Source organism: Erythrolamprus reginae, chromosome 1 (assembly GCF_031021105.1).
Source record: "Erythrolamprus reginae isolate rEryReg1 chromosome 1, rEryReg1.hap1, whole genome shotgun sequence".
Lineage (NCBI taxonomy): Eukaryota > Metazoa > Chordata > Lepidosauria > Squamata > Dipsadidae > Erythrolamprus > Erythrolamprus reginae.
The window spans coordinates 337,041,289-337,320,508 of record NC_091950.1 but is presented as its reverse complement, the minus strand read 5'-3'; the positions used below and the strand labels follow the sequence as shown (position 1 = coordinate 337,320,508).

Here is a 279,220-nt window from a genome sequence, read left to right as displayed (position 1 = left end):
CACTGGGCCCTTATCTCTAGAAGCAAGCAGAGGTCCTTCCAGACTCTCTTGAGTCTAAAAACTTTAAATTCCTCCCCATCGCTCGGAAAGGACTTGCCGGAAACCGGCCTACTTACGGGATTCCATTTGTAGCAACATAAGGGGAAGGAGTGTTATGTCTCTGCCCAGTGACGAGTGGAGGAATAGCATTGGGTGTTCCTGTCACTGGGTAGAGACGAATCTTGGCGGGAACAATGCTGTGTGCTAATTGGCAGAGTATTATGGGCTGTACTATAAATGGGCTGTCACCAGCCTCTGTTACCTTAAGTTCGTTCTATTGCTTGTACCGGTTGTTATCCATGTTGGACTTGAATAAAGCAGCAGTTGATTACTACGCCGTGCCTCCGACTTAATACTGTGAGCGAGGAAAAATCTGGTAACAGAAGGTGTTCGTACTCACTGTAGTTCTCCCAGACTCCTTTTTGTCTGAAAACTGCTAGGAAAGAGAATACCTAGAGGAGGTGTCTATACTCTGACAGGGAACCAGAGTCCTCCTTTGTTATCTGAAAACTGCTGGCGGAGCAGTTGTTTCACTGGGAGACTCAGTTTGCCAGGACCCAGAAGAGCCAAATTGAATCCCTACATTGGAGGGGAAACATGGGATGCTCTAGCTCGAAGGTCAGGTTAGTCTCCCTATGGAAGACTTGCTTGACTTCTGGGACGAAAAGAGGCAGTTGTCTATCCAGGTGGGCATGAAAAATAGCATACTCACCTAATCAGGTGGGCATCCTGGAAAAAAAGTAGCATTTAGATTTATATACCCCTTCACAGTGCTTTACAGCCCTCTCTAAGCGGTTTACAGAGTGTAGCATATGGCCCCCAACAATCTGGGTCCTCATTTTACCGACCTTGGAAGGATGGAAGGCTGAGTCAACCTTGAGCCTCCTGAGATTCGATCTGCCAAACTGCTGGCAGCCGGTGATCAGCAGAAGTAGCCTACAGTAATGCACTCTAATCACCATGCCACGAAGGAAAAGGGTTGTGTAAGAAGTGGGCTTTGCTCAGAGATGAAACTAGAAAACCACTTTGGCTAAATAAAGGTATTTAAAAGAAAGGGGAAATATATAAATAGGAATGTTGGAGGTTTTGTTTAAAGGTTTGGGGGTTTTTTTGGTTTGGTTGTTTTTCTTCCTCTCTGTCTTCCATGCAATCATGTGATATGTTTGTTAAGATTTATGCCTTTCTTAATTCAGCTGAGATTTATGGTGGGAATGACCAGTGTGTATGTGTAAGCTTCAAAGTTCTGTTTTCCTCTCTTTTTCCTTTTTGTTTTTGTTTGTATATCTAAGTCTTTGTGTGCCCCGAGTTAATTGCAACTGTTAAATATCTCTGATCCCTAGAGATATGAATTTTATTATTTTTAAATATATATATATATTATTGAGAATAAATAGGGAAGGGATATATAAACAAAAAGAGGAGAAAATGCAAATACAAATACATAGCAGATTTGCATAATGCATACTAAATATTGGATAACAATAAACAAAGAAAGAAAAGAAAAAAAAGAACAAAGATATATGCTGTACATATATGCAGTGCTATGTTAATGTAATATTTATTATTTGGATTTGTATGCAAAAGTGTCAACCTTCCTGTTGACTATCTTAGCTTACAGCCTCTTAGTAACTACTGAAATATGAATTTTAAATACAGTGGTACCTCTACTTAAGAATTTAATTCGTTCCGTAACCAAGTTCTTAAGTAGAAACGTTTGCAAGTAGAAGCAATTTTTCCCATAGGAATAAATGTAAAAGCAAATAATGCATGCAAACCCATTAGGAAAGAAATAAAAGCTCGGAATTTGGGTGGGAGGAGGAAGAGGAAGAAGAGAAGGAGGACAGTCGCTGCCCAGAGCGAAGGGAGCATTTCTTCTCTCTGGGTGCTGGCAGAGGTTTATTCCCTCTCCAAGTGCCCAGAGAAAGGAAAATGCTTTGTTCGCTCTGGACTGCCAAAACCTCCTTAAACACCACCAAAATGCTTCTCTGCAGCCCAGAAAACCCCGAGATGGCTGCGATTAAAGGGGGAATGGCAGGAAACTGGCCAGGCCTTCATGCTGCTCTCAAATTTATTGGGAAATTTTTCTGGGCTTGGGTTGTTAAGTAGACATGGTTCTTAAGAAGAGGCAAAAAAATCTTGAACACTCGATTCTTATCTAGAAAAGTTCTTAAGTAGAGGCGTTCTTAAATAGAGGTACCACTGTAGTTAGAAAAGAGTTAAAAGCACTGAAAAGAAAGAAAATGCCTTCCCCCAGATTAGTCTGGCCAGCTGAACAGGGTGAAGAACACTGAGTTCAATTTTCTTTCCTCTCTGTAAGAAGAGTCCAAGTTTAAGAGGGAATGTTTTAAGTTCAGTTATAGAAAAAAATTCATTCTTGCGTTTACTGTGTGTTTAAATGATTTCATCTGTCCATCCTTTTACTGAAGCACGTGAATCCAGTTTTTCTTCCTTCCTCATCTGCCACCATTTTGTTAGAATTGCTTTATATGTTTAATAGTGGGAGTATTGATGTTTTTCTTTTCAAACTCTGTCTGCATGTTATCTACCCCCTCTCCACCCCCAGCCCCAATCTCTAATCCATTTACAATGTCTTTTCTGGGGGAAATCAACCACAAAGCGGGAGGGGCCTTGTTTTCATGTCTGTCAGCCCTAAATATATAACTCTGCAATCTGTGGAAGCTGGCTCAGATGCTGCCTCCAGAGGAGAGAGTCCATCCATTTGAGCCAGGTATTGGGTTTGAATCCAGAAAAATCATGCACAGACATGCAGATGCACCTGTGGCTGTGCTTTTGGGATTTGTGCTTGCTTGAAACCTGGCTGGAAGCTCATAGAAAGTGATATCTGAAATTAATTGGCATAGAAAATTGGATATGGTAAATTTATTTCCAGAACTTTTGCTCTGGCTGATTGAAAGCTTTCCTTTTGGGAGTCACTGAAGGAATCTTTCTATGTTGCTTCTATCAATGCTTTCCCCTTTGCATCAGAAAATTTAAACACACCCATCAAATCTCCCTGATCAGTTCAATTCCTAATCTTGAGCCAGAAAAAGCATCCAACCCATACTTTTATGGCCCATTCATCTATGCTTCCCTTAAGTTCTTGAAGGATTATAATGGCAACATATAAATACATAAATGCAATTCTAAAGACAAATTTAGGATGGCATACAATGCATCACTACACTACAAATAAATATAATACAGGTCCGCTTCATTAAACTATCCAAATAGTTTTCACTTAGGGGTATCCTGATGTCAAATAAAACACACTTTGATTTAAGAAAGAAGAAAAGATAGGTATGGACAAAATGAATTAGAGAAAAGCAATTCAAGAATTGGCCACACTTTTAGAGAAGTCTGCATCTCTATTTTAGGTATCTCTATGAACACCATCTGTGGGGGAGGAGGAAGAGACAAAAATATTAAATATCAGTTAATGACTAAAGGGTGACATCATCTGGACGTCTTATTTATTATCCTGATTAACCTCATCAATATACATGATTGCCCAAGGAATCAACAACTTTATTATTAATGCACTATTTTTTAACAGTAATGCAAGTCAATAACAGCTTCTCGCTGACCCTGGTTGACTTTCAAAGAAAAATAAGCAAAGTGAGACATGGCTAATACCATAATTTGATGGGAGACCACAAGGAAATTCCTAGGATGCAGACTGGTGAGTTGAAAAAATATTATTGGAAGAAGATAAAGTAAATCACTTCCATATTGTTTATAAGAAAACAGTATGGGCTTGAATCCATCAGAAATACAAAGACTCCGTCTGATGAAGGAGTCTTTATGGATCACTTCCAGACATGAAAAAATAATAAATTGTCTGACTCATAGAGCCGTGTTGGTTAGCAGTGGTTAGAATGCAGTACTGCAGCTAATTCTGTTGACTGCTGGTTGCCAGGAATTTGACAGTTTCAGTCTCACTGGTTCAAGGTTGACTCAGCCTTCCACCTTCCAAAATTGGTAAAATGATGGTTTAGATTGTAGGGAGCAATATGTAAAATTGCTTAGAGAGGGCTGGAAAGCACTATGAAATGGTATATAAGTGCCAAATAAATAAATAAATGGTATATATAAGTGCTAAGTGCTATTGCTAATTATATGCCCACCCACCCCCATTCTCACAGATTTTGTCACTTTGTAATTGCAAATATTCAATTGTTTAAAGGCAATTGCAAACTTTCCATAAAACCTGTGGAGCAATTATGTTTTGAAACCTGTTTTCGTATGTCCGTCCAGCCACCTATATACAATACAGTAGGTAAGCACAGATACATTCCTGCAATACTGTATCCAGATCAGCCCTTCCACAACAAATTCACTATTTGCGCATATCTGTGATCCTAATTTAGAGGAGTACAGTAGTTATGAAGCAAAAAACACAGAGGGTAGACCTGAAGTTTAGTACAAAAAAATATGAGCAAAGAATGACTTGGGTTGCAAGCTATTCTGCTGCTGCTTCCCACATCTGACCTATACATTAAGTTGCATTAAAACAAGTTTTATATTACTCTTATATTACATTAGTAAGCTCACAAGTGTGCAATCACTCCCATCTTCTCAATCTATTTTCTCATGTTTCAATGGTACTGTACTTTAATATCTCTTTGCTATGCCCTTCCCCCCTATATGGAGACAGAAAGAATTGGCTTTTTGATAATCTGTTGTGTTGATCAGATAGAATAGAAAATGCTTCCTTAGAAAAGACTGTTCAAACACATATTTCTGCTTTTTGAAATCTGTGCACAGTGCTAATACATTATTTAAAAACTTATAATTTGTAAGGGTATCAGACTTTCACAATTCTACGTAGCTTTTGTAGTTTTCCCACCAAGCCTACAGGAAAACAGCAAAATCTTGTGGACTTTCTCAGCAGTTGATTGTTGAATAATTTCTTTACAAAGCAGGCCATTGCCTCTGGACAAATGTACACTGTATATAATGTACAAAAGAATGTCAAGCCATATTTGGAAAAAAATGTGTGGGTGTTTGTTTTGATTTGTAACTTCTAAATAGAATGAGTTGCATTATAGCCAAGAAGACTGAGGTCAAGAAGGATAAATAGTTTCAAATTCATGGAATTATTGTCTTATTCCATAAGTCTAGACAATGTTATACTGTACTAAAAGAAATTTTAAAAGGTCGTTACATTTTATGTGGATTATGTACATAATCCACCGTATATTAGCATGCATGCATTTTATTGAAAAGCAAATGATCATTTAACATTTCTGATTGACAAAGATATGATATCATAAAAATTCATTTGTTTTTTAAAAATATCTACAGTCTAAATTGAAGGAATACTACATAACCTACTGTAAGTTCAATACATTATTCCTAGTAAGACTTGTTTGCACAGTTAGATATTAAGTGTTTTGTTCTGAAAAAAAATCATTTTAGGATATTATAGGTTTTTCCAATCTATTGGCTTCCAAAGTTTGTGGCTTCTGTTCTTTAGCTGGTGGTACACTTTCTTGTCTTAGCAAAAGAAAACCCCCATTAATATCAAGAATGTGGGAGTGTGGATCATCACTTCCTTTCTGGTACTTTAGCAGCTTGGGTCTGAATTGCATTGTCTTCATTATACCCCTTATTTTTCCTCCCTCCCTTCTTGGTAGCATTCACTTAAAAGAAACTATTTTTTTAAATAGACTTTATTAATTTTCCATTATTTTCTTTAAAAACAGTAATACAATGGTACAATTGCATTGTTACATTGTTGCATTTGTTTCCTTTGAGCTTCTTCACATTTTATAAACTTAATCACATTATCCTTAATCTCATTGTTATAATGATTACAATACTAATACATTTCTATTTACATATTATACTTCTATTTTAGTTCTGACTTTTCATTTTTGTTTTTCTATGCTCAATCCATCGATGCCATCTATCCCAGATTTCATAATATTCTGAACCTTTCTGGCCTTGCAAATTTATTGTTAGTCTATCCATTTCAGCGCATTCATAATTTTTTACAATTATTGTACTCTCTGAGGGGAATTCTGAGTCTTTCCAAAATTGGGCAAAGGTAATTCTAGCTGGTAATATGGAGTATTAAATACTTGATACTCCTACTATAATAAAAGAAGCTATTTTTAGATATTTGGGGTAGTTGCTTTGAAAGCCATATCTGTCTGTCCTCCCCATGCTTATTCACATGTTTGTGAACTATTTATTTTTTATTTTATTTTATTTATTTTGTCCAATACAAATTGAAAGTTAAAGAGAATAAAAACATGTAGTAGTAAATATCAGGGAAAGGATAGAAGAAAAGATATGAGAATAGAATACATCTACTCTGTATCAATACAACTACAGTAATACCTCATCTTACGAACTTAATTGGTTCCAGGACAGGTTCCTAAGGTGAAAAGTTCATAAGATGAAACAATGTTTCCCATAGGAATCAATGGAAAAGCCAATAATGTGTGCAAGCCGCTTAGGAAAATCCAAAACATTAAGGCTTAAAAAAAAAAAAGCTGCCGGCAGATGAAGCTGAGGCGAACGGAGTGGGGGGAGGGACAGCGAGAGGTGGCAAGAGGTGGCAGTCCCAACGAAGCAAGGCGAAAAGAGCCTCTCTTGATCTCCATGAGTCCCTCCCGTTTTTTCCCACCCTGTCCTGCACCTTTCTCCTCTCTTAATCTCCATGAGTCCCTCCCGTTTTTTCCCACCCTGTCCTGCTCATTTTCCCCACACCTTTCTCCTCTCTTGATCTTCATGGGTCCCTCCCGTTTTTGCCCACCCTGTCTTGCTCATTTTCCCCACACCTTTCTCCTCTCTTGATCTCCCTGAGGCCCTCCCGTTTTTTCCCACCCTGTCCTGCACCTTTCTCCTCTCTTAATCTCCATGAGTCCCTCCCGTTTTTTCCCACCCCACTTTGCTCATCTCCCCCACACCTTTCTCCTCCCTTGAGCTCCATGAGTCTTTTCTTCCTGTTTTTCTCCCCCCTACTCTGCCCATTTTTTCGATCCTGGGATTCCCCTCCTGGGATTTCCCTACAGCATCGCGTTTTTGCGGAAGTCAGGAGGTGGGGTTTCCTATGGAGGGGAGCCTCGGGATCCCAGGATCGCAAAAACTGGGGCTTGGCTTGCAACGAAAGTCTGGAGGCAGGGCATCCCAGCGGCGGCGGCAGGTTCATAAGGTAAAAAAAGTTCGTAAGAAGAGGCAAAAAAATTCCGAACCCTTGGTTCATATCTCGAAAAGTTCGTATGACGAGGGGTTCGTATCATGAGGTACCACTGTACTCTGGAAGGGTGGAGAGTTTCCTATCCCTGCTAAAATTCAGGAAGTTTAGAGATACCTACAGGGTCTGGCAAATTGCTAATTCTGTTCATGAATATTCCAACATACACTTTGGCTACTGACTGACAATTGTCTTTTTCACACTTATCTTGGTCTGTGTGTGGGTGTGGGTGTGAGAGAGAGAGAAGAAGAAGAAAACAATTGGAGTGGGTAGGATGTGCTTTTATAAAGGGGACTTTGGGAAGTGCTCATAGACTACATTGTTTCATAATGTAAATAATGCTCTACAACACATTGAAGGATGAAGAAAGCTTTTCCAGGAATCATTACGTTATGGAACACATGCTCCAAGGACAAGCAATGTATGTTTCCCCTCTTCTTTTATTTCTCTGTACAGAGAAGGAAACAATTAGTTTAAATGAGGTAATGAGTCTGAGGCTCCTAAGTGGGAAATATCAGAAAACTATCCCAATTTTATGGAGATGTAAATTCTTAGATCTTAATTTCTTGACTATGCTTCCATGGCTGTTTCTTTCCCTGCTTTGAAGAAAGGCTCTGGCTTGAAAACCAGTGAATTAATAAGAGGCAATGGAATGTGGTGACTGTTTTTTGCTCAGCTTATAATGAGCTGTGTTCTATGCATCAAACACAATTCCTCTTTCAGTGAGCTGATGCCCAGTTCTATGCAAACTTTTTTACTTTGTCCAAGTATTATATTTAACTAAATATTTTAAAGCTGGGCAGGGGGAGGGAGAGAGGAAGAGTGGGAGGTAACTGGATTTATTTTTGCAACATTTGTATTTTTCAGTCAGCTCAAAAATAAATGCCTTTCCCATTCTCAAGAGAAGTTTCCATTACTGACCAGCAGAGACAGCTGCAAATATACTTAACAATTTTAAGTAATAAACATCATAATTAGGTTTTTGACCTGCACAATAATAGTCAAAATATATGCTCAAACTATTTCCCCCCAAAAAAACATTTAAAAAACAATAACTTGAGAAGTAATTTCTTCCACGCACACCTCATTTTATTAAACTCTATATAAAACTAAAAGTACATGCATTTATGTCTGCACATGCAGAAGACGAGTGAATTATTTCACTGAGTTGAAAGGACAGGAGTAGGACAGACAGAGACTTCTGTCCACCTGGGATTATCTGATAAACAACTAATTGGGGGCAAAGGAGACTGCAGAAGTCAATATACTGTATAAGGTTTAATCCTTTACTGCATCAGTGTTTTGTCTGCTAAACTTTTTCTTAAGTAGATAATCTTTGGTAAATCAAAGTATATTTCCATCTTAAACTTAAAGCATAACTGTGATGGCAAACCTATGGCACGCGTGCCCAAAGTGGAACAAGGAGCCATGTCGCATTGCACATGCTGTGTTGCCCATCCCTATTCTGGGTTTCAGTCATGCCTGTGTGAGTGATGATCAGCTTCAGGAAACCATAATAGCTGGTCTTCCATTTTGCAGCACGAGCATGCGTGCTACACACTTGATTGTCACATGTGCATGCTCGATAGTAAGAGTAGTTGGCCACTAGAAACTGGAAGTTTATTTTCTGGTGCATACACGACCCCCTGGACAGTTCCTCTTCTGGGTTGCGTTCCAGATGAGTGCACATGTGCATGTATGCTCCCTTTTCGGCACTCGCTGCTGAAAAAGTTCGCCATCACTACTCTATAAGAACCAAGATAGGATTCAACTAAACATGAACAACTATTGTCAAATCCAGTTGACTTCATATACTGTACTAGGATTGGTTGTGGAACTAATAACCTCCTTGTTACAACCACCACTGCTAGTGCCAAAATTTTGCAAAAATATTGATGATAGTAGCATGATCTGACATGTAATAGTGTCTTTGTTTCTCAGGTCTGGAGGTTAGGTAAGCACATTAGAGTCTTTTTTTATTATTTGAATTGCGTTTGGTTTTGGCCACCGTTACTATTTTAATTTTTGTCATGCATGTTTAATTTTATCCTTACGTGTGTTGCACAGTCACAATTGTCAGATAGGCAGCTACGTAAATTGTTTGGATTTAATTAATTAATGTTTCCATATTTTTATAGGGGATGGTGCTGAATATAAAATCATTTAGTAAATGACTTACTTGTATTTAAAATGTATATTCATTTCACTGGATGGTGCTGAAAATGGTTAATAAATTAAAATAATGTGAATTAAACACAAAGATTAAACACATAAAACAACTACTTTCCTTCCTATTTCTAAACAATATATGGGTATTTAAAACTGTATGTTTAACACATTTTTTAGAGTTTTGTTATTTTGGGAAGACATTTACTGTCATACTATAACAAAGAAATGTACAGGATCTCAGTATTACATAGTCAAAATTGTTATTTCCTTGCGTCATAGATCTTTGCAGTTTATAGTAGAAATAGTCTTCAGATTTGTCTTATTGGAGCTAGAATTCTCCAGCCAGCATGCTGGCTAGAAAATTCTGGAGATTTTTTGGAAGAAACACTAGTCTACAGAGAACTAAAATTTCTTTTAGATCCTACTTTCCTATTCAATTTTGTTGCTTATTTTTGTGTATATACATATAGTATAATACATAGGTATATAATACAGTTACCCGTACTTCAAGCCTTAATACTTTAAATATTTTCTTTGAATTTAGGGAGTTCTGATTCCTAGGGTTTTTTTAAATGACAATACAGTAGTCCCTCGCTATACTGCGCTTCACTTACTGCGGCTTCACTTCATCGCGGGTTTTCAAGAAATATTAATGAGAAAAATCATTCGCGGATCTTCGCTGGTTCCTGAGGAAGTAGATCGGCAGATTTAAACAGCCCGCCGAACTCGATCGGCAGGTTTATTTTAAAAAAATATATCTAAAATTGTAAATACTGTATTTAAATACTGTATCTAAAATAAATACTGTGTGGGAAGGGTTTATAAACACTTAAAACAATGAAAACTTACCAAACAATTACAATATAAATACTTAAATAAGTACTATCAGTCGATAAATTCCCCATCGCGGATTTCACCTATCGCGGCCAGGTCTGGAACGTAACACCAGCGATAGGTGAGGGACTACTGTAACCACAATTCCCCAGAATCACACTGTTGAAATAACAAAGACTGAAATAAAACTTAATACACTTCTTTCTTGCAGAAGAGTCATAAGCTTTGGTCAGGTCTTGATATGCAAAACAAAGGTCTGGGCTGCATGTCTTAGTAGATAACAGAGTAGATCTCCCTCATGACTCAAGTAACCTACCCAATATGTGCCATCTAAGATGATAGAAGTCCCTTTGTATTCTTCTATGCAAGAACACTATTCCTACACCATTTGGAAAATCACATACACAGGATAATTACCATCATCTCTTTTATGTTATGAGGCAGTATAGTATATTTCTGTCTATATTGAGGTACACACACAGAGAGAGAAAAGTTTTCTACAGTACTTGTAAGATGAATGTTTTGGAGTTTATGGGCGCTGTCTACACTATGAGTGGAAGTTGTCTCATCTTTGTTCTAAGTGGCTAAATTTTCTCCCTGCTGTTCTAGAAATTCAGCTGCCATGGAGCTTTGACATCTTAACATTTGTCCCCTTTATAAATAAGAGTTAAATGTGTTAGGAGGAAAATTACCCGGGAATGCAGCCTGCATGAACCCAAGATTGAGGGGGGTCTGTCAGCTGGAAGGAAGAAAGGATTTGCTTGTTCTGTTTTTCATTTGTCTTTAGATTGGTGGCAAAGGTGACAGTAACTTGGCTTCAAACCACTGTTGGGGCTTTATTTATGAAACCCACGTCAGATGAAAAGTAATTCTGGACAGTGTACATAGCACTTCATTAAACAAACAATGCTATCAAATACTTTTCAAATGCAACACTGTGTTGTTGTCCAAGTGCCTCAAGTCTAAGAGGAACATCCCCCCCCCAGCACTTTTTTTAACTATAAAAAAAGGATAAGGATCCTAACCTGAGCCATTAAAATGATGACAAGGACAAGAAGCAATGGGTGGAGACTAATCAAGGAGAGAAGCAACTTAGAATAGGAAATTTCCCGACAGAACAATTGATCAGTGGAACGGTTTGCCACCAGAAGTTGTGAATGCTCCAACACTGGAAAATTTAAGATGTTGGATAACTCTTTGTCTGAAGTAGTGTAGGATCTCCTGCCTAAGCAGAGGGTTGGACTAGAAGACCTCTGAGGCCCCTTCCAAACTGTTTTTTATCACTATTAGTATTATTACTATCACTACTACTACAAACCAGGACGGCTCATCAACAGGGAGAGTTATTTTTATTGGAGCTGCAAAAATTCGCAACGCTCCAAACAATCCTTTAAACGCCCGGCGGAAAACGAAACGAGGAATTTTTCGGGCAACTATTTGGTCGACTCTAAACGTAAATTCAAGCGGGGCAGTTCCTCCGGCAAGAAGAAATGTGTTTGTGTGTGTGTGTGAGGGGGGACGACGACGACACATTTCTCAGTTTTTTTTGTTTAGATATGCACCCATTCACGCGAGCAGGCGAGTAAAGAAACAGCCATGCTCGTCTTATAGAAAAGTGACCCAAAGAAGCAATTTCGTGGAAAAGAAGGCGGGAAAGGGGAGGAAGCTAAACGATCCCACGCTTCGAGCCTTTCTTTTTAAGGGCTTTGTGGTGGGGGGAGTGAAGGGAGAGGGAGGGAAGCCCAGGCAAGTCCTCGCCTTGCGATAGGGTAGCTTTTTTTCTCCCCCCTCAATTGTCTATTGATTGGTCGGTTCCCCATTCTAGCCAGCGCGTCCCCCCTCCTCTCCTTTTCCCTTCGCAGCCCCGGCGGGGTTTAAAACTTGTAGCGCGTCCCGCCGCCTCGCCCTTGAGGCAACTTGGAAGAGGGGGAAAAAAAGCGCGGGACCATGAGGGGGCTGCTGAGTCTGTGGGCGCTGCTGCTGGCGCTGCTGCTGGCGCCGGGGAGCTGCTCCCCCGGCGAGGGGTTCCTCTTCCCTTTCGGCTCGGCGCGGGGCGACCAGGCGTTGGAAGCGGGGGACGATGTCAGCTCCGCGCCTCTCGCGCTAGACACGCCGCTCCACTTCTACGGCTCCAGCGTCCGCTCCCTCTATGTGAGTGACCCGAGAGGCGACGAGCAAGGGGGGGATTCGGGCTGGAGAGCTGGGAAGAGGAAGGGAAGGAGGGGCCGCGGCGAGTCCTTGGGATTTTGGCCCAAGGACGAGATCCTGAACGACGGGAGGAAGCGGGGGTGGGGGTGAGGAAGGCAGGGTCCCGGAATGGGATATCCAAAGAAGGAGCGCGCGAGGATGGAGAAGTTGGGGGGGGGCAGGAAAGGGGGAGAGGCTGCGGCTGCTGCTCGGGCCGCCAGCCCAGGGAGGAGGAAGTTTCGCTTTGATAAACGCGCTGCTTCACCCCTAAAAAGGGAGTGGGGACGGCTGGCTTTGGTTGAAGGCATCAGGGTAGAAACCAGGAATGGAATAGGAGCAGCATTTAGGTTTACGTATATACCGCTTCACGGTGCTTTTACAGCCCTCTTTAAGCGGTTTACAGAGTCAGCATACTGCCCCCAACAATTAGAATAGAATAGAACAGAACAGGAATAAGGGGAATAAGGGGAATAGGAATAGGAATAGAAATAGAAATAATAGAAATAGAAATAACAAATAGGATTAGGAATAGAATTGGGAATAGAATTTAGAATAGAATATAGAATAGAATGCAGAATAGAGTATAGAATAGAATAGAATAGGAATAATGGGAATAAGAATAGGAATAATAGGAATAGAAATAGAAATAGAATTAGTTATAGGAATAGAATTAAGAATAGAATTAAGAATAGAATAGCAATAATGGGAATAAGGATAGGAATAGAAATAATAGAAATAGGATTAGGATTAGGAATAGAATTTAAAATAGAATACAGAATAGAGAATAGAATAGAATAGAATTCTTTATTGGCCAAGTGTGATTGGATACAGGAAGAATTTGCCATTGGTGCATATGCTCTTGGTGTACATAAAAGAAAAGATACAATTGTCAAGACTCATGAGGTACAGCACTTAATGATTGTTATCAAATTCGATACATTTGATAAGTAAATAAATAGGGTTCGAATAAGCAATCAGGAAACAGTCAACATTAATATAAATCGGTACAGTCATAAGTGGGAGGAGATGGCTGATAGGAACGATGAGAAAATTAATAGATTCATGAGTTCTTGTCCCGCTTTAGTCCCGTAGCCAACTGGGTGACCCTGGACCAGGCACTTTCTCTCAACACTACCAAGCAGACAATGTCCACTTCTGAGAGTGGGGGGATACCTCCTCCAGAAAATGGCAGGGCAGGGACAAGTCCCAAGTCCAAGAGGTTTTCCAGGAATCCAAAAACTGACTTGAAATGGAAAGGCTGGGAAACTAAAACCTTCCATGTTAATTGTCCATAAAGCTAGGTAGATGTCTATGTCAACTCAAGAGAGGCTTTTCCTTTGCTTGTTCTTTTGAGTTGAGATTCTCTTGTCCCTATTGCAGAGGCGTGACTGCAGTTGGGTTGTGTCTTGGGCAAGGCACACTCTTGCCTATGTTCAGGGCAACATTATCCCTCCATCTGAATTGATTGCAATTCTATATGAGTCCATGTAGTTTGCAGTTAAGTTTCATAATTAAAAATCGATTCTCCAGATCAAAACCTGGAATATGGATTTGTAAATAAGCATTTCTAATAAAGAAGAAACTCCTGTGTTCATTGTGGCTATGCTACACCAAACTATTCTAAGTGGAATGGTTTCCCTTGAGTTTCTGTGAACCTGGGGCGATCTTTTAAATAAAATGTCAACTCTTGAGAAATTGCATGGGATATTGGAAGGATAAATTATGCAGGAGGAAAGCAAGGAGATGTTTTGGGTGCGGTGGGAAGGATTTGTTCAGAGTTGTTTTGGCAATTAGGGTAGAACTTTTGCTAATTCCAAACAAAATAGAAAGCAGATGTCCTTTGTCGTGTCCCCCCCTGCCCCCCTGCGCAAGATTTGCAATCCTATCTGGAAAAGCCATTGTTACTATCATTTCAGCAGTTGAATCCACTGAAATTGCAGGTCATGCAAATAAAATAATGTTTCATGCATATCAGCACAAAAAAGCAGATCCTGTTCTGTTCTAAATATTTACATTCCTTTCTTAGTACAGTTCAAGCCACAGATTTAATACATGATTATTTTTTCATGCTGAATACTGGTTTGATTTGATCTGATCTTGGTTTTTCTCAGCATGGTAAGGATTGGAACAATGATCGGGTTAGGTCATCTTGCTTTTCTTCTCATACTTAAAATTGAAAGTATTTAGAATATGTGGATTAGTTATATTCAGGCACATTCTGATCTCGTTCAAACCGCCAAATCCCATAAAATGCTTTCAAATGTGTGGTAGCAACTAGTGGACTGTGAGGGTTCTTGAAAAAGTTAAGCAGAGATGCAGCTGGTTAATACAAATAGTCTTATTTATTTTATTTTTATTTATTTATTTATTTTGTCCAGTACATAATACACATTGAAGAGAAAGATATGTAATAATATAAGTAAAGGAAAGAATAGAAGAAAAGATATAAAGGTATAGGTGAACATATTTGAAAGGAAGAAAAGATAAATGAGATAAGGAGAGACAATTGGACAGGGACGGAAGGCACACTGGTGCACTTATGCACACACCTTACTCACCTCAAAGGAACCTGGAGAGGTCAATCATGGATAGTCTAAGGGAAAAATGTTTGGGGTTAGGGGTTGACACTACTGAGTCAGGTAATGAGTTCCACGCTTCGACAACTCGGTTGCTGAAGTCATATTTTTTACAGTCATGTTTGGAGCGGTTAATATTAAGTTTGAATCTGTTGCGTGCTCTTGTGTTGTTGCGATTGAAGCTGAAGTAATCATTGACAGGTTGCAGCATATGATCTTGTGGGCAATACTTAGATCGTGTTTTAGGCGACGTAGTTCTAAGCTTTCTAGACATAGGATTGATAGTCTGCTTTCGTAGGGTATTCTGTTTCGAGTGAAGGGCTCTTCTGGTGAAGTATCTTTGGACATTTTCAAGGGTGTTGATGTCCGAGATGTGGTATGGGTTCCAGTGCCTGATTTACGACCACAATTGAGCCCAAAATTTCTGTTGTTAAGTGAGACATTTGTTAAGTGAGTTTTGCCCCATTTTAGGACATTTCTTGTCATAGTTGTTAAATGAATCACTGCAGTTGATAACCAAGTTAGTAACAAGTTTAAGTAATTCTGTCTTTCCCATTGATTTTACTTGTCAAAAAGTTGCAAGATGACTCAGCAACTCTCATAAGTATGAACCAAGCGTCTGATTTTTGATCACTTGATCATGGGAATCCTACAAAGGTCAGAAGTGTGAAAAATGGTCATAAGTCACTTTTTTCAGTGCCATTGTAACTTTGAATGGCCACTAAGTAAACTCTTGTAAGTTGAGGATTAATAGTTGTCTTCGGATGGGAAGACATTGGGAAATCCTTTCCTGGAGTTGAAAAAAAACTTCCAGATAGCTGCGGTATGGATGTTTTGCTGAAGTCACCAGAAATTCAGTTTGATGATAAGGAAATCTTACAGTAGCAAGTAAGAAAAGGCATTTATTATGCCTCACTTGTTTGTTATATGTTTTGTCTTGTTTTGTGTGTTCAATTAATTTTTTTTAAAGGAAAGGAATTTATGTATGTCATTTTCATAAATCTGTGTCATTCATTCATTTTTTTGGACTAAATCTTCAGGAGATCCAAGGTTTCCACCAGTAATGTCCAAATTTAAAGCTGGCCACTTTAAGATTTGTATATTTATATTTATAAATGGAATATTAAAAATCTTCAGCATATCTCATAAAATTAGTGACTCAAATAACCATGAATAATAATAATAATTAATGTTTATGATAATGGTTGCATTGCAGTTGAAGAATTATCTGCTAGAATTTACTCATCAGGCATCTTTGCCATACATTTCAACTGAGTCTTTATGTTATTCCATATTTTCATGTGCCTCATATTCCTACATTATTATTGGTTATTTGAGTCACTAATTTTATGAAATATGCTGAGCATTTATAAATCTGTTTTTTTAATCTAGAAAAATTAGAAAAAGTATTTAAAATTATTGCAGATCATAGCATTGCTGTAAAGCTCTCAATAACGACTCGACAATGTAAATACCGTATTGACATACAATGAAATTGCTGGAAAATTGCAATGAATGGTTCCTGGGGCAGAAGTGACCTTATCTGCATATGCAACAGCTGTTTGGCTTTAAGACATGGAACACTTTGCCAGGATCCATTAATTCCAAAAGACAGAAGGAAGGAATAACAAGTTGAAGGGTATAAAATCATTTACAACTTTTTCCTGATGGTAAACTATCAGCTGTTGTGTGCAGCTTCATTCTTGCTTCAACAAACATTTTAATCTAGCTAAACTGTTTAGTAAGTCTTCTGCTGAGTGTGGACAAACTAAACATTGAAAGTATCAGGGATGAGATTTGCTGTTGATACTGGTTGGGGAGCCTCAAAAAATGTTATCCTGGTGTTCACTGGGAAACACAAGCAGGATAATGCTGTTGGATTTGTAAGATCTCCTTGGGAGTTTCTATAGCATGTGCTTCTTGACCTCTCAGCGACTTTCGATACCATCGACCATGGTATCCTTCTGCACCGGCTGGAGGGGTTGGGGGTGGGAGGCACTGTTCTTCAGTGGTTCTCCTCCTACCTCTCCAGTCGGTCGCAGTCGGTGTTAGTGGGGAGTCAGAGGTCGACTCCGAGGTCTCTCCCTTGTGGGGTGCCTCAGGGGTCGGTCCTCTCCCCCCTGCTATTTAATATCTACATGAAACCGCTGGGTGAGATCATCCAAGGACATGGGGTGAGGTATCATCCGTACGCTGATGATACCCAGCTTTACATCTCCACCCCATGTCCAGTCAACGAAGCAGTGGAAGTGATGTGCCGGTGTCTGGAGGCTGTTGGGGCCTGGATGGGTGTCAACAGACTCAAACTCAACCCGGATAAGATGGAGTGGCTGTGGGTTTTGCCTCCCAAGGACAATCCCATCTGTCCTTCCATTACCCTGGGGGGGAATTATTGACCCCCTCGGAGAGGGTCCGCAACTTGGGCGTCCTCCTCGATCCACAGCTCACATTAGAGAACCATCTTTCAGCTGTGGCGAGGGGGGCCTTTGCCCAGGTTCGCCTGGTGCACCAGTTGCGGCCCTATCTGGACCGGGACTCACTACTCACAGTCACTCATGCCCTCATCACCTCGAGGTTCGACTACTGTAATGCTCTCTACATGGGGCTACCTTTGAAAAGTGTTCGGAAACTTCAGATCGTGCAGAATGCAGCTGTGAGAGCAGTCATGGGTCTACCTAGGTATGCCCATGTTTCACCAACACTCCGCAGTCTGCATTGGTTGCCGATCAACTTCCGGTCACAATTCAAAGTGTTGGTTATGACCTTTAAAGCCCTTCATGGCACTGGACCAGAATATCTCCGAGACCGCCTGCTGCCGCACGAATCCCAGCGACCGATTAGGTCGTGGGCCTTCTCCGGGTCCCGTCAACTAAACAATGTCGGTTGGCGGGCCCCAGGGGAAGAGCCTTCTCTGTGGCGGCCCCGGCCCTCTGGAACCAACTCCCCCCGGAGATTAGAACTGCCCCTACTCTCCTTGCCTTTCGTAAGCTCCTTAAGACCCACCTGTGTCGTCAGGCATGGGGGAACTGAGACATCTCCCCCGGGCATATACAATTTATGAATGGTATGTGTGTGTGTGTATGTGTGTTTAGAAAATGGGGTCTTTTAAATGTTTTTAGTAGAATTTAGATTTGTTGTAAACTGTTTTTTCACTTTGTTGTGAGCCGCCCCGAGTCTGCGGAGAGGGGCAGCATACAAATCTAAATAAACATAAACATAAACATAATTTTGGGCCACACAATTCTGGGTTAGAGAGACCTTTCATCTGATTGAATATACTTCTGATGTTTGTGAGTAATGATTTCAGTCCACATGTAATCATACAGCCGCATCTAAAACCTCTGCTTTGGGTTTCTCTCTGGGTGTCCTACCAGAGGCCAAATCAGGCCAAATCATTTATTTAGCAGAGTATAGCATTCACAATACACCAAGTGGACTTAGTTAGGATCCCAAATTTTATTGCCAGTGAATCCAACAAGTACTAATGTCTCCCTTATGGCATACTTTATTAAACTCAATATACCTAAACACCGAAGGGCCTTTACTCTGGCACAATGTCATGCTCTCCCCTCAAGATGTTGTCAAAGACTGATGCAGAAAGATTCCTTACTTGGGGAGACAATGTCTTTGAGATTCTGGACACACAGAAACAACAGAGCAAGTGTTCCTCCAGTGCCTGTACTGGAAAGGCATTCATACTAGCTTCATCTCACCACTGCATAAATACCTAGGACAGTGATGGCAAACCTTTTTTTCCTCGGGTACCAAAAGAGCATGGGTGTGCACTATCACGCATGCGCAAGTGCCCACACACATAATTCAATGCCTGGGGAAGGCAGCTTCCCCCACCTCCCAGAGGCCCACTGAAGATTGAAAATGGCCTGTTTCCCAACTTCTGGTGGGCTCAATAGTTTCATGTTTCACCCTTCGCTGGCTCCAAAGGCTTCCCTGGAGCCTGGGGAGGGTAAAAACGGCCACCATCATCCTCCCAGAGGATTTCTGGAAGCCAAAAACGCCTCCCAGAGCCTCGGTGTGAGCCAAAAACCAGCTGGCTGGCACACACATGCACGTTGGAGCTGAGCTAGGGCAACGGCTCACGTGTCAGCAGATATGGTTCCGCGTGCCACCTGTGGCACCTGTGCCATAGGTGTGCTATCACTGACCTAAGGTATATGGGGCAATTTTAGACCTTTCTGCTGCTTTCAGCCCCTGCCTATCTAGCATTTTGAAAGCTTCAAATGCAAGTAGATTATTAGGTATCACTTTGGTGGTAAATTAGCAGAGTTCCATGTATATTTGGTGTATAGCCATATTGGCCACATGACCATGGAAATTGCCTTTGGCCAATGCTGACTCCCTTGGCCAAGAGATGAACATTGTACCATAGAGTCTGACATGTTGCTTTCAGATACGGTGTTGCAAGGCTCTATGCAGTATTTCTCAAAATTCATAGGATGATAACCTGTGCTATAAACTAGATTTAACCTAGTTGTCCATATTAGATTACTCTGTAGCCTGAAAACCACATTTTAACAATCACAGTGCTACTGCTGCAAAAGGCATGTATAGAGCAACAGTGTTGAACTAATTAATCACAGTAACCAATCAAGGATCCTATTCTCATCAGGTGTCATCAGTACTGAATTCCCTCCTATTCAAGAGATCTAGTAGTCAATGCTGTGTGTAATGAGATGGCTCTGAACTAGTGAAGCCGATCCCTTTCTGTGAATTAATATTGTTATAGGGTAAATATTCTGCTCTGAATGGTATTACATTCTTACTCAGGATAAGTACAGGGGAATTTTATTTGATTCATCTTGTTACTGGAGGTTCCTAAACAGGAATGATCTGGCAACACTAATTTTTCCTAATTAACTTTTAATAGTAGTCATAATAAAATTAACAATAATTTTATCTTCTAGATTATTGGAATGTGCTTTATGTGAAACTGTACTTGAGGATTACATCAGGAGTAGCTAGAGCAGAATGCAACAGCTGGGTACTCTCAGGATTAAACTCATAAAACATGAATTCTAAAGGACTTGGCTGGACTACAGCAAGTTCAGGGTTTCACAGGTGGCATATAAAGCACCACATATAATTATGTTCTGGATTCTTGAAAGAGTGTAATTCTCTGTCTGCATGTGCCTGTCCTGCTCCCTCCTACATTAAGATGTATTGAAGAGGCTCGCTTTTGTGGACCACTGTTGGGAATCATAAATTATACAGAGACGTAGGAAAATAACAGATATGGAATATATCTGAGTAAATCTTCTTTATTCCTATGCATCACTAATGTAAAGTACAATTTTCTAGAAGCCTTCCTTGGAAATCACTCTGGTGAAAACTTTTTGGGATCACTTATATTTTCTACAAAAGAATACAATGTATTGAAATTGATCTCTGGGACAAGGGATTTTGGAAAAATCTATTCAGCATAATCGTTTCTCATTGTCATTGGAATTAAATGGGACAGTGGATATCTGAACAAACAAACATGCATTGCAGAATTGTTAGAACAGTATATGGAAATATTTCATTTACCTGTTAAAAGATTTGTAAGTGGGTGTCATCAATTGCATTTTTGAAAATAATGATCACTTCACATGTAGATCTTTACCATATAGCTTTGTTTACGCAATGTCCAAAATTCAGCAAAGTCTCTTGTTCACCCCACAGTTACTCATCTGTATATAAAACAGCAGTAGGTTGCTCTTGGTTTGGACTGGTTCTTAGAGCTAGTAGCGCCGGTAGTAGTAGGCTCTGCCCACCCACCCAGGACACTTCTGAGCATGCCCAGAAGTGTCACATGCAAGCATGCCCATGAACCGGTAGTAAAATCATCTACAACCCACCACTAATTTAAAGCCTCTGCTTCTGGGGCAGAAGTTAATTTCTGTGTTAGAGGAGAGCATCATATTCAGCTAAACAGGTTTCGAAAGTATTGTATATTTTAAAATATCTGCATTTTCAGCTACAATAACATTTTTATAGAAATCCATTAATTGTGAAAGCAAACAGGAAGCTGCTGTGCCCTGAATGAAATAATTGACCCATATAGTCACTGCAATTTGTTCTGGTAAGCAGCAACTCCACACAATTTGAGATAAAAACCTCTCCTCACTCTCCCTGCTCTGATTTTTGCAAACTGTTTAATTGCCAAGTTTTAATTACAAGTTCTGCTGTGTACAGAGTTATGGCCCTTCTGCCACAACTGAAATATACCTTCTTGTTATTATAGTAATGGCATGTGGCTCATCTATATAGTAACACCACTGTGTCATGTTATTGACATTTATACTAAGAATGTCATAGTTTGAAACACTGGATATTTTCCCCCAGCCTCTCTTTAACCTCTTGCTGCTTTTTATAAATTCATCTAGCTAACTGAGGCAGAACTATGTAAATAGTGTATGCAAGAGACATCCTTATTTACAAAGGTAACTTACAGTAATGCTTAAAAGTTTATGAACTCTCTTGGATGTTCAATATTTCTCCATAAATTTGACCTAAAATGTGACCTATTTTCTGCACAAGTCCTAAAACTAGATAGAGCATCTAAGTAAACAAATAAAAACTCATCATACTTATCCATTTATTCACTGAAGAAAATGATCTAAAAACAACTTGAAGAATAACAGGGTGGGCGCCATATGGACATTAGAGGTACAGTAATGTTGTTCCATAAATGATATGGTAAATGGGACATGCTTCATATCTAGAACATGACACAGAATGGAATGAGAGCAATGTGAACATCTGTAAATTGACTGGCTGTTCATTGAAATGAATCTAAATCTATTAGGATCAAATCCAATTTATTACGCATATGTTTGTTCAGGCCAGAAAATGATGCAGCTGCTTTAATGCTTCAGAAGAAGGCTATCACTTATTAAGAAATATCCCTTTCAAAAGTTTTGAAGAGCCTTGGTTTTGAACCTTCATGGCTTCAACATATGTTTACGGTATTTTTATTTATTAAATTTATTGGACGTCCATCTTACTACAGGGCAACTCTGGCCAGCTTACTATGTTAAAAAGATAAAACTACAAAACCTATACACAAAACAAATGAAATACTGTACTATAAAATACAATGTTTGTAAGCATATGAGTAATTGCTAAAATCATAAATGATTCTTAGTAAAATTAAATTTCAGTATCTTACTTCTTTTTGTGCTGCAAAAGTTGAATTTGTAGCCTGGGTACAGAAATCTTATTTACCGGTATTTATTTTGAGTGGAGCACCATATGAAACAGAATAGAGGTAACAGCAACAGGAATTAAAAAATACCATAAGAGAAATGACGACACCTAACATTGTGACTCTCTAACATCATAATCTACTCTTCCTGTGTTCCATGTAAAGATGAACCCCTTTCCACGTCAGTTAGTATTCTATGGAGGAATCAAATTAAGGCATTTGACCGGCAACAGCACTTAGATTTAGACAGATAGAAAACTTTAATACTGTAATTATTTTCTTATCCAAAGCAAAGTCTGATTATCTATCTCATTTCAAAGCACAATTATTCTTCTGTGGCTAATCAACATCTGATGATGAATAAGCAGAGGTTGATGTCCCAGTCTTTAGCTTTTATGAAACATAGTGTTATTGATAGGGTGAATGGAAGAGGCAGACAGAAGTAGCTTCAAAAGAACAGCTCTTTATTTGGCAACTATTTACAGCCCAGCAAAGACTCTGTCTGACAGCCAGTCCTTTTATAGGGAGCTGCCAGGCAGTTAGCCAATCAGCAATCAGTATTTTCCCTCCAGAATGGAGGACCTGACTGAAGCCTATGTGATATAACTATGTATGCCGCCCCAAGTCTACGGAGAAGGGCGGCATACAAATCTAATAAATACAAATGTAATAGTTATATTAATATTATTTGTTACTCTTGAGTCATATCATCAAAGATACCTGATGAAGAGATGGATGAATAGCAATTTTAAAGCTATAGGGGTTTACACAATTAGAATAATTTCTTAAATGTGTATTCAGTGCATTAAAATTATCTGTTTTACAACTTATCCAATACTCTATTTTTGAAATGTTTAATATTTAATCAATTTGAATAAATGTTGTGATTTTGGATTAAATTGGGGAAGTTATATTTTAGGGAATATATGATCTTCTGAGGTGGTATGAATAATGAGAAAACCTACTTCTGGATTTGAGAGATCTATTTATTCCGATTTTCAGTTTGAAGTTAAGAAATCATTGCAAAATTCCCTTATGATGTGACTTCTTGTACAACAATATGACAATTTCTTAAGTCAGCTAGAAATGTTTAACAACAGATGTTTCTGTTGCTTACTAAATATCCCTACTCATTAATATTAGTGTGATATCACTGATATCAGAATGCTTTTTATCCATGAATCAAAGTTTCTGGCCTCTGAAAAATGTAGCATTGGATATTTTACCAGACAACGTAACTGGTTTTTATCTGTTTGGCCTCCTGTATGTATTTATTCAGTAGCATTACAGCTGCATCTGTTTGGGACGGTTCTTCTCAGTCCTTCTGGGAATGTATGACTATAGCAATTATCTTATCGTGGTAAGCAAATGCCAGAGTTGTAAAGTAAATAGCAAAGATGGAATCTGTACTGGTTTTTTTTTGACATCCTTATAAGGTTTGTGCTTCATAGTCAAGTAGCAGATTATTGAAAACACAAGCCTGCTAAATTAGCATCTATAGTGTAATATGCATATGAGGCTAAGAAAAATAATGGGATGGATTGTGCTGGGGAAGGTAGACAGTGATCTATTATGCTAAGCCAAAATGTGATTTGATTGTGCTTAGCTTAACATGTGCAATGAATTCAGCCATTATTGCCTACGTATCATTTTTGTAGCTTTGCATGAAGTGTAAATTCATCTACTAGTTTATTAATAAACTGTACATAACTTATGGTTTTAGCATAGGGTGTGAAACTCAACCAGTACAATCACATCATATCAGGTCACATTCTAAAGGAGTACTACAAACAAGTGTCTTTGGTTGTTGATATTGTTAATTTAAATTACTTAGCTTAATGTCATGGTTCTGAGTAATGGCCCCAATCAATTCAGGACTCTGAAACTGTTGCTTATTTCAAAGATCCATTTTATTGGGTACATCATATCGGCACGTTCAAATATGAAACCAACTCTAAATATTTCCTGTGTTTTGTCATAATAAAAGAAATAGACATCCTTCCAGCCCCCTAGTGTCACAGGTCATGGTAGCCAATCAGGTAGATGGCAGTCTGCTCAGCTACTCCTTCTGGCCATTGCGACCTCTCATTGAGATGACCTTGATTTCCACATGTCTGGCACATGGGTGGAAAATATCCCATATCCCTTCCCCCTTATACTGTATATGGCAACCCAAAAACAAAGTAATAAAGAATATGGCTTCAACTAGTCATTTTGAGAGTTGACATTTTATTTATCTGGACCACCAGGAGGCAGTACATGACAAATTCCATCCTAAATTGGGACTTGTCAAATGTATGTAGATAAATCTTTTCTCTGTACTGGGAATTAAAATTGGTGAATTATATATACCACTCTAATACTGAAGATATGAAAAAAAAGAATAAAATTGGGAGAGAATGGAATTTACAATATTAACTACAATAAATATAGGAAGAATAACTTGATAGATATTTTTCTTTCACCAATCATGCTATTAAATAAAAATGAGTCTATAGACACTTGTCAGTTGATGCATCACACAATTCTCCTAAGTGTGGAATTGCAGATTAACAAAATGAGACTGAAGTTGTACTAGAATGTTGAAGTGGTGAAGCAGACAGTAACATTTCAAGGATGTTACTGTTCATAGATATTTTATATTTTCAAAATGGGAGGTAGGCATTGTTTGATTGCTTATATCTGAGCATTTGCAACACATACTTTTTTTTAAACTAGGTTCTTACTAATGGCATCATAGCAGTGAGTAAGCCATCAAGAGAAGATGAATATCTTGGTCAATTTCCTCTTAGTTTTGGAGGTCTTGCTCCCTTTTACGCTGACTTGGATACTACAGGTGGACATGGAAATGTATATTACAGGGAAGATTCTTCCCCTGAGATCCTCCAACTTGCCACCCTGTACATCAAAAGAGGCTTTCCAAATATTTCCTTTGATCCAGAGAGTGTTGTCATTGTTACCTGGGATTCTGTGGCTCCTTATGCAGGATCTGGACAAGATGCTACTTTAGAAGTGAAGGTAAGCAGGTGACAGCCTACCACTGAAAAAAATGCATTCACTAACTTTTTAAAAAAATACTGAAGGTGTAGATGATTCTGTGCATGTTTACTGAGAATTAATTCCCACTGGAACCACCTGGCTTTATCTCCTAGCAAACAGATTTAGGAGTACAACTCCAACGTGGAATTTATTTACAGTATTTTTCAGAATATAAAACGCACCAGAGTATAAGACATACCTTAGTTTTGGGAGAGGAAAATAAGGAGGAAAAAAATCTGCCTCTGCCTCCCAGTAAACAGTACAGATGATATACACTGTTTGCTGTGTATTTCTGTGCATATTTCTGGCCCATAGAAATAGCAAAGAATTGGATAAATGTACATTGTGGCAGTATATTACTGCCAGAAAGTTTTATTAAATGTAGTCACTGTTTTGCGAAGGCCAATAGGGCAGGAGTAGTCCGGATCACAGGAGGCAATGAATACCAGAGGGTTGGGGCAGGGACACAGAAGGCCCTCCCCCACGGGACTGCCAATCGACATTGTTTAGTTGACAGAACCCGAAGGAGCCTGCCTCTGTGGGATCTTACCAGTCGATGGGAACTATGTAGGAGGAGGTGGTCTTGAAGATAACCTGGCCCTAAGCCATATAAGGCTTTAAATGTAATAACCAACACCTTGAAATGTGTCCAGAGACTAATTGGAAGCCAGTGCAGCTTGCAGAGGATTGGTGTAATGTGAGTGTACCTCGGTGCTCACACGACAGCTCGCTCAGCCGCATTCTGGACCAAATGCAGTCTCTAAGCACTCCCCAAGGGTAGTCCCATGTAGAGTGTGTTGCAGTAGTCTAACCGTGAGGTGATAAGGTCATGAGTGATTGTGAGCAGAACCACGTGATCCAAATAGGGTCGTAATTGGTGTACCAGGCATACCTGTAGCTTCCCTCTGGCTACAGCTGTTAGATGTTGTTCTAATTCAAGCTGTGAGTCCAGGAGGACACCCAAATTGCAGTTGCAAGGGGGGTAATTTCTCTTCCCCCCCCAGGACCAAAGATGGATACTTGGTATAATATTTCAGGAGCAAAATCCGAAAGATTAATGTTTCTTACAAAAATTATAAATTTTCTAGCTTTCTTCCTTTAAAGTCTTGATTCTGTATTCCAGCTTTTCTTAACTTGGAACTTTCAGAAACTCCCAGAATTTCTAGTCTGCATGGGAATATGGAGTTCCATGCTAGCTAGGAATTCTGGGAAATTGAAATTCAGTGGAACTGGAACATGTTAAGCTGGGCAAGCTTATTATTGACTTCTGCAATAAATAATTAAGCTGTTTTATGATATGTATATCATTCAGGTGTTTAATTATTATTTTTTAATTTTTTGCAAATGAAATTTAAATCTTTCCCACAGAGAAACACATTCCAAGCTGTTTTAGCGTCTTCTGATTCTAGTTCGTATGCAGTTTTCCTTTATCCAGAAGATGGTTTGCAGTTCTATAGTACACATTCCAAAAATGATAATTTACTTGTCCCAGCAACTGTTGGCTTCAGCCAACCTTCTACAGATTACTTCTTATGGGTAAAAGCTGGATCATACTATATAATTGCTAATGATGAAGAGATCCTTAGGAACCTGTGCAAGTATGTGGTTTTCATTATTTTTTTTCTAAATAATTTTCTATTTCTTAGTAATTCTATAAATCTTGACAGTGTTCTTCTATGAATAAAATGTTACTCTTTTACGTTTCATCACTTGAAGGACTCAGAAATTGTAAGTGGAGAGATACTGGTAGTTACAATTATAAAATGTGCCCAATCCTTTTCCTATTGTAGGAGAAAGTTGTTTTTTAAATAACTAATGGACAACTAAGACAAAAAGAGGATAGAGGAGGAAGAGGTATGGTGGTATCAGTGTAGGAATATATTAGATGTCCTTACATACATTATTTAGATGTTACAGAACCTGTTCAAAATTAATAATGTGAGTAGTATTACATAGTGGAAACTGTAAGGATGTATTCAGAGTTGTTGCTATAATAAGTGCCATTGTGGACCTTAGGCATGTTTATTGGGATAAAAGTTACAAGAGAACAAAATATATTTAGTTAGAAACTTTATACACTACTAAGATTTTTTTAAATAATAAAGCAATGCATAGTTTTTTCTTTAATCAAAGAGAGAAAGGTTTATAACATTCCCCAGTCCAAATGTTCATTATCTTTCTGGGAATTTCAGTTGATCTTCCTCATACAACACCAGTTCCAAGAAATAGATAACAATTGTACATTTCTAGTTTTATTCTGCAGCTTGGAAATGAATAAAATATATATATTAAACAGACACCAATTTCCTAACTCCCTAAAATTCAGCTCTGTGGTGTGCTCTGTATATTTCTGTATACTGTATGAATATACACTATTTATTTATTGATTGATTGATTTGATTTGATTTGTATGCCGCCCCTCTCCGTAGACTCAGGGCGGCTAACAACAATAATAAAAAACACTTTCAATCCCATATAAAGAGAATATTTACAAGATGTTCTACAGATGGCATCTTCCTCCAGCCCGTCTGTCTAAAATGGACCCTAAACTCTCCCCCATATGCTGGAAGTGCCGGGAAAAACCAGGCACTTACTATCACATGTGGTGGACATGTCCATCAGTTAAACAATTCTGGGGGAAAATTAGAAATATGATCGAAGGAATTATAAGGAAGGAAGTATTTATAAGACCAGAATTGTTCTTACTGGGAATATTTAGGCAACATTTTACAAAGTACGATAGACATGTAATACAGCATATTACAGCAGCGGCCAGAATCACATATACCCAATGTTGGAAAGAGGAACTTACACCAACAATATACAATGTGATATCCAAAGTATATCAGGTAGTTGAAATGACAAAATTAACCTATGAACTGCAAGATAAGGATATGGAAGATTTCCACAAAAGCTGGGACAGATGGTATATCTGGGTTGCAAAAAACAAATTGAAATAAAAACAAAATTAAATAAAGTAAAATGAAGAGAAATCAGGAACCCCAATTTCAAATTTAGAAGTAATAAACTTAAATATTACCAACAAATATGAATAAATCATAGCACTATTATACCATTGAAACAAGAAGGATATATGACTGATAAAATGATATGAAGATCACAAAATGTACTTATGTGATAAATATATAATAATGTATCAAAAGGAAGATTTTCCTTTGCAAATTAGACATAAGCTGCATGTAAAATACACTACTCCTTGAGTAGTTCTAATTGTAAACAATGATATCAAATATGTAATATATAAAGCAGAATGCTTTATCTTTCTCTTTTTTACTTTCCTATCTTCTTTCTCTTTCTCTCTATCTCGTATTTTTTCTTCTACATTCTTTTTGTGTATATACGCTTGTTTTTTGTTGTGTAATTTTAATGTAAATATTTAATAAAACTTTTTTCAAAAAAAACCAACCCCCCCCCCAGCATATAACAAATCTAATATTTAAAATAACTAGAAACCCTTATTAAAAACCAAACATACACACAAACACACCATGCATAAATTGTATAGGCCTAGGGGGAAGGAATATCTCAATTCCCCCATGCCTGACGACAGAGGTGGGTTTTAAGGAGTTTACGAAAGACGAGGAGGGTGAGGGCAATTCTGATCTCTGGGGGGAGCTGATTCCAGAGGGCCGGGGCTGCCACAGAGAAGGCTCTTCTCCTGGGTCCTGCCAAATGACATTGTTTAGTGGACGGGACCCGGAAAAGGCTCATTCTGTGGGACCTAACTGGTCGCTAGGATTCGTGCGGCAGAAGACGGTCCCAGAGATATTCTGGTCCGATGCCATGAAGGTCTTTATAGGTCATAACCAACACTTTGAATTGTGACCGGAAACTGATCGGCAACCAACCATTTACTTTCTCTAAGGTCATAAGAGTCCCTTAAATTTTATTTAGTCTTGTCCAATAATTTTTATGCTCAGATCTCCCCATTTAGGATTGAACAAAGTAGTTCAGGATAATTATCTTACTCTTTACTTCTATATTTGTAATTTGTGGTGTGGAACTTATATTTTTTAAAATAAAAAATAAATTACAATGCTTGAGTATGCTTTGGTTAATGTATAGTTAGGTTTTTTTTTCAATTTTTATTTTTAGGGCCAGCAATTTGGGACAACCTGGAGTTTGGGCATTTGAGATTGGTGGCCTAGATGATATCCTACCGGCCAAAGGTACTCAGCCTCCTGCCAGTGTAGAATACAGTGACTATGAGCAAGTGACGCTGGACCCTTCCATTCTTCTACAAGATCCCATTGAAATAAACCATCCAGAAGTCTCCTATGATGTTTCTGACAGAGGAGATACTTTTCAGACTGAATACAGCTTGCCTGAGCCAGCAATAGAAGATGATTTTCAGCTTCAATACCAAACTTTAACTGATCAGCCTCCAGTTAAGCTTCCACTTCCAACAGGGAAAAATCCACCTCTACAGTTTCCAATCCACCAATTTTCCAACCAGCAGGGTCAGATTATTGAAGTAGACGAAGATGACCAAACTGGAATTGGTAAGATCACCGAGAAAAATCTCTGTCGATTATTTTTCATAAATACAGTACTAAAGGCCGGTGATGGCGAACCTTTTTCCGGTTGTGTGCCAAAAGTGTGTTTGTTCACTTCCTTGACTCCCTGCCCAAGCAGGCTTCTGCTGTGGCCCCAAGCCTTCGGTGTGAAGGGAGAGAAGCCCCAGCCTCCTGTTCCTGCCCCCCTTGTGTTTGGTGGCGGCTGTCCTTACACTGCCGTTTCTCCAGCAGTTGTAGGAATAGCAGGTTGGGGTTTCCCTCCCTCTCCGCCGGAGGCTTCTCCTTCTCCTGGCTGAGAGGGGTGAGGGGGCACTTTGGAACCTTTCAGATGAAAAGGAGCAGAGCTGCCGACCATGTTGGGGATCCCCTCTCTCCCCACCCGAGCGGGCTTCTGCAGCCCCAAGCTATTAATGAATCCAGCTGAATCAGTTATCTCTGTGTGCTTCTGGTTTGATTTTTGCCACAAACTTTAATACACAGCATATGTCTTTTACTTGCTAACTTTGCATCATATTAAAAAAAAATCCTCGTTTGGGTGTGTTGATGAACAAAACATGTCTTACTAATTGAGCTAGGAAAGGCAACCTGCAGTTCAAAAGCTAAATTCTTCCTCCTAAACATTAGTAATTTATGCAATGCTGTGTTGCCATTGACTTGTCTCTTGGGGCCCTTAGCTGCCTAAGAAAATAACCCTTCTTGCAACATTGCAAATTCAAAAGTTGTTCAGGATATAGGGAATGGCCTTGAAGGGCAGGATGAAGAACCGCTAAGACTAAGACAATGATCAGACCTGCTTGAACCCATTCCAAGAAACCAGTTTGAGTAAATGCTTCAGAGAGGCCCCTGTCCAGTTCACAAGTATATAAAGTGGAGGAGATGGAAATACATTCACACTTGCAAAATTCTAACACTAAGGCTGTTTCAATAAAAGTACTCCTGACCTGTGTGATTTTGGTTTTTTTAGTCTAGTCTACCTTGTAGAGCTTATAAAAGCTTTGCAATGTACTAGATAGATATTTTTGCAAAATATCGATATAGATATATTTAAAGGTATTAAATAGAGAAAATAGCATTGTTAACTAACTGAAGGAAAAGACCGGGAATATTTAATAGTGCACTGTGAATAACTTGCATACTTCTTTGTTATCAAAGTCCATTGAAACAATCTTGATATGAATTGAGGCACTTTATACAGATGTACTCTTATCAAACATATGTATTCTAAGTTTGGATTATTTCTCATGGCTCAATGAAGTTTGAGCAATAATGAAGATTAAAATTCATAGTAAAAAACCCCAACATCACTTAACAACTCAAAAAGTATTGCAAAATATTTTTAAAAGCTTGGAGAATGGAGGCTAGAGGCAGCTGCTGAGGAAGGACAGTCTGGGAACAATGCAAGAGAAAGTCTGGTGCCAGGGATGGAAAAAGCATCTTAAGCATCTATCAATAAGTGAAATGCTGTAAAATTGGACCTTCCCATCGATCTATTTTTTTCTGGCTCTACTAGGCTGAATTTCTATTCTGTTTTACAACTGGCAGAGATTTGGATGCCGAAGAAATAAATGTGGCCAATAGTAATTCAGGAGATATTTATTTCTACAATAAGAAAGATATTCCTATATTATGTGGTTCCATACTCTGTACATTTTATAATTAACAAATAGGGAGATAAAAGACACCATAACTGTCTTAAAATTTGGTGAGCTTGACCAGTCTTCCACAAAAAGCACTCTTATTTTTTCCCCCTATATAGTGTTCCGTTACAATACAGATGTCCAGCAAAGCTGTGCAAACAACCGCCATCAGTGTGCAGTTCATGCTGTTTGCAAAGACTACCCAAGTGGCTTTTGTTGCAGTTGCATTGTTGGCTACAAAGGAAATGGCAGGCAATGTGTAGCTGAAGGTAAATATCTAAAATATAGCACAGCATTTTTCTAACGTGTCTTTTCTTTGGCAAATGTAAATGTTATTCTGTGAGAACAGACTAGGCACTGTGCAATATTCAGTCCAGGATATAGTAGAGAACTCTGAAATACTTTACTTTCTGAAATGATTAAAGAAACGTTACTAGCTACTTCAGGATTTCAAATTAATGCATAATTATTTTTAAAATTGTTCATCTGAAAAGGGGATTAACTCCACATTTTCCTGGTGTTCTTAAAGTTATTATGAAAAGAACACTACTTGCTAGTTGGTTAATAGCAATAGTAATTAGTGATATTTAGACTTATATACCACTTCATACCGTGTTTCCCCGAAAATAAGACACTATCTTATATTAATTTTTGCTCCAAAAGTTGTGCTACGTCTTATTTTCGGGGGGTGCCTTATATTTCTCAAATAAGCCAAATTCACAGGCAAAAAACCTGACACCCCCAAAGAAAGTGTACCGTACGGTACACTGATTACGGTACGGTACCTGTCAGTATGGCACCCACACACACAAACGACAGCACTTATATGGTACAACAGTATACTCCCGCTATTGCACCTTCCGGCCACCAGAGGAACTACAGTCTACGCACTGTAGTGGAGACTGTAATGGTGGTGAGACAGCAGCAGACTGTGTCTGCTGTACTGGACGGTAAAAAGCGATGGAAGGGGCCAGCAGGGGACGCCCCATTATTACGATACCGCTATGAACAGCTTTGAATGGTACCATATATTTTTCCACCGTACCGTATGTAAACTTGACTATGCCTTATTTTCGGGGGGTGCCTTATATTAGCAAATTCTGCAAAACCTCTGACATGCCTTACTTTCAGGGTACGTCTTATTTTCGGGGAAACAGGATAGTACTTTACAGTGCTTTATAATGTTTACAATATTTATAATGTCAGCATGTTGCCCTCAACAATCTGTATTCTCATTTTATTGATTTCAGAAGGATGGAAGACTGAATCAATCTTGAGCCCCATCACATTAACCAAGATCTACAATACTACAGGAATACAATACTTATATTTTCCTGTTTTGGTTTACTAGGTTCTCCTCAGAGAGTCAATGGAAAAGTCAAAGGACGGATCTTTGTTGGAAACAACCCAGTACCAGTTGTATTTGAGAATACCGACCTCCACTCATATGTTGTGATGAACCATGGGCGTGCGTACACAGCCATTAGCACAATTCCAGAAACTCTGGGTTTCTCCTTGCTTCCTCTTGCTTCTATTGGGGGTATCATTGGATGGATGTTCGCTGTGGAACAGGAAGGTTACCGAAATGGATTCAGTGTTACTGGTAATTTCTAACATTTGTTCTCAAAATTATGTATTATATGTATGTTTTAATATTTGTGATGATTTCTACATTCTCATAGCGGAATTGAGCTTTCTAAGGTCGTTATAACTATTTTAAGAAGACAACGGGCAGCAAAACCACATCATAACACACTTTTTTCTTTCATGAGCTAGTTTTTTCAACATTTCCCCATTTTATTAAAAAAATATAATCATCATCATAATATACTAGAAAAAATAATAAATAATAATAAATAGAACAACTGTAGCAAAAGAAAAAAATACTGTCAGTAGTAACAGGCTTCCTAGGTGCAGGTCAAAAACATCAGGAATACTACTTATACTCCATCAGACTTGCAAAATCACCATCATTCAATTGCAAAACACAGCTTTACTTTGGAACAGTCTGTGATGAATACCTTTAATAACAACGACTCAATAGGTGAATAAAGTGTCTAAACATCTGGCTACTCTTCAACAATCCATTATAATAAAAGCAAAGAGATATCAAAAGCAGAAAATGAGAGCGTGGGTTCCAAAGATAGGCAGAAAAATAGTCCATGGGTTGTGTAGGCAGAATCTGATTCCATAATCATGTTAAAAGTAAGATTTTACATTTAGCCAAGAAAAAAACAACACACAGGTACAGTATATGTGGTACATTGCTCAACAGTAGTAACAGTGAGAGGGATCTTGGAGTCCTGGTGGACAACCATATGAGCCAGCACTGTGCAGCAGCTGCCAAAAAAGCCAACACAGTTCTAGACTGCATTAACAAACGGATAGAATCAAGATAACATGAAGTGTTAATACTATTTTATAAGGCCTTGGTAAGGCCACATTTGGAATACTGCATTCAGTTTTGGTCACCATGATGTAAAAAAGATGTTGGGACTCTAGAAAAAGTGCAGAGAAGAGCGACAGAGATGATTAGGGGACTGGAGGCTAAAACATATGAAGTAAGTTGCAGGAACTGGGCATGGCTAGTTTAATAAAAAGAAGGACCAGAGGAGATATGATAGCAGTATTCCAATATCTCACAGTTTGCCAGAAAGAAGAAGGAGTCAACCTATTCTCCAAAGCACCTGAGGGTAGAACAAGAAGAAATGGGTAGAAACTAAACAAGGAGAGATATAACTTAGAACTAAGGAGAAATTTCCTGACAGTAAGAACAGTTAATCAGTGAAACAGCTTGGCTCCAGAGGTTGTGAATGCCCCAACTCTGGAAGTTTTTAAGCAGATGTTGGATAACCATCTCTTTGAAGTAGTGTAGGGTTTCCTGCCTAAGCAGGAGGTTGGACTAGAAGACCTCCAAGATTCCTTCCAACTCTATTGTTGCTGCTGTTGTTGTTATTATTATTATTAAAACATGATTTGTTTAAACAGTTGTTAAATTTTCTTAGAATTCAGACATATAAACTACAGCAAACAATCCACTTAAGGTTTAGCTGGTTAGGTAAAGGAAGACTAAAAGTTAATATTTCAACATAGAGAGAGTGGCTCTTCCAACAGATAAATAAAACATAATGTCATTTATTTTCTAGGAGGTCAGTTTACAAGGCAAGCAGAAGTTACATTCCTCAGCAACAATGAAAAGATTATCATTAAACAGAAGTTCAGTGGGATAGATGAACATGGACATCTTACCATCAGCACGGAACTTGAAGGCAAAGTACCTGAGATCCCATTTGGCTCATCTGTCCATATAGAACCTTACACTGAGCTATATCACTCTTCTAGTTCGGGTAAGTTAAATATACTTACTTACCTGTTGCTTGGCAAGTTTGCAGCCAAATCTATTAATGCAGGATGAAATCATTTATTCAGTCTCTGATCTCCCTAGGCTGGAACTTGTTTTTAACCACAGGTGATATATCACACCATTTATGAAACTAATTGACATTAAGTGGCTGGAACCCAAATCAACATATGCAAAATATGGGTGTCCAAAGTTAATTTATTTATTTGACTTTATATGCCGCCCACTCCCTGAGGACTCATCCACAGGGAGTGGGTGGAACATTATGATAATAATGTTCTCCTAGTAATGTGCGCAAATGCTCGGAACTTGAGCAACAATCTCTGTGATTTAATGGTCATAATATCTAGAGATAATTTGGATCTGGATGCCATAACTGAGACATGGTTTAAGTACTTCAATGAATGCAAAATATCCAATGAAAAAAAGTCTGCCTATAGGAGGTAAAAAGAGTCTGGAAGTATAGCTGACAGAGGTGTATAAAATGAGACAGAAGAAGGTGAAACAGATGCTGCTAAAGCCTCAAAAGAGAAAAAAATTGCCAAATCTGTAAAGAAGGGGGATAAAACCTTCTTCAGATATATTAGTGATAGGAAGAAGAAAAACTGCAGCATCACAAAGCTTAATACTGGGAATAATACATACATTGATGGGAATAAGGAGATCGCTGACCATTTGAATATCTACTTCTGTTCAGTTTTCTCAGAAGGCGGCTTACAATATAATACTATAGATGGATATAGCATTGCTTCCAGCTGTAGGGATTCAGCTCCACTGATCTCAGAGGCCTATGTCTTAGAAGAACTTGAACGATTAAAGATAAATAAGGCAATGGGTCCAGATGGCATCCACCCCAGAGTTCTTAAAAAACTCAGATCTGTGATTGCTGCCCCCCTGACTGATTTGTTTAACCAATCCCTGTTAACAGGAGATGTTCCTGAGGATTGTGCCTGTGCAGAAGCCAAATCTTGAATGGGCACACCACCAGTCACCAGTAGCGGCAGTAACGAGGAACCCCTGCTTACCTGCAAAGTGTTCCTGGGGGCTTGGGAGGGAAAATGGGATGGGGGGGGTTGGGAGGGGAAAAACAGTCCTGTGTTTTGTGAAACCAGGGTGTGCAGAGGGTTTGGGAGACATGCAGAGGGCTCCTGGGGACCAGGGATGGCAAAAAAAGGCCCTTGGTTTCACAAAAAGGAGGCCCGTTTGTCACCTGCCCCCCCCCCATTGTCTGGGACCCCAGGTAACCAGTCAATGTCTTCTGAAATACAATTGCTAGCTGAGGTGGAGCTCTTTATTTCCGCTACAGAAGTGTCAGAGACATCTGCCGCCTTAGCGGCTTTTAGAACATCTTGCAAAGTGGCATCCTCCTCAATGAGGAATTTCTTTGTAGGGTCACATTCCTCATACCGAAAATGAGCCGGTCAACCAGTCTGGCTTCTGGATCTTTCAATTTACATTTAGACAATACTGTGTGGAGAAGGGTGGCAAAATCATTTGTAGATTCTCCCTCAGCCTGGCGCATGTGAGCGAACTGGTTTCGGCTAACTCTTGCGGGAGTTGTCGGTTGAAAATGAGCGACGAGCTTCGTTTGAAGAGAAGACCATGCGATGGTCTCCACAGACTCTGGGTCAGCAAGCATATTATCATTATCTAGACTGTAAATAGTGGGTCCACAGTAATTAAGGAAAATTGCTCGCTTCTGATCATCAGAGGCATTGTGTAGATTGCTGGCTTGTAGGAAGATACGAAATTTTGGACATATATGAAGTCCATGTTTCATTTTCAGAGTTTAAGAAATCGGGCGCTTGAGCCATAGACAATTGCATGGCAAGTTTGGTCTTGCGAGAGTCCAAACACCCTTGTCGCCACTGTTAAGTCAGGACCACGAGAGACTGTTGAAGTTCTATTATTCTTTATTGAAAGCAAGGAACTGAAACAGCAAGACACACCAACTACGCTAGATCCCAACAAAGGCCACGGCTCCTCCATTGCCTTATTTATAGTCTCGCAAAAGCGCAGCAAAACTGCAGACGGCCTTTTAATTTTGGCGGCTTCAGTCTGATTGCCGCGCGGGAACTAATCATAATAAACCTTTCATTTGAATCAATGAACATAACACCAGTCCTCAGGTGTACTCTGCAGGCCTCCCAAACTGTTGGCGTGCCCTGTTTTTGCTTTTGTGCAGGGTGGGTTTTGGGAAGCCAAAAATGGATCTATTTGGTGTATAAGACACCAACATCTCCACCCTTTTTTTAAGGGTGGGAAAAGTGTGTCTTATACTCCTAAAAGTATGGTACAGTATATGTATTGTATCTGCAAGCTAACACAATGCATCATGTATAATTATATAATTGGTATTATTTATCTTTGATTTGTAGCAAGACATTGAAGTTGTCTAATTTATTGCAGTGTTTTAATTAACAAATTACCTTTATATCTGGTAATAAAAATTCTGATCAAAATGATTAGTTTCCAGCCATTTGCTCAAAATAAGGGATTATCTTGATTGAGAATTTTGAGGGACTACACTCCACAAATACTCCACAAATTTGTATTTAGTAACCGTCCCCCATGAACTCTTTCAATTTGGTTGGCAACTTTTATAGAGATTATAAAAACTTCAATCAAAAGCCTTTTTTTAATTTCCCCAATTTATATTTCAGGAAACCTTATGTGATCATATATAATTACCAATAAAAAGATGCTTCACATTGTTCTTTCTGTATTTAAATGTAAACATCTGTTGTGTGGAACATGCTTTACTGAAAAGACTCTGCCAAACAAACCTTTCTATAATGAAGTTGTTCAGTACTCAAGTCTTATCAATTTGCACTCCAAGAATGGTGGAAGGTCTTAAGCATAAAACGTATCAGGAAAGACTTAATGAACTCAATCTGTATAGTCTGGAGGACAGAAGGAAAAGGGGGGACATGATCGAAACATTTAAATATGTTAAAGGGTTAAATAAGGTTCAGGAGGGAAGTGTTTTTAATAGGAAAGTGAACACAAGAACAAGGGGACACAATCTGAAGTTAGTTGGGGGAAAGATCAAAAGCAACGTGAGAAAATATTATTTTACTGAAAGAGTAGTAGATCCTTGGAACAAACTTCCAGCAGACGTTGTTGGTAAATCCATAGTAACTGAATTTAAACATGCCTGGGATAAACATATATCTATTGTAAAATAAAATACAGGAAATAGTATAAGGGCAGACTAGATGGACCAGAAGGTCTTTTTCTGCCGTCAGTCTTCTATGTTTCTCTGTTTCTAACTGAGGAGGTGACCTGCTAGGACAGTGATGGATAACCTTTTTCTCATCGTGTGCTGGCACTCCACGCATGCGTGCAACCCACCTGCGCTCTCCCTGCATGTACATTATGACTCCCCCCCTCTGTGATCCCCACACACATGTGTGTTGACTCCTTCCGCCCTCACACACGTGTGTGTATGATCCTCCCCCTCATGTGTGCATGACTTTTTGCCTCATTTTGGGCCTAGCAGGCCTCCCTGCAGCCTCTTGGGACCGAAAAGGGACCCTGGGGGCACAATGTGCGACCCCCCCCACCCCCGTGCATGTGCACATATCTCCCACATATGCCCCATCCTCTGTGCATGCGTGGCAGATATCCAAAAATCAGCTGGGGGCAGTGGGAGGCACATACATATGTATGGTGGAGCTGAGCTGGGTGATGGCTCGCGTGCCCACGGAAAGGGATCTGTGTGCCACTTGTGGCATGTGTGCCATAGGTTCACCATCACAGTGCTAGGCTGACCAGATGTGGGCTGGAAAGATCCAGATTACCTCAAGATACGAACCCCTCGTCTTACGAACAACTCAAGACACGAACCCGGGGTTCAGAAAAAATGTGCCTCTTCTTACGAACTTTTTTCGTGATACGAACGCCAAACCCGAACTTCCGGGTTTGGCATTCGGAGGCTGCTGGGAAGCCCCCCAGCCCAGCTGTGACCTTTTAAAACAGCCGCGCAGCTTCCTAGCCGTCTCCCGAAGCGGAACGCCAAACCCAAACTTCCGCGTTTGGCGTTCGGAGGCTGCTGGAAAGCCCCCCCAGCCCGGCTGTCACCTTTTAAAACAGCCGCGCGGCTTTCCAGCAGCCTCCGAACGCCAAACGCGGAAGTTTGGGTTTGGCGTTCGGCTTCGGGAGACGGCTGGGAAGCCGCGCGGCTGTTTTAAAAGGTCACAGCCGGGCGGCAGCGTTTTTTTTGTGGGGTTTTTTTTGGTTGCACGGATTAATTGACTTTACATTGTTTCCTATGGGAAACAATGTTTCGTCTTACGAACCTTTCGTCTTACGAACCTCCCCCTGGAACCAATTAGATTCGTAAGACCGAGGTATGACTGTAATTGCTAGATGACAGCAGTGTGTTGAGTTCTCTGTGCCTCCAGATTTTTGTAGTCTAGATCCGTAAGACCCATGATCAATTGATTAACTGTTCAGTGTTGTTTACCATTTCATAGATTTTAAGAGCTTGCTCTCAAAAACATCCATTTGTTTGATGGATGGAGTTTAAGATTGCGAAACAAGACGTAGTGCAAAAGTTGAATTGTATGATGCAATGGGAAAATATTTCTGCTTTATTATGAAACCTGATGGGAAAAAATGGGTCATTTTAAGAAGATTCTACTGAAGTCACACAAGGATGCTGAGATTGGGAAACACTTGTCTCAGGAGATCTGCTGCTTTTCTTTAGCCGAGTTCAACATTTTTAACGTCAGCTGTAGTCTGTAGTTGCACAATATAGAATGTTACCTCTTTTAACACTGCAAACGTCTTTAGTTAAATAAAAGTCAACTTAGCATAAATTAAACACAAGCTGATTGATATTGTTGAGACTTGGCTTAAACTATTGCATAAATATAAAAAAGATAAATAAAACATTAGCCTTTTATGAAGGAATGAATTGGGACACCCCTATCCCTACCCCAAATTTATAATGGAGAAAGAAACAGTGAAATAAATTTCTGTTTTTCACGTTCCTCCCCCCATGAGTCTGAAAAGCTGTTCTGAAGACGCAAAACAGCTCTAAAGCAGCATGAAATGTGATAAAAGAGTGCAGAGGCTCGAGAAAATAAATAAGCCCCCCATCCCTTTTCCTTTGTCATAGGAAGCAGTTGTTTTTTGGAGTCTTCTGTGAATGAATTATCAAGAGTCAGTCCTATCATTGTAGAGCTAGATTGTTTTTTTGTATTTTCATATTGTTATGTTAAATGAAATATATTCAAGTGTGGCTAATTTTTATTCATATGAATTTATTTCATATATTTCAGTTATCACATCCTCTTCTACCAGAGAGTATACTGTGACAGAGCCAGAAAGAAATGGATTATCGGCAACATATACATTTTCTTATCAATGGCGACAAACTATTTCGTTCGATGAATGCATCCATGATGATTCCCATCATTCTGGTTTGGCCACTCAGCAGCTATCGGTGGACAGTGTCTTTGTCTTATATAACAAAGAGGAGCAGATTTTGCGATATGCAATGAGCAATTCAATTGGCCCAATTGGTACGGTCGGTGACAATTAGCCTGGTTCACTTCCTCTTCCTTTGCATAGAAGCCTGTCTTTGATTTTATATTTGTGGGTTTTCAGATGCAACAGTCCAGATGAAAGAGCCCTTCTCTTTGCTAATCCACCCTCCTGCTTCCCACAGAGTCAAATCAGGCATCTCCAGGATGTAAGAACTGAAAGCAACAGTCAGGCTCCTGCTGTTCATTTCTAAAATTAGTTTCTGGCATATTGCCTTTGATCCTAGAAGTCCCATTAACAGTTCTATTCTTTATGAGTTTCAGAAATCTTTGCTTAAAGTAACTTAAGTTAGTGACCATCACTGTACAATGTGCCAATGAATTACATATTTTAGTGAAGAATTACTTTCTTGTGCCTGCCTTGAACTACCTGTGCCATCCAGTATCAATGAAAGGCCCTGAGTGCCAGTAATATGAGAAAAAAGAATTCACTATCCATCCCCCATATATTACTTTTCATTACTGTTTATTGCCTTTAAGATAAATTTCCATGGTTTGCTAAACTGGGTGGGCAGCAACCTGTGGCTCCGGAGCTGCTTGTGGCTCTTTGGGCAGAAGATGGAGAAGCAGCTGGGGTGGAGTCTCAGGCGCCTCACTCTTCTGGCCCTTATTCTATTCTTTATGAGTTTCAGAAATCTTTGCTTAAAGTAACTTAAACTTTTATTTTATTTTATTTTATTTTATTTATTTATTTATTTGATTTTTATGCTGCCCTTCTCCTTAGACTCAGGGCGGCTTACAACATGTTAGCAATAGCACTTTTTAACAGAGCCAGCATATTGCCCCCACAATCCGGGTCCTCATTTTACCCACCTCGGAAGGATGGAAGGCTGAGTCAACCTTGAGCCGATGATGAGATCTGAACCGCTGACCTTCAGATCTACAGTCAGCTTCAGTGGCCTGCAGTACAGCACTCTACCTGCTGCGCCACCCCGGCTCATGCCTCGGTTGCTTGGGGAGACAACCTGCTCTCTGCCCTGAGACACTGGCCCGACCCAGCTGCAACTGATACCGCCCTTGCTAACATGGCGGCTGGTGGGCTGGGAATGGGATTGAGGAGGAAGGGATGATGGAAAAGGGGATGGGCCCGTAATGCCCTTCAAGAAGCTCAGGGCAATGGGAAAAGGTGGCTGGCCCTACCAAACTTTGCAAGCCCACCTGGAATCAGGAAAAGCTGGACCAAGTTGTCCAGCTCTCCTTGGGGCTCTTTGCTACTCTTTTTCTTTCTTCTTTTTGGAAATCTGGGCTGGCTGAGGAATGAGTGCGAACCACAACAGAGGCTTCCCTTCAGGTGGCCCTCCTCCTCCTCCTCCTCCTCTTGCGACCCTCTGGCTGGCTGTGATGGGGACAGGAGTGTGTGCACGAGCAGGGAGACCCTCATAAAACAAGCCAATGGGCTCAGCCAAAGCATAGCAAATGCACACGCAGGGTGGGCAGCCGCTCGTTTGAGGAAGGTCTCCCCACTTGTGGGTACACTCCTGGCTCCACCACACCTGACCAGGGCATCATGAGAGGAGAAGGAAGAGGAGGGTTGTCCGAAGGAAAGCTTCTGCTGTGGTTTGTTCTAGTTCCCCAGCCAGGCCAGATTTCCAAAAAGAAAATAGAAAAGGAGTAACAAAGAGCCCCAAGGAGAGCTCACTTGGCTTTGTGAGAGAGTGAGAAGAGACACAGATGCAGAGAGAGATATATACAGAGATACACACTCACATACACAGATACAGAGAGGGGTGAGGGAGGGAGATGCACAGAGAGAGAGATACAGAGGTGGGAGAGAGGGCAGATATAGAGAGGGAGAAGGGGGAGAGGTACAGAGAGGGGAAGATGGGGGAGAGAGATAGAGAGATACACAGGTGGAGAGGGAGAGAGGGAGAGACAGAGGAGACGGGAGAGAGAGAGACAGATACAGAGAGCAGGAAAGAGAGTGGGAGAGAGATATAGAGAGGGAAAGGGGGAGAGAGAGCACTGGTGAAATCCATTTTTTTTTTACTACCGGTTCTGTGGCTTGGTGTGCGTGGTGTGGCTTGGTGGGCATAGCATATACTGCAAAATCTCCATTCCCACCCCACTCTGGGGCTAGCCAGAGATAGTATTTCCTGGTTCTCAAACTACTCAAAATTTCTGTTACTAGTTCTCCAAACTAGTCAAAATTTCCACTATCAGTTCTCCAGAACCTGTCAAGACCTGCTGGCTTTCACTCCTGATGAGTGAGAGGAGGAGAGGGAGAGAGAGGAGAGAGAGAAAGAGATACAGAGGGAGAGAGAGTGGTGGAAGATAGAGGGCGAGAGAGATAAAGAGAGGGCGGGAAGAGTGGGGGAGAAATACAAAGAGATACAGGGAGAGCGGAGGAGAGAGACATAGATATAGAGATGGGGAGAGAGGGATGAAAAGGGTTTTATAGTTTCTGGTTCTCTGCCCTAATGACCAGCTGAGTAGGTGTGGTTAGGGGGGTCAGATGACTCAGAGTGAGTGATGTTGAGTTGACCATGCCCACCCAGTTTTGTGGCTCCCGATGGTTTTTTTTTTCTGTGGGAAATGGGTCCAAATGGCTCTTTGAGTGTCTAATATTGCAGATCCCTGGTTGAAACCTTTACAAACACGAGGCATATAAATGTTTTAAGCTGAGTATTTAAAAGCTATGCTGTCCAGATTTTACACCCATCAGTATCTTATTAACATGGAAACCATTCAGTGCTAACTTAAACCACATTTTCAAGAGCACAAATATAGTTTATGTAGATTATTTTTCAGATAACCTTCTTTGAAAGTATCTTCTATGGTCTCTTGGCAGATGGTTCGGGTGATGTAAGCCGCAATCCTTGTTACACGGGCACCCATGGCTGTGATATAAATGCAGTTTGTCGTCCAGGAACAGGAAATCAGTTTACTTGTGAATGCTCATTGGGATTCCGGGGAGATGGACGGACGTGTTATGGTAGGAATTTTACTTTTAATAGGGAAGAACAGGGATTATGTAAAATCAATGTGATATTTCATCACTGTATTTACTTTCAGAATCTATGTTTTGCTGTTTGATATACTATTTGTAATAAATTTGCTATACTGGTATATTTCCCCCTTGAACGTATGCCAACAGAAAGACACCTGATTTCCTCAACAGAAATAGCAGTATGATCAAATTATATTCTAAACAAAAGTACAATTTTATAGCATTTTTGCTTACCTTGAAGTCCTGAAAATTAGGACAGAATTATATGTGACAGAGATCTCCAACTTTGTCAACTTTAAGCCTTGTGGACTTCAACTCCCAGAATTCCTCAGATTCCAAGGCTGGAAATTCCTGATAAGTGTAGTATACATATAGAGGTTATTTGTACAATCTGACCTGTTCCTGCTGCGATTTTTTTTTTAAACTAGGAGGGGACTAGACCTAGATTGAGAATGTAGAACCAAGGAAGACATTTTTAATCCTGTGTTCCGATTGGAAATGGTCTTTTGCCCATAGCCCTAAGGAATGCAATTCAAATGGAAACCACAGTAAAAATGCTGAAGATAAAAGTCAATTCCTACCTATCATCTGCAAAAATGAGGGGTGAGGGAGGGGGAAACCCGAGCCAATCCATACAATTAATACTGCCTTGACTTTTACTTGTGGTTTCTCAGGGCCAAACTAAAGGTGGTTTGCAATAATAGTTAGTGCACCAGTTGTTGTTTTAAGAAAACCAAAATGTTTTCTTGGGAGGTTGTGTATCGGAACTGAAGGATGGCAGCACAGAATTGCTGCCATCCTGCTTGAGTTATGTTTGTGTTTAGAATTTTTCACAACTACACAGCAATCTGAAAATAATTTTGAACAGCATGGTAATTAGGAGAAAAAGGATGGATTAGCCATGACCCTTCACAATTTATCCATCTTCTGCAAGGCTGCAATCTTCTGAGGTATTTCAGGGTTAAAAATAAATACCCATCCCCTCTTGTGCACACCATGATGTTGTCATGATATTAAATTACTGTACTGTACTGAAACCGATTGAATGAAAACACACCAATACCTTAATCTGACAAAATCAGATACAGTGGTACCTCGTGATACGAACCCCTCGAGATACGAACATCTCGAGATACAAACGCGGGGTTCGGAAATTTTTTGGCTCTTCTTACAAACTTTTTCCGGCTTACGAACCCACTGCAGATCACAAAATGGCGCTCCGCTGGGCACCGCCGCCTGGCTGTCACCTTTTAAAACAGCCGGGGAGGCTTCTCGGCGTTCTCCCGAACCTGAACCCGAAAAGTTCGGGTTTGGGAGAACACTGAAAAGCCCCCCAGCTGTTTTAAAAGGTGACAGCCGGGCGCCGCCGCCCAGGGGAGCACCATTTTACAATTTTTCCCCCCTTGCACGCATTAATCGCTTTTACATTGTTTCCTATGGGAAACATTGTTTCGTCTTATGAACTTTTCGCCTTACGAACCACCTTCCAGAACCAATTAAGTTCATAAGACGAGGTATTACTGTACTACGTTCTTCATCACTTATGTCTTGACAAGTCACTTGACTGTTGTAACGGGTTTGCTTGGAAAACAGAGATAGCCTTTCATCTGAACTAAAGCTAAACAAAGATACAGTACATCATGTCAGAGCCCCAAATAGCATCTGAGAAATAAATCAGATTCCAGTCCAATTCTCTCATCCAAGGTTCGATTTATTAGCAGAGCCATGTTGGTCATGTCATTGCCATCCCGATACTAACTTCCTTTCAGTACCCCACCCAGATTAAGGTTCATCCCACATCCCCACACCCAAAAGTTTATCATGAGGACCAGTCTGGTTGCAGGGATGTCACCGACTTTCTCTTTACTTCAGTTGATGCAGAACAAAGATGACCTTGGACTGTAAGAAAGGAATTTGTTGTGGCTAGTAACTTTCCCTCTCATATAACTACCCCTCCCAGTTCCCCTAATAACATTCTACTGTGGCAGGCCAAAGTCACTAACTACATGATGGCTTCTACCTGACATATCGTGCTCTTCCTTTAAAGAAACAGAGATAGCCTTTCATCTGAACCAAAGCTAAACAAAGATACATCATGCTCTTCCTTTAAAGAATTGTAAGTGGCAGTTGTATAATAATATTACTTTTCTACACAGATATAGATGAATGCCAGGAGCATCCAACAATATGTGGCAGTAATAGTATATGTAGTAATCATCCGGGAATTTTCCGATGTGAATGTTTCGAGGGTTATGAACTTTCAATGGTTGAGCGAATATGCGTAGGTAAGTTTATTTCAAAACCTCCATTGTTGTTTTGGGAAATCCAGGCTACCTTAAGAAAATAATACAGGTAGTCCATGACTTACAACCATTAGTTTAATGACTCTTTGAAGTTATGATGCCTCAAAAAAAGTGCGGGACTTATAGCTTGACGTTGCATTTATGACACTCATGGTTACATAATTGAAATTCAGACATTTGGCAACTGGTGATCACATGATTGTGATTTGCAAAAAGTTTGCCAATTTTCAACACAAAATAACCCCCCACCCGTTGGGAAAACTGGATTCACTTAATGACTACCTGATTCATTCAAAACAACTGCTGTAAAAATTGAAGTAGAATTGGTGCAACTTGACATATAACTGATCCCAATTGTAGTCACTTGGCATTGACAACAATAGCATACACATCAACTCTCCTCTCCCCACCCTCCATTTCTGCCTTTTTGGCCACCAGGCACTCTGCTGCTGCCTAATCCTGCCACCCAGCAGTGGGCTACAAGTCGGAATACTAAATTGTGCTTGCCGCCGCGACTTGTAAGTTCTTGTGGGACCAGCGCAATTTTGGTGCTGCACCTGTGGAGGTAGCAAAATTGCACCCATGTTTCTGCGAGGTTTTACCTGCAGCTCCATACACAATTTTTCTACCTACACATGTGCAGCAACAAAATTGTGATGGTCCCGCAAGAACTTACAAGCCACGTTGGCAAGCGCAATTTAGCGTTCCAGCTCATAGCCCACCGCTGCTCCTACCCCAGCTGACCTTCACCATCTTCTGCTGCTTCTGACGGAGTGTGCTTGTGAGGTTTCAGGCAGGGCCAGCAGCTGCTTCAGCCAGAGACTCCCTCAATGAGAGGGAGAAACTACCAAAAGTCAGCCAGAAGTGGTGGGCAGTGGCAGGGGTAGGTGCAGTGGCAGGTTCTAAAACACTTCTACTACGAAGGCAGGGGGGGCAGAGCCTCTTGTCACTGGTACTACCGGTTCTAAGAATCGGGAGCAACCCACTATTGGGTAGGTGGTGGAGTTGGGGTGACCAAAAGGACAGAAGAGGATAGAGATGGGAGGTGGGGGAATTGAAGTGGAAGGGAGTACTGCAGGGTAGGACAAGCATGAAGTCCTTACCTAACAACGGTATATGTCTATGGACGTTCTCAGTCATCCAGGGGTCATGGAGGTCCCAAAGGTGCTTTTTCAAGAGGCAGCTGGACGTTCTGATTTCCTTTGAAGATGTTTCGCTTCTCATTCTTAGCTTCTCATAGGAAGCTGAGAGTTGAAGAGGCTTCTTGAATGAGAAGCGAAATGTCTTCAAAGAAAAGCTAGAAAGTCTAGTTACTTCTTGAAAAAGCACCTTTGGGACTAAAAACGGTGTACAACACTGGCCTATTGGTGACAACAAGGACTAGTGGAATAGCTGTTGCTAGGCACTGCAAACATGTGATGTTTTGCCTAATGTCTGCTTTGCTTAGCAGTGAAACTTTTAGTCCCAGTTAGGGTCATTAAATGAGGACTACCTGTACAATAAAAGTAGTCACCACTTCTATGTCATCGGTTTCTTAATATGGTGTACCTTGTACCTTTCATGATACAATTTCCACCCCGCCACACTTCCATTTACATAGGTAGATAAGGGGCAGAAATTGTATTGCAAAACATTTTATTACAGTTACATCCCCCTTGTTCTTCTTACTGATGACTATGTTGTTTGTTCTGCTGTCATTTATGTGCAATGAAGGACTACCAAATTTTTACTACTACACTGTGGGCGTGGCTTATGCAGGATGCCCTGCATTTTCTTTCAACATCTTACAGTGCAAATTGGGTGCTCTGGAGTGGAGCTCCATTTTCGTTACCCCACTGCGTCCCCCTCCATCCGGGCAGCAGCCCATCCCTGTTTAAGTGTAAAAATATCCCATTCTGCTCTGCAATTCTGGGTCATTCCAGTATTGCTAGAGACGATGAGGACACTTGGCAAAGAGCACCTGGGAGATTTTTACAGCTAAATAATAGAAAAAAATCAACTAAATCAACAAATGCATGTAAAAATTTAGAGCCAATACTTGCGCCCCTTTTTAAATTTTTTTAGTAGTGAAATTAATACAGTCTTGGATTTCATAACTCATAACATCTATTCTATCATGGATCCCCTAGTAGAGAAACATGCAATGTGATCCCAGCAGAATTTGTGGTGAAGTGTCTTTTTTAACTTTTACTGAATAAATTACTTGCTATATTAAAAATGTCCTAAAGAAGAGTATTGAGGAAAGAGGAGAGACATAAAACTGTGGCTGAGTTAAGATTAAACTTTAAATAAAGGGAGATTAGACAGTTGATAGTGAAGGCATGTAATGTGATAAGGTTTCTAAAGTTTTAGTCTGATGCATTTTTTTATTGTCTGCCAAGCAGCTGTATTAAACATTTCCTTATATTTTAGTAGCTTCAACATCTGTTTGGAAGAAACTTTAGTGCTTGGCTGTAGCTAGGAATGTTTTTAATTATTTTTTCTTTCTCCTTGTCAAATGCAATTGTTTAGTTAACTGTATCTCTCCTAAAGGAGAAGGAAGTAAAAAAACCCTCTAATATCTGGAGATACTGTAGTTTTGGGATTTAGTGCAGACTATACTGAGCTAGATGCAATATTCAACAACTTGTATTCTACATATACACAGTCCCAGACTTAAAGACCATAATTGAGCCTGGAATTACATGATAAATCGTTGCAGTTGTTAAGTAAGTCACTATTATTAGTAATAATAATAATAATAATAATAATAATAATAATAATAATAATAATACTTCTACACTGCCCTTTTCGAAGCAACTCAGGGCGGCGTACAACATCAACATAATGAAAACAATATGTATGAAGAAATCTAATTATTGTTTAAAAAGAATTATTAATAAAATCATAAAAATCCCCATATGCAGTCATTCCCATTCATTCAATTCAATAATTCACAACATCGTCCGGAGACAATCTCATCTCTCACATCCCCCAAAGGTAGCAGCAAAGACCACGAGAGAGGGAGTTCGTTCCAGAGGGCCAGGGCCACCACAGAGAAGACTCTTCCCCCTAGGCCCCGCCAGACAACATTGTCTGGCCGACGGGACCTGGAGAAGGCCGACCCTGTGGGACCTGACCAGTCGCTGGGGTGCATGAGGCAGAAGATGGTCCTGTAGGCAATCTGGTCCTAAGCCATGTGGGGCTTTGTTGGTCATAACCAGCACTTTGAATTGTGACCGGAGACCAATTGGCAACCAGTGCAGATCGCAGAGTGATGTTGAGATGTGGGCAGATCTTGGGAGTCCCACAGTAGCTTGCACGGCTGCATTTTGCACAATTTGCAGTCTCTGAACACTCTTCAAAGGCAGCCCCATGTAGAGAGCATTGCAGTTATCGAACCTCGAGATGATAAGGGCCTGAGTGACTGTGAGAAGTGACTCCCTGTCCAAATAGGGCCGCAACTGGTGCACAAGGCGTACCCGTGCAAATGCCCCCCTTGCAATAGCTGAGAGATGGTCTTCTAAGCTCAGCTGTGGATCAAGAAGGACGCCCAAATTGCGGACCCTCTCTGAGGGGGGTAAAGACTTTCCCCAGGTAATGGATGGACAGATGGACTTGTCCCTAGGAGGCAAAACCCACAGCTTATTGTCTGCCAAGCAGCTGTATTAAACATTTCCATCTTGTCAGGGTTGAGTCTGTCATTAATTAGATAATAAAAACAATGATGATAATGATAATGATAATAATAATAATAATAATAGTTGTTGTTATTGTTATTATTATTATTGTTGTTGTTGTTATTATTATTATTATTATTATTATTATTATCATTATTATTATTACATCCTGGGTTTCCTGGTGGGAAAATACTGATTGTTAATTGGTTAGCCATGCCTGGCAACAGACTATGTATATAGTTGCCAGGCATGGCCTTGTTGGTTGATTGTTATATCTTGCTTGCCTTGGTTGTTGCTCTTTGGCTTGTTTAATAATAAAGCTCCTGAATTCAGGCTGGCCTCACCTCTGGAATCAACTCCCCCCAGAGATTAAAATTGCCCCCTCCCTCCTCGCCTTCCACAAGACTCTGAAGACCCATTTATGTCGCCAGGCATGGGGGGATTAATGCCCCCCTTCTGATTAGTAAGACTTGAATATGGTATGATTGTGTAGTATCGATTGTTTTTAATGATAGTGGGAAATGACCAATAAAAGATTAGGAATCACTGTCGCTCTTCTCTGCACTTTTTCTAGAGTCTCAACATCCTTTTTACATCGTAGTGACCAAAACTGAGTGCAGTATTCCCAGTGTGGCCTTACCAAGGCCTTATAAAGTGGCATTAACACTTCACGTGATCTTGATTCTATCCCTCTGTTAATGCAGCCTAGAACTGTGTCGGCTTTTTGGCACATGCTGCACAATGCTGGCTCATATTTAAATGGTTGCCAACTAGGACTCAAAGATCCCTCACACAGTTGCTACTGTTGAGCAAGGTACCACATATACTGTATCTGTGCATTTTGTTTTTCTTACCTAAATGTAGAACCTTACTTTAGATAAACCTCTATTACACTGCACTATCTATTAGTTACTGATGTTTAGAGTTCCTCCCAATTCTTACTCAGCCTCCTCACTCTCTTCACACATAGTTTTTTTCCTTTTTCTTTTAAAGTTGATTTACTTTGTTCCCAAGAGTTATAGCCATCTACTCTCTAAGGGAAAAATATTTTCAGGTTTTTCAGCAGTTATGTCAGGAAAGTATGACCTCAAGGCTGTACAGACAAAAGATAAAATCAGTATAAGGAATAGATCTGCTATCCTTAGCTTGTGCAAAAGTGAATCTGAGAAGCTGCATCAAATAATGAAAAAAAACCAAAGAGGGGGGAAATATTTGAAGAGGAAAGGATCCAAGTATCCATCAAAAGATGCTATTGTTGTAGGGAAGAGAAAGCGGATGAAAGTTCTACGATGACATTTTACAAAGTAAACAAAAACCACAAGGAAATACGTCTCAGTTAAGAACTCAAAGAAATAAAAGAAAATGGCTAAAGAGATAGAGAGCTATTATAAGAAAATCAAAAGAAGATTTACAACTAAGAGGTTTATTAAAGAGAAAGCACAGAAGAAATGAAAAAGAGGCCAAAAAAAGTAAACAGACAATACTAAAGCCATTTAGAAAGAGCTTTATAGAATGACAAAAACATTTCAAGGGATTGTGTATGAGTTCAGAACCTATTCCTATACAAAGTGACTTAATCAGGCAGTACCTAGTATCATATAGGAAAAGCCATGGTACAAGTGAAAATGCATTGTGTCAAAAGATTTCAGAAAAAAATGTATGGCTATGAGATTGCAAGAAAAGAACCTGCAAAAGAATGTGCAAATTAGAATTTTTTTTACAATTTAGATTCTTAGTGGCTACGTGTGATTGGACACACAAGGAATTTGTCTCCAGTGCATAAACTCTCAATGTACATACAAAGCAACATTTTGCTCCAGATCTTAAAAAGGGAAATAGAATCACGTGTAGAACTACAGTAGTACCTCTAGATACGAACTGCTCTACATGCGAGTATTTCAAGATATGAGCCACGAGGGGAGAGACATTTCTGTTCTAGTTCCGAGCTCAAATTCGGGATACGAGCCGAGTGTCCACTAGGTGGCACAAGAATCCTTGCTTTTGGTTATCTCGGAGGGGGGAAAAGTTATTTGTTCCAGAATACGAGTTGCCTCGAGATACAAGCTCCCTTATGGAACGAATTATGCTCGTATCTAGGGGTACTACTGTATTTACCTCTGATCTCAAACCAGATAGTTAAAATAAAATAGATAATGGAAAATATAAGCAAAATAATGATTTAATCTTTATACTTGTCAACAATAAAGAATGAGAATGTTGATAGATAGCATCCCAAAGTAAAGTGAGATTAATTGTAAGAAGATATGAAAAGTAAAGATATATACAAAATGTATTATAGGTGGCACCTTCCACCGGCAACATTAGCCAAAATGTATAAAGGAACAAGTCCAAAATGTTGGAGGTGTAAAAAAATGGGGACATACTACCACATTTGGTGGACCTGCTCAAAAATGAAAAAATTCTGGAACAAAATGCAGAATTGGATAGAAGAGATTTTACAAATGAAGATAAATAAAAAACCTGAAGCCTTTCTCCTGGGAATTATAGATCAAAAAATTGAAAAAAACAAACACTACTTATTAATTCATATATTGACAGCAATTAGAATAACGATAGCTCAAAATTGGAAGCAACCCGAACCTCCTGAAGACGATTTGATAATTAAAAAAATATTAGACTGTGCTGAATTTGACGCACTAACAATTAAATTAAAAAATAAAGAGGATTCCGAACACGATAAAACCTGGATACATCTTTATAACTGGTTTAAGAAAAGAAATAAAATTCAAAAAAAAAATCAAATTAACAATACTTTATATCCTTTTCATTACATAGAAAAAAAAATACAAAAGACATATATACAAAAAACCTTTTTATAAAGAAAGATCTGTATGATATTAAAGAAATTGAATATGAATAAAAGAAGGCGGATAAGAAAGAATTAAATGATTTAAAGAACAGTGACAACCTACAAGAGAAAATGGTATACGCTGAGGACACAACATGCTTCACCAGAAAATAATTTAAAATCAAAAATAATTCAAAACTTACCTCCTGAAGGGAATATAAGTACAAATATTATAAAATATACTAAGTGAATAGTTATTGTTATTAATGTACTTAAATAAGCAATTAGATCTTTTTTTAAGAATATTTTCTTTTTGTTTGTTTGTTTGTTTGTCATGTTTGTTTGTTCGTTTATTTGTTATGCGTTGATTTAGCATTGTATTAATATAAAACATATTGTATGTAAATGTGTATATATTTGTAATAAAATCTTTATAAAAAAGAAAAGAAAAGAAAAGTAAAGATATTTTAAGAAAGCAAAAAACACAACTCCAAACTTTGAAGTGGTATCTTTTGAGTAATAAAGAAGGATTGAATTATGTCCCTGAAGTTGGTACCATTGGCTACAAAAAGTAGCTAATCAAATGGTCTTGGATTAAATAAAACTGACTGCTTCAAGCACAAATTCACAAATTTTAGGATTATGATTTGGACTACAGAAGAAATACATCAAACATCCAGCCCTTGGTTATCAATTGGGACCAAGTGGAGCAAGTTGCCAGTTTTAAGTTTTGGGGTGTTATCATAAAAGAGGACCTGACCTTGGGCGCTCACATTGCAGCAGTGGTCAAAAGGGCCCAGCAGAGATTATATTAATTGAGACTTCTCAGGAAACGACAACAATGAAAAATTGCTGGTGACCATCTACCACTGCGCTATAAAGAGTATCTTAACTTACTGCACCTGTGTATGGTTTGCTAATTTCACAGTGGCCGATAGGACAGCACTCCAGAGGGTTAACATCATTGCCCAGAGGATCATTGGTTGCCCTCTCCCCTCCTTGGTAGGGAAGGGCTAGGAGGAGAACACGGGAGGGGTGGGGGGAAGAGAGCGTGGAATGGGAGGATTCATGCTCTCCAATCCTGAACAAGCAGTCCTTGCAGGCCAGCTGCCAGGAAAGCAATCCTTGTGGTTCTCCAGCCAGAAAACTTTGTAATGGGAAAGTGAGGGGGGGGAGCCTGGCCATGAATTTGAGATGGCAGCATCCAATAGCACTGAAATACTGTGTCTCTATTGAACCTTGTTGTGAGAAAGCCAGGCTTTCAACACCTACTGCTATAGGTAGGAAGACAGGGGTGTCTCAGGAGTGGAGCCTTCAGTGTGAAGTCTCTCTTCTGCCCCCATGAAAATCATCCCCCATCCCCACTCCACTTAAATGCCCATAGGGTATTAGGGTTTGTTTTAAACTTCCAAATGAAACTGAAGATCCCCCATTGCCTAGAACCTCCTGAAAATGCAACCTCCAAAGGTTGGGGGGCTGGTAGGTGGGTGAGGCTACATTTGCCGCAACTTGGGTGTCCTCCTCGATCCACAGCTCACATTAGAGAACCATCTTTCAGCTGTGGCGAGGGGGGTGTTTGCCCAGGTTCGCCTGGTGCACCAGTTGCAGCCCTATCTGGACCGGGACTCATTGCTCACAGTCACTCATGCCCTCATCACCTCGAGGTTCGACTACTGTAATGCTCTCTACATGGGTCTACCTTTGAAAAGTGTTCGGAAACTTCAGATCGTGCAGAATGCAGCTGCGAGAGCAGTCATGGGCCTACCTAGGTATGCCCATGTTTCACCAACACTCCGCAGTCTGCATTGGTTGCCGATCAACTTACGGTCACAATTCAAAGTGTTGGTTATGACATTTAAAGCCCTTCATGGCACCGGACCAGAATATCTCCGAGACCGCCTGCTGCCGCACGAATCCCAGCGACCGATTAGGTCCCACAGAGTGGGCCTTCTCCGGGTCCCGTCAACTAAACAATGTCGGTTGGCGGGCCCCAGGGGAAGAGCCTTCTCTGTGGCAGCACCGGCCCTCTGGAACCAACTCCCCCTGGAGACTAGAACTGCCCCTACTCTCCTTGCCTTTCGTAAGCTCCTTAAGACCCACCTGTGTCGTCAGGCATGGGGGAACTGAGACATCTCCCCCGGGCATATACAATTTATGAATGGTATGTCTGTACGTATGTGTGTTTAGAAAATGGGGTTTTTTAAATGTTTTTAGTAGAAATTTAGATTTGTTGTAAACTGTTTTTTCACTTTGTTGTGAGCCGCCCCGAGTCTGCGGAGAGGGGCGGCATACAAATCTAAATAAACATAAACATAAATAAACATAAACATTTGCTGTATAAGATGCACCCAAATTTTCACTCTCTTTTTGTGGGTAAAAAGGGGTATATTATATTCCAAAAAATAGGGTAGTTTCTCTCATGTTTTAGAGACAATTTAATTCCCAAGTGACTGATGACTATTCAGTTTGGAAATGTTCTGTATTTGTTTAAAACTCATTAATCTGCCAACATTTTTATATCTCACCAAGTTGCAGCCTATAGTCAGTTGCCGAATTGTAATTCTGGGTCATCGGTGGCTTAAACTTTGATAAGATAGTGAATCATTCTTTGTATAAGCAACCAGAGCTTGCAAAGACCCCTTTCGTGGCTTTATTGTTTCTCCCCACGGAGCCATTGCCAGGTTTTGTTTATGTATTGAATTATACAGTTGATTAATTTCCAGGATCTAAATGTTGCACGCAATACTGCAGAATTTCAAGAACATATTGCGCTCTGTAGTTGGTGTCACAAGATATATTTAAGCAAAAATATAAAAATTGTGCTATATACTGTGTGCGTATCTATCTGTCTGTCTTCCCCAGATGCAAAACAGTAACTGGTGGTAAATTCTACTGGAATGATTTTGAGTAAATGCTAGTACTAGGACACACACACACACACACACACACACTAATGACTACCATCTTTGGAGTCTTTTCTTTTGTTCAAGATACAGGTTTCATTATGTTTATATATTTATGGCCTACATTCTCCTTTTCCCACATTCATTTTCAAGCAGAAATGAATACTGTCTGCAAATTCATGCCTAGATGTCATAGGAAAAGGAAGGTGGGAGAGATAATTTAGAAAGTAGGTGAAAAATTCTTCATAGCACATTGTGAATGGCAAATATGGGATTCCCTGAGATCTCCTAATTCTGTTAATGACAAATCAACAGGGTAGCAGGGTGGTTCCCAACATGGGGCCCATGCCCCACAGGGGGCAACTGGATTTTTAATGGGGGAAATTGGAACCTTGTTTAAACCAAGTTAATGACCTTTTAGGCTTCCTCCGTGTGAGTAGGAGTTCACTTTTTGAATAGTAAGAATTATATGTCAGGGTCGGGGGGGCATCAGGATGTTAGAGATACTTCGGTGGGGCATGGCCAGAAAAAGATTGGGAACCACTGGACTAGAAGCTTGGGACAAACAGAACTTGCCATGCTTCTTTTTCTTGACATCTGTAGATTTCCATCTTGACTATTGGTTCAAACCAGCAAAATGTGCTGCGAATTGTAGAGAAGTGAAACATTTTGTGCAACATAATAAACTAAATGATGGAAAGATCTACCATGAATGTTAGAACCTGTGCTTGAGAAAAAAGCAGAATGCAGGAAATGTGGTAAAAAAGAAGCAGCTAAACTGAAAGACGACTCTATCATCTATATATAAACTGCAAAATTGACAGGAAGGAAACCAAAATATATCTGATAATCATAAAATAAATAAATAGAGAGCACTGGTGACATGGGTACTAGATAGATGCCATAACACACTTTACTCTTCTAAGTAACAATTTGGCTACCCAGTGTTTTTATGATTTCTCCCAAATTTTGCAACATCTCAGGCAGTGATGGCAAAACTATGCCACGCGTGCTGGAAGTGGCATACAGAGCCATCTCTCCAGGCATGCCAGCCGACACCTGTTGCTCTTCCGGGTTCTGGCTTCGCAGTTCTCTGGCATGCAGGCACATGCTGGAAATCGGAAGTTCAGCTTCCCAGTACGTGCATGCACACCTGGGAGCTGCTCTTCCGGTTTCTGGTGTTCCCCTGCATTCAGTGCAGAAAAGGTTTGCTCACACTGATCTAAGGTATAAAGTTGATAATACCTTGAAATCCCAGCTTGGAAAGATTACTTTTACAAAGTCTACAGTACTCAGTACTGTACTACTAAGTACTCAGTATTGTAGTACTCAGTACTACAGTACTCAAAGTCTACAGCACTCAGTTTTTTCTCAGTTTTCAACATTTATTTATTTATTTATTAGATTTGTATGCCGCCCCTCTCTGTAGACTCGGGGCGGCTCACAATACAATAAAAACAGTTTATAACAAATCTAATAATTTACAATATAAAATATTTTTTAAAAACCCATTATTAAACAGACATACACACAAGCATACCATACATAAATTGTATAGGCCCGGGGGAGATATCTCAGTTCCCCCATGCCTGACGACAAAGGTGGGTTTAAAGGAGTTTGCCAAAGGCGAGGAGGGTAGGGGGAGTTCTAATCTCTGGGGGGAGCTGGTTCCAGAGAGTCGGGGCCGCCACAGAGAAGGCTCTTTCCCTGGGGCCCGCCAGCCAACATTGTTTAGTTGACAGGACCCGGAGAAGGCCCACTCTGTGGGACCTAATCGGTCGCTGGGATTCGTGCGACAGAAGGCGGTCTCGGAGATATTCTGGTCCGATGCCAGGAAGGGCTTTAAAGGTCATAACCAACACTTTGAACATCTTCTGATTATTTTTTTAAAAAGAAAAAGTTTCAATTTTAATCTTCTTTGCATATTCATATCTGATTTACAGCTATTGAACGTGAAGTGAATCATTGTTTGATGGGTTCACACACATGTGATATCCCCCAACGTGCCCGCTGCATCTACTCGGGTGGATCTACTTATATTTGTTCATGTATTTCGGGATTTTCTGGAGATGGACGTTCCTGCATAGGTGAGGGATTTGCTGGGGTGAAGTATTCTCCATATTTTTAAAAAGTTTTTTTTAATATTAATTTTTTTAAAGCAAATGTGCAATAATAATTTATATGAAAATTTTATTAATTATAACTATATCTTCATAAATTCTAAAAAGGCAGAAATAACCAATTGTTACCAGCATGAACTTATCAAAAGTTCACCGATTCCATCTAGAATACTCAGGATTTGCAGGCAAATAGCAATTGTTTGTTTCAATACTAACAGTTATAAAATAATCTCATTGTAAATATTATACTATTACTATGAATGCATATTTTATATCGATGGGGGAAATTAAATGTTTCTCCAATATTTGATTCTCATTGAATTTACTATGCCATCGACTATTCATTTAGAATTTTAGATGCACAGAATATTAGTATATTCCAACTTCCTAAATTTTTCTTTAAAACACCTTAATCATTGAGTAAGATAGTTACAACTATCTTGGAACCATTTAGCATGCCCACAATCTATGTGCATAAATGTTGTTTGTAAATTATCAAACAAATAAAAACCCAGTTGCTATGGCCTAGAGGTGGAGCTCTTGCCTCAGAATCAGGGGGTTGTGAGTTTGATCCTAGATAGAGGCAGGTATAGGGTCTCCTGCTTGGGTTGGACTAGATGACCTGCAAAGTCCTTCCAACTCTGCTAATCTGTTAAAATAGTTTGATACTATTTGACTCAGTAGGCACTATGCCTTGATTCCTTGCACAGAAAAATCCATGGGGTTGCAGACTCAAATATTTTGCAGAGGATTTACAATAAGATATTGCATAGAAGAACCTTAAATCTTGTATTATTATTCTCTTGTAAAAATAGATGTAGATGAATGTCAATCGAACAGTTGCCATCCAGATGCTGACTGCTACAACAGCCCAGGGTCCTTCAGCTGCCAATGCAAAGCAGGTTATCATGGAGATGGCTTCCACTGTGCACCACAAGGTAAACCTTTGGAATAATATGTAAAACATTTACAGTGGTACTTATACTTAAAAACTTAATTTGTTCTGTGACCAGGTTCTTAAGTAGAAAAGTTTGTAAGTAGAAGCAATTTTTCCCGTAGGAATCAATGTAAAAGCAAATAATGCGTGAAAACTCATTAGGAAAGAAATAATAGCTTGGAATTTGGGTGGGAGGAGAAGGAAGAAGAAGAGGGGGAGGACAGTCGCTGCCAAAGGAAGAAGGTGAAGTGAGGGGAATAAAAAAAAATCCAAAACTTAACGCTTAAAAAAAAAAGAGGGAGTCTGAGGTGGCGAGGAGGAGCATGTGCCTCCCATACACCCAGTGCAAGGCTGCCTCCCATACATTGCGCCAGAGAGAGAAACCCAGGCGGGCGAGAAGGGGGAACCTCCTGCTCCTTTGACTGAAAGGCTGCTGCTGCTGCTACCTGCTTTCTCTTCCTTCCCATGCTGAAGGGCTCCCCTCTTCTCTCGCTTACTCGCTTTGTAGCCGGCGCCTTTCTTTCACTGTGGTGACTCGTCAGTTTGGCTGAAGCCAAGTTGATCCAGCTGGGGCGAAGCATCCCCTTTTGCCTTTCCACGTCCAGACGCTCCAGGAGGCAACCTCGTGCCGGGTGTATGGGAGGCAGCGAGAGGGGGTCACCACAGCGAAGTGGTTTATTCCCTCTCCAAGCGCCCAGAGAAAGGAAAACGCTCTCTTCGCTCTGAGCTGCCCAGAACAAACGGAGCTTTTCTTTTCTCTGGGTACTGGCAGAGATTTATTCCCTCTCCAAGCGCCCAGAGAAAGGAAAATGCTTCGTTTGCTCTGGACTGCCAAAGCCTCCTTAAGCACCACCAAAGGGCTCCCCTGACAGGAATGCCAGGAAATTGGACGAGCCTTCATGCCGCTCTCAAATTTCCTGGGAATTTTTTCTGGGCTTGCATTCTTAAGTAGAAAATAGTTCTTGAGAAGAGGCAAAAAAATCTTGAACACCCGGTTCTTATCTAGAAAAGTTCTTAAGTAGAGGCATTCTTAGGTAGAGGTACCACTGTACTAAGAGTGTCTATAATTCACTATATCTTCACACTCCCATTGTTTTATTTCAAAAAGAAACTTTTCTTCATAGGCTTTATTTACCATACAGAAACAAATAAAAGACACTCTGACTAGAGGCTATTATCACTAAGTACCATTCATCAACTGTAAAGTGTTTTATCCTTCACAAAGGAAATGAATTGCTGATAACAATTTGCATCAAATTGGTAATGCTTTCTAACAGAGGTAAAACTGAACGGATTTCAAGTATAAGCTCCTAATATTGAAGTGTTACTGGTAATTAACTTTTCTTTGAATGTCTCTTAAGAATATCACTTTAAAATGACATATTGCTTCCCAGAGCTATCATGAGAAAGAGGAGTTATCTTATACCAATCTACTTCAACCTGATATCCTCCACGAGGGTTGGACTACATCTGTAGAATATACAGCTGTGCTGCTGGGATCTTTTTATCTAAATACTTTTAGGGCACACATAGTTAAGAACATAGGAATAGACTTACTGGTTCTCTCTTGAGTATCTTTGCAGTCTAATACTCAAATGTTTTCTGCATTTAATTTATTCAAATATATTATTTACAGCTGTGGAAAAAATGACCATTGGTTTGATTTTGCCCAAACCCACAAAAAAACAATAATAGCTACTTAGAAACACTATTCTTCCAGCAAAAAGAGAAAGAATAAAGACATCCACAAGGTACTGCTGGATTGGCTCTCTGACACATTTAGCCCAGCAGTCTATTCTTACAGCACCCAAATAACTTCATAAGTAAGCCAACAGAAGGCCTTCAGAAACCATCACACGAAACCTAGTGACCATTGGCCCCTCCCCTTGTATAACTTCCTTGTATGTTGAATCCAAAGTTTAAGTGCATATTGTGTAAAGAAAAAAAAAGTTTATCTTTTCACTGAACAGTGAAACAAACAGTGAGTAGTCTAAATGACAGACCATCAGCCATTTCTGATGTGATCTATATGGATTCCAGCTGACTTTGAAGAACTTGTGTGGACAGAATATGGGCTTAGGTAACCCACCTAATAGAAATAAAATTAAAGCATTTTTTACATTTTCTTCTTTTTATTGTAGAAGTAGAGAAGACCAAATGTCAAAGAGAACAAGAACAAATTCTGGCTTTGGGCCCAAGAGGACCTAGGCCAATTGGCCAATTTATTCCCCAGTGTGATATCTATGGGAATTACTTGCCAACCCAGTGCCATCCTAGCACCGGCTACTGCTGGTGTGTGGACAGAGATGGCAATGAGATGGATGGTACTAGAAGCGGCCCGGGTATCCAACCTCCATGTAAGTTGCTTCTAAGTTAATAAGTTAGTGCAATGATTTTCTTCATTTAGATTTTGCCTATTCTTACTTTTAAATTAACTAAGAAGATTGATATGTTAGGAATTTGATATATTTTCAGCTATTTGTATATCAAAATTCTGTGATTAAATGAAATGTACCTTTATACTATATATGTGATTTGAATTATTTGGTTTTATTTTATAATTAGATTTGTATTTTCAGTAATAGAAACTGCAGTAGAAAATGTAAAATATTGTTAGCATGAAACATTTTGGATACATTTTCCAGTCCAATACTGCATTTTACCCAAGTTCAGTGTTTCTCAATCTTTGCAACTTTAAGATGTGTGGACTTCAACTATCAGAATTTTTCTTGGAGTTGAAGTCTATACATCTGAAAGTTGCCAAGATTGAAAACTGGCCTAGTTGGTAACAGAAAGTTAAAACATAGGTTCTTGGTACAAACCACAGTGATGAAACATGTATTAACACCTCACATATCAAACTGATTCTTTGGACTTGCTTCCTGATGTCAGACACAAAAATGTAACTTATGTGGTTTCTATTGAGATATCATAATGCACATTTAATCAGTTGTTTCCTGTGTTTTTTGCATGGATGTCTGAGGAATGAATAATGGTTGGGGAAGAACGTCCTTCTTGGTTTTGGGGGGGCTGTTCAATGTTTTTTAATATTGTTAGTAATACATGATTGGGAACTTCACACTTACATTTTTTGCTGTGTGCATGTATGTATGATGGGTGGATGGATGGATAAATAAATAAATAATCAACTGTAATATAAACAAATAAGTTTTCAGTATTGTACCTGAATGTGTGGATTGCTACCTTTGTTTTTAATGGTTGCATCTCTTAAGCAAGAAGTATAGTATGCAGTGAACATTTATAAGCTATAGGTTTGTATGATTGCATGTTTGAGGATGCGTGCATACAGTGGTTTAATCATGATTAAGTTTTGCATTTAGAATCTGATCACTTTTTGTGGTGGAGGCCTGCATTGCAATCTGAAACCAGGGCAGCTAAGGTCATTAGACCTAAATTTCAAATAACAATGCACCAAATTGCAATCTCCTATGTATGTATTGTAGCAATGTGCTAAACTGTGAGGTTTGTACTATATTGGTAAAATTATCAGGCCTTGTAGATATGGCAAGTCTTGTCTTTGAGTAATATGTGTTTTATATTATTGGTCAATAAGGTCTGGGCACAGTTGCTCCTCCTGTTACAATTGGACCCTCAGTAAAACCAGATACAATTCCCCTGCCTCCAGGAAGCCACTTGCTCATTGCTCAGAGTGGGAAGATTGACCATGTCCCTCTGGAGGGAAATGTTATGAAGAAATCAGATGCAAAAGCTTTGCTGTATGTGCCAGTAAGTATACCAGAAACAACATGATACATTTCTTTTATTTTTTAAAATTTTCTCTATAATCTATTGTTTTTATTCTAATCTTCAAAACCATATATTATTATTTTCTTTTTTCCACCAAAAAATCAATAAGGAGTTTTCCATCATCCTTAAATTTAGACAATGTCCTATATCTAATTAAAGCAGTCATCTCAGCAAGTTCTACCATCTTCATTATCCATTTCTCTACATATTTCTATCGCTTGAAAAATGTCTCTCTAGTCCACTGCTAGGAGTAATTCTGTATTGAATGACTAGACTTAACATTGTGTCTAGTACATTTTTTGAACCCTTGCCTTAAAAAAAAAAAGTGGCATGTATAATTAGTGGTTAAAGTCAGGGCTCTCTAAAGGAATAAAATGTTCCTGAAGTGTTGTATTTTATGTTTTCTTACTTCTGAGATAATCATGCTGAACTTTTACAAACAAATTTACTCTACATGGAGCTAATTTTTATGGGCTTTCTAAGCATGTCAGGGTCTCCTATAAAGTTTTTATTGTTTGGGACTCTTTGATTTGTAGATAGCTATAAAAATTTATGAGACATATAAGATTCATCCCGGGTACTTTCTTTCTTGATGTACTTACATTTCTACTGTTATAATCTTGCAATAGTTTCCTATAAAGTGGTCAGTGTCTATATTCTGTCATAGGTTTCTTTCTTCTTATTCTTTTGTCTCTTGTCTGTGTCTGACCTGAAAAATATTCCTCTAATCTTCCATTTTCTTCTGCAATTACTCTGAGTTTCTTGCTATATAGTAGGGTCTTAATCTTTTTAAATAGTTCAGGTCCTCTGAATGGATTGCTTAGCATTATATTTTTTTTGAAAAGGTAATAGAAATCATTGATCCTGTACTTTCAACCAAAGTTGCATTTTTTCCATAATTCCAATTATACACTCATGCCATATAGGTATGGTACATATCTTTTTTATTTGAAGTTGAGAGGCTAATTAAATTGTGCCAGGAAATTTAGTTGATAGTATTGTGTCAATGACAACAGGTGTTAGAATGACAAATTTGAATATGGAGAAGAGAAGACAAGCAATATAAAAATAGTAACTTCCGGTCAGCTAAAGGACAGAGTGAAACTAGAATTTTATCAAGCACAAAGTTTGAGGGGAATCGATTTTTATGGTGAAATTAATATTAATTAGAATAGTTAGTATTTCATGATTCTGTAATATATTCTGATTCTTCCAGAAACCTAATCTATCTATAATTGGTATTTGGCATTTAAATATAGGAACCTCCCTTATAGAAAGTCAGACAATTGACTTCACACATTCTGACAGATGGTGACACCCTAAAGTCTCAGCATAAGATTCTTCATTTGCAAATATCAAATTGGGAAAGACTGAAATAGTGATTAGGTTTTAGCTGGGCTTACAGGGGTCTCAAGATTTAGGTGACCATCTATTCCTTTTCTATTGCTGCAATGTAATTTGTTTCTGATCTTGGGTATTGCCTTAAGCCAGAAGGCAGCACTTAACCCACCTAGACTGATTCCTAAGTACCAAACAAAAACAGATTTGATTAGAAGTAGGATATAACCTTTGAATTTCCTCACTAGTCTCTTACTGTTCATTGTCTAAAATGCAGGATAAAGTTGTTATTGGAGTTGCTTATGACTGCTTGGAGAAGATGGTTTATTGGACAGATATCAGCAGCCCATCTATCAGTAGAGCAAGCCTTGGTGGAGGAGAGCCAGTATCTATCATAAAGACAGGTAGGAATTATAGATTTTCTTCCTCACCATGTCACGCTGAACCCAATGTATATTTCCAAAGATGGAAGATGATGTTACTGCAGTTAACATTGAAGACCTCAGCATAACCTCTCACAATATCTTGATAAAAGCAATTCAACCTTATAGGGTTAGTTTAAAATTAGTGCACAGATAGAAAATTGCAGTACCATGTTACCCCCCAAATAAGACATCCAATGATAATAAACCCAATCAGGCTTTTGAGTGCATGGCAATATGACCAGGGTTCAAAAAAATATATAAAAAAGGGTCTTATTTTTGGAGAAACATGGTACTTGTCTTTCTTTGCTGAAAAATTGTTCAACATTCTGCTGCGTCAAAAAGCTTTTTAGTTGCAGAAAAACATCTAATCATCTAATCAATTATTTTGAATCTCTAGATTCACTTGGTCTATTACTACTACTATCCAAGTTCTCATACAAGAAATCATATCCAGTATTGATACTAATGGAATGGTACCAATGTTGCTCTGTTCAAAGAATCCATTGATTGTTATATTTATTGGGTACAGCCAAAAACTTTAAAAAATTGTGTAAATTTGAATTGACATGTTGATAATGTTGATAAACCAGACTGATGGTACCTATTAATATTGGAATAGCTTTGTTCCCAAACCAGTAAATACTGATTTGATTTTGGAATATTTTGGAATAAAACACTGTTATGTATTGCATTTTTCAACTTTTGATCGTTTTCAATTTTATTTTAGTATAACAGACAAATGAAGACATATAATTATATGTAATTTATTTCTTTAAAGTGATGTGTATTAAACCAATTTTGTTGTGATATTTTAAATGTTGTTTTGATTGCATCTATTGCTATAAGAGCTTATTTAATTATCCCTAATTTGTATGTACAGTGCAGTCCCTTTATATATATATAACTCAGAAGTAAATATCCCCAAGCTCAGTGAGAGTTACTGCCTAGAATGGAGGTTTCAATCTCAATGAGAACAAATAACCTACTGACTGTTTAGAAAAATTCTTTAAAATGTATGTAAGGGACTTGTGCCAACTTGGATGAAGCTCTTCTAGCTGCTCATATCTCACAAGGCCACAGAGCAATAGCACAGCTGCTTCTGTGAAAAAGTTTTAGCAGGGAAGTCTGCATTAACCCCTTCTTAATGAGTAGAAGTGGCTTTGCATAGGTGAAATCTCTATCTCAGCTGAGTAGACTATGACCTTTATAATCATCTGTTCAAGTAGCCTCAGAAGTTATTCCATGGGGAGAAAGGTGGTATCATGCCCTGAACCTTCAACTCATTTCCATTCTTGCATAATCCCAACATTACAAAAAAATGGGGGGAACAATTATAATGTTACTGGTTTGTTTAATCAGCTAGAAATTTTCATCACAAAGTATAGGTTTGAAAACCTGAAAAAAGAAAAGAAAATGTTCAGTACTCTTATGTGTTATTTAAAATAAGAAATAGAGTCCCTACTCTATTTCTTATTTTAAATAACATAGGAGTGTACTGGGGTTTATACATAAAGGATAGTGTTAACTTTTTTAACAGGCAGAATGCAGTATATTTTTAAAAAAATGTATAACATTAATTTGAAAACAGAATTTGAAAACAGAATGTGCTTATAGTCTTGGCCAGTCTCTCTTGAATAGAACAAAACCCTTTTGAGCATAAAAAAATCCAGCACAGTCGAATAAATGTTAAATATTTTTTAAAATGTCTATACTCAATCTGGGTTTGTGATCAGTCCTTGGAGTTCAGTGAGGAGGTTATCATCTGCTATTTCCTGTTGCCTTGAGTCTGGTCACTGTCCAAGAAAAACTAGTTGCATACTAGTTTTCATAGTTCTTTTTTTTTTACGAGTTCTTCCAAAGTTGAAATCTCTTTTCCAAAACAATTAGCTACTTATGACCCTAAATTTTCTCCTGATAACTAAAAACCAATTGCTTTTTTAAAATACTCAAAACAGATGTTTCTCTGTTTGTTTTTCTGTCAATAGTTTAAAATCATAGTATTGTACCTCTATCAGAAAAGTATGTGTTTTTATTGACAATATTTAAGTATTTATAGGTTTTCTCTAATTTAGTTTCTTTTACTAAAAAACAATATTTTATCATATTTGTGTAATTATACAGGCACCCAGTATAATTAAGTATACATATTTAATTGTAGATGTCTATATAGAATGAACCTACAGTATTTGTTTTAATTAGAATGCTAAAAGCCACAATATGATTAGCACTAATGGGTATAGTAACTTATACTGTACCCCAATATATTATACTACTATAATTTAGGGTTAGGTGGGACTTATGTTTAAAGCCTCACTGAACCTTGGAGTTTGCTAGGTAACTTTGGGCCAGTGACACTTTTTAGTTCAACCTATTCAAGGGGGAAGTTATGAGAGAGCAATTGTGTTATTCACTACTGTGAAAATTTTATCAGTCAATTAACAAAATAAATATATTCTTCTTCCACGCATTGTATTTATGCTATTTATATTGAACATAGGGCAAGTGTTCCAACAATTATTATAAATCCATAACTAAGAAATTTTGTATTGAAATAACAGTTGAAATCCACTTATGCTAGTTTTCTTTTACTTTCTCTTCAATAGAATGGGTTGAATTTGTTTCATAATTTCTCTCATATAGTTTTTTGATTTCTTTAAGCATAGAAATCTGCCTTTCCCTTACCACTAAAGAGTTATTACTATCATTTTTATCAAATCCTATTCACAACCAACATATACTTGAATTTGCCTGGAGTATGATGAGATATTCCACTCCAGACCAAATTGGTTGAAAATCCTCAATATCTACACTGGATATACATAAAAACATGACACGAGGTCTTAGAATTTTGCTTATTATTATGGACCCCTGCATTTTTGGTGTTTGGGGTACTGTATTACTATTGTAACATTAGATGCCTCAAGCTCTTTTCAGAAGTTTGAGACTAAATGCAAAAGGGAAATCTTCTGAACAAAATAAACTTCATCAGAATTCAAGTATGGCTTTGAATGTTGACCCATGCCCTTTGATTAATGTTTTTTCTTTATGTCTATTTCTTCAAGATTTGGAAAGTCCTGAAGGAATAGCGCTCGATCACCTTGGTCGTACCATCTTCTGGACTGATTCTCAGCTTGACAGAATAGAGGTAGCCAAAGTAGATGGCACCCATCGACGTGTATTGTTTGATACTGAGCTAGTGAATCCTCGAGCCATTGTTGCAGATCCTGTGAGAGGGTAGGGATGTCAAATATCCTGTTATTTTATTCCTATCTATCTCCTATTCCTACAGTCCATGCTAAAACTATCAATTTATAATATGTTATAGCCAAATAAATAAACTGTATTGTAGCCTGATATGATGCGTGAATCACACAACATAGGGGTCCCTTATCAACCTGACTACAAATTATCCAATCCGTTATAGTTCAGTCTAATACGTTGTGTGAACCTGGCCTCTGAAAGTTGAATTTCTTTCAGTTTAGGGAGCAGCTTGGGGATTTCCTGTTATATTTATTTATTTGAATTATGTGCCATACATCTCGCCTAGAGGTGACCCTGTACAGCTTACAAAAATTAATATTGTATAGAAATTGAATATGATCATATTTTCTTTGCAAATGATCTTAATTTGGAATCCAACAGTAACTCAAGACTAGAAATGGTTAGAAGGGTATATGACAGTGATGGCAAACCTTTTTTGGTTCCTTCCCTGATTCAACCTGTTGTTTTGCTTTGCACATCCACAAATAATTCACATGGGGAGGAACTGTTGTTTCTCTTTTGAAATTCATCAGCGCTGCTACAAAACTGGGAGGTTTTCTCATATTGATTCTGTATATTTCTCCTCGCCAGTCCCTTCCCTTCCTTTCCTGTTAGGAGAGCCTTCTGCAAAAAGGGCCAATCATTCTGATTTTTCAATGATTTTTTTGTAGTGCACGAATCAAGAAAGCAACTGGGGAAAGCAAAAGGACAACTTCAGTAGATAAAGGGATGGGAGGTGTTTTCCAGCCCAAATGACTCAGGGCACCGTACACCCCGATACAATGTCTGTTCTCAATCAGAAATTCTTTCCTAGAAGATTTGTCCCCAGTTTTCTCCAACATCCCCTTTCCCCTCCTGGGAATCTACAATTACTCCTCTCCTCATAATTAAGTTGCTTTTTTTCATTTTTTTTCCTCTTTTGACCCACCACATTGTAGGATGACTGTTTTACTGGCAATCTTACACTAATCACAATCTATCTTATACACCACGCCAGTAAAATATTTTGAATTCTTGAATTCAAATGAAAGCCTAAATTGAAAAGACCCATAGACCAGTGTTTCCCAACCATAGACCAATGTTTCCCAACCTTGGCAACTTGAAGATATTTGGACTTCAACTCCTAGAATTCCCCAGCCAGCATTTGCTGGCTGGGGAATTCTGGGAGTTGAAGTCCAAATATCTTCAAGTTGCCAAGGTTGGGAAACACTGCCATAGACTATAAACCTAACTGTAATTCTGGTGCAGAAAAGAGGATTAAACTGAGGAAACGTATGCTAAATTGACAAGCAGTATGCTAAATTAACAAATAAGAAGAAGCAGTATAATATTTTTACTTCTTGGTATATATGCAAAAACTTCCCATGTATTTGGTAGACAAGTGATTTTTAAAAGGTCTGACCTTTTATTTCTCTTGGGAAGAAAAGCTGTATTCACATGAAAGGCTCACTGACCATTCACTGAGCCAGGGGTTTACTCCAAATTTTAGTTTCCCACAAAACGCTGGCTGAGATCATGCAACATAGTAAACACGCTAAAATATATACATGAATTAATATCACACAACTGGCTAAATATAATATGCTATGTCCTATTTTTCTTTTAAAAAACATGTTATGGCTTAACTTGTTCACTCAGTATGTTAATATAACAGCTGTTTCTTTAGGCTATGCTGCACTATAAATTTCCCAACTTCATTTAGATTCAGTGTATAAACTAACTACTTGCATAGCACCTTAGATTAAAAAGTGATTGAGTGATTGGAGGTTCATTGGATTATGTAACTAGCAGCTAAATCTTGAATTTTATCATATCAGTGATCAAATTATTATCAAAATAAAGTGAAGAGGGAAGTACTATGCCAATATGCAATCTCTCCCAAGTCCAGCTTGACTCCTGGTGTCTTAATGGAAATATCCATGTAATTTTATTAGAAATAATACTATGTAATACCAATACTCTCCTTATGCACAATCATATTTATTTATTTGTGTGCGTGTCTTTATCAATACACTCAGAAACCTTTACTGGACAGACTGGAACAGAGAAGCTCCTAAAATTGAAACCTCCTATATGGATGGCACCAATAGAAGAATTCTTGTTAAGGATGATTTGGGATTGCCAAATGGGCTGACATTTGATACCTATTCTTCATTGCTGTGCTGGGTAGATGCAGGTAAAGCCTTACACTGTAGAATGAATTAAATTGATGAAATAAATGAGCAGTTTGATGCTAAAAATATTAAGGTGTAGTCATGATGGTGCTACTTTTCAGTACTCAGGGACCTTTGCACAAGTGTGTGTTGTGCACCAACTATGGCTCTACTTGGATTGAGAGTCACTACTCACAGTCAACCATGCCCTTGTCACACCACGATTAGATCATTGCAATACACTCTACATGGAGCCACCGTCGATGAGTGCTCGGAGACAACAACTGGTCCAGAATGCAGCTGCACAAGCTCTCGTGGGTTCACCTAGCTACACCCACATTACACCAATTCTGTGCAAGCTGCACTAGCTCCCTATTGGTCTCCGGGCACAATTCAAGGTGTTGGTCATTACCTTTAAAGCCCTACATGGCTTAGGGCCAGGTTATCTTCGAGACCACCTTCTGCCACACAACTCCCAGTGACCGGTGAGATCCCACAGGGTTGGTCTCCTCAAGGTCCTGTCAGCTAAACAGTGTCAGTTGGCGGGCACACAGGGGATGGCCTTCTCTGTGGTTGCCCCAGATCTCTGGAACCAGTTACCTCTGGAGTTCAGAACTGCCTCCACCCTATTGGCCTTCTGAAAAGCTGTTAAGACCTGGCTTTTCCGGCAGGCCTGGGGCCGTTATTCTCACGGTTGTAATCGGCGAGATCCGGCCATGAAATGATATGTATGTTTTAAATTGATTTAATGTTTGGGATGTTTTTAATATTTTATTCTGCTGTTAAGCTTATTTTTTTCACATGCAGGGACCAAAAGAGTAGAATGTATGGATCTCAATCAACGTAGTCGTCGAAAAATCCTTGAAGGAATTCAATATCCTTTTAGCATTACAAGCTATGGGAAGAATTTATTTTACACCGACTGGAGAAGGTATGATTTTTGATTATTTTATATTATTTACAAAAAAGCTTGTGCTTTACTCATAGTCTCCACTCCCCTACCCTAAGCCTCATATAAGTGCTAAAGACTTCAAATATTCTTAGAGAAAATCTGTATATTTTTTTAAAAAACTCCTGCATCCACTGCAGGCAGATAACTGAAATAAATTTCCTGATGTGTATATGTGAGTTTTTGTGGACACGCCAGAAAGTTTTGGTTTATTTAGGTCTTTCTCTCCTTCTTTCTCCATTATCTTGTATTTTATTTGTGACACTATTTTGTGTGCCATAGAGATGCTGTGGTAGCAGTGGATCGCACAATCTCTAAAGAGAATGACAACTTTCAACCCTATAAGCGCACTCGTCTTTATGGAATAACAACAGCCTTGGCTCAATGTCCAGCAGGTAATGGTGCAAAGGTTTTTTTAAAATAAAAAATTAAAACAAAATAGAGGCTGAAAGTCGCCCTGAGTCCTTCAGGATTGGGCAGGATATTCCTAATAGAACAAATAGTACAAATTTAATTAACTTATTGCATTTCTTTCTTTTGATTGCTTTAGAAGAGCTAAAACAAACAGCAAATATTAATTTTTCCTGCTTGGTAATATATTTTAGTAGATTCGGTAAATTAAGTTCCTTTCATGATTGATCAGCGCTATCAAAAATAAAAAGTTTTTGATATGCTTTCTGCTGAAATGAGAAATAAAGAAAGATTTTAAATTATTCCTTGCTTATTCTACTGTGTTTCCCACAAAATAAGACTGGTTCTTATATTAATTTGTGCTGCAGAAGACACATTAATGCTTATTTTACAGTAAGGCCTTATTTTCAGGGAAATATTGTAGTAAAATGTGTCCATCTGACTGACATCTTAACTGGAGCTTATTTTGGGGGTAGGTCTTATATTACAAGCATCCTGAAAAATCATGCTAGAGCTTATTTTCCAGTTGGGTCTTATTTTTCAGGAAAACGTGGTATTTCTTATCTTATTTGTGCAATTGTTAAACAGGCAAAAGAGCTAAAATAGAAGGTGGGTCTAATGAAGTAATGAAGCTCTTGGATAATATTTGCCAAATTTGAATATTAGTTATAGCTTGTGTGACAAAAATGCCATTGCAGAGCTGACTAATAGAGTTTTGGCAAGTATTATTCAAGACCACTGAGAAGAATTCTAGGAAAGAACTACCCAAGTTAGTTATCCTTTCTTGCTATATGTTACTCACTAATCAAATACACAGATTTTCCAATCCATTATTATTATAGTTTGTCAGACAGTTTACCAGATATTTACTGTAGATTAGATTCTCTGAAATAACCAAGGTCCTCACGTTTACATATCCAACCTGATTTAATATTTGTTTTGCCAAAAAAGTTTAAAGGATGGAGATTTGTTCTCCAAGCTTGTGGGTTGGTTTCTGAACGTTTTGTTATCAGGCTAGGTAACAGCTTAGCAGATGTCAGTGTCAATGTTCCTCTGTTTATAAGGGCTTAAATTCTACTGAAGTTGTTACCTAACCTGGTAATGAAATGTTCGGAAATAAACCCACAAGCTTGGAGAATGAGCCTCCACCCTCACACGTGCTACAGATATTTGCCACCATTGTAAAAAGGTTTTACAGTGATACCTTGTCTTACAAACTTAATTGATTGCAGGACGAGGTTCTTAAGGTGAAAAGTTTGTAAGACAAAACAATGTTTCCCATAGGAATCAATGGAAAAGCGATTAATGCGTGCAAGCCCAAAATTCACCCCTTTTGCCAGCCGAAGCACCCGTTTTTGCACTGCTGGGATTCCCCTGAGGCTCCCCTCCATGGGAAACCTCACCTCCAGACTTCTGTGTTTTTGCAATGCTGCAGGGGAATCCCAGCAGGGAAATCCCAGCATCGCAAAAATGAGCGCTTCGCTGGCAATGGAAGTCCGGAGGTGGGGTTTCCCAGCGAAGGGAGCATCAGTGAAATCACAGCATCGCAAAAACACTGATGTTCTCGAAACCCCATCTCCGGACCTCTCTGTTTTTGCGATGCTACGATTTCACTGAGGTTCCCCTCGCTGGGAAACCCCACCTCCGGACTTCCGTTGCCAGCGAAGCGCCGTTTTTGCGCTGCTGGGATTCCCCTGCAGCATCACAAAAACATGGAAGTCCAGAGGTGGGGTTTCCCATGGAGGGGAGCCTCAGAGGAATCCCAGCAGCACAAAAACGGGCGCTTCGCTGGCAATGGAAGTCCGGAGGCGGGGCATCCCAGCAGTGGTGGTGGGTTTGTAAGATGAAAATGGTTTGTAAGAAGAGGCAAAAAAATCTTAAACCCCGGGTTTGTATCTCGAAAAGTTTGTATGACGAGGCGTTTGTAAGATGAGGTATCACTGTATTTAATAAATAAATCACTTGGATTCATTAAGCTGGCATATATATTTTGCAGGACACAACTACTGTTCCTTGAATAATGGAGGCTGTACTCATCTATGCCTGGCTACCCCAGGAGGCCGTTCTTGCCGATGCCCAGATAACATCATTGGAGTGGATTGTATAGAAAGGAACTGAAACTGTAGCTCCCACTCTGAGGAACTACACTGCCACTAAGTACGCAGAAAGTTTCCTTAAGATAATGGAAAAATTCCTACGATAATCACTGCTCTTTCCCTTGGAGCTGGAAGTACATTGCAATCAAATATTGGCACTTCTCTGCAGACACTTGTTATACATTCCTTTTTTTAAAAGAAACAAAAGAACACAAAATATAACGACTACCTGTAATTGTGCCAGTTAAATAAATCCGCCTAAACCAGTTATTGTATGAATTATGGTAACAGGCTGTTATAAAGCGCAAGAGAATCAAATATTAAAGAGCCATGTTTATTTAGTATGGGATCATATTTTGGCAATTCATGTATAATTTATAACCAGTACAACTGAATGCTGGGCAGTAAAACACCAGGAAGGAATTTAATGAAATGACTTGAAGTCCAAAATGTACGAGTTTATTTGTAATGATAATCAGCTACCTAAGCCAAAGAGAATCTCATGTTTTTATGCCAAATATCTTAAGTACAATCACTTTTCCACAGAACTCTTGAGAATACAAATAATATTAGATGCTCTATTAAGAAGGAGCAGAGTGATATTAAAAATTGACAACTTCTCCGTACAATTCACTTAATACTATCTTTCCCCAACTTAATTTTCTAGAAAGCAATTGGGGAAGTTAAAGGATATACATGAGTTATTTGTCTAATTTTAGTAGAAGAATAAACAGCTTTTAGCAAACGATTGCAGAATTCCTTTGCTCTTTGACCCTATGGATTTCTGCATTGAACAGCAAAAACTGCAAACAGTGGAGAAAATGGTTTCAGATGAAAATTTGCCAAATATACTTCATAAATTTTATATCCATTTTTTTCTAGCAGAGGTAATCCTCATTTAGCAACTGTCTTGTATAGCGATAGTTCATAAATATGGTGGTAATAAATGGTAATTAAAAATAATTGTCCAGCCAATGCATGCATTTTTGATGACCAACCCCCCCCCCCACACACACACTTTAGTGTAGGAACTGACTAAAGCCTGGTCAGTTTCAGCAGCAACTGCCAGCATTGAATGAAATGAGCTTGTTAACTTGGGGTTAGCACTTTTTAGGGATCATCAGAAAGCTGGTCGCGAAGGCAGCGCAAGGTTCCGCCTACTCACACGGACACCGCCATTTGGGGTTTTTTACCTTCTGGGCAAGTGCAAAGCGTTCTGTGCATGCACAGGGGGTAAAAGAACCCGAAAGGGCAGGTGGGTGGAGCCTCGCGCTATCTTTGCAACCAGCGCTCCGACCACCAACAGGCACAAGCGAACCAGGAGCATTTCACCCCGAAAGCAACTCAGTAATAGCTCATGTAACCAATCACTTTGCAAGAGGGGGAAAAAAGAAGTCAGGCATAGGGCATTGTATCAGGCAACCTTTCTGAAGGAGAAGGCTGTGATCTTTGCAGTGTCTCTCTCTTCTTTCTATCATATGTCTGTTTGTTGTTTATTTCACTTAAAAACTGAGTCACAGTCACTAAATGAGGACTACTTGTGGTTACTTTGTGTCCAATTTAGACGTGTTTTTTAATTACATATGGCAAGAGCAATTGCTATTGTGAAACAACCCATTAGGTAGATTACTTATATTCTTTAGTCATTGCATTTATTCCTAGATATAAAGAAAAAAAAGGAATAGCTTTCCTGTGCCACTTGCTAGCATTCAAATTAACAAAGCAGAGTCTTATAACTCATAATCTGTGGGTTAATAAAAATATTTCCAAATGGTTTAGTAAGATTTGCTTCTCTGATAAATTATATCTACAGTCCAACAAGCAAATCAAATTCGTCAAGATAGCTGTTCCAAAAGGCAGCAATTTATTTTTTTAAGAAAATAAAATATGCGTCAGAAATCGTAGCTCACCAGACTTCCATGCAAGGAAAGCAGAGCCAATATTATGTCTCTGATTACATTTTCATGTTATATTTATCATTGAACTATAAAATACTATATTAAATGTTTAAATTTGATATAACTTTTGTATAACTTTAATACATTTAATTTTTTCATTCTGTTAGAAATATCTGAAACTGTAAATCAAAAAACTGCTGAAACAAACAAAAGGTGCTTTTTAAAAAAACAGTAACCAGTGTTATTTCAAGTTCAGGAGACAAAGAAAGTTTACACTGTACTCAAATAATTTTTACACTGCCAATAAAATAATTTTTGTAAAAAAACATTGCCTTTGAAGTACAACACTATGTCTGGATATTCTTTTTATAATCACCTATTACTTTGGTTTCCATATAGTTAAGATCTCTGTCTCTGTTTATAATTTTTTACCAATCCTATTTACAAACAGAAAGTTTCTTCAACAAGAGATTTATACACCACTGGTAGTTCTCGATTTACATCAGTTCTCCTTAGTGATTATTCAAAGTTACAACAGCACTGAAAAAAATGACTTATCGCCATTTTTCATACTTACGACCATTGCAGCATCCCATAGTCATGTGATCACAATTCAGACATTCGGCAACTGGCTCATATTAATGATGGTTGCAGTGTCCCAGGGTCATATGATCACATTTTGTGACCTTCTAACATGTAAGTCAATGAGAAAGCCAGATTCACTTAACAACTGTGTCACTAATTTAACAACTGCAGTAATTCACTTAACAACTGTGGCAAGAAAGGTCATAAAATGGGCAAAATCTCATTTAGCAACAGAAATTTTGTGCTCCATTGTGGTCGTACATTGAGGACTATTGGTATGCTGTTTGAAACTGTCACCTGGTGTATAAAATATTTGTTGCAGGTGCTTCTGGCAGATGCTTTTTTGGTATACTTTACCTTGCCATTAAGTATAACAGGTATATACTTGACAGATGGAAGCAAAAAAACAATTTCCCATAAGATATCGGTTTGACAAGATGTGCCAGTGATGGCAAACTTATGGCACACATGTTACAGTTGGTATGTGGAGCCATATCTGAGGGCACGTGAAGCATTGCCCTATATCAGGTCCAGTTCGCATGCGTGCACTGGCCAGCTGATTTTTGACCTTTTCAGCTGGTTTCACTCTTCCCCAAGCTTCAGGAAAGCCTCCTAAATCCTTTCGACAATGAAAAACAGCCCAAATGGAAATTTGAAAACAAACTTCTGGTTGGGCTGTTCTTCACCATCCCCAGGATTTAGGAAAGTCTCCTGAAGCCTAGGCAAAAACCAGCCCAATGGGTCTACTGGAAGTACAAAGGCTTCAGTGAGGCCTGTGCGTATGTGTGTGTGGGCAGTGCAGGGATTGTGCACATTAGCGGGAACAGCGTAACGGTTGTGCACATGTACGGGGCAGAGCATTGCATTATGGGTATGGGCATGTGTACCCCTGCTATCGCACGTGCAGTGTTCTGTTGAACCACTAGGGGCCGCTTTAGGAGCGGAGCTGTTTCTAAATGTTGATTGGCTAATGCAATTTATCCCGGTTATATTTTAAGGAGCTGGTAGAGGATTGTTGCCTCAGAACTGTTTCAGATATATTACTGTTACAATAAAGATTACCGGTAGTTGAGTTACAGTTTTTCGTCTCACCTCAGTTCCTACCTCATCAGCCATTAAACATAGCAGCACCCAAACCAAAAAAGGTTCACCATCACTGAATTAAGCTGTAGAGTTTGAGTGTCAAACTTGAGGTGTCTGCCATCATGTGATGTTTTGTTATGTTTTTTTCCCTTTGCAGAGTTCGGGTGGGCGTGGCCTGTGTGTAATGCCTCAGGCCTGCAGGCCGCCAGTTTGGTACCCCTGCTGTAGACAAACAACAACAAATATATTCCTCCCATCTTTGTTTTTTAAAATCATGTATCAGGTTTTTATGGGCTCTGCAATGTTCTATGAGTGGCCTAATAAGGCAGATAATTCAGGCAGAAAATGCTGTGGGGTTGAATTAAAGCACTATCTATCCCATATGGCCTTCCCAATGTCTTTTAAGCTAGGCAATTTCTCAGAAACTCTTATAGATTATGGCTATGGTATAAAAAGTAGCTTTCCAAGCAATTCTACACAGGGAAAGGAAGGTCTTAAATCGCCTAAAAGTAGGTGTTCATCAAGGTTTATCGATCACGTTGAAACCTTACAAAGGGTTTGGGAGCACCTATTGGTCCTCTGACAGAAAACATTAACTGTAAAACAGTAAAAAGACGTTCCAAGTCTGCTTCTTCAGCAGGGAGTTAAAAATAAAGCTGTTTTCTTTGTGCTCTGTGAGAATTCACTTTCTGAAATGGGATCCCCTGAGGAAATAAAGTAATAAAAAGCTGAAAAGGTGAGTTCTTACTACCAGTTGCTGGGAGGTGCATCCGAATGCTATTGCACAGTATTTTATAGGCTTTCCAGAATCATTTGCTTGGCTAGTGAGAACATTTATTTATTTATTCGATTTTTTTTCAGCCGCCCTTCTTAGACTCAGGGCGGCTTACAACATGTTAGCAATAGCACTTTTTAACTGAGCCAGCATATTTCCCCCACAATCTGGGTCCTCATTTTACCCACCTTGGAAGGATGGAAGGTTGAGTCAACCTTCAACTAGTGATGAGATTTGAACCGCTGACCTACAGATCTACAGTCAGCTTTAGTGGCCTGCAGTACTGCACTCTATCTGCTACGCTACCTCGGCTCATGATGGTGGAGTAGAGAAGCCTTTGTTCTGAACCATGGAGCACTTCTTACAATTGGAGAAGCACAAACCATCCTGTCACCTGATTCAAGATCATGAAGCATCTCAATTTCCTTCATAGGACTATCCTAACGTCAGAAATCTGATTGTTTGGGATTTCTCTGATTGTACAACTTTGCCTCAAAACATTTGACATCAACTTGATAGAAGAATGGCAAGAGATAAAAAGATAAAATTGTCTCTCAATAAGAGTGTCAAAATAAAGGTAAAGGGTTCCCTTGTCCAGTCATGTCTAGTTCTAAGGGGTGATGCTTGTCTTAATTTCTTAGCTACGGGAGTCAGCCAGGAGTGGGTTTCTCCCAGTTCGGACCAGATCGCCCACCGACTCACCGGTGACCTAATTTTGGCGTCGTAGAGTTCTCTCTTTGCTGGTCTGTGCTCGCCACCATTTCCCCCCCTGAATTTTTGGCAGATTTTCCTATGTTTGGATGGTTTCTTCTCATTCTGAACTTTGAAAAAAGCACTCCCACCCACCCTTGGGTTTCACTTGTGGTTGGGTGTGGTTCAACTAATTGGGGCTGCCGTTAAATTGGCAGCGTTTTGGCTGCAGAAGCGTGGAAGTTTATCCATTCGTGACAATGGAAGTGGCTTTACTTTCCGGATTCTCCAAGGACTCTCTGTGATTTGATATCAGGACTCAGAACTTAAACCATAGTCAAACGTGTGAGTTTGAAAACATTTGAAGAAGAGTAGCTGTGATGTCTTCACAGCTACTTGTTAATTGCTTTGTGTTTGTTTCTTGTTTTTTTTCACCGCATTGAAGTCTGTTTGCTTTGAAGGTGAGCCCTTTGACTACCAAAAGGATGTTTTGCTTCTATTTTCCTTTGGATAAAGGCAGTGTTCTTGACTTTTCACGTGTGTGTGTCTGCTTTTTCTACCTTTGCATTTAATTTGGAGCTTGTGTTCGGCAGAACAAATACTGACCTTTATTTCTTCGCCCGAAGCACAGTTGATTAGCTCCTCAACTATGTTTCGGGCTGAATCCACCTTCTAAGCATGCACAGAAGTAAAATCGCATGAAGGGACACGTGTGGTGCGAACCGGTGGTGAAGATAAGTGGAACCCACTTCTGGAGCCAGCATTGCCCACGGATATATTTAGGTTCAGATTTAATCTAGGATTGTGTGTGATATATTCTGCCTTGTATCCAGAATAGGTTCTGTCTGCCTAGAGCCTCCATTGTTATTCCTTATCTTCTTTAAAAGTTCCTGCATTATAGATTGTACAATTTGCATTCAACATGTTCACAAAGAAAAAGGGAACCTGACTCAACTTCAGTGTAAGACTAAAGTTTTCTGTTGTAAGACACAAATATTTTTGTATAAAATAACGTTATTGTTTTCATATGTATAGCCACCTGCCTTACATTCACAACTCTAGATGGATAACAACAATGGGGGGTAAATCAAGCACACAAAGCCGCAAGCAGAATCAATATCCAAAATAAAAACAGAACAGAACCAACAACAACAAATCAAATAACCATTTCTCACAGTCTCTGTCATATAGCATGACAAAACCATGTCTCTGAGGCCTTGAAAAAGGTCATCAGGGTTCTCTAGCCTCCAATCAAATCTAATATCCAGGTAGATAATGTTTCAAAGGACAGGCAGAAAAAGAAAAAGTTCTCCACCTTGCGTCTTGACAGATGGATTGAAACTGGATTGTTCCTCTCCTACTAGACTTGATGGGGTTGGTAAGTACAGCTGGGAAGAGGCGATGAATCAAATAACCTGGCCTCATGCAATGAAGGACATTTAAAGTTACAGCCAAGATCCTGACCTGCATGCAGAAGCAAACTGGTAACCAAAGCAGTTCACAGACTAGTGGTGTGAACTACTAGTGGTGTAATGTACACACCCAGGAGTGCACAAAACTGCTATATTTTATAGCATTTGTAGCTTCTGTGTCCTCTTCAAGGCCAGCCCCATGTAAGACACATTGCAATAGTCCATGTAAAACTGTTTGTTTTCCATGTTTTTAAGACTTGCTCTTTTAGCTATTCACTTAGATTAGTGGTTCTCAACCTAGGGGTTGGGACCCCTTTGGGGGTTGAACAACCGTTTCACAGGGGTTGCCTAAGACTATGGGAAAAGACAAATTTCCCATGCTGTTAGGAACTAAAGCTTCTATTCTGGCGCCCTGGAACATATTTTTACAATCCGACCAATCAGGCATTTACAGTGGGGGTGTCCCTCTAACCAAGCATCTTAAAGCTCTGTTGGGAGAATTGGTGCTAGATTTATGGTTGGGGGTCACCACAACTGAGGTATTGTTATAAAGGAATCGCCGCATTAGAAAGATTGAGAACCACTGACAGATACTGCAGTTGTACAGTCTTCCTTTCTTCTTTTCTTCACTTAATTTTCCATTTTACTTTTGTTCTAACTATTTGATGTCTCATTTATAAACAAATATTTATTCACACATTTTATTTTGTTCCTATTTGTCTATTGATTTTCACTGTGTAAAATAACCTGCTGCCTTTTATTTGCTGAGGCTTCATCACACCTACCATTAGGGGGCACTGTAGTTCTAGAAATTAAAAAACATCCTCTGTTTTTATCCACTTTTTCTATAATTACTCTTATATAAATAACTTAATTTGTCTCACACTGGCTTTTCTCATTTTTGTCCTTTCTGTTGCTGTTTGTAGATTTCCAGAGAATCATATGAAAATGAGAAAATGACTACTTTGGCCAGAAAAGAGAAGAAAAATAGTCAAGAAGACAAACGAGATTGGCTAATTTTTATATGTAACATATAAGTTTAGTTTAGTTTAGTTTATTTAGATTTGTATGCCGCCCCTCTCCGAAGACTCGGGGCAGCTAACAACAATGAAGAAAACAATGTAACAAATCTAATATTAAAAAGTAATCTAAAAAACCCCAATTTAAGAGACCAATCATACCAACAAGCATACCATGTATAAATTCTATAAGCCTAGGGGGAAGGGAGAAAAAAAAATTCAATTCCCCCATGCCTGACGACAGAGGTGGGTTTTAAGGAGCTTGCGAAAGGCAAGGAGGGTGGGGACAATTCTGACATCTGGGGGGAGCTGGTTCCAGAGGGTCGGGGCCGCCACAGAGAAGGCTCTTCTCCTGGGTCCCACCAAATGACATTGTTTAGTCCAGCGTTTCCCAACCGGTGTGCCGCGGCACACTGGTGTGCCGTGAGACATGGCCAGGTGTGCCGCCAAGCTTCAGCTGGGCGGGGCACTGCTGGTACTTCCGTCCTGGGGTCCCGCTCGCAGCTGTCCCCCGCCTCCTGCTCGATGCAGCGGTTTTCGGCGCTCTCCTGCTGGGCCCCAAAGAAGGAAGGCAGGAAGGAAGAAGGAGAGCTCCATTCTTCGCACCTTTTTCCCGCCTTCTTTCTTTGGGGCCCAGCAGGAGAGCACCGAAAACCGCGGCATTGAGCAGGAGGCGGGGGACAGCTGCGAGCGGGAGCCCCAGGACGGAAGTACCGGCAGCGCCCCGCCCAGCTGGAGCTCCTCTGGCGTCGACGGCAAGTGTCCGATGGGAGCGGTGGGGGGGGGTGGCCGCAGCGGCCGCAGGCAGTCGGGGGAGATGGCAGCGACGAGAGGGATCGCTCTCTCTCTCTCTCTCAGCTGACTGCAAGTGGGAGCCCTGACGGTGGCGGTTGGACGTGCTGCTGGACGTCGTACATGCTGGCGCTGCGTGCCTGGCATATACAGTGTCCAGCACCACGTCCAGCTGCCGCCGTCAGGGCTCCCGCTTGCAGTCAGCTGAGAGAGAGAGAGAAAGAGAGACATATAAGAGGCAGAGAGAGAGAGAAAGAGAGACATAGCAAGAGAGGCAGAGAAAGAGAGACAGAGCAAGAAAGAGAGACAGCAAGAGAGGCAGAGAAAGAGAGATAGAGAAAGAGAGAGAGAAAGAGAGACATAGCAAGAGAGGCAGAGAGAGAGAAAAAGAAAGAGAGACATAGCAAGAGAAAAAGAGAGACTTAGCAAGAGAGGCACAGAGAGAGAGAGAGAGAGAAAGAAAGAGAGACATAGCAAGAGAGACAGAGAGAGAAAGAGAGATAGCAAGAGAGGCAAAGAGAAAGAAAGAGACATATAGCAAGACAGTGAAAGAGAGAGAGAGAGCAAGAGAGAGAGAAAAAAGCAAGAAAGAGATAGCAAGAGAGACAGAGAGAGAGAGCAAGGGAGAGAGAAAGACATAGAGGAAGGGAAGGAGGGAGAGAGAAAGAGAGCAAAAAAGAGAGGAAGAAAGAAAGAAAGAAAGAGGGATGGAGAGAGAGAATGAAGGGAAGGAAGGAAAAGAGAGAAAGAGGGAGAAATAGAGCAAAAGGGAGGAAGAGAGAGAGTTTTTTTGTCCAAACTTTTCTTTAGCCCGCCCCCCCCTTTCAGTGTTCCCCAGGATTTTGAAAATACGAATAATGTGCCGCGGCTCAAAAAAGGTTGGGAAACACTGGTTTAGTCGACGGGACCTGGAGAAGGCCAACTCTGTGGGACCTAACCGGTCGCTGGGATTCGTGCGGCAGAAGGCGGTCCCGGAGATATTCTGGTCCGATGCCATGAAGGGCTTTATAGGTCATAACCAACACTTACATTCCAACAAGTTATATTCATGTATGATGTACGTTCATGATGTTATTGTACATACATGATCTTGTACATTATTACCATCGTAACCAATAACTTATCTTGTAGGATTCAGATGAGATGGCTGCCATATTTAGATATTCCAGCTCCCGCAGGGGCAGATAATATACAAAGAATAGCAATCCATTGCACTGTGGCAGCAACTAGGAATTTTTTAGGCCTCAACTGTCTGCTGTCCAGGTCCACCATTGTAGATGGACACACTCAAGGCTCTGCTTCTCTGGGTTCATAATTCTTTCTCTTTAAAACAGGCTTGGAATGGAACAATAGTGGACATCCACTGTTACCGTAAGAAAGAAGAGACTGACAGGGGATGTCCAGAAAAAAAAGATACAATTTTTGGAAGAGTTGCCAACCAGAGGTCCTTTTCTGAGGCGCTGATTCTGGAAACTTCCAGTGATGCCAAGCCTTGACATCTTCCCCAAGGCAATGACATTCCTTGCTTCTGTATTTTCCCTCATATTTCAATAATAATTTTATTTAATTTATTTAACTTCTATGCCGCCCAATCCCATAAGGCTCAGGGCAGCTTACAACAATACAGAACAATACAATAATACAATAATAAAACGAAGTCAAATGTTAATAATAATTATATTATTATTACAAACCCATACTAAAATATTATTATTATTTATTATTATTTATTAGATTTGTATGCCGCCCCTCTCCGTAGACTCAGGGCAGCTCACAACAATAACAAGAACAATGTAAGAACAAATCTAATAATTTAAAAAACACTAAAAACCCATTTATTAAAAGCAAACATACACACAAACATACCATGTATAAACTATATAGGCCCGGAGGGGATGTCTCAGTTCCCCCATGCCTGACAGCAGAGATGGGTCTTAAGAACTTTACGAAAGGCAAGGAGGGTGGGGGTAGTTCTAATCTCCGGGGGGAGCTGGTTCCAGAGGGTCGGGGCCACCACAGAGAAGGCTCTTCTCCTGGGTCCCGCCAAACGACATTGTTTAGTCGACGGGACCCGGAGAAGGCCAACTCTGTGGGACCTAACCAGTTGCTGGGATTTGTGCAGCTCCCTATAAAATCCCTAAATCCAATCTAGCAACAACATATATACCAATCGAACATAATTTGGCCGTGTCCGATGTTAAGATTCATGTCCCTTTAATAAGACCTTTACAGTGCAATTAAACCACTCATTTTCAGTCCCATTCAATGCATCACTATTCTAATGAAATATCCACTGAGTGTGATGAAACCTACTCCCAGATAAACACTAGAAGTAGTCATCATTTACTGACTCTAAGTAGGACTGGCAACTTAATTATTAAACAAAATGGACACTAAGCGAACCCGCCATTGCGCTTATGATCTTAGTATAGCTTTCCTTTGTTATACAGTCCTGTGAAGACTGTGAATGTAACATTCATCACAATGTTACTTTTTATCATCATCCTAACTGCTAATAGTTGCTGTGTGAGACAGTGGCTAAATAAGGGCTACCTCTAAGTTTAACTAAGGTTGTAAAAGACAATCTCTGTTTTGATTTCCTGTTAACATTGGAGATTTTTCAGAAGAGATAGGACAACAATTTGTCTGAAACGGTATAGTTTCCTGCCTGAGCAGAAGGTTGGACTAGATGACCTCAAAGGTCCCTTCCAACTCTACTTCTTTAAACTACCTATGGAACCAATTCTAACATTTGTCTTATTACGTCGCCAGCTTAAAAAAAAAGTGAAATATTAAATGAATGAAAAAGATGAATCCCTCCACATGATAAAACTTAACTAAATAGGTCACCTTTTTAAAAAAGAGAAAATATTATAAATATTGTGCCAGTCCATCTGTTATATTGCCTTGCTTTGCTGGGAGATCATATACCTGTATGCGTCATTGCAAAGGAAAGCCAAGATCTTTCGCAAAGTAGAGTTTATTTAATTAGGTTTCTACATTATTATTATTTATTATAACTATTGCTATGCTATTAATAGTTATTATATGTAGACTATAAAGTAAAATAAATAACAGAACAATAAAATAGCATATACAATATTGCAGTATGAAATCAATTATAAAACCAAATCAAACAAATGTTTGCTGTCTTCAGTTTCCTTTGCCAATCTCTGCAATAATAATATATTGTTAATGTTGCTGCCAAATACTGCAATTATTCTCTCTGGAACTCAGTATTTCAGCGATCTAGGATTGCAATATAAAATTATTTCATTGTAGTCACAGCAATCTAAATGAGATGGAGAGCCACTGATGTCTAGTCATACCTTGAGGCATAAAGTGTAACACAGAATTAAATTCCAGGTTTTGTTTCTTGCTTTCTTCTCTCACAGAAGATTGGTAGCCACCATTTCCTTAGATACTTTCCTCTTTCAGTAACACAAATGTGACAGTTGTCAGCAAAACCACAAAGCAGCCGTGTGCTTTCCCAGTAGGTGTAAAGGTGCCCAAATATTCCTATGAAAAGATGAAGCTTTTAAATAAATGTTGTTGTGGTTGGCTCCGGGCCAGCTCCTGCCCCAAGGACTGTGGGGATGGATGTGGATGAATCTTTGCAGTGTCAGAGGCCAGTGTTACTGCCATCTGCTGCTGATAGCGAAGCGTCTGATACAGGGAGTGAATGTGAACTAGGATCTTAGGGTGCTGCAAAGTCCCTGAGGGGAACGATGTCTTCAGCTTAGAGCAACCCAGCCATGGGGGGGTCACTCACAAACGCGAATCCTAGAAAGAAAACTTGGATACATTTCTCTCTGGGTGAAATGATACAGTATTGAGCTGTGCACGTCCTTTTATTGGGTGAATATGCAAATTGAGAATGATTATACGTACATGTCAAGTGATATACAAACGTCCAATAACATAACTCTAAGATATGACACAACTTCCGAGTCCTTCCTATCTATGGCACGTAACCTAGTTTCCACTGAGCAAATGTCTCTCATGGCCAATTTCCTGGGACCTTTTGTTGTTAATACAGCTTTCTCCTGTTTACCACAAAGCAAGGTCTTTTATCATAGCCTTCGTCCTGTTTACATTCTTGTTATTCGAGGAGAGTTGCTTTGAACCGCTTTATGGCCAGTCACTTCCTAAGCAGATTTCACCAGAAATGCAGACTCACTATGTGACCTACATGCAGTCCTGTTCCTGGCTAATGGAATCGGAGTGTATAAGGCATCTGTTGTTAGAAGTCCAGATATCAAATCCTATCCTAACATTATGCTATGGCAGCTACAAGGATCCTCAGAGGGGGCCCTGGCAAACAGCCCATTAGGGGGTAGTTCATCATCATTATCCTCACTGGGATCGAATGAAGAGACATTCATTGACGTACGCAGGCATTCTCAATCATTCTCAATGAATGGAAAAGAGCAGCTACATAGGTATTACAAGAGATAAGAGTTCACCTGTGATTGGGTGTGGTTCAACTTTTTAGGGCTGCTGTTAAATGGGCAGTGTGCTGGCTTCTGAGTGTGGAAGATTATCTATTCGGACAAAAAGGGGAAGTGGCTTTCGTCTCAAGGACTCTCTTTGCATCGATCCCAGGACTTTGAAACTAAACCATAGTCAAGTGTATGAGTTGCTAACGGTTGAAGAAGGGTAGCTGTGATGTTTTCACAGCTGCTTGCTAATTGGTCTGTGTTTGTTTATTGCTTTTCACTGCCTTCAAGTCTGTTGCTTTGAAAGTGTGCCCTTTGACTGCAAAAAGGGTGTTTTGCTTTTCTTTTATTTTCGATAAAAACTGTGTTCTTGACTTTTCAAGTGTGAGTGTCTGAATTCATACCTTTGCACTTAATTGGGGCTCGTGCCGTTGAGCCCAGAAGAATAAATGTAATGTTTGGAGCTGATTCTGAAACACTGCACAGTTCTAGTGTGGTTTTTTTTCTGCAAAGAGCATTATCCATACAATCTCAAGATGTTACACATTGTTAACTGTAACCCTTTGTTGACACATCTGAGATGTTACACCTACATATTGTTCCATAGGGGTGCATATGTTATAAGCCAGATCAGTGATGGCGAATCTATGGCATACGTGCCACAGGTGGCACGCAGAGCCATATCTGCTGGCACGTGAGCCATTACCCTAGCTCAGCTCCATCACGCATGTACGTGCTGGTCAGCTGATTTTTGCCTCACACAGAGGCTGTGGGAGAACATTTTAGGTTTCCAGAAGACCTCAGGGGATGGGTGAGTGGGGGAAGACTCTGGAGCGAAAAATGGGCCTACCAGGCCCACCAGAAGTTGGGAAATAGGCTGTTTCCAGCCTCCAGAGGGCCTCTTGGGGGTGGGGAGCATTTTCCCCTCCCCATGCATTGAATTATGGGTGTGGCCCCTTGCACATTCGTGATAGCGTATGTGCATGCGCTTTCGGCACCAGAGGGAAAAAAGATTCGTCATCACTCAGCTAGATGATGTTCATTCAGTGGCTACTGCTGGAATTATTTTACATCTGCATGAAATCATACCTGTGTGATTTCCAGGATTATGAGGTATTTCTTACCTTATGAAGATCCTTATGACCGAAGAGCTGGTTCAGCAAATATTTATTGATTGATTGATTTAATTTATGTACTATATTCTTGTGAGTTTTCATTTTTCATACACAGGTTTGCACATGAAAAACCCTGTGCTCTTTCTTCACTTTTGAGGTGTGGAAAACAAAGGTGAGGACATAAAACAGCCCCATCACTCTGGTGCAACATTAAACTTCATATGGAATTTCCAGTTTTTCAGGAAACATTGTAAGAATAAAGATTGTTGCTTATACGCTTCAGCTTAGCCTATTTATTTATTTTCTTTCAATCACTTGTAGAACATCCTGCTTTTAAAAAAACAAAAGAAAGCACCTCCTTGTGAGTATGGGGTGTTTTTGACATGAAGAAATAAATACTATTCCATCACAATAAAGCCAACCATTGTCAAGAGATGACAGAGCTAAATTCATTTTTCTGTAACCAAATAAGAGTCTAAAGTCAAAGGGCTTGGCTTGGCATGCTGTGGCATGCAATATCGTGACTTGTGGAGAGCTGAAGGCAGAGATAGGATCCACTTTAGGGCAGGATTTCAGAAGTTTTAATGGGGAAATTTCTGCCTTAAATTTCTGCTAGCCCTAAGACAGTTATGGTGAACCTTTTTTGGTTTGCGTGCCAAAAGGGTGTGTGTTGGTGTGCTAGCATGCATGCACATGTGCACAACCCTTCCTTCCCCTCCATTCATATGCCCCCCTATGCTGCCCCTGCACATGTGCACACTCCTCACTGAAGCCTGGGACATGAAAAAATGACCAAACAGGCAAAACAGAGGTTCAGAGTAATGGATTTCCAGTTTGCCCGTTTTTTGCACTATGGAGGGTTCAGGGAAATTCCAGGCATTTTCAACACAACCTTTGGATTCTTGAACCGTCTGAGAGTTGCAGTACAGTATGACCACTAGGCAAGGTTGCCTTAGAAGCATCACATTCAACTGAACATGCATGGAAGCCAAACTGGACAAGGGAACGTGCATATGCAAAACTTCACGATGCGAACCGGCAGCGAGGTAAGTAGGAACCCATCCCTGAAATGTACAAGTTTCCCCATCCCTAAACTAAACTCCTACCAAAGCATGGACTCCTGCAGTCTGCAAATTCAGAGGCAGATGTATTATTTGTAAATTTTATGAAAACCAGGTACAATATACAGTGGTACCTCTGCTTAAGAACTTAATTTGTTCCGTGACCAGGTTCTTAAGTAGAAACGTTCTTAAGTAGAAGCAATTTTTCCCATAGGAATCAATGTAAAAGCAAATAATGCGTGCAAACCCATTAGGAAAGAAATAAAAGCTTGGAATTTGGGGGAGAGGAGAAGGAGGAAGAAGAGGAGGAGGAGAGTCGCTGCCGAAGGAAGAAGGGGAGGGGAATTTTAAAAATCCAAAACTTTAAGGCTTAAAAAAGAAAAAAAGAGGGACTCTGAGATGGCGAGGAGGAGCACGCGCCTCCAATACACCCGATGTGAGGCTGCCTCCCATACACTGCGCCAGAGAGAGAAACCCAGGGGAAATGGCAGGAAACTGGCCAGGCCTTCGTGCTGCTCTCAAATTTCCTGGGAAATTTTTCCCGGCTCAGGTTCTTAAGTAGAAAATGGTTCTTAAGAAGAGGCAAAAAAATCTTGAACACCCAGTTCTTATCCTGAAAAGTTCATAAGTAGAGATACCACTGACTGTACTAGCTATTACATTTCTCCACTTTTAAAACAATTGAAGGGGAATTTATGTTGTGAATACAGTAGTTGTGTTACAGTTTCCAGAGGAAGAAATGGCAACTGAAAATGATGCTGAGAAAAGCAGAAACCCCAGTGAAGAACAAAGAATCAACAAGTAGTCTGGTTCTGCAAACCTCTCTGGACAAAGAGAAGATGGGAGATTGCCCACAAGTGCTTCCAACAGTTGCTTCTCATGAGGAGAGCACAAGACATCAGGCAGTACATTTGAGTATTGGGAGATGAAGCAATAGTAATCTTGCTCAAATCATGATTAATGGCTAAAAATGTCCCATGTTTACATATTTCCCTTTATAACGATATTCACAAAATGCTTATTAATTACTTTTCAGCTGTTTAAAAACCCTTGGATCCATATGTCTGAAAAGACTGGGTCAGTCTTCTTTAATTACAAGCTTAGGAACAATTTTTTTTTTAATTAACCGCAAAATGCCAATTAAGATTTTAGCTCTAGAAAGTTATAAACAGATTAGATTCAAATCAGATAAGTTTGAAATAATACTTTAGAATGAATTATAAAGAATCCTTCCTGAGGGAAAGTTGATTTGTTTATAATTCTTTCTATGACTAAGAAGAATTGCTTGGCTTATCTCTTTTGTACAGTTAATAGGAAGCAAGCGTTATTAATGGCAATTGCAACAACAAAAAAGCTGGTTAGAAATACAATCCCTGGCCATCGGTAATAGCTATAAAATGTGAATGAATGCAGGAGATGAGATAATTCTTTTAAAAGTTCCCCTGTGATTTCCTTTTTGTGTCCATTGCATGAAAATGGAAGATGTTTTGAATGCCTTGAGTTAGCCACACGCAGCTTTGGATAATGAAGCTTGCTGTTTGAAAGAATTAATTTTATGATCCATGTGAATGATCGTAACTAAGCTGTCTTCCATAAATAATTGACAAAGGCATTCTTTTCATTACCATGAGCATGGAAGCTGGCACATTGAATAATGTAAAACCCCAAACATAAGTCTGCTATTTTCTCTTGGTTTCATCAGGACAGTCGGTTTCGACCATGACAAACTAAGCTTAGCTGAAACAGGAAGATTGGACTTCAGTCTGCTAAAAAATATATGCATTATTCAAAATTAGTTGAATATCCGCTTCCACTGGACAAATATGAATTGCACAGCACTCATTAATGTACAAGGCTTAACAAGACTATTTTTCACACAAAGGAAGAGCCTGTAATTAGAATTGCTAAAATGTATCCATGTTTTTAAATCCTATAAATACACCAAATAGAAAATAGATATGCAGTGAATTCTCGTGGGATCAACTATTCTACCTGCTGAACGATATTTGGAATGTAACTTTTAATTTTCCAGATGGTTATGCTGGTTGGATATAATGAAAGTTGTATTCCCACAAATGATACCATGTTAGAAAAAAATAGATTTTTGCATACAGTACCACAAAGCTCTTAGACATTAATGTTAAAAAACAGTAACTGCTTACTTTATTGCTTATACTTCCAATGTCAGTTTCTTAAATCTTTGTTAATAGGTGGTCCCACAACAACAAATACCTCAATTTTTCCTTTAATAGGTGTGTTTATTAGTGCCATTGTTGGTGTTATTCTTGTTGTAGACTAAGAGACACCCCCTTCCTCAAGCCCATTTTGTACACATCTGTTTTACCTGTTATTAAGATTAAGAATATAATTCGAAATAAAACTTATATACTCTTCATTTACTATTTTATTATTAATATATTTGTTACCTAGAGATGGAAATTTAAGGCTCATTTGAAGTTTCTCATTCTCTAGTCAATTTGGATTACATTTTGCAGAAAAAATTGTTTGCAGTTCTTCTGACTTGTATGCAATTGTGTTGACAGCAGGATGACTCAGGCAGGATTTCATCAGTCATAATTGTTTTAGATTATGTTTTATGCAGTCTTATGATGTGTTACTATTTGGAGATCTGAGAGTCATCACATGCTTTTGGGAACTGTGTCCTTCCTGGATCATAGAATTGTCAAAAATGCTTTTATTATCTGGACTATCTGGGCTTTGGCATTGGTTAAAATGGCTGCGTAATTACCTCTAATTTGCTTCAAGGCTGGCTCCAATATTTAGGGAACAGCCCTTCTCACTTGGGTTTCCACTAGGCCTACTCATTCCTGATTCTGAATCATGAGTCATGAGCTCTGTCCTCTTATTGGATAATATGAAGGTGGAGGCAACTGCTTAATTTTGTTTATAATTTTCTGGGCGAAGGGAAATAAAACAGGACAAAATTTCCAGGAATGCTGGGAGATTATAAAGAAATGAAATTTGTTCAATTTCACAGAAACCAGTGTAGAGATGTATTTATTTATATACCCACACACACATATAAATAAATAAATAAATAAATAAATAAATACATACATACATACATACATACATACATACATACATACATACATACATACAGTGGTACCTCTACTTAAGAACGCCTCTACTTAAGAACTTTTCTAGATAAGAACCGGGTATTCAAGATTTTTTTGCCTCTTCTTAAGAACCATTTTCTACTTAAGAACCTGAGCCCGAAAAAAATTCCCAGGAAATTTGAGAGCAGCATGAAGGCCCGGTCAGTTTCCTGCTATTTTTCTCTCTGGGGCAGTGTATGGAAGGCAGCCTCGCGCCGGGTGTGTGGGAGGCATGTGCTCTTCCTTGCCGCCTCAGAGTCCCTCTTTTTTTTTTAAGCCTTAAAGTTTTTTTTAAGCCTTAAAGTTTCACTTTCTCCCTTCGGCAGCGACTCTCCTCCTCCTCTTCTTCCTCCTCCTTCTCCCACCTAAATTCCGAACTTTTATTTCTTTCCTAATAGGTTTGCATGCATTATTTGCTTTTACATTGATTCCTATGGGAAAAATTGCTTCTACTTAAGAACTTTTCTACTTAAGAACCTGGTCATGGAACGAATTAAATTCTTACGAAGAGGTACCACTGTGTGTGTGTGTATGTATGTATACAGTATATATGTGTGTGTGTGTGTGTGTGTATCACATGTTTTAGCTGAATTTGAAAATTAATTATATATATTATAATCCAATTGAATAATACACCCATAAGATACTTGCTTTTAGCTTCAATGAACTGGCATTTATTGAGATGTTAGATTGTTTTAAAGTGTTATTGGATGCTTTATTTAATAGCAATCAGAGCAGTTCGGAACAATCAGAATATTTCTGTAGCATTTCCAAAACTTTCAGAACAAGGTAGACGACAACTGATCCCTAGCTTTATGTTGTTAAGTGAGACATTTGTTAAAAGAATTTTACCCCATTTTATGACTTCTTACCACAGTTGTTAAGTAAATCACTGTAGCTGTTAAGTTAGTAGTTACTAGTAAGCGAATCTGGCTTCTCCATTGACTTTGTTCATTGGAAGGTTGCAAATGCTGATCACATGGGACCCTACGACCATCATAAATAGTAACCACTCAATTCTTTTAAAAAATCTTAAAATAAGAACTAATTAATGATAGATGAGGAGGATCAAAGAGATGGCAGTGATGGCTTGACATTTTCTTTTGCTATGAAACGACTTCCAGTATCCAAAATCTTTCAATATACAGGATTTTTAGCACGTTAGATACGTCAATGTAGGTGTATTTGCAATTAGGAAATTGGTATTTGTACCTCACATGTGACCTTTTCAGCTATATACAACGTTTCCCTGAAAAGAAGACATTCCCCTAAAATAAACCCTAAATAAAACCAAAAATAAACCGTTCCTTAAAAATAAGCCCTCCCCTGAAAATAAGCCCTCTCCCCAAAATAAACTCTCCCCAAAAATATTTAAACAAATGTGCAGCCGGTCCCCGGGTTAGGTAGATAGAGCTGGAAATCAGATAAGAAGGCAAGAGGACCCCTGTCTTACTCCACGCACCCCAAAACAATAAGACCTCCCCTAAAATAAGGCCAAGTACTTATTGAGGCATTCAACTATATAAGATAGGGTCTTATTTTGGGGAAAACACGGTACATAACCTACTTGATTTTCTAAAAGGTGAATTATTAGTTGCAATTAATAATTGGCTGCTATTACGTTCTGTTCATTAAAAATACTGGACACTAATTTACATACAATCTGAAAACAAATTACCGGTAAGGCAATTTCCTTAATGTTAGTATGATGGTCAGAATCTTTTGCAAATAGCATTTACAATGTAGTACTGTAGACCTCAACTGTATTCAAGTGTGGCTGATATCAAATTACTAAAGTCTGCTCCACTTGGACAATTGAGTTTCTTTCTCACTTTCACTGTTTAATGCTTTTGGAAAGTAGATGCAGTTCTTGCGACATCCAATGCAGAGGTTGCCTTAGAAAGAATCCAGATAACCAAACTAAGTGAAGGCCTAATTAGTGGAAGGGCTATTCTGTCATTATTTCCGCACTGTAGTTCAAATTACAACTCAGAGATATTGAATGGTAACAAAGACGTCAAGAAACTATCAAGCATCACTTGATATCCTTACAAAATTAGAGCAAACAGAGCAGGAGACAATGTACTAGGGTCGCCCGGAAAGTAATGCACCACATTTTTTCCCTCAGCCTACAGTAATGGTATGAATGTGAAACTTTAGATATACATTATTTGAATTGTCAGGAGTGTGTGTGTAAATTTTGCATTTCTTCAGACAGATAGCGTGGCTGCAGCAGTGTTTCAAAATGGCGTCTGTAAGTGATGTACGTTACAAGCGGTGTGTCGTCATTGAATTTCTCACTGCAGAGAAAGAAACTGTTGGGAACATTCACAAACGTTTGTGTGCAGTTTATGGAGAATCTGCAGCCGACAGAAGTACGGTTAATCATGTATGGTTACTTAGAGGGTGAGGCCATTAGAAGACAGTTCGGTGATTCGCACAGTGCAGAAATGGCTTTGTGACAAGAACAAGGAGTGGTACCGACAGGGCATACACGCCCTTGTGTATCGCTGGAGAAAGGCCATAGAACGGAATGGAGATTACGTGGAAAAATAAGGAGTGTAGAAGAAACATCATTCTTTCTTGTGTGTAAATTTCATTGTGTTCAATAAATAAATGTTTTTATTTTTTATTTATTTTTTATTTATTGGTTTTGTATGCCGCCCCTCTCCGTAGACTCAGGGTGACTAACAAAAGTAATAAAAACAGCATGTAACAATCCAATATTAAAACAGTTAAAAACCCTTATTATAAAACCAAACATACATACAGACATACCATGCATAAAATTGTAAAGGCCTAGGGGGAAAGAGTATCTCAGTTCCCCCATGCCTGGCCACAGAGGTGGGTTTTAAGAAGCTTACAAAAGGCAAGGAGGGTGTTGAATTGTTGAAGAGAAAAATGTGGTGCATTACTTTCTGGGCGACCTTTGTATATCAAACATTGATAGTGTGATGGCCCTGCTGGATCATGATTTGGAGGAGGAGGAGAAGAAGTTGGAACCACCCTTCCCTGGAGTGCCTGAAGGATGATCAGTCCGAAGGATGGGGTAGTCCAGGGCCATTCAGCATTGGGGGAGGGGTGGCCAACTGGATTAAGAGCCACCTGGAGAGGATCAGCTATGGAGGGTCAGCAATGACAACAGGCTACACAGATTGTCTACGTTGAGGAACACCTGCTGCTGCTCACCTGATCCATGGGCATGGAGAGCAAACTGGGTGGATGCACAGAGCTTAGTGATGTTGCTCATGAGGAAGCAGCCTCACCCTTCCACACAAGGAACACCAGGGATATGGTAATTTAGCCAGATACTGGGAAAGGTGGATTTCTTTGGAATATCTGTTTGCTTTGACATGTATCTTCCAGCTTACATAGACACTGCATTGTGAACATTAGATTGTGTTTCTTGGCCCTGAACTATGGATTTTGGACTTGGCTCTTTGACTTCAGGCTCTTGGAAATATGTACTTTGTGGGCTTGGTCCTTGGGTGGATATTGGTACTTCCCTCTTTGCCTTGTGGGTTGGCTAGGACATAGTTTGTGGAACCAGGGAATTCAGACTGGGGGGAAACTGCGGGGTTGGCACTTCACCAGCAACATTGGTGGGTCATTTGGTGCTGTGCTAATTGTACAATAAATGGACTCTACTTGATCTCTGCCTTGCCAATGTGACTCAGGTCAGAACAGATATAGCCCAAGGCTGTTGATTTCCCCCCCCTCCCAATATCTATAACTTTTTTAAAAATTCCATACTCAGGCTGTCTCCTGGCTGACCTTATCGGGCAAGGTAACAAAGCAGAATCAAGCTTGATTAATACTCAGTTGAGAGGCCTACAGGAAATCCCAGAGCTGGGAAATCAAAAGATATCCTGCAAGAAGGCAAAACAAGTCACTTCTATGCCATTTCCAAGAAAACTGCGCATGAAACCACAAGGAGGAAACATTTAAACCTGCCATTAAATAAGTTCTCCTTTTCAAATGGCCTTTGCTGCTCAAGCCTAGGAAGAAGGGTTTTTTTAAAAGTAGGGCAGTTCCTGCTTTGAAGTGATTTGGATGAAAGAAGTGCATTAAAACTTTGTTATAGCAAAGCAGCTTTTTGTTTTTAGTAAATAATAAATAATAAAGTAAATAATAAATAATAAAGCAAGTCCGGGTTTCCCCCACCCCCTGCCTTCCGCACAAGACAGAAAAAAGGTGCATCATTAATGCAGAGCAAAGAGGCATTGTCCTTACTTGCGGTTCAAAGTATATGCTCCAAAACATTTTCAAAATATGAACAATGCTTCAATGCCACTTCTCACTGTTGATCCAGAAGCAACTGGTGCGGTTTTGCCTTTTGAATTATTGATTTGTCTGATAAGGTGTAGTGAGGCAGAGAGATGGCCCTGAAGCAAATATCCAGAAACTATTAGGCAAACCGAAGTCCAGGAATGGGGGATATTATTATGAAGAGATTCAAGATGACTTTTCTCTGACTCACTGGGGCATAAGAGGAAAGGAAGCAGGAGCACAGTAAGACTTGTTGTTACAGCCTCTTGGTATAATAAAATAGTTTCTACAGAGTTGGTTTCCTGATCAGCTCCACATTAAAGAGCTAATACAAAGAGAACTGCAGAAAAAACGATTGCTGCCAACCTGCCTTCCATTGAGGACCTGCATACCGCACGAGTCAAAAAGAGGGCGGGAAAAATATTTACTGACCCCTCACATCCTGGACACAAACTGTTTCAATTTCTACCCTCAAAAATGTTGCTACAGAGCACTGCTCACCAAGACAACTAGACAGAAGAACAGTTTTTTCCCAAACACCATCACTCTACTAAACAAATAATTCCCTCAACACTGTCAAACTTTTTACTAAGTCTGCACTTCTATTTCTACTAGTTTTTCTCATCATTCCTATTGTCCTTTTCCTCCCACTTAGGACTGTGTGACTGTAACTTGTTGCTTGTATCCTAAGATTTTTAATTAATATTGATTGTTTCTTCATTGCTTATTTGACCCCTATGACCTATCATTAAGTGTTGTACCACATGATTCTTGACAAACGTTATCTTTTCTTTTATGTATACTGAGGGCATAGGCACCAAGACAAATTCCTTGTGTGTCCAATCACACTTGGCCAATAAAGAATTCTATTTTATTCTATTCTATTCTATTCTATTCTATTCTATAAGGGGATGTACAGCCTGAATTCCCACTCTGTAGATCTTTCAGTCACTGATTTTACTTTGATCGTGAGATCTGATTCATCTTGCAGTTTATTACCATTGATTGAAAAGGTGAATGAACATTAATGTGCTACCCAATCACATCATTGATCCATTGTTCTTTGATAAATACCATATTTCATTTTTGACATGTCTCCTTTTTTGAAAAAAAAAGCAGCAGTGGAGGGATAGAGTAGGGCAGTGTTTTTCAACCAGTGTGCCGGGGCACACTAGTGTGCCGCGAGACATGGTCAGGTGTGCCGCGAAGCTCAGAGAGAAAAAAAGCAAGAGAGAGAAAAAAAGAGAGAAAGAAAGCAAGAGAGAGAGAAAGCAAGAGAGAGAGAAAGCAAGAGAGAGAGAGAAAGAAAGCAAGAGAGAAAGAGCGCGAGAGAGAGCTAGAAAGAGAACAAGAGAGAGAGAGAAAACAAGAGAAAGAAAGAGAGAGAGAGAGAAAGAGAGGGAGGGAAGGAGAGAGAGAGAAAGACATAGAGGGAGGGAGGGAGGGAGGGAGAAAGAGAGCAAAAAAGAGAGGAAGGAAGGAAGAGAAAGAAAGAGGGATGGAGAGAGAGAAAGAAAGAGGAAGGAAGGGAGAGAAAGAGGGAGGGAGAAAGAAATAGAGTGAAGGGGAGGAAGAGAGAGAGAGAGGATTTTTTGTCCAAACTTTTTTTAGCCGCCCCCCCCCTTGCTCAATGTGCCCCAGGGTTTCGTAAATGTAAAAAATGTGCCGCGGCTCAAAAAAGGTTGAAAATCACTGGAGTAGGGATTACATCTGAGAATCAAACTCCATATCATACGATGCCATGCAAAAGAAGAGAAGACTGGAAGAGAAATGCCACCAATATCCCATTTACAAATAGACTTTTTCGTTTTCATAGGCTACTCAGAGAGTAAAAACAATATATGACAAAAGGCAAATATCAGTAGCTGTTATACCACTGACTGCATCTCAAACGATCCATCTGAGAAGCTGGTGAAGTGTGCTGATGATACAATAGTGATTGGTCTCATTCGAGAAAACGATGAAACCACATACAGATGGGAGGTTGAACAACTAGCCTTCTGGTACGACTGGAACAATCTAAAATTGAACACACTCAAAATCATAGAAATGATGGTAGACTTTAGGAGAATTTCTCCCATTCTACCACCTCTTACAATACTAGACAATACAGTATCAACAGTAGAGACCTTCAAATTTCTAGGTTCTATTATATCTCAAGACCAAAAATGGTCACCTAACATCAAAAACGTCATCAAAAAAGCACAACAAAGAATGTTCTTTCTGCACCAACTCAGGAAGCTCAAGCTGCCCAAGGAGCTGTTGATACACTTCTACAGAGGAATTATTGAGTCTGTCATCTGCCCCTCTATAACTCTCTGATTCAGTTCTGCAACCCAACAAGAACAGACACAGACATCAGAACTGCAGAAAAAACAATTATTGCCAACGTGCCTTCCATTGAGGACCTGTATACAGCACAAGTCAAAAAGAGGGCCATGGAAATATTTACAGATGCCTCGCATCTTGGACATAAATTGTTTCAATTCCTACCCTCAAAACGATGCTATGGAGCACTGTAGCCAGAACAACTAGACACAGGAACAGTTTTTCCCTGAACGCCATCACTCTGCTAAACAATTCCCTCACTACTATCAAACTATTCACTAAGGCTGCATTACTATTACTATTAGTCTTCTCATCATTCCTATCACCCATCTCCTCCCATGTATGACTGTAACTTGTTGCTTGTATCCGTACAATTTATATTAATATTGTTTCTCGATTACTTATTTGTACCCTGCGACAATCATTGTGTTGTACCTCATGATTCTTGACAAATGTATCTTTTCTTTTATGTACACTGAGAGCATATGCACCATGATAAATTCCTTGTGTGTCCAAACCAATCAAGTTCAAACCAACAAACTTCATTTTATTCTGCTCAAATGAGATCCTTTGGAAACTTCTCTAAGTGCTGCAGCTTTGGACTTAGACTGAGACTGTGCAGTGTTTTATTTTGATTTTCAGAAACATGTTAAAACAGTTTATATAAATGCCTGAATGTTGTGCATTCCATGGATAACTGACACACAGTTTTTGTACATAATCATAGAAAGCTTGCTCATTTTTACCATCTGTCTATTCACATTTCTCTGTACCAATGAATGCCTGAGATTGAAGCTTAGAGGCTTTAGCTACCACATGATACCCAGTCTCATGCCTCTTCATCAAGTGATTAATTTTGTCTCCTTCTGATTTCCTGCAGGAACTGCGTCCATTCTCTCCAACCTCAGAAATTGCAGTCAGCTGGGCTGGTGTGGTTTTGCTGCCTTTTTCAATTTGACCCAATTACAAATCACAAAGGTTTTTTGCTTTTTAATTTTGCACAAGAGTTGCAAGACCAGTCCTGAATACTGTGAAAACAAACAAGACTAAGCATCTTTTACCTAAAATTTAAAACCAAAAGATACCCCCTGAAAGGTTTGTTTATAGTTTGGGTTTATCCTAAACCTGGGCTCACAGGACCCTAATAAACATTGGGGAGCTTGTTTATTTGTTTATTTGTTTGTTTGTTTATTTATTTATTTATTTACTGATGGATTGATTGATTGATTAGATTTGTATGCCACCCCTCTCTGAAGACTCGGAGCGGCTCACAACAGCAAAACAATACAAATCCAATAATTAAAACAATTTAAAACCCTTAATATAAAAAGCAATCATATATCTCATATAAACCATACATAAAGTGGAAATGGTCCAGGGGAATCAATTTCCCCATGCCTGACTACAGAGGTGGGTTTTAAGGAGTTTGCGAAAGGCAAGGAGGGTGGGGGCAATCCTAATCTCTGGGGGGAGTTGATTCCAGAGGGTTGGGGCCGCCACAGAGAAGGCTCTTCCCCTGGGTCCCGCCAGGCGACATTGTTTCGTCGGCGGGACCCGGAGAAGGCCAACTCTGTGGGAATAATTATTTATCCGTATGTAGTGTCTTATATTTATCCGTATGTATGTATTATAACTTGGCTTGCTGGCAGGGACAAGCCTAATGGGCATTTCTAAAAGTATTTCTGCACCATTTTTATTGTAGCCTTGAATTCTGCAGGCTCAATAGAGCGTAAGCAGATGTCAATGTGCTGCAGATGCTCAGCCAGGATGCAAAGGAGAAAGTGCCGAAGGGCCTATTCCTCTGTTTTCTTGTGCCCTCGTGGATCACAGGAAAAGAAAGCCAGAGCAATGCTTATGTAAATCAGAAAAGGTTAGATTAGATAACTGTGTTTCAGGATTGTTTTTCTTTAGAGATTATATACGGGCTGTTGGATATTTCACTCTGTGTCCAATTATACTCAGTCTGGACATGTGCACCTAAATTTAATTAGTATAAAATGCCATAAGCGTAAGTGATAAACAAAGTAAGAAGAAAATTGCATAATATCTGCATTCCTAAATCCTTTAAGCCTCCCATTGCATTATCCTTGTTCTTCGCTTTGGAGAGTCTATTCCTTCTTACCATCTAAATGAGCTTAGGGGGGGGGGAAAAGGACCACGCAGTCAAAATGACTGTCGGATAATTTGTTTTCTTTTTTCAGGAGTTAATAGAGCCTCTCAGAAACTACTTCCTGCTATCTGTTTGTTACCTTAATACTGACCTTTATTCCTTCATCTGAAACACAGTTGATCAGCTCCTCAGCTGTGTTTCTGGCTGAATCCACCGTCTAAGCATATGCAAAAGTGAAATCACATGACAGGATGCAGATATGTGCGAGCGGAGCAAGCGAACTGGTGATGAAGGTAAATGGAACCCACCCCTGCAATCAGTGATGGCTCCTACAGGTATGGTCAGGTATGCAGAACCGGTAGAAAAAGTTTGGTCAGGTATGCAGAACCGGTAGAAAAAAATTGAATTTAATACCACACTGTGGACATGGCTTATATTTTTCCCTTCTGGGTTCTGGATATGTTTTTCCTATCACAGTAAATGAGGCTAAATGTATATAATTTTAGAAGAGCTGTGCGTACGTGTGCCTGTATACATACTCATACAGTTTATATACAGTAGTAGACAATGTATATTTTTGTGTGCCTGTGTGTAATATGTATATATATACATATGGCACATATACATAGTATAATTTGGATGTTCGGTAATAGTAAATAGATAGGGAAATTGTATCTCTTTGAGGCGAGAAGAGGCCAGGCACCCTAACCAAAACCCTTGACATGAGGACATCAACCTTTAAGCCAGTCACATGACCTTTAAACCACCCCGGTCACATGTCATCAAGCCACTCCCACCTAGTCACATGGTTGGCAAGCCACAGCCACAAAATAAGCCAAGTCCACAGTGTGGTATTAAATTTTTTGCAGCCCTTCACTGCCTGCAATAAACCCATCTTGGAAAAAACACCCTAAATGTTAGTTAGCACTTAGCCTAAAACTGCTTCCTTAAGCAATATTGAAGGACAGATCCTCATGATACTGCCATTCATCTCATCTTATACCTACCCTAAAGACAGCTTACATTTATCTTTAATTGTTCCAGGTTCTTTTTTTCTCCACACACAATTTCCACAGGGATGTCATCTATGACGCTTCTTCAGCAGTGCTAGAAATGAATTGGCGAAGGCATAAGATATGCCCGTATCATCTATTGATGCAGGAATTTCTCAGAAATTTTTTAGCATGTCTCCTACAAGGCCATTTGGGCTGCAAGAGAGCCCAAATGCACTTGCCCATGTCATGCTTTCCCAGCTGCTTTTTGAAATATGTGTCGGGTATTTACATGGGCTTCTTATAAAACTAGGTTTATAAGAACCAGAGTACCTCCGGAACTGCCTGCTACCGCACGAATCCCAGCGGCCGATAAAGTCCCACAGAGTTGGCCTTCTCCGGGTCCCGTCGACTAAACAATGTCGTCTGGCAGGCCCCAGGGGAAGAACCTTCTCTGTGGCGGCCCCGACCCTCTGGAATCAACTCCCCCCGGAGATTAGAACTGCTCCCACCCTCCTTGTCTTCCGTAAACTACTTAAGACCCACCTATACCGCCAAGCATGGGGGATTTGAGACACCTTTCCCCCAGGCTTATTATAATTTATGTTTGGTATGTATGTGCTGTTTGGTTTTTAATTATGATAGGGTTTTTAGTTTTTTAATATTAGATTTGTGCCAGTATAATATTGTTTTTATCGTTGTTGTGAGCCGCCCCGAGTCTTCGGAGAGGGGCGGCATACAAATCTAATAAATTATTATTATTATTATTATTACAGTTGTTCTGAAAGTGTGGCAGATATATCTTTAAGTAATGGGGTTATAGCTCTCTTGGATGTGAGTAAATGTATGCATGTAGCATCTTAAGATTACCCATCCAGGGAAGCAATTAAAAAACCCTATTTGCATTAATGTTATATTGGCCCAATGGCTGTTGGATAACTCTAGAAGCCGCTGAAAATTGATAATATTGAAATGGCCATAATAAGGCAGAGAAATTGGCAAGAGCAGCAGTGTCTAGGCTGGTGGGAGAGAAGATGCTTCTCTTATTGCTGGCTTGTTCCTTTTTCCTGGGGCTCATTTCCTCTCCAAAGTTGAAATCCATTACTGAATTCTACAATGAATACCTTTTCTCTAAAAGGGAAAGGAGGAACCAATTACGTTTAAGTGGACAGGAAGAATGAATTAATACATACACATATTCATATCCGTTCCCAATACCCAGTAACTCTTCCAGTAGTGGGTTTTAAAAGCCTTTAGTACTGGTTCATGAGCACAGTCACAAGTGCACAATGACATTTCTGCGCATGCACAGAAGCATCCTGGGCTAGTGGGCGGAGCCTCCCACCACCAGTGCTACCGTTTCTAAGATCCGGTCTGAGCCAGGAGCAACCCACTGCTGAACTCTTCTCATTTCATTTCATAACTGTAGCATCCCACATGCATTAGTTGGTTTTCTTTTACGCATGGTTTTAGCACTCTTCCAGAACAGTACATTTTGGAATGTATTTAGTTGACTTTAATCCCACCTTTATACTCATTTATAAATAACTCAAGACAGAAAATATACCTAATACTCCTTCTGTTATGTCCGCAAAAAGAAATAAAGGCAAAATTCGCTGATTGGTTAAGACGCGGCTTGAGATTAGAATGCCGCCAAAAATAAACTGTTGTCAGAGATATTCCTGCGCAAAAGAATCACCAAACTAAAAGGGGAGGGGTGTTATGTCTGCAAAAAGAAATAAAGGCAAAATTCACTGATTGGTTAAGATGCAGCTTGAGTTTAGAATGCCGCCAAAAATAAACGGTTGTCAGAAATATTCCTGCGCAAAAGAAATAGTATAAATAGGGCAACGGATTAGCCGTTGCCCTTGTTGGGAGTTGATTGTTGAAGAGAGCTGTTCACTCTATTATGTCTTATGAAATAAACCTGTTGAACCCAAAGAAGTCTCCGGTGCAGTGATTTAACACCTTCCTCCTCCTGTTTTCACTACCACAACCACCTTGTGAAACACATGATCTCGAGGATACAGCAAAATATCAACTGAAACGGAGGCTCTCTTTAAATGTGCATGCACAATACCAGCGTGACAAAACTGTAAGGGCAGATTTGTTCATTGGGTTCATAACAGGAGCACAACCAGTATCCCAAACAGTGGCGGGTTGCTACCGGCTTTACAGATTAATTTACAATCGGCTCACTTCAGTTAATGCATGTGCAGTTCACAGGAAATAGAAGTTCTGCATTGCAAACTAGGCAAGGAACATGGAAAACAGTTGCATAGTGTCCATTCAATCTGCTGCCACTAGTCAGCAGGGCTTCAGAAGCAGAGATAAAGGTCAGTATTAGCCAGGGGTGGCTGGCCACCAGCCCCACTTCAATGGATATAGAGCAGTGTTTCCCAACCTTGGCAACTTGAAGATATCTGGACTTCAACTCCCAGAATTCCCCAGCCAGCGAATGCTGGCTGGGGAATTCTGGGAGTTGAAATCCAAATATCTTCAAGTTGCCAAGGTTGGGAAACACTGATATAGAGAACCAGTTCTCTCTCAGCTTGGAATCAGAGCTACTGGTTCTAAAGAATTGGTCTGAACCGGCAACAACCCAACACTGATCCCAACTACCTGGCAGCTGGAGCAGTGCAATTTCTATTTTTCTGCTGACTGAAAGCCTGGAGGAAAGCTCTTTAACACAACCACAAGGAACAGCCCCATGATCAAATGGATAACTTCAAAGGTGGCATCCATTTTGTGACCCTCTTTTCCCAATCACTAGGGCTCAAAACACTGCTTGCCAGGGAAACATTGGACAGTATGGGTAGACATTTGTGCGTGTATTTTACAGTAAGGGTTTCACACCCACAAATATAAACAGGACCTATCCATAAAGACATATGCAATGTTTGTACTGGAGAACTGCTTAATAGTTTCTGTATATTTGATACAGTTTTATGGCTTTGCCTAGTCGAGTGATAGTGAATCCATGGCACAGGTGCCACAGGTAGCATGCGGAGCCATATCTGCTGGCACGCAAGTCGTTGCCCTAGCTCAGCTTCAACGTGCATGTGTTTGCCGGCCAGCTAATCTTTGGCTCACACAGAGACTCTGGGAGGGCGTTTTTGGCTTCCAGAGAGCGTTTTACAGAAGCCTTTGGAGCCTGGGGAGGACGAAATATGGGCCAACTGGGCCCACCAGAAGTTGGGAAACAGGCCATTTCTGGCCTCTGGAAAGCCTTTGGGAGGTGGGGGAGCTGTTTTTGCCTTCCCCAGGCATTGAATTATGGATGTGGGCACTCGCATATGCGAGATAGTTTGCACACATGCTCTTTTGGTACCCAAGGAAAAAAAAGGTTTGCCATCACTGGCCCAGTTCTTTTTTTTTAATCTATGCTTCTTCTCCCACCCAAAGTGGAGTCTGTCAATATTCTTCTTGAAAATAAAATCACATTGCTAAAAACATTATGGATTCTGTAACAGCACACTCAGGGGTGGGTTCTAACCTGTGAAGGGCTATCAAAAATTTTACTACCACACTGTGGCGTGTGGCTTAAGCAGGACACCCTGCATTTTCTTTCAACATCTTTCAGTGCAAATTGGGTGCTCTAGGGTGGAGCTCCATTTTCGCTGCCCCACTGTGTCCCCCCCTGTATGGGCAGTAGCCCACCCCTGGTTCTAACTTACCTCATTTCCTCCCGGCCCACGTGGATGTACCTCAAAATCTGGACCGGGACTCATTGCTCACAGTCACTCATGCCCTCATCACCTCGAGGTTCGACTACTGTAATGCTCTCTACATGGGGCTACCTTTGAAAAGTGTTCGGAAACTTCAGATCGTGCAAAATGCAGCTGCGAGAGCAGTCATGGGCCTACCTAGGTATGCCCATGTTTCACCATCACTCCGCAGTCTGCATTGGCTGCCGATCAATTTCCGGTCACAATTCAAAGTGTTGGTTATGACCTTTAAAGCCCTTCATGGCATCGGACAAGAATATCTCCGAGACCGCCTCCTGCCGCACGAATCCCAGCGACCGATTAGGTCCCACAGAGTTGGCCTTCTCCGGGTCCCGTCAACTAAACAATGTCGGTTGGCGGGCCCCAGGGGAAGAGCCTTCTCTGTGGCGGCACCGGCCCTCTGGAACCAACTCCCCCCGGAGATTAGAACTGCCCCTACTCTTCCTGCCTTCCGTAAACTCCTTAAAACCCACCTTTGCCGTCAGGCATGGGGGAACTGAAACATCTCCCCCCTGGGCACGTTTAATTTATGCATGGTATGTCTGTGTGTGTGTCTGTTAGCATATGGGTTTTTTTAAATATTTAAAGATTTTAAATTGTCTGATTGCTTATGATTTGTTTCTACATGTTGTGAGCCGCCCCGAGTCTTCGGAGAGGGGCGGCATACAAATCTAAGTAATAAATAAATAAATAAAATGCCAAAAAATCCTCCCCCCCCAAAACCAAAACCAATATAGCGACACATGTGCAATATTGGAAACTCAGCTTCTGCACATGCGCAGAAGGAAAAAACCCTGGAAAAATATGGCCCCCCCAAAAAAAATTCAAAAAAAGAGATATGGTGGCATCCATGAACTGGCACCAACAGAACTGGTTACATGATGTCATCATGACATCACCAGCAGCTTTCTACCAGTTCGGTCGAACCATTCGGAACCAGGAGAAACCCACCTCTGACTCCATTTCGAGGTAACCAGATATACTAGTTCTTTCCTTAAGCATATATATTTGGCCACTTCAGATTTATCTTCTTTGTTCCCTTTCACCCTTCAAACAGTCATTGAGCAGCTTCCAAAGTCGGAGAGTCACAGTAGGAATAAAAGGATAAGTTGCTTTTTAGCAAACAAAACCAAAACCCCTGCTCCACCCTCCAGCTGTGCAAATTGCCTGAAGCTTTCTGTAGTGTTAAATAGTTCTGCATTGTCACAAAGAGGACACAGCTGCTTACAATATGATCACAAAGGTTGATTATATAAAGCAGAAAGAGTGTTGGTCCTAGAACGCTGCCTTGAGGAACACCACTGTTAAACTGGTGCTGGGTTTTGATATAGCATTTCTAAGTTTAACTACTTGTTGCCTGTTTGATAGGAATGAAGCTATCCACTTGTGCAAGGATCCAGAATTGCCATAAGAACTTAGTTTTAACAGAACTTGTGATGTACAAGTTTTAACAGAACTTGTGATGTACCACAGCATCAAAGGCTTTGCAGAAATCTATATAGATTGCATTTATTGTTTTACCAGAATATGAAGGCAGGGACAGTTATTCTAAGTGCTTTCTAATAGCCTAATTTTTATTTAAATAAGTAAATAAGTAAATAAGTAAATAAATAAGTAAGTAAGTAAGTAAGTAAGTAAACAAACAAACAAACAAACAAACAAATAAATATCAGATGTTGCAGGGTTGTCTCAATGACATGATTAAACCCTCTTAAGATTACCAATGCCGCAGTATTTAGAGGGAAGAGGGGTGGGGGAAATGAAAGAATAAAAGTTGTAATACTTTTAGGACAGAAAACCCCCAAGCAATGTGGAGTCTGGTTTGGCTTGATCTGTTTTTTAACAAATCCATGGCTGCCCACTATTTATTACTTGTTTCAGAATGTTGACAGATCTGCTTTTTAATTATCTTTTCCAGTATCTTCCCGATGTTAGGTTGTTTGGTCTGTAGTTTCCTGGGTCTGTTTTCTTTTCGTTTTTGAAGATGGAAACCACATCAGCTCTTTTCCAGTCCTCTGGTAATTCCCCAGGATTTTTCAAAGATGTAATACAGTGGTTCTGATTATGGAGCTTTCTATTTAATTAACTGGGTCTACATGATATAATTCAGTGCTGGCTGGAGAATTCTGGGAATTGAAGTCCACACATTTTAACATTGCCAAGTTTGAAGAACATTGCCTTAAATAAATTCTCCTGAGTAGAGCTGATTTCAGTAGTAACCTCCTCCCATTTTACTACAATTATTGTTTTCGCATCCTCTTCTTAAAACTTGTTATTTTATGAGGCTATTAAATATCTGCTCCATTAGGCATGGAACAAATTAGCTGGGGTTACCTCCCAAAATGAAGAAGCTATAAGTTGGCAGATTCCGGACCATCATGAAACAGTTGCTTATTTGCCATAAATAAGCTGTTCTACAATAGCCTATTGTTGTTCTAACAAAGCCAAGAACCAGTAGTACAGCTTTTGTAGCATATGCTTCTTGTTTCTTAGATAGAAAGAAATGAATCGAAAGTGCCATTTCTCTTGCAGTCTTCTTTTCTTTTGCACTATGTCTAGTGTGCTGTATGAACCCAGCCTTTGTGAGACATCAACCAAGATTTCAGTTGGTAAAGTATGAATTTAACAATTTCAGCAAATTATGATTTAAGAGATTGCACGAATCCAGTTGCTGCATGATATTTCTGGCTGTGTACACAACACCCGGGATGAAATTACTCTGTATCACTGTTAAGTTTAGTGTGTTGAATTATTATTGACTTACTTATGGTTATCTCAACTAAGCCCATGTCTTGGACTTCTATACAGGTAGTCCCCCATTTACAACCACAAATTGAGCCCAAAATTTATGTTGCTGAGTGAAACATTTGTTAAGTGAGTTTGTCCCACTTGACAACTTTTCTTGCCGCTATTGTTAAGTGAATAAATTCATTTATTAGATTAGTAACATGGTTGTTAAATCAATCTGGATTCCCCATTGGCTCTGCTTGTCATGTCACCAAAGGTGATAGAAACATAGAAACATAGAAGACTGACGGCAGAAAAAGACCTCATGTTCCATCTAGTCTGTCCTTATACTATTTTCTGTAATTTATCTTAGGATGGATATATGTTTATCCCAGGCATGTTTACATTCAGTTACTGTGGATTTATCTACCATGTCTGCTGGAAGTTTGTTCCAAGCATCTACTACTCTTTCAGTAAAATAATATTTTCTCGTGTTGCTTTTGATCTTTCCCCCAACTATCACATTATCCTGGGAAACTGCAGCCATCACAACTATTCATCACTTGCCAAGCATCTGAATTTTGATCATGTGACCATGGGGATGCTGCAAAGGTCACAAGTGTGAAAACTGTCCTAACTCACTTTTTTCCTTGTAACTTGGAACGGTCACTAAATGAACTGTTGTAAGTTGAGGACTATGTCAGGCTGAAGCCATTTTAGTTGGGGTCATTGGCCTGCCACATGTTATGCTGTTTTAAATGTATTCTTTGCTGTGGGAATTTGGGAAGGGTAATTGCATGAGGGATGTCTGCATATAGCAATAACAAATCCCTTCTAGATGGTCAAGGTCATCCTTTGTCTTCGCACTTCAGCACCTGCACGGAAGGAGATGGGGGTTGCTGCCAAGTTGGCAGATGAAGATTGGTCAACTTGATGGACTTGGGGGTGTGGGGACAAGGGCTTGGACTTTCAAATGGGTGGAGAAACCCCTGGGACTTCAGATTTGGGTTTCTCCCAGATGTGCCAACACGGAACGGCTAATAAATTGGAACATTGAGGAATACTTTGCCTCAGACTCTGATTTAATTTTTGATGCTATTTGGAACCCTGACAGCATCAAAGCATAAATTAATTAAAGTGGTTGTGTTTCCTGAATTCATTGAAACATTATCATAATTTTCAGAGTATAAGACACACTTCCCCAACCCTCCACTAAAAGTGTGTGAAAATTTAGGTGAGTCTTGTAGATCAAAAATGGGTATTTTTGGCTTCCTGAATCCTCCACGTCGCATTTTCATCCTCTCCGGCCCCCAGAAGCGCTCTGCAATGCTCTGCATGGCCCATTTTTGCCCCAACCAGCCCCATTTTTGGGCTACCAAGTTCTCCGTGTGTCATATTTTCGCCCTCCCCATCCCCCAGAAGCACTCTCTAGGCCAAAAATGCATCCATTTTTTGGTGAAAATGGGTGACGTTTGTGTTGAATATTCATTAGCATGATGTAAATAGTTGAGTCATAGATTGTTGAATGGTGATTGGTTTAAGATGCCCGGGAAATTCAAATGCGCATCAGTTATTTTGAGCGGGAAGAAACAATGTATAAAAGCCGGAAAAGCCGATACTGTTGCAGTTCGTGCCTGGATACAATTCGTATAGCAACTCTGTTTCTGCTATGCGGTGAATAAACTTTACTTAAAACTGACTCCAGCTTCAGTATTTTTCATTGGCGACGAAGGAGGTCTTACCTATGTACTTCCAGAATGGATAACCTGCCTGTAGGAAAAGCACCCGACCATTTTGACCCCGAGAAGTCTTCCTGGGATGACTATATGGGGAAATTTGAGGTCTTCCTTGAAGTAGCATGTATGAAAAATGCCGACAGCGGTCGGAAGAGAGCTATTTTCTTAAACTACTGCGGCTCAGAAATGTATGCTCTAGCTCAGACCTTAACCGACCTGCTACCGGCCAACTCAGTTTCATGGGACACTTTAACTACCAAATTGGCGTCTCACTTTAAACCGACCAAGCCGGCCATCGTATACAGGCACCAATTCTCCCGGATGACTCAAATCGAGGGAGAATCAAATATTTTTCAGTTTTGGCAAAAATGGGATGTGCAGAGCACTGCAGAGTGCTCCTGGGGGCCCTGGGAGGATGAAAACATGAAATGCAGAGGCCAATAACCATTTTTTTCTTGTTTTCCTCCTGTAAATTTGGGTATATCTTATATTCCGGTGCATTTCATAGTCCGAAAAATATGGTAATTAGCCACCATCCACAATATAATTTAGAGTAGTATGTTGTAAAATCTCAGCTAATGTGTGCCTCTCATACAAGATGGCCTGGAGCACAATTTGCTACATTAAACTCCTAATCCAAGGAAATGAAAGAGAAAATGAAGAGAGGGGAATTACTGATCTATTGTATAAGAGGATACTCTGATTATGGAAGGCAATGTCTGAGACTCAGATACAAATGAGAACAAATCTCAAAAATAAGTACTCCATATATAGAAATAATAAAATGGAGAGAGATTAGACAGAAATTCCAAGGGATAGAAAAATTAAGCATGTATATAATTTATCTACTCAAAGTACCAAGGCTATTGATATAACAATTAATCAATCGTAGGAAGATATACCATTCTATTTCTCTATAAAATCTATGCTTTTGGTTCATTTCCAAATAATTCAGATTTTGTTGGATGAGATGTGAAAGAAATATAATTTAAAACCTTAAAATGTATGTTTCTGAATCTTGACTGAAACCGCTGAGTCATAAAGACCTATGCTTCAGAGGTGACATTTGTGTAAAAGGCCTGGATTATTCACACTTAAAGGTAAACAAGATTGCTTATCATTGCAGTGGAATAACGTCACAGATTATCTAAAGAAGATGGTAAACCTTGCTCAGTCATACAAGATAGGCAAGGTAAATGGTCTGTTCTTGTAAATGTGGAAAATACACATTTTAAGAAAAGCATCACAAGAAAATGGGGAAAAAGAGCAATAGTAATGGCTGATCTCTCCTGTGACAGCGGTACTGTGGTGGTAAAGGTGGATGAGTTTAATGGTAATCTATCTTCTTCTCCTTACCTTATAATGGAAACTCTTGAACTAGCTGCAGTGGGGAACATACAAGAGAGAAAAGACAGCCGAATCAGCTTGAATTCACCAAATGCACTTTAGGCCATGACATTCTGGACCAGGGTTCCCCAACCCCTGGGCTCTGGCCAGGGGTGGGCTACTTCCGGGACGGGGGTGGGCGCAATGGGGTAGCAAAAATGGAGCTCCACCCCAGAGCACCCAATTTGCACTGAAAGATGTTGAAAGAAAATGCAGGGCGTCCTGTATAAGCCACGCCCACAGTGCGGCACATTATTCACATTTACAAAATCCTGGGGAACATTGAGGGGGGGAGGCTAAAAAAAGTTTGGACAAAAAAAATCTCTCTTCCTCCCTTTCGCTCTATTTCTCTCCCTCTCCCTCTCCCTCTCCCTCTTTCTCTCTTCCTTCCTTCCTCTTTCTTTCCCTCTCTCTCTCCATCTCTCTTTCTCTCTCCCTCCTTCCTCTCTTTCTCTCTCCCTCCTTCCCTCCCTCTATGTCTTTCCCTTACCCTCCTTCCCCCCTTTCTCTCCCTCTATTGCTATCTCTCTCTCTCTTTCTCTCCCTCTTTCTCGTACACTACGCCGCAGCAGCGACATTGGGCAGTAGCCGTGGGGCGGCGGCAGGGTGGTCAGCTGTGAGGCGAAGCTCCAGAACTGAGGCACCGACGGCGGTGGCTGGATGTGTTGCTAGATGCTGTACATGCTGGCGTTGCGCTGGGCATGGGCGTGGGGCTGGAGCCTCCGTCCCGGCCCAGCCAGCAGGCAAGTGCCAGCCATGCAATGCCAGCATGTATGGCGTACAGCAACATGTCCAGCTGACATCGTCGGTGCCTCTGTCCTGGAGTTCTGGCTAGCAGCTGACCACCCTGCCGCCGCCCAGCGGCTACTGCCCGGTGCTGCTGCTGCCACCGCCCTCCTGCTGCCGCCGCCCTCCCGCTGGGCCCCAAAGCTCACCTGCTGCTGCTGCCAGGGAAGCTCCAGCTGGGCGGGGTGCTGCAGCTGCCGGAAAACTTGGAAGGCGCAAAGAAGGAAGCTCAGCTTCCAGTCTCACAACTCTTTGCTCTTCGCACTCTCAGCAAAAAGTTGTGTGACCAGAAGCTGAGCTTCCTTCTTCGCGGCACACCTGACCATGTCTCTGGTTGGGAAACACTGGTTGGGAAACACTGTTCTAGACAATCAGCCCATATAATTAGCTTATGGTTCTATTTTTCATATAAACTCATACAATCAGGTTAAGTTACAGTTATATACACAGTTTTACAAAATAAAGAGAGACCGGTATAATACTATAATCTTTTAATTTTCTGCAACAGGGGTGTCAAACTCAGATCTGGCCCAACGGTTACTTATATCTGGTCCGCAGGGCAGTCATAGAAACAGTGAAGGAATGGCCCATGGTGCCTCTGCCAGCAAAAATGGAGCTCCATAGGACTGTGTGCATTCCTCCAGAGCTCGGTTTTCGCTGACAGAGGTTTGCAGCAGACTGTTGCAGCCAGAAACAGAGCTCTGGAGACCTTACACAAGTGACGTCTAGCTGGCCGCACCTATCCTGGCCATGCTCCCCAGCCCCCTCCAAGGTCAAATACAACCCGCCCAAGGTCAAACACGTGGCCCTCAAAGAAATCAAGTTTGACACCCCTGCTCTGCAATGAATGATAACTTTAAAGGGTAGGGCATTTTAGCTCCATCCATCAGTATGCATCTTAATCCAGTGCACATTAGTTCTATGTTGTACATAACAAAATTGTTTTAAAAATGAAAATAAAATTTTGCTCATGTGTGGTCGTATAAATTAGTGAACAAACTAGTTTTATATGGAATATCTAGTCGCTGGTGAGGAATACAGTGTTCCCTCGATTTTCGCAGGTTCAAACTTCGCAAAAAGTCTATACCATGGTTTTTAAAAAATATTAATTAAAAAATACTTCGTGTTTTTTTCCCTATACCATGGTTTTTCCCGCTCAATGACATCATATGTCATTATATGCCAAACTTTTGTCCGCCTTTAATAATTTTTTAAAAATAAACTTTAATAAATAAACATGGTGAGTAATAATCTAAATGGTTGCTAAGGGAATGTGAAATTGTGAATTTAGGGGTTTAAAGTGTTAAGGGAAGGCTTGTGATACTGTTCATAGCCAAAAATAATGTATTTACTTCCGCATCTCTACTTCGCGGAAATTCAACTTTCGCGGGCGGTCTCAGAACGCATCCCCCGCAAAAACCGAGGGAACACTGTATTTAAAATGTATTTATACAGTTATTGTGGCTGTTTTATTATATACTGAGCTGAACCTCCTGGGTTTTATTCATGGTTAATGTGTATGAATGGGGAAAAGTGATTTAAAGGGGCAGAAAAGATTTTTCAGGGATACAGTCCTATATACACTTAGTGAAAGCTAAAAGAAATGGGCCTTCTCAGTAAAATAGCAATTATACTGCACAACGATTCTATTCTATATTTAGATAAATTTAGAGTTTTCCCTGAAAAATCTGTCTTAATTGGAAAACAAGAAGCACATTTTTTGAAGAGTACTGATGGCCAAAATGTTTATTATATGCATACTGATACAAATGCGATCTTTGAAAAGGGATAATATGAAAGGATTTCAGAAAATTTTGAATACTTACATTTTGCACCTAGTTATAAAGTATAAATACTTATAAATGACTACATTTATAGCAAAATTATATGCACATTTACTAATAAAATGTTCCACTTAGTTCAAAATAACTTTTTTCCTGGTAATTGTGCTTAGGATTTTAGCTCTAGACTGCAAATAAGTATATCGGTACTTATTATTACTCAACTATTTAGAGAGGACTTTCAATGTTTAAGCTTAGGTTTGTATTTGGGCGATTAAGAAATTGACACTGACATGTTCCAATTGTTAAGCCTATCAGTAATGTAACTCAGGACTTCGATCCTTCTTCGTAATTGCAAGTTCATAAAATGAGGCACATCTGCCCAGAGTTGGGTGTCTTATCTCCAACAATTCTGTGTATAGATATGTTTATAGTTTATGTGAAGTCAAAGATGAAACTCCTCATTTAATACAGTCAAATTTAAGTAGTCCACACTGTTTAATCTTCATCTTTTAAAGATTGTCTTGGTCAGTTTAGAAAGTAACTAAACCCTGCAAGATACTGAGATTCCAAAAGAAGCAGATATTTTTTAAAAAGTCTTAGATTGTGCCGAGCTCGATATGATGACGAGATGGTTAAACAACCAAGAAGAATCAGAGTTTTATGATATTTGGCAGAAGGTATATACTTGGTGGGAAACAAGAAAAAAGGGATAAGTGTGTTGTTATATTAATTTGAATATTTGAATTTAGTAGTAAAATTGTGTTAGATGATAATTATTTACTAATATAAACATATATTCTTCCTTCTTCTCAAAAAAAATCTTTTCCTTTATTTTTATAAACTTTTATATAGGTTTAGATTTATTATGTTAAAATAGATATTTTCATTTTATATATTTTCATATATTTTATAGATGATGTTTTCTTTTTTATTATTATGATGATGACTTCTACTTTGAGCGGAGCGACTGTAGCTCCACTAAATGTTTTATGTTATGTTTGTTATGTTTGTCTTTGAAAATTAATAAAATATATTTTTTTAAAAAGAAAGAAAGTAACTAAACCCTGCAAAGCATTTTTGTAGTGTTTAGACTTTATTATTTATTTATTTAGGGGATTTATATTGCTACCTATTCGCTCATGGCGACTCAAGGTGGCTTACAGATAACCTCACACAAAAACAATAAAACTTATAAAAGAGTCATATAATAAATTAATATAATAATATCACTCCACCACAGCAACAATACTTCACAATACTTCATCCTGCTCTGGGTTCTCCAGGCTTGCAGGCAGAACCATGTCTTTAGCGCCTTCCGGAAAAGTGCTAGGGTGGGGGCCATTTTGTTCCAGAGAGAGGGCCCCCCATGGATAATTATGAGAGCCGGGTGGCGCAGCAGGTAGAGTGCTGTACTGCAGGCCACTGAAGCTGACTGTAGATCTGAAGGTCAGCAGTTAAACTCTCATCACCAGCTCAAGGTTGACTCAGCCTTCCATCCTTCTGAGGTGGGTAAAATGAGGGCCCGGATTGTGGGGGCAATGTGCTGGCTCTGTTAAAAAGCGCTATTGCTAACATGTTGTAAGCTGCCCTGAGTCTAAGGAGAAGGGCAGCATAAAAATTGAATAAATAAATAAATAAACAAACAAACAAACAAATAAATATACCATTTTAACAGTATAAATGCTGTGCTTTATACAGCTACACTGATTTACAAAGTGATGATACAAGTCTGCATCTGACAATAGCGCTGTAGAATTTTATAACCCATATACCACATTTTTCAGAGTATAAGACGCACCTTTTCCCTCCCCCTCGGAAAGAGGCTGAAAATTTGGGTGTGTCTTATACTCTGAATGTAGTTTTTTCAAAGCTTTTAAAAATCCCCAATGAGGCGCTAAAGATCTTCCGGGCTCTTACAGCTTTGTAGATTTTTTTTTCATTGCTAAGCGCTCTGAAGAATGTTTTTTTCCCACCCTAATGAGGTGCTATCAATCTTCCTTAGGGCTGTTACAGGCTTGCAAGCTTTTTCATTGTTGCTCTCTCTAAATAAGTTTTTATTTTGTCCAGCCCTAAGTCTTTGAAGGATTTTTTTCATTGCTACTTCCTCCGAAAAAGGTTTTTTTAAGCCCTAACCAGGGGATAAAATAATGTCCTGTGGCTGACCAGACTAAGGATGCTAACCAGATGAATACCTGGTAGGCAGATTTCCCTATTTTCCTTCCCCACAAACTAAGGTGCGTCATATACTCTGAAAAATATGGCATTTCGTAATTGGCAACACAAAGGCATACATGATAAAAATTGACAAATTGTGTATTGCAGCATTGAAGTACAAATCCCAGCCTTTCTTATTTGTATCTTAACAGTTTGGGAAGGTACGCAGTTTTGCATCATAACATCACAATGCACGATTTGTCATTTGCCCTTCCTGCTTACTGCAGAGCTTACTGCTTACTACTGATGAAAGAGTATTGCAAGACAAGCACCACTGCGTTTATATCTGCACCAGAGTATAATCTATGTCTGCCAAAGGGGCAGGGTTAGCATCAAAGCAAACTCGTTTAAGTTTTCATCATTTTGTCAGAGCTAGTGATCCTGCGGATGGCTGTTTTTCCAAACGACTCTTAACTTCTCAAACAATACGCTGCATTGTGAATTAAGTATAACAGAGTAACAGAGTAGGGAAGGGACCTTGGAGGTCTTCCAATCCAAACACCTGCTCAAGCAGGAAACCCCATACTATTTCTGACAAATCTCTTACCTATTACTGAATGGGTTCCCATGTTTTCCTATTATTAACTGATCCACGATTTACTCAAACCAATTGTACAAATTTGCGTAACACATTGAACCAAAGCAATGTTCTGAAAATAGCCTAAGCTATAGAAGAATAGAATAGAATAGAATTTTTATTGGCCAAGTGTGATTGGACATACAAGGAATTTGTCTTGGTGCGTATGCTCTCAGCGTAGATAAAATAAAATATACATTTGTCAAGAATCATGTGGTACAACACTTAATGATTGTCATAGGGGTCAAATAAGCAATGAAGAAGCAATATTAATAAAAAACCTTAGGATATAAGCAACAAGTTACAGTCATACAGTCAACATGGGAGGAAATGGGTGAAAGGAATGATGACAAAAACTAGTAGAATAGAAGTGCAGATTTAGTAGAAAGTCTGACAGTGTTGAGGGAATTATTTGTTTAGTAGAGTGATGGCGTTCGGAAAAAAACTGTTCTTGTGTCTAGTTGTCTATAGTGCCACTTTATAAAGCCTTTTCTGTTACGCCCCCCAGAAAGAACTAAACATTTTGCGCCCCCCCCAAAATTCTTTAATTCGGGTCCCAATGGAATTTTAGTGTTAATATTTATTATTTTACTTATTATAACTTGCAAGCAAACTATTGGCTGGGGAAGGTTGCACTACCCACTTACCTGGGAGTAAGTCACACTGAACTCAGAGGAGCCTGTTTTTGGTTAGGCAGGCATAGGCTACCGTGGTTAGGGCCCTCTTTTGACATGGGGACAGGCCAGTTTAAGTTCATGGCTACCGCAGCACCTGCCAAGAACAACAAGAATACACACAGCCGCTTTGCCCCACCTGGTTGCCTTCTCTTCCGGGCTTGGAGCAGCGTGCAACTGGGAAAACATTCCCCATCTGGGGAATTGACTGAGAGGGACCACACATGTTCCCCGGGATCATTCTGTGCCCTCCAGTGGAGCGTGCCACATGTGGACAGAGTAAGACCACATGTGAAATAATGCATCCAGTTTTCGCCTCAATGCAAAAAACCAAACAAAAAATCACCCCACAAAAAAACCCAACACTTGAGACTTTGGAAAAAGTCCAGAGAAGAACTCAGATGATTAAAAGCCTGGAGTGAAAAATATATGAGAACGGTGAAACATATGAGAGCGGATTGCTTCTACTGCTGCTACTGGTGTACATTGTGCAAGGGACTTGCATGTGCACATGGCCCAGCATGTTTATCCTTCTGCGCATGCACAGGAGACAAAATCTTATAAGGGGACACACATGTGTGAGATTTCTGTGATTTTGTCTGCTTTTGTGCATGCATAGAAGCAAAAAAATATCGAAATGCTTCCTGTGCATGTGCAGAAGCAAAAGCATGCACCGGGAGTAATGGGCAGCAAAATTTTTTACTGCCACACTGTGGGTGTGGCTTATTTTGTGGGTGTGGCTTACCAGCCATGTGACCAGGTGGGAGTGACTTGAATGATCATCATCGTTTGAGTGAACTGTTAAGTCCTTGACTTACGATGTCACCAGTGTCGCTCTCTGGGGTGACAATTTGCTTCGCTTTCCCACGCTCTCCTTCCTGGGTCGGCCCGTCTCAGGCTGGGTAGCTAGGCGAATAGGTGCAGATAAGCTGTTGAGAAAATATGGGGGAGGAAATGGGCCCCCTGCAACTCCTACCAGTGCTGGTCTCCCTGCTGCTTTCCGAGGAGGAGGATGGGAGGGGGGATAGTCAGCTGGAGCTGGACACACAGCTTCATTTCCGCCGGTGGAACTGTGTTCCACCCCGTCCGGCCTGCTGCCCAGCCCTATACACGTATGCACGCACAACACCCAGAGCTGCACCCACAGCTCAACATGTATTACTGGTCCGGCATCCTTTACCATTCTGGTAGGAAGCCAATATTGGTTTGTGCCTTTTGGCCACTGTCCAGAAAAGGTTATCCATCACTGGATAGGATCTACAGGGGATTGAACTAGAAGACCTCAAAAGTCCCTTCCAGCTCTATTCTGATTCTGATTCTATAGTGTGCTTGGCTACCAAATCTGAGTATGTGACCTGAGTTTGCAACCTTTGAGAAGGAAAAAAAGAAAGAAATCAGATTAAAGCCAGGGATCCAAATCAAAATCACACCGGAACACATCCTAGATCTGAATGAATGAAATACTCTAATAGCATATTTCATTTGCACAACTATTCCATTTGCACAACCAGCATGTGAAATTGACTGTCAATCAGTGTCGCTTCCTAAGTGGACAGTTTGATTTCACAGAAGTTTGATTTACTTGGAATTATATTCTGCTTTTTAAGTGTTCCCTTTATTTTTTTGAGTAGTGTAGTAAAGGCAATGTCCAAAAAAACGAGGTCACAACGAAATCGAGCTCCCGGAAGCCACGAAATTCCAGAAGCCAAGAAGGGGGATTCCAAATCCCCCCACGCCCCCTCCCGCCTGCAAAAGAACGCAGGCTTTCCCAGCCGCTGCGTAAGAAAACGGGCCTTCATTCAATGAGGTCAGGATTGAAGAGCTCCTTTCCTATTGGCCCTTGGGCAACACGTGGGGCTGTAGGGCGGGGCGCGCCTCGGACGGGAGGCGGGCGGAACCCTCCTTTGCGTGGCCCGGCGGGCGGTTTTAGCTTCAGGGAGTTGCTGTTTGCTGCCTCCTGTGGCTGTTGCAACTGCCGGAGTGGGCGGGCTCTCGGGTTTCCTTGGCGACGAGAAGTAGGGAGGGGGGAGAAAAGGGGAGGGATTTGAGGAGGCCGGATTCTGCTTCTGCCATGGGCAGCGGTAGTTGGCCGCCGCCGGCTCCGCTGTCAAAGGGAGGAGGAGGACGAGGGCGGCTGGTGGAAGGCCGGGCTGAGCAGGGCGGTTGTTGCGCGGGCGGCAGGAGCAGGTAAGCGGCGGGGAAGGAAGTGGAGGGATTCCACGACTCGCAGCCGGGGCCTAAAAAACAAACAAACCCCCACACAGAGCAAAGCGGAGCGAGCATCTCTATTTGACTGCTTGGTTTGACACTAGCGGGCTTGCACCGCCTCGCCTCTTGATCCGGCTCTTGGTGCCTCACTCGCTTCGGCCGAGGTTGCATCCTGCCGGGCTTGGCCAACCTCTCCCGTTGGGCCGCTTCCCTCTCCGGGTTTGCGGGACGCCGTCGGGTCTGCTGGGTGGCAAAAGGGGGCTTAAAACTTATAGGCACTTTCCCTATCCCCCCTTGCTTTTTTGCTAACCTGGTCATTTCTGTAGGGATGGTTATCACCATTCCAACGACCACCGGTAGAGGAAATGGGGTGCATTTCAGATTTGGCAACCATTTGGGACAGTTAGCAACTTTTTGCGTTGGTTTGCTTTTTTAAAAACAACAACAACCAAGAATCAAACCGAGTTTGCTGTCCCTAAAGAGAGTCCTGCCTCCCATCCTATCAAGTGCAGATTGCTGTTTCATGGGGGGTAAGAATAGGTTCTGCCTCTCTTTTTCCTCTTGGGCTCTCTGCTGCCTCTCCATCATTATTATTATTATTAATTGGATTTGTATACTGCCCTTCTCCGTGGATCATCCTCATCATAACAATAGCAATAGAATTGAGACTTATATTCTGCTTCATAGTGCTTTTGCAGCCCCACCTTAACAGAATCAGCATATATTGCCCCCAACAATCTGGGTCCTCATTTTACCACCTTGGAAGGATGGATGGTTGAGTCAACCTTGAGCTGGTGGTGAGATTTGAACTGCCGAACTACAGCTAGCAGTTAGCTGAAGCAGCCTGCAGTGCTGCACTCTAACCACTGTGCTACACAACATCATCATCATCTCTGATACATTAGCAGCTTTGACAAGAATGCAGGACTTGTTCTTGCCAGGAAGGCTTACATCCTTCCCCCCCCCTTCCCCAATCTGTCTGGGATCATCAGACTGCCTGCGAGAAAATGGTAGAGAAGCAGGGATGGTTTCATTAGCCTTAGCAGCCCTGAAGTTGGATGTAGGAGGAAAACAATGCACTGTTAATCCTGGGCACCAGTTCTCATTAACTGCAGCAGCAGCAGCAGCAGAATGCTGTTGCCAGGTGAAGGTGAGGGCTTCATTATAGCAGAGGATAAACCACAAGCCTTGCTGGAAATCTTGAATGTGCCACTACAGCCTTGGATAATTTCCTCATATTGTCTCTAATTGCCTTGGTTAAATTTATGATTCTCCAGTGTTTTGTTTGTGCTGTAGAAAACCCGAGTCGGCCGGTCATGAAATAGACTTGGGCCATATTAGCGTAAACACACAACTTGGTTACTCATGCTATAAATTTTTTTAGGAGGGCGAGATTTGCATTGACCTATAAACTGTCAAATAGGTTAGGTTAATAAAAAATGTAAGGCATAAAGTATGTGTTTCAAATATTGACAGCTGCTCAGACTCTTTTCAGAGTTGGGCAATTTTAAAAATCAATTTAACTACTAAACCATGTTAAAATCAACTTAAATAACTAAACCATGTTAGCACTAATCAGGCTGAATGTTTTGTTCAGATGCATTAAGCTATCAGATCTGGTTATGAATCATGTTCTATGAATGCCGCTTTAAGAGTAATGGCAAATTTGGAATAAAGGGAAGGAACAAAAGAGTTAAAAATGCTTTACTCACATTCCCCCCAAAAGAAGAAAACCCTTCATTATTTGGGAGTTACCCCTCAGCATTAAATGCCAAGCCTTCATAATTGGATGATGCTATATCCAGACTTGATTTGAGCCTAGAAGAATTAAATTGGGATAAGCAAGCAATAGATTGTATTATTTTCTCCACTTGATTATTTTTTGTGTGAATTTTAATGCAATCTAAATTGTTTTACAAAGAAGGTTTATAATGTTACTATGGCTTACTTTCATTTAATGTTCATTATGATATAACACAAGGATGATACATTCTGAGATTAATGGGGATTTTGGAAATTTGCTTTACCAAAGAAATTTGTTATACAAAAGATATCTGACTGCTTAAAAATACTGAAGATAATTATCTATCTAATCTTTGAAAAGCTGTGATGGTTGTGTATTATAGTTTGAGGAGGGCTTGATTCTTCTTTATTGGTAGAATATAAATTTGAAATAGGTTAGGTTGAGAAATAATTTTGTAATGAATTCAATTATATTGAAAGTTCAATGACCCACTAGAACAGCTTGCCTCCTGAGGTTGTAAATGTCCCAACACTTGAGACTTTCAAGAGGAGGTTGGACTGAGGTGGTAGAGGGTCTCTGCTTGAGCGGGGTTGGGGGTGAGTGGTGGGTGTTAGACTGGACTAGATGACCTACCAGGTCCTCCCAACTCTAATAAATAAATAAAAATAAAAACTACTAGCCAGATAGAACCTGCTATTTTATACATCCACCCAAAGTTTTATCTTCTTCATTATGGTATCTTAAGCACAATCTGAATTTGTTATCTCTTCAGCCATTATGCATTCTATGAAGAATTTATCCATTAATTTAGATAACTTAATCTCTGTTAGATTGCATGATATGTCATTTCTTACACTAAACAAACACAGTTAAAGAATATAATTTACATGTTACCAGTGATTCTTTCTGAAGACAGCATTGAATGTGTTGCTTGTAAAAAATATGTTCGGCGCCTTTTTCTCTGTATAGAGACCAGATCTCAAGCAGTGAGCAGGGCAGTTCTTATTTGATAATTTTAACAGGATTTTAAAAAACTTTAAAACAAATTATTACATTTGAGGGCCCTGCAGCAATTCCAACCAAATGCAGATGTGTACTTTTTACAATTATATTTCACACATGACATTTCAGTGCCATGATTAAAACGAGCCTATTCATAAATATAAAGCAGAGTTTAAAAATAAAAGCCCTTATGTGTGTCATCAGAAAACTGGATTATGTGTGTTTTAATATTAATCAGAAGGTTATCTTTTAAAATAATTTTTCTTCTTTAGTACGTTTGTGTTGAATTCTGGATGAAGATAATTGAATATCATACAAACATGATTTCAAGTTAACTTCAAGAATTTACATTACAATCACATTTCGAAAATATACGAAATATCTGGAATGTAGATTTAAATTTTGAATACAGTATATGTAATGTTTAGAAGTATGTTAACACATTAAATACATTATGTACTTACAAAAGATTAATTACAGACCCAGTTCTGAGCATCAAAGTAATTTTTTAAAATTCCTAATAGTAATTATGTAACAAATATATATTTATTATTCCTTCTCTCTCTCTTCCTTCATGTAAAAGTTGTTATATCGTTGAACAAATGCTGGAAGTCCAGTGAAATGCCTTTCTAGCTGGATATGGTTGGTAACATGTAATAAGGGGCGTGCATAAGCACACCAATATACCGTGTTTCCCCGATAGTAAGGCAGTGTCTTACTATCTTTTTACCCCCAAAAGCCCCACTGTGTCTTACTTTGGGGGTATGTCTTACATCTCCCCGCGCGCCTTCGCCTTCCAAGCTCCCCGCGCGCATTGCTTCCAAGCTCCCCGCGCGCCTTCGCATTCTCCCCGCGCGCCTTCGCCTTCCAAGCTCCCCGCGCGCATTGCTTCCAAGCTCCCCGCGCGCCTTCGCTCGCCTTCGCTCGCCACCGCCTCTTCCCCTGCCGAAGCTCAGCTGCAAGCGGCCAGCGAGGCCGATCGGATCCGAGGCGAGCGGCCGGAGCTGCGCCCTCCTTCGTCCGCCTCCTTTCCGCTCGCCTCGGAGCCGCTTGCAGCTGAGCCTCGGCAGGGGAAGAGGCGGTGGCGCCGCGGCGAGCGAAGGCGAGGGGCGCGCAGGGAGCTGCCGGAAAGGAGGCTGGTGAAGGAGGGTGCAGCTCCCTGCGCGCCCCTCGCCTTCGCTCGCCGCGGCGCCACCGCCTCTTCCCCTGCCGAGGCTCAGCTGCAAGCGGCCAGCGAGGCCGCTCGGCTCCGAGGCGAGCGGAAAGGAGGCGGGCGAAGGAGGGCGCAGCTCCGGCCGCTCGCCTCGGATCCGATCGGCCTCGCTGGCCGCTTGCAGCTGAGCTTCGGCAGGGGAAGAGGCGGTGGCGAGCGAAGGCGAGCGAAGGCGCGCGGGGAGCTTGGAAGCAATGCGCGCGGGGAGCTTGGAAGGCGAAGGCGCGCGGGGAGAATGCGAAGGCGCGCGGGGAGCTTGGAAGCAATGCGCGCGGGGAGCTTGGAAGGCGAAGGCGCGCGGGGAGCTTGGAAGGCGAGCGAAGCTGCAAGCGGCCTCGCTGGCCGCTTGCAGCTGAGCTTCGGCAGGGGAAGAGGCGGTGGAAGAGGCCGCGGCGAGCGAAGGCGAGGGGCGCGCGGGGAGCTTGGAAGCAATGTCATCGCCCCCCCCCCCCGCAATACCGTTTATACCGTGTTTCCCCGAAAGTAAGACATATGTCTTACTTTCGGGGTATGGCTTATATAAGCCGACCCCCCTGAAACCCCCCATATGTCTTACAATCGGGGGGGTCTTACTATCGGGGAAACACGGTACCTACCATCCCTGTCCTAAAGTACTCATAACCATCTCATGCATACATGTTTATATACTGCTCAAAAAAATAAAGGGAACACATCCTAGATCTGAATGAATGAAATATTCTCATTGAATACTTTGTTCTGTACAAAGTCGAATGTGTACAACAGCATGTGAAATTGATTGTCAATCAGTGTTGCTTCCTAAGTGGACAATTTGATTTCACAGAAGTTTGATTTACTTGGAGTTATATTGTGTTGTTTAAGTGTTCCCTTTATTTTTTTGAGCAGTGTACTTTTACTGTAATCTTATATATGCTTGACAAATAAAATAATTTTGGATATTGATAGAATGAAACACACATATATACCAGCCAAATACATGTGTAACTGAAACATATCGATTGTTTATTGTAAGCAAGAACTTTTGTTCACATGGACACTAGATAAGCTAGATACACCGGTTGGCCTTCTGAAACCCTGGCTCTGCAACTGGCTTGGGGCTCTGATGGAGGTGTGTCTCCTACTTTGGAGGAAGCTAGTCGATTAGGAGAAGATCCCATTTCCAGCCTGTTTGCATATGGCTCCTTTTTTATCCACTTTTGTTACCTTGAAAAAGTTTTTTTAATTCTCCTACAGACATTTTCACATATTTATCATCTCATTTCTCATTCCATTCACTTACAAAATCTTTATACATATAGTCTATATTTATCTTATTGCTTTGCTAGTTCAAGGTTGCTTTTTTTAATCACCTTCCCATCTCATCCAGCCCTTCCCTTGTCTTTCTCTTTCTAAACCTACATTTCCTTTTCCTCTTCCCTACTTCCTCTCCTGTCCTCTCTCCTCACTCTCTTCTCCCCTCTTCTCTTCTTTCTTCTCTTCATTCTTCCTTTGCTCCATTTTTGCCTCCATTTTTCTGGGACAGTATTCCAACAACCTTTAATTCTTTTACACAATCTTACAGCTTTTCCTATTTTATTCCATATATAATCCTTTAATCTACAGTATTTCTTTTATCTTTATGTGTTTGTCTATTAATACACTTCAAATTTAAGATTTTATCCCCTTTCCCTTTCCTATTCCCTCATCACTTTCAAGTATTACATTTGAGTTCCATCGTTCACTTATATTTCAACTTTATTTATATTCATTTTCTATCTATATGGTATCCTTCAATTTTCAAGGTTTAATTTTTAAACATTTAAATTGTTTTATATTATTTCATGATGTGTAAACTACCCAGAGTTGCTTAATAGTGAGATGGGTGCGATGTAAATTTAATACAAGCAAATATGAAGTGTAAATAATCATTTGCTTCATTCCCTGTGACAGATCAGTAATATGTCAATAAGGCAAGAAGATAATTCTAAAGTTCAGTTTTTCAAAAGGATAATTTGCTCATTATATCAGTGTGTGAAAGGATATAATCATCTATTTAGGCTATTCTAGAGATTTATTTGCAAAACTATTTTAGAACATAATTTAACATTGAAATGAAGGAATGAAATAATTCAAACTCATGTAATTCTAAAAGAACAGGTACAGTTCCAGCTCATTTGCCAGCTCAAATTACATTATGTACTCCTGTGATCATAGTGATATCATTAATATATTGTTATTTTTATGTATGTGGAAGTAAATCCCCTAATCTGAAGTTTTCATGGTACTGTATTGGGACATTTTGCCTTCTAGAGCTAGCTGATGCCTGCATATTGTGGATTTAATTCAGTTTTTTAACGTAGCAAAATGCCTAAGGCTAAATATCTGTGCTTGTAATGTAGTTGTGAATGAAGAAATTAGCACTTAGAAGGGTCCAACCCCCTGCTCAATGCAGGATTCACCTGTCCTCTCTTAGAATAGCTTTCTATTGACTTGTATCATTGGCCTATCTGATTCAATATAACTATAACTGGCAGCTATACTTTATTTATTGTTAGAATAAAACAAAATTTCAACAAAGACCATTCTCATTCTCTGTTACCAAGAGCTTTTAAATGTAGATATATGGGGTTGAAATTCGATATTATGCAAAGAAAGCATAATCCTACCCATCTGTCCTGTTGTCATAAGAGATTGCCACTGGCTGTTTTGTCTAAACTTTGATCACCTGCCATTACAGAGGATATGGCTATGATACACAGACTGTAATCGAGTAATACTAAATATGTCAAATAAAGCTCTTTTGATATAGAAATATATTTGCCTTCATAGGCTTTGTTTTGTACTATAGTCATTTAGTTAGAACCCTAATGTTTTATGCTGGAAAAACTTAGCTGCTAAACCATGATTACTTAAAGACTGCATAATTGCCAATTTTCTTGGTGCAGTAATTCAGAATATAAGGACGTTTATCCATGCTCTACCTTCATTGTTGCATAATGAAATACTTCCTCCTTTATTGCACATCTTTATGTATAATTTAGGACAGGGGTCGACAAAGTTGTTCAGAATCTAGGAGCCAGCCAAAAAATTTAGGAGCCAGAATTTTTTTTAAGCAAACTTGGTTTTTTGCCGAGTCTCCACCTGACATCGCTTTCACCCCCTCCCCCCCGGCGCAGGCCTGGCTCCGCCGAGCCGGCTCTGCTGTACTCCCGTCGGGATCCGAGGGGAGACCGTTAGTCAGAAACCGAAACAGAGAAGAAGGAAAGGGAGACCGGGCCGGGGACGCGGGTGAGGGGGGGGAGGGGGGAGGAGGGGTTACTGGTCGGAAGTCACCGCGCACGCGGCCGGAGGAGGAATGAACAAAACCTCACGCCGGGAGGGGAGGGGCTTCCGCTTCTCTCCGAAGGCGGGTGAGCGGCCAAGATCGGAGCGTCTGTGTGCGGTGGGGGGGAGTGAAGGGGTTCGAGTAGGAGGCGGAATGGAGGCAAGGGGGGGAGGGAGAGACGCACGCAAGCGCAGGGGACACTGGGAAAGCAGCTCGCTCCGAGGTTGATGGGCAGAGCTACGGAAGCCAAGATGTACCATTTCTGGGCGTAAACACAAGGCGGGAAAAATATACTGTATACACATACAGCAGTGTTTCCCAACCTTTTTGGAGCCGCGGCACATTTTTCATATTTTCAAAATCCTGGGGAACATGGGGGGGGGGGGGGCGCTAAAAAAAGTTTGGACAAAAAAAATCTCTCTTCCTCCCTTTCGCTCTATTTCTCTCTCCCTCCCTCTTTCTCTCTCTTCCTTCCTTTCTCTCTCCATCCCTCTTTCTTTCTTTCTCTCTTCCTTCCTTCCTCTCTTTCTGTCTCCTCCTTCCTCTCTCATCTCTTTCCTTCCTCTCCCTCCCTTTCTCTCTTTCCTTTCTCTCCCTTTCTGTCTATCCTTTCTATCTCTCACCCCTTCTCCCTCTTTCATTCCCTTTCTCTCCCTCCCTTTCTCTCTCATTCCTTTCTCTCCCTCTTTCCTTCCTATCTCTCTTTCTTTTTCTCCCTCCTTCATATCTTCTTTCTCTCCCCCTTCCTCCCTCTTTCCTTTCTCCCCCTCCCTTTCTCTTCCTTTTTCTCTATCCTTTCTACTTCTTACTCTTTCTTTCTCTCCCTCCTTCATTCAATTTTCTCTCCCGCCTCCCTCCCTCTTTCCTTTCTCCCCCTCTTTCTCTTCCTTTATCTCTATCCTTTCTACTTCTTACTCTTTCTTTCTCTCCCTCCTGCATTCAATTTTCTCTCCCCCCCTTCCTCCCTCTTTCCTTTCTCCCCCTCCCTTTCTCTTCCTTTTTCTCTATCCTTTCTGCTTCTTACTCTTTCTTTCTCTCCCTCCTTCATTCAATTTTCTCTCCCTCCCTTACTCTCTCTTTCCTTTCTCTCCCTCCCTTGTTCTCCCCTGGGGCTGCCTGTGCCTGCCCTGCACCACCCAACACGGACGGACAGCCCCCGGTCGTCGGTTCGTCGCCCCCCACCCCCCCACGGAGGGAGATCAGGCTGGCGAGGGCGGTAGAACTACGTCACCAGCCACTGGAGGGAGATCGGGCTGGCGGGGGCGGCGAATCCACCTCCCCAGCCGCGCGGAGGGAAATCCGGTAGGCGGGCGGGGTGGCCGCGGCTCCCTGCGCGCCCCTGGAAAAGCGTACAGGGAACGGTGCCCGGGGCCGCTTTAGCCGCCCCCCGCTCCCCCCCGCCATCTCCCCGCGACTGCCTGTGCCGCTGCAGCCGCGGCCCCCCCCCCGCTCCCACCGCCAGTGCCCTCCCGCCGGGCCCCAAAGGACACTTGCCGATGACGACAGGGAACCTTCAGCTGGGCGGGCGCTGCCGTGCCGGTGCCTCCGACCTCCCGGTTCCTGCTCGATGCCGCGGTTTCTGGCGCTCTCCTGCTGGGCCCCAAAGAAGGAAGGCGGGAAAAAGGCGCGAAGAATGGAGCTCTCCTTCCTGTCTGCCTTCTTTGGGACCCAGCAGGAGAGCGCCAGAAACCGCGGCATCGGGCAGGAGCGGAGAGGTCAGAGGCACCGCAGCGCCCTGCCAAGGCGGCACACCTGGCGGTGTGTCGCGGCACACCGGTTGGGAAACGCTGACATACAGTACAGCAGGCAACATTTTCTAGGCGCCAGACAACATTTTCTAGGCGCCACTGGCGACCAGGCGCCTGGGTTTGTCGAACCTTGATTTAGGATATATTTTATATCTAGACTGTTTAACATGGGTAAAGATTTTGGTGTATCCAGGTGGATATGCATTTTCAACAACCCAACCTCATACCTTATTGCCATCAGTAAGGGCACACAGCGTCGGTCTTCTCCAGATCCCATCCCCCAAGCAATGTCGGTTGGCGGGGCCTCAGGGAAGAGCCTTCTCTGTGGTGGCTCTGACCCTATGGAATCAACTGCCCCCAGATATTCTCCTCCTTACCGGTCTTCCAGAAAGCCGTTAAGATCTGGCTTTTCCGGCAGGCCTGGAATTAGATTGACTGTAGTCTATGTATGGTTCTTTTTAGGATATTGTTTTATTATATTACTGATTTTATTGTGTATTTAGATCGTATTTTAGTATTGTTGTATTTATCCCACTTGTTAGCCGCTCTGAGTCCATTTCGGCATATAAATATAATAAATAAATAAAATAAACCCCAACCTTTTACATTGTGAGATGTAAGACCCCTATCCACCCCAAATTGTATGCTCACAATGCGAGGACAAGTCTGATTCATGAATCAAAGTTTTATTGAGGAAAAATTTAAAAAGCAGTTGCAAGCATAGCCTCTTAGACCCTTTCCAAATGGGTTGAGTTCAAAGAACGCAAAAAGCAATTATCAGGTTATACATTTTATACCCCTACCCAATGCACGCCATGCCTCAGAAGCCCTCTCAGCTCCCCTTAAGTCTTCTCCAGTGATGGGCTACCAAAATTTTTGCTATCACACTGTGGGCGTGGCTTGTGCATTTTGTTTCAACATCTTTCAGTGCAAATTGGGTGCTCTGGGGTGGAGCTTCAAATTTTGCTACCAGAACTGCGTTCCTGACCGTTCCCGTAGGAGCCCATCACTGGTCTCCCTAAAGAGTCACCAACTATCTTACTGATAGTGGTCTTGCCTAAGAGGTAGGATCCTGTCTCCAAGGAAGATTAATACATTTTCTCTACTTATTACAATTTATGGTCAATTTACAATGGCAGGAAACAACAGACAGAGTCTCACATCTTAGTGTTACATTTTATACATTTGTATAAAAGTAACTTTTCATTTTCTTCTTTCAGTATTAAATGACAAAAGATTAACACCATAAAACTGACTCATCAGACTAAAATATATAAACAAACTACAAGTTCCACAATCGTGTTTCAGGAAATAGACATTCTAGATGTTTAAGATTAGCCACCCTAAGAGAAAATATTGTTTTCTTAGAGTGGCTAATATTAATATTGAATATCTGGAATATCTAATTCTGAAACACGATTGTGGAATTTGTAGTTTGTTTATTTTTTAGCCTGATGAGCCAGTTTTTATTGTGTTAGGTTTCATTTCTTGTTGGCATTGCGGTCAGTTAACCCACAGTTTTAGTATATGCCTACTTCCTTTTCAGAAAGTCTTTTCCTGAACTCTCAATACAGTATTGAAAGATTCTTTGAAAATCTTTTGCTTGCAACTAGTTTCTTTTATGTTGTTTGTGTTATCAAGGATTTTTATCCATTTGCTTGTTGATTAGCTACATGTCCTTCCTCTCCTTTAGAAGCAAAGATGGCATACAAAATCTTCAACCTTACATTATCTACAATCGACCTCTCCCCTTTTCTAAGAGGTCTGTAAGGGGCGTGCATAAATGCACCACTGTGCCTACCTTCCCTTTTATCTTTTATCTTTTATCCTTTCTATCACTGCTTTCTACTTATGTTATGTTAATATATACTATAATACTATAATTGTTTGACACATACATACATACATGCATACATACATGCATGCATGCATGCATACATACTGTTTAAGAGATAACTGATCCAAAGTCACCTCATGATCCTCCATGGCTGAGGTTGGACTTGAACTTGTGTTCAACATTTTAATTACTACACACACTGCCTCTTCACTCAGATTTGCATAGCAGAAGATACACTATTCTAATTTTGTGTGAGATACCATAATTTCAATGGTTGCTATTCTGCTTGAGCTGAATATACAACACTAACCAGATATTACTTTGAAAAATTTGATAGTAATATATCCTTCAGGACAGTTTGGTAGATAAGTCTTTGCTAACATTAGGTATTATTAGAAGGCTTTAATATTTCTGACCATTGTTCTGTATAATTGCTTTGGGTGGAGCTATTTGTTAGTGAGACTGAGTCAGAGGCTCTGCAATATCTGCTGACTTAAAATAGTTTTATGTGTCAGTATTGTTTTTTGTATGATAATGCGAGATGAATGCAAGATAATTTGGTGTAGAGAATTGTAGTTTGTTATTATTGCCTTATTTTGGATTCAGGACGGCTGTTCTAGTTCTACAGTGTGCAAAATCAATGTACTCTGAATTCACTCTCTGGAAAGAACATTTCCACTTTTTGCAAGTATAAAATTAGCTTTTAATGCCATGGATCACATGGGTAGTGGAATGTAGCTCATCTAATCCCTTTTCACAAAGCATTTTAAAAGTGGAAGTAAACTGTTATTTTCACTGAAAGTCTAAAGTGAAAAGCAGTGAAATATGGTACATGTTGTGTAACCGAATAATGAGTTTCTTGCAATGCTGATTTTGGCTGGATTTAGAGATGGTATAGAAAAACAAAGACAAAAGCTTGCCTTTGAGAAAGCTCTAAGCTTATCTTTAGAATAGAGACTGTTATGCGAAATTATTGACTAATAATCTAAAGTAGTAGTAGATTCATGGGCTAATACACTTTTTTTGCTTAAAGTTATTTGAAATATACTCTTAAATATCTATTTGAAAAGCTAAGTACCGTAGTATTGCTTTCAAAGCAAGATTGAGGATACATTAGCTTTCCAAATAGATATGTATCCATTGTATTTTAAATTTTTAAGAAGTCAAATGATAAGCCAGTTGAAGAATCACTTATTAAGATTAAGAATTAGCAATTAAAATAACCACAAAATATTAGTAGCTTTCTCTAAAGCAGTACAATGATGTGTTCATGGATGGACAGAATGTTTTAAATGGTCTTAGCAAATGGCATTAATTACCATGGGCTAGACATACAGTATTTACTAAGCAATTTACTGGAACTGGGCTTGTGCTTTGTTTCTATTATTCATTCCTATTGATTATATGACACCAAGTCAGTGTTGACAGTGACCACATAGGTAGATTTTCTCCAATGTTATTTATCCCTGATCTGGTATTTCAGACCTTCCAGTGATGTATCCATGGCCACTGTAGCTAGGACCATCCACCTTGCTACTAATCATCATCTTCTCTCTCCTTCCATCTCGCCCAGGATTAGAGCCTCCTAAAGAGAGTTAGGTCTTTATGTATTGTGAGCAAAGTTGGGAAAGCCTGGTCATTAGCATATGCAAATTTTGGGTTGATCTGTTGAATAATGCATTCCTTTTCTTAGCTCATATTCTCAAGAGTCTTCTCCAACAAAAGCATCAAAACAATTTCTACCTTGCTTCCTAAAACTTCAACTTTCATTTCCATAGACTGTCATTAGGAAAGCCCATTGCCTGCGTGATTCTGATCTTTGTAGGTAGACGTATTGCAGCATCTGAATATCATGTCCATGGCCTTGATTACTATTCTAGGAAGTATTAATATGCAATTATTTCTTCATTGCTCGTTCCTTACCCGTTATTCCTAAAAGACAAAAGTTATCTACCATTTCAACATCTAATTGTCAGTTCTAAGTCTAGCTGTTAAATAGGGTTAAATAGGGTTCAGGAGGGAAGTGTTTTTAACAGGAAAGTGAACACAAGAACAAGGGGACACAATCTGAAGTTAGTTGGGGGAAAGATCAAAGGCAACATGAGAAAATATTATTTTACTGAAAGAGTAGTAGATCCTTGGAACAAACTTCCAGCAGACGTGGTTGGTAAATCCACAGTAACCGAATTTAAACATGCCTGGGATAAACATATATCCATTGTAAGATAAAATACAGGAAATAGTAAAAAGGGCAGACTAGATGGACCATGAGGTCTTTTTCTGCCATCAGTCTTCTATGTTTCTATGTTTCTGTTGTACCTATTGTCATTATCTTGATCCCTTTATATTTAATTTTAGTCCCTTGATTTTTATATCCCAAAACTCAGGTATTCTGATTTCTGGATGACTGTGACTTATGGATATTAGTTATTTAGAGTATGGTTCTCTATGTTGTACATGAACACATAGCATAGTAACATATATAATACTCTAACAGTAAGGTAAGGCCATCATCAAAAAGCAAAAATGTAAAAGCTCAAAAACAAGTATTTTAACAAATTTGATAAATTTAAGTCATTTGTAAAGAAGTTGAATAATCCTGGCAGAAAATTCAGTTACTTTTTTCAGGATTATTCAAAACACCTTCTGAGTGTGCTTATTCATTTACAGCAGTACCTCTAGATACGAGCTGCTCCACATACGAGTATTCCAAGTTACGAGCCGCGACGCAAGTGAAATTTCTGTTTGACACCTGAGCTCAAATTCGGGATACGAACCGAGCTTCCACTAGGTGGCGCAAGAATCTCCTTGCTTCCAGTTATCTCGGCGCGAAAAACAAGTCTAAAGGCATTCGTTCGAGATGCAAGTTGATCGACTTACGAGCTCGGGTCTGGAACGAATTAAACTCGTATGTCGAGGTACCACTGTAGTTTGAAATCTACTGTGTTGCTGTATCTTCTACTTCTCATTTATCCATCTGTCCACAAGGATATCGTGAGAGAATCTGTAACATGCTTCAGTGAAATCAAGATATACGTCATTCTCCAGTGTGGTGGTGATAGGCTCGAGGCATGGATGACTCTTGTCTGGGAGCTCGTTAGACTGAGTTCAAAACTGAAGACATGTCTCCTGGCAATTGTCCCCAATTTCGACTCAGTCTAATGCTAAATTAGACATGTTAGGGAAAGCTTTTAGAGTTGGTTAAAATTTAGAGCAGAATTCCTTCATGCCTGGAGTCTATGGGGCAGTCACGCTGCAGGAATAAAAGCAGGTTTAGTATTTTACAGTGTGAAGAGCCATGGGCTCAGGCCTGCTGTCAGCTCCGGCCTTTTTGAACTTCAGAAGATGGCTTTCAGATGATCCCACTGATGATCCCAACACCATTTTATAAGTAGCATGAAGGACATTAGCTTGAGTCTGCTATTGAGGAGACTGGCTAATAACAATAAAATTGTCCGGCATAAAGAGCTCTCAGCTTGATCCTGCGGATGGCTGAGGATCAGACTTTCAACAAGCAGCTAGCAGAAGAGACCTTGCAATTGCGTTGTGGTTTGTTTTTTTTCTCTGGGGTGAAAGTTTTGGCACACAACAGCCTGAGTGCTAGAGTGACTTTAAGCGCCATAGCTTGTTTTTCACCAGAGTCGAGAATTTTGGCATGCTACAGCCTGAGGGCTAGAGAGGCTTAAAGTGTGGAGGGGAGAAGTACTCTCGTCTGCCTGCCCAGAAGGGAGCGTAAGCCTTAAGCAGCAGTTTAACAGGAAAATCATTGTGGAGGGAGCAACGGATTGAATGGGCGCTGACTGCGGATGATTCCACAGAGCCGTGAAAAGGCATCTGATTGGTGAGATCACAGGGCCCAGCTTACACAGCCACTGATTCAAACTGCCGACAGCAAGTATAGCTGCTGAAGCCACAAGCCTTTAGGGGAGCCCCTGTCTGTAGTGCCTCAGGCTCCTTACAGAGACAGACAGAGACTTAACTAAGTCTGGTGTGGAGAGTCAGGCTGGTAGATCATAAAATGGCGTCTCAAGATCTTTTTACATACCCCAGGGAGGTGACTGAGGAGTATCAGGCTGACAAGGTTGCAGGTCAGGGCTCCAGATGTGTATCCACTAAGTCTAGAGGTATGATCAACGGAGCTGCAGCCAAGATAAAGGCTAAAGCTATCTCCACTGTCAATTTTCAAACCATGGAGAATTCCTCTGGACAGAATCTCCCTTAGGCAGGGTTCCATCAGTCATCCAGAGCCACAATGGCTCCAGTTGATAGTGTGGCTCTTGAGCGGACACTTCTGACGGGGAAAAAATGTCCTCCAGTGTAATACAGACAATTCAGGCTGCCAGATGACTGTCTACCATCAGAATTTATAATGCTACCTGGAAGACATTTGTGGGTGGTGTGCCAAGCGTAGCATTGATCCCACCACAGTATCGGTGCCTCAATTGCTGGATTTTCTCCAGGAGGGTCAGGAGAAGGTTTTATCCCCTAACACTCTCCGCAGACAGGTCACAGCCTTGGCTTCAATTCTGTCATGTGAGGACCTAGAGTACATAACACAGCATCCGGTAGTACAGAGATTTCTTAAGGGGGCCACCAACCTAAAGCCACCGGTGATTCATAGAAAGAATGGCACCCTCTTGATGTGCTGAGGCTGTATCTACATAAAGAGGATAGCTGCCTTAAGAATGACAGAGGCACTATTTGTATCCTTCCAACTGGTTACTAAAGGTCAGAAGGTTACTGCTTTGACAGTGGTCGGTGGCTTTGGACAGTTATTGCCAAGGCCTATGAATTTCAGATCTTGCCAAGACAAAGGGCACTCATGGCACATTCTACCAGGAGTGTAGCCACTACGGCAGCATGGCCAATGCAGGCTTCTGTTGAGACGATCTGTTGGGTGGTGACATGGTCTTCACCTTTGCCTTTCATCAGGCAAAGGTGCCAAAAGAGAATGTGTGCACCCATAATTCAATGCATAGGGAGGGTGAAAACAGCTTCCCCTGGCCCCTGGAGGCCCTCTGGAGGTTGGAAAAGGCCTGTTTCCCAACTTCTGGTGGGTCCAGTAGGCTCATGTTTCACCGTCCGCAGGATCCAAATTCTTTCCTGGACCTGGTGGGGGGAAAAAAACGCCCTCCTCCTTCTCCCAGAGGCTCCCTGAAAGCAAAAAATGCCCCCCTCAGAGCCTCTGTGCAAGCCAAAATCCAGCTGGCCGGCACACACATGCATGTTGGAGCTGAGCTAGGGCAATGGCTCAAGTGCCAGCAGATATGGCTCTGTGTGCCACCTGTGGCACCCGTGCCATAGGTTTGCCATCATGGCCTTAGACTGTCTTAGACTTGAATTATGAGTGTGGGCACTCGCGCATCCGTGATAGCACGCGGCCACCCTCTTTCGGCACCCAAAGAAAAAAACGGTTCGCCATCACTGGTCTCAGGTTAAACTTTTGGGGTTTGGGGAAAAACTACAGAGCCAGGTAGTGTATTCCAGGCATTGGTCACTTTGTTGCTGAAGAGGTGGAAGTATGGGTGGGTTTCTCCTAAAGTCTACCACTATTTCTACGGTTTTTAGTTTATTCAGTTCCAGATTGTTCTGGTTGCACCACAAGGCCAGTTGTTCAACCTCCTGTCTGTATGCAGACTGCTGTGAGTACCCAGGAACAATGACCACAATCTATTGCAAGTGCAGATCCAGAATTTTGGAGGACAGCTCTTATTAGCATGTGATGCCTTGGGGAACTTGTCAGGTCCACTGTTGCAGGAAACTTGCCAAGTTGAGTTAACGTTAGCCATTGAACATAAGAACATAAGAAGAGCCATCCTGAATCAGGCCAAACCCATCGAGTCCAGCATTCTGTGTCACACAGTAGCCCCACCAATTGTCCTTGGGGATCTTGAGCAGAAAGAGAAGGCAGGACCCTCCCTTTCCCCTGACCCCCAACAAATGGTACTCAAGGGAATCCGGCCTGCCTCAACCAACATAGAGGCGACACATGGACATCCGTTTCAATAACCACCGATACACTTGGCATCCATGAATCTGTCTAATCCTGCCTTGAAGCTATCAAGGCTGACAGCTGTCACGACCTCTTCTGGAAGTGAATTCCATAAACCAAGGACCCGCTGGGTGAAGAAATATTTCCCTTGATTTGTCCTCGCTTTCTTACCTATGAGCTTTAGGGAGTGCCCCCTTGTCCTAGTATTGTGTGATAGAGAAAATATTTTTTCTCTATCCACCTTTTCTATCCCATGCATGATTTTATACACTTCGATCAAGTTACCCCTTTTGTCAGTCTTTTCAGTCTTATGCCTCAGCCTCCACATTTATATGGCATTCACTGCCTTCCCTTGCTGGGCAGGAATATTAAGATAATATATATTTATATGCTTTTACAATAAATGCAGCCAAGAAGGTTTATTATTAGTCACACACCTTGAATTGAGTGTCCATAGAAATGCATGCATCAATTAGAGAAAAGCATTTCTGGCAAACAGTTTAATTGTTGTGGTTTTTTCCAATGTTATTGCTGCTCTTATAAAGAAGGTTGCATTCATATCAGTGGACAAAGTGCTTGACTTTCCAGACTGATGCCCAATTAAAACAAGTCAACCAATTTGTTTTGTACAATTACTTGTGTGCTTCTCACACTATCTCAATGTCTGAATTGAAGGAAGGGAAAAACAGATCCTATGCCATTTTAATTAGATGTAGATGGATTATTTTTAGTCCTAAGGTGTGAGATAAGAATATAAACAAGGTAATTAGTTAATGTACACTTTCCATTAATGCTAGTTTATAATGTGTTTTCTTGGCTTATTATTTAAATTTTGTTCAGAAAAATCCTTGTATAATAAACATTTGCTATATAACAGAATAACATAATTGGAAGGGACCTTAGAGTTTTCTACTCCAACCCCCTTCTCAGGCAGGAAACCCTATACCAGTGATAGTGACCCTTTTTTTCCCTTGGGTGCCGAAAGAGCGTGGGTGCACGCTGTCGTGAATGTGCAAGTTCCCATATCTATAATTCAATGCCTGAGGAAGGTGAAAACAGCTTCCCCTACCACCAGAGGCCCTCTGGAGGCCGGAAACGGCCTATTTCCCAACTTCTGGTGGGCCCAGTAGGCTTGTGTTTTGCCCTCCGCAGGCTCCGAAGGCTTCCCTGGAGCTGGGGGAGGATAAAAAACCCCTTGCCCATTCCCCAGAGGCTTTCTGGAAGCCAAAAACACCCTCCCAGAGCGTCTGTGTGAGGCAAAAATCTGCTGGTCGGCACACACTTGCACGTTGGAGCTGAGCTAGGGCAATAGCATGCGTGCCAGCAGATATGGCTCCGCGTGCCACCTGTGGCATCTGTGCCATAGATTCGCCATCACTGCCCTATACAATTTCAGATAAACGCTTGTCCAATTTCTTCTAAAAAACTTCCAGTGTTGGAGCATTCACAATTTCTGGAGGCAAGTTGTTTCACTAAGTAATTGCTCTAACTTTTAGGAAATTTCTCCTTCGTTCTAGGTTGCTTTGCTCCTTGATTAGTTTCCATCCATTGCTTTTTATCTCACCTTCAGGAGTTTTGAAGAATAGCTTGACTCCCTCTTCTTTCTGGCAGCCCCTCAGATATTGGAACACTGCTATCATATCACTCCTGGTTCTTTTCAGTAAACTACAGATACCCAATTCCAGCAACCATTCTTTATATGTTTTAGCTTCCAGTCCCCTAATCACCTTTGTTGCTCTTCTCTGTAATCGAGATCCATTTTTCCAAGTGTGATTTTACCAAGGCATTATAAAGTGGTATTAAGACTTCACGTGATCTTGATTCTATCTCTCTGTTGTTGCAGCTTAGAACTGTATTATTTTTATGGGGGCAGCTGCAGCACACTGCTGGTTCATATTTAAGTGATTTCTATTACATCTTTTTATTACACTATTTAGTTTACACAGCGTTTTAAAGAATTTGGTCACATTTGAATATTTTGCAAAGGTGAATTTTGAAGAGGTAATTTGTGAGAGATAATGTAGCAGGAAACTACTTTCTACCAGTCTGTTCAAACTGTTTCTTTCTAAATCAGTTTTCTTTGAAAGAATATTTAAATTTTAAAGAAATTAGAGCACATTTTAAAATATAACCTTTATTAATTTCCTGTTCTGTTTCTTAATAAATTAAGCAAAAGTGTTAGGTCAAAAACATATGAGCCCAGGAAATAATTATATAAATAAGCAGACTTTAATGGGAACTAAATCGTTTAGTTTGTATTTGCTTTAACCATTGTAACTAAAATTTTCAATAGAAATTTCTTTTAAAAACACATGAGTCTTGAACAGCTATAATGTTCATTTTGGGTCATTTTCTAATTTTCACTTATTCACTTTGAGCACAGCTTGTCTTTAGTAATTAATTATGTTTTGTATTCTTTTGATTTCTGGTATACAGATGCCATTTGGAAGAAAATGGGAGCAGTATAGATTAAATATATAGCATGCAATATGTAACCATTAGGAATTAATTTGTGTTTTTAAGCAAGCCTTTAATTTGTGAAGGATTGTAACAATTATTTTTAGGCACATCTTTATTAGCCATAGTATGCATTTCATTTATTTCATATATGCCTTGTTTTTACAGATCAGTTGCTAACAGACATACTGAGAACCTATCTATTTAACGCTTGATAATTACTATCAATGAGAGAAGAAGTGTAATCTGGTGAGTTTGGGGGACTGAGCATATTTTAAGATTTTTAAATAAGCATGAAAAGTGCTGAATCAAGATCATGTTGAAGATTGTAGCAAACGGGATAATTCCATTACAATTCTGCTGGTTGCGATAACAAAGACATTATAATTTTAGACATTAAAAAGTAGGTCTTCCTGTGATGCAGGATGATTTGTATGACTCCAAATCTTGTATAGGTTTTCATGTGTCTTAAGTAAACTTGGGTTACTTTACAGACTAATAATAGCTAATAAATAGTCTGGAGTACTGCTGACAGGAATCTCACTTGACCTTTAAGAAAAAATAAATACGTTTTGTATCTTACATCATATTTCATTAGTACCATAATTTAATTGTGAATAAAATGGATAATGAAACTTCAAGATAGCTTCCAATGTTTACAATGTTTCCATGTATGGACACTTCCTCCTTTCCATCTTAAAATCATGTACATTGAAATTGATATTTATGTATTTATTTATTGGATTTATATGCCGCCCCTCTCCAATATAAGACATTCCTCTTCCCTCTCTACTTATTTTTCATCGCGTGTAATGCATTAGAAGTAATTTCCTAGGAAGGATTTTGGAGAAATCTTTTAAACAGCTAAGTGTAGAAATCCTTGCATAAATTCTTACTTTGCATTCTTATCAGGGAACGGATATGAAGATCATCCTAATTTTTATGTAGCTTATTAAAATTTTAAATTTGTGCATAAATTTTAAATACATGCTTTCATATTTCCTCTAAGGTATTCCTGTTTTAATCTTTTTATTCTCCTCTTTTCTTCTGTCCAGCTCAGATGAGAACAGAATGTATTATACTGTAGCTGTTTCAAAGCCAATTCTGTTAACAGCTTTTCAGAACGTTTCAATGTCCATTTATATGAAACTGAACAGTTTTGCAAAGATATAAAGAGTCAAGAATGCTTCTATCATTTTTTAAAGAAATGTTAGCTTATTGTACAATTTATTTGTTTTTAAAAAATCATATCTGTCCTGCTGTACGTATGCCAATAATATGCATATTGTTTAATTATAATCATGATTAAATACTGATAGGCTTGCAATGTAAGGTGATTTCTAACCTATCTTTTTCTAATATATTGGAAAAGTATTCTAATCTAGGAAACAAAATATTTAGTGCTATAATATAGATTATAGTAGCAGCCAGTTAGCTGACAAATGTTATCGCTATTTTAGGTTGCTAAACTATACAATAGAAAGGCAAACAACCCCCAATGAAACCTTGCCAAGAAAAATGCAGGGATTAGCTCAGACAGTTACCATGAGTCAAAAACGGACTCAAAGGCACAATTTTTTTTAAAAAAACAATACCTATACAAAGTATATAAATATTCTAGCTTCTTTACATCTTTGGAAATCATGTTTTTTATTAATGTTGAAAATCCTTTGTTTATTTGTGACAGCTCAGACATGAGCAGTGCGAGCAACTCTTTGGCACGAGAGTTTTTGTCTGATGTCAGCCATCTTTGCAATGCAGTGGACCAAAGGGTGGAAGCTCGGGAGGAAGAGGAAGAGAAAACACACATAGCTGCCCTTGGACAATATCTTATTCAAGGTCGTGGGTTCATTTTGCTTACTAAACTTAATTCCATCATTGACCAGGTAAATCTTGTTTTCACATTTGTTAAAAATATGATGCATTTAGCTGGAACAATATCTATTTGAATGAAAAAAGATATTATTATTATTATTATTATTATTATTATTATTATTATTTCAGTACAACACAGCAAACGAGATCACTATGCTGGATTTCGTATTTCATCATCAGTCGGGCGCTTCCCAAGCACCTAGGACTGCGTGATGTAGCGCCGAATTATGTTTGCCGATCCCAGTAAATCAGCCTTTTGCAATTGACAGATGGAGATTTTGTCAATTCCGATGGTTTTCAAATGTCCGCTGAGATCCTTTGGTACTGGGCCCAGCATGCCAAGTACCACTGGGACCACTTTCACGGGCTTATGCCAGAGTCGTTGCAACTCGATTTTTAGATCTTCATATTTCACTAATTTCTCTAGCTGCTTCTCCTCAATTCTGCTGTCCCCTGGGATTGTGATGTCGATGATGATGATGATGATGATGATTATTATTATTATTATTTATATGCCACCCCTATCCAAAGACTTGAGGCAGCTCACCGCATAGAAAAACAATATACATCGAAATATAATTAATTAAGATTAGAATTAAGAATTACATTTAAAAAACTAAAAAAAAACCTATTTGCACACATACATATCCATTCAAACAAACCCATCATACATTCATTGGCCTGGTGGGGGGGGGGGAAATCTAATAACTCCAAGCTTGGCGTCATAGACGAGTCTTTAAACTCTTACGGAAGGTGAGGAGGGTGGGGGCAACACAAATCTCTGGGGGGAGTTGATTCCAGAGGGCTGGGGCCCCCACAGAGAAGGCTCTTCCCCTAGGTCCCACCAAGTGACATTGTCGAGTTGACATGACCTGTAGAAGGCTGACTTTGTGGGACCTAACCGGTTGCTGGGATTCATGCGGCAGGAGGTAGTCCCATAAGTAATCTGGTCCCATGCCATGTAGGGCTTTATAGGTCATAACCAACATTTTGAATTGAGTCCAGAAACCAATTGGCAGCCAGTGCAGACCACGGAGTGTTGGAGAGATATGGACATTTCTGGGTAATCCCATGACTGCTCACGTGGCTGCATTCTGCACAATTTGTAGTTTCCGAACACTCTTCAAAGGTAGCCCCATGTAGACAACGTTGCAGTAGTCGAACCTCAAGGTGATAAGGGCATGAGTGACTGTGAGTAGAGACTCCCTGTCCAAATAGGGCCGTGCACCAGGTGAACCTGGGCATAATGCATATCCTTCATTGCACTTACAGTTATAAAAAAGACTAATTAAGTAGGATCACTTTCATATTCTGTTTGGAAATTGGATTTTTATATCAGCCAGGATCAGGATGACAGGTGCGTTTGACGATCAGCTTATTGGTCGTATTGTATGGTTTACACAAAAGCCTTCCATTAGGCCAGGGCTGTCAAACTCCCAGCCCGCAGGTCGGATTGCATCACAAGCTGGCCATGCCCATGCCCAGTTTAGCAAAGGGGATAAAAGTCCCGATATGTCATGTGACACCGCTGTGACAATATAGGTTTGACACACCTGCATTTGGTCAGTGTTGTAAGATGGAAGCCAGTTCTTACCTTACTGTTTAAAATACAGGTACCGTACTTCTTTTCCAAATTGGTTGTTTCATTTACCATTTTAATGTGAATATTAAACAGGACTTGGAGACAAAGCAAGAACCCATTATACTCCTAGTATATTATGGAATCGATCAAGCTAGTAAAAAGAAAAATCTAGAGATCAAAGAAAAATCTGATTGAAATTGATGTAGGCTTCAGTATCATCTAAAAATAACTGATAAAAATGATTACGGTATCTGTTGTCTCGCCTGGATTAAAGAGAAAGGGAGTGGAGGACAACCCCAAATTACTAATGTATAGGTTAAAAAGAATGTGAAATAAAACTGAATTCTATGATGCAATTGCCATAGTAAAATACGGTAGTCCAAAAATATTATGAAACAATACTTCAAACTTCTGCCAGCTGTTGTAAAATGTTATTGTAAATTTAGCTGTGTTGAAATCTAAGGGGAAGTCTGAGGAACACACCGATTATGTACTGCCTTTCCAGTCTTAAAACCAAACCTTAGGTTAAATTAAAAGAACTAGAGAAAATCTTGAAAGATGGAAGAAAGAAAATTTCTCAGGATTAGAACTCAATTGAATTACAGGTAGTCCCTAGTGGTCACTTAGTAACTGTTTCAAGTTATGACTGATATGAAAAAGGGGACTGATGAGGCTCCATTACAGTTATTACTTTGAGGATTACCTGTCAGTTTTTTTCATTTCAGGTTAAAATGGTTAAAATGTTAATACAGACAGCTGTAAATTGGTATTAGAAACTTTGTGGAAAAAAACAATAAACCTTTAATCCAGGTTTCATTATGAACACATGATGTGTTCAGTTCTGGAGACCTCACCTACAAAAAGATATTGACAAAGTTGAACAGATCCAAATACGGGCTACAAAAATGGTGGAAGGTCTTAAGCATAAAACATATCAGGAAAGGCTTAATGAACTCAATCTGTATAGTCTGGAAGACAGAAGAAAAAGGGGGGACATGATTGAAACATTTAAATATGTTAAAGGGTTAAATAAGGTTCAGGAGGGAAGTGTTTTTAATAGGAAAGTGAACACAAGAACAAGGGGACACAATCTGAAGTTAGTTGGGGGAAAGATCAAAAGCAACATGAGAAAATATTATTTTACTGAGAGAGTAGTAGATCCTTGGAATAAACTTCCAGCAGACGTGGTTGGTAAAGCCACAGTAACTGAATTTCAACATGCCTGGGATAAACATATATCCATCCTAAGATAAAATATAAAAATAGTATAAGGGCAGAATAGATGGATCATGAGGTCTTTTTCTGCCGTCAGTCTTCTATGTTTCTATGTAATGGTTGGTAAATTATTTTTCTGAATTATAAAAACATGAGTCTTTGTTTCTTTAATAGGAGCTTACCTGTCGAGAAGACCTTCTTACTCTCCTCCTATCGCTTCTGCCACTAGTATGGAAAATACCTGTGGAGAAAGAAAAGGCCATAGGTAAATTCTCTGTAATCTTGATGTATAAATTTAAAATATATTTTATAATTATAAATTGAAGTACATTTTTCCAGATAAGTGAGTATCTAAAATTTCTGTGCATATAACTACTGGTATGTAACAAAAAAGGTTGTTTAACAGGTATCGTAGAGCTTTTTTTACAATTTTAAGTTCTACATCTAGAATTCTAGATTACATCTAGAATTGTAATTCTGCATCTCTCAATTACCTTATAAAATGTACTTTTAAAAATGCTTCATAAATATTCATGACAACTTGTAAAAATGAAGAGCCATATATTGTAGACAGGGTACTGAACTGAGTTGTGTCTGAAATTAAATGTTTAGCTTTTAATTTAGCTAAAGAGTTCATATTTATAGTTTGGTGTTAGTTTCTGTGTTCAAGGGCAAATTTGTTTCATTAAATCCTTGTCCCAAAACAAATAATCTGTAGCACTTCATATTTAAAAACTACAGTTCTTGTTATATGTAACCAAAGAGACAAAAAGAAAATGGATTTGCTCAGGACACATTTGAATTTACTAGATAGATTATACTTATTACAAGGCGAATCGTAATAATATACATTTAGATTATGCTAAAATCATTTAGGTGCATATATTACACAGCTAGGTCTTATCTTCTGCATGGCAAGTCTTTAAAGATCTTTTAGGTATAGATTTGCCATACAAGTTTGCATCTAGATATGTCTGATGATACCTTTGTATCTCAAGCTGTGAGATTCTAATTTCAATTGAAATAATCTTCCTGTTTTCCAACAGATTTTAATCTGCCCTTCTCTGTTGAAATATGTTTGACCAAAGAGACATCCCTAAGTTCTCTGAAACCTACTCAGGAAAAACAAAATATAGCAGAAAATGTTCATCCATCTGCCCAGGCTTCTGGAAAGCTAAATTCTTCTTGGAAGAACAGACGCCAGCGCAAAACTACTCATCGATATTCTGTGAGGGATGCAAGGAAATCCCAAATCTCGACCTCTGATTCAGAAGGCAATTCCGATGAGAAGACTAGCGCTATGATAAGGCACAGGAGACCACAGCTTCTGCAGCCTTTTCCAACAAACCAATCTAAAGAGCAATCTGTAACAAGTGGATGTAACTATCTGGAATCTGAAATGGCCCAAAGCTGTAATTATGGAAGGGAGAACTCCCAACAGTTCATTCCAGTTCAAGAAAGTATTGTTCAGGCTTCGGATGAGTCAGTTACACCATCTGCCAGTTATCTAGACAACTCTCCCTTTGATTTGTGTCATGTCTTACTATCCTTGCTGGAAAAAATATGTAAGTTTGATATTGCATTGAACCACAAGTCTGCATTGGCAGCCAGTGTGATAGGCACTCTAACCGAATTCTTGTCTAAACTTGGAGATTGTTACAATATAAATAGTGCTGCTGAAAATGAAGCTGTTTCATCAAATTGGACAGAAGAATCAGTTGCTCTGGTTCAGAGAATGCTATTCAGGACGGTGCTGCATCTTATGGCAGTGGATGTTAATAGTGCTGATACTATGCCTGGAAATTTGAGGAAAAATCTTACTGATTTACTTAAAGCAGCCTTAAAAGTGAAATGTATTCTAGATGCACTATTTAGTCCTTCTCCTTCAAGTTCCCAAGGAACGTTGCAAAATGTATTGCCGGTTAATCTTTTCTCTCAGAATCGCCACAGATTCCTTCTTTTGCCCGAGTTCATAGAAGGAGTTCTGCAAATTTTAATCTGCTGCCTTCAGAGTGCAGCCTCTAATCGAATTTATTTTAGCCAAGCAATGGAGCTGGTTCACGAATTCATACAGCAGCAGGGTTTCAAACTGTTTGAAACCGCAGCACTCCAGATGGAAGGATTATGCGCCAGGGGCCCAGAGGACAACGCAGAAGCGTCAGAGTATCTCAAAGCCCTCATCAACAGCATTATGAAAATAATCAGCACTATCAAAAAGGTGAAATCGGAACAACTCCATCAGGCTGTGTGTACGAGAAAACGGCACAGGCGATGTGAGTATTCCCACATCATGCATCACCACAGAGATCTCTCAGGATTGCCAGTCTCTACTTTTAAAAATCAAGCTTCTAAGAGTCCTTTTGAAGAAACAGCTGATGGGGAAGTTCATTATCCTGACTGGTGTTGCTGCATTGCTGTTTGTGCTCACCAGTGTCTCAGGTTGCTGCAAAAACTTTCCCTGAACAGTACGTGTTTTCAGGTCTTAACTGGAATCCATAATGTAGGCATATGTTGTTGCATGGATCCTAAATCAGTAATTGGCCCCTTGCTTCATTCCTTCAGATTACAAACATTCAAGAATTTTCAGCCACATATATTAAGCATCCTTACTAAGTTTATTTTAGAACAACTCGGAGGATTGCAAATTTCTCAGACAGTGACACATGCCTCTTGCAACATCTGTAGCATTGACTGTGATCAACTTGCAGAGCTTGATGACTTCCTACATGGGAACGCTGCTGAAGTATCTGTGTCAAGTTCATCAGCTCCATACAGGTTTCAAGGAATTTTGCCTAGCAGAGGATCTGAAGATGTGATTCTGAAATGGGATGCCTTGGAAGCATATCAGAGCCTTGTGTTTGAGGATGATGACAAACTGTGCTGCATGCAGATTGCTAGTCATATTTGCAGTTTGATCCAAAAAGGCAATGAGATTATTCAGTGTAAACTCTACAATTATATATTCAGACCAATGCTCCAGAGAGGTGTTGAGTTGGCTCATTACTTCCAACAAACGGGTGCAACTATTGCTTTTAGTCAAACAAGTGGCTATCCAAAAAGATGTCTTCCTCAGGAAGTCCTTCAGATCTATTTACAGACTCTACCAATGCTGTTTAAATCCAGGTTTGTTTTATTCATTGGGGGGGCGGGCGGGGGGGGACGACAAATACATTTGGCCAGTTTCTTCCTTACCTCTTCTTGGCATAATAAAATTGGAAGCTAAGAATGTCACTGATAATAGTAAAGGAAGATGAGTAAAAATAGGTAAAGTCATAAACTCCTACTCCTGGACAGCTGCCATTTTAAATTGGTCTTGGATTAAACTTCTTAGTGGCCCCACTAAAGAAATTATATTGGCGGAGTATTTACAAGATTATATTCCATACTAGATTTACATAAATCTTGCACCTTTAAAGAAAAAGAAGCACATATATTTTCAGACAGTTAAGGTCCTACCAATAGACCCACTGAATGCTCGGGAAAATTATTGCTTCATGGAAAAATCAGCTCTTGTATTATTTGGAAATATATATAAGCCCATATTCCATAATTCTCACAGTATATATTCAAGGCCAAAGTCTAGAATTCTGATAAAAGCTTCTATGTTATTATGCTTATTGCATCCCACTTCTCAGTTGCTTTCTTAATTTGTTATTAAAAATGTAGAAATTAGTTACTGAAGCTTTGAAATATGAATAGCATAGCATATCTTAGCATAGCATATATTATATATCACATAACATAGCATAGTATAACATAACTTGGCAGCATAGCACATGCTTTGAATTAGAAGATCCAAATTCTTGTCATCTCCAAGTGTGGGAAAGCTGCTGACTGAATCCTCTTTTTCCAACTAGATTATCCCTACTAGTTACAAGAAACTATTTATTAATGAAAAAGAAGTTTGTAAGGGAATTTAGAAGTTTAGTGTTAATAAATCTAATGACATGGCATTATAGTGAATTCTCCTCCAATATCTTTGTCAAAAAGATATTGACAAAATTGAACGGGTCCAAAGACGGGCTACAAGAATGGTGGAAGGTCTTAAGCATAAAACGTATCAGGAAAAACTTAATGAACTCAATCTGTATAGTCTGGAGGACAGAAGGAAAAGGGGGGACATGATCAAAACATTTAAATATGTTAAAGGGTTAAATAAGGTTCAGGAGGGAAGTGTTTTTAATAGGAAAGTGAACACAAGAACAAGGGGACACAATCTGAAGTTAGTTGGGGGAAAGATCAAAAGCAACGTGAGAAAATATTATTTCAATGAAAGAGTAGTAGATCCTTGGAACAAACTTCCAGCAGACGTGGTTGGTAAATCCACAGTAACTGAATTTCAACATTCCTGGGATAAACATATATCCATTGTAAGATAAAATACAGAAAATAGTATAAGGGCAGACTAGATGGACCATGAGGTCTTTTTCTGCCGTCAGTCTTCTATGTTTCTATGTTTCTCTCTTTCATTTAGTTGATAACAGTTTAAAATATTTTTTTTTCCACAGAATAATTCGAGAATTATTTTTAAGCTGTAATGGAATAAATCAAATAACTGAATTAAATTACTTGGACAGTGTGAGAGCATACTCATTGAAAGTATTTGAAACATTAATATTTTCCCTTGGAGATCAGCAGACAGATCAATTGATGCCAGATGTGGATGGCTTGGATAGCGAAGAAAAAGTGCCTGCCTTAGACCTGGATGTTTCCCTTCACAGACAGCAAATGGCTTCCGATGTGCCTCAGAGCCTAAGCAAATTTTATGCCGGGCTCAAAGAATTGAATCCGAAAAGGAAGAAATCAGTCTCTCAAGATGTTCACCTCAACATGATAAACATATTTCTCTGTGTTACTTTTTTATGCGTCAGTAAGGAAGCAGAGGCTGATCGAGATTCAACAAATGATTCTGAAGATACTTCGGGTTATGATAGTACTGCTAGCGAACCTTTCAGCCATAAGCTTCCATGTCTGTCATTTGAAAGTTTGATTCTACCTTCCTTGGAACATATACACAGGGCAGCAGATACTTGGTCAATGTGTCGTTCGATCTATTTGTGTAATGTAGTATTCCAAAGACAGTTCCATAGGCTTGGTGGGTTTGAAGTATGTCACAGATTAATAGCCATGATTATAGAGAAACTTGGCGTGAAAGAAGAAAAGGAAGAAGGTATGCAGGAGAAACCTACTGAATTTCTTTCCAAAAATGGCTCATCGCAGTTGATAATGAACAATGGGAAAGGGCAGTCGGACAATAATATTGATGGAAATCTTGACAATATAGGTCAACAGAAACCGATCTCTTCTCAGCATCCAGATGCAAAGCAAGTTTCAACTGATGGCACTGCAGAATCAAAACATGTCTTAATGCAAGAAAATGACTGGTCACTGCAAGGTATAAGACTTTTGGAAGCTCTGCTGGCAATTTGTTTACACAGTGCAACTAATTTCCAGCATAAGGCTGAAATGGAGTCTCTTCAGGTATGGTGCCATTAAAACCTCATGAAATATTGATATTCCCAGTTCTAATTGACAGATGCTTTAGAAAGTGGATAAAAAAAGCCAGTTGTTTGGCATCTTGAAACAAGTATCTCATGACAAGTAGAATTTATAAATTTAATGAAATTTACCAAATGTATCAAAATGAAAGAATGGCATTTGTCAATCCCCCCCTTAATCCCCAACCCATGCCATCTATTGTGCTGTGAGTTTTCCATATTCTTTTTTATTAACTTTTTAAAAACACACATACAGACATACAATGTATTTTCTCTGAACAGCGTATCGGTCGAGTCAAAGTTTTCTAGAGCTTATAACATCCCCATGCATAATTCTTATATATTTCCATTTCTGCCCTAATATTCTGTCTCTCTGGTTTTAAATTCTATTTACCTCCTACTTCTTTTCTAACATTTAAACAATATCACCATTTGACTTTACCCCAAAACTTTCTTATTCCCTTGTCTAGTTAACACCTTTTAAAAACAGTGTTTTCCGTCTTAATTCTTAATTTCTCATTTGTTATAATAAAGTAAAATTCCATTTACTTTTCAATACCTTTTCCATTTAACTTCATAAATAATCAGTTTCTTTAAATTTAATTTTTACATCTCCTTTTTCACCTACTCAGCATTATCATATAATACATTCAAATATATATCAAACATCCCACCTTTCCATTTCATTCATTATATCACCTTATTCCAATCTTACAGTTTCACATGTTAATCATAATACAATTCACTTTATCTTAATTCCCATTCTTCTTTCCTTTAATTATACCATTAACCATTTTTCTTTAATTTCCCAAACATTCCATTCCTTAACATTTTATCCTCATGTTTTCTTACACTTCCTTCTTCAACTATCCAACATCATCTAATAAGCAATCAGCCACCTATTCCATTAACAATATTAATCTAAATATATATCGCTTTTGCCAGTTTATTACTGTCATTGATATTTACTGTTCAAACAATTTTAAATATATACATTTCTTTTCCTTTTTTCATTTCATTCATCATGTCATCATGATCAAATACTACAACTACACATATTAATCTTAGGTCTATTTATACATATCATATTTCCTATTTTTCTTCTTCAATTATTCCTTTAACCATTTTCATTTAGTCTCCCATACACTCCACTTCTTAATATTTCCCTCTCATCCTCATGTTCTCTTATCTTTCTTTTCTTTTTTAATTTTATAATTATCTTTTATTCTCCTTTAAGATCCCATCTAATCCCTTCTCATTTATATCTTTTGAACCTACTCTCTTCCCCTTTTAATTTTTTCTTTGCTTCTTTCTTCCCTTTCCATTTTCACCACTGCTAACCCCAGTGTAATCATTAACCTTCCCCTTTCTTCCCTTTATACTGAATCTTTGCTTCTCTTTCGTGGTTTCTTTATTCACTTGGGTGTATTCTAGTATATTTTCTGATTCATCAGGTTTAAATAATTCACGTGTCGTTTTAATCATTTCTTTCAGTTCATTGATCATTTCAATTACTTCCTGTGACATTTTGTTATTTCCATGATATTCTAACTTCAATTTAAGATTCTGTAAGTCCACCATCTGTTATTGGGATCAAACCTCTAAAAAGCAAACAAGTCCTAGTTAAAACTTTTCACAATTTATAATCCAAGGACACTATGTGAAAAATGAAAGTGATTTTACAGCTTCCAAATTATTTCTTGCAATTCTTTTTCCTGCTAGTAGGTGTCTCTGCAACTCCAGTACAGATCCACATTTTCAATACAGATCCACATTTTTAAATTTTATTTTAAACTTGTCTTTGTTCTTCTTTCAATACTCCAAATTTAATATTACTTCCCAGTCTTCTTAAACAACTGGTCTCTTTCGGATTCCTTGTCAAAATGCTTTGTTAATCTCAGCCTCCATTTTAGCCTTGTGTTTAAACTTCTGTTTCTTTTACTTTTCCCTCATGCCAAATTAGCTGCTACTTCTTTGCTGGGGTAACTTCAAAATTCTTTAAACAGTTTTTTTCTTGAATATGTGTTGGTAAATCCAATGACAATACTCCACTCAATTTACCGCTCCTGCACAAAACTTATTCTTGTTGCCCCAGGCCAGCTTGTGATGGCTGCCATGGCCACTGCCATTGCTACAGATGCTGGCTTGAAAAGCTTTTCTCTGACCTCCGAGGAATTTGCCTACCCCTCTTGGTTTTCTGAGGTGCCTCTCCTTCTTTGTCCCTCCAGAATGGATCTAGTCCGAAGACCCACCGAGAGTGGCTTGTTAGCCTGGAATTTTTCTGGGCTCATAGGAGCCCACTATTTCCAGGCCGTCTTGCCGCAATGCTTCCAGTTTCTAGTTCTCCATATTCTGGAAACAACTTTTGGGAGGTGGGGACGGGACTGAGTATAGTGCAGAGTTTATGGCAAAGGTAAAACCAGGGGAAATCTGTTTGTGAATAGTAAGTGCAAATAATTTGGATGAGCCCATTGCAAGAATATAATGGACAGCTGAGAAACCAGCATTTAAAAGGGAGTGTAATTTGTTTTAATTGGGTACCGTAATTCTGAGGATAAAACAAATAATAATACAAGAGAGGACTAACTGCATCAAAAATGGATAGAAACTTATTTCCTTAAAGAAATTCTATGAGAGCAAAATTAAAACTGCCAAGGGATAACCAGCGTGAATTCTTATTCAGTGTCCTTTTCAATTTCTGATGTAGTGGAAATTGTAGTATCCCTTACCTAAAAGTAATGCCATAGTGTTTTTATTAATTTTGAAGATTTTTTAAAAAAAAATTAAACCATGTATATTATATTAGAAAGTAACAGAGACATTTAGTTGGAAATAATAATTGTGATAGGACACACAAAAAAAGCCCTTTGAGAAATGAATGTTGATTCTTGTTTTTAGCAACAGTTTACCATAGAATATGAATATGAGAAGCAACTGTTTTGATAGCATTTCCAAGAATGAAAAGTGAATAATTATTTGTGCTTAAATTTAGAACATTTGTGTGGAAGATATATTATTTGAAATGAGGGAACAGCTTACTAAAGCTAGAGTCATGGAAACAGAGTTGGTGAAGCCTTTGTTTGATTCTTTGCTTCGAGTTGCATTGGGAACACATTTTACTGATTTGGATCGTTCAGAAGAAAAGAAAGAAAAGGTATAACTAGCTCAAATTACATGCTTCTTATTGTTTGCTTCCTTATGCCAGACCCTGCAGTTATGGGGTTGCTCATAGGCATATTGGCATCTACTTGAAATGGGTAGCATACATATTCTAGCTAAGCTGAGCTACTATTGTAGTACTCTGAGTAACTTCTAGGTTTTCTGCATCAGTTTGATTCCTCTTTCCTGTTCTTTTTAAATGCATTCTCATTTTTCAGAAGTTTTGTAAATAGCTGGACCAGAATTATTATTATTATTATTATTATTATTATTATTATTATTATTATTATTATTATTATTATGTCAGTACAACACAGCAAACGAGATCACTATGCTGGATTTCATATTTCATCACTCGTCGGGCGCTTCCCAAGCACATAGGACTACGTGATGTAGCGGCAAATTATGTTTGCCGATCCCAGTAAAGCGGCCTTTTGCAATTGACAGATGGAGATTTTGTCAATTCCGATGGTTTTCAAATGTCCGCTGAGATCCTTTGGTACTGCACCCAGCGTGCCAAGTACCACTGGGACCACTTTCACTGGCTTATTATTGTTATTATTATTATTAAGATTCGGAGCGGCTGGACTTGATATGATTTTTAGTCTGGTCTAGAATGGTGTGTTTTGTTTCTTTTTGGTTAAGTGTGTAGAATAACTGGGCAAGCTAGGATGCATGATGAACTAAAAGACTAAACCAGAATATGAATGTGAATTTCAATAACTTACTAGTTTAAATGTTGCCTTCCCATTTATTTGTTCTGCCTAGCATGAATTCAGAGTCCCCTGTATTTCTGCTTTGTTGATTATGTTCTGCATACATTGAATTTGAAATATTAAGGAATGTAGTTACCTAGTTGGAAGTGGGGGTTAGCCTATTTAGACAGATATTTTTCTATCCTATTTTACCTGTCAATATTTCAGCGTACTTCTCAGTGCTATGAAGTTTAGAATCTATGAAAATAGACGGTAGTCTAATTTCTAATTGCACATTGTAAACTTCTGTTATGTCACGTCAGACCCACCAGTCTGAAAAGGAGCCTGTATCTCGGCCTGATGATATATCTGAAGAACCTGATGAATCACAATGCTATTGTTTTAAATTTTTTGCTGAAGAAAAAGGCTATGACGCTGATAGTGAAAGTAATTCAGATGACAATGAAAGCAAGGATGAAGGCAAGTACTTGAGCTCTGAGTAATCCCTTTTGCACTGAAATAGCAATTTGTATTTTTCCATAGTTGATAATCCTAAGGTCGTTTAGGATACAGATCTGTTGAAGTGTTGTGTAACAGTTTTTGAAACTGACCCTATTAGACTTTCGCTCCCTACATCATTATAGTTTGCTGTTTGAATCAGAAATTGAGAGAAATATAAAGACAACAATACCAGAATGTTGGAAAATTCTGTAATAGCATTATTATGAAAAACAGAAGCAGCTACATTATTTCTTCCATTCTTATTTGCTTCATAATTTTGTCATTCAGGAATACAACTTGAATTTTTATTTTTTCTTTATGGAAGCTTCATCTTTGCAGCTTCATGGGGTGGGGGCAGAGTCTATGGTTCTTTTTCGACCTGTTGGTATATGCGTGTGAAACTCTGTTTATGCAAGCAGTGCAGTCTCTACCACTCTGGTTCCAAATGGGCTGTGGCCCAGAACCCGGCCATCGCCTAGTGGTTGGGGACCCCTGTTACAAATCTTATGTCATGTTTTTTAGTATAATGCAACCCTTTATAAAGACTCACTTTCTAGAAATATTTTTTTAAATAGGTGTACCGCATTTGTAAGCAGCATTATTAATGAAGATGTAAATAAATAAATAAAAAGCCATCAAAATAGACAGGTTATTATCATGTAATCTGCAATGCCTGTTTACCTAATTTCTAAAGCCAGACGTACACTGAATATGAGTGTATATGATTTACCCTTTACATTTCACTGAGAGTATGCTATAAGTTGATTTGGGACTTTGTACTGTGTAGAGCAGGGGTGGGTTCCTTCCGGTTCAGACTGGATTGCCCAAATTCTAGCAACCTGCTGGTGATGTCACTGAACTGGATTGGCTGGTGTCAGTCCGTGAGCGCCGCCATCTTTTTTGGGGATTTTTTTGCTAATTTTTTTACTGTTTTGAAGGTTTTTCCTGTTTTTGTCAAAGGGCCTTTCCACCCGCCCCTGGATTTAAACTTTATTCCTTCACCTGGAGCACAGCTGATTAGCTCCTCAGCTGTGTTTCAGGTTGATTCCAGCTACTGAGCATGCGTGAAAGCCAAATTTCACAGGAGAATGTGCGCGCACACACAAGGGGAGCGCGCATGCATGTGCAAAACATTGTGATGTAAACTGGTGGTGAAGGTAAGTGGAACGCACCCCTGGAGTATTTGACTTCTAGTCATCCATTCTGTTGTCAAGTAATGTTGAGTAGCAGGATAAAACTCACAAAAAAAGATGGGTAGGGCAAACAACCTCTGAATAATGGAATTTCCATGTATTATTTATTTATTTTAACTTCTGTGCTGCCCAATTCCGCAGGACTCATGGCGGCTTACAGCAATATATGACAAATAACAATAAAAAGAAGTCAAGAAAAAAAACCTAATTAAAACTCATGGCAGAACACATCAACAACACACGTACATGCCATTCATAATGTGTCTCTTTCCCCCCCCAGGAACAGACATTAAAAGAGAGCAAGGATGTTTTGGCTATTGCAGTGTTTCTAGTGATCTCGCTGAAAATATTATTCAAGGAGAATTGATATATCCTGAACTATGTATGCTGGAATTACATTTACTTTCTGTTGGCAGTCCGAGCCTAGATGTGCTCACTCATGTTTTCCACAGCTTCTTGAAAGTAGTCAGGCTGAAAGAAAAAAATGCAACATTACTAATGGAACAGGTATATGTCCTTGTTGCTGGATTCACATTTATTTATTTGTTTGTTTGTTTTGTCAAGTACATATTTGTGGTATGCAAAGATATAATAATATTCATATACATGATACTAGTAAAAAAAGAAACATTGGTAAAAAGGAAATATATATATAACCTACTAGACGCAGACACCGCTTGGCAAAATCCATCTCTCCTAATCAAAAAAACCACATTATGATAGTCTGGTGCAGAGTCTCTTAAGCATTAAAACCAGCTTTACAAAATCTGGTTGTCCAAAGAAAGAGTGTTATGGCTTAATACGATGCCCTAGTTCACACAGTGAGCTGCAATGGGGGATTTGTGTTTGAAGTTCAGCATTGCTGTCATAACTTGCATCTATTTCCCCTAGACAAGCTGTCTGTTGGTTTGTCCAAGCAAAATGGGAAGGAAAACTTCTGGTGTTGTCTGGCAAGGTTCTGGCTTTTCTCTCTACTTTGTTTGAATAAGCCAGCTGCCAAGTGACTTCTGTTTTTATATGTTTATCCTTTATGATTTGGACAGCCAAAGCCGAATCACTGTCATGTTTGTTCCCATTTTGCTTGGCTTATCCAAGCAAATCAAGGAGTGAATATGAAGCATTGGTTTACGGATACTAAGCTGGATCACTGACAGTACTTCCTCATGCTGCTGTAAAGAGGAGGCACCATTCCAAAATAATAGAATTAAGAGTATGAGTGGCTATCTCAACCATTAACAGATTTTAGAAATAATACAAAACTCAGCATTTTTCCTAATGGAAATATGATTTAAAATTTGCTTGTTTTCCAGTGAATTGTTTTATTTTATGAAGTGGGAAGATCCTATCATTGTTTTATTTGCTAAATTAAAATTTAATTATTAAATAAAATAAATAATTATTAAAAATATATTTCTTGCCCATCTCTAATCCTAGAATTTTATTTTGGGAAGTCAAACAAATGTATTAATTAATTTTTAAATTAATTAATCACATCCCTGCAAAATTTCAGAAGCCACCATATTCTGATCACAAACTCTTAAATCTGTTTTATATATAGTGTTATGCCAACCCAGCCAGTGAATTAAGGTTTTTATCTAGCATATGTTTTGGTTCATTTGAGGACATAATTCAACATGTTAGTGATGAAGAGCTTGATGCATAAAATACTTTACTTTAGAGACTGGCACTAAATTGTTCATACTGTAAGAGTTGATGGTGAAATATTCACTGCGTTGATGGGAACAAAAAAAATAGTCCTTCAATCACCATATTTAAAATGCTGTAAACATTTTCTGCCTTGACATATCAGACACTTGTTTTCATTGTCTGACATTCTATTTGCAAAAGATGTTCACTTCACAGGGAGTATAAATTTTAATTGAGGTTCTGTTTTTCACTGTATCGCCCGTTCTACCAGATGATGTAGATAATTTTTGTTTATTAATTTTTGTATATACATGATTTTAGTTATAGGTTATGTCGTGTTAAGTTGTGAACATGGTTAGAACATAAGATGACCTATATATTGCTTTTATATTGATATTTCTGTCTGTTCATGAATTGCTTGGACAGAAAGGACAAGAGATATTCCTACAAAGCCTAGACAAAAGGGGAATCAATAGACAATTTGAGGAACCTTCAGCATTTCAACTACAGGAAACCTTCAAGGAATCCTTATCTTAAGGCTCTAGGAAGGAATATGACAATGACAAGGAAGGAATGCGTCAATCAAAGCATTCCAGGAATTTTGTTTCTGGAAGTGAGTCTTCTGGAACACTAAGTAATCCACTGTGTTCTAAATGTATTCATAATGTTAATTCATTGGGTTCCGGATCACAGATAACTCTTTTTTTGTAGAGAGTTCACTTCCAAAAATAGAGAAACCTTCTCTGAAATCAGGCTGCTCCAAAACTGAAATATTCCATCAAACAGTGGAATGTCATTCAAATACCAGGTTAATATTTGGTTTCAAATTCCTCCTCCTGCTAAAATGATTGCTACTCCTAGTTAAGCCTGGCCTTAGGGAGAACTTAAAGCAAATTTAAAGGACTTTGTTGGATAAAGAGACAAACGACAATGCACATTGTCCTATTGTATATATAGATGGCTTTATTATGTCCAGTAAACAAAATCACTACATGTCTACGTGGAGATATAGACATATTTTCAAACATCTTCAAGGAAAAACAAAGAAAGTCCAGTTGCCTTTTGAGGTCACTGCCCAGGCTTATCTTATGTTTTTTTTCATATACCCCTCAAACATACATTAAATAGAGACACAGACATTCTTAACAGGCAGGGAAACAAAAGATTGGGAATAACTGTGAATAAGACCATTTGCTATGAAAATACTGTGTTGATGGAGAATTTAGAATTTAGAGAAGAGGTGTGAACAAGACCAAATTGTATCACATGCTAGACATGTTTATATATCTGTAGTGTACAGTCTATCCATCTTATAACTTGGCAAGAATGGGGGAACTGAAACACTTCCCCAAGGCTTTTATATTTTATGTGTTGGTATGTATGTGTCGCATGGTTTTTAATTACTGCGGTTTTAAATATGGTTTTTTTTTAACATTAGATTTGTTGCAATGTTATATTGTTTTTTATTATGTTGTGAGCCGCCCCGAGTCTTCGGAGAGGGGCAGCATACAAATCTAATTAAATAAATAAATAGATAAATAAATAAATAAATAAAAGAGCTTCTTAATGTGAAAACATAATTACGAACTTGAGGAAACAGAGGGTTTGGTTAATTTTTTTTAAATCTTGGATGGTTTATAGGGAGCTGTAAAGAGCCTTCTGGGAGGATTCCTCCATGTATTGGCACAAACAGATACCTTTCATGGTGAGTTGTATATAAAAATGGATATTTCCTTTTGATTTGCTTTAACACTTGGCAGCTACTCTTGTGATATAAATGGATACATCTGCATTTTGAAATGCTAGATGTTCCTACTCAGTGATATATTTTCAGTATATTCTTCTAATTTTGAGCATAGTCTAGCAAAGCAAAGAAAAGCATGTTATTGGTTTATGTGAGACAGCATTATAGTAATAAGGTAAATTCCTAATGAAATACTGTGATTTAAATGGGCTTTGTTCTGCTGGATTATACAGCTTTTGACTGTAAATGACATTTAACTTCATATTTGCCCCAGGATGATGATTAGATTGGGTGTGAAAGAAATTACTCAATTCATAAACTATCTGTTCAAACTCTGTCCATCCTATTTCATATTCTAATGGGTTTCAGAAGAGAACCAGTTTTAATCTTCAATTTTAAGAAAGATGTATAACCATGAGAGGGGAATCATCACTCTTAGGTAATAGCTTCTATTATATTATATACAGAATCAATAACATTCTGTATTGATTTTTTTTCTGGTTTGATAAATTTCTTCAGATAAATAGGTAGATATTTTAAAACTCATATAAGGACAATGAAATAAATGACATTAATTCAAGAAAAATTGATTTTTGTATATATTGTCTTCATGATATATTATTTACAGTATAATCATGTGACTTCAGTGGCCTGTCTTGACGGGGAAATTACAGTTTGTATAGATTATTTTACTCTGGAAACTCTTGATTTTGCTTCAGTTCTACTTATTTTACCATAGGTTTGAATAGAGGATAGGTATGAAGGTAGTCTGGCTTTCTTTCTTTATTTTTATTTATTTATTTGTTTGTTTTGTCAAGTACGTATTGGTGGTATATAAAGATACAATATTTATATACATGATACTAGTAAAAGACAAACATTAGGACAGAGGATGGAAAGAACTCTGGTGCACTTATGCAGGCGCATTCTTCAACAACATTGTTTAAGATAGAGGGTTTTGCACAGGGGTCTGCAACATTAACCACTCAAAGAGCCATTTGGACCCATTTCCCACAGAAAAGAAAACACTGGGAGCCACAAATCCCTTTCTCTCTCTTTTACCTCCCTCGTTCTCTTTCCCCGTTTTACCCTTTCTTTACCTCTTCCTTTCTCTATATCTATCTCTGTATCTCTCTCTTGTTTTCTCTCCCTCTTTCCTCTTTCTCTCTGTCTACCTCTCTGTCTATCTCCCTCACCCTCTCTGTCTCTCTTTTTCTTTCTTTACCTCCCCCTTTCTCTATATCTATATCTCTTTTCCCCTCGCTGTTTCTCTCTCTCTCTCTCTCTTTCTGTCTCTCTTTCCCTCCCCCTCTTTCTCTCTGTCTATCTCCCCCACCCTCTCTGTCTCTCTCTTTCTCTCTTTACCTCCCCCTTTCTCTATATCTATCTCTGTATCTATCTCTTGTTTCCCCTCCCTCTCTCTTTCCCCTCTCTATTTCTCTGTCACTCTTTTTCCCTCCCCTTTCTTTCTTTCTTTCTTTCTATTTCTCTTTCCCTCACCCTCTCTGTCTCTCTCTTTGTCTTTCCTCCTTTCTCTCTCTCAGTCTCTCTTTCTCTCTGTCATTCTTTCCTTCTCTCTTTCTCTTTCCTTCTCTCTCTCTCTTTCCCCCCTCTCTTTCTCTGACATTCTCTCACTGTTTGTCTTCTTTTTCTCTCTCTTTCTCTCTGTCTCTTTCCCTCCCTCTCTCTTTCCCCCTTTCTCTCTCTTTGTCTTTCTCTCTCCCACTCCCCTCCCTCTCTCCCACTCCCCATCCCCAACCTACAAACCCAGGGAATAACTGTAAGAAAATTCGGCTACATTCTCTCTGTCTCTGGAATGATACAAAAATAAACCTTGCATTGCAAAAGGAGTGGCTGTCAGGCTATTACATCACAGTGCAACGAAGTTGCTGCCTTAGTTTGCCACATAGACTTCATAGAAGCATCATCCCAAGTAGCAGCACACTTGGACAGGCATCTGTATGCATCCTGCAACTCGGTCCAAAGTGGCTGGAAAATATAGTCCCCGGGCGTCAAAGTCCCCAAAGATGCTTGGCATGCAAATAAGGGATGCCCCCTCCCCAACACCAAGGCAGCCTCTGCTGAATCCTTGCAAAACTGGGTAAAGGTGGAGAGAGGGTAGCAGATGGAGGCTAATCAAGCCGACTCTCTCTCTCTCTGTTTCTCTCTCGCTGCTTGACTAAAGCAGGAAACAGTGGGCAGCTACTTCTGGCCTTCGTTGGTGCTGGACATGCAACCTGCTCTCTGCCCTGAGACACTGGCCCACTCCATGCTGTGCTGTGGCCAACACTGTGGTTGTTGTCAGGGGTGAGCGGGGAGGTTCTACGTTGTAATGGGTTCCAGGAGAAGGGGATCTCATCTCCCCCATTTTGAAGTGCACTAACTTTCATTGCTGCGCATGGTGATTGTTGTGGTCTGCTGGTGGCCTGTGCAGCTGGAAGCAGAGCTGGACAGCAAGGAGGCTGAGGAGGACCTTGGGCCAGGCCTGGCGTCTGGAGAAGACTCAGTGCCAGAGACAGAGATTCAGCCAGGGCCTTCAGAACTTCCAGAGGCTGATATGAGTGAGGGAGAAGAACAGGAGGAGCCTGTTCTCAATGCACGAATGTGCAGGGCTGCCAAAAGGCAACACCGGTTCCAGAGGAGGATTACTCGGGAGTAAGGCTTGGGGATAATCAGCCCCTTCCATAGGCTATTTAAGTGGAGAACACGAAAGGGTGAGTTGCAGGAAGCATCTCCGTTCATTTCCAGATCTCTTCTTTGCAACTCAAGCCTTTGTTTTATTACTGTTTGAACTTGCTAGGGTTTCTTGCAAACAGTTCCTTGGCAGATTGCCAAAGAAGAGCAAGGTTCATGTGTGTGATATCTGCCTTTCCCTGTAAGACTTTTAGTCGGACTTGTTTTATTTTGCTTGGACGTACTAATGACAATAATTAGCAGCCGTTACAAAGAAAAGACTTACTTTATTTGGACTTAGGACAACTGTTAATGAAAACAATTAGCTGTTACCAATAAAAAGAGCTTTTTGAGATGCTTTTGTGCCCTGTTATTTAATAAGGAAGCCTAGGTCAGAACAGTGGGCAGGCCATGGAGGCGGTGGCAGCAGTGGCATTGGGAGCTGTAGCAGAAGGGCTGAAAGAGCCACATGAGGCTCCAGAGCTGACAGTTGCCAACACTTTGTCTAGTATCTCGCTCAGAAGGGAAGACGTATCTGAATCTATATCACATTTGAGGTGAAAACTAATATCACTTCCATAGTTCCACAAGCAAAAGATGCTGAATATAATACAGTGATACCTCGTCTTACAAATGCCTCATCATACAAACTTTTTGAGATACAAACCCGGGGTTTAAGATTTTTTTGCCTCTTCTTACAAACTATTTTCACCTTACAAACCCACCGCCGCCTCTGGGATGCCCCGCCTCCAGACTTCCGTTGCCAGCGAAGCACCCGTTTTTGTGCTGCTGGGATTTCCCTGAGGCTCCCCTCTATGGGAAACCCCACCTCCGGACTTCCGTGTTTTTCTGATGCTGCAGTGGAATCCCAGCAGTGCAAAAACAGGTGCTTCACTGGCAACGGAAGTCCAGAGGTGGGGTTTCCCATGGAGGGGAGCCTCAGGGAAATCCCAGCAGCTCAAAACTAGGCGCTTTGGCTGGCAAAAGGGGTGAATTTTGGGCTTGCACGCATTAATCACTTTTCCATTGATTCCTATGGAAAACATTGTTTCGTCTTACAAACTTTTCACCTTAAGAACCTCGTCCTGGAACCAATTAAGTTTGTAAGACAAGTTATCACTGTATATAGTATTATTTATAGTTATTGGCAGTTGCTTTGCCTTTGCTATTCGTAAAGTAATCCAAAGGGTTTAAAATATACTTGCATATTGTCATCCCTATGACACTGTAGTTGTTTACATTTTTACATTGCTATTAGATGGGGTGGAATCTTCTAGAGCAGCATGTTTTTGTGCTTGTGATTACACACCAGAAATTGTATCAGTGAACAAACAGGAGATGGAAATGAAGCAAGATATGTCTTCCTAATCACAAGTCAATGTAGTTTTTTTCAGTTATTTCCTCTGATGCAAGGAAAAACAATGCAGCAATGTGGGGGGTTGCTGCTGGGACAAATAAGAAAAGAAGCCTAGAAGCCACACCGAGTGGTTTATTAGATTAAATTTGATGGATTGCATTCTATTTTTAACAGATTTAACAGCGGTAGTATAATATGGAATAATTTTAAACTCATGATTCTGCATTTCAGAATGTCAGAAAATATTAGTGGATCTGCTGGTTTCTCTGATGAGCTCAAACACATCTTCAGAGGAACTCACACTTCTTTTAAGGACCTTTTTAGAAAAAACACCTGCGACGGTAAGATTTTAACAGTAAAAGGGAAGTACTCTGAATTGAAGTTAATTATTGATTTCATATTTGTGTTTTATTACCAAGATTGTGAAATTAGCATGTTATCCTTTAATTTGGGAATCCCCAGCCCCTGGGCCGTGCCTTGGTGCCAGGCCACTGCCCTTTCGGAGCCCAGCCAACCAAGGCAAATATGCATGTGTGCACAGCTCTATTTGTGTAAGCAGCATGCTGAGCTCCATTTATGCATGTGCCTGCCGCTTGCACAAATGGAGCTGCACACACACCCCTGTCGCTCGCACCAAACCATCTCACACACACACACCCGCATCAGTTTGCCAAGTGAGAAAGGTTGGGGACCGCTGCTGTAACTGGAATATATTAACAATTTGTGTAGATTTGAGCAATTTGTTAGAAATTTAATAGCTTGAAAAAAGTTATGTTTTAAGATGATGATGATGATGATGATGATGATGATGATGATGATGATGATGATTGTTGTTGTTGTAGTTTATGTTTGTTTCTTTCATCTTGTTTCTGGTTAAGAATAGTTTCAACAATATAAATTTCAGACAAAAGGTTATGCTCTAATCTTATGGTTGTCCATTGATGGAGGGTTTTTTGGTAGTGATGAGTGTCTGGCTGTATAGCAATGATGGGAAGATAGCACATGGATAAATCCCAAACATCCATTCATTGGACAGCAAACTTATTACTTATACTTTCTAGATTTGAATTGAAGGGCAAAGGGGTAACTAGGATAGTACAATTATACAAGAACGATGGAAGAGCCAGTAGAAATCAAAGAGAATGGTGGTGTGAGCCACCCCGAGTCTACGGAGAGGGGCGGCATACAAATGTAATTAATTAATTAATTAATTAATTAATTAATTAATTTCCAGGATATCCTCTGTTTATCCTGCCTGCTTTTCTTCTGAGCAGGACAGTCCATGTAGGTTTTTATGGCAATATTCATCTATTTCAGTGGTTCTCAAGCTTTTCTTCACCACAAACTCCTTTTAAATATTTTTTGTGGTCACAGACTGTGGAAATGGACCACAAGACTTAATTCAATATTTGAATAATAACATTTTTTTCAAGCCTTAATGGACCCCCTGTGATGACATCATGGCCCTCTAGGGACTTGCGGACCTTCAACTCCGCTATTGCCCTATTTACTCCTGCTCACTTTCTAACAAGTTTTTAAAAATAAATTAACAGAGGGCATGCTACAAAATTAAGCATAACCCACCAGCATAATCTATTTCTAATGGAGCTTCTGAACTTCAGACAGAATACAAAGGCATTCTGAGAAAAACAAAACAGTGGGTTATGCTTAATTTTGTAGCATGCCCTCTGTTAATTTATTTTTAAAAACGTGTTAAAAAGTGAGCAGGAGTAAATAGGGCAATAGCGGAATTGAAGGGCAAAGGGATAACTAGGATAGAACAATTAACAAGAACGATGGAAGAGCCGGTAGAAATTGAAGAGAATGGTGGTTAGGCCAGCAGAGATGGTTGCAAATAAATGCAATATGTAAATATTTGACTGAAAGAGAAAATAAAGAAGCACTACTAAGGGAGGAAACGGAGTTAGAGAAGATATTAAGATAAAAAATCGACAGCACTAAGGCACAGGCAAGCAACATATATAGGATGTGAACGCAGGCAAATGGGTATGTGATCCAGCGATTAACTGGATGGTGGCAAAGTGAATTACAAATAGATGTACAAGAGATGAAGAATATAGTGGAGTATATAAGGAAAATTAAGAATACAAGAATTAGAGAAATGAGGAGAACAATTTTACATACGTGGTACTATACACTTGTTCAACTCGCACATTTTCAGTAGAATGTTAAGAGTGCCTGTTGGCATGGGTGTTCATGCATATGTTTTGGGAATGTGTAGTAGTGCAGAAATTTTGGAAGGAGGTGCAAGAGGAAATTAATAGGATGTTAAACATAAGCTGGACAACCACAAAAGAAATGGCAGTATTAGTAAAAAGGAATGATATGGGAGAATTTAGAGAAATTGAAATAGCAGCTATAGAAAGTGCCCAAGGGGTAATAGTTTTAGGTTGGAAGGATGCAACGAAATGGACAATACAAAATTAGTACCAGTACATGGTGGATCACATTCAGTTTGAAATTATGGCTATAAAGATGAATATGGTTAATGAAAATAAAATGCGAGAACTGATGGGATGATGGGATAGGGTTAGAGGTTACATGGCTAGTAGGATTCAAGACCAAGCTACGAAGAATAAATTGGAATTACTTTATAATATGCAAACAGATAGAATGATCTTGCTTTACATTGTTATCTATACAGTAAACCCTCGTTTTGGTGGTGGGGTTTGAATGTTGTCTGATGGTGAGCACACAAATCACTGAGCACTGTGTTACATGTAGTGTGTATGTTTTTACTATTAAAAAATTAATAAAACTTTATTATTCAAAAAAGAAATTGAGCAGAAGCTATCACCAGACTCATTGACACTCATAAGTATTGTGTTAGGGAGCCAAATATCTGGTACGATGATAGTTTGTTAATTATTTTGTTCATTTCTTTTAGGGTATCCTCCTTAAAGGAATCCTAAAGATTTTGGAGGCAAATACCATGATGAGGCCTTTACAGCACATCGTATTTCCTTTGCACCAAATTCCAAGTTTAGGAAGCAGCCCTTGCCAAAAATCAGCCCCTACATTCAGCAGCAAAACTGTAGCCTTTCTAAGGCGAGCAAAATTAGTCCAGTCAAAGAAAGAACCCGATGGAGAGAGTTTGCCACACCATCTTCTCTCTCCATGGCACGTGGCTCCAATCCATTTACCCCTGGTGGGACAAAACTGTTGGCCACATATGTCTGAAGGATTCAGTATCTCGTTGTGGTTTAGCGCTGAATGTATTCTCAGAGGAGGCAGTCCCTTGGAGAAAGGCAAAAAAATGAAAAGAAGGAGCAAGTCATTAATATCACACGAAAGCAGTTTGGATGAAGCAGGTAAGCCACACAGGTAAAGCTGTGGAAATTATTGAAAACATCTATATGGCTGTTTCTCTGAGTGTCGAAGTGAATTAAACATTAAAACAATGATAAACTGCAGAAAACACAACATGTACTAAAAGAAAAAGAATTAACAACCAAATATGAAAAAATTCAAAACAATGTCAAATATCTATAACTTCCATACTTCCTGGTCTCATCTTTGGGCAGACAGTCAGATCTTAAGCACCTTCTGCAAGGCCAACAGGCTTAGTGTCAATCCATTCTCAGGTGGTAAGGTATGTCAAAGGGGAGGTACCATACAAAAGGGCACATTTTCTGGGTCCCACAAAATGACTGGGACATTTGCTTAATTTTATACAGTATATTGCTTATTAATTTTGATGAGAGCTGAGATTAAGTCCTGTTACTTAATATTACTAGCGTAGAGGAAGCTAATTTTGGTAGGGTTAGTCTTTTTTGATATACATTTGTATTTGATGCTGTAAAGATTTAAATTATTGGTACAGAAAACCATTGCATTTTTGCTCAAAACCTGTTAATCGTAGCTTTAAGTTAATACTTTTAATATTCTCATATATCACTGCCATTTGATCTGCAAGTTCTTTAATGCTTTTCACAATTTTAATTTGATGTACTCTTTCTAAATCAGTTTGGATGAGGCATTCTGATTTTTCATTTAGTTGGCTCCTATATTAACATTTATATATGTTTTTAATCCTTAGTAAAAAAAAATATTTAATTTATTTGACTTATATGCCTCCCAACCCCATGGGTCATTGCAACAATTTTATTCTTTGTTATTTATACAATTGTTACTTTGTTACTTGTATAGCTGTTCTAAAGTTGGCTTAATATTTTCCAAATTATAAGCAATACAAAATGAAATGCTCCTGTGCATAATACTTGTGCATGTCTATAAATTAAATTTCAAAATAAACCAAAGTTCCAGATTCTTCTCTTTTGTGGAATAATATTCTGATTAATGATATGCATGATTTTATCATTGTTATGTGTTGCAGAAGAAAGCAAACCTGGATTTGATTACCTCAATTTGGGAGACAAACTTCTTGAAGATGGCTACCTTCATATATTTTCACTGGGCTCCAAAGCATTGATGATACAAGTCTGGGCTAATGTGAACTCAGGAGCTTTCACATTTCGGTACCATTATCTTGTTTTAGAGATGAAAACCCTGCATTATTTATGCCTTTTATCATCAGAGATTTGCTAGAACATCCAGTGAAATGTTGCCCTCTTCTGTACTTTTATATACCCTGGTTTTATCAGGTTGCATCAAGTTGATATTTTTGCTTAATTTTACTGGTTGCATTTGTGTTTTACTAACCCTAGAAATCAGTTGATAAAAATAGTTTTATAACATTAATAAAGTGGCATATACAATAGAGTTGCAGCTTGTAGAAAAATAATTTGGTCCGTTATTAAAAGTGTATATCAGATTCCTGTGCTATGTCTTGGATCAATAGAGCACATGATAGAACAACATAAGCAAAGTAGTTTTGGGAAAGAGGCAATATATATTGAAATACAGTGCTCAAAAAAATAAAGGGAAACAATAAACTTAAACAACAGAATATAACTCCAAGTATCCAATGAGAATATTTCATTCATTCAGATGTAGGATGTGTTATTTGAGTGTTCTCTTAATTTTTTTGATCAGTATATATTTTGATAACTTTTGGGTGATTTCCCTCTTTTTTATTTTCATAGTATATGTATGGATCCAAATGATGAAATGAAAGCTGGATTATTAGCACAAGCAGAAACACCAGAGAATACCTTCCTTGTAGGCAAATGGCAGCATTTGGCACTAACCTACATTGAACAACCAGAAAACAAGAAAAATATCCATGGAACTCTCTCTCTATGGATTTGTGGTCAGAGGTATGCTTTTCCAAGATTATAAATAATATACAAGTAGGCCTTAATCTACGAGCACAGTTGAGCCCAAAATTTATGATGTTTAGTGAGAAATTTGTGAAGTCAGTTTTGTTCCATTTCATGACTTTTTGCCACATTAGTTAAATGAATCACTGTAGTTCTTAAATTTGTAACATGGTTATTAAGCGAATCTAGCTTTCCCGTTGGCTTTGCTTGTCAGAAAGTCACAAAAGGAGTTTGATCTATGAAGAATCTCTCCACTGGCACCTAGAGCATTATTCCGTCTGTTTCCCTGGTAAATAAAGGTAATAATAATTTATTAGATTTGTATGCCACCCCTCTCCGAAGACTCGGCTCCCTGAAAAAGGAAGAGATTCGTAAGAGGTTTGCAGGCATTGACATTGACAGGTAGTCTTCATTAGTGGCTGCCTTAATCCGTGACCTATTGAAGTTATGATGGTGATGAAAAAGTAACTTTATGACAAATGCATGCATTTGAAGTCTCTCTCTGTCAATCACGTATCATGTTACCATTACAGTCAATTATTACTTGTGGTCCTGTTTCTGATCTGTTCCCCAACTCACTCTGCATAGGGAAATGTGTTGATGACAATTCACTATGGCCAGCTTGCCACGGCCAACTCTCTGCAGGACAACTCATCCAAGGACATGGGGTGAGGTATCATCAATATGCGGATGATACCCAGCTTTACATCTCCACCCCATACCCAGTCAATGAAGCGGTGGAAGTGATGTGCCGGTGCCTGGAGGCTGTTGGGGCCTGGATGGGTGTCAACAGACTCAAGCTCAACCCGGATAAGACGGAGTGGCTGTGGGTTTTGCCTCCCAAGGACAATTCCATCTGTCCGTCCATTACCCTGGGGGGGGGGGAATTATTGACCCCCTCAGAGAGGGTCCGCAACTTGGGCGTCCTCCTCGATCCACAGCTCACATTAGAACAACACCTTTCAGCTGTGGCGAGGGGGGCATTTGCCCAGGTTCGCCTGGTGCACCAGTTGCGGCCCTATCTGGACCGGGACTCATTGCTCACAGTCACTCATGCCCTCATCACCTCGAGGTTCGACTACTGTAATGCTCTCTACATGGGGCTACCTTTGAAAAGTGTTCGGAAACTTCAGATCGTGCAAAATGCAGCTGCGAGAGCAGTCATGGGCCTACCTAGGTATGCCCATGTTTCACCATCACTCCGCAGTCTGCATTGGCTGCCGATCAATTTCCGGTCACAATTCAAAGTGTTGGTTATGACCTTTAAAGCCCTTCATGGCATCGGACCAGAATATCTCCGAGACCGCCTCCTGCAGCACGAATCCCAGCGACCGATTAGGTCCCACAGAGTGGGCCTTCTCCGGGTCCCGTCAACTAAACAATGTCGGTTGGCGGGCCCCAGGGGAAGAGCCTTCTCTGTGGCGGCACCGGCCCTCTGGAACCAACTCCCCCCGGAGATTAGAACTGCCCCTACTCTTCCTGCCTTCCGTAAACTCCTTAAAACCCACCTTTGCCGTCAGGCATGGGGGAACTGAACATCTCCCCCTGGGCATGTTTAATTTATGCATGGTATGTCTGTGTGTGTGTCTGTTAGCATATGGGGTTTTTAAATATTTAATTATTTTAAATTTGTCTGATTGCTTATGATTTGTTTTTACATGTTGTGAGCCGCCCCGAGTCTTCGGAGAGGGGCGGCATACAAATCTAAGTAATAAATAAATAAATAAATAAACTCACTATGGTCAGCTCACCATGGGACAACTCACTGCAGGACAGGAGTTACACTAATATTAAAAAAATGGTGGAATAAAATCATTAAAGGAAGGATGCAAACGGAGTGACAGTGAAATGTGAATGACAAAAATTAAAATATTTTTTTATTTATTTTAAGTCCTGCAATGTGAATTAGCCCATGGCAAGTTGGCTGTGGCGAGTTGCCCCGCAGTGAGTTGACAATGGCGAGTTGGTGGGAGTGAGTTTTGCTGTGTCAAGTTTATTTATTTATTGGATTTGTATGCCGCCCCTCTCCGCAGACTCCTACTCCATGGAGAAATTGCCTAAAGAAGCAATATATTCCTGAACTGCTTTTTCTTGCAGTACATCCAGTGAAAGGCTACCAAAATTTTTACTGCCACACTGTGGGCATGGCTTATGCAGGATGCCCTGCATTTTCTTTCAACATCTTTCAGTGCAAATTGGGTGATTTGGGGTGGAGCTCCATTTTTGCTATCCCACTGCGTTCCCCCCATCTGGGCAGTAGCCCACCCCTTAGTACTTTCCTAAAAAGTTGGAGATTGCAAGTTAACAAGCATAGCGCTATGACTTTAATTAGTTAATTAGAGCTGCAGCTGCTGCTTGAAATTGGCCAGATCTTGAGCACACCAGGCAAACAGCAGGCACAGGTACATTCCTTTAAGTGTGCATTCCCCATTGTGTGCCTGTTTACTTTCTTGGAATCTCTTCCTCGCTAATGAATGTAAACATAAACATCAATTCTTTCTCTTGCTAATTATTCAATTGCAAAGACTGGTGGAGTAGAGCAGTGTTTTTCAACGCCGCGGAACATGGTCAGGTGTGCCGCAAGAGGGGAGAGAGAAAGAGAAAGAAAGCAAGAGAGAGAGAGAAAGAAAGCAAGAGAGAGAGAAAGAGAGTGAGAGAGAGAGAGAGAGAAAGAAAGAGAGAGAAAGAGAGAAAGAAAGCAAGAGAGAGAAAGGAAGCAAGAGAGAGACAGAGAGAAAGAGAACGATACACAGAGGGAGAGAGAGCGAGAGAGAGAGAGAGAAAGGGGGAGAGAGAAAGAGAAAGAAAGCAAGAGAGAGAGAGAGAGAAAGAGAGTGAGTGAGAGAGAAAGAGAGTGAGAGAGAGAGAAAGAAAGAGAGAGAGAAAGAAAGCAAGAGAGAGAAAGGAAGCAGGAGAGAGACAGAGAGAAAGAGAACGAGACACAGAGGGAGAGAGAGCGCGAGAGAGAGAGAGAGAGAAAGGGGGAGAGAGAAAGAGAGAAAGAAAGCAAGAGAGAAAGAGAGAAAGAAGAAAGAGAGAAAGAAAGCAAGCAAGAGAGTGTGTGTGTGTGTGAGAGAGAGAAAGAAAGAGAGAAAGAGAGAGAAAAAAATCAAGAGAGAGAAACAGCGAAAGAAAGCAAGAGAGAGAGAAAGTGAGTGAGAGAGAGAGAAAGCAAGAGAGAGAGAGAGAGAAGGAGAGGAAGGGAGAGAGAGAGAAATGAGAGAAAAAAGGGGAGAAAAAAGATAAATGAGAAAATGATTGAGGCAGAGAATGAAAGGAAAGAGAGAGAACAAAAGAGAGAGAGAAGTGACTCTTGATTTAAAGCATATGATAAAAAGCACCCAAAGAATAAGAGAGGAAAAAACCCCAGCCCTCACCTGTTTTTGGAAATGGTTCAAGAGTGTATACACACACACACGCACACACAAGGGGGAGATAATATGTGTAATATGTACTGTCTTAGAGTATCATTTTGTGTCATTTTGGTTGGTGGTGTGCCCCAGGATTTTGTAAATGTAAAAAATGTGCCATGGCTCAAAAAAGGTTGAAAATCACTGGAATAGAGGAAAGGGGCTGTAAGATTTGCCCTTTTACCTGGTTTCCTCTTGAATCGAGTTTCCAAAATGCTTCCCTGTGTTTTGGGTTCACTGACTGTTTGGGATCATATCCTTCTAATGCTGTAAAGTAAAATTGTAAGTACAGTCAGAGTAGTTTTTTCATTTAGCAGCTGCTTTGCTTAATGACTAAATTGCTAATCTGTGACAGGCAAAATGAAAGATTATTGAAGTGCATTTAGGAAACCATGAGGTGCTAGGATGGATAAATGCTGTCCATTTGCCTGCGCAATAGCTCTTCTGTGTGCTTCACTGAAAATTGTTCTTCAGCAACAGACATGAACCTTTTTCATATTTTAATGGGATTGATATAAATTAGCTCATTATTTAGTTGTTCATCAGTCATAATTGGGGATTAATAGGAAATGTTACTGAAGCGATTGAAACTGCAGGTACAAGTAAATTTTCCATGCAATTAAACAGCATAATGTAGGGGAAATTTAAGAGATGGTGAAAGGTATCCTTGAAGGGATGCCTGTATTCTCATTTTCATTGGAACTAGAATGTGGAATTGCTACTAAATGGCTGCTGCTACATGTGGGACGCTTTTAATAGAAGCAGAAAAGCAAAATCTACTGATGTGGATTACAGCAGTCATACCCATTTAAGGCAGATAAGAAGGCAGATAAGAAGGGAATAGATGGAGACTGTTGGACAGCACTTCAAATTTTCTTAAATCTCTTCTTTTGCTACTTCTGTTAATGGATGATAGAGACTAAACAACATAAAGCTCTTACTACCTTTTTTTCTCAGTAAAAGTGTTTAGGACATGAAAAAGCTACATTTATTTATTTATCTCTTTATTGCTTTTAGAAAACCTGATATTTGTTTAGATTATACCCTTCCAAGAAAAATGAGTTTGTCATCCGACTGTAATAAGACCTTCTGTATGACAGGCCATTATACATCATCCCAAGATGATTTTTTACAGTTGACTGGGAGGTGGAGCCTTGGGAATTTGCTGCTCTTCAATGGTATGTTATAATTTTTGCTCGTTATAATCTGCTTCTTATCTTGTCCTGAATTTCTGCCTTATATTGCAATTGGTTTTAAAGTTTTATTACAGCACTTATATCTTGCTTTATTATAAATTTAGAGTGTATAAAATCAGGCAAGCCATTAAAAGAAAGAATACAGAGAAAAGCAACAAAAATGATTAGGGCTCGACCACTGGAAGTTTTAAAGAAGAGATTGGACAACAGTTCCTCTGCAATGATATAGGGCTTCCTGCCAGAGCAAAGAGTTGGTCTAGGAGATCTCCAAGGTCCCTTCCAACTCTGTTATTCTGTTCTGTGATTCTGTTATTATTACATGTCCCAGAAATATTAAGAACTTGATTTTATCAAATAGTTATAATAAAGTTACAAGAAGTTGTAAATGCAGACCAGTTAATTTTAGCCATTTTAAAAAAAAAAAGTAGAATAGCCTTTTATAGCAACAAACCCTAAGGAAATAAATTTATAGCTATTCATTTATAGCTATGTTTTCTTTGGCAAGACAACAGGACTCCCTTGAATGTTCTGGCTTTTCAGTCCCTTGTCCAAGAACTTTCAAGCTTCTCAATCCTATTTCCTTTCTTTAGACATCTTTAAACATACTACTCATGAAAGTATTCTGCACCAGTTGATAGGAAGAAACTGTAGGCATATAGTCTTTCCATGTTCTGATTTTCCTGGAGCAATAGTTGTAGAAAATGGTACTAAGCAGCATTTCACAGCAGTAAAGGACTATGGAGTTCCCAAAACGTGTGGAGATTTACCTGATATTGCTTGAATAAGTCTTCTAAGGATCTGAATGATGGTATCATCCATACACAGTCAGCATAACACTTTCTTACATTCCAGGGGAGCTATTTGGAATTAATACTTAGAATAGGTGTTGCAATGAATGGGAATCAACCGATGAAAGTTTAAGTTAAGTCAAAGTGGGTAGAAATATTTATAAGAAAAATATAAAAACATCTTTGCAAGACAGAAAAACTCTCTGTATTAAGACTCAGGTTTTCAGGGTGGGAAAACACTTTCAGATATTCAGGTCATCTGAAATGTTTTATCCAACTCTGGCTATGTCAGCAATTGCACTTTATTTCTAGAGAAAGGAAAACTAACATTGTAATATAGCCCTTTGAAAAGCACTTGGAAATTTCCCAAAAGCTACAAGGTAGAACTCTGCTTGTAAGAAAATATTTGAAGGACTGCTTCTCAACCTGAAAAAGTACTAAGATCAGCTCTCCTCCATGCCCCAGTGTCAAGTATAAGATTTATTACGGCATGCAAGATAGCTAACTACATGATTTGCTTAGGGTATGAAATTTTGTAAATGGTAAAGTCAGATTTTCTATTACTTTAGTAAAACTTTTTGGCATTTAGCCTTATCAGTGCTTAACATATTTATGTATCTGTAAACAATTAGCTACAGTTCATTTAGCGGATTTTTCCATCATTCCTATCACCCATCTCCTCCCACTTATGACTGTATATATCTTTAAGAGTTATATTAATATTGATTGCTTCCTGATTGCTTATTTGTACCTTATGGCAATCATTCTGTTGTACCAAATAATTATTGACAAATGTATCTTGTCTTTTTATGTACACTGAGAGTATATGCACCAAAGACAAATTCCTTGGCCAAAAAAATTTCTATTCTATTCTATTCTATTCTATTCTATTCTTGTATTTGTTCGATTTCTAGGCTGCCCTTCTCCTGAGACTCAGGGCGGCTTACAACATATTAATATATAACAATGGAAGAAATCGAAATTGAATAAACCAACATTATAAAAACATCACTATAAAAAACCCCTTAACTTAAAACATAACACAGACAACCCATCTCATACAACTCTGTCATATCTCAAACAGTCAGACAATAATACGGGCTGGCACAAAATAACCAAGTTCAGCAACCCCATGCCTGCCAACATAGATGTGTTTTTAAGCGCTTCTGGAAGGCCTGGAGAGTGGGAATAGTACAGATTTCTGGGGGGAGTTGATTCCAGAGGGCAGGGGCAAACACAGAGAAGGCCCTTCCCCTAGGGCCTGCCAGCCGGCATTGTCTGGCTGATGGAACCTGGAGAAGGCCGACCCTGTGGGCCCCGATGGGATACATGAGGCAAGGGACAGTCCCATAGGTAATCAGATCCTAAACCACGTAGAGCTTTAAAGGTCAACACCAATTGCGTTCCGAGACTAGTTGGCAACCAATGCAGCTCGCAGAGTGATGGTGAAACATGGTAATATCTGCAGAGGCCCATGACAGTTCACGCTGCTGTGTTTTGGATCAATTGCAGTTTCCAAATGTTCTTCAGAGGTAGCTCCATGTAGAGAGCATTGCAATAGTCGATCCTCAAGGTGATCCTAGGTCTAGCTTAACAAGAAGGGACTCACAACCCAGTATCTTAGGAACAGTGACCCTGTGTAGGCCAAGGGACTCATGGGCTATAATTGCTACTCCTCCCCCCCACTTCCCTGGGGTCGGAGCTGATGCCACACCTGAAACACGGCCTGGCACATCTCAGAGAGGGGAACACCTCTCTCGGGTCCCAGCCAGGTCTCAGTCAAGCATGCCAGGTCAGCCTCCTCAACCAGAAGAAGGTCCTGGATGAGGGGAGCCTTATTATTTGCCGACCTGGCATTAAGCAGCAGAAGCCTAAGCCCAGGGCCTGGATTTTGCCTATCACCATTACCACAGGTTGAGCTAGGTGGTTCTGCGGGGCCAGAACAGGGAACTGCTTTTAAGCAGTGGGTCCTTGTTCCCCAAGAGCGGCCTACCCCTCGGCTCCTGCCATACCTATTCTATTCTATAATCTTATATATTTCAAAGAACCACCCCAAAAGCTTTTATCCATCATAGAAATAGAAAAGCAGCAGGATATGAGTTTTCTTAAGAAAAGAAAGTGCTTCTTTCTTGAAAATGGCTGACAAACTGTGATACCAAAGAAAATCATCAGGAAAAACTTCGGGGTGAGATAATATGTTTCTCCCAGGGTCCCCAAGCCATTAGAGAGTAAATGTAATGTTTTTGCTCTTATAATTTTACTATAGAGAGTTTTGCAAGCATTTGAGAGCTGCTTCTATTCAGTGTTTAATTCCTCATTATCTTACTTCAATGAAGCTTGAACCTGCACTTTTACATTGTTGATAAAAACTTCAATTATAATTCAGGCTCGTGTTCATATTACATTATGCATTATGTTTATTCAGCTGGAATAATATAATTAATACAGGATAGTATAATTATTAGCCTGTAACAACAGATGGATTTCAACCCCGGTACAACTTATGAATACACTTATTTTGAACACTACATGCCTGTGGCTAAGCCACTTTATTTTCTTAAATGCATCTTATGTTGCCCATGTAGGAAGTTTATATAATCGTTTATGCTGAATTTTTAGTAGTGTTAATTCCACATTAATATAAATATAATTTATGTATATGAAAAAACATGTATTAAAACACAATGTGTGGTGTGTTTGTCTTTCTGTAGGTGCAACAGTTGGTCCCAAAGAGGCATTTTATCTGTATGCTTGTGGGCCAGATTTCACATCTGTAATGCCATGCAAATATGGCAAGTCAACACCTAATTATTCCAAATATATAGATAAAGAGATTCTACAGTGCGAACAAATCAAAGAACTTCTGATGACCAAAAAAGAAGTAGACACTGGGCCTTTAATTGTAAGTTTGTAATCCTGGTACTTGTTATCTTTCGTATGGCAATTTATGTTAAGGCACCACCACAAAAGATCCATCATGAGAAATAAAGTTGAATCAAATGGAAAATGTATTTATGAAACAGCAAACACATTTTATTTCCTGTTTTGGATTAGTTTATTTTTGCTTGATTTAAATACCTAAAGGTATTTAAATATATATAGCTGAGATATATCTAAATATCTCAATTTCGAATATGTGTCAGAATGAAATTTCGATAGCGTAGAGAAAAAAGAACTCCTTAAGTCTCTTAACTGTCATCAAACAATCTGGGTGTGAGAAGGTCCATATTTCAGAAGAAGTCCCGATTTTCCATCTTGGACATTACTTGTTATGGTCCCAGATCTGAAAACCAAAAAATTGTATAAATGAAAAAGGGTGGTAGAATGAAATATTGAATGCATTTTTCTGACAATTAAATTCTATTAGTCTCCCACAGGTTCTCTCCTTCTTAAATGTTGTCTGTTATATTTCAGGAAAACCTTGCTACAGTATACACCACTTGCTGCCCTGGTTACTACACAATCTATGAGCCAGTAATCAGACTTAAAGGTCAAGCGAAAACCATTCCTTCTCAACGACCTTTCAGTTCAAAAGAAGTACAAAGCAATTTATCAGATCCTCATTATCTGAAAATGCTGCAGCCTGCCGAATACAAAGGTCTCCAAGGCATTCTTCATGAGATTGGTGGAATTGGGTCGTTTGTCTTCCTTTTTGCCAGAGTAAGATGTTAAAAACATAGTATATTTATGGTAGGCCTTCAGGGTTTTTGCTATTGTTGTTGTAACTAGATTATGGGAATCAGTATAAAAAGAGAATTGCATAGGAATAGGTGACTTCCAGAAATTACACTTAACATTGCCCTTTTGCTGTAAGGTAAAAGTGACATTGAATCCTCACATTGTGGATTCTACTTTTGTGTATTTATCCTGCTGTGATCTATCTAAGGGGTGTGACATCACTGCAGCGAGTATGGAAGAGGAATGACCAATTTGTCAGAGCATTAATTTAAACAAAAAACCCCAACAATCAATCCTTTAAAAAATATAGCAGTATTATGCACCGTATTTTTCAGACCATAAGATGCACCAATATTTCAAAGAGGAAAACAAGAAAAAAAAAGTTTTTGTCCTTCCTGGCCCCCAGGAGCACTCTGCGTGCCTCTCAAACCCTCTATGCATCTCAATTTTGCAAAAAATAGGGCCATTTTTGCCCTCCCAAAGCCCCCCAGGCATCCTGTTTTTGCCCTCCCCAACTCCCAGGAGCACTCTGCATGCCTCCCAAGCCCTGTGCGTGTGTGAAAAATGGTCCTCCTTCCCCACCCTTAAAAGCTAACATTAGACTCGAGCTATGAGACCGAGAACCTTTTGTAACACTGAGGATGTACTTGAAATTGGTCTCTCTTTTTCTAGACATGTTGGTCAGTGACCATAATAAAGTTAATAATAGGAGTATCTGTTTTAAAGTCTTTATAATTTATTTGGAACTCTTGGGATTCTCTGAAAAGCTCTAAACGGTGGCTATTTAAGTATTGCCTTTTATGTTAAATGCCCCATTTCAAGAGTGCATTGTGCAGGTTTTATTACAAAACAAATTCCTCTGATGAAGTTATTCATGCAACACTTCTTTTGACAAAATGAATGTTTGCAATTAAAATATGTATCAAATTTTTAGTTCAATAAAATTAGCTGCAACTTGTACGGCAAATCGCAGTTTGTCAAAAACACTTCTTTTCTTCAGTGACACACTGGTTTATTTTTAGGTTGTAGAGATCAGCAGTTGTGAAGAAACACAAGCTTTAGCTCTGAAAATTATCCTTGTTTTAACAAGACATAATCAGCAGAGAATACATGAGTTAGAAAACTGCAATGGTTATTCAATGATTCATCAGGTGTTGATAAAGTCAAAGTGTATTGTTGGATTTCACATTTTGCAGGTAAGCTTCTGTACTTAAATATTCCCTTTTCCAATTAGCAAGATAGTTTATTTTATTTGTTAAATTTATTTGCTGCCATCTCACTTTGGGGCTATTCTGGGCAGCTTGCAATAATAGAATGGTAAAAAATGTAAATGTAACAATAGCAAAGGAACAAAATAATAAAAAAAAGAATGGAAGTGCAATACTATGAAATTAAAAAGATAAAGGAATTGGAAAAGGTGCAAAAAAGGGCAACAAGAATGATAAAGGAAATGGAGCACCTCCCTTATGATACCAGGTTGCAATGCCTTGGTCTCTTCAGCCTTGAAAGACAACATTTAAGGGGTGACTTGATCGAAGTGTATAAAATCAGGCATGGGATAGAAAAGGTGGATAGAGAAAAATTATTTTCTCTATCACACAATACTAGGACAAGGGGGCACTCCCTAAAACTCATAGGTAAGAAAGCGAGGACAAATAAAGGGAAATATTTCTTTACCCAGAGGGTCGTTGGTTTATGGAATTCACTTCCAGAAGAGGTCGTGACAGCTGTCAGCCTTGATAGCTTCAAGGCAGGATTAGACAGATTCATGGATTCCAAGTGTATCGGTGGTTATTGAAACAGATATCCATGTGCTGCCTCTATGTTGGTTGAGGCAGGCAGGATTCCCTGGAATACCATTTGTTGGGGGTCAGGGGAAAGGGAGGGTCTTGCCTTTCTGCTCAAGATCCCCATGGACAATTGGTGGGCCACTGTGTGACACAGAATGCTGGACTCGATGGGCTTTGGCCTGATTCAGCACGGCTCTTCTTATGTTCTTATGTTCTTAAAAGAGGAGGAGCAAGAAGCATGGGGGTGGGAGTGGAGATAGAGTCAGCTAATTAAACCAATAATAATAATACGGTTTTCATAAACCATGTTTTCTGACTTTGAATTCTTGGAATTTTGTATCAGCAAAGACACATACAGTAGTATATTATATTAACCTTATAGTATATTATGTGAATCTATGTTTTTATCACTAAAATAAATTATTGAGGCAGACAAACATCTTATTAGGTTAGAGCTAAAGCTATAATATAAGTTCAATAGCCAACAATTTATAATTTGTGTTTGAGCTTGTATTCTTTGAAAGGAAATATCTCGAATGCTAGTGATGCAGCATATAATATGCACAAATTCTGAAAGTTGTTTTTAAAACATTTTCAATTTAAAATGTTTTTATACTTTGAAAGACTCTTCTTGAAGGATGTTGTAATGAGAAAATGATTCATCAAGATGAAAATGGACAATTCATGCTTGATGTGGAATCCAGAGCAATAATCCAGGATGTAAAATTGTTGGAAGAGCTACTGTTTGATTGGAAGATATGGTCTAAAGCCCAGGTAGGTTGCACTAATCAGAAAACAACTGTTTGGTAACTAATGGTAAAATATTACTGTGCCCAAGATAAAATGTCTTTTTATTCTGTCCACAGAAAATAATTATTAGAAAGAAAGATGGCCTTCTGTTGGTCATTGCCCTTGTTACTGATATTTAATCAATCTCTTTAAACTATAATTGCACATGAGAACTTAATTTATACACAAGTAGACATAAATTTCAGTTGAGAAAACATTTCTATGGTATATTCAGTCTTTGTTTCCCTCTGCTACTCCTTGGCTATGTTAGCTAATTCAGTACGATCTACCTTTAGAACCACAGAGTGCAATTTTGTAATGGAATGGAAAGGCTTTTTGTAAAGGTATCCATCACTTGATACCCCAGTAATTCAAGAGTATTTGCTTCTTGAAACAATCCATGTATCAGGCTCCATTTATACCCTTAACTTGCTAGGAGCCAAATTCAGCTTTACAGAGCAGATAAGCATCCACAGCTTAAGCATCTAAAAAACAAAGGTAATTGGCTGAGTTAAAGGTGCTTTTCCAAAAGGTAACTGGATTTTCTTGGGGGGTTTTTTTCTTTTGAAAACATTTTACTTCTCATGAAGAACTAAAGAAGCTTCTTGGATGAGAAGCAAAATGTTTTCAAAGGGGAAAACCCCCCCAAGAAAGTCCGGTTGCCTTTTGGAAAAGCACATTTTGGACAACCATGACATGGATGATTGAGAATATCCATAGCCATAGTTGGCTGAGGTTCTCCATCCTTTTATAATTTTGCAATAGTAAATTGTGCATTTGTCAGGAGAGGGGAGAAATGTATTATCAGTTTTCTTCATTAACAGCAGACAGATGACAAAAAGAAAAAGTTCCTTGTTTTGTGTGTAGAATGCAGCTCATGCATCCCTTGAGGCCTTGTATGCAGCCTCTCCAAAAATTGTTGTTAAATGGCAATAAGGACATTTCTAAATATTGTTCTAATTCCAGCACATCAAATTGTGAAAAGCAGCTCCGTGATCATAAAATTGCACACAATTTGGCAACAAAGTGAAATCTACATTTTCAAAACAGTTTTTGTGGTATAACTTGCTTTTAACTTAATTGATTTGTCTGTCTGCTTATGTTATTACTATTTTGCTTTGTTTAGCAAGGTGTGTGGAAAACACTGTTATCAGCTTTAGAAACACTTATCCAAGATAATCACTGGCAACAGCTATTTAACATTAAGCAACTTCTTAAAGCTCGAGTTGTGCATCATTTCTTGAGGACATGCCAAGTTCTGCAGGTACTGTGCCATTTTTAATTTGAATATAATTTATAATCTGTGATATTGCTGAATTTGAAAATTAAGGGAGACTAGGATAGATCTATTTCGGCCTTATTTTGGCCTCATCAGCTAGCCATACCCACTGGGACTTGAACCTGCAACCTTTGCCTTGCAAGGCAGAGAATTATCCTCTAGGCTACAGTATCCAATCCCTTCAGCTCTGCACCAGGGAAGAGTTACATAGTTTTGTGTCGAATCACCCTGGTGTATTGAAGGAACATCACAGCTCCTTATTTGCCTCTCGGCCCAACCCAGGGCCATTTCCAAGGCAGTTAATTTTATTGATAGCCGACAATTCTATCTGTATGTGTCACATGTGGTTTTTTTTGCTGAATTTGAAATTTAAGGGAGACTAGGATAGATCTATTTCGGCCTTATTTTGGCCTCATCAGCTAGCCATACCCACCGGGACTTGATATATAGACACACACACGCCTTGTGATCGCCCTAGTACAAGGACAAAAGCACCAGCCTGAAGATGACGACTGGGATCTCGTCAAAACGTCGCCAGAAATCTCTGAAACCTACACGGGAAGAAACACCAATATGCAAGACCTTATATATCCCATCTCTCCATCTTTGATAATGCTTTTCTATTTTTTTTTTACCCTCAAATCTCTTTCTATCCTTTTTGTAACTATATTACAAATGACAAGTATCTAGAATGCCATTATAAGCAGACGTTTTTGAAATATATCCTTATTTTCCAACTCATTTTATTACTGCTAGTGTACGTGAGAAATACTTTGTATGTTATTGCTTTGCCACTGGCACATCATCATAAGGATAGAGGTCAAGAATCATGAAAGGCTATTAGTTTTGCAACTTCTTTGGTCTGTCAGATCTTGGAATCAGCTACAATACCCACCAATGCTAATAGACATTTATATCCAATTCTTTGGAACAGGGAAAAAGAAAAGAAAAAAAAGTACTTAGAGTTTATTGCTACATTTGTACAGTGTATTTTCAGGTAATACAGTATTGACCATAATAGTTGAGAATTGGGATTGCTATCAAATTACTTACAAATTACCTTATGTATCTGGATTTTTAATTGACAACAGGATCTAATCTAATATACCAGAGAGAAAAAAATATTCACTTTAAATTTTTGCATCCTTTTCAAGGAAAGATGTATTGTTACAGCAGCTGGGCATGATATAACCTCTCTTGTTCTCTCCCTACATATTTTCAAGGAATATGGGTAAAACATAAAGTTAAGGAAGACACTGTCATTACGTACAATATTTTATTATAAGTTTACTGTTGGATAAACTATAGAATGCAATATTAATTCTGCAGGAAACTATTTTCAGGTTTTTGCCTATATTTCTCTCTTTCTCAGGAGCACAAAGAAGAACATTTCACATCTATTCCTTCAGAAGTCTCTGCTTCATTTGTGAAAATAATTGAAGAAGTGCTTGGGTCTCCACCAGATCTGGAACTACTGACCTTGATCTTCAATTTCCTTGTAGCAGTTCACCCTGCTACTAAGACATATGTTTGTCACAATCCCAGAGATTTCTATTTTTCCTTGCATATAGGTAGATGAAATATTACATTTGATATGAGTCAGGAAATTACAATTTTGCAGTATAGAGGCTTTTAGACACCCAACATAACTTTTCCCTTCCTTTACAAGATCCTTTACTAGCCCTTTAAGGCATTTTTGAGGTAGAAAGATCTGCAAGAATATATTGTATAAAAGCATACTGTTCCTTTAAGGAAGACACTAGTAGGTCACCATTCTAAGTAGTAGAACTATTGCCAGTAATACATTTTTTTAAAATTATTTTTTATTTATTCTTTGTCCAATATACAATACATATTAAAGAGAATAGACATTAAGTAATGTATATAAAGATAGAAAGTAAGAAAGAAGAGAAGTAGAAGGAAAGGAGAGAAAATATATGATATATGAGATAAGGAAAGACAATTGGACAAGGGACGATAGGCACATCAGTGCACTTATGTACGCCCCTTACTGGCCTCTTAGGAACCTGGAGAGGTCAATCGTGGAGAGTCTTAGGGAGAAATGTCAGTCATTCTATAACCTCTGCTTTGATTTATTCCTCCCAAACTTCATTGTATCTATTAGTTCTGTTATGTTAAATGTTAGTGGCCTCTCTTTACAATATTGAATTCATTGTATTAGGGGAAAAGGTATAATTTGAAAAAGCTTAAATGATTTAGTAGAAATGCAACATTGCAGTGTAAACATGAAGAGTAGCTGTGACATGACATTTTATCACCAATAATTTTTTCAGTAAAAGTTTCTGATAACATCACACGTAGCTGATATGATCTGTAATTTTCTATAAAGAATTACCTTGTAGCCTTAATATGGCTATAAAGCTTTTTGATAGATTATTGTGTGAAGGTTCATGTGAAATTCTGGTAGAAAGTTGCTCATTTTTATATTCTCAAAAACTTTTACTTAACATTAAGTAAAAAGAGTCTTGTTAGGTCTTTGGTACTGTATATAGAAGGAATTTGCAAAGCTTTTTGATTAAATAGAAACACTATATTCCACATATATATATTATATATAGCAGGTGGTGAATTATTTTTATTTTTGAAATTAATAGTAAAATGCCCATGAGTGTCTTTTTTCTATCCTCAGTATTTTACCTTTAATTTCAAGTGGAAAAATAATGAACCATTGCACATAGTTCCTCTTTTTTACAGCCTTAAATAACTAAACATATTTATTAAAAAGTTCAGTGAGATCAGCAGCTTATTTGCAGTGTTCATCTTTGGAATTTTGAAAGTTCAGTTTTGAAAATCAAAGCGCTTTCCTATGCAAACAGATATTGTGATGAAATTCTTTCCATAGCTAATATGCATAGCTGAACTCGTACTTCTGAGCAAATATGCATATGGTTGCCTTGCACATTTCTGTCTTCTTCCCATCTCTTAGAGCAAAGGACACACATGTTTTGTTCCTTTTTAGAATTAGTGTCAGCAGAAGTAAAGGAATATTGTATGCTTGTTCAGGAGGGCTTTGATGAATAACGATGTTGACTTAAGATCATAGTAGATTCTAGTAGTAAGGTTCATAGTAGTAAGGTTCTAAAGTTTTTAATTTTATCTTTAAGAGTGAAATCACCTTGAGATGCTAACTCACCATGTTTACTTTTTCTAGATGGCAATATTTTTCAAGAGAAGGTTCAATCCATCATGTATATGAGAAATTCCAGTAGTGGTGGAAAATCTCTTGACAGTCCAGGTTTAGCTATGATGAGCCCAGCTAGATTTTCTGCTGTCCCACAAGGTAAGTAATCAAAATAATAATATGCATTCTTTAAAAGACTGCAGATTTTACAGTATTTTTTGGAGTATAAGATGCATCTTAGTTCTGGAGTAGGAAAATAGGAGGAAACAATCTATCTACCAGGTTTTCATCTGGCTAGCATCCTTAGTCTGGTCAGCTTTAGCACATTATTTTATCCCCGGATTAGGGCTGAAAAAACCTTTTTCAGAGGGAGTAGCAATGAAAATAAGCCTGCAAAGACTTAGGGCTAGAAAAAAAACTTCTTCAGAGTAGCAGTGAAAAAATCCTGCAAGCAGGAAAGATTATTAGCCCCTCATTTGGGCTGGAAACAAAAGCTTTGGAAAAGCTACATTTGGAATATAAGATGCACCCAAATTTTCAGCCTCTTTGGGGGAGGTGTGTCATATACTCCAAAAAATATGGTAATCGTTAGAACATTATTTGTATTAGAGCTGTTAAAACTAAACACAGGTCTGAAAGGCGACACGCACATTGATCCTGCTTGTATTGATGAAATCAATATATTTACTCTCCTGATTTACTGTATGTTAGGAAGTTGACTATACATCTTAACTCCTGAGAGGATATAACTCTACTGTTGTCAAAAATAGTAGCTAGGCTCTTTGTGGAAATTGGCAGCAGAAAAAACTGAAAGTAGACTTCAGGAATCATAAGAAAATCTTGTCATCAAGTCAGAGATGTTCTTTTTTTTTTTATTGTCTCGTGGTAATTTTGCCCATGCAAGGGTTGGATTCATCATCCTGCTTTTAATAAATTGAAAGCAAGGTGATGAATGAACCATGTGGAAATATTTCTTGACAAAGAAGACTATCAAAGTGTGTTTAAAGTTTCCCCTGGACTGCTTTTCAGATTAAATGCAAGAATAGAATTAATAAATGTGCTGGTTTCATTAAAATCATTTTTGTCATGGACTATTGGAAAAAATGTGAATGATATTTGGCATATCTTTTTTTCCTTAGGAAATGATTATTCTGGAGCAAGCAACTCACAAAACACAGTTCATCAAGCACCTGAAAGGCTCTGTAAAAGCTTACCATCGTCTCCTATATCCTGTCCAAGAACGCATCAAGGAGGTTTCTTTAGGAATATAGGCTGGAGTGTTGAGAATCTTCATGGAGTTACACAGCTTAAAAGAATTGAGCCACTCCAGAAAAACAATTTGATAAAGCACACGGAAGCCTTCCAAAGGAGTGAGGAAGAACATTTCGTTAGTAGTTGTGAATCTGCAAAAACAGTTATAGGATTGGGAGAAGTAACCCCAGCAGAAACACTGGGTATTTCAAGGGAAGAGATAGAATCGTTAGATAAAACCTCTGAGAATCTTGACACAGTCCCAGGAGTAAAACCCAGTGAATATAATGTTATTCCTGAGTTATCTCTGAAGAGGCCTGATAATCTGAAGGGGTTGTCTACTATACAGAAAAGCCATGGCAATTTTGCAGGTTTGGGATTAGCCTTCTCCATTCACACTGGAGCTACTGTATTTCGCTGGCCAAGCTATAGGAATGTGCCTTCAGAAGATTGGGAGCATATCACCTTTTCTTCAGCTAACGAATGGGCCCCACAAAAATTTGAAAGCATGTCCAATAGGTAAGTGGTGGCTGCTATGTTTTGGAATAGTCTCTTCATTCATGCTATTTAACTTTAGCTACCTGGTGAAGATTGCATAGGGAGCACAGTGGGGTTATTTTTATACGGGGGTGTTATGTGCCTTGGAGTCAGTCTTGACTCTTGCCAACTGCCTGAACAAGTCCCTGCAGTTGCACCGGACAGGGAATGAAACTCGAACACAAGAGCTGGATGGAAAATGGGTCACTTTATTGATTACAGTAATAGACCTGCAGAGGGTGCTAAATGGGGTGAAAAACCCTGAACAAAACATACTTGGGCAACCAATGGGCGAACTCCTAGCTTGGTAAGGGTGAAGCGAGCCCCGCCTTCACCCAAATTGAAAGCCACGCCCAGCGAGTGGGAGGGCTCACCTCCATGACCCGGAACCGGAAGTGACGTAGATGAGCCCCAAGTGCTCCTCCCTCCCACCACTCCGTCCGTGGAGGAGGCGTGAGTTGTGAGAAGAAGGAGCCCATCACCTTTTAACAGATGCCCAAGGGAGAACACACGGTTGCAACTGACACCCTTTCCACCCCGTTTTTGCCAATAGTGACCAGATAAAGAAAATTCAATCAACCTATTTACAACGATACACCCCCTAACCCAATAAAAAACCTCACACCTGACCAGGATGGAGAAGGCGAAAAAAACAATCCGAAATAAAGCTTCCAGACTGCCAAAAATTCCTTCTCGGCCCCAAAGGGCGACCTCTGCCAGACACCCTGGATAGAGCGGAGGGTGGGTGGGTGACTGATCTGGAGGGCGAGCCGGGAGCAAAGGGGCGAGGGCGAGGGGTGCAGCCCCTGAAATACCCCTCCCCTCGCTCCCGGCGGCCCCTGCGAGCCAACCACAGCTCGTGGTGGCTCAGATGCCTGGCGCCCCGCCAATCAGCTGGGAGGCGGCGTCCTGCCCCTCCCAGCTGCGGCGGATTTCCAGCCGGGGGGATTCTTCCCCCTGCTGGCCAGGCAAGCTGTTTTGCTGCCTAAAGCAGCGCGTGGGCGCGCCTGCGCTCTGCGCAGGCACGCCCAGCTGGGAGGCGGTGTTCTCGCCCCTCCCCGCCGGCGCAACTATCGACCGGGCGAAATCGCCCGGTCTCTTAATTGCACCGGACAGGGAATGAAACTCGAACACAAGAGCTGGATAGAAAATGGGTCACTTTATTGATTACAGTAATAGACCTGCAGAGGGTGCTAAATGGGGTGAAAAACCCTGAACAAAACATACTTGGGCAACCAATGGGCGAACTCCTAGCTTGGTAAGGGTGAAGCGAGCCCCGCCTTCACCCAAATTGAAAGCCACGCCCAGCGAGTGGGAGGGCTCACCTCCATGACCCGGAACCGGAAGTGACGTAGATGAGCCCCAAGTGCTCCTCCCTCCCACCACTCCGTCCGTGGAGGAGGCGTGAGTTGTGAGAAGAAGGAGCCCATCACCTTTTAACAGATGCCCAAGGGAGAACACACGGTTGCAACTGACACCCTTTCCACCCCGTTTTTGCCACAGCTGGGGGTCAGATCTCTATCTTGGCCCCCAGCTCCCTCCCTAAGCCTGCACCAGCTCCAGCAGGCCCCTCTGCAGGTCTGTCAAGAAGATGTCGTTGCCAACATCTGTCAAGTGTACCCCATCTGGTCTGTAAAGATCGGGAATATGAATGCGAATGTCTGGGTGCCTAATTATGAATCCCCCTTCTGCCAAAATTAGTTTCCCAATTTCTTTATTAACTTGAATCCTTTGTTTGTCGATCGCACTTGGATGCTGTGCAAACCTCCAAACCTTGCGAGGCAGGATCCAAGACCACACCAGCCGCGTGCTCGGCCACCACTTCCTTATGACCTTAAGGTCTTCACCAGCTTGGGCCACCAGTGCCAAGCCCTTCAGCAGTCCGAGGTCGTTGCCACCCAAATGCAACACCAAAACACCAGGCTCAGCCCTTGCACGGCTCAAGCCACTCAGCAGTGGGAGGAGTCCATCCCAACGCAGCCCTCTTCGTCCCAGCCACTCCACCTTCGCATAGCGACTTAACGCCAACTGTGTTCCCCAATGGGATGTTGCTGCTCTTCTGCCAGCCCAGAAAATCATACTGTGTCCATACAACAGTATTGTGGGCGGCCTCATGGGTATTTCCTTCACCCGTCGTACAACACACCGTGGAGCTGGGCCAGGACCTAGAACAATGAGAAAAACAAAACAAAGCAGGTTTAATTACCGGGCAAAGCGGATGCTTCCACTGCTGTCCTTATGTATCCCTTGAAGGCCGAAGATTTCCACCTGCCTATGTCCTGGATCTGGCTCGCCGGGAGCCCCAACCTAGCCGCTGTTGATGCGGCCCCAATCCGGAATGAGTGTGTCCCAAATAGCTGGGGGTCCAAACCAATACCTGATAGGGCCTTTTTGGTGATGGTCCAGAACTGATATATCGTTAAAGGTGCCATATTCTGGTGACAAAAAAGGTAACCTTCCTTGTCTCCTCTTGCTTCTAGAAAACTTATTAAAGTCGAGACAGGACATATTTCCTTAACTCCGGCTGCCGAGAGGTGGACCACCTTGCCTTTACCCAATTGGTCTGTCTTGGAGAATCTTAAGTGTAGCGACACCCTATCGTTGGCCATAGACAGGTCTTTGGCCTGAAATGCTCTTAAGGATGCATCATTGCGGGAAGAGGCGAGGGCCTCGCTGACTCTAAAAGCCCCAAAAAACAGTATGGAAGCTACCGCCCGAAACAGGTGTGTTTCGTAACCTGAGGAACATAACAACTCCCACTGCCGAGAGATCCTCGCTAACTGGGCAACAGAAAGCGGGTTCCTTAGGTCAACCTTTCTTGGTACCTGCTCCCTGGACCATCCCTCCAGCATCTTTCTAACTCTGAACTCCCTGGTTGTGTCTAGGAAGCCATTAGCTTTTGCTAGAAATGCCAAACCAGCCAATTTGCCACGTATTGTCCTGGGAGCGCACCCTGCTTGGTGCTTCTCAACACAGAATTCCAGCAGGTGTTCTACCGGAATGGGCCAGCTCTGTGTGTGTCCTCTGCCCTGCCTGAAAGCCCAGAAATCCTCACCTGCTTTGAAGTATGCTTGTCTGGTGCCAGGAGCCACCGACATGCTTACCGCTCTGTTGACCTCAAGTTCCCAAGCTGCCACAGGTGAGGTGGGACGTTGTGTGAAGACTGCTGCGCATCCGGCGCCATCTCCCGAAACCTGGCCAGCTGTCCCCGTGATAGAGCGTCAGCTAGGCCATTCTCCACGCCCGGAACGTGACGGGCCATGAATAAAACATTGATTTCGAGGCACCTGCTAACAAAGTGGCGAACTAGACGCATCACGCGTTCGCTCTTGGATGATAATGAGTTAATGACGTGTACTACGGCTAGGTTGTCACACCAGAACAGGACAGTTTTATTCCTAAACTCTTCCCCCCAGATCTCAACAGCCACTACAATGGGGAAAAATTCTAGGAATGTCAGATCCCTGCAAATGCCTGTTTCCCGCCAATCCAGAGGCCAGGGGGATTGGCACCATTGGTTGGACAGGACAACCCCAAAACCGACCCCCCCTGCAGCATCTGAATGGACCTGTAGTTCAGCCTCCAACCTGCGTTCCTCTCTCCAAAAGGAAACCCCATTGTGCTGGTCAAGGAATTGTTCCCACACACGCAGATCTCTCTTGGCCCCCAGGCTGATTCTGGTCCTATGGTGTGGCTTCTTAAGCCCCTTGGCTGCTGAAAAAATTCTCCTGGCAAAGGCCCTGCCCGGGGCTACCACCCTACACGCAAAATTCAACAAGCCAGAGATCTCCTGTAATTGTTTCAACGTCACTTTTCTAGCTGTCAATACTCTTGATATCCTATCCTTGAGCTTAATCAATTTATCTTGGGGAAGCCTGCAAGTTTGGGCCACAGAGTCTATTTCAATACCAAGGAAAGTAATAACAGGAGAGGGCCCCTCCGTCTTTTCATCCGCGAGGGGTACGCCCAGATCAGCGCACAGAGCCTTAAAAGCATCCATTAACCATTTACATTGGGTGCTCTCAGCCGGGCCGGCCATCATAAAATCATCTAGGTAGTGGACAATGGAATCAGAGCCCGTCCACTGCTTGTGCGCCCATTCAAGAAATGAACTGAAACGCTCAAAGAGGGAACATGAGATTGAACAGCCCATGGGTAGGGCCCTTTCAATATAGTATCCACCTTCGAAGCGAAACCCCAGAAGTTCAAAATCATCGGGGTGGATGGGTAACAGCCGAAAAGCGGATTTGATGTCACATTTGCCCATCAAAGCACCCATCCCACAACGACGGACCATTCTTATGGCCTCGTCAAACGAGGTGTATTTTACCGAAGACATTGCTTCTGGAATGAAGTCATTTACTGACTCACCCGGGGGGAATGACAAATGATGAATCAGCCTGAACTCGCCTTTGGCTTTCTTGGGCACTACCCCTAGTGGGGACACTCTGAGATTCTTCAATGGGGGAGACAGGAATGGGCCAATTACTCGACCCTCTTTTACTTCCTTGCGTATTTTATTGCGGACAACATGTTCCAAACCTCTAACAGACCTTAAATTGTTTGCCACAAATACTTTCCTGGGGCCCTGGTATGGTATCCTGAACCACTCTTTAAAACCCAAAATTAACTCATTTGCGTGATCCGCCACACCATACCCCCGCAGCCAGAGTGCAAGGCGTGACAATTTAATTGGGCTGGGTCCCTTTTCATTGATTTTGCGGGTGGGCTCTGTTCCCCGCTGACCCGTCCTGATTAAATTTCCCAGGCCTATGTCTGGAACATGCATGCGTTGCATGCCTTCCCCCGCAGTTGGAGCACGCATGGCGGTATTTGCATTGTTTTCGGCTGCACACACCTTTGGCGCTGAATTCATAACAAAGCAGGGGTGTCCGAACCCCCTGCCCCGCCCAGTGGCGGGGTGCTGCCGGTGTGTTATTTTTTGCCAGCATAAGATGTCCACTCTGTGCGCTCGCCCTTGCGGGGGGGGCATGAATGCGTTATATGAGTCCATAAATCATTGACCATCCCATCCCATGATAGTCTTTTGTCTATTGCGGCCCGCATACAAAACATTTCATCATATTGAAGCCAGGCCGGGCCATCATATTCGTAGTGGGTCTTTACAATCGTGTCCATGTATTTCAGCATGGCTTTGGCCTGGTTAGGTTCTTTCTCCAATTTAACATAAAAATAGGTCATGAACCCATATAACCAGGAGCTAATGCTTCTGTCCACCCTTGTCTTTTTTTGTTTCTCTGTGCCCCCCTCTTCCTCTTTTTCCTTTTTGGGGACCTCCCTGTTCAGTAAAGAGAACACATCCACGTATTCCCCCCTCCAAATTCTCTCCTTCACAGTGGGGTGAAGATGGAACCCGAGCATCGTGGGAGAGTAGTTCCAGGCCGAGGGGGAAGTTTCTGCCTCCCCCCCTGACTGGGTGTTTGCTTGTGCCCCGCTCTGAATTGCCATGATCGGGGTTGGGGCTGGTGTACTGATGCCTTGGGGGGCCCCCAAGTTTGTCTCCCCAGTAAAAATGCCTGCAGGCTGTGACCCTGTGCCTTGCCCACCAGACCAAACCCTGTTGCAAACCAAGTCAGTGTTCGAGATCGGTGTGGTGCTGCTATACTCACCCACTGGTAGTGCGACTCTGCCTTGTTCTCCCTGCAGGTTCCCTGGGAGCCCGCCTGACACCCCAGGAGGCTCTGAAGTTCCACTGGTGCCCGCTGATGTCCCGGCTACATTCTGGGATGTAGGCCCAGCACCTCCTCCTGATGCTTGATTGCCTCCGGCTCGCATCCAACTTTGCATCACCTCCATGTGGTCTAATATCTTAGAAAGTAAATTATTGTTGAGACCTTCACCTTCGTTTCTCCCACTATTGCTACCCGTAGCCATTCTGGCTACATTGGCTTCTTTAGCCTTTTGCGTGGGAACCGCTCTACGTTTGGGGCGGGATATGGCCTGAGGCTCCACATTCTTTCTCTTATCCTTTCGTGGAGCCATGAATGCCAATACTATCAACGCTTACTTAAATTGAAAATGTATCCTATAATACAGTAACCGTGACCGTAAAGCCAATGTCTCTGAATAAGTAATAAATCAACTTAGCCTAAGTAACAATGCCTCAATACTAAATCCAAGAAAACAAAGCCTTAGGCAGGTAACACCCCCCCTTTCTTTCTTTCTTTCTTTCTTTTTTTTTTTTTAAATAAAATAAAATTAAATTAAATGTATATATCTAACGACCGGTAAATTGCCCTTTACGCACCCAAAATGATGTGGTCCACGATAAATGAGAAAGTAATGCAAGGCAACACCCAAATGAAAGCACCAAACTGTTGGATTACTGGAAAAATTAACAATGCCGGTAATAAAAGGCTATGCTCAGCTAGTACTCCGGCCTAATTGGCACTGGCTTAAATTTGCCTTATCCTCGGTTAAATTAGCCCCACAGAGGAGACTATTGCCTCAATTAAGCAATTAAAGTATAATTGTTTAAATATATATATATATAATAAATTTAAAGTTCACTTAGTTTAATAATTCTTAAGATTATGCGAATTCCAAAAGGTAACTTCGGCTTGGTTTGTAAAAAGACCCCTCCAAAAATAAAACGTATACAATTAAAAACTATAAACAGGCTGAGCCTGCTAATAATCACCAAACAAATTCTAGGGGAAGGAGGGGTATTTGTAGCAAAGCACAGAAGATGCAAATTCCACCAACAAAACAAAACACCAGGCAGACTCAAACACAAGAAAACAAGGCTAATCAAATTAGCTTGTCCCGACTAATTAACTACAAAATTAAATTAGCTGCCAAAACAGAAACCAGAGAGTCAACACCCCCCCCCCCAGCTACTTGCAGCCACGAGCAATGGCGACGAGACGTCCTCCGGTGATCCTGACTTCCTCTTTTTCGATCCGAAAGGCTGCAGGCAGTTCCGGACCTTCCGAGGGCAATCCGGGTTAAAAGGCTAATCCTGCTAATAACCACAATTAAACTTCTTAAAGGACCACAAGGAAAATTTTTAAACGCAAACCCAAGTGTTAACCCAGTAGCTTAACTTAATTAAACTCTAAAAGAAAGTAAAAGAAAACCAAGAGCCCAACACCACCCAGCTACTTGCGGTCACAAGCAATGGCGGCGAGACGTCCTCCGATGATCCTGCTTTCCCGCGAAAAGGCCAAAGGCGACTCCGGACCTCAGAGGACAATCGACCGATCTGGAGGGCGAGCCGGGAGCAAAGGGGCGAGGGCGAGGGGTGCAGCCCCTGAAATACCCCTCCCCTCGCTCCCGGCGGTCCCTGCGAGCCAACCACAGCTCGTGGTGGCTCAGATGCCTGGCGCCCCGCCAATCAGCTGGGAGGCGGCGTCCTGCCCCTCCCAGCTGCGGCGGATTTCCAGCCGGGGGGATTCTTCCCCCTGCTGGCCAGGCAAGCTGTTTTGCTGCCTAAAGCAGCGCGTGGGCGCGCCTGCGCTCTGCGCAGGCACGCCCAGCTGGGAGGCGGTGTTCTCGCCCCTCCCCGCCGGCGCAACTATCGACCGGGCGAAATCGCCCGGTCTCTTAATTTTCTTAGCAAGATTTTGGAAGTGGTATGCCATTGCCCACCTCCTAGTGAATGTCTGGACCAGGGTCACTGAGTTGTTTTTATGCATTAGGCAGGAATAAAACTCTGTCTCCTGATTTCTAGACTAATATTATAACTACTGCACCAACTGGCTCCTATTGGGAGTGGTACAGAAATATAAAGTATATATTAGTAACAAATGTAATGTTAAAGCAAATGGAGCCTCAATTATTCTTCTCTACATAAGCCAGTAAAAAAAAGACAACCCTACCTACCAAGAATATTTCTAGGATCTTGCCTAGTTGCAACTGGGATTGTAATGCATCATACTATGCAATTACTGTATATTGTGAGGCAGTTTTAGCATATACCGGTACTTCAAATTGAATTCTTATTTTTGTTCAGCAATTATTTAATTTGATTAAGCAGTACAATAACTCTTCTTAAAAATGACATCAGTGTTTAGTATTTTACTGTACATCTGTTACTTACTTTTTTCTAATTGTTGATGGTAATAAAGGCTGACTGATGGACTCTAGTGTAAACATTGGTGCACCATGTGTCCTTGAAAACATGTGTTATGGTAAAAATATGGATGAAATAGCCTGGTTGAGACTGTACTATTCTGCCCTTTCCCAAATCTATCTAGTAGATGCAATCTCCTTTCATTTTATACCAGTGTAGAATATCCTAAAAATATAGGATTTTATTTTCATCAGATCAACAGAAGATTGTATCGTATTCATATGCCATGGTCTTTATCATCTTCTGCGAAGAATTCTTTTAATTTTGCCAGATGTGATGCTCCCAGATGTATTGGACAAGCTGATTCATCCGGACATTCTCATAGTTCTTGTGAATCATCCATCTACTCTCATTCAGCAAGGAGTCATTAAAGTAAGGAACCCATGTGTGTGTGTGTGTGTGTGTGTGTGTGTGTGTGTGTGTGTGTGTATGAGTGAGCTTATGAATAAAAGAAATGACTAGAGAGAAACATTTATGTGTTAAAGTAATTAAGAAGCAAGGATATCCCATTGAAATAGAAATTAAGAACACTGCTGAAGTTAATCATATACCGTAATTTTTGGAGTATAAGACACACCTTCCCCCACCCCCCTAAAAGAGGCTGAAAATTTGGTTACGCCTTATGCTCGTAGTAGAGCTTTTTAAAACTTTTTTTTCAGCCCTAAAAAGGTGCTAGCAATCTTGCTGGCTTGCAGGTTTTTTTCATTGCTACTCCCTCTGAAGAAGATTTTTTCCAGCCGTAACCAGGGGATAAAATAATGCGCAGAAACTGATCAAACTAAAGATGCTAGCCAGATGAATACTTGGTAGATAGATTTCCCCCTCTAATTTTCTCAGAAAAATAATATATTATATTATATATATATATTATATTATAAATAATAAATATTTATAAAATGCCTTGGTCCAGAAAATATGTCCTTCCCCTTCTTCCTCCATTTTTAAGATTGAGAAGACCACCATGAGGAATCTGGGTGTCTTACAACAATAAAAATAATGCAAAAACCATAAATAAAGCAGAAAACAGATGAAAAGATCCCTAAGAGATAGCCATTCCAACACAACAGAAAAAAATCCAATGAGAACCTCACTGTCCATATTAAGCAGGATCTGGGGAAAAGTCTAGAAAACAGGATAAGAGACATAAGAATGCAAGTTTGCAACATCAAAATAGCATCAGGCATGAACTGAATTATGTATCTTTCCAGACAGATCTTTCTGCAGCATTTATAGCCCTTTAATCAGTAGAACATTCCTTTTGGTGAGAGTGAATACGAGTGAATACTATTGTTAATTTGTTTCACTTACAGCAATGATCTGCTTTGTGAACCTTTTCAGTTTTTTAAATTTTAGATTTAACTCTTCATAATCTTAAATAACCATCTTGTGCTTTGGAATTGCTGTATTATTTTTCATTGGGGAAAGTTAACCAGCAGAAAAGTTGTATTTGTCATGTGGAAATGGGATATTGTCACACCAGACTAGTCTTAATTTGACATAGGCTGAAAAAACCCATATATGTTACTCTAATTGAAAAAACATTGTACAATCTTCAAGAGGTATAGTGATACCTTGTCGTACAAACTTAATTGGTTCAGGGAAGAGGTTCTTAAGGTGAAAAGTTTGTAAGATGAAACAATGTTTCCCATAGGAATCAATGGAAAAGTGATTAATGTGTGCAAGCCCAAAATTCACCCCTTTTGCCAGCCGAAGCGCCCGTTTTTGCGCTGCTGGGATTCTCCTGAGGCTCCCCTCCAAGGGAAACCCCACCTCCGGACTTCTGTGTTTTTGCGATGCTGAAGGGGGATCCCAGCATAACAAAAATGAGTGCTTCACTGGCAACAGAAGTCTGAAGGTGGGGTTCCCCATGGAGGGGAGCCTCAGGAGAATCCCAGCAGCGCAAAAACGGGTGCTTCACTGGCAACTGAAGTCCGGAGGTGGGGCATCCCAGTGGCGGCGGTGGGTTTGTAAGGTGAAAATAGTTTGTAAGAAGAGGCAAAAAAATCTTAAACCCTGGGTTTGTATCTTGAAAAGTTTGTATGACGAGGTGTTTGTAAGACGAGGTATCACTGTACTTGTTTACTAAGAACAAATTAAACTTAATTTCTTGGAACTATTCTACTAATTATTTCTGCACAATTACCTACTATTATTTAAAAGTACTTGAGATAATTTTTTCTTTTATAAAGTTACAGTTTTCACAATGTTGTATCTATTTCTTAACTGGGGAAGAGAATGTACAATGTTTTAAAAGATCAGACTGCAAGTTAATCTAACAAGATAAACCTGTTCAGGGTACATGCTAAGCTCTCCTATTACTTAAGAAATATAAAACAGTTTGGGATGGGATTCCCCCCCCCCACCTATGCATTTTTTCAAGCATTTCATTTTGTTAATTCATTTTATGAAAGCTAAGTAATGCTTGAGAGCTTTACAAATAATTTAAAATAACAATATACTTATCTGTGAGACAGTACAAATCTTGTTCCAAAACTCATAATGTATTACAAACCGCAGATCTTTATTTTTTCTCTCTCTAGCTTTTGAACACCTATTTCAGCAGAGCAACTAAAGAACAAAAAGAGAAGTTTTTGAAGAACCGAGGTTTCTCCTTGTTAGCTAATCAACTGTATCTTCACCAAGGAACACAGGATCTTATAGAATGCTTTCTAGAAATACTTTTTGGTCGATCAGTTGGCCTGGATGAAGAGTAACTATAGCCTTTTCCCCTCTTTTGATCAATAATAAAGAAAAATAAAGATTTGGTAAATTGTTGTAGGCATATAACATTTATGCCACTCTATTTCTAGAGATTCTGAGTAATTCAATGATTAGTTAAACCAATTAATGCAGTTATTATAAAGAGTCAGTGTGCCACCCTTACTCTGCTTCAGATTCCTTTTTGAAGTTGATTGATAGGTGATACTTTTCCTTAGTGGCTTTCATATTAAGAGACAGAGTAGTAAGCTTTGAGATCTTGCAAATAATATGAAAATATGTAACAGTCTTAGTTTTGTACCCTAAAGGATGAATCCAGCAAAATTAGGACATATTCCAGATTAAACTCACAGAATGTCATTAGACTAGTGTGGCTTTTAAAGCAGTGGAAGGAAGGAAGTTTATAATTCATAATATGAACAGTATTATTTCACTGTTGTTCAGTGTAATTTTTGTTCATGGCCAATACATTTTATTGATAGCAAAGCTTTATTTCATTATTATGCTAATAGCAATTTCATTAGCTATTTCAGGCTAGTAGTCATTTGTATTGCTTATAATAATATAGAAGCTGAATTAAATCCTAAAACTTGCCGTGGTAGCTAAATAAGTAATTAAAGGTAATGTAGTGAATCATGTTGTGTAGTTATTCACCACTAAAAGTTCCATTTATCCATACAATTTATCACTGAGTTAAAGTTACTACATGTACATTGATAAATTCATATTATATTTCTATTTCTTACTGCCAATAGCAATACATAATATTTCTATTTTTTAAAATGTAAGCTTTCTTGCTGCTTTGAGTTTAAGATTGCATTATTATTGTTTTTATAGCTTTGATCTCGAAGATGTGAAAAATGCTGGACATTTTCAGAAGTGGTGTGTCATTCCTGTTCTGGGCCTTATTGAGAATTCCCTCCATGATTGCATCCTGTTACATAACTCCTTTTGTTTCCTGCTGCAAATCATAAATTCTTGTCCTAAAATGGCAGACATGCTGTTGGATAATGGCTTGTTGTATGTGCTCTGTAATACTTTAGCAACACTTAATGGACTTGAAGCCAAGTAAGTGGCACAGTTACTTTTCTTCTGTTGTAGAGCATGCGATAATTTAGATTACTTTTTAGATATTCATGTGAGTGTATAATCTTGCATGGAATGGCATGAATTGGAAGAAGACATAAAGCCATTTATATTGTAGAATCTGGTTATTTGAAGGGCTGGCTCTGTTAGCTATGCCCAAGCAGAGTAGGTGTGCTCCAAGTCCCATTAATTAAATATCTTCTTTTACAATGCCCCCATTACATGGGGGCATTGATTAATTAATATGTTACATATTATGTAATTTCGAATGGAGTCACTAAAAATAGCTTGAGCCATTGGAGTGGGGTAGAGCTGAATCAGTGAAACTTGGACTTGGGACTAAAATATGGGGTTAAATTAACTGATTTTATCTTTTCCGCAGCGTTCTCTCAAATGACTCTAGATTGCTTGTGTGTGATATACAGCAGCTACTTGTAGCAGTGACAATCCATGCTTGCAGCTGTTCAGGAACGCAATATTTTCGGGTTATTGAAGATCTTATGGTATTACTTGGACATCTGCAGATGAGCAAGAATGACAGAACACGGAGTAAGCTCCAAATTCCTTCGCGTGAATAACCTGTTTGAATTATTTAATCTTTGAAATAATCAGAAGAAATTACTGCTTGTTCATTTAATCTCTATTGCTTTCAGAAATGGCAGTTAATTTGCAATTCACAGTCTTGCAATCAGCCGTAAAGTACATAAAAACTGTAGGAAATCCAGATTCGGAGCACTTAAGCCATTCACTCCCTTTACCATTTGAAGATCATCAGACTATATTTCAAAAACGTAAAGGCATTGCGGGTAAGATTCTTAACTCAGAAATCTTTGACTGTGATTTGGTTACTCACTGTTCTGGGGTGAAGTGTACGGTATTTTTAAAAGTTTTACTCATTGAAGATGAGTAAACATTGATATATCTCTACAACAAAGTATTATCAAAATGTTTGATACCAGCTGCTGTGGCCTAGAGGTGGAGCTCTTGCCTCACAATCAGGAGGTTGTGAGTTTGATCCTAGGTAGAGGCAGACGGAGGGCAGACGGAGGTAGAGGCAGACAGAGGGTCTCCTGTTTGGGCAGGGGTTTGGACTAGATCAGCGAACCTTTTTTTCTTCAGGTGCTGAAAGTGTGTACACACATGCTATCTCACGCACATGTGTGCCCACACCCATAATTGCATGGCATAGGACCAGACTATCTCCGAGACCGCCTTCTGCCGGATGAATCCCAGCTACCAGTGAGGTCCTACAGAGTTGGTCTCCTTAGGGTCCCATCGACCAAACAATGTCGGCTGGCGGGACCTAGGGGAAGAGCCTTCTCTGTGGGGGCCCGGCCCTTTGGAATCAGCTTTCCCTGGAGATTCGCACTGCCACCACCCTCCTTGCCTTCCGAAAGAGCTTAAAAACTCATCTTTGCCGCCAGGCCTGGGGGTTCTAGATCTTTCTCCTAACCAATGAATGCTTTTAGTATAATTGTTGAATGAATGGTTAATGGAAGTTATTTTAGATTAGAATTTTAAAGATTGTTTTTTAATGTATTATTAATTGGATTGCTTATTATAGTTTCTCGTATATGCTGTGAGCCACCCCGAATCCTCGGAGAGGGGCGACATACAATTCCAATTAAATGAATAAATAAAATAAATAATTCAATGCCCCTGTGCCCTGCCCCCGCGCATGAACAGGCAACCTCCCCCGTGCTGCCCCATTCCCCATGCATGACCCCCACTGCTCTGTTTCCTGACTTCCTGTGGGCCCAGTAGCCCCATTGTTTGCCCTCCCCAGGCTCCAGAGGCATTCTTGGAGCCTGGGGATGGTGAAAATGCCCTCCCCTGCACCCTAGAGGCCCTCTGGAGGCTGAAAATGCCCTCCCAGAGCCTCTGCACATGCACACAGGAGCTGAGCTAGGGCAACTGCTCATGTGCCAGCAGTTATGGCTCCACGGGCCACCTGTGGCACGTGTGCCATATGATCTCCATCATGGGACTAGGTGATCTGCAAGGTCCCTTCCAACTGTGTTAATCAGTTAAATGTTAGTTATTTTTATGACCAGAATCTCGTAAATCTCTCTGTTTTAAACCTTTAGTTCATTTTGCTAAACCATTCTGCCTTATATAAAGATCCTTGTCAAAAGAAAAAGAAACTTTCCCCCTTGCTATTACCACTAATACTGTGGGCTCCTAATATTTACGATTTTAAATTTTATCAAGGCATTTTATCAGTGAAGTTTTATTTCATTTTCATTTTTGAAGCAACACGAACATTTTCTATTGCTCAGTCTGAGACATTCCTAATGAGAATGCATACGATTGCAAATGAGGAACTGGAGTTTATGATGCTGCATAGAATGAATCAAGACAGCTCTCTTTGTGCCACTGAAGCAGAGCTTATACAGAGGTTACAGAGGATTACTGTACTAACCACCAACAGATTCATGTATCAAGGTAATAATATCTTCCCAACATTTTTATGAAAATTAATCCACAGTGCTATTACCAGTGTTTTAAACGATTTTTTGGAATGCATTAAGACACATCACTTGAGCAATAGGTCAAACTGCAGCAGAAAGAACCATACATTGTAATTATTAACTAAACAATATATTAAAAATAGCCCTAAAGAAGGATTATGCAGATTATGGTTCATTATAATGTTGGATGTTTTGTGACAGAGTATTTTGCATGTCCTGGCTATTGCTTTTAATTGAAAAATAATCATAATAGAGGCAAAAGTGATTTAAAGTGCTAGTTTTGAACTGCCTATCATTAAATTCTTCAGCATATCTCCACATCCCATAGGGAGTTGTCATTCTTAGGGAATAAAAGGTAGATCAGATTCCACTTTTATAATTTAGTAAACCAGGGGACTTGAAGCAACTGAGGAAAGGATGGAAATGAATGGTGGGGAATACAAATCTCAGGATAGGAAGAAACTAGAAACAGAAAGACTCAATTGGAAAGATCAATGGCAGAATATGCTAGACTAAGCTATGTCTTGCTTGAGAGAGGGAGGGTGAATGTGCATTTATATGGGAGAGGTCCAGAAAGAAATGATAGAAATATTGCACATGATTTTGGGGGTCCCGATTACACCTTGGTCTTGTGTTTAGATTCTTGGATGAATTATTTGCCTTTTACCATCACCAGCTTTGTCTTTATGTGCTGTAGCTATCCATGACATTCATTATGTTAATGGCAAATCTTTCCCTTATGGTAACCAGTAGTTTCTAATGTTCTATATTTGTACAACTTGGCATTTCTAATCCAGTTTATGACTCTGGATGTAATGGAATGCATAGCTTTCATATGACTTTGTTATTTGTGGTTTTCACAAAATACTGGTTGATTTCCATTCAGTTCTCCACCATCCCTGAGATAGGAAGAGTTTTTTGTAACAACAACGGATTCAGTAGGCAAGAAAGCGGTGCTGCAGAAATAATTTTTTTTGCTTAAACCCAGGTGTTTGTAACGTAAAAAGAACTGCGGAAGCAAATATTGTTTTTCATTTAAAAAGAGTTCATTGTTTTGTTCACATCTGTAAATACAATCTTTATGTTTGCTTTTAATCAATAAACATTTATATTTAATTAAAAAAAGAAATAAATACAAAGACAGCAGTTAAATTAGATCAATTAATAATCTAGTTCTACAATACAAGTCTTGCTTTTGCTCCATTCTTCTTTTTTATTTTCAGGAAGTTCTACTGTATTTTTCTTCTCCCTGTATTTTTAAAATATTTCAAATCCTTTATTTAGATATGTTTGCACATTTAAATGCAAGATGTTAGTAGAGTTTAAAATTTGAAGTGAAAAAATTATGTGTTGCCTGTCTTACCAGCTGGCACTATTTTAGCAGTGACTTAATGTATTTTTACACATCTTTCAGTTACCACAAAGACTTTTCAGGCTACGTTCATTTTACAGCAAGGCTGTAGTTTGCATTAAAGGCTGAAATCCTTTAATGCAAACTAAAGAATAGAATAAAATTCAATTGTATTCGATTCAGTTGCATTCAAAACTGTTATTTTCTGTAATCTGTCGGCCATGCAAGTACAGTTTGGACAGTGGGATGACTGTGGCCTTGGATCAAGACAATCCAGGTTGACATTGATTGTACAATCCTTTTTTTCAAATTTGCAGACCTTTCTCAAGATTGCCCTGAAATGATTGAGATCCCATTCCAGAATAGATCTTCCAGAATAGTTGCCCAACAGGACAAGACTGAAAAAGAGGATGAACAGAAGGAACTAAGCCCAAGAAACACTTTCTTGAGAGAAATGTTTAAAATAATGATTAAAGGAATCGGATTATCTATTGTAAGTGGTTGTGCTATGTATTACCTCCTAAACTTCATTACTTCCTCTGATCCAATCTTACTGCTTATTGTAGCCTAGACCAGTGTTTCCCAACCTTGGCAACTTGAAGATATCTGGACTTCAACTCCCAGAATTCCCCAGCCAGCATTCGCTGGCTGGGGAATTCTGGGAGTTGAAGTTCAGATATCTTCAAGTTGCCAAGGTTGGGAAACACCGGCCTAGACCACATTAGGCCCTTTGACTATCCTTGTCTGATCCACGGTGGCAGGGAATGGCAGTGGAGAGGGTGACAGCACCTCTCCACAAAAGTCTCCGTTTCTCAGTTGCCCCCAAGGGAAAATTAATTGCCCACCCACTTTGTAGACAGACATTTCTTCCCTTTTTATTTCCCTACCTTACTTTTAACCAAACAGCGATACTCATCCTTTTAGGCTCCATGGACTGACAGCAGGGTGGGTGGGTTTCTCCTAATCCCACACGTGTGCAAATAAGGCTTTACACGCTCACCTGCTGGCTTAGGATCTTGGCGTTGGGGACCCCCATTATAGAGTACCTGCTAGAATGTGTCAGTATATCTGCCTGAGGTGCAATAAACTTTGAACGGGAACAAGCAGGTAAATAATAATTTACCTGTTGCACATTATTCTAATACAGACTGTACAGAATTACAGCTTTCTAAGTTTTCAATCTATCGTATTTTTGGGATGCACCTTAGTTTTTGGGGTGGAAAATAGGAAAAAAATATTCTGCCTATCAGGTATTCAATCTGGCTAGCATCCTTAGTCTGGTCAGCTTCAGCACATTCGTTTCCTTGTTTTGAGCAAGGTAAATAACAGCTTCTAAAGCATGACTGATATAGGGAAGCAATGGAAAAAGCAGGCAAAGCACCTCATTAGGGCCGAGAAAAAGCTTTGAAAAAGCTACATTTTGAGTATAAGACGCACCCAAATTTTTAGCCTCTTTTATGGGGGAAAGGTGTGTCTTATATTCTGAAAAATACGGTAACTAGAATCAATATTTTGTTGGGTGGAGTCATTCCAGTGTTGGTTGAAGTCCTTCCAGATGTTTTAGTAAAGTTTATGGTTTATGTGATATGTATCTTTGTAAAAACAACAACAATCCTTTATGAATACTTCATTTTAGTAAAATGCTTGTATTGTATTAGTCAGGTGTTTTGTTCTCAGATGAGAAAGAAGAATCTTGGGAGATAACTTAATTTTTCTCATGCCTAGGGCACTTCCAGATTAAGCACCCCCAAGCAACAGTGGAAGAAAATTCTCTTGTCTTGTAAGGATACTTTTCGAGTGCAGCTGGGGCGACTGCTTGTACATGATTTGTCTCCAACACGCTCCTTGCAAGAACGAAAGCACACTTTGGCATTCTTACATGAAATTAACCACCAGGAGATATTGCGAGAATGTTTAAGTACAACTTTGCAGGTAACAATTCTAATGCTTTTAAAAGCTGGAAGGGAGATTGCTCTAATGTTTTTTTAAAAAGAATTCGGATATTTAAGTACTCACCACAATTTAAGTACTCCCCAAAAAGGCTTCTAGAGTTGTTAACCTGATCCTACGCAGCTTCTGCTCCGGCAATCTCACACTACTCACCAGAGCCTACACAACTTTTGCCAGACCCATCCTTGAGTACAGTTCATCTGTCTGGAACCATACCACATCTCGGACATCAACACCCTAGAAAATGTCCAAAGATACTTCACCAGAAGAGCCCTTCACTCCTCCACTCGAAACAGAATGTCCTACAAAAGCAGACTATCAATCCTAGGTCTAGAAAGCTTAGAACTACGACGCCTAAAACACGATCTAAGTATTGCCCTCAAAATCATATGCTACAACATCCTGCCTGTCAATGACTACTTCAGCTTCAACTGCAACAACACAAGCGCACGCAACAAATTCAAACTTAATATCAATCGCTCCAAGCTTGACTGTAAAAAATATGACTTTAGCAATCGAGTTGTCGAAGCGTGGAACTCATTACCGGCCTCAGTAGTGTCAACCCCTAACCCCCAACATTTCTCCCTTAGGCTCTCCACGATTGACCTCTCCAGGTTCCTAAGAGGTCAGTAAGGGGCGTACATAAGTGCACTAGCCTGCCTTTCGTCCCCTGTCCAATTGTCTCTCCTTTATCTCATATCTCATATATCTTTTCTTCCTTCATATATCTTCTCCTCTGTTTTTATATCTTCTCTTTATATATAATATTTCATGTCTATTCTCTTCAATATGTATTGTGTATTGGACAAAATAAATAAATAAATAAAAGTAAATAATTTAACACAAATAGACTTCACTGAAGACAATGTTAAAAAAGCAGTATGCAGCCTAAAACCTTCTCTATCAATTGGGCCTGATGGACTATGTGCATACTTCCTAAAAAAGCTCTTCACAGCCACTAAGCTGAACCACTAAGCATAATCTTTGAAAAATCCTTCAAGACCAGTTCCCTACCAAACCTATGGTCACTAGCCACGGTCATCCCCAACTTCAAAAAAAGGAGATCCCAGTCTAGTAGAAAACTATAGACCAATCTCTCCATGGTGTATCACATGCAAAGTCATGGAATCAATCATAAACCAATCCATTACCCTCTACCTAGAAACTAACAACCTACTCTCTAACAAACAATTTGGTTTCAGATAAAAGCTATCCTGTAGCCTGCAACTCCTACACTGCAAAAAACAGTATAGCTGTTTTATATGGACTTTTATATGGTATAGCTGAAGCATCTATGAGGGCTTTCCACCCTCTTACAACTAATTATGGCATTTTACCCCTACCAAGTCCCATGGCATGCCTTTAAGTTGTTCTTAACAGGATTGTCAATGAGAATATATGGAAAATCAAGGTGAATTGAGAGCACTTCAGCATAGCAATAGAGAGCGCCTCTCTGTTAGACTGCAGACCCATTTATCTCATTTCTGTTGACCCTGAAGTGCAGTGGAAGCTCTTTTTCTCTATCTCAAGTTCTTTTAGTTGTAAAGCAATGCCATTGAGCTACAGTCTTTTGTTTAGTAAATGTGTTAATAGTTACATCTGGTAAAGGAACCAATTCATGTTTAGAAGAGGCCCCAGCCCATATTATGTTATCATCCTGCATCAGTGATGATACGGACCTCTTGAAAGTGTCTTTATATAATAGCTTGTAAAAACATTTAAGTATGCCAAAGAGTTATGCATTCAATGGAATTTTTGACATCAGTTTTATGAATAGTAGATTAGAGGTAGTCCTTGATTTACAACAATTTGTGACCATCTGAAGATACAACGGTACTCTAAAAAGTGACTTATGACCATTTATGACACAATAAATACAACATCTCTATGGTCACATGATCAAAATTCAAACACTTATCAAGCAACTCAGATTTATGATGGGATCATGGGATCACCCAGAGCACAGTGACTCAGGTGGTTAGGATGCTAGGTCAGAGGTTAGCAAGCTCGCGTTCAAGTCTCGAGTGCTGCAGTGTGGCAGGTTGTGTCACTTCAGTTCCTTGATGGGGACATGAAAAGAGCCCCTGCGGATGTTCCCCAGGCAACAGTGGTGTCCCTGGCCAATCCTTTCAACCCAGAAGTGGCTTAAATGGTGCCTCCAACACGAATGGGAGAGGAACGTGATCACCTTTTGTGACCTTCTGACAACCATGTCAGAACCATGGATTGTTAACAACCGCAGCGATTCACGTAGCTGTGGGAAGAAAATGGGGCAAAACTCACTTAACTGACTCTCTCAGCAACAGAAATGTTGGATTCAAGTGTGGTCATAAGTCGAGGACTACCTGTATTAAGCTGAAGTATATAATAAATCAGCCATCTATGTTCCTTCAACTTTAAAGAGCTTAAACCATGTTACACAAGCTGTTGTTCAAGTGGCACAAACTCTAAAATCTATTTGTGTGCATAATCATGTTGAAGATGCTTTGAATAATTATAAGATATGTAAATGAGCATTTTTATCGTGATTTGTTTTCTATAGTCTTTAATTTGTAACTGTTCCATTATTATATATTATTATTGTTTGCAGCATGGGCCTAAATTGTCACTATATTTATTTGAATTAATGCATGATCACAAAGATGAATTAACCAAAGAAGAACAGATATCGGTTGGAGCATTCATGAACACATTAAAGCTTTGTGGGTACAAATACATTCCTCTCAATGCTCCACCGAAACCTGACCTCATAAAAGCAATGGAAGAGGTATGTAAATCTATATATAGAATACACTGTATCACTTGATTACATTTATATGATTAACGTATTTGCAAAATTAGATATGAGGCATCTATTGAATTTCCCATTTCAATAGAGAGTTAAACAGTTCTGCATTTCCAAATCAATATGAACATGAATGAGATTCGTTCAAAGACAAGTTTTTCTCCAAATTACCGTATTTTTCAGAGCGTAAGATGCACCTTTGTCCTCCCTAAAAGAAGCTGAAAATTCTACTCTGAATGCAACTTTTTTGAAGTCCCCCCCTCCAGCCCTAACTAGATGCTAACAATCTTCCCAGCTCTTATCCTGCAGGTTCTTTCATTGTTACTGTCTGTGAAGAAGGTTTTTCAAGCTCTATGTCTTTGCAGAGTTTTTTTTTTCATTACTCTAATTTGCCCAAAGTAAGTTTCTGTCCAGCCCTAACAGGTGCTAACAATGTTCCCAGCTCTTATCACTTGCAAGCTCTTTCATTGTTACTCTCTGCTAAGAATGTTTTCCAAACCCTGTCTTTGTAGGTTTTTTTATTGTTCTACTTGCTCTGAATGCTTCTTTCCAGTCCTAACCAGGTACTAACAATGTTCCCAACTCTTACAGGCTTGCAAGATCTTTCATATGAGAGCATATGCACCAAGACAAATTCCTTGTGTGTCCAATCACACTTGGCCAATAAAGAATTCTATTCTCTTGTTACTCACTGCTAAGAATGTTTTCCAAGCCTTAAGTCTTTTCAGACTTTTTTCATTGCTCTAACTTTATTTACTAATGTTTATTTCCAGCCCTAAACAGGTGATAACAATGTTCCCAGCTCTTACTGGATTGCAAGCTCTTTCATTGTTATTCTCTGTGAAGAATGTTTTCCAAGCCCTAAGTCTTTGCTGTTTTTTTCCCATTGCTCTACTTGCTCAGAATTTTTCTTTCCAGTCCTAACCAGGTTCTAACAATGTTCCCAGCTCTTACTGGATTGCAAGCTCTTTCATTGTTACTCTCTCCAAATAAAACCCTAGCCAGGGGATAAAATAATGTGCTGAAACTGACTAGATTAAAGATGCTAGCCAGATGAATATCTAGTAAGCAGATTCTTTTTCCTATTTTCCTCCCCAAACACTAAGGTGTGTCTTATACTCCAGTGCATCTTATACTCCGAAAAATACGATATGTAGTACCAGGTGCTAACAGGTACCAGGTGCTAACAGTAAGTTGTCTCAAAAAAATACATGTAAAAATGAACATACTAGGAAAATATTTGCACAAAACACCATAGTTTTGGGAAAATAAGAGCGGGAAATTAATTGAAGAAAATTATTCACAGAAAGTACATATACAGTACTACCATGTTTTCCTGAAAAATAAGACCCTGTCTTATATTATTTTGAACCCTGAAATAAGTGCTTGGCCTTCTTGCCATGCACTCAAAAGCCCGATTGGGCTTATTATCAGGGGATGTTTTATTTTGGGGGAAACAGGGTAGGAAAATTGCATGCAGATATGCAAAAAGAAGATAATAGGGAAGATGAAAAGGGGATAATAGTAATACAACACTACTGTGTGAGTAAATATCCTTAGACACAAGTCAGTCCTGTGGGAATTATGAGTTCAGCAGAGTGATGGCATGAGGGGAAAAACAAGTTGTTTGGCCATGCAATGCCTTGTAGTGGTGTCCTGTGGAGGCGAGTTGAAACAGTTTACATCCAGGATATGAGAGGGTCTGTACATATTTTTTTCAGCCTTCCTTCTGACCCAAACACTATACAGATCTTCCAAGGAAGATAGGCTGATTGCAATTGTTCTTTCAACAGTCTTAACTATCTGTTGAAGTCTGTACCTGTCCTGGTTGGTTGCTGTACCAAGCCACTATACTTGATATTGCAGCAATATTAAGAAAATAGATGAAAAAGTTAATCACTTTTTTTAAACTGCTTATCAGGACCATAAGAAATACGTGGGTGAAGAAGAGGTGAATAAAGCTGCTTGGGAAAAGATAATGGCCAACAATTGGCAAACGTAAGTTGCTACTGCTTTTAATAAGAATAAAAACAGATGTTGCCTCAACCATTGAGCTTTCATCAAAAGAGGCTCCAGTCTAATTTACTTCCCTCTGAAGATATTGTTGCAGTGTGTTTTGTTTTGTGTGTGTGCATCTTGGCAAAAGCATGGAATAAAAAAAAAGCATACAAAATGCCATGTGCTTCATTATTATACAATGTGGGACGGAAGAGTCAAACATGATAAAATTGCTGTTTCTAGCATCAAAAGCCTTTCTCTTCTTATCCATTTCTTTTCACAGTAGGAAAGCTTCAAAGTCATGCTATGGAATTAAATTATGCTTATAACTGGCATTATCTCAGAAGTTGGTGATTTGAGAAGTTTCTTCTGAATCCTATGACCCATACTGAATCCTAATTTGGAAAAAAAAATCTTTTAACTTTATAGAGGAGACATTTTTGGAGGAGGGGATTGGCTAAACTAAAAGAGAAGAACGGGGGGGGGGGGGAACCCCATTTCCTTAATAAATGGAAAATCCCAACTACAGATTGATATAGTGCTTGCTTGCTTGCTTTGTTCCTTAATGTAAGTGGTGCTGTCCTTTTAAATTGGTTATTTCCATTTAGTCTGTTTCAGCGCTTGGATGCAAAGTCAAAGGAGATTTCTAAAATTGCAGGGGACATTACTCAGGCTGCCTCTCTGTCCCAGGGAATGGAAAGAAAGAAGGTGATTCAGCACATCAGGGGGATGTACAAGACAGACTTAAGTGCCAGCAGACACTGGCAGGAGCTCATTCAGCAGTTTACACATGATAGGTAAGCAGCTATCTTTCTACTTTTCAAAAAAAAATATTAATGGCTGCTGTTACTGCTTAATGAGGGAAAAAAATCTGAGATAGCTGTTTCCATTCATGAAATAGAATTTGATTCACATTCAGATTTGTATTTTGGGAAGGGCAGTTGCAAACATTCACTTGAAACGCTGCCTTTATTTCCCTTAACAAAAGCAAATTCTGCAATTCTTCAGAATCAGTATAGGGTGAGACTGCTACGCACCAAATAACCTTTTCTCTGTTACAGCCTAAAAAATCTGGTCAAGTTATAGTAATATAAAAATAGGGAGGGGGAAAAATCTCACCTATTTCATTCCAAATTAATGAACCACTGAAGCAGGTCAAACTCATTTATTTGGCCTTCGAAATTATCATTTCCATCTTTCTCTCTCCTGAAGGATTGACTGGGTTTTTTATCCCTTATTAGCAAAATTGCATATTATATATGTAATATTTTTAAGCTCATCAGAATGGAATCATTGCTGCATAAAGTGAAATTGGGAAGGTACTTGAGTGGGATTGAATACTTTATTTGGCCAAGTGTGATTAGACACAGAAGGAATTTTGTTATGGTACAGAAATACACAGTATTTATTATTACTTAGATTTGTATGCCGCCCCTCTCCGAAGACTCCGAAGTATACTTGCAAGGCAACAGAGAAAATAATAATACCAATAAAAGCAGGAACTAAAGAAGATAATAAATAATAATGCTATAGCCACATTCTATGGGTTGATTTTGCAGGGCTCTTTGGTATGACCCTGCCTCCTACCCAACATCTTGGCAGCTGGACCCAACCGAAGGACCTAACAGAGAGAGACGCCGCTTGCAGAGGTGCTACTTAACGATTCCAAATAAATACCTCCTCAAAGACAGGCAAAAATTGGAAGGTAAGTTATAGTATTCTTTATGAGTCCAGTTACTTTCTCTAAAAAAAAATTTAAAAGGTAAAGTTTTCTCTTTGTTTCTCAACAGAGGTTCTTAAGTCCCCTCTGGCCTATCTATTTGAAGACAAAACACATTCATCGCACTCTTCTACAGTGAAAGACAAAGCTGCCAGCGAGCATATAAGGTCAGTTCTCGGGAAAGGTCAAAAGCTTTAAAGGGTCAGGGCGGGTTGTGGAAAAAGTAACATAATGCAAGGTCATCAGTACTTATACCCAGGATGCTTAAGAATCATCTGTCTCTAACTAGAAAGCTTCTCACATATTAGGCCTGAGTTGTAGAAATATGAGAGCATGTTGAACAAGTAAATGGAGAAGCACGTATGGGGTGGTCAGGCTAACTTGATTGATCAGACAAAGGCTCAGTTATTACCACATACATATATTTTTTATATATTTATCCTGTGTTAGTAATGCAATTCATTGGACTTAACTGTTTACATTTCCTCCCCCCCACTTGTATTTATGTAGGTATTTACTCTCTCTTTCTGTGTGTGTGTGTTTATGTCTATGTATGTCTATATGTTTATGTATGTCCATATGTATGCGTATGTATGTGTATATCATGTTAATATCTAAGGAATAGATTATAATACAAAAAAGCATTTACCGTGATAAATCGATTAGATTTGAACCCGCACTATGAGATGCAGGGCTCCCATCAGCCAGTCTCTACATCTCAGAAGAAAGGGTATACTAATAACAAAAGATTTAAGTGCCAAAGCCCACTGCAACAATATAGCCAAGAAGGCTTCAAGAGTTGTAAACCTAATCCTACGTAGCTTCTGCTCTGGCAATCTCACACTACTTACCAGAGCTTACAAAACTTTTGCCAGACCCATCCTCGAATACAGCTCATCTGTTTGGAACCCATATCGCATCTCAGACATTAACACCCTTGAAAATGTCCAAAGATACTTCACCAGAAGAGCCCTTCACTCCTCCACTCGAAATAGAATACCCTATGAGACTAGACTTTCAATCCTGGGCCTAGAAAGTTTAGAACTAAGACGCCTTAAACAAGATCTAAGTATTGCCCACAAGATCATATGCTGCAACGTCCTGCCTGTCGGCGACTACTTCAGCTTCAACCACAACAACACAAGAGCACACAACAGATTTAAACTTAATATTAACCGCTCCAAACTTGACTGTAAAAAATATGACTTCAGTAACCGAGTTGTCGAAGCGTGGAACTCATTACCGGACTCCATAGTGTCATCCCCAAACCGCCAACACTTTACCTTTAGATTATCTACGGTTGACCTATTCAGATTCCTAAGAGGTCAGTAAGGGGCGAGTACAAGTGCACTAGAGTGCCTTCCGTCCCCTGTCCTATTGCTCTCCTATATCTCCTATACCTTTCTTCTATTCCTATATCTCTTCTTCTATTCTTTCATTGATATATTCTATTCCTATATCTTCTTTTCTATTATTTCTTAGATATATTTTACTATGAGTATCTCCTCTATAACCTTCATCATGTATTTTACTATGTGTATATTGATATATACCCACTAAAACTCTCATTGTGTATTGGACAAAATAAATAAATAAAATAAATAAATAAAAATAAATAAAATAAGAAACAGGAGGAAGAAGGAAGAAATATTCTCCATGTAAATTTCACATGTGATAATTAGGATCTACCATTCTTGATTTTATATTGCTGTAGTATTTGAATTTGTCATATTTTACTGTATCTCTTTGCAGAGTTAATCGAAGGTGTATAAATGTGGCCCCATCTAGAGAGACCCCTGGTGAATTGTTACTAGGTAAATCTTTTTTACAGTTAACTCTATATTTGGCCAAGCAACCTGGTTTTTAAATACAGGCAGCAACTTTGAGATGAATACTTTTGATACCTGTAAAAATAGCAAATCTAGCTGTTTTCTTCTGAAAACAGGGGATGCACACTGCAGTCTATGGAAAAGATTATTTGGTCCAAAGATGCAATTTAGCCCATAGGAATTTTTCCATACTTTCAAAAATAATCTTCATCTCAGTCTTAAAAGCAGTTTTAGAAGAGAGGAATGTTAATAGGATCAAAGTAGGATGATGGTGACCTTTTTTGAGCTGGGCTATAGTCTCACTTCTGATTGGGTTGCTGTTGATCAGAAGGGAAAATGCTTTTAATGTTGGGTCATATTTGGCGCTTCGTGAATAACTTTATGCTAATCAATGCTTTTTCTTATAAATGTGTAACTTTGAAACTTCAGACTTGTCATTCAGGCTGAGAATAGTTGGCAATGGAATAAGTACAAACTGCTTAAGTGAGATTTGTTTTTAGATTAGATTTGGGTTATCATTTTCTTTTTGTTTTCCACTCTTTTACTACCTAAGCTGTTTTATCTTGTTTGTTGCCTGTTTCTTTGCTCATGGGTAACAGCAACTGAACTAGATTCTCTGTCCAAAAGCTAAAGGGTAAAGCTCCATCTCTGGTAGAGTTAATACCTTCTTTTCACTTATGAATTCTGCTACAGCAGAATTATATTTTACAAATACAGTAATACCTCATGATACGAACGTAATTGGTGCAAGGAGGAGGTTCGTAAGACGAAAGGTTCGTAAGACGAAACATTATTTCCCATAGGAAACAATGTAAAGTCAATTAATCCGTGCAACCAAAAAAAAACGGCTTTCGGCGACTGCTGGGAAGCCGCGCGGCTGTTTTAAAAGGTGACAGCCGGCCTGGGGGGCTTCCCAGCACACCCCGAACCCGAGTTCGGGGGGGGTGCTGGGAAGCCCCCCAGGCCGGCTGCGACCTTTTAAAACAGCCGCGCGGCTTCCCAGCTGTCTCCTGAAGCCGAACGCCAAAGCTGAACTTCCACGTTCGACTTCAGGAGACAGCTGGGAAGCCGCGCGGCTGTTTTAAAAGGTGACAGCCGGGCTGGGGGGCTTCCCAGCAACCTCCCGAACCGAACCCGGGGTTCAGAAAAATTTTGCCTCTTCTTACGAACTTTGTTTGAGTTACGAACTGGCGTTCGGGAGGCTTCTGGGAAGCCCCGCCGCCCGGCTGTCACCTTTTAAAACAGCCGCGCGGCTTCCCAGCAGTCTCCGAACGCCGGTTCGTAACTCGAAAAAAGTTTGTAAGAAGGGGCAAAAATTTTCTGAACCCCGGGTTCGTATCACGAGTTGTTCGTAAGACGAGGGGTTCGTATCTTGAGGTACCACTGTATCAGTTTTAAACTTGTTATCAATATATTTCATTTTTATTTATCACACTTCAAGGCTGGCTGACTCCTTAAGAACTCTTGGTAGCTTACAAAAGGAAAGACAATATACACAGTATTTTTTAAAAATTGCTAACATTGGTTTTGTCATCCATTAGTCCAAAATACAGTGCAGAGAGGCATACTTGAGTATGCCAATGTGATATCCCTGCTTTGTAAGCGGCACTGGTTTACCAGCACCCTTTCAAGTGTGATTCAAAGTATGGTATGGTGTGTGCTCAGCTGGAATGAGCTGAAATGGTCCGGAAAGGATATTGATAAACTAGTGCAGCTTACAAAGTAGGAAGGGTCTATGACAATTGGCTGTGGCCAACTTGCTGCAGCCTCACAACCAACCTGCCATTGCAACTTGCTGTGGCCAGCTTGCTGTCAGGGTTCCAGGTAACATCCACATTTAAATCAGAGTCCAAGTCAAGCCATTCCTCAAAATTCCAATTTATTTCCAGAGCCATCCTGGCACTTCCACTGGGGAACCCGAATCTAAACTTCCCACCTAGTTGAAAGTTCACACGTCTTGCCCCCCACCCACCCCCGACTTGTGACGTTGCCAATTTAGGTTTTACCAGTGTGGCAAGTTCTTCTTCCGCTTCCGCTCAGGTGGTGGACATATGATGGCCTTGAACTTCTCAAAAGAATGCTTTGTGGCTGCGTCTACTCCATCACGAAATCCCAACTTCCCATAAACAGGCCTCCTACAGATAGTGTGGCAAGCCGCTGATTTATTACCGACTTCTGCACTGGCTTGAAACTTGCCTTGGGATAACTCGTTATAGGATAAGAGTTACATTAATATCAAAGAAACGATGGAGTAGAATAGTTAAAGAAAGGAAGCAAAAGGTGGGACAGAATGAAATGTGAATGACAAAATTTAAAATATTTATTTATTTATTTTAAATAATTTAATTTAATTCTTAAATTGTCCCGTGGCACGTTGACCATGACAAGTTGGGCTGCAGCAAGTTGGCTATGGTGAGTTGTCCAGTTATGGTGGTTGGAACACTTTTTGGATAGATTGTTTGTTTGATTGATTGATTGATTCATTCATTCAAAATATTTATATTACTTCTAAACTAATCTAGGAAGCTCTTAATCAAAACGTAAACTATAAAATATTGAAACTATAAAACTAAACCCATTAAAACATTAAAAACAACATGTGTTGGGTTGTTAGCCATTTGCCAATGGTTCTTGTTTTCTTTTATAATTTTATTATATTGTATTTTCTACATAATTTGCCCAGAGTCAGCTTAGAGATGGGCATTACCTAAGTTTCATAAATTAAATTAAATTAAATTAAATTAAACTTATATTTATGTCAATCTTTTGATACCATATATAGGTTAAATATAAATCATGATAACTCTCAATGTATAAATTAAAAATATTTCTTAAATATTTTTCACTTTGCAGGCAAATGTGGAATGTATTTTGTGGAAGACAATGCTTCTGAAATTATTGAAAATTCAGTAAGTAAACATTTTGAATTGCTTTTAAATGATACTTTTAAATATATTTTTATATATTTAATTATTATAATTCAAGCAAAATCTATAATATGGAAGAATCCTAGGAATCGAGACAACTATTTTTATGTGATTTGTTAATGTTAGTAAACATTATTACTTCTAAACATTAGGTAAATTTCATAAGTAGACTTTCTCTGGCATCTGAAAGTATTTGTTAGAAATATTTGTTACTTTATGGTATTTAACATGCATTGAATAATACATTTATTAATACTGACATTTGCCATAAAATGTGAAAATAAAATAATAACAGTAAGAATTTATGCATCTTGTAGCAAAAATATCAAAACATTAAAATATTTCCATGTCAAAGGACCACATTCCTGGTTTTATGATTATGAAGAAGAAAGTTAATTGCTTTGACATGCTGAATTTTCTCTAGAGTTTTCAAGGAGAAACTGAGCCAGCATCATTTTCTTGGACATTTGAAGAAATCAAAGAAGTGCACAAGCGTTGGTGGCAATTAAGAGATAATGCTGTAGAAATATTTTTAACAAATGGCAGAACGTTACTATTAGCCTTTGACAACACAAAGGTAGGTATGCCAGATGGCTATAGAGCAATATTGTATGGAACTTTGTGTAATTTTGTTTTATGTGCATGAAATCAAAAGGAGTCCAGGCAGAGAAAAACTGAGCAGTAGAGCCATCTCTGAATTCCAACCTTTGCTAGTTTGCATGTATGTCTGGAAAAGGAACAATATTTATTTATTTATTTATTTACTTACTTACTTACTTACTTACTTACTTACTTACTTACTTACTTACTTACTTACTTACTTACTTACTTACTTACTTACTTATCTGAATTGAATTGTTAAATTATTCCATGGCACATTGACCATGACAAGTTGGCCAAGGCTGCAGCAAGTTCGCTGTAGTGAGTTGTCCCAGTTAAGGTGGTTGGAACAACTTTTGGATTGATTGATTGATTCATTCGTTTATTCAATATATTTATATGACTTCTAACCAAATCTAGGCACTTCTTAATCATAAATTAAACTATAAAGTATTGAAACTATAAAGCTAAACCCATTAAAACATTAAAAGCAATATGTTTTGGATTGCTGCTGTTGTTGTTGTTATTATTATTATTATTATTATTATTATTATTATTATTATTAATTCGATTTGTATGCCGCCCCTCTCCACAGACTCGGGGCGGCTAACAACAATAATAAAACAGTATACAATAAACAAATCTAATATTTAAAAAGTATCTAAAAACCCATTAATTTAAAACAATTCAACACAAGCATACCATACATAAAAGTATATAAGCCAGGGGGAAATGTCTCAATTCCCCCATGCCTGATGGCAGAGGTGAGTTTTAAGAAGTTTGCGAAAGGCAAGGAGGGTGGGGGCAATCCTAATCTCCGGGGGGAGCTGGTTCCAGAGGGCCGGGGCCGCCACAGAGAAGGCTCTTCCCCTGGATCCCGCCAAACGACATTGTTTAGTCGACAGGACCCGGAGAAGGCCAATTCTGTGGGACCTAACCGGTCACTGGGATTTGTGCGGCAGAAGGCAGTTAGTCATTTGCCAGTGGTTCTTGTTCTCTTTTATAATTTTATAAAATATTTGCATTCTTTTAAGTGAGTCACTAAGTGCCTCAATGACTTATTAAAAGAATGCAAATGATAAGCTGTCAGAAAGGATTATAAATCCTTCCATTTCCCACCTTCCAGTCAGAGCTGAAGAAGCTTCTTGGATGAGAAGTGAAATGTCTTTAAAAAAAAACCCTTTTACCTTTTGAAAAAGTACTTTTGGAACAACATGACCTGCATGACTGAGAATCTCCATAGATGTATAGTATGAACAGGTTTGTGGACAAGCATGCATGTATAGGTAGTCCCCAGCCTATAACCATTTATTCAGCGACTGTTCAGCAATAACAACAGGACTAAACAGATGGTGGTTATGACTGGTCCTCCACCTTCTAGCCACCCTAGCAGCCCCACAATCATGCAGTCATGATCTGGGCCCTTGACAACTAACTCACACTTAAAACTATTTGCAGTTCTCCACAATCACATGATTGTCTATTTCAGTCTTCCCAGAACATCATTAGGGAAGCTGACAGAGAAGATTGCAAGTCGCTGAGATCAGTCTTCTCCTTCTCTATTATGGCTGCATTGCTTAGTGATAGAAATTCTGGTCCCTGTTTGTTCCTTCCTTCCTTCCTTCCTTCCTTCCTTCCTTCCTTCCTTCCTTCCTTCCTTCATCCATTCAATTTTTTTATGCCGTCCTTCTCCTTAGACTCAGGGCATCTTACAACATGTTAGCAATAACACTTTTTAACAGAGCCAGCATATTGCCCCCACAATCTGGGTCCTCATTTTACCCCCAGGATGGAAGGCTGAGTCAACCTTGAGCCATTGTCATTGTAAGTAAAAGACTTACCTGTATGCAATTTATTTTGGAAAGAAGACAAGAATCATGAGACTATATATCAAGAGGCATGAAGATATGTATGTATTACTCTGGCGGCACTTCTAAAATAATCAATGACTCTTCAAATATATTGAAAATGTCGTATTTTTTTTAAAAAAATCATGATTTAAGGCTGAGTAAAAATGTTCTTTGTTTCTTTTTAGGTGCGGGATGATGTGTACCACAATATTCTAACAAATAATCTTCCTAATCTCTTGGAGTATGGCAACATTAGTGCATTAACCCACCTGTGGTATACTGGACAGATCACTAATTTTGAGTACCTCACTCATTTAAATAAACATGCTGGCCGTTCCTTCAACGATCTCATGCAGTATCCAGTATTTCCCTTTATACTTTCCGACTATACTAGTGAAACGTTGGACTTAAATGACCCCTCTGTTTATAGGTAAAAATAAAATTGGATTGCCTTTTAAAATGATTTACTAGCTATATCACTTTCTGTCAAATTCACATATGGTAATGTGGGGGAGGGAATGATTAGATTGCATTGTTGTGTTCCTTAAGTTCTGGAATTGATGAATTGTAACATTGATGTGATTTCAGAAATTTGATCAAGCCAATAGCTGTACAGTCAAAAGAAAAGGAAGATCGTTACGTGGACACTTACAAGGTACTGAAATATTTGAGTTCATATCGTTCATATTTAGAATCAAACAGGTTTGTGTGTGAGAGAGAGAGGGAGGGAGAGGGGGGATGGAGAGAGAGAGACAGAGGCACACGCACACACACACACAGAGAGAGAGAGAGAGAGAGACAGAGAGAGAGAGAGAGAGAGAGAGAACAGTATTAATCTATGAAGTTCGTTTTGTGTTCTGCTAACTACCTGCCTGATTATTTAAATGAGGAAAACAAAATAAAATATTCAATATTCCTCCTCATTCTAATTTTTGATAAGGGATAATTGTCTTCTCAAGTAATCATCCTTGTGGGAACCACTTTTCTTTGTTGCTACAGCTTAGAGTCCACCCATTTTGGCGGCTGATGAGTTAGTTTCAATTATTAGCTGCTTTGGTAGTAATATTACTTGGTAATCTATGAAAATATCAATGATTTATGTACTTAGCAGCTGAAGAAAATCTTTTCAGATTTCCTCTTTGTGACTGTCCTGAATGAAATGTTCATTGCATGATGTCTTCAGTGACACTGTTAATGGTCTCTTTAGTCCTGATCACATTCAGTTTTTATATCTGAAGTTTAATCTTTTTTATACAAAGGGAATTACTTTTTTAAACTTCCATTTTAATCATGTTGATTGATAAATAGACTTTAAAATTAGCAGTCCAAAAGTAAGATTAAGTAACCAGTTCACTATATTGCTAATTTAAATAGCAGCATCTGTTTAGTATTGCTGTACACAAGTATCATTTGTGAGCATTTGAAGTTACACTAGACTTCACCAAGGTTACTTATGGCCTGGATTCAAAGTTATGAAGACTTTAATTCTGTTTTTTCTGCTGCAGTACCTAGAAGAAGAATATCGTAAAGGAGCTAGAGAAGATGATCCAATGCCTCCTGTACAACCATATCATTATGGATCACATTATTCAAATAGCGGAACAGTTCTTCACTTTCTGGTTAGAATGCCTCCTTTCACAAAGATGTTTTTAGCTTATCAAGGTACATTTTCCTATGCTGTAAATAATTTTAATTTACTAGCTTTGAATAGACAGTATTTGGATAGTTGCAGAACCAATAAACTATTACAAATACTTATTTTGATTCTTTTTTTACAATCCTTGGAAATAGAAGTGCTGAAATTTATTATGAGTGTCTGCACCAGTAAAAGTGCATGCAGATAACATACAGAATTAAATGTATTCCTTGTTGATCACCAAATATTTAAGTGTGATGTATTAATTTCTAATTAATTGAATCTTGTGTCATCATTTTCAGATCAGAGTTTTGATATTCCAGACAGAACTTTCCATTCTACTAACACAACCTGGCGCCTTTCATCCTATGAATCCATGACTGATGTAAAGGAACTCATCCCAGAATTTTTTTATCTTCCTGAATTTTTAGTTAACAGGGAAGGTATGCTTCAAAAAGACATTGCTGTGATTTTTTAGAATCCATCCAGCATTCAATCACACAATGCTGGAATTGTTGAATCTTGGGCTCATTTGGTAGATTGCAGATGGAATGGGGGAAAAAAAATACTTGACTCATGTGAGGGGGTGAAAAGAAAAAAATGGAGATGGACACATTACATTCAGGAATCAGGTCCAGGTACAGGATGGAAAGTATACTGGCTGCATTAGTTTGTTTGTATTGTGCTCCAGTCGTTCCATTCTTTCCTTTCATTCCTTCAGTAGGCGTTTCTAATCAGTGGTTGTAGGTAACAAGAGATTAGCCCAATGGCCTGCCTATGCAGAGTGTTGCAGAACTTGGTTCTCTCCACCCTACTTTTTAATCTTAGCTACTGGAACAGGTCATTAATTAGTTTAGGGTGCAGCATCTTGTATATTGCCACCCACACAATGTAGTTAGCATCTTGTTTCAGAGCCTGAAAGGTATTGGGTATGATTGGGAAGTAATCTGAGGTTGAATCAAAGCAAGATGAAGTATTATCCATTCACAAGGTTCTCTGCTAGCTCTGGCCTTTTTTCTCAGAAGTGGGTACTACCCTCCAGGGAAGCAGATCCATAAATCAGGAGGACTTCCGGACTTAGATCTACTGCTGAAAGGAAAGTGAGGTTTTTGATGCAAAAAGGTTTTTACACAGTTCCAACTACTATACTTATGACTGTTCTACCTGAAGTAGAACATTCCCTATAGTTCCCCACTATCGTGAAATTGGTGGCGGTGTGTGTGTGTTGAGGCCAGGAGGGGCTTCTCTAAAATGGTCTCCATATTAGACCCACCCTCCCTGAATAAAAATGGTTCCAATATTGCTCACCTTCTGGAAGCAAGTTAAGATACTAGTATTTATATTGCTCCAGTTACATAGTAGGTTTTATTGTTTTATTAATGTTATGATGTTGTTATTGTTTATTTTGTTTTCTATATACTGCTGGGGTGGTCATATAGTTAGAGTGATCCACAAATCTAAAAAAATAACACAACAATGGAACTTCAACTGTTGGTAAACAAAACATAGATCTCGACTGTTGTGTTGAACTTGATATCTAGTCCTAGGTCAACTGCACCATTATTATTACGGAAAAACATTGTTTAAAAATGGATCTATAATTGATTCAAAATGTTTGGTTCATTCATAATAAACTGTAGATTGGTTAAAAAAGAAGTTTTCCTGGAATAAGTGAGAAATAGGAGAAGTGCACAAGTTCAAAATTCACTTTCAGATTTAAAGCTGTATGGAAACTATGCAATGGATTTTAATCAATTATTAATGTAAAATTTTAGAGAACGGAATTTTGCAACTATTGCTCTGAGTTGGTTTTTTTAAAAATATGGTTTGAAGATAAAAATGAACGTTTATATTTAGATTTAAGCCAACTAATATGAATTGTTTCTGTTTGTAGGTTTTGATTTTGGGATACGTCAGAATGGTGAAAGAGTGAACCACGTGAACCTCCCACCCTGGGCTCGAAATGATCCAAGATTATTTATCCTGATCCACCGTCAAGCTTTAGAGTCTGACCATGTTTCCCAAACCATCTGCAACTGGTTTGATTTAGTATTTGGGTATAAACAAAAAGGCAAGACCTCCGTTCAAGCTATTAATGTCTTTCATCCTGCTGTAAGTATACTTAAAAAACAAAACAAAAACATTTGCCTCTCATTCAATAACAGTATTACGAGGGATCCAGGCTTATCTAAAATGTAACATATTCCCATTCTTGTTTGGAAATTCCTACCAAAGTCCAGTACATGTGTCTCCTATGTGTTAAGGTACTTTATTAGGCTGCAACCAACCCACTGGTATATCAAGTGGTTAGTTCAAAAGTATCACTGTTTTCTTTTCATTAAAAAGAAAACAGAAAACAGAAAAACTATCACTGCTTTCTTTTCATTAAAAAGAAAAAAGAAAACAGAAAATTAGGTATCAGTCATATGTTGCTGAAGTTTCTGAATGATCTCTTCAGTTGTTTCTTGGCCCTCAATAATGAATAGCAATTGTCCAGCATCCCTTTTTAGGATGTGTTAGATAGAGTTGGAATTATTGTGTCAGATCCTGTTTCAGAATCCGACTGGATACTCGAGATGATACAAATGAAGACTGTGAAGAAGTCAGGCAGAATCAACATTAACAATCTTGGTCCAGTTCCTAATAAATGTCATTCCCTAAGGCAGTGTTTTTTTTAACCTTAGGAGTTTTAAGATGTCTGGACTTCAAGTCCCAAAAGTCCACGTCTTAAAAGTTGCCAAAGTTGAGAAATACTACCCTAAGGCACCCATAGCAGTATCAGTCCTACAATCAAGTGAAGATGCTCACATTAAGGTGTAGATGGCTTCTATTGTCATAAAAAATAAAATATTTTAGAGTGACTAAATTATAGGAGGATCAAAGGTAAATTTGCTGAGGTTCAAAGGCTGGGAGATACAGGGTGTTTCTTGTGTTAGTGCTTTAAATGTGGAACTTACCATTCTTTCCTTCTGCTTTCTGGATCTTTTTATTTTAATGATAACTGAACCAAGAGGAAGTCAGAAGAACTGCTGTTAGCTTGGAACTTTGATGCTACTATTTTGCCTTAGCTGTAGAGTATACTTGCTCTGCTGCTTAATTTTTTTTATTTAAAAAGTTTTATGTGTGCCAATCCGATGTAATGGTTAAGGTTTTGGACTAGAAATAGGGAGACTCTGAGTTCTAGTCCTCCCTTAGGCAGAAAAATCAATTGAATGCCTTTACTCTAGTTATTTTTCTCTCAGCCCAACCCACTTCAAAGGGTGTTTGTCGTGGGGAAAACAGGAAGAGAAGGCATTACTTACACTACCGTGACTTTTTAGAACAAGAGAAAACATAAATTTACTAACAGGAATATATCCTTGTCCTAAGAATGAATTTTTCTCTTATCCTTTAATGAATACACATGCTTATACATGTACAGTACATAGATATAATTTGTTTGTTTCTGATTCACATTTTAGACATATTTTGGAATGGACGTGTCAGCTGTTGAAGATCCAGTCCAAAGAAGAGCTCTGGAGACTATGATAAAAACATATGGGCAGACTCCTCGCCAGCTGTTCCACACAGCCCACGTCAGCAGATCAAAACCTGTGGAAGGAGAGCTCCCTGCTGCAATGGGATTGTTAGTGCAGTTTGCTTTCAGAGAAACAAGGGAGCAGACGAAGGAGATCGTCTATCCAGTACGTTTCACAATGCTACTGTATTCATTATATAACAGGACTTGTTCTTGCAACATATTGCAATGTCTCACACACACACACACACACACCATACATATACACATGTAGACTGACACACTATTTGTCTATCTTTCCATTTATCTCTTATTACTTTTGTAATGGTGGGAGGATCTTGGGTGGAGAATATCTGTAGAGAAATCGATATTGTTTTTAAAGTTTTTGTTAAAGTGTCTGTCAAGGTTGTGTGTTACCTAAATACTGTACTTCTTTTCTTTCAATAAGCCTTTTTTCTGGTTTGGAACAGCATCCAGTAATTCTTCCTGCTTCAGATTCCTTGTTCATTTTATGCTCATATACACTGCTCAAAAAAATAAAGGGAACACTTAAACAACACAATATAAGTCCAAGTAAATCAAACTTCTGTGAAATCAAACTGTCCACTTAGGAAGCAACACTGATTGACAATCAATTTCTCATGCTGTTGTGCACATTCAACATTGTACAGAACAAAGTATTCAATGAGAATATTTCATTCATTCAGATCTAGGATGTGTTATTTGAGTGTTCCCTTTATTTTTTTGAACAGTATATATTTCTACAAGAACAGTTATCCGTGTTTCCCAATGGAGAAGTCAAGAGCTGATACACACACAAATACACACACACACACACACACACACACACACACACACACACACAAACACATTGAATTAAATGAATGCTTTAAAAGTAGCATTGGTCTTCAAATACTGTTACTCAATTTCATCAGAAATAAGTTTAATCAAAGACCCAACCACATTCTTAAAACTCAGAAAATAAAGATAGCATTATGATCCAGCTTTATTAAAACTTCAGACCTGAGTTAGATGTAATAGTCCCAGTCTGATACCATGGCTTCCTCACATTTGGATTATGGGTGACCTTTCCCAAATCATTAAATAATGATTTAATAGACTGCCATTGTCAATTGTGAACCATTCAAGAAGATTCCCTGTCCACTGCACAACAAATGACATAAATAGCATGACCAAAAGCATCAAGAGAAAAGCATTGAGATAAAAGCAGGATATTAAATGGATAAATTAAGTTAAACTAAACTAATTCAACTAAATTAATTAAAATATATAGGTAATCAATGGATCCCCAATTGCGCATGGCAGCCATTTTTACCCACATGCAGTGTTAGATTCTGATGTTGACTTGCACAAACATATGAACATCCTTCCTTTCTTCCAACAGACATGGGGGGAGGATGGAGGGGAGATGGAGTTAGAGTAAGAGATAACTGAACTGGAAAGGGTAGAAAAGAGAGAGTGGAGAAATAAAACTGGAGGGAAATGAAATGAGAGGCAAATACAATTGGACAGCAAATAAAAGAGAGAAACTGTATTTAAGTATTATTAAAAGACTATAGTTTTAAATTAATCAAACAACTCTTCCTAAGTAGCAGCTTATTTTCAAAGGCTGATATCATTTGTTGTAACAATGGTGGTGTAGTTATCTGCCCCAGTTATTTTTGTCCTCAATGGCTTCTTTAATGCAAATTGGCCAATTTCAGAGGACTCCTAGGTCTGTGCAACTCATCAGAATGGATGGAATAGATGAGGACACACCTGTTGCAATACCTGTCTCTAACCTTTTCTCTGGGATCACATGGCCCTGTGCCAGGGAAAGGCGTGTTTGGTAAAGATTCAGGCCCAGGTGCTGTATTAGCCCATCGCAAGCTCTGGAGCACGTTTTGTGCTTTCTAATGAGAAGCACTATGCAATCCTAATAATTGCCCCTAGTTCAGGGGTCTCCAGCCTGGGCAACTTTAAGACTTGTGGATTTCAACTCCCAGAATTGAGAACTCTTGAGACCTGAAGTCCACAAGTCTTAAAGTTGCCAAGGTTGGAGACCCCCTGCTCTAGTTCACAAGTAAGTGTTTTGGAGAAAACCTGGATCTTCTTGGATTCTCTAACAATTTCATTAGAAATAAAAAGACATTAAATCTGGTATTTAAAAATTGTTTTAAAATGAGGCCACTGACTGCTGTTTTGTTTTGTTTTAGAGTCCTTTACCTTGGATCAGAGGCTTAAAATGGGGGGAGTATGTAGGTTCTCCCAGTGCCCCTGATCCACTTGTCTGCTTTAGCCAGCCACATGGAGAAAGATTTGGCTCCTTGCAGGCTTTACCAACTAGAGCAATTTGTGGTTTGTCCCGAAAGTTCTGCCTTCTGATGATCTACAGCAAAGAGCAAGGTAAGGACTTTAGTCCTAGCAGAAACATTGGAAACCAGAGTTCAAAAAAAGGCCATAGAAACATAGAAGATTGACTATGACTAAAATTATCCTCTTTATCTATTGGTTCAAACATCCAAATATGACAAATGAGTTATTGAGGCCCACACTTATATTGCTATGTGGTGTAATTGCTGTCGAGATCTTAAATTGGATAGAAAGTTTGTGAAATGGCTCTGACAGGAGCTATAGCAATTCTGACAACAACTGTAGAAACATCTGCAATGAAGTGGCTCAGCAGATGTGATAAAGGTTATTTCTGCTCCATGTTGAAATTATTGCTCTTAGGTAGCTTCCTGTAGAGATGGCTCACACATGTTTTGGATCCCACAGGAATCAATTACCATATAAATAATGCAATTCTGTTTTATTATGGATTCATTAGGCAACAAAAACATGAGGAAACTTAAGGACTTCAACATTTTTTTCTTGTTATGACAAGTTCGTTGCTTCAGATTTTAACAGGGAATATGGAAAGCTTATCTTCTTATGAAGAGCACATTATTTAAGGCTTTAATAGGTTTGTAAAACAAGATTGTTAAAATAACAGTGATCTTAATAGTAAAAGAAGAAATTCCAGTGTTTGCTTTAAAAAAAATACATGATAGAATACCTTGAAATGTCAACTGAATTCTAGTTTTATTGCAGGTGTTAGAAGCATGCATAGTACAGATATCCAGTGGTCAGCCATCCTGAGTTGGGGATATGCAGATAATATTTTAAGGTTAAAAAGCAAGCAAAGTGAACCTCCAGTAAACTTTATACAGAGTTCACAGTTTCACCAGGTAAGACTTGTTAATTCTCTTTCTGCTCAACTAACGTAGCTTATGGATGGGTGGGAGAAGGATGGGAAAGCAATAAAGTCTGCTTTAGATTTTTATTCTAGTCTAATAAATCACTGTTAATCAAATCGAGAATGAACCTTATAACTTTGCTACAAGCTCCCTGCTAAATGCTTGTAATGTCATAATCCATAATTTAATTTCTTAATAATGGAAATGATTAAGTATATGCTAGTGTTATTATAGCACAATGCAGAAAGAAAACAGAAGGCAATCCATACAGCTACAATTAGTCATCAGTAGGATGTGAGCTTTTATGATATTGAGCTTGTTTAATCAAATACATTAAAGGATGAATGTTCCTAGTTGCAAACAAAGAGCCAGCTGTTGTTTTTCCTGCTTCTCATCAATCACACTATTCATAAGTGTTTTTGTTACCCTGTCCACAGAATTGTAGAATGTAGGTGTGTATGGCCTTTGATCCAGGCAAATTAATACCATAATAAACTGCTCTTACATTTATGCTACTCCCTGACTTTCTTAAATCTGTGTTTGCTTTGATCCTATCCAAATAAAGTTGCTACTTTATGGTTATTATACTATCAGACTTAGAGAATCACTGCTCACTTTAGTAGTCAGCAGAAAAGGATTCCCCATCTGAATTAACTGGGAAAAACTATTTGATTTTAAAGTCCAGTTACTGTACATGTATTATACATGATACCAGCATTATATCAAAAGCTTGAGCTGCAGAATTTAGAGTTGCGGTTTTCCATCTGTTACTTAGAAAGCTTATTTCCAGCACCCTTATAACTTTCTTGTGTAGTTTGCTAGATTATGCAGACTAACTAGAGTAGGAGAAAGTTTAGTTGTATATTTGAGTCAATGCTGTTAGATTTGTAACCTGATTTTTGTAAGCATGGCTGTGTGTCATGGTAATGTTGACCAGCTGACCAGCTAATGTAAGACTGTAAACTGAAATGCTAATGCAATGGGAATGAGTCAGCAGGATTATTGCCAGTTCAAGAAGCTATCTATATAAGTGTTGTGGTCCACCAGCAGCCTGTGCAGTTGGCAATAGGGTCGAACAGTGAGGAGACTGGGGAGGAATCTGGGCCATGCCTGGAGTCTGGAGAAGGCTCGGTGCCAAAAGGCAGGAATTCAACCAGGGCCATTGGGGAGGTGTGTTCTGCCTCCAGAACCTCCAGAGGCCGACATGAGCAAGGAAGAACAGGAGGAGCCTGTTCTCAATGTGCATGTGTGCAGAGCTGCCAAAAGGCAAGAACAGTTCCAGAGGAGAAGGACTACTCTGGAGTAAGGCTTGGGAATAATTGGCCCCTCCCATAGGCTGTATAAATCGAGAACACAAAAGGGTTCGGTGCAGGAAGCAACTCAGTTCATCCCTAGATCTCGTCATTGCAACTGAAGACTCAGTTTTGTTTCTGTTTGAATTTTTCAAGTCTTTCCTGCAAATTGGTCTTTGGCAGTTTATTTATTTATTTATTGCACTTATATGCCGCCCCTCTCCATGGACTCGGGGCGGCTCACAACATTTCAATAAACAATACAATATATAAAACACTTAACAGAAATAATTAATTTAAAAATTATCTTAAAAAGCTAAACATTAAAAAAAAATCAAACATTCACATGCATACTACCACATCCTACACATTCATTGGGCAGAGGCTGGGGTCTAGTGGCCCCAAGCCTGATGGCATAAATGCATTTTCAGATTCTTACAAAAGGCAAGGAGGGTGGGGACAGTGCAAATCTCTGGGGGGAGTTGATTCCAGAGGGCTGGGGCCCCTACAGAGAAGGCTCTTCTCCCTAGACAATGACATTGTCTAGTGGGACCTGGAGAAGACAACCCTGTGGGACCTAACCGGATGCTGGGATTCGTGCAGCAGAAGGTGGTCCTGCAAGTATTCTGGACCGATGCCATGTAGAGCTTTATAGGTCATAACCAACACATTGAATTGGGTCCGGAAACCAATTGGCAGCCAGTGAAGATCAAGTCTCGTGTGTGTTTGTGTGTGTGTGTGTGAGAGAGAGAGAGAGAGAGAGATCTGCTTTTCCTTGAAAATACTTTAGTCGGGCTTGTTTTACTTTCTTTGGACTCTTATCTGCTTTTCCCTGAAAGACTTTAGTTGGATTTATTTTGCCTTGCTTGGACTTACGGCGACTGCTAATGATCATAGCCGTTGCAGCCATATAATGCAGCCGTTATAATAAAAGAGCTTGTGAGACATCGTTTGTGCAGTTTTATTTCATTAAGAAAGCCTAGGTCAGAACAATAAGGGAGGAGGCCATGAGGGGGCGTCTCTCCCTCTCCTCCTGTATCTCTCCTTGAGTATCACTCTCCTGGTCGTGTTCTATCTGCATTGTAATTCTCCATGTAGAGTTGAAGATTGATTGATTGCCTGATATGTGCTTCCCACGTGTATATATGACTTGTATATAAACCACTGTTTGTAAGACAAACCTCTATGTACTGTATTTTGCTCCTGGGTTGTCTCAAAATAGTCACACTGCACTCTCTGACACTGGCTCCCCGCCCCCCAAGTTCAGGAGTGGAATGAGTTCAAGAGCAAAACAGCTGAAAACAAAACAAAGCGTTTTTCTTCAAATGTATCTGTTTTTAATGTATTGGCGGTCTCTGAGATGAACAGAAGATAAAGCATAAATACTGTTTAAATGTCTCACCTTTTTTTTTATCTAAGGTCACTAGTTGTGCCTGGGTGCCAGACAGCTGCCAACTTTTTACTGGAAGTAAATGTGGAGTTATCACAGCGTATATCAACAGATTCACTAGTAGCACTGTAAGTATATGAAATGAAGGATATAACTATTTAAAATCTGGATGTAGTTTACTTGAATTAGTTTACCTAATATAATCCTACTATCCTAATCTTAGATTTTGTGTCTTTCTTCACCATCCATCAGCTAAATTATTAAATAATTTGATTTCACTTTTTTATTTTGCCAAACATACCAGTTTTATTTGAAAAGCTAGATTAAAGTTTGGATATCTTATAAAATAAATGTTTAACTTACCTCTGCCATTTTGCCATTTTGATAATATTTGTATATGTATATTATTTGTATATGAATACGCGTATGTATATGTATATATCCTTTTCATTATCAGCAAAAATATGTTGCGCGCGCACACACACACACACACACACACACACACACACATATGCTGCAGCTATCATTTTACCTACATATATACATGTACATATGTATAGCCACCAAATATTGCTCCTTTCAAATATTAGCTTGAAATATAAATGTATAATAAATAATCTAGTTAGGATTCTCTTAACTTTCAAGTATTTTGGCCTTATCTATTACCCTAAAAATAAGCAAACCTATGGGCTACATGGCACTCAGTTCCATTTTGCAGGATCCCAAAACCTTCCAGGATCATATTTGTTTGTTTCTCTTTATTTATCAGCTAGATTTATATGGCCGTACTATCAATGTATGACTCAGAATCATATATGAAACCACAATCGTTATAAAGGATGAGAATCAAGTTTTGCCCATAGCAAAATTTAGCAAAATAGTTGTTACACCACAGTGGGGTTCTTCTAATACTGACACCTTAATAGGTAATAATCAGCACATTGAATTGCACATGAGGGTCTAGTGGAAACTAGTGAAATTCCTTGAGAAGTATTACAATATCTAGGTCAATTGAGGCATCCATGTTACTGCATTCTAGACTAGTTGCAATTTTCAGATGACCTTCAAGAGCAGCACTATTTATTTATTTATTTATTATTTAGCTTTGTATGCCGCCCCTCTCCGCGAACTCGGGGCGGCTCACAACAAAAAATATAAACAATCGTAGAAATCCAAATAAATTCAATAAATTTAAGTATTTAAAATAGTTTTAAAAAGAACCCCACTATATTAACAAGCACACACACAAACATACCATACATAAATTGTACGTGGCCGGGGGAGGTGTTTCAGTTCCCCCATGCCTGACGACAAAGGTGGGTTTTAAGAGCTTTACGGAAGGCAGGGAGAGTAGGGTCAGTTCTAATCTCCGGGGGGAGTTGGTTCCAGAGGGCCTATCTAGAGCAAGGCTGTCAAATTCATGGGCAACGGGCTGTATGTGTCACGTGCTGGCCGTGCCCACACCTGGCTTAGCGAGGGGGGGAAGTCCCCATACATCATGTGATGCTGCTCTGATGACGTGAGTTTGACACCCCTGATCTAGAGTATGTCACAGTAATCCAAACAGTGTGTGATCAACGCATGAGTGACAGTGAATAGGTATAGGCCGAATTGTCACAAAAGATGCATTTGTGCAAAAAATCCTCTAGTCTTGACTACCATCTGCAGGAGCCAGGAATCTAGGAACAGATTCTGAGTTGTGCATCAATGTTACCCCATTCAAAGTCAAAGGTAGTAAATTCTCAGCTCAGGACTGAGGATGGGAAGGGGAAACTGACATATTTCACTCCATTCAGGCAGTGGAGGAGAAGCTTTATATATGTTTCCTTTCTGAGCTCTTGATTGTATCTTTTAAACAGTGCTATGTTGATGGCTTTTGATAGCTGATCTGTTCGAATAGCAAGCTTCCAGGAAGGAAACAAAAAGCTAGAATGCATCTTTTATGGCAGATAACACCCACAAACACGGAACAACACATTAGACAAGCCATCAGGGAAGAGGCAATATTCTAATCAAGAAATTATCAGGGAAGTAACACAACCCCCTACCAAGACTGGCAGAGCAAGGCATTATATATAAACAGCCAGCAAATCCCACTTTCTCTTGTATGTATTATGTTATCTAGCCTGGTAATGAAATATCTATAAGAAACCAAGCAAAAATCAAGCAGTTCAGTTCTGATCTACATATATTTCTTCTATTATACATCTAGAGTCCATTTTAATAAATGTGGTTTTACTTCTGATTATTGCACTGAAAGCCATAAGATTCTCTTTGTGACAACTGAAGTCACACTTTGAATTTTTGTTTGGGTTAGGAATTCCTCAGCCAGGTTTTGCGTTACACAAATGAAAAGGGATTTTATCAGGTTAAGTCATTGTTCTCTGATTTAGAAATGAGACGATCCTTATATGAATTTATATGTGAAATATGCTGTTGTTAAGTGATTTGGAATGGAAATAATCTTTACATTTTTTAATTTTTAAAAGTCTCCTTATTCCCCTGGTTAAACAGTTTGTTGGGGGATTCCATAATCTGAAAGTAGTACTTTCATAATAGCAGTACTTTTTCCAAGTAAACTATTGCAACCCGGACTTTGCTTTGGTTTATCAATATTTTAGTTAGTTAGTTAGTCAGTGTGGTAAATGAGAACATTTGTGTCACTGTGGTTCAGTTGTAGAACCTTGGATTGCCTTTCTCAGGAGCTTCTGGACCACATAGAGCACAGGTCCCCAACCTTTCTGGCTCTATGGACCGGTGGTGGTGGGAATGTCGAGGGAGAAGACGGGATGGTTTCGCCACTTGTGCAAATGCAGCTTTTGTGCGCATGTGTGCTTGCCTGCCATTTGCGCAGCCTGGTTCCCGACAGGCTGTGGTCTAGTACTGGGCCATGGATTGGGGGTTTGGGACCTCTGATACATAGTATTAAGACATTCATGAACTGGGAGAGCCAATTATAACAAGGTTAGCCAATGAATAGGCATTAGCAACTGAGTCAGCCAATAGGAGATAATCACTTCTGAGTATGTGCAAAGAATTGAAACTGAAACTAGGAAGGCTGGGCATGGCTCAGTCCACTGCTCTCTTGTAATCTCTGTGCTTGTCCGTTGCTGAAATAAAACTAACTGTCCTCTGTTATCTGTAACTGCTTGAAGAAGAACTCTGCTTAGGGCATTGTAAATTCATCATACTATGTTTATAAATAAATTTATGAATCCAGCTGAATTAGTCATCCCTGTGTGCTTCTGGTTTTGATTTCTGCAACAAACTTTAATACATAATGTAGTTAGTAACATGAGAAAAGGTCATATGATGTGAAGGTCTGTTTAGGTTTTTCTTCTAAAACAAATATTTATTTAGAGAAACAATGAGATTCTGCACAGAGCAATAAATAAGGAAAAGCATGTCAGTTACGTGCAATAACTAGAAAACGTGGTCTAAATCCCTCTCAGTGCCCTTCTTATCTACAAAAGATAGATCAGATGCTGAAAAACTGTTTTCAGTGTACAATTTGAATATGCATTATTCACCCAAAATTATTTTAAAGCATAATAAATCTTGGGATTTGGTATATTAATCGGTTTTTGAAGTCTAGCAGCCTTCCTTCTGAGATTCCAGTGAGACAATGCTGTACCTGGCATATCAAAGCGATTGTCTATCACCTCCGCTTTCAGTCATTATCATCTTATTTTATTACATCCCTGCATCTTAATTAGCTCTCACACATTCAAGAGAGGAAACAGCAGAAATTAAAAAAATAGCATAGGGTAAAAGTTTCTGATTTTGCACACCATTTGGTTACAACTATAGAAGTATATTGTATATATATCGCTCATGAATTACTCAAGCAACAATATGTCCTGTAAAATAGGCAGCTATTTACAACTTTCCTAGATGCTAATAGCTATGTGAAAGATCTAAATAAGCTACTTTTCACAGTTAATGCCATAGTAACAATTGTTTGTCAATCAAGCATACAGTTTTAAAGAAAAGCTTGAATTGAGACATAAGCAGTCTTGGCTTACTGTTTTTGTAACTGAAATTGAGAAAAACAAGCATATAGGACAAACATGGTTATGATGGTTATCAATTGGAAGGTTGTCAGCTTGGGGCCCAAGCACAGTTTGTGACGGAGTGAGCTCCCAGTCCTTGTCCCAGCTCCTGTAAACCTAGCAGTTCAAAAATATGCAAATGCAAATAGATAAATAGGTACCCCTTCGGTGAGAGGGTATCAGCGTTCTGTACACCTTGGCGTATACTCATGCTGACCGCATGGTCATGGTAGCATCCTCAGATAATGCTGGCTCCCACAGCTAAGAAACAGAAGTGAGTACTGCTCCTAGAATTGGGCACAAATGGATAGGGGAAACTTTCATTTCAGGAAAAAATAATAAAATGGCACTTGTTAATCAGTAAAATAATGAATGAAGCAGATGTATCTTTAAATCTAGTCTCAAGTTTGACTTGTAATATACTACTTTTGTTCCCACCTTCTACTAAATTTATGGTTGACTGTTTTCCTTTACAGCCCTCTGAAATCGACATGGAGTCTCAGATGCATCTATATGGACACACTGCAGAGATAACCAGCTTGCTCGTCTGCAAACCCTATAGCATCATGATCAGTGTGAGCAAAGATGGAACCTGTATCATATGGGATTTGAACAGGTATGCCCATTTTTAAAATCACACTCTTTACTGTATCGAATATTCCCAGTTTCTGAATTATAGTGAAGGTTGATTTACTCTATTCAATAAAATTAATAGTAAGATAGTCAGAGATGGTATTCAGCCAGTTCGGACCAGTTCGAATGAACCAGTAGCGGCAATTGTGGATTGCGACACCCATCCACCTGGAATAATGCTGTACTATTTAGCCACCTTTCCGAGGCCGGGCACATGGGGAGAAGGCACATGTGTGAGTAAAGTGTATGTGCGGGAAGCTGTGAGCATGTGCAGAGGTAGCGCATGTGCTTATATTTGCGAACCAGTCAGGAAGGTAAGTGAATACCATCTCTGCTTAACCTATGTGTTTTGCCCCATCTACACTGATGCTAGATAACATTTATATTAGTTTCGGAAATGTTCTGTCGAGCTCTCTGGTAGACTCCTCCCAAAAATTCACAGGTACAAATTTCAGACACACACACGTTTGAAAATTCAAAACAATGTTCTTTATAATGAAAATTCACTTAAACTAAGCCCTCTCTTGGTATAGCAAAGAGCACTGGTCTCCAAACAAACTGGTAATTTGTACAAGTCCCTTATCAGTTCTGTGATACTTAGCTTGCAGCTGTGAGGCAATTCACAGTCTTTCTTCTTTCACAAAGTGAAACACACTTTGCTCTGGTTTAGTTTCCAAGCGGGGAAAAATCAGCACACAAAAGGTCAAAGTCAGTAAAGCAGTCATGGAACACAACAATCAGATAATCCTCCACAATGGCCAAACCCACAGGCTGCTATTTATAGCAGCCTCACTAATTCCCACAGCCCCACCCAACCACAGCTGGCCTCATTTTCTTTGATAATCTCTCAGTTGTTGTTGCCTATGCATCGCTCTCCGCATGCGTGGCTGTATCATTAACTCTTGTTCTGAATCCAAGGAGGAGCTAGATAATTGATCTTCTGAGCTGTCTGCCCCACTCTCCTCCCTGTCACTCATGTCTTCTTGGTCAGAGAAGCCTTCATCAGCAGATTCCACCGGGGGGGGGGGGGGCGGCAAAACAGGCCTGCAGCATGTGGATGTCTCCCCCACATCCACAGTCCTTGGGGCAGGAGCTGGGCCAGAGTTAACCACAGCAGGAAATAAGGATTTAAAGTGTTATTTTAAAATATTACAGCTGCTATTATATGAGAGTAATTCTTTGAATAATTTAAATCATTGTTACAGGCTCTGCTATGTGCAAAGTCTTGCTGGGCACAAAAGTCCTGTCACGGCAGTGTCTGCTAGTGAAACAACAGGGGACATTGCGACTGTTTGTGATTCAGGTAGGTGTCTTATCATGTGGATGCAATGCAAACTAGCCTATGAAGTTAATTTTATACAACTTTTCATAGAATTGGAAAGAAAATAGTAAGATGTTAAATTTTTATCTTAACTTCAGTCCAAATATCCAAGCTTTTCAATTTTGCAGAAGTCTTTATTAGCCAGAATAAAATGTAACTGATTTCCAACTATACTGTGAAAAAGTTAACTAAATAATTTAAATTTCTAGTATTAACTTCAGGTGGATGAGTGCCTATAAGTGAAACTAGCTTACCCGATAGCTCTTCATGTGTCTTAAAAGTGTAGAGTAAATAACCTAGAAAGATGGTGTTTAGAATTTGGAACAATAGTTGCTGTGCTTGTCTTCAGTCTATGGCAGAACAAAAAAACCATGCACAAGTCCTTAAATACAAGGTGTAACCATGTAGTCCTGCGTAGTTTTAATAGCAGATTTATTTATTAAACCAATGAAACCACAACTCTAAAACTCTAAAATGGGAAAAGAAAAATTCAGGGAAAACCAAAAGGGAAATAAACATAGAAATAAATTCCAGCTAAAATCACTGCAAACAATCTAGCCAAAGAAATTAAATATTATCTGCTTCAATAAATTGATGGGTTTCAGTGCACATTCAGCACTTGTTACACAAAAGAAGTTTTTCTCAGCTTTCTGCACAGAATTATCTTTTTCTCAAGCACAGTCCTTAGTTTCAAACAAGAAATAACTATGGAAAGCCAATCCTTTTGGGCAGATTGTCTGCTGCTATGCTCAAACATAAAAATGCTCTGATACTTGATATCCTGGGTTTAGCCAGCAAATCACAAATGATCCAGGAGATAAACCTACTTTCCTAATGATCCTTGGTGAAATTGTAAAAAACAATCAAATTTTCACCAATTGTGCAACTATATAATCGGGTTACATGGGGAAGTCTTTCGATGGGAAACAAAATATGAATTCAGTCATGTCAGTGTATAGTCAATTTACCAGATCCTTTAGGAGGCAGCATTTCATACTAAAAGCCAAGGGCTTCCTTTACAAACAGATAAATTTAGATTCATCATATGTCAGTTTAATTTAGGTTATCGGTAACAAGGTTAAGATAGGAGCTTAGAACCAGATGATGTCTGGATTCAGTCACTGATCTGCAACTTCTAAAATGATGCATGAATTTATGCAATTATCTCTCCCCAAATAAACATTTATAGGAGTTAGCTTTGTGCAAGAAATACATGTACAGTATACGATACTTTCAATACTTAAATTTTAATGTACTTATTAAATAAAACAATGATAGAGCCATACAACTTATAACATTTTTGGTTGAAAACAAACATAGCCCCAATGTATATTTTATTGGGAGCAAGCTATTTAATGTTTATTTATGCGTGGTTCCTTTAAATCTTGATTTCATTAAGACAGCTATCAAAGCTCATTCACCAAAATCTAGGAAGAAAGAACAAAAAGTGCTTTCCTGCATTACCTTCTCTTCAAATGTTGCAGTTTATGGATCTTTTGCAAGCTTCAAGTCGCTTTTGCTCTCTTTTCTCCCAATTGATCTGCCCAGAGATAACTGCCGCAGTCCATTTTCTCCTCTGTCACTTCTAGCTTACTGATCTGTGCTTGTAAACTGATGGTTCCCTTTTGTAATTTTCTCCTCCCTGCAGCATAATGAGCAGTTTCGTCTCCATTGTAATTTCTTCTTCAGACTAGACAGACTAGACTAGAATTCTTTGTTGGCCAAGTATGATTGGACACACAAGGCATTTGTCTTTGGTGCTTTCAGTATACATAAAGAATAAGATGCATTTGCCAAGAATCATGAGATACAACACTTAATGATTGTCATAAGATACAAGTAAGCAATCAGGAAACAATCAATATTAGTATAAATAATAAAAATACAAGTCATAAGTGGGAGGAGATGTGTGATAGGAACAATGAGAAGACTAATAGTAATAGTAATGCAGCCTTAGTGAATAGTTTGACAGTGGTGAGGGAATTTGTTTAGCAGAGTGATAGCGTTTGGGGAAAAACTGTTCTTGTGTCTAGTTGTCTTGGTGTGCGGTGCTCTTTAGTGACGCTTTGAGGAGTTGAAACAATTTATGTCCAGGATGTGATGGGTCAGTAAATATTTTCATGGCCCTCTTTTTGACTTGAGCAGTATACAGGTCCTCAATGGAAGGCAGGTTCAAGGATCAAGTCAAATGGTCAGAGCTTTTACTGAAGCCTTATGCACTCCAGGTATGATTGCTGTTTTTTCAAAAGGCAAAAGCAAAGTGTTGAAGAAACATGAAGGATATTCAGGCTTCATAAAGGTCCTGAAGCAGTTTCCTTGCTTTGTATTTACCATATATTTGCATCAAACTGGTAGACCTATTGAGCAAGGACTTCTGTTGTCTAAGTAGTTCCATTGAAGGTCATAATTTGCACTTTTGGAAACAATGTGCTAAGCCAGAGTGTTGTTTGTTTGATTTGTAAATCACATCTTACAGTATTATGCCTGAACCAGAACTGTATGATTTATTCAGTGAGGTACAGTGTTATTAAAATAAACAACAGCTTAGCACAATGTGTTAACCTAATCTCTTTTCCCAACAGTAGTTGGTCATAAATTACTGTAAAGCTAATTCAAAGCAAGTCTACCATGATCATGCTGCTATTGGTATTCCCTTTAGAAATACTCTTTCCTGTTCTGAAAAAAGCCTGTTCTTTATATACTGAGTTATTTGATCTGGGTCCTAGAGTTTCTCAAGGCTTTGAATTCTGTGTTTGATTTGGACCCAGGATTGACACTCTCTTGATGGATCAAGTCTGGTTTCATTAAGCCTTTTACTGTATTCTCTATACGTAGTCTTCTATAGATAAGCATATGATGTCTGGACTGCAAAAATTCAGTTTACCACTAGGTGGTAGTGGTTATATTTTTGCATACCTTTGGTGCCATATAGTGCTGCTTCAAAGCTATAGCAGGGGTGTCATATATATATATTAGCAAAGAAGGGAATTTTTCAAGTATATATCTGGAATCAAGAGTATTGAATTTGTCTCTAGTAAAAATGTTAATGAAATAAATATTTTTAAGAATTCCTTTTTATGTCTGGCAAGAATAGGAATCTATCTTATATTGCTTCAAGCTGATCATCCATTTTGTCATAGTTTGCATGGCCCAGTAGTGGCGCTCTATGGTTTTTGACATTCTTTCTAGATCTGAGATTTTGGAATCTTCATTTGAAATCTTCACCAAACACCCTGTAATGTTTCTGAATCTTAGCAAGATGATTACCACATGCTAATGAGAATATGTTTTGTAGATGTACAGAGTCACATTTAGGTGATTTCGTGGCTTCAAAATTATGTTTTAAAGGTTTCATTTTTCTGGCTGTGACACTACATTTGTTAACCAAGATACAGCATGGGGAAAATAAAAACCAAATTGCTTTTGATGAAATTATAGCTTCTTCTGGCCTCCTGATGCGAAATAATTGGCAGCAGAGGGATTACATTAAAATGTTCATTAACTGTGGATGAAAAAATGAAGCAAATAAATGTTGTGTTCTCTCTCTCTCAAAATGAGCAGTATAGATGTCTCTAAAAATAGAAGTATCCAGCAGATAGTGTGAATTTACCCATACTTATCTGAAAGTCCCTAGCATCTGAAAATATTTATTGGCAACCTTTTAATATTATAAAAGGGCCATCCCATACTTTCTTATACATGCATATTCCAGCTGCAGCCTTCTATCTCACCTATCTGCATGGTTGCAATCTGTTAGGTAAGAGTAGATTTTTTTTCCTCTGCAAACAGTATAGAAGCCAAAAAGAAGCTTCCATACTCTTTTCTGTAACATGACTCATCCATGGACTATGTGATCATCAGATCAAAAATTATTAATTTGTTCCTTTGACTGGAATATTAATATTAATAGAGCCATGATACTTATTCATTTATCCTGCTTGCAAGATAGTTTTGATCATAAATTAAACATCAGGTGAGGGGGAAGGACTCACAGAATGAAATATGAAAGTTGTAAATATTATTTCTAACCTGTTTCCTCTATTGATTCAAAGTTTTAATTTTTTAAAAAAAGTTTATGCTTATGTACTTAAAATCTTGTGCAGTGACCTATTTATTGGAGCCAAAGTTGTCAAATAATTTCATCCAATTCATTTTAGTTCCTAAAGCTGAAAACGACATTGATTTTTTTTTTCAAATTGCGGAGGAGGGAATCTCATACTTGCTTGCTCTTCCTTGCTCTGATAAGATGGTTCAGAATTTTAACACTCACTGGACTGTAAATGAATTTCAGCTGAGCTTCACTGCTTGCCTTTTCTCCACATACTTTTGCTGGAAGAAGTTTATTAAAGTAGAGATCTTGGCCTTTTGCGCAATATTAATTCTATTATTCCATCTTGCGTGGATTTACAGTATATGTTTACAAATTGTCAAATTGTTACAAGTTGTGTTGCTAGTGTTTGAAGAAATGTTTTTCTGCTTTTGAGATACAGTATCTTGAAAGTGTTTGTTTCCTTATTTATTTGGGGTTTTTAGGTATACACAACAAAATAGAAGGGATAAAATAGTATATAATAAGAATGCAATAAAAATCCTGCAATAACAACAGGCGTTACCTCCATCATACTAGGGCATATCACTCTTGAAAACATAACAATCCCATAGTTCAGAGAGGAAATCACTTACCATATCTAAAGGCTTTTTAAATAGCCACATCATGGCAATTTTCCTAAATGCTAACAGAACCAGTGCTGACTTAGCTCAAGTTAGCTCCAGGTAGATATTAATGTTCTTCTGATTTCAACCTTAATAATGCTTAAGAGGCAAGTATTTATTCTTTCTATTATTGTGGGCAGTGTTTTGGAAATTAATATAGCTTCCCAACTCTCATTCTAAATCATTTTTTAAAAATACTTTTCAGTCCTGGTCCAAAAGAAGTATTTTTATTTATTTGTATCCTGCCTTTATTATTTTTACCCATAACTCCAGTTGACAAACCTATCCAACACACCTTCCTCATTCTATTATCCTCACATCAACAAACCCTGTAAGGTGGGTTGGATTGAGAGAGAGTGACTGATCCAAGGTCACCCAGCCAGCTTTCATGGCTTTGGCAGGACTTGAAACTGACTGTCTCCTGCTTTCTAGCCTGGAGCCTTAAGCGCTAGAGTAGCAGTAAATTTCTTGAGATCCCCAATCTCTCTATTTTCTAAAAAACTCAGGAAGCTAAATGAACTTCAAGTGATGCTTCAACAAAGAGGTTCAATTGGCTGTGTTAATTGTATAAAATAATAGACCAGTAAACTATGTTGAAGGTCTGCACACCACAAATAGATTTCACATAACTATTTCAGAGGATTTTAAGGAAACTCATTTTGAACAATTCTGTGGTTTTTCACATGTAAATACAATAATGCAACAAAGAAAGTACATCCCATGCAATTGTTTTATATTTTAAACATGTCACTATATCAATATATCATTAAACCAATTAAAGATGTAGAGCAGAATAGAATAGAATTATTTATCGACCAAGTGTGATAGGAACATAACTTGTATCTGGTGCATAAGTAATAATAATAATAATAATAATTTATTAGACTTGTATGCTGCCTCTCTCCGTAGACTCAGGGCGGCTCACAACAGCAAAATAACAATATAATATAATACAAATCTAATAATTAAAACTATGACTAAAACCCTGCTATCATTAAAAAACAATCAGTACAATACAGTCACAACCACATATAACTCTTAATGGTCAAAAAAGGGGGTACATTAATTGCCCCATGCCTGGTGACATAGATAGGTCTTTAGAGTCTTGCGGAAGGTGAGGCGGGTGGGGGCAGTTCGAATCTCTGGGGGGGGGAGTTGATTCCAGAGGGCTGGGGCCGCCACAGAGAAGGCTCTTCACCCAGGTCCTGCCAGACAGCCTTGTTTAGTCGATAGGACCCAGAGAAGGCCAACTCTGTGGGACCTAATTGGCCGCTGGGATTCGTGCGGCCGATTAGGCATAAGCATTTGTGCAAGTAATAGGTCATAAATCATAAACATAGTTACAATCATTAATCATGGGTTATAATCAATAATTTATAAAGCCTAAAAAACCAATAGAAAATAGTAGGAAACATGAAAAGATGAGAAAAGATGAGATATGAGGCAGTGCTTTGGGAATTAAGTGTTCAGCAGAGTGATGGCACGAAGATGGTCTTTATGTCTGGTGGTTTTGGCATGCATCCTGAGAGGATAATTTTTTTCAGTTGTGTGATATTTGAGAGGCTCTTTGCAAGCAGAGCTCTCTTCAAATTTCTATAAAGCACCCCATGGGATTTTGATCTATACTTTTACTTGGTTATTCCAGACTTTCCATTTCTTTTTCTTTGTTTTCTTTCAGCCATTCCATGGGGGATACACTGGAATGTTAAAGATCATTTTCATATTGCACAGTCCACTTTCAGTTAAGCGTCAATCTTTTGATAGATGGTCTCATATTACCCTTAAAGACTGTAGTGGAATAAAGTATTCATTATGGGTTTTATGATGGTTAATTATCTAGGTCAGTGATGGCTAACCTTTTTTTCCTCGGGTGCCAAAAGAGCGCACATGCGTGTGTGCATCTTCCTTGACAAGCTGCCAAAGACCAATTTGCAAGAAACTTGACAAGGCCAAACAGAAAACAGAGTCCGAGCTAGAATGGCATGAGTTGAACAAAGTTGCTTCCTGCGACAAGCCCTTCCTTGTGCTCCAGTTATGTAGCCCATGGGAGGGACTAAATATTTTGAAGTCTTACTCTCAAGTAGTTCTTCTCCTCTGTTCTTGCCTTTTGGCAGCTGTGCATGTGCGTGCATTAAAAACAGACTCCCCCTGTTCCTCTGCCTTGCTCATGTCAGCCTCTGGAGGCTTTGGAGTCGGACAGACTTCCCAAATGGTCTGGGCTGGATCCCTGCCTCTGGCACCTAGCTTTCTCCAGACTCCAGGCCTGGCCCATGTTCCCCTCTTTCTGACTCTGCCACCAGTTCTGCAGGCTGCTGGCGGACCACAAATATTCTTTTCCTGAAATATCTTTGGTTTTTGCCAAACATGTCTTTTGGTACTGTGGTCAAATATCTGTTTGCTTTATCTTTCCAGGGTACATTGTAGATAGATGTTCATAATTCAACTTTACTCTAGCTTTGATGTTCTTTCTGGATAACAAAAGTTTATTCTTGGCATACCTCTATGTAGATCTAATTTGTGTAGTTTCTTTCTAATGGTAGAGTCATGCCGATCAGTGGTGTGAGTGACAGATGATCTTAAGAGACTTGTATTCTGCTCTTGGCCTGACCTGATGTGGCAAGTTGGTGGTTCTCTACTTGTCAATGATTTTCTGGGCAGTGGAATGTTTGACATCTTATTATTATATGAATTTTCAAAATTCTTTTACAGTTTCATAGGGATTGATAGTCTTTTTTCTGAAGCCCACAAATAACTATTTCGATTTAGGCCTGGTAATAACACACTAAAATAACAAAGAACAAATCAGACTAAATACTTGAATTTTAAATAAGACAGGTTCCTCCCAGATCCTCTCTAACAGTGTTCTAATTATTTGCACCTGATGTGGTACAACAGATTCTAATTTTAGATACAGTATCTAAGGACCTGATAGTGCAGAAATGTACTTCGGTTTTTCCACATGGGAAATTTTCATTTTTGTTTACTTACCATTATATAATAGACTACAAAATGTAAATAGTGCATGATATTTGTTATATTATATCCCATTTATTATTGTTGAAATGAAGTTCAAATTTGTGTATGTGGAAATATGTGGAAAAAGTAAAAAGAAATAAATCTGCAACTTATTTTTTCACATGAGTATAATTTCTCAAGTGTTTTCTTATATCCTCAAATGAAATTAAGTTATTTTTTTCCATTGACAAAAAGTCTTTGCAAACTCCAGTGACCTCTTTTGTCTTTTAGTGATTGTTATATTACTCAGTTGAGGGTGTAATGGCTCAGTGGTTAAAGAAACGGAGTTTGTCAGCTAGAAAACTGACAACCCGTATTCAAGACCTGGGGGGGGGGGAGTCTTATTACTTGCCCCACCCTGCCTAACTATCAGTTCAAAAGAATGCAAATGTAAGTAGATAAATAGGTACCACTTCAATGGGAAGATAACAGCAATCCATGCTGGTCACATGACCACAGAAATGTCTTAGACAGCCCTGGCACCCTCGGCTAAGAAATGGAGATGAGCACCGCTCCTAGAATCAGAAACGAGTGGACAGGGGAAACTTTTACCTTTATATCAACCAATTGGCTTTGCTGGCTGAGGAACTCTGGGAGTTGAAGTCCACAAGTCTTGAAGTTGCCAAAGTTGTAGACCCCTGGTATACAGTTCACTGCTTCTATATGACTACAAACTTTTCTTTCCTTTGTTTTAGGAGAATTATTTGGATCCTATATGTGACTTTGTTTAATTGTGTTGTAGATATTATTTTGCTTATTCGATCATTTGACTATCTTTCAGTTGGTGGTGGTAGTGATCTCAGACTCTGGACTGTCAATGGTGACCTGGTGGGACATGTGCATTGCAGAGAAATCATATGCTCTGTTGCTTTCTCCAACCAACCTGAAGGAATCTCTATCAATGTGATTGCTGGAGGGCTAGAAAATGGAGTGGTGAGGTGAGTGATTTTAATAGAACATTTTTGTTTTTAGAGATATGTATCACTTATAAAACAATAATGCATTTTGGATACTATTCAATGTGTGCATTGTTTTCACCCCAAAGTATCTGATTTTAAGATATGTGTGGTTGCTTTTTTGTATTGTCCTACGGTGTAGTGAAAACTTTTTCCTTCATTGTTCTACAAAGATTCTATTTTTAAAGCTTTATTTCTGTAGAAAGAACAAAGAACCTTTGGAAATCTTAAAAGCGAATAATTGTGGCCCTTAAATGGCATGACTTTCATGCACTGTAGCTCATTTCCTCAGATGTATGGGCATCCTGAGGACTGTAAACACATTGGGGAAGGTTACACATTCTTATTTTATTTCCTGCTTGGAGTGGAATCCTTTATACAAACTACCATTTATACTTGTCAAAGTTTTACCTCCATCATTTACCATTCTTATTACATTCAGCAACCAACCTTCACTTCCATATGCATCAAAATTTTATAATTCAAATCTATTTACTTTATCACTTTCTTTAAAGCAACGATGTTCTCTAAACTTATTTTCTCACATTTGTACATTTCTGTAGTTGAAAAGCAAAAATCTAGTCTTTGCATAAAACCATTCTTTGTTTCTCAAATTTTGCTTATTTTCACTTATTGACCTTTCCATTCAGAATACTGCCAAATGCTTTACCAAGCACTATAAATTCTCTTTAGTTTGTACATTCAATATTACTATCTCTTTGTAAAAGGAAATATTAACATAATTCTTCTGACATACATTTTAGTGTTTCATAATTAAAGCAATATGCTCCTGCTATTTTATGTAAAGTTGGGTCTCTAATCTAAAGGCTACATCACAGGCAAACATAGTATTACTTGCATTCCACTTAAGAGGTTTAGGTAGTCCTCACCAACTAACTATAATTGGGATTAGCAACTCTGTCACTGAAGCAAACGTAAGGTGCAATGTCATGTAACTTATGTAAGTTTGTCACTTAACTTATGTAAGTTTGTCAGTTCCAGCTGTGGTTGTTAAGCAAATCATGGGTTATTAAACACATTACATGACTGTGACATCACTGTTTGCCACTTTCCCCATTGACTTTCTTTGTTGGAAATCAGTTGTGAAGATAATAAATGATGATTGCAGGATGCTGTAACCATTGCAAATGTGTACTAGTTGCCAAGTGCCAAAATTGCTATTGCATGACTAAGGGGAGACTGCTGTGGCTGTAAATTAGAGGACCACTTGTCTTTTTTTCTAGCACTGTTCTAAAACTTTGAATGGTTCCTGAGTGGTTAGTAATCAAGGGCTACTTGTATATGCACTACTTTCTTTCCCTGAAAATAAGACCATCTTATATTTGTTTGAACCCTGCAACAAGCACTTGGCCTTATTGCCATGTACTCAAAAGCCCGATTGGGCTTATTATCAGGGAATGTCTTATTTTGGGGGAAACAGGGTATGTTGACATAGATTAGAGTAATGGTCGCCAACCATTGTGGTTTGGGGCCCAGCTGATGGGGAGCGGAACCGGGTTGCTCAAACATAGTGATATTACATGCTGCAGCTCAACTCTTGCAAGCGACGGAACAGTGCATCTAACTTGACTGCAAAGTGGAGCTGCATACGCATGTACACGTGTTCCAGACCACCACTCTTGCGAGTTGAGCTGTAAATATGCACACCAGCATGCCTCTTGCACAACCCAGTTCTGAATAGCCTATGGCCCTGTAGTTGGCTGCAGCTTGGGGATTGGAGACTCCTGGATTAAAGCATTTGTAAGTGAATCTGATGAGTTAGAACCAGATGAACACTATGAAAACATGTTTGAATACACAAGATCACTAAGTGAGTCCCATGAGATTGGGTGGCATAGAAAACAAACAAACAAACAAACAGACAAACAAACAAACAACAAATAAAGTGAACCTTCAAGTATGCTAACCTGGAAAACTATGAGCCTAAGAACTGTGGAGAATAGATGAATATAATGCCTTTGACTTCTTTTGCCCTGCAATGGGCAAAATTATTTGTGCGTATATAACTTAATTCCTGTCTATAATAAAAACGTTAATTTTGTTGAATCATGTCTGAGAGTCTTCTGCTGAGTAAACCTATTCTTAACTAAAAGGTTAAAATATCTGTAGGGTTCAGATTTGCTGTGGACTCTCTCGTATGAAACCTGACAGTGATAAACTGTAATAATTTACCTCATGGTCAACAAAGATTTTTGTTTGAAGAACAGAGGTGGACCAGAAGCCCATCAAATAAATCTTGCTATTCCTCATTCTTCACCTATTGTTGATTATCCTTGCACTTAGGCAGGAAAGAAAGTAAGACCTTCAAACGAATAAGAGGAGAAGATGCAGATTATCCCAGCACCCTTATAGTCAATGCCTCCAAAGAATTAGGAAGATGTGCCAAGGCAGTCCTTTTAGATTCTAGCTTGGGGCTCCGAATGTAATCTTTTTTCCCCCAGAAATAAGGGATAGGCAGACTACAAGGCAGCGTCCACTCCAGTGAACTAGCTAGCATTTCATTCAAAGAATTGTGAAGTAGCTAGCTATGTCCAACATCTATCAGCCAATGACTTATAAATCAATAATTCTAGGGCAGGAAAGACAAGCATTTATAGCGCCAGCCAAATATTAAAAATATATCTAGATGGTTGGAATTTTCTCTTTTTTAGTTTTAGTTAGGGCATTTTTAAATTTATTTATGCCCATAGATTATGCTTAGTGACTAGTTTGTTTGTCCCATGTAGGATGATGTCTATCATGAATCATTATATTGTAGTGAAAGATGAGCAACCTCATGAACTTCTGAATACTGTGGATGTCTTGTAGTAATTTTGTGAGATCAAATATGGGCACTGTCTGGAAAGATTTAAATCAGACTTTGTATCCAGGAATAATTTATTACAATAAAGATTCAGAAGATAAAACAGAACTTTGGTGAGAGGGAATTTACTTGACTATAATGATGGATCCTATCTATAAACAGCTAGAAAAATGTTTTTGTTCAGGATACACCAATGGTACAATGACACATTTGGAAATAAGATGATATAATAAAAGGGGTTTGATCTCTTCCAGCACATCAGGCCTTCTCTCAAATTGATTTCTGTCACAATAAAATGTAAAAGTGGTAACAAAATGTATGTACAGTATGCATTACAACATCAGAATCATGTTTTCAGTATTACATTGTTTTCTTCAGTTTTAATTCAACAGATTATGCAAACCTGCAACATAACTTGAAAAAAATCATGGCAGGATATAAAAGCAATTTCTGTCACTTAGGTTGCACAAAGTAACATTCATTCTATCTTTTCTCTTTAGATTGTGGAGCACATGGGATTTGAAACCTGTCCGAGAAATTACATTTTCTAAATCAAATAAACCAATTGTCAGGTAAAAAAAATTGATCTTTTGATAGTATTTAGCAATTTATTTTTATGCCTTTTCCAAAAAATTAATATAATTGTTGAAGTGCTTTGCATATTTATTTATTTATTTATTTATTTGTTTGTTTATTTATTTATTCATTCATTCATTCATTCATTCGATTTTTATGCCATTCTTCTCCTTAGACTCAAGGCGGCTTACAACATGTTATCAATAGCACTTTTTAACATATTGCTAGCATATTGCCCCCACAATCTGGGTCCTCATTTTACCTACCCTGGAAGGATGGAAGGCTGAGTCAACCTTTATCTTTAGAGTTTCCTTAAGATTTCTTTGGAAGTAGCACTTTTGGTTTTAATTAAAGTGCCCACTGCCTAATATGACATTAAACTCTCTTCATAATATGTTCCTTGTTAAAATGCAGAATTAATCAAAGGGGGGAAATTGTTAATATAACATCTTGCAATAATACATCCTTGCTTGGCAACGGCAATTAGGACATCCCTAACTGTCATGGTCGCTAAGCCAAATATTATATGCCCATGGTGGGCGTATCTCATTTCTTCTTTGGTTGTTAAGTGAATTATCAGTTATTAAGCAAGACATCACATGATTGTGACTCAGGATTTTACTTCCACCTTCTGTATTAATTCTGCTTATCACAAATCAGTTACCAAATGCCTGAATAGGGATTCCATCAGTGGCATGTTGCAATGGTTATGAAAGTGGGGAAAGGTTGCAAAGCTATCTTTTTATATCACAGTATAAAAGGCTGTTAAATGAGACAATAAGTGAGGACTACCTGTATGCTTTATATTTCCTCAAGTAATTTTTGCACATCTATTCCATGGGGTTTCAGATCACATCAGTAAGGTTTGACAGGCTACATTGGATGGCACATATATACTTACATACCAGTTTGCTGTAGAGAAATATTTTTTGTAAACAACAAAATTAAATGTAAGCAGAAATATCTGTATTCAGTGCAGAAAATGAGGAAGATTAACATTTGTATTGTCTTTATTATTAAATTTATTTGTCTCCTATTTCACCATGGGACTATTCTAGGCAGTACATAACAAAAAAACCCCAAAAAACTGAAACCCTGAAGAAATAAAAAGGAAGTTTAAATAAAGAGAAAGTAAAATAGAATAAAATAACCAAGGGAAAAAGAAAACAAAGACAAAACAAAAAATATCAATGATTGATTTTAAATAAAGATGGATGAGTGGGGAGTAGAGCGCAGGGAGCTTGAAGGTAGACTCTGATATCAGTCTAGCAGCCAACTCAGAATTGAACTTCCCCATTGAATACCCAGGCCAACTTGCAGAGCCAGGTCTTCAGGTCTTACATAATGATAGGAGGTTGGAGGCAGTTCTTATCCTGGAGGGCAAGATGTTCCAAAGGGTGACAGAGAAGGCCTGAATTCCTGAAGTCGGAATTCTTTGACCAAAGGGATCCACAGCTGGTCCTCCCTGCTGGCCCGAGTAGGACGGCCTAGTGAGATTTTAACCCATTTACAGTCCTCAGAGAAGGGCGGCATATAAATCCAATTAATAAAATAAATAAAAAATAAATATACTTTTATTTTTCTTCCTCTCCCCATTTAATGACATATACCCTAGAATATAGGCTATCTGACAGACTTATTATTATTTGTGTCTTTTTGAAAATTTTATAGCCTTACCTTTTCGTGTGATGGCCATCATTTGTACACAGCAAATAATGAAGGAACGGTGATCTCTTGGTGTCGCAAGGACCAACAGCGCTTGAAGCTTCCTATGTTTTATTCATTCCTTAGCAGCTATGCAGCTGGTTGACAGCTCTGTCGGTTTGTCGGCTTTGGTAAATTATGAAGCACTTTACAGAGTGGACTGTGGAGTCTCTTTGGTTTTCCTAGATTTTGAAGTACATGTATGACTTTATCATCAGCAAATAGATCGTTGATGATGTCAATGAAAGGCTGCTACGTATGCTCATGCACCAAATTTATGAACCATATCACAGTGATAAAAAAATTCTGGCTTGCCTTTTTTGGTACGAAGAGGACACTAAGGGCGCTAACTCAGAAGTATATATGCTGCAATATGTTATGTAACATAAACATATTTTTATTGATACTTTCCTGGACATACATATTCTAAATCTTCAAGCACTAGTGGTAACTTTTGCTTATCTCTTATGTAAAAATATAATTAAAATATTTCAAACGTTTATATAAAAAACAGTGTTTGTGTTTAATTCATTATTAGATTATAATTCACCTTGCTCTTCCACGCATATAACCATCTCAAGTGTTTTAAAACTAGAGTTTTAAATGCTTAATTTTTTATGGAGAATTTGATAAATTGATTAGGTGCTCTCCACCAAAATTATTTGAATTTATGAATTTAATTTTATTTATTTAAAAATTTAAATAGCTTCCCATCTTGTATCAAACCTGGGGGGGGGGGATCTTTCAATTAACAATTAAACAATATCAATAAAAACAGCATAATGAATATATTAAAACTATTAACATTATCTTTACCCATCTTTTTAGACCAATAGATTTTTTTTAAAAGGCATAAGTTTTCATGAGCTTAAATTTGGATGAAGCAGACTGTACTTCATGAACATGTGTGTGTTTTAATAAATTGTTAGTTTGCTTTTTTTACTAGAAATTATGTAACTACGGTAGTACACTAGCCTAGTTCATAAATCATGTTGGTCAAAAAGGTGATTTGTTCATTAGTGTGATGTACAAACCCATTATTATTGAATGGTCAGGCCACAGTCATTCTAAGAAACAACTTTTTGAAAATGTCTTGCATGAAATTATTTGTGAACCAGGTCTGGCATTTCATTCTGCTGGTTTTTGCCCTTGCAAATAGTTTAAATAATTATGGCTTTTTGCTTTGACAGTATTAGTAACCTCAGATTTCAGAATTCCATGTCTGAATTGCAGACATGGTTTTGAAATGTATCTGGAAGTTTGCAGAAGACCTTGTTCTCATAAAAATTGTGTATTTAGCTCCACCCCCATCTTTTTTTTTTTTTTAAAGAAGGATCTTTAATGCCATGTAAAACCTCCCATGTAAAAAATTGCTGGGAAGTCTCTCCCCCTCCCTCCCCCATCCCTACTTATGAGATGTTTTGTAAAGGTTTTTTTTCCTTTTATAGCATATAAAAGTTCTGCAGGTAAGGACTTAAAATGAAACTGCTAAAATTTGACAAAATAAACCCTTACAAGGATTTAAGATAAAACAAAAAATGCATTGTTTCTCTACTGTATTATACAGATGTGTTTTTATTCCTTAACTGAGGCCACAAAGTGACTTGCATTTAGCCTATGTAGAACTCAGAAAATATGTCAAGGATAGAATATTATTTGTTACATCAGAATAACTTTCAGCATTCCAATAACACTTTTAGAAGAAATGATTCCTGCAGGTTAGCAGCAGAACTCAAATAACTATAAAATGTTTTCTAAAAATAAGTACAGTACTATATTGTATAAACTTTCAATGGAATAAAACATGATTGGCACCAGATATTTTAAAAATAAATTTGAAAATAAGTACAATGGTACCTCTACTTAAGAAAAGTTTGTAAGTAGAAGCAATTTTTCCCATAGGAATTAATGTAAAAGCAAATAATGCATGCATTAGGAAAGAAATAAAAGCTGGGAATTTGGGTGGGAGGAGGAGAAGGAAGAAGAAGAGGAGGACAGTCACTGCCCAGAGCAAAGGGAATTGTTTCTTTTCTCTGGGCACTGGCAGAGGTTTATTCTCTCTCCAAGTGCCCAGAGAAAGGAAAATGCTTTGTTCGCTCTGGACTGCCAAAGCCTCAAGCGCCACCGAAAGGCTCCTCTGGCAGCCCAGCAAAGCCCGAGATGGCCGGGATTAAAGGGGGAATGGCAGAAAACTGGCCGGGCCTTCGTGCCCTTCTCAAATTTCCTGGGAAATTTTTCCGGGGTCAGGTTCTTAAGTAGAAAATGGTTCTTAAGAAGAGGCAAAAAATATTGAACACCCAGTTCTTATCTAGAAAAGTTCTTAAGTAGAGGCATTCTTAAGTAGAGGTACCACTGTATTTATTAAAATGCCTGCCATGGCAAACTATATAATGCAGGCATTCATTCTGCTTGTTCTTAAAAAATCGTGTTTCTTTCTAAGTCTCCTATTGTACTGGCGTCTTCTTTTTTCAGAATGAATGTTTTAATGAGGTAGGTACTGTAGCTGCAAAATTTAGGAATACTGTATATGTATAAAGATGACCAAGCTTGTGTCAGAACACCAAAAAGCACAAGAATTTTAAGGACTGTGATTTAATTATCTTATGATTTCGTTTCAACATGGGGAAGCTATTAGGGTTTGTAGTTTTATAATAAAGCTGCGGTGTCAAACTCAAGGCCCTGGGATTGGATCTGGCCGGGGAGATCTGACCGTGGAGCTGCCCTTGAAACAGCAAAGGCCCATGGTGCCTCTGCCAGCGAAAATGGAGCTCGGGAGGGCTGCATGCGGCCCTCCTGAACTGTTTTTGCTGGCAGAGGGCTGCAGGAGTTTTCACTGGCAGAGCGCTTGGGCTATCACAGGCATCCCCAACATGAGTAATGTTGAGCTGGCCATGCCCACCCCAGCCACACCACCCAGGCCTCTGGAGATCAAACACAATCAGAGGTGGGCTAATGCCTGGACGGAGCGGGGACCGCAGTGGGGTAGTGAAAATGGAGCTCCACCCCAGACCACCCAATTTGCACTGAAAGATGTTGAAAGAAAATGCAGGGCATCCTGCATAAGCCACACCCACAGTGTGGTAGTAAAAATCTTGGTAGCCCTTCACTGAACACAACACTGATGCAGCCCTCAGTGAAATAAAGTTTGACACCACTGTAATAAAGCAAAATGCCTAGAGTGGTTTTCCTTATCTTGGACTTCCAACTCAGGGGCTGCCTGTGTTTGAAATACTGTGAATACTGTGGAGCATGACAGAGAATGAAACGCACTCTGGGCATACAAAACAGCAAGGATCTTGGGCTTGTGAAAATTTGGAGAATGTACTAGAAAATGTGGGAGAGGGTTATCAATGCTCGCTGTCTGGTTTAGTAAATGCTGGATACCTGAACATATGGGTACATAGGGACTTCAAATAAAAGGACAATGACCATGAGTGGAATCAAACTGGGCTATTAGAACAGGGTGTGTTATTGAGTATTGGAATGAACTAGAACTAAAAGGCTATTTTATTTAAATTGTAGCATGCTAAACTTTATTCAGTACTGTTATACAGAAAAGGATACAAGGGGGAGGGGGTTCTACTATTAATTCTGACTATTCATGACTTGACAGACAACAATTCACCAAGACTGAAACAATTTTTGTAAACTCATAGTATCAGTAGTAATATCTAGCCATCTTGTTTTCTGCCGGCCTATTTTTCAATTGGCTTCCATTTCACAGCCTATCAAGCTTTCTTCAAGAATTCTCTGCCTATCATATCCAAAATAGATAAAACTTTAGCTTTATACTTAATGTTTCAGTGATCAATTTGCATTTTCTTAATCTGGGTTTAGATGTTTATGTATTTATTTATTTTGGTAACCCAAGATATTCATTTTGTTCAGATTGGACCTCAATTCAAAAGCATTACTTTTTCTACAATTAGCTTTTCTGATGTCTGGCTTTCACAACCATATTAAAACTGGGAAGATGATTGCCATAATTAGTGTCATTTCCATTTCAATATTCTGTCTAGATTCGTCTTTCTAAAAAAAAAAAAAACAAGGGTTCAGTTCAGTGTGCTTTGAATTGGATTGTTTCTTGCAAAGCTAGTTTAGTGTTTTCTGTAGGATATGTGAAAACTAGATATTCACATACACACACACACATTCAAAATGCACCAGGATGCCCTGCATTTTGAAGTATTGAGGAACACTTGTCCTTCACACTTTTTTTGTGTTTTTATATGGCAACCATCTGTATATCTTTTGCGAACATGATTCTTACCCAAAGTGTGAAACAAGCTCTTACTCACCCCTCACTTGTCTTCTTAAATTATAGACTGGAATTGGATGACCTTTTTCCTTTTAAACAAATTGGATTGTGTTGCTTACTGCAGGATAATCTATTGAAAAACTTTACAGACTTAATGTTTTTTTAGCCCAGTCACATTTTTTCCTGTAAAACAAATAACATCAGCTCCAAATTAAATTTGCCTTTTAAGTTGTAATACCAACATTTTTATGTATGCGATATGAATTGTATTTAATAAAATTAAGCTCAATGGGGGGGGGGGGATATTGGCGTCACACTCTTTCCACATTTTTAAAAAGAGCTTTAGATTGCTTTGACATGGAAGACAATTGATTTCTTTTTATTATAGCTCTGTTGTATTGTCTCTCTTGTAAGCCCTCATTTCCTTCTGCCTCCATCCCTCTCGGTCCTCCTCCGAGCTTTAACACCTGTTTCTGCTCTGTTGCCTTTTTTAGGGCCGCCTTCATTTTTTTTTCCTGGGAAATATATATACTGTATACAATATATATTATAATTACACTCTTTAAAACTCTTTCTGTTTCCCCTGACACCGAACACATTTATTAGGATTTTTTTTTTCATTTTACACGGCTAGTTTATTGTCACGAAAAATGGAGGCATAAACGCCCTTCCAGCTACAAAGCTGAGTCTTATTGTGTCCGTGCGCGGAGCCCATTTAACCCGGCCGTCCTCAACAGCCAGGCTAACTAACAGCGACTCTCCTTGGAAGCTCCCGGGCCATGTGGCCCCGAAGTCTGCGGCTAAAGGTCCTTGCTCGCACGGCTGACGAACAAAGCGCTGGGGAGACGAGTCCTTCCCCTCAGGGTCTCTCTGGAGAACGGGTGGCGGAAGAAAAAAAAAAGCCGTTGCTCTCTGCGCCTCGGAATTCCCGGCTTTTTCCTCCCCGCCCCAGTGCTTCTCGTAGCCGCGCGCCTCTTTCCGCTACGTTCATCCTCCCAGCCGCCGTTTCCAACCACGAAGCCTACGTGCCTCAGCCGAGGACGGAACAGGCTGACGCTCGCGTCGACAAACCGACCATCTTCCAAGAGTAGGGGAAGAAGTCCAACGGCCGCCCCGAGGACGCGCGCTATCCCTAGCCGCCCCACAACCCACAACCCGATTGACGTCACTAGCTGGAATTCCTCCTCGCGGCGAAACGCGGAGACGCGCAGGCGCGCGCCTCCAGAAGACTCAGCCAGGCACAACAGCCACAGTGCGCGAGCGAGCGAAGTCGGCTATCGGCTGCTCCGCTAGCCAGGGGGGCGTGACGGACAGGTAGCGTTCTTTCCCCCCAAAATCAAAACAAAATAAAACCGCACGACAGAGACGTATAGTCGATATCGTCGCCTCGAGGCGGGTCAGAGCCGCCTCCCTCCCCTTCCCCCCCCTTCCCGGGCATGTGCAACCTCAAGACGTCCCTGCTTGCACTCGAGGCGTGAATTGTGGTAGTGGCTTCGCTTGTTCGAATCTCTCTTGACTGCCAAAAGTCTCCCGTTTCTTGCTGCAAGGTAAGTCTTCGCGCTGGGCGAAGGAGGGCGGGGATGGGGAACTTATAGGGAAAGCCCCCCTCCAGCTGCTGACAATGGATCTCAAATCTCTCAATCACTCTCATCTATCTATCTATCTATCTATCTATCTATATCTATCTATCTATCTATCTATCTATCTATCTATCTATCTATCTATCTACAGTATCTATCTATCTATCTACAGTATCTATCTATCTATCTATCTATCTATCTATCTATCTATCTATCTATCTATCGATCTATCTATCTATCTATCATCTACTTACCTATCTACCAACCAACCTACCATAGTATCTAGCTACCTACCTATCAACCAACATACCAAACAACCTACCATAGTATCTACCTACCCACCTATCTATCACAGTTATCTATCTATCTATCTATCTATCTATCTATCTATCTATCTATCTATCTATCTATCTATCTATCTATCTATCTATCTATATCTATCTATCTATCTATCATTTACCTACCTATCTACCTACCTACCTATCATAGTATCTATCTATCCACCCATCAATCCATTTATCTGTTTGTTTGTTTGTTTGTTTGTTTGTTTGTTTTTAAAATTTATATGTCGCCCAAGTCCAATTGGATTCTGGGCAGCTTACAATAATAACAACAGTTAAAAGACAATGTAAAAATACATTAATAACCCTTTAAAAAAGCCATACATATTCTCAACTATTCATGGCCATTGGTTTGGTTGAGAAGAGGAGCGGGGGTGTTGGAAAGAGAGAGTTTTGGACAGTGACAGATACACAGTTAGTAGAGTTGGGGCGTGTCCCAAGTGTCTTCAAAGCGTGCATGTTGCATTCGTGGTCTAAATAATACGCTTAAAGTTGTCACTGGGATTTGCCAGAAAACAGTACCGTAAGGCTGTATTTCATTAAAGGGGCCCATTTTATGCTTTTCATTTTTTGCTACTTTCTGCACTACACAGAGAGACTTCTCACGTAATTAAGGCTTTCGTCTGACTTCCAACCATATCAAATCAAGAGTGTGGCAAGAAAGGGTGATTCTTTCTAATGAACAGAAGCTCTCTATGTACGTGTTGTGTGTATATGTGTGTCTGAATTTAGTACCTTGAACTGCTGGGTACAGTATTCCAGGCCATGTGGCATCTGATTAAAATAATCGGAGAAGGCAGAGATGGTACGTGTGTCCATAGCACATATAATAAGGAGGTAATATCAGTGCATCCATCAGAGAATGAAGGTTGTGGGCAGAAGGCAAATATTCTGAGGAAGTGGGAGAGATTACAAACTGGCACCGTTTGTTGTTTGTGCCTTTTGAGGATAAAAGAGCCTTGTTAGCGGATGCTTGTTTATTAGAGTAAGCTGGTTTCTGAGGAACATTTTAACTGTATGATTAGCCACTGAATGTAAAGTGTAGGTTAGAATAGTCCTGAAAAAGAAAGAAAGAAAAAGGTTGGAAGCCTCAAACCATCAAAGCACATTTTAAGAAAGGTTGCTCTCCCCCCCCTCTCTTTTTTCTCTACTTGAGAGCTGATAGAGGGACAACATTGAGGGATTTCAACTGTTCAGATGAAGGAGTGCTAGAACAGATTTTAGTGCAAAACAGACAGACCGTTCCAGTTGTACTACAGTGATAAAAGCAGGGCGCTAGCATTAGATAAGGAAAAAAAAAAGATCAGGGAGATTTTAAACTGTTTTCAGGCAAGAGATGAGGAACATCCAGTAACATTAAAGATCATGGACATGTTTCAGAATGTTCAGAATTTAGCGACAAGTATGCAAAACCAAATAGCTGTTTAAAGATAACAGTCTTGGAGAAAATCTATCTATGCGGTCACTAGGAATTGAAAATGACTTGAGGGGCATATAATCCTTCAATCAAAGACACCAAAACGAATAGGAAAACCCCCTGTATATTATGTGTGTGCATAAATGTGCCTATCCACACACAAATTCATTTGTATAAGGTCACAGCATATAAATAACAGATATTGTTCACCATATAATCTAATATTAAAATAATAATAATAATAATAATAATAATTTATTAGATTTGTATGCTGTCCCTCTCTGAGGACTCGGAGCGGCTCACAACAGGACAATACACAATATACAAATCCAATAGTTAAAAAAAACCAGTTTAAAACACTTAGAAAAATAATTATACAACTTAAATATAACTTATTGTTTACAATATCTTATTTTTGGGCGGATGATGAGGTTCATCAAGCAAAACCACAACAAAAATATCATGCTCTGGCCCTCTGATTTAGTCGAATAGTTCTGAGAGGTAACTGTTTGCCCCAAATGCTTCTAGATCTGTTCTAAAGTAAGTGGCCCTGATCGACTGTGTTATTTGGAATTATCTGTTATCTGAAAAGTCAGTGAAGGGTAATTGGCTCCTTTTCTGTGATTGCAGTTGAAGTGCTAGAAAACTCAGAAAATGGATCCTTTCTACCTACTGTATATTTTTCACCCCTCACCCCCCAGTACCATTCAATGAATGGGATGGGAATAGCCCTTGCTCTGCTGTACAGATTTTTGAAAAATGTTTTTGGCTGGAACAAAAATAAATAATAAACCAGACTATAGAAATGGGAGAGCTGAACTCCAAACCAGATGACCGCAAGGGGGACTCTAAGTGTGAGAAATAGATGACTGATTGGGATAGCCCTACTTAGGGCATTGAGATAAATGGAAATGAATGGGAAGGTATGTGTCAGAAAAAGATTAAGGATGCAAGTTCATGAGTACAGAAACAAGAGTTTTTAACTTCTGGAAAAGACTTTTCTCTCAGTATTCCAGAGTCAGGGTAAAGAGAAGCTTGAATTTCCATGGAGGTGAGCAATCCAACCACTGTCCCAAAGATATGTGATGATAATAGGTAACCTGATCCTGAGAGAACTGGAGTCGGCACTCTCCATATTTCAAGGGAAATATGCTGTTTCCCAAGTGTGAATATACAGGAGTGATGGAGAGACACTAACCCGATTAATCAATCCTACCGTCCTTTTCTTCTATTTCACATTGGGACAAAGACACTGCCAGAAACAACCTGGAAGAATTATCAAGAGACTATCAGGGGTTAGGCAGGGAAGCAAAAATAGTTGGAGTACAAGTAGTAATTTTTTCCATACTTCCAAAATCAAGGCCTGAAGAAGGAATAGAGGATTTGGAGTTAAAAATGCAATTATGTAATAAACTGTGACATAATAATAATAATAATAATAATAATAATAATAATAATATTAAAAAAACAAACAAACAAGTTTTTAAAAAATGAAAAGAGGGACATGTATGAAAAGCAAAATTTGAAGAAATAGCCAGAATTTATAAGGAAAGGAACAGGTAGACTAAGGCTCAGAATGAGCTGAGGCTTGCTGTGAGTGTCAAAAATAAACAAAAAGTAGTTTGGAGTTATGTGTGGTACAAGAGAAAAATGATCAGTCTGTTGGTTAGAGAAGATAGCAAGATGATGATGGGGATGGGGAGGACACCACAGAAGAAAAGTGTAGGCCAAAACAGACTTGAAGGCTAAATCCTATGGAAATCGCTTAAAAGAACTGACATATTATGGGTTATTCTTCTTAGAGCAAAGGTAATAATAATAATAATATGGCAGTACATGGTGACAACAGAATCAAAAACTGGATAAAATTACAAAATACGAAGATCTACAAATAGAAATAGAACAACTGTGGCAAAAGAAAGCACAGATACTGGTACTACTGCTATTACTAAGCACCTTGGATGCTGTCGCATCTGGTTGGACCATGTGACCATAAAGATGCTTGCTGATTGGTTAATGCAGCCTCTTTTAAAAGTGGGAGATTTGCCAGGACATGACAATTGGGACTATAAAAGAGCTGTCACACCAAAGGTTGTTTGCTCACTCTCTTAGATGTTAGCCAGGAGTGCATCATTATATTAGCTGGGGCTTCAGCCCCAAATAAAGAGTTGAAATGTTCCTGAGCCTCGCCTCACCTCACTCATTAACGCCATGTTAGCATACTTATCACTGGTGACGAAGGTGGGTTTGTAGGCATGAAAAGTCACTGCTGAAGCACTGGAGCACTGAGGTGACGAGACGTCGCATCAGCAACCCAGCCACAGAATCGCTTCAGAAGTCTCAGTTAGCAGCATGGCCACCCTCTCAACATTTGCTCCGTTTGATAAAAAGACTGATTCCTGGGATTCGTTTTTAGATAGATTTGACTGTTTCTTGGCTGCAAACGATTTCAAGGGGCTATGTGGGGATTGTAAACTGGCTGTGTTTTGAGGGTCTGTGGCCATGACATATTCGAAATTGGTAGAGCTTTAATGGCACCCAAAAGGTCCAAGACATATCATGGCCAGTCCTCATTGATAAATTACAAGAGCATTATGCTCCTTTGCTTTGATTATATATTATATGTATACTGCTCAAAACAAATAAAGGGAACACTCAAAGAATACATCCTAGATCTGAATGAATGAAATATTATAATTGAATACTTTGTTCTGTACAATGTTGAATGTACACAACAGCATATGAAATTGATTGTCGATCAGTGTTGCTTCCTAAGTGGACAGTTTGATTTACACAGAAGTTTGATTTACTTAGAAACATAGAAGACTGATGGAAGAAAAAGACCTCATGGTCCATCTAGTCTGCCCTTATACTATTTCCTGTATTTTATCTTACAATGAATATATGTTTATCCCAGGCATGTTTAAATTCAGTTACTGTGGATTTACCAACCACGTCTGCTGGAAGTTTGTTCCAAGGATCTACTACTTTTTCAGTAAAATAATATTTTCTCATGTTGCTTTTCCCCCCAACTAACTTCAGATTGTGTCCCCTTGTTCTTGTGTTCACTTTCCTATTAAAAACACTTCCCTCCTGAACCTTATTTAACCCTTTAACATATTTAAATGTTTCGATCATGTCCCTCCTTTTTCCTTCTGTCCTCCAGACTATACAGATTGAGTTCATTAAGTCTTTCCTGATACGTTTTATGCTTAAGACCTTCCACCATTCTTGTAGCCCGTCTTTGGACCCGTTCAATTTTGTCAATATCTTTTTGTAGGTGAGGTCTCCAGAACTGAACACAGTATTCCAAATGTGGTCTCACCAGCGCTCTATATAAGGGGATCACAATCTCCCTCTTCCTGCTTGTTATATCTCTAGCTATGCAGCCAAGCATCCTACTTGCTTTTCCTACCACCCGACCACACTGCTCACCCATTTTGAGACTGTCAGAAATCACTACCGCTAAATCCTTCTCTTCTGAAGTTTTTGCTAACACAGAACTGCCAATGCAATACTCAGATTGAGGATTCCTTTTCCCCAAGTGCATTATTTTACATTTGGAAACATTAAACGGCAGTTTCCATTGATTTGACCATTTATCTAGTAAAGCTAAATCATTTACCATATTACAGACCCCTCCAGGAATATCAACCCTATTGCACACTTTAGTCATCAGCAAATAGGCAAACCTTCCCTACCAAACCTTCCCCTCTGTCACTCACTTGGAGTTATATTGTTTTGTTTAAGTGTTCCCTTTATTTTTTTGAGCAGTGTATATACTGCCTGACATCCAATGATTCTGAGAGGACAAAAATCAATGGGTGGAAGCTTTATAGACAGAGAGTCAAACATGAGGAATTTCCTGAGTATGAGAGCGGTCAAGCAGTGGAGCAGTCTGCCTTCTTGGGTTATAAATATCCCATATCACTGAAGGTTTTCAAGCAAAGGTTGAAATGTCATTTGCCTGAGATGGTTGAGGACTTCTACCAGGGATAAAACTGGAAGACCAAAGTCTCTTCCAATCCTCTTTTATGATTCTATGACTTGCGTGACTCCTGACCAAGGAACCTGTTGTAGCCCAAGAGATTGGTCAGTTGGTTTTATAGTGTAGACAGCAAAACTTTTCACAATTTTAAATATTATTTAAAAAAACTTTCGTTTTGGTATGTTAAATGGCTTGATACATTAATCTTATACAGGGCATAAGTTGTCTTTCCTGAAGAACTGGCAAATCATATCTAATTTCTGGCCACTATGCCATAATTTGGTGGCTCAATTAAAAAGGGCCACAACATTGCAAGTTGCTGTTCTTCCTCTAGATGGTGCTGTTGGTCTATATTAATGGTTCATTTATTTGATTTACATTAAATACTGGATAGTCAATAATTAAAATATTTTTAATAATAATAATAATAATAATAATAATAATAATAATTATTATTATTATTATTATTATTATTATTATTATTTATTAGCTTTGTATTCCGCCCCTCTCCAAAGACTCGGGGCGGCTCACAACAATAATAAAACAGTGTGACAATGTAAACAAGTCTTAAGCATAAAACGTATGGAAGGTCTTAAGCATAAAACATATCAGGAAAGACTTAATGAACTCAATCTGTATAGTCTGGAGGACAGAAGGAAAAGGGGGGACATGATCGAAACATTTAAATATATTAAAGGGTTAAATAAGGTCCAGGAGGGAAGTGTTTTTAATAGGAAAGTGAACACAAGAACAAGGGGTCACAATCTGAAGTTAGTTGGGGGAAAGATCAAAAGCAACATGAGAAAATATTATTTTACTGAAAGAGTAGTAGATCCTTGGAACAAACTTCCAGCAGACGTGGTAGATAAATCCACAGTAACTGAATTTAAACATGCCTGGGATAAACATATATCCATCCTAAGATAAAATACAGAAAATAGTATAAGGGCAGACTAGATGGACCATGAGGTCTTTTTCTGCCGTCAGACTTCTATGTTTCTATGTTTCTAATATTAAAAAAGCATCTTAAAAATCCATCATTTAAAAACCATGCAACACGCGCATACCATATATAAAACTATAAAAGCCTGGGGGAGATGTCTCAATTCCCCCACGCCTGACAATATAGGTGGGTCTTAAGTAATTTGCGAAAGACAAGGAGGGCGGGGGCAGTTCTGATCTCTGGGGGGAGTTGATTCCAGAGGGCCAGGGCAGCCACAGAGAAGGCTCTTCCCCTGGGGCCTGCCAGGCGACATTGTTTAGTTGAGGGGACCCGGAGAAGGCCAACTCTGTGGGACCTTATCGACTGCTGGGATTCGTGCGGCAGAAGACGGTTCCGGAGGTATATAAATAATAGCTTTACGGTTATTAACAGTTATAGGGCCTACATCTGATTACCGGTATGTTTTTTTTCTATACCCATTAAAACCTAGAATCATGATATAATTAAAAAAAAATCATAACACCATTGCAGTTTTCCATTCTGATTGGTTAATGCTATCGGGTAGTATCTTTCTTTGTAGGTTCTGTCTGAGGACAACTTTAGTTTTATAACTAGTGAGATATGGTTCTGTGAGCAGGTCCTAAAGGAGAAATGTCTTGAACACATGACCAAATTGAAATTTTAAATTTTCATCCAGCGGCCAGACATCTTAGAAATCAAAGGTTGCATATAAACCTAAAAATAATGCTTGGAAAATACTTAGTAGGAATTTCTCCCTTGGTGGCTGGACTCCATCAAAAATGACACCAGGTAGAGCATAGAACAACTCAAAAAAGTAGTGCAAGATCAGAAGATGTGGAGAGACCTGGCCCATACAATTGCCAACTGTCAGACACAACTAAATGGATATCACCAGCCTCATCCTCATGAAATGCGACAAAGAAATTTGGCTTGTGTTCTAAATCATTGGTCCCCAATCTTTCCTGCTTGGTGGCCCAGCTATGGGGAGAAGGGAGCTGGGCTGTGGAAATAGTGAGCTGGTGCACATATGCACATGCAGCCCTTGCATGAGTGGCAGGCTTGCACGCAGCTTGACTTGCATTGACCAATGGGTTGCTGTGTGCGAGTGCCCGCAGGTCCACTGCTCACACATGTTGAGCTGCATGCGTATACACGTACTCTGGCCAGCCACTTTAAATGGGCTGCGGCCCAAAGGGTTGGGTACTCCTGTTCTAAACCAGAACTGGCATACTTCCCATTTTGTTTTATAATCCCAGGTATAATTTGGATGGAAATAGCATAAAGCAAACAAACAAAATCACTTTGCCTTGTTGTGATTTAAATAAATGTAAGTTATACTGAATACTTTGAATTCTGTCATTTTTAGTATTACTGTACATCTATTAACTTGTGATAGATGGATAATGAAAATTGGTTTCCTTTTTTTTTAGCAGAAAATATGATAGAAGTAAAATGGGATGTAAACCAAAAGTGGAGAGTATTTTGGGGGGCCTGGTACAGATTTGAAGATATAAAAAATTTGGAAATTTATTTTCTAAGAGTCTGTACTGCACAAAATATAGTTATTATTGTGTACCGATGTCAAAAAAATAGACATATATCTATATTCATGGAGCTAGACAAGACAAATTCCTTGTGTATCCAATCACACTTGGCCAATAAAATTCTATTCTATTCTATTCTAACCTTTCATTTTATAATCCTGTATTGTGCTCAGAAATTAACCCATGGGATGAACTTCATTAGAAGCCTATTTGTTGTAGTAGTTGTATTTTAAACAGATATAAACATAAGTACTTTATGTAGGCATTACAGCTTTCAGAACAGTTAATTACATTTGTATGAGATTGATCTAGCAATATACCAGTGAATTTTTCATCTAGTAGAGATGTCCTTTCCCTGCCTCTTCCCTTGTAGAAAATAAAGATGCTATTGTGTGAAATAGGCAAGATAATAATTTCAGTTCTATGAAAAAGTGTGAAGATTTTCTGAATTTCTGCATAATTTTCTATCAATCAGAACTTGACGTGCTCCGATTGATGCACACTATATATGGAATCTGAGTGAAAAAATAAAGTTTCGTTTTTGTCTTATTCATTCCGTAAACAAAGGTCATCCGTATGATGGTGCCAGTGTGAAAATTGTAGTTTCTCCTTAATTCAATCAGGTGCATTTACAGATGTAACTAGGGCTAGGTATGTTACTATGCATTTGGTACGCAAGGTAGAACCCACTGCTAAGAATAGTAATGCTTGACTCAAATTTACCAAAGGCATCTGGACAGCTTTCCAGATTTCTAAAGGAACATTTTATGGATAGATGAATCAAATATGAACATTTTGCAATTACAAGGAATTGTTATGTTTGGCAGAAAACAAACATTGCATTCAGCAGTATGAAAATCCTCTCCCTCCCTCACCCACCCATCCATCCATCCACCCACCCACCCATTCTATTCTATCCTACTGTACTCCAGGAGTGATTCATGCCACTTCTCAAGCATTAGGTCATACAGAAGTACAGTATACTGTACAAAGTGTGGAAGGAAATGGCTGCAGAATAACATATTTCATGTTTGGGAAAGATCAACTTAAAGAGAAAGGGGGTAGAGTCTGAAATGAGCAATTCATGCTAGTAAACTTTCAAGCATTATTGAGCTGAAGCAGATTGCCATGGAGAAATAGGCCAGAATTTCCACCCAACTGTATAAGAGGCTGACTACCAATGAGAGGAAGCTTGTGGTTATAATTAATGATGATGCAAGTGGTGCAACCAGTTACTGCCTCTAAAGGGAGGGGAGGGCAATTCACTGGGCCATCAGATAGCATATATGTGTGTTTATTAAATAAATGAATCAAACACCAAACTTTGATTGCTATTTGTTCATGTACTCACTTTATATGTCACTTTTACAATATTCAGTGGCAAAAATATGCAGGGAAAAGGAGGTTAATATTTTTGCAAAATGGTTTTTTTTTGCCCCCCAAGTGATTATGTGTCTTTATTTTGGCTGTCCTTTGCTTTCTTCTCACCAGATAGGTTAAGCTTTAGAGTTATTGATTCATGGTTGGTTTGTTTTTATTTATTGTTTACTTATTTATTTTGATTATATACACAAAGACATTACAAAACATTCAAACATACATTGACAGGAAGCACAGTTCCTGTGCAAGAATTACTTGTGAGGGTTCTGGAGTAATTTTATTTTTCTTCTTTCTTTTTTGCAGTATACCTTTGCATATATTTGCTTTAATCTGACTCTGAAATTACCCTCTGGTACCTTATTTAGTAGGAGCATATGCAGAGATTTTGCTGTGTTTTTAAAAACATTCCTGTCACTTACAAATATTCAGTTCTCTTGTAGCACTTCTCTTTCCCCTGGGCTATATGCCTGCACAATAGCCACTGGTCCTTCTATCCGTTAGTCTTCTCATATTCTGTAGAACTATAAAGATGGGAGGAGAGCAGTACATCTTTGATATCAAGTTTTTCTTTAACCATCCATTTGATTTTCACATAGATCACATAGCCCAGGAATTTAAATTGAGATGCTAAGCTAGATTTTCTATTAATTTCATTGCTATTTGTAATAAAAAAAATATTTTCCCTCCCTCAAAATAGCATATCTCAAGTAAAACTGTAATGCTGCAATAAAGTCTGCATCAGAAGAGCACAATGCAAATAGCAATAGCTCTTAGGCTTATATACTGCTTCACAGTGCTTTTACAGCCCTCTCTAAGCTGTTCACAGAGTCAGCATATTGCCCCCAACAATCTGGGTCCTCATTTTACCCACCTCGGAAGAATGGAAGGCTGAGTCAACCTTGAGCCTAGTGAGATTTGAACTGCCAAATTGCAGCCAGCCAGCAGGCAGCAGAAGTAGCCTGCAGTGCTGCACTCTAACCACTGTGCCACAACAGTTCCTAGCAATAATACATAAAATATCTTAATATCAAAACCAAACCTTTCTAACTATCAGTAATAGCAGGAGAAATAGACAGGCAAATTATAGGGAAGTTTGTATTATAGATTGCCATTGCTTCTCACTGATTGCCAGGATTTTTACTCATGACCTTTTTCAAAATCTGGTCATAAGATTTATTTTACGACAGAAATAAATTGGTCCTTTTAAGGTACAAATAAATCAACTGATTCTCATTTTCAGTTCTCCCTTTGCAGCAGTTTTGTTTCTGGTACTGTATTAACTCTAGATACATCAATTTTGAACAACATTTTAACCATTTATAAATATCTCAGTACTACTTTAGTGGGACTTCACATATTGTGTAAAGGAGGTTTTTTTTAAAAAAATGTTGCCTTTATTATTTTATAAACCCAAGTTATGAACATAACTAATACCCTCTTTATCCTTGGTTTTCTGTGAGATGGGTTGGGCTGAGCCAGAGGACCCAATTTTAAATAGGGGGAAGTGATGAGATTTACAGATTGCAATATTAACCAGGGTCAGGAACTATGAGAGAGAATGACTGGCCGAAGTCACCCAACATGCTTTCATGCCTAAAGCAGGACTAGAATTCATGGTCTCTCAGTTTCAGACTTGCCCCTTAAGCATTGGGCAAAATTGACTCTCTATTTAACTATTACTGATTAAATAAATTGCTATATGATGAATTGGCATATGTTAAGCTATGATTTTTATATTATAGTTGTTGAGTTTACAAAATGGATAAGATAAAGCAGAGGAGAATAGGAAATATTCTGTGTTTTAATATGAGAATCTAAAACTAAATTACCAGAAAAAATATATAAAAGATGTTTAACTGTTTAGCTCAACATTATTAGTTTATACTCTACAAATTACATAACTGGATTTGGAATTTAAAATATGAAAGAGAGAATAAATAAAATTTTATGTAGTGTGATTTATGTCTTACATTTTTATTTGTATTTTGATAGATCAGAAGCCATGTTTTTACCCTTAAATCTGGCCTGCAATTCTTTAAAATAAAGAAATAGTGTATTTCAAGGGTAAAATTTCATTTGACAGATAAATGCAGTTCCCTGATTTGTAAAACCAATTCAGGTTTGAGTAACTAAGATGCCAGATTAGTCTTTCTCTTTCTTTCTTTCTCTCTAAAGCTATTATACAGAAATGGGTAACTTGTGGCGCCCAGAAGCATTTTTTAAATCCCAGAGGCCCTGAAACTGATAGATGAAAATCAGTGGTATTATTACTTATCACTGAGGACACGAAATGTCCTGATATTTTAAAAGAGGAAACCCAAGAATAGGCCAATTAAAGAAAATAAAGCAAAATAAAAAAACAAGTTATCCTATCCAAATAATTAGTAGGGGAAACCCTTGCTTTTCCTGTCCCTTACAATTCTACTCTGCCAATGCAGCCTTTACTCATTCTCAATTTAGGGAGTTGTCCAAAACTGATCTCTCCTGCTATAATAAATGATTTCATTATGAATTAAATATGACAGGTTATTATTAGGTAACCTGATACTGAACATATTGAAAAACCTTGGGCAAGATTGTAGAGATAAAATTCCATACTGGCAATTGAATGAGGATTGATCAGTGAAATGAAAACAATATCTAAGGAGAAATTGGAGCTAGAAAAATATATCTATTCTTAGAATGGTTTATCTTTTGAAAATAAACGATTTGTAATGCTCTCATTTTTATTGATCTAGGAAAATCAGAATGAAGGAGATAATGCCTAATAACAGTACAACAAGTATATCTCAAGCAAGAAAAGCAGTGGAGCAGTTAAAAATGGAAGCATATCTGGATAGGATAAAGGTAAATTTGAACTTGTAATCCTATTTACAAATTCTAACCAGCCGCTGGTTAGAAATCTGCAGAAGCTACTCAGATTTTCAACACAGCGTAGCTAGATAAGAATTTTCATGGCACACTGGCATCCATACTAGGCTGAAGCTAGTTGTTTGCCATCTGTCAATATGATAGTGCAATTTCCCTTTTTGTTCAGTGCGGTTTAAATCTGTAGCTTTCCCACCATCACCAATTTTCTCATAGCTCAAGGGACACCTGTTTCGCATGTCTCAGGCAGGGAGCTGGGTGGCAATGGACACAACAATTATTCCTTCCTTGGCACTCTCTGGTTCTTAGTGAAACTCCTACAGATATTATTCTATGATATTTGTTGCCGTAACTGTTTACAATTGCCTTCACTATTCATGGATCAGTGTCTATTGCAGAAAAAAGGGGGTTCTAGGTTTCTCCTAGAACCCACTGGATTCTTGAAATCTGATGCAGGTAATCCCAGGCTAAGGTCGGAACTGTGGGATTGAATATAATGTATAATATATATGTTCAAATATAAATCCATTTGGATAATGTTGGAATTTACTCAAGTTGCATAAATACAAACGTTTAGGTTATGCTGAAATTAGGGTATATTGCTATTACTTATAGGGTACAGCTTTTATGCTTGAAATAATTGCATGGGAAGGAACAGATTAACCTTGAATTATTTCCCGAGCAGCTTTGTAACTGTCTTAATTTGCTGATATTTTTAATCTCTTAAGAAAAGACTATCTCTCTCCTTTTTAACTTAGGAAAAAAGATTATATCCATTGTAGCTGGAGTTAGATAATTTGTGGAATGTTAGATGTGATACATCCTTGCAGAATGCAATTTTGTTGAGTAAACAAAGCAGTATTTAGAAGTGTTTTAAAGCTACAGTATTGGCATTTCTTAAAGTTTCTGTCCACAATATAGAACAGAGGACATCTTGGCTTGTAAAATTAATTAAATGTTGTTACAAGTTGGTTCAGAGACAATTATGTGAAGAATAAACCCTCCCCAGAACACCTAACCCGCTATCTTTTGAAATTCTAAAATTGTTTCTCAAAGATCTCATTCATCAAAAACACTTCCTAAGCAGATTTTTCTCTGGTTTCAAATTACTACTGCACATGACAAATTTTTGGCTTGAATATTTTAGATTGTGATTTTTTTTTTAATATTCATAAGACAAGTAAAATGAATTTATACACATTTACTTCTCTTTGGAAATGAAACACGTACATTGTAAAATAATTAACTTTTAATTTTTTTTTAAACCTTTATTGTTAAAAAGGAAAAATTGTACATGGTAGAACCGTCTTGGCAATATCTCCGCCATATGATGTACGACACAAGTTTATTCTGTGTTCAATATACGTTACTACTTACTTATTATATACGCATACTTAACCTCTTAAATATACTTATATTTGTACTATATTGCATATATTGCCTTTTGTTTCAATCTATGCATCCTTGTTCTTACTGGTTCCGACTTCTATTCCTTGACCATTGGTAAAATCTATTGCAAATCTCTTAGTATTCTGTATCTTCTTCATTTTTCAGTTCTAGCGTCAGTCTGTCACATTCTGCAGAATCAAGTACCGGTATTTTCCTTTCTTTAGGTGTGTTTTCACTCTTCCGCTGTTGGGCATAAACTATTCTTGCTGCTGTTACAATATGCAATATTAAATACGTTAACCCTATTACTGAGATCTTCTTCTATAATTCCTAATAGAAATTATTGTATTTGAGTTGCAATCTCTGTCCCATCATTTCTTCCAACCAAATAATTAAATAATTAAACAACTTTTATTACTTTCTCAAATAACATACCCACATAAACATTACTATATTTCTGCATAAGCATAAGCAGAGATGACTCATTCCCACAAGTACAAAACATTCTGAATGATACATTAAAATTGTCATTTTGAAAAAGCTGATGCCTTAGGATCAGGACTATCAATTATATTGTTTTATGATGTTATATATAATCTTTTATGTCACTGGTAAACAGTCACTGCCTTATAAAATTGAGTGCATAATTAAGTCCATGTACTTAGCTATGGTTTATATAACCATGGTTTATTGAAAAAACACTATTGCTGACTAAGTTAATGGTGACATAACACCCCCACACACACAAAAAACCCTTAGATTTGTACATTTTAGGCTAGTAGCCAAGCATAGCTCTTTGTATTCAGTGAATTAAGTCAAAATATATAAAGAACATGCATGCAAAGAGAAGAGAGATTAGATCTAACAATTATGGAAAGGAATACAGAGACTGGGAATTTAATACTGTTTATTAGCTACTATTTCTTCTCTTCCAGAAGTTGAACATTATCTAACCTAGTTTTATTTTTAAAGCTAAATGGCTTCGATTTTATATACTACTTGGATGATCGCACATCTGGAAACCATATGCATGCCCAGGACATGTTCAAACAATAAGATTTTAATTACTAAGCTGAGCAATACATAGATGTTTCTTAGTATATAGAGCTTATTTACATAGCTAATATGTATACCAAGCTAATAAGTAAACCATAATGCGTCTAATTTAACTATTGCATCCTTTGTTTTGAACAACTAATAATTTTAAAAAGCTATTGCAATGATTTCAAAATATTGTAACATTTCATATTTTGGTTTATTCTCAGCATGTGGTAATAGTTTTTCAATTCAGCAAAAATAAAAGCTATCTTGATTTAATCACTATTTGTATTAACAAGAGACTTGTGTATATTTGAAGTTAATATGCAAAGATCCGATTGTCCAAATAGGAACTGATAAATTAAACTCTTAAAATATTCAGAATAATGAACAAAATATACTAAAATATTAGACCTTAATTAAAGAGTAGCTAGGATCGAGATGAAACTAATGCACTGCAGATAAATATTGCTGTTGAAAGAAAATTCTTTTAAAAAAAACAGTGAAATCGAAAAAGTTAGAGATAATATTGGCAGAAGAAATTTGTATGGTATAACTAAAGTTTTAGATACCTTTTAGAACAACAAAATTATGCTGCTGACGTCCAGTCAAGAAACACTGATTTTTTTTAACATAAGTAGCACTGAGAACAATTGCCTACAGCAGCTATTGTGCTTTTCCCATTCTCTTTTGAAGATGGAATTGTTAATTATTTCTAAAATAGTGTTGTGAAATCAACACTGGCATTAGTGAGATGTTTGTGGATGTGCTCATTTTAGATACAAAGCAAAAGCAGAGTGGGTGTCATTGCATGAACAGTAATTATGTCTGTCTTTTCATGGAAGGTGCCTGTAGTAATTGCAGCATTTTGTCTTGTCACTGAATCTTATAATTATAGGGTATCTAACAGGATTATAGTCTAACTTGGGCTGTTTTTAATCACCTTCTTTACTCTGAAATGTAATGATAACATTCTCTAGTTCTTTCAGAGATTGCTACTTTGTTTTAAATCATAAATATCTGGTAACAACCCTCAGAGGTAGAATTTGTGGTAATATTCATCTATAATAAACCAAAAGAGATTCAATCAACTATGGGTTTAATGTAGTTACATTGTTTGGCTAGTGAGATCTGGAAACCAATTTATCAGACATTGTTTATTCCAAGTTACATTGCTTGATGAAGGATACATATTCCAAATTTTAGTTTCTTTACACAAATTTCTAATCTAATTTTGCCTTGTTTTCCTTTCTGTTACTATTTTACAATCTGCTAGCACAAAAATAACTGACAAATCTAATTGAGCTTTTCTTTTTTCTCTCTGAATGTTTGTACTTGTGCCAGAATGTACCATTTGGTACATTATTATAGACTAAAAATAAAACGTGTATAGGAGCTATATATGAATTTTTTAAAAATGCTTGGGTTTGATGCATGGCTTCTTCCTTATAGCATTGACTTTGTTCCTTGGAGTGACCTATGGTTGACGATAGAACAATGTGCTCTGTTTGGGTAACAAAACTTGTGATAACTTATTTGCATTATGCAGCTCTATCACATATATGTACTATTTTTAGGAATTTACTATAATTTCAGAGAAATTAATAAATAATATACTGAACTAAAGTCTTGAGATGTATGCATGGTGTGCAAATCATATTCTCAAAAAAAAACAAACCCTAATCTGATGTGGCAATGCAAAACCTTTAAAATAATTTAACATTGAATTGTTTAATTATATGATTACTGCTTATGTTCTTAATACTTTTGTGTTTCTGCCTTTTTCAAAATTATACAGTGTTCCCTCGCTTTTCGCGGGAGATGCGTTCCGAGACCGCCCGCGAAAGTCGAATTTCCGCCAAGTAGAGATGCGGAAGTAAATGCACTATTTTTGGCTATGAACAGTATCACAAGGCTTCCCTTCGCACTTTAAACCCCTAAATTGCAATTTTCCATTCCCTTAGCAACCATTCAGATTATTACTCACCTTGTTTATTTATTAAAGTTTATTAAAAAAAATATTTATTAAAGGCAGACAAAAGTTTGGTGATGACATATGACAGGGGTCGACAAAGTTGTTCAGAATCTAGGAGCCAGCCAAAAAATTTAGGAGCCAGAATTTTTTTTAAGCAAACTTGGTTTTTTGCCGAGTCTCCACCTGACATCGCTTTCACCCCCTCTGTCTCCTCCTTCCTCTCTCATCTCTTTCCTTCCTCTCCCTCCCTTTCTCTCTTTCCTTTCTCTCCCTTTCTGTCTATCCTTTCTATCTCTCACCCCTTCTCCCTCTTTCATTCCCTTTCTCTCCCTCCCTTTCTCTCTCATTCCTTTCTCTCCCTCTTTCCTTCCTATCTCTCTTTCTTTTTCTCCCTCCTTCATATCTTCTTTCTCTCCCCCTTCCTCCCTCTTTCCTTTCTCCCCCTCCCTTTCTCTTCCTTTTTCTCTATCCTTTCTACTTCTTACTCTTTCTTTCTCTCCCTCCTTCATTCAATTTTCTCTACCCCCCTTCCTCCCTCTTTCCTTTCTCTCCCTCCCTTTCTCTTCCTTTTTCTCTATCCTTTCTACTTCTTACTCTTTCTTTCTCTCCCTCCTTCATTCAATTTTCTCTCCCCCCCTTCCTCCCTCTTTCCTTTCTCCCCCTCCCTTTCTCTTCCTTTTTCTCTATCCTTTCTGCTTCTTACTCTTTCTTTCTCTCCCTCCTTCATTCAATTTTCTCTCCCTCCCTTACTCTCTCTTTCCTTTCTCTCCCTCCCTTGTTCTCCCCTGGGGCTGCCTGTGCCTGCCCTGCACCACCCAACACGGACGGACAGCCCCCGGTCGTCGGTTCGTCGCCCCCCACCCCCCCACGGAGGGAGATCAGGCTGGCGAGGGCGGTAGAACTACGTCACCAGCCACTGGAGGGAGATCGGGCTGGCGGGGGCGGCGAATCCACCTCCCCAGCCGCGCGGAGGGAAATCCGGTAGGCGGGGGGTGGCCGCGGCTCCCTGCGCGCCCCTGGAAAAGCGTACAGGGAACGGTGCCTGGGGCCGCTTTAGCCGCCCCCCGCTCCCCCCGCCATCTCCCCGCGACTGCCTGTGCCGCTGCAGCCGCGGCCCCCCCCCCGCTCCCACCGCCAGTGCCCTCCCGCCGGGCCCCAAAGGACACTTGCCGATGACGACAGGGAACCTTCAGCTGGGCGGGCGCTGCCGTGCCGGTGCCTCCGACCTCCCGGTTCCTGCTCGATGCCGCGGTTTCTGGCGCTCTCCTGCTGGGCCCCAAAGAAGGAAGGCGGGAAAAAGGCGCGAAGAATGGAGCTCTCCTTCCTGCCTGCCTTCTTTGGGACCCAGCAGGAGAGCGCCAGAAACCGCGGCATCGGGCAGGAGCGGAGAGGTCAGAGGCACCGCAGCGCCCTGCCCAGGCGGCACACCGGTTGGGAAACGCTGACATACAGTACAGCAGGCAACATTTTCTAGGCGCCAGACAACATTTTCTAGGCGCCACTGGCGACCAGGCGCCTGGGTTTGTCGAACCTTGACATATGACATCATCGGGTGGGAAAAACTGTGGTGTAGGGAAAAACCCTGCAAAGTATTTTTTTAATTAATATTTTTGAAAAAACATGGTATAGACTTCGCGAAGTTTGAACCCGCGAAAATCGAGGGAACACTGTAATACAGAGAATTTTGGTGAGAGGCTGGGAGATAAACAGAAAGATTTCAAGACTTATGTACAAGCCTAGGGCATCTATATGGTATAAAGTAGAGGTCTTCAAACTATGCAACTTTAAGACTTGAGGACTTCAACTCCCAGAATTTCACAGGTCTTAAAGCTGCCAAGTTTTTGGACCCCTCCCCTGGTATAAAGGACTACTACACAGAAAATATTCAAACTGTTTGGATCAATTTATTAACACTATTGCAATAGTAATAATACTTAGATAACCCTTTGCCCATTTTTCTTTTGTTCTTTTTCTTTCTTCTTTTTTAAAAAATGCTTCTAGGTATCCAAGGCAGCTGCTGATTTATTGGCATATTGTGATGCTCATATGGGAGAAGATCCCCTTATTATACCGGTGCCTGCATCTGAAAATCCCTTCCGGGAGAAGAAGCTCTTATGTACTATCCTATGATTCACCCTCCAATTAAAAATGTTACATGTGAAAATACTTTACTGATGGTGCATGCTTTTCCTCAAAGTTTTCTCCAATATAGTCTTTTAGTCTAAAAGTAATCATTTCTAGAACACAATATATTCTAAGTTAATAAAATTTTAAGTGAAGGTTTTTAATGTCAATTTTTCTATCAGTGGTATGTGTTCAACATTTCTATTGTTCTATTTGTGTTTTGTAATAAAAAATCCTATTTATTGTTAAGTATGCGATAATTAGATTCTGTTGGTTAAATTTAATGAACAGTCTTTGGCTTGTTTGCACAGTAGACTAGCCATAGCTTATATAATAATGGCTTATGAATTAACCAAATTGCCTGACGGAACACACAGTGAATCATAAATCAACCAGATTTATACAACACACAGTCACAAATTGGCCAATCGACTTTTTAGCCTGGTGTGTGGTGTGCCAACCCAGGCTGTCGTTCAGAGGGACTGAAACTATGATGAGCAATACGCCCCATCAATTTCTTAACTATTTTATTTCCATGTAAAAAGTGGAATTTTTGAAGAAAATGTGCTTGACGAATGTTTGAATTATGAATATTAATGTTAAATCAAATCTTCCCAATTAGCTGCCTTATGCCAAGTCAAACAACTAGTCAACTTACTTGGAATTATCTGTACTGATGGGCAGCACCTTCAGGTTTTGAACAGGAGCCTACTTAAGCCCAACCTGAGATGCCAAGAATTTAACTTAGCACTTTTAAAATCTAAAATGTGTTCTTTATCATTAAGATGTTACTCTTCTTTTTTGTATTGCAGTATGCTAATTGCAGGAGGCAGTAATAATTATTCTAACAATAGTACCAGCACATAAAAAACCTGCAGGCCAAATAAAGACCATACTGATTTCATTTCATAGGTCAAACTGGCACAGTGTGGAGCCCAGTTTAAACAAAGAATCATTTCTTAAAATTTAATATGTTATAGTTTCTCTGCATACAGATTCCCATTTCACACTATAAACTATGCAGCCTGCAGCAAAGGATGTCATCTTGATATGTTCCTAAATATTTCAAATTATATACCTCTAGCCTTTGTAATATGCTAAACACAGATTTCTAGTACAATTCAGTGTGTATTTAGCAACATAGATTTCTATGGTCTTTATATTGGCTCTTATCTTTAAAAAAAATCTTAACTCTATGCTGGTAAAAGCTTGTTTGTGTGAAATCGATTATATAGTTCATATGTTGTATGATAAAATGTATTGTCGATCATTCTCCTTACTTGAATATTTTAATAAAAGTTATTTTTAATTTGGGACTGTGGTTCTAGTAATTTATTTGTCTATTGGAGTAACACAAACTATTTGTACATCAATTTTTAACCTGGGGTTAAAATTCCACTAATGCCATACATTCACTGAAATAGTTCTTTTTTAATCGGTTTCTGATCCCAAGTAAGTACAGTGATCCCCCGATCATTGCGAGGGTTCCGTTCCAGGACCCCCCGCAACGAGCGGGTTTTCGCGAAGTAGCGCTGCGGAAGTAAAAACACCATCTGCGCATGCACAGATGGGGTTTTTACTTCCGCAGCGCTAGCGAGGAGCCGAAGATTGGGGGCGGCGCGGCTGTTTTAAAACATCGCCGCCGGCATGGGGGGCTTGCCAGCACCCCCGGACCCCCAACCCGGGTTTGGGGGGCTGCTAGGAAGCCCCCCATGCCGGCGGCGACGTTTTAAAACAGCCGCGCGGCTTCCCAACTGAGTCCCGAAGACAAACGTCAAAGGCGAACTTCCGCGTTTGTCTTCGGGACTCATTGTGAAGCCGCGCGGCTGTTTTAAAACGTCGCCGCCGGCATGGGGGGCTTCCTAGCAGCCCCCCAAACCCGGGTTGGGGGTCCGGGGGGTGCTGGCAAGCCCCCCATGCCGGCGGCGATGTTTTAAAACAGCCGCCCCCAATCTTCGGCTCCTCGCTAGCGAGCAGGCAGGCGGCGGACAAGCCGTTCGCTGGCGCCGCTCGCTCGCGCTTCCCAGCTGAGTCCTGAAGCGGCGAGAATGAACGGCATGGGCGGGCGATGCGCGAGCGGGCGGCGGACAAGCCGTTCGCTCGCGCTCGCTCTCGCCGCTTTCCAGCTGAGTCCTGAAGTGAATTCGCTTCAGGACTCAGCTGGAAAGCGGCGAGAATGAACGGCGTGGGCGGGCGATGCGTGAGCGGGCGGCAGACAAGCCGTTCGCTCGCGCTCGCTCTCGCCGCTTTCCAGCTGAGTCCTGAAGCGAATTCGCTTCAAGACTCAGCTGGGAAGCGGCGAGAATGAACGGCGTGGGCGGGCGAAGGGCGGGCGTGGGTGGTGGGGAAACTCCTTGCTGATGCCCGCCGCTCGCCCTCCCGCCAGCAAGAGGGGGAAGACCCAGGGAAGCCGCCCAGCAGCTGATCTGCCCGGCGCCATCTATGCATGCATGCCCATAGAAAAAAGGGCACGCATGCGCAGATGGTGTTTTGACTTCCGGGTTGAAAAATCGCAAATTACCCTGTTCGCAATGGTCGGGGACGCAATAACCGGGGGATCACTGTATTTTAAATCTCTATATATTTGTATATTAAGCACACATTTTTTTAGTTTTTGAACATTTTAAAATGCAATTAATTTGCATATAAATTGATGCTTAAAACCTCAGCCCAAAATTGAGCACTTGATTGGATTTATTCATTTATTTATTTATTGGATTTATTGGATCTGAATGGCTCCACTTCTGGGCCTTAACTCTGGACAACTAACACAATAAAACATCAAAACAAAGAAATAGAAACATATTAAAGAGAAAAAAAGGCAGCAAAGATAATTGGAAAAACAATGGACATGTACAGCCATGCCATGGTGTTCAGCTCCACCTAAGTTAATATCTGATTTTTGTTATCTATTAAAATTTCTGGTTTTCTTGGATACACAAAGGAGAACGCTGGACCGGAAGGATGCGAACAAGTCAATTCTACCTCTTCATTTTCACAATCTTTGGAGATTACACTAGCCAGCCACCAGTGCTGATCATATTCACAGATCACATAACCAGTTATGTCATCCATTTCCAATCTTGTGCCACCTTCTACCACTTCATGGATTTCATTGTCATTGCTGAATGAAAACATCCTTGTTTTAATTTCTGTTTCACTACATGGAATGAAACTGATATTGCTGAGTTCCTTTGGTGGGTTCTGCTTCCTGTTTTAACCGATGTTTTAACAAACTTGCCTCCTTTTCGTAATTCTGGTTACAGGTTCTTCAAAATTTTCTGGCTGCAGATTATTTTTTTCTTTTGCAAGTTGCTTTCTACAACTGTCACAAATTTTCATGCCTGCATTGATTGATGGATTTACATGAAACATCCTATCTTGTATCGGCCTAATATTTTTTCTTGTGTGTCCAGTTTTTTCAAAAGGATTGCAACAGCATATATTATAAAACGCTGTTCCCTGAGAAGTAGCAGCCATTGCTGTGTGAGAAAAATACAGTTAATATTAAGTAAGGAAGATGGGCAATAAAAATAAAGATTTAGAGTACACTTGAGATATAATTGTGTTACTATAAAATGAGTATTAGGGCTAGCCAGTGAATGGCTATCAAAATTTTTACTACCACAGGGTGGGCATGGCTTATGGAGGACAACCTGCATTTTCTTTAAACATCTTTCAGTGCAAATTGGGTGCTCTGGGATGGAGCTCCGTTTTCGCTACCCCACTGTGTCGTCCCCCCCCCCCATCTGTCTGAGCAGTAGCTCACCCCTGGGGCTAGCGCACACATATCTTTTTCTGTCTGCGGATAAACACTGTGGTTTTGGCAGCATTTTTCTACCAGGTTTTCACTATTTCTGCATTAGTTTTTTTAATCATTAGTGAAAACGGCAGCTTTTTTATATAAATAGTGCATTTATTGCAACGATGAAAAAGTAATGCAAGCAGTGATTTACTCACTGTGAATAATTCAAAAAACACTGCATGAGTTTAACCCCATTGAAATCAATGGGGGGGGGAAGTGTTTTTCTGAAAGATGATCACTCAGAATAGCACTGTGTGTGTATTAGCCCTTAATAAGAAAAACGTTCTAGGTAGAAAACTCCCAAATTGCACATTGGTTCTGTGAGAGACAACAAAACTCCATCTAGAACTATAGATAGAAGATCTATAGTCTAGAACTGGACACCCTAAAATCCAGAACCATTCGGTCCTGCTTGATTGAGTTGGAGCCCACACATACACAGAAGCAGAATCTTCACAACCCAAGACAGAACTTCCTATTCTGACAGATGACCTTATCCAATGGCTTCATTATGCATATGTTAAATAAGAGTGGGAAGAGAGTTGTTGAATCCTGAAAAACTTAATGTGGACTTAATTTCCCTCACTTGTTAACATCAATTAGAACTGATCCCAGAGGAAGGAAGAGAATCAAATAAATCAATCTCCAATTAAAAGGTCCAGAACAACAGCATGTTCAATGGCATTGAAAGCCACAGAGAGGTCAGGGACAATCAGGGGTCAACTACCTCTTCAACAATTTACAGTAAGAAAAGGAAGATTGGAGGCAAATAGACGGGTTGGCTGATAGCTCCTTAAGTGGAAAGAAGCTGAATAAGATTGGAGGGGGACAATTAAGTTTGAGTGATGCAGGGGTTAAATGCTCCCGGTTAACTCATGTCTGTCGGTCATCAAAGAGCTGGCTGCAAAGGGAGTGTGAGGCTCCGCCCACCGACCTGGACACCGCCATTTGGGTTCTTTTACCCTCTGTGCATGCACAGAAAGCTTTGTGCATGTGCAGAGGGTAAAAGAACCCAAATGGCAGCATCTGGGCTGATGGGTGGAGTCTTGTGTTCTCTTCATGACTGGCTCTCCGACAACCGACAGGCACGAGCGAACCGAGAGCATGATGAAAAGTGAAAGCTGTTCCAAAATTACGGGTTTGGAATGTGTATAAATAAGCCATAATTAGCCGCCCTGAGTCCTTTGGGATTGGGCGGCATAGAAGTCAAATGAATAAATAAAGCAAAGTCACTTAGAGCAGTGTTTCCCAACCTTGGCCACTTGGAAGATATTTGGACTTCAACTCCCAGAATTCCAAATATCTTCCAAATGGCTGGGGAATTCTGGGAGTTGAAGTCCAGATGGCTTCAAGTGGCCAAGGTTGGGAAACACTGACTTAGAGATTAAGATCTGGGTAAGATCTGTTTACTATGTACATATTTCAATTTTGTATTTTATATTTTATGTTCTAATAAGGATTATACCTTGTTTTAATTGTGATGCTTAAAAATAAACAAACAAACCTAGAGGATTATTACTTAATCTGATATTTTGTTCCCACAATGGCCAGCCTGACCAATGAAAAATCATTTAAAAGTAAACATGTTAACAGACTTCCCAGTGATCTGGCTAGCCATTGTGGAAACTTCTGAAATATTGTCAAGAAAACTGAAAGGACTTGTCCAGAGAGTCTCCAAGAGCCAACACTGCCTTGAAGGCATAATAATAAATTTCTGCAAGAAGGTTGCACAGACTGACCACAAACAATGGCATTAATCTCTGCCAAGATTGGATCAAGTGCCTAGAAATAACAGGAGTCAGTAGAAACATCAGAAGGTTTGTGCAAAAGATCAATGGCACAATGGAAGATACAATTGCAGGTCAATGGTGTTAGACTGGGAGAGGTTAATGTGAATAGACAAATATTTTAAGACTCCTCATTCTGCAAGAAAATTGCATCCACTGACTACAAAGAACTGCATGACAATGTAGCAAGAATGATGCATTGGAAGATCTGCAAGAAATACCATTTACCTGCAAGCAAGAACTTGGTGAGACCACAAAATTGACAAATGAAAATGAAGAAGCTAAAGTGCTCTGCAGCTTTAGAATTCAGACAAGCACTTGACACATAACACTCCAGACTTAACAATTGAGAGTAAACATGGAGAACCTGGAGAGAGCAGAATAGGAGAGAGAGAACTGGAGAACATAACAAAATACGAAGACCACCAAAGAGAAGTAGAATATGGCAAATGAAAGCAAAAATAATACCAATCATAACAGGTCCCTTGAGTGCAATATCCAAACAATTGGCGCATGGCTTGAACATTTTCAGCATTGACAAATTTACCATCAGTCAATTGTAAAAAGCCGGTTACTTGGAACAGTAAGGAACAGTATATCCTGGGATGATACCATTAACAAAATGAAACAAGAACACCTGCGTAATGTAGGTCTTTTTAGGAAGGACTCAATGAGTGGATTAAAAATGCCAAATCCAGTATAAACATGTGGCTGACTATGCAACAAAACCGTAATAGAAATTGTTCAAAAAAGTCTGGCTAATAAATGTGCAGTATCTGGAGACAGCAGAAAATCACAAAATGCAAATAACTGCAAAAAGATGTAGAATGGCTATAATATATTATTAGTATTTCATCATATTCATTCTTTCATCACCAATCCTAGCATACCTATCAATAAAGCCACACTACTTTTTAATGTAAGTTGCTGCATCACAGTCGAATCTTATTTTATTAGTAGCTTTAATTTCTAGAACTGTATGCATTTGGAAGAGCACTCTCTTTACATCTACTATATATTCAATATATACTTGTATTTAAGCAAAAATGACAATATTTAAATATGGTTTTGGAAAATAAAAAAAATATTAGTTGCTTACGACACTCGGGAACCCTTTCAACATCATAATTGATTTAATTTTAACATGGCTGCATCAGTTCCCATGGCAACATATTTACTTCTGCTTTTCCAAATGATATGCCTAACTGGCATAGAGAATACTGAAAATATAAGCAGAGTGTTTATCTTTCAAAATTAAAAGCATGTGTTTATTATCTTTCCTACCCAATGTAAATAAGAAATTATAAGATTAAAAGCACATTAATTTAATAGCATTCCAATATATCAACTCGAGATAAATTTAGAAAATAAATAAGAAAATCACTAATGATAATAAGAATAATAACTTGAACAACTTGAATGTAGCTTAGATTGATTCAGGAAGGTATATGACTCCCTGCCACACAATTAGATAATTAAGTACATATGTACAGTTTGAAATGGAGCTAAACTCAAAATAATAGGAACTGGATTGTTATTATTTGTTCAAAACCCTGATTCAAAAGGTCAAATCAACTGATAATAGAAAATCTTATTAGAATATATTGGTTTTTCCCTCAAAATTGGTTAATAATAACTTTTAACAAAATAATATTAGGGATTCGTTCACTATAAAGGGGAAGGAAAGCATAAAACTGACAAGGTTTTTAAGCAGTTTGTTAACACCCATGGCTTTCTGCAACCGATTTCCCCCTCTAAATCTAGTTCAGCTGTGTTCTTAATCCAGTCCTCACGAGGGTATCTAAATTGATATCAAAAATTCTGCAGACCTGAAATTTGATTCTCAAAAAGCTTAGCCAACAGCTTTTATGGCTTTTTTGCAATCTGATTTCTGATAGGGAAGGCCACATGCTATCTGGGCTGGGCTTTAAATGGTTTCCGGTATTAAAATAACAACAGTTGATTTTCAGATAAAAAAGCAAGAATTTGCGACAGGACATCAAGCATGTCTAGTTACATACTTAATCATCATTTTAAAAGCTAATTGATTTAGACTGAAGAATACAATTGTAAGAAGCTTGCTGCCTTATGTGCTTCATATGAAAGGAATGAATGATGATGATAATATAATTGTCTAGCTTCAGTAGTTACCTAAAAATGCAAGCTAAAAATTCTACTCGCTTGGATAATTTGTAAGATGAACCTTTGCTGCCATCTGCTGGACAAATAAATAATTAAGTACTGTACAGTACAGTATATGATCCCCAAATTTCATTAAGTAATTCCAGTACGACCTCAGGAGTAAGTAATAAACAACTAAATGTATAATCATGTATATATTTAACTCCTTGTGGAATGTTATTTGCATTATAATAATCGTATTTTTCTCTTTATATGCATCAACTAAAGAAAATTCATATGCTCATGAGGACAACAGATGTGTTAAATGTGGAAGTGGATAAATATAGTAAGGAAAATTGTTAAATCAATATGCAGCTGATCATAGATGTTACCTTTTGTTCCATAATAATAAATTTCAGAGGAATTCCTCACGCAAATAAATCCCCATGGATATGCATTTGATATCAAGAAAAATGTGTTTATGTTTTGCAGCCTTTGGAAATAACATCTGGTAGTACAGGGGAGGTAGACAGCAACAATATCAGGCTATCAAAACTGGTATTAGCCCTAATTCAAATGATTTATCTATTCAGTGGTACCTCTACTTACGAACTTAATTCATTCCTTGACCAGGTTCTTAAGTAGAAAAGTTTGAAAGAAGCAATTTTTCCCACAGGAATCTATGTAAAAACAAAGGGAGGGTAGAGGCCCTGTTTCCTCCCAGGAGATTCCTAGAGAGGCCCCAAGGAGGTTTCTCCCTGCCTTTTCCAGCCCTGTTTCCTCCCAGGAGATTCCTAGAGAGACCCCACGGAGGCTTCTCCCTGCCTTTTCCGGTTACAGTTTTGGAGGCTCAGGTTTGTAAGTGGGAAAATGGTTCTTGAGAAGAGGCAAAAAAATCCTGAACACCCCGTTCTTATCTAGAAAAGTTCGTAAGTAGAGGCCTTTGTAG

At 39.2% G+C, this 279,220-nt stretch overlaps 3 protein-coding genes across 5 annotated transcripts; all 3 read left to right on the top strand.

Annotated features, from left to right (window-relative positions):
• The first annotated feature begins 11,968 nt into the window (after nt 1-11,968).
• Nucleotides 11,969-74,643, top strand: NID1 (nidogen 1). The gene is made up of 20 exons (XM_070734006.1): nt 11,969-12,397; nt 24,932-25,231; nt 26,621-26,850; nt 29,369-29,775; nt 31,547-31,696; nt 32,779-33,030; nt 34,574-34,774; nt 40,077-40,319; nt 43,129-43,272; nt 45,444-45,572; nt 56,905-57,048; nt 57,897-58,019; nt 60,160-60,375; nt 61,593-61,765; nt 63,402-63,528; nt 66,612-66,783; nt 68,829-68,986; nt 69,771-69,894; nt 70,195-70,307; nt 72,320-74,643. Exons 1-20 carry the CDS (start codon nt 12,194-12,196, stop codon nt 72,439-72,441), a joined length of 3,732 nt encoding a protein of 1,243 aa, XP_070590107.1. The 5' UTR covers nt 11,969-12,193; the 3' UTR covers nt 72,442-74,643.
• Nucleotides 74,644-117,757: 43,114 nt separating this feature from the next.
• On the top strand, nt 117,758-246,203 carry LYST (lysosomal trafficking regulator). Of its 3 annotated transcripts, XM_070733990.1 has the most exons (53): nt 117,758-117,905; nt 137,371-137,451; nt 138,890-139,088; nt 142,049-142,139; nt 142,921-144,997; nt 146,383-147,355; nt 150,365-150,526; nt 151,550-151,706; nt 153,201-153,427; nt 156,209-156,272; nt 160,573-160,682; nt 163,250-163,673; nt 164,699-164,840; nt 165,408-165,581; nt 170,012-170,172; nt 173,690-173,880; nt 174,393-174,638; nt 175,679-175,852; nt 177,071-177,220; nt 178,362-178,499; nt 179,887-180,085; nt 181,687-181,815; nt 182,796-183,426; nt 191,734-191,911; nt 194,080-194,249; nt 195,095-195,325; nt 195,726-195,892; nt 195,997-196,149; nt 197,597-197,788; nt 199,483-199,658; nt 200,891-201,097; nt 203,706-203,882; nt 205,822-205,898; nt 206,507-206,695; nt 207,458-207,603; nt 207,689-207,785; nt 209,371-209,432; nt 212,301-212,356; nt 212,799-212,951; nt 215,010-215,254; nt 215,413-215,479; nt 216,330-216,486; nt 216,763-216,903; nt 218,355-218,572; nt 219,922-220,143; nt 222,194-222,383; nt 223,071-223,207; nt 225,928-226,026; nt 230,427-230,566; nt 231,789-231,886; nt 240,414-240,570; nt 243,913-243,984; nt 245,660-246,203. In XM_070733990.1, exons 3-53 carry the CDS (start codon nt 138,897-138,899, stop codon nt 245,796-245,798), a joined length of 11,325 nt encoding a protein of 3,774 aa, XP_070590091.1. In that variant the 5' UTR covers nt 117,758-117,905; nt 137,371-137,451; nt 138,890-138,896; the 3' UTR covers nt 245,799-246,203. The 3 variants fall into 3 exon arrangements, with proteins under 3 accessions (XP_070590091.1, XP_070590090.1, XP_070590092.1); XM_070733989.1 differs by lacking the exon at nt 137,371-137,451 and having other exon boundaries at nt 117,788-117,905; XM_070733991.1 differs by lacking the exon at nt 117,758-117,905 and having other exon boundaries at nt 137,418-137,451; nt 138,895-139,088.
• A 5,205-nt stretch (nt 246,204-251,408) lies between these two features.
• Nucleotides 251,409-271,872, top strand: GNG4 (G protein subunit gamma 4). Its single transcript, XM_070733988.1, has 3 exons — nt 251,409-251,497; nt 263,903-264,011; nt 270,436-271,872. The coding sequence occupies exons 2-3, from the start codon at nt 263,913-263,915 to the stop codon at nt 270,562-270,564; spliced, it is 228 nt and encodes a 75-aa protein (XP_070590089.1). The 5' UTR covers nt 251,409-251,497; nt 263,903-263,912; the 3' UTR covers nt 270,565-271,872.
• Nucleotides 271,873-279,220: the final 7,348 nt, after the last annotated feature.

Coding starts and splice junctions, on each gene's coding strand:
- NID1 (XM_070734006.1), top strand. CDS start 12,194: ATGAGGGGGCTGCTGAGTCTGTGGGCGCTGCTGCTGGCGCTGCTGCTG. Junction 33,031..34,573: donor AAATGGATTCAGTGTTACTG/GTAATTTCTAAC, acceptor TTTATTTTCTAG/GAGGTCAGTTTACAAGGCAA. Junction 34,775..40,076: donor ATATCACTCTTCTAGTTCGG/GTAAGTTAAATA, acceptor CATATATTTCAG/TTATCACATCCTCTTCTACC.
- LYST (XM_070733989.1), top strand. CDS start 117,790: ATGGGCAGCGGTAGTTGGCCGCCGCCGGCTCCGCTGTCAAAGGGAGGA. Junction 164,841..165,407: donor TCAGGAGCTTTCACATTTCG/GTACCATTATCT, acceptor TTATTTTCATAG/TATATGTATGGATCCAAATG. Junction 216,487..216,762: donor GATGTTTTTAGCTTATCAAG/GTACATTTTCCT, acceptor CATCATTTTCAG/ATCAGAGTTTTGATATTCCA.
- GNG4 (XM_070733988.1), top strand. CDS start 263,913: ATGAAGGAGATAATGCCTAATAACAGTACAACAAGTATATCTCAAGCA. Junction 264,012..270,435: donor CATATCTGGATAGGATAAAG/GTAAATTTGAAC, acceptor AAATGCTTCTAG/GTATCCAAGGCAGCTGCTGA.